The sequence below is a fragment of the Dendropsophus ebraccatus genome, chromosome 11 (genome assembly GCF_027789765.1).
Source record: "Dendropsophus ebraccatus isolate aDenEbr1 chromosome 11, aDenEbr1.pat, whole genome shotgun sequence".
NCBI lineage: Eukaryota > Metazoa > Chordata > Amphibia > Anura > Hylidae > Dendropsophus > Dendropsophus ebraccatus.
Window position 1 is genome coordinate 64158597 of NC_091464.1, and position 287534 is coordinate 64446130.

General features: G+C 43.7%; 3 protein-coding genes across 5 annotated transcripts; 1 reads left to right on the plus strand and 2 right to left on the minus strand.

Annotated features, from left to right (window-relative positions):
- Positions 1 to 17590: 17590 nt before the first annotated feature.
- EVA1C (eva-1 homolog C) lies at positions 17591 to 69482 on the minus strand. Of its 3 annotated transcripts, none has more exons than XM_069944741.1 (8): positions 68987 to 69482; positions 33906 to 34111; positions 32759 to 32882; positions 28736 to 28888; positions 24939 to 25082; positions 24668 to 24739; positions 22396 to 22485; positions 17591 to 19597 (listed from the first exon to the last, which is right to left on the minus strand). In XM_069944741.1, exons 1-8 carry the CDS (start codon positions 69102 to 69104, stop codon positions 19209 to 19211), a joined length of 1296 nt encoding a protein of 431 aa, XP_069800842.1. In that variant the 5' UTR covers positions 69105 to 69482; the 3' UTR covers positions 17591 to 19208. The 3 variants fall into 3 exon arrangements, with proteins under 3 accessions (XP_069800842.1, XP_069800841.1, XP_069800843.1); XM_069944740.1 differs by having other exon boundaries at positions 24659 to 24739; XM_069944742.1 differs by lacking the exon at positions 24668 to 24739.
- Positions 69483 to 93889: 24407 nt separating this feature from the next.
- On the plus strand, positions 93890 to 155894 carry URB1 (URB1 ribosome biogenesis homolog). The gene is made up of 39 exons (XM_069945791.1): positions 93890 to 94106; positions 99224 to 99363; positions 100695 to 100846; positions 100966 to 101098; positions 103674 to 103770; positions 103934 to 104019; positions 104151 to 104276; positions 104727 to 104857; positions 106406 to 106601; positions 106753 to 106890; positions 108293 to 108466; positions 108652 to 108811; positions 110642 to 110758; positions 112010 to 112122; positions 112533 to 112643; positions 113025 to 113141; positions 114529 to 114667; positions 116715 to 116885; positions 117117 to 117319; positions 118105 to 118323; positions 118697 to 118864; positions 122386 to 123220; positions 123848 to 124049; positions 131434 to 131620; positions 132842 to 132900; positions 139050 to 139243; positions 141250 to 141360; positions 141492 to 141555; positions 141883 to 142051; positions 144721 to 144823; positions 145307 to 145467; positions 145562 to 145673; positions 145801 to 145907; positions 146538 to 146681; positions 147229 to 147338; positions 149213 to 149401; positions 150193 to 150434; positions 153589 to 154209; positions 154617 to 155894. Exons 1-39 carry the CDS (start codon positions 93968 to 93970, stop codon positions 154835 to 154837), a joined length of 6861 nt encoding a protein of 2286 aa, XP_069801892.1. The 5' UTR covers positions 93890 to 93967; the 3' UTR covers positions 154838 to 155894.
- On the minus strand, positions 151763 to 161891 carry MRAP (melanocortin 2 receptor accessory protein). The gene is made up of 4 exons (XM_069945789.1): positions 161640 to 161891; positions 159877 to 159976; positions 156658 to 156773; positions 151763 to 153762 (listed from the first exon to the last, which is right to left on the minus strand). Exons 1-3 carry the CDS (start codon positions 161743 to 161745, stop codon positions 156683 to 156685), a joined length of 297 nt encoding a protein of 98 aa, XP_069801890.1. The 5' UTR covers positions 161746 to 161891; the 3' UTR covers positions 151763 to 153762; positions 156658 to 156682.
- Positions 161892 to 287534: the final 125643 nt, after the last annotated feature.

Sequence of the window (287534 nt, forward strand, 5' to 3'; positions counted from 1 at the left end):
CAGTGTAGTTCCCCTTATAGATGCCCCCTAGTCCCCTTCATAAATGGCCCCTCTGTGTAGTTCCCCTTTTAGATGGCCCACATTCCCCATAAAGGTAGCCCCCAGTGTTGTCCATCCCCGTCCCGCATATAGGTAGCCCCCAGTGTTGTCCATCCCGGTCCCGCATATAGGTAGCCCCCAGTGTTGTCCATCCCCGTCCCGCATATAGGTAGCCCCCAGTGTTGTCCATCCCCCATATAGGTAGCCCCCAGTGTTGTGCATTCCCATCCCCCATATAGCCCCCAGTATTGTGCATCCCCCCATATAGCCCCCAGTATTGTGCATCCCCCATATAGCCCCCAGTATTGTGCATCCCCCATATAGCCCCCAGTATTGTGCATCCCCCATATAGCCCCCAGTATTGTGCATCCCCCATATAGCCCCCAGTATTGTGCATCCCCCATATAGCCCCCAGTATTGTGCATCCCCCATATAGCCCCCAGTATTGTGCATCCCCCATATAGCCCCCAGTATTGTGCATCCCCCATATAGCCCCCAGTATTGTGCATCCCCATATAGCCCCCAGTGTTGTGCATCCCCCATATAGCCCCCAGTGTTGTCCATCCTTAGCCCCCAGTATTGTGCATCCCCATCCCCACATAGCCCCCAGTATTGTGCATCCCCTTCCCCACATAGCCCCCAGTATTGTGCATCCCCTTCCCCACATAGCCCCCAGTATTGTGCATCCCCTTCCCCACATAGCCCGCAGTGTTGTTCATCCCCTCCCCCACATAGCCCCCAGTATTGTGCATCCCCTTCCCCACATAGCCCCCAGTATTGTGCATCCCCTTCCCCACATAGCCCCCAGTATTGTGCATCCCCTTCCCCACATAGCCCCCAGTATTGTTCATCCCCTCCCCCACATAGCCCCCAGTATTGTGCATCCCCTTCCCCACATAGCCCCCCATATTTTTGCATCCCCTTCCCCACATAGCCCCCAGTATTGTGCATCCCCTTCCCCACATAGCCCCCAGTATTGTGCATCCCCTTCCCCACATAGCCCCCAGTATTGTGCATCCCCTTCCCCACATAGCCCCCAGTATTGTGCATCCCCTTCCCCACATAGCCCCCAGTATTGTGCATCCCCTTCCCCACATAGCCCCCAGTATTGTGCATCCCCTTCCCCACATAGCCCCCAGTATTGTGCATCCCCTTCCCCACATAGCCCCCAGTATTGTGCATCCCCTTCCCCACATAGCCCCCAGTATTGTGCATCCCCTTCCCCACATAGCCCCCAGTATTGTGCATCCCCTTCCCCACATAGCCCGCAGTGTTGCTCCTCTGATTAAAAAAACAAACAAACACATAACTCACCTAACCCCACGCTCCCCCGTCGGTCGCCGGTCTCCTCTTCTCTCTGCCTCCGCCCGATGAGCAGCCCTCTGGTGAAGTCCCGGCAGCGTCATCGCTGAGCGCTCAGTGTGCGCCGCGGCGGCTGGGACTTCCGGTTTGTGTTCTTAGTACCGGAAGTCCCAGCCGCGGCGGCGCACACTGAGTGCTCAGCGATGACGCTGCCAGGACTTCACCAAAGAGCTGCTCATTGGGTGGGACACTCTTGTGATCGCAAGCGGAATGCTTGCTTGCGGTCACAAGAATGATTGACAGGGCGGGAAGCCTATGGCTTCTCGCGCTGTCAGTCAGAACACTGAACACCCGGGAGGCCCGCTCGGCCGCCGGGTGTTGCAAGCGGTCATCTTCGGGGGGCCGAGGCCACGGGCCCCCTGATGTTAGGGGCCCCGTAGCAGCCGTAGTAGTTCCGCCCCTGGGTAACACTATGTTCTTATCATCTACGCCTCTTTTGATACATCCTATGAATTTATTACCCTTGGCAGCAGCCGCCTCGCATGGGTTGCTCAAAATTAATTTACTGTTGACTAATATCCCCAAGTCTCTCTTAGTTGTAGTATTACTCAGTAATTTCCTTTAATACATCTGTCAGGATGGTATCTCTGCAGAGCATTATGCGCCCCTCGGCTCGTGCTGTTCGGCCGAGAAGGCACTGATTTTCTTGTATCCTGTTTCTGTGTTTTGTTTGCAGTGTGTGAACACTGGTTTATATGCTCACCTTTGTTGGGAGACACACCCGACTTCACCTGCTGAATTCTGTCTGGCCATGTCATGGTTAATCTGTGTTTGGGTTCTGCTGTGACTGACAGGTCATCCTGCCAGTGGATCTGTCTTGTTCTCAGGTGTCTGTGCTTGGAGATCAGGGGGATGGTCCAATTACATTCTGGACCAGAATCCTGGCCTCCTATATAACTAACCCAGTCTGTGCTCTCATTGCCGGATATTGAGCTTGTCTCTGCCTGGTTCTGTGTTTCTATTCTTGCTCTGTTTATTCTGACCCTGCTTTGCCTTTCTGACCATTCTTGTTTGCTGCCTGCCCCTGACCATACTGCCTGTATATTGACTTTGTCTTCGGATTGTGATTTTGTACTTTTGCTGCCCGTTTGTAGTGACCCGGACTGTTGACCATTCGTTATTGTGTTTTGTCTGTCTGTCTTGTCCTTGTGTCCCACCTAGCCAGCGCAGGGACGGTCGCCCAGTTGCTCGCCGCCATTTTAGGGCGGATTGTGGCAAATAGGTAGAGGACAGTGGGCGGGGCTGAGCTTAGGGCTCACTGTTTGTCTTGTCCTGCTGTCCGGTTCCTAACAACATCATTGTAGAATGTGTGTCCTCTCTCCACATGAAAAGATGTGGTAATAAACTAAATGCAATTTATTACCATTTACCAGGCACCAGGTAATTGTGAGTGAATATGTAATCCCATCTCACGGCACCTAATTGTTATAAAGTATGTAGCCTCTGGCAGAGAAGGCATTAAACAATGTATATATTCTATAATACGCTTTGTAATTCTTTATACCCATAGAAAATAAAACCTGTACAAGCAATCCCGGTGTATGACATGTTTTAGTGGAAGGCTCCTGCCCTAACAGGACTGCGCAGCACATGGATAATAATAAGTCCTTGATGATGGAAATGAGTTAGTGCTCAGGCGTGGGCAGAGGGTGTCACCAGGTGGAATTGTTGGCAGCGGCGGGCCATGTGTGAGATCTTTTGTCGTTCAAAAGAAAAGAAAAAAAAAACAGTGAATAGAATTGTATTATGTTTCTTTGTCAGTCGTCTATCCTGAAATATTAAACTGTCTATTAAATTATTTCACAGAGAATAAATAATTCTAGAATAATAAGCATGACATATTGCGTGCCGGTGAGGGGTAGAATATAATAGGCTAGTGGGTGTGATCAATATACAGTAAGGAAATGATAATTTAGGATGATGGGGAAATCCAGTTACTGCCTTTAGTGTTGAGTATTAACAGGAACCATCATGGGGACTCAATGTGCTCCCTTCAATGCCAGGCCTTGTGTTCGGTGACTACAATGCACTGCTTAGGCAATGTAACTTTGCTGTAGTGAAAGTAGGTGCAGTGTCCCGGTACCTGTGTCCCAGCTTGTGTAGTATAAAGTTTTCATGTGGCTGAGGATTCTCTCTCCAAAATCTTTATCTGGATCTATCTAATGTCCTTTTATTTGTCACTGTAGAATCTGCGTGCACTGTTCTATAAGGATGTGCAAGGGTTAAACAACGCTCTCTGTTTTGTCCTCTTTATCATCACACATAGGGTTATAGAGAAAAGTTACACTTTTAGATAAATAAGACAGGATGCACCATTCACAATAGGTGATAGTAAGAGCTCACCTCCCACGTTTCCTTCCCAGTTCATCAATCTCTCATAGAACTCATTGAGTTATGGCCGCCTGGAAACACTCCTCCCTCCTTTATACTTATACTTTACTTATACAGTAACAAGTAATGGTCAACTTCAGAGCCAGGACCTTTCTGCAGGCCTTTTCCTGGCTCTCTTACCGCCCTTAAAGATTTCTCTGACCCCTGTCCTTTTGGGTTTTGGAGAGCCCTTCAGCGTCATCATTTTCTTCTTTCTCTCCCCTTCTTCTTTTGCTCTCTCTCTTACCGCCTTTGAATCTCTCTGCGTGGGTTCCGGACTGCTTTGTCATTCTCTTCTGTACACCATGTTGGGTTCCCCTATGGACCAGCCTAGCCCTCCATACCTGGCTGCCTGGAAGGCAGACTTGGGCTTCTCTTTGCCTGCTGCTCAGGTTTCTCAGCTATTCACATTTACCCATTCATCATCTATGTCTTCTCGCACACAGGAGGCTGGGTACAAGGTCTTATCCAGATGGTACCAGGTCCCCACATAAATTCATAGGATCTTTTCCATGGTCTCACCAATGTGCTGAAGGAATTACGGGGAGGAGGGCTTTCACCTTCACACGTTCTGGAGTTGCCCATTGCTTAGCCTCTACCTTTACAGATCACCCTATGCCTTTTACTCCAGTGTTTGTCCTCCTCCACATGTCTGACATCCCCCTTAAAACATACGCCACTCAGTGCTCCATCACCTTGTCAATGCCGCAAGAGCTTGCATACCTGCCCTTTGGCGCTGCCTCCCCCCCCCCCTTCCCATTTCTGGTTGGTTGCGCAGGGTGGAAGACAACAAACGTATGGAGGATCTCACAGAACAGCTTTATGACCATTCTGCCTGCTTTTTCCGGACATGGTACTATTGGGATCAGATTACAGTGTCTGTTGAGTTCAAAAACCTTTTGGCTCTATAGCTCAATTTTGGTGTTCTTCCTTTCCCCTAGTTTTTATTTTCTTCTTTTCCTTTTTCTTTTTCTGCTCCTTTTCTTCGTTTCTTTTCCTTTTTCCTCTTCTAGTGGGCCTCAGCCCATACTGATTTATTGCACCTTTATGACATTACCTGTTGCACCTGTTATGGGTTGTTTGTGTTGTTGTATCAATGGCATGTCAACTTGCTATTTCCTTTTTGCCCGCGCCTTATCTGGCGCTTGTTTGTGTTATATTTGAAAAACTGTAATAAAATTGAGAATAAAGAAAAAAAAAACAAAAAAAAAACAAAACCAAGTGATGGCATCAACAATACTACTGTACAGTATTACTACTAAGGAGTTAAACAGCTGGGATCAGAGTTATCTCTAAATCATGGGGCAATAGAGTCCATCTAATTAGATGTCATAATTCTTTTCAACGGTTCTATCAGGAATTACAAGAGAGAGGATCTAAAATTCAAAAACTAGATGCACATGGCTGCTTTGTGACGTCTGAAGGGAGATGATTCCCAGGGCCACTCTAGAGCAGGTGCATCTCGGCACATTACAGGCTGTACTGTCTAAGCTAACCTTGGTACACGGAAATCCTCAATAAATCATGTTCATTGCATCTTTTTTCCAATGATTTCTTCTTAGTTTTGTTTTTTTTTTAGAAAATCATCAAAGTAGAAACCTCAAAGTAAAAATGACTATAATCAATATAAAGAAGAATATAGCATATTGAAAATGGACTAAATGTCCACTGAGTCACTCTAGGTGAAAAGGTCATCTGTATAGGAATTGTGCACTGGATGACCATGTTGAGGCTGTTAAAGTCTATGGAGCTCATGCACGTCTGTGCTTAGATACGCCAGCACCCCATTTCGGCAGGATACCTTGAAAGGCACAATTATGGTGTGAACTCTCTTGGGGTAACAGCCAAACCTGCTGTATACTTCTTTGACCTGGTCCCCAGTGCATGTTAAAGGGAATATGTCATCAGAAAATAACATACTGTTTAAATTACATTTTTATGTTAAACACTTGTTTCGCAAATGTTTGGTAATATTATTTTTTATTTTCCATTTTACTATCTATATTATAAAACAATTTTGAATTCTTGCAGTTTGCATTCTGGCCACTAGGCTTAGTCTCAATGGCTAAACATGGAGCTTCAGATTAGCTTCTCAAGACGTCCGCTTCTCCCTGCTCGGTGCATTGACAGTTAACGTATAAACCTGAGTCACCGAGGGAAATGACATTCTTCCTCCTTTTGTTTGGCTTCTTTTCTAAGACACTTAAGTTTCATTGGAGAAGCTTTCACTTGAAGCCAGGAAGACTTTGCTTTCACCTTAGATAAGTCTCTGGCGGGGTTTTGGCTGAGTCCGGGTGACTGTCAGCAGAGCATGAACATTCCTTGCAGCAGATTATATGAGGCTGGAGCGGAGATTCCGGAGCAGTGACAGCTCACATGGATCCTGCACCGCACGCCCACTGGATTTTTCCCAGGAATGTGGCTCCACTTGTGTGTAAGACAATCCTGAACTCCCTGAGCAGTATATAGTATAATGTCCACTATGCCTAGAGACCGGCTGGGCACATGCCTAATTCCTCTCAACAATATTTTACCTGGCCTGACTAATATTCCAGACATGTTATGGTCTCTTTGAGGAAAATGGATATTATTACCTGCTAGATCAACATTGGAGTATACGTTATCTGTAGGGTTATCCATAGATTTAAAGGTGCGGGCCCCAGAAGTCAGACCGCTATGATCACCTAGTTACCCAAAAGGTAGATGACAACTTTAGATACTGGGAGGACCCCCCCCCCACACACACCACCAGGCTGTATCTATGTTTTCCAGGACTCCCTAGGGCTGCATTCAACTTCTTCAGCAAGAGTTCGGGCTCGGACACACCCGAGCGTGCTTACGATTTGCTCATCTCTAGCTGTTATAGCGCCCTATGCCACCAAAGCAGCTCTGACCTTTTTAAGGCCTGGAAATATCTCTGAATGTGTCCTGTGATATCTGAACCAAGATGTGGCCTTGAGACCCCGTAGATCCTGTTGCAGTGTGAGGTGCAGCCTCTATGGATGGGACTTGTTTCTTTAGCACATCCCACAGATGATCGTTTGCATTGAGATCTGGGGAATATGGAGGACAAGTCACCATCTTGATCTCATTCCTGAACAATGTCTGCAGTGTGTCCGAGCAGGGGTGTAGCTAGGATTCATGGGGCCCCCTAGCAAAAAACTGTATGCCCCCCCCCCCCCAGCCTCTACACACTAATGTGTGTATATATATATATATATATATATATATATATATATATATATATATATATATATATTTACTCAGTGATGTGGCCCAAAACAAAAATGCTCTTGTGGCCAGAGGCAGAATCCTATGGTTATATACATAGGTGCAGGAGCAGACTACCTTTTGCTTAACCCTTTATTTACTGCAGTGTGTAAGTGACCCAGTGTTCTCTTACATGCTGCAACACAAAAAGGGTTAATACAGAAGACAATTAGCTCTCTCCTTCTACTCCTGCACTGATAACCCCTGACCTCTGCAGGAACTCAGAGAACAGAGGTCACAGGTTATCAGAGTAGTCAAGCAGAGAGCAAATTGTCTTCTGTATTAACCCTTTTTTTGTTTTGCAGCATGTTAGAGAACACTGGGTCACTTACACACAGCAGTAAATAAGGGGTTAAGCAAAAGGACACAGGAGGCTCTTATCTTCCCTGGGCCCCCTCCCTCCATGGGCCCCATAGCAACCAAATCACATGAATAGGTTCCATCCACGGCTTGGTTAAAACGTAGAAAATTTATTTAAACATCACAAAAAACAAAACAAATAAATAAAAAACACGCCAACGCGTTGCTGGGTCAAAACCCCTTAATCATGGCTAGTGTATCACAGTAGTTTACATGCTTATATAACTGTAGAATGTGATGTCCTGCTCTAGACAGTGCACGCCCCTTGGAGGGTGGGAAACACCCAGTGGCAGATTATAATGTGGGCGGTTTGGGCGGCCGCCCGGGGGGCCCATGCCACGCCGCCCACATTATAATGATGCCGCCCGGGAGGCCCCCTTCCCCTTGCCACTGCACTCTTGTGACCGCAAGCATTGTTCCGCTTGCAGTCACAAGAGTCTCCGGCTGATGCGCGGCTGCCGGGGGTGTCCCGTCCTCTCCCCGGCAGCGCGCGCATCACACAGCTCCCTGTACGCCTGGGGCCCTGATCTCCGGTACTGGGAGCGCACGTTAGAGACGCTCTGTGTACCGGAAGTCATGGCCCAGGCGGCACTAGGAGCTGTTTGATGCGCGCGCTGCCGGGAAGAGGACGGAACACCCCCGGCAGCTGCACATCAGCCGGAGACTGCAGAAGGAGAGAGGATCGACGGGGGAACGCAGGGTAGGTGAGTTGTATTTTGTTATTTTTGTGTTATTTACTGACTGGGGGGGCATCTATAAAGGGGAGAAGAGGGGCACCATCTATAAGGGGGGGAAAGAGGGGTACCATCGATAGAGGGGGAAAGAGGGGGCCATCTATAAGGGGGGAAAGAGGGGGACCATCTATAAGGGAGGGGGGAGAGGGGGACCATCTACAAGGGGGGAAAGAGGGGGGCCATCTATAAGGGGGGAAAGAGGGGGGCCATCTATAAGGGGTGGAAGAGGGGGGCCATCTATAGAGGGGGAAAGAGGGGGACCATCTATACAGGGGAAAGAGGGGGACCATCTATAAAGGGGGACCATCTCCTATAGGATTATCAGCCTCCTCTCCTGACATCCTCTGTGCTGCTGGGACCTCCCCTATAGATCAGCACCCTCCTCTCCTGACATCCTCTGTGCTGCTGGGCGCTGCGACCTCCCCTATAAGACCAGCACCCTCCTCTTCTGACATCCTCTGTGCTGCTGTGACCTCTCCTATAGATCAGCACCCTCCTCTCCTGACATCCTCTGTGCTGCTGTGACCTCCCCTATAGATCAGCACCCTCCTCTCCTGACATCCTCTGTGCTGCTGGGACCTCCCCTATAAGATCAGCACCCACCTCTCCTGACATCCTCTGTGCTGCTCGGACCTCTCCTATAGATCAGCACCCTCTTCTCCTGACATCCTCTGTGCTGCTTGGACCTCTCCTATAGATCAGCACCCTTTTCTCCTGACATCCTCTGTGCTGCTGTGACCTCTCCTATAGATCATCACCCTCATCTCCTGACATCCTCTGTGCTGCTGTGACCTCCCCTATAGATCAGCACCCTTCTCTCCTGACATCCTCTGTGCTGCTCGGACCTCTCCTATAAGATCAGCACCCTCCTCTCCTGACATCCTCTGTGCTGCTGTGACCTCCCCTATAGATCAGCACCCTTCTCTCCTGACATCCTCTGTGCTGCTCGGACCTCTCCTATAAGATCAGCACCCTCCTCTCCTGACATCCTCTGTGCTGCTGTGACCTCCCCTATAGATCAGCACCCTCCTCTCCTGACATCCTCTGTGCTGCTGTGACCTCCCCTATAGATCAGCACCCTCCTCTCCTGACATCCTCTGTGCTGCTCGGACCTCTCCTATAGATCAGCACCCTCCTCTCCTGACATCCTCTGTGCTGCTGTGACCTCCCCTATAGATCAGCACCCTCTTCTCCTGACATCCTCTGTGCTGCTCGGACCTCTCCTATAGATCAGCACCCTCCTCTCCTGACATCCTCTGTGCCGCTGACCTCCCCTATAGACCAGCACCCTCTTCTCCTGACATCCTCTGTGCTGCTGTGACCTCTCCTATAGGATCAGCCTTCCTTCTCTCCTGACATCCTCTATGCTGTGGGAACCTGCGACCTCCCCTATAAGATCAGCACCCACCTCTCCTGACATCCTCTGTGCTGCTGTGACCTTGGGGGGGGGGGCAACATCAGGGGACCAGGTAAGGTGGCAATATGTTTATTGGGGGCAGTGGAGGTGGGGTGGACAATGCTTACTGGGGGTAGCAGCAAGGGACCGAACATTATGTTTATTGGGGCCAGCAGGGAGGGGAGGCAGGCAGTGTTTATTGGGGACAGCGGGGGGGGGGGGCAGTAGATTATAATGTGGGCGAATTGACTGGGGGGAGCCCAGGTTGGGTGAACAGCCCGGGACCCAGGGTACATTTAATCCGCCACTGGGAACACCTCACCTGAGAGGAGGTCACATGACTACTCACAAATGAGTTTGTTGCAAACACACAATAAAGAAAAAGAAAAAACTTAATTACTTCTAATGATAAACATCACATGAATAACAAAAATTAGTTTCAATAAATATAATATAGATCTGATTTGTAATTTAATCCTTTCGGATATCTTGTACTCAGGTTTAAAATCCACAGAGCCTCCCTTTTTTGTAGCAAATGAGTCCAATCGCCCCCCCCCCCCCCCCCCGCCTGGGTTTGTTAACTCTTTCTGCAGGCCTTTTAAGTCTCCCCCATGGCTTTCTACATAGTGTTTCGAAAAACCTTACAGTGAGTGATAGTTGTTGGAGGTTATTGCTGTGCGTATGTCTGTAAGATGTTCGCCAATGCGTACTTTTAGTTTTCTTATGCTCGATCCCACATATTGCAAATTACACACAGTGCAGTGAGCAACATACACTGTGTGTGTAGAGTTGCAATTTATGAAGGATCGAATCCCAAAACTGCGGCCTGTGGCACATGACACAACAGAAGTTTGTTTGACAGTGTACACACATGTGCTGCAGCCTGGCACCGCACAGCGGAAAAAACCTTTTATATTCAGCCAGTTCTGGACATTGGTATCCTTTGCAGCAATGTCACTAGGTGACAAGAGATTGCCTAAAGTACATCCTCTGCGTGCTGCATATCTAATGCCATTGTTAAGGACCTGTTCACACTTGGAATCAGCAAATAACAGTGGAATGTATTTATTTATAATGCTGCGTATTTCTTTGAACTGTGGGCTGTAGTTGGTGGAAAAGGTTATAGATTTAGAGGTGGATTGCATATTGGGGGGTCCGTCTAGTGCCCTATCTTGTAGGTGATGAGATCTGTTTTTTTGTTCGGCTATATTTCTAGCTCTTATTATAACATGTAGTTTATAGCCCCTCGCCAAAAGTCTATCCTGTAGACTCTTGGCTTCCCGTAGATAAGTCTCGTTATCAGAGCAATTCCGAATTAAACGAATTTATTCCCCAATGGGAAGGTTCCTCGTTGTATGAGGGGGATGGCTACTTTTGGCGTGCAAGACACCGTTGCCCGTCGTAGGTTTACGGTATAGGCTTGTGCTGATTTTACCATCCTTAGGCTGGGTTCACACTACGTATATTTCAGTCAGTATTGTGGTCCTCATATTGCAACCAAAACCAGGAGTGTTTTGAAAACACAGAAAGGATCTGTTCACACAATGATGAAATTGAATGGATGGCCGCCATGTAATGGCAAATATTTGCTGTTATTTTAAAACAACGGCTGTTATATTGAAATAATGGCAGTTATTTACTGTTATATGGCGGCCATCCACTCAATTTCAACATTGTGTGAACAGAGCCTTTCTGTGTTTTTAATCCACTCCTGGTTTTGGTTGCAATATGAGGACCACAATACTGACTGAAATATACGTAGTGTGAACCCAGCCTTAAACTGTAAAGAAACATCCAGGAAGGCTATAGAGTTGGGGTTAAATTCTGATGTAAAACGGAGATTCATGGTGTTGCCATTAAGGTACTGTACAAAATTCTGTGCTTCCTCCTGTGACCCCTGCCATATTAGGAGGAGGTCATCTATATAACGCCCATACCAAAAAATAAAACCTAAGTAGGTTAAATATTAGCTAAAGATGGCGAAAAGCTAGCGCCCATAGGGCAGCCTAAGATCTGGAGATAGAAAATACCGGAAAACTGAAAAAAATGTTAGTCAGCAAAAAACGTGTAACTAATAGAATGTAGTCTGATAAATTTTTACTATAGTTACTATATTTACCTAAATGATAGGCTAAAGCATTGATGGCCATGTCGTGGGGGATGTTAGAATACAATACGACAATGTCGCATGACAACCAGGACACATCTTTCATAGGTGGTAATTTTTCTATGCTGGATAGCAAACTCTTGCTATCCCTTATGTATCCCATAGTTCTGGTGGCCAATGGCTGGAGCAAATCATCCAGCCATACGCAAAGCCTCTCCAAAAGAGAGCCTATACCAGAAACTATGGGGCGTAAGGGTGGGGGAAACTGGTTTTTATGTGTTTTTGAGAAAGCATGAAAAATAGGGATTATTGGGTGGGGGGGGGGGGCAGAAAATATTGTTTTTGTTTTTCATTTATTACCTCCAGCTCTGCTCCAGTATCCAAAATGTCAGTCAGTTTAAACCGTACCGTGTCCGTCGGATCAGACAGAAGGCGTTTATATGTCGTAGTATCATCCAGTTCACGCCTCTAACATGCCACTACTGTACTATGTGTTTATTTAGGCTCCTCTGGTAATATTTCAGCAGCACATAGGTATTTTATATTTTGACATGTATGTTCCATATGATGAAGTCTCTGCCGGGGTTCGGTGTAAGGATGAATGATCATATCTCATTACTGAGGAATTTCTTCACCCGACAAGTGACAACGTTCATTGTTCTGTGTTTATTTTACACGTTTAGTGTAAGAGAAGCTTCTGCGTTCTTCGCACCACTAGTGCCTTGACCGTACGTTTATCATGCCAGCCTCATCAGCCTCGGGGCGCAGTTGTATTTGCTTGTATAACAACAGAATATTTGTCATAGGATCTTGTATACGTGGTTACATGAGGCCCAATGCATAAGTGGTCCCTCTACCATATAATATGACACCAGTATTATAAATATGGTAGTTGGGGGTCCCATTAGTTACTGGATGTCTATGGTTAGAGTCCAACATTGTAAGGTTACAAAGAACAAAATTAATTTATATTTCAACGTGACAGCTATCCTCCCCCCATATACATGCACAGGAGAGAAGCCACAAACAGACATTTCTGACAGCGGCTTATCTTCTAGTGGAACAAAGGATCGGGCATGCCAGACTTCAAATCAGGGGACAATGGAAAAGTCCTAGATTTTTCCAAAACACTTAGGGCCCTATTCCACCGGAAGATTATCGTTCGCACAATTGTTAACGATTAACAATCTCAAACGACCGCTATTGCGAAAGACCTGAAAACATTCACTCATTTCCATGGAACGATAATCGTTACTTGTGATGGTATTTGCGATAGTTTTTTCTTCGCTATTTCTTCGCTATTGCGTTCGTATCTACTGTGAACAACCGAACGATGTCTTATTCAATGCGAACGATTTGCGAACGTTTTGCGAACGAGCAGCGATAAAAGAAGGTCCAGGTCTTATAAAGCGATCAACGATTTCTCGTTCGGTCGTTAATGGTTAACTGCATTTCAACCGAACGATTATTGTTTAGATTCTAACGATTTAACGATAATCTGAACAATAATCGTCCGGTGGAATAGGGCCCTTAGAATCAGAATGGCAGACTCGCAAAGTCTAGTGTTCCATCCCGTAGACTGAATTTTTCAGGTTCCATATTCGCAAACATTAATGGAACAAGTAACTCACACAATGTTTATCTGAACACTTCATTTATTACAGTACAGCATATTACTCTGCTGGGTACATATATTCTGATATATTAATGTTACACAGTGGCTTATTTCGCTCTGTTATTCAGGATTATTCCATTAGTTGGTCTGATGAATGGATGGATGAATCAATCTACCGCAGACTGACAGGAATACTGTAAGTGAACCAATGTCCAGCAATGCACAGCTATATCACACATCTTAAAGGGACACTATCACTGAAATTTAGTTTCAAGATGAATTCACATATTTTACGTGGATTTTACGTGGATTTTTGATTTATTACAAGGACTCATCATTGAATGAAAAATAAAATTGCTTAGTGTATGACAAGGATGGGGACCCTTCGGCCCTCCAGCTGTTGCAAAAAGCTTTGGCCGTCCAGGCATAATAGGAGTTGTAGGTTTACAACACAGCTGAAGGGCTAAAAGTTTCCCATCCCAGGTTTTTGGGAGGTTTGGCCAGATTACACCTGTTAGAAGCTGTAATTATATAAACCACACATAATAGTAAGCAGGATGCTGGGGAGACACAGATACGGCTATAAGGCACAGGAGAGGCTGCAGACTATGCCCTGGGCAGCAGCATGTCACAGGCTCTATGAAAATCGGAAAAGAAAGGTAGAAATGGGTGGTTAGTGGAAATGAGCAAATCTTGAGCGCACTTGGGTTTGTCTGAATCCAAGCACGCAGTAGTTGATTACTGGTGGCTGCAGAAGATGGGTGCAGCCCTAGGGAGTCTGGGAAAACATGCTTTCCATGCTTTCCTGGCAGCCTTGGGGCTGCATCCAACTTCTGCAGTTACTGGTAATCAAGTACTGCTTGCTTGGATTCAGACAAACCCAAGTGCGCTCAAAATTCGCTCATCTCTTGTGGCTAGTAATAACCTTAAATCATTTACAACAAATAACCTAAAACAGAATACACAGTAAGAAGTCACCCAAAGCATTTTTTTCAATTGTATACTGTTAAAGTTTACCTGCCATTAAAAAAAAAAAAAGTTATGCAATGTGGCAAACATTTTGATCAATGGATCGCTAGAACGAGCAGAAAGAAGGTTTTTTTTTTAACTATTCCTTTCCTCTGTTTTGTTAGTGACAGATAAGATTTCTTAGGCAGCCAGAGGCTTGAGACGTCTTGCAGTGTATAACCAGCTTTATACAATTTCCAGACATCAGCAATCACTATAACATGCAAATAAAAGAAAATAAATATCATAAAAAATAAAAATATGAACTAAAAAAATAATTTATCTGAAGTGAGATTTTGGATGATATAACAAAATAGTAAACATATGGGTAGAGTGTTAGGTTAGGTTCACACTGGGTTTGTGCAGGAGGTTTAACATATCCATTTTGTGGGGAAAACGGATGCCCTTGTGTGCTGTCCGTTTAGTTGTTTTTCCATTGACTTACATTATAAATTTTTCTTTTTTTTTTGTTTACCGTACACACAAATATGTGGTTGACCCCATTTTTCTGTATGTTAAAAGTAATAAATCCATTAAACGGACTGCAAAAAAACAGATGGACTCCAACTTAGGCATCTATAAAACAAGGTAAAATTCAAACAGTACAATTTTACAAGACCAAAGGCTGAAGACTGACCGGACTGGATAATTTTACAGTTGATCATTTGGAGCCTATCAAATCCTGCTGATGTTGTATTAAAGGGAAACTGTCAGGTTCAATAATCAGTCCAATCTGCAGGCACCATGTTATAGAGTGGGAGATGCTGAGCAAATCGATATATAGTTTTATTTAAAAAAAAATTAAGTATAGGTAATATTTTATGCATTGAAGCACAGTAGGACCGCCTACTGGACTCCTGAACCCAGAATGAGCAGAGGAATTCCTAGTTCTGCTAAATCTTTTCCTACAAATCTATATATCAATCTACTCAGCATCTCCTGCCCTACTACCTGCACCCTACAGACTGCATTACATTTTCAATGTGAAAGGTTCCCTTTAAAAGAATCTAGCTGAATAATTCCAAGTATATATATATATATATATATATATATATATATATATATATATATATATAGCTAATGTAAAACCATTTGTAAAACCACGTTGGTGATAGTGTCCCTTTAGATCATACATTCTCTTTGGGATAGGACTCTTTTCCCTTTTGTACTCATCTTATTAGTAAACATTAAACACAATACACACAGAGCTTAACAGATTATAATCACCTCTACACAATCATTATATAACACTTATAAATCTCGGAGCATTTGTACTGCTGGGCGATTTTCTTATTGCATAGGCATCACTTACATACACTTGTTTACTCCCAGATCGTCGCCAAATGGTGGTGACTACGACATGAAAGTGATATTAAACCCCCTTTAAAAGGAAATGTCTCCCTAAAGTAATGTATTTGCAGGAATGAGGCATGCAACAATAAGTGTTGAGGCCTAATGGACACCACATTGGAGGACGTCAGTATTAAAAAAAAAAAAAAAAAAAAAAAAAAAAGAGGTTCTGCTGTGAAATCTAGAGTTTCAAGTTTTATCTCTATAGAGGAGACTGCAAACCAAGAAATGGCAGCATATGGTGTAGGTCTAAAGATCTGATCGTCAACAGTGGTCCTATGGCCGCCAAAGACCCACATAGTCACATGTACAATATTACAGATCTGGTATATGTATTTCATTGATATATTATACAGTACATGTTATATAGTAGTCATGTATGTGTTCAACCATACCTTAGCTTACAAAATAATACTGTGAAATAAATATATGTACAGTTTGAATGACCGGGCTCTGATGTAGTGGTTTAACAGATTAGAAAAAAGGGACTGACTCCCCCCCCCCCCCCCCCCCCCCGAAACAGCACCACCTGTCCATCGTAGGCTACGTCTGGTATTGCAGTTCAGCCCCATTCAAGTAAATAGTGACAAAGTCACCAATTTCTTTCAACGTTTTAACTCCCAGTACCATTTAACTGAGTAAAATGGAAGTTCACTCTATAGCTTTGTGTTTGAAGATTTTTCTGCAGATTTTGCTAACACAATGGAGGAGGCTAAACTGTGTCACACCCATTCCAAATGTTTCCATAAGGTCTAGAGATTTGGAGATCAAATGGTAATTATGGTATGCCAGAGTTCACAATACCAGATTGCGGGATGAATTATAGTATAAAGTGAGGGTCTGAATACTTTCAATTTCCTTGTGATGAGATTCAGATAAGAACAACAGTATAGTTTTATTAGAGTTCAAGTGAAACCATAGTGTTAAAGTAGCTCTACCAGGCCTCCTATCTGAGGGCAGTATATGACAGAAGACGAGATGCTGAGCTCAGGTATACCTTGGCTTTTCTGATTTGATTCATTACTTACATATAAAGAGATATATAAATATTGCCAGCCTGTGAGTCCTGCTCTCCCTGACCACTCATAGAGAAAGCCTGTGAGTGCTTCAAATTACCATTTTTATCTGTGCCCACGCCTTACCTTGCGCTTTTTTTAAGAACTTAAAAAAAAAAAAAAAACTTTAGTCCTGCCTTCCCAACCACTCATAGAGAAAGCCTGTGAGTCCTGCTTCTCTGACCACTCATGAGAAAGCCTGTGAGTCCTGCTCCCCCCACCCACTCATAGAGAACGCCTGTGAGTCTTGACTCCCCCATTACTCATAGAGAAAGCCTGTGAGTCCTGCCTCCCCCAGCACTCATAGAGAAAGCCTGTGACTTCCCCTGACCACTCATAGAGAAAGCCTGTGAGTCCTGCCTCCCCCAGCACTCATAGAGAAAGCCTGTGACTTCCCCTGACCACTCATAGAGAAAGCCTGTGAGTCCTGCCTCCCCAACCACTCATAGAGAAAGCCTGTGAGTCCTGCCTCCCCAACCACTCATAGAGAAAGCCTGTGACTTCCCCTGACCACTCATAGAGAAAGCCTGTGAGTCCTGCCTTCCCAACCACTCATAGAGAAAGCCTGTGAGTTCTGCTTCTCTGACCACTCATAGAGAAAGCCTGTGAGTCCTGCTCCCCCCACCCACTTATAGAGAACGCCTGTGAGTCTTGACTCCCCCATTACTCATAGAGAAAGCCTGTGAGTCCTGCCTCCCCCACCACTCATAGAGAGCCTGTGAGTCCTGCCTCCCCCACCACTCATACAGAAAGCCTGTGAGTCCTGCTCCCCCACCACTCATACAGAAAGCCTGTGACTTCCCCTGACCACTCATAGAGAAAGCCTGTGAGTCCTGCCTCCCCCAGCACTCATAGAGAAAGCCTGTGACTTCCCCTGACCACTCATAGAGAAAGCATGTGACTTCCCCTGACCACTCATAGAGAAAATCTGTAAGTCCTGCCTCCCAAACCACTGATAGGAAAAAAAAACATGTGAGTCCTGCTTCTTTTTCCAGTCATAGAGAAATCCTTCTCCCTATTCACTGAGTCCTGTTCTACCACTCAGTCTTTAGTTCTATGTTCACCCCTAGTCACTCTGAAACTGGTAAGCCCTGGTTACTCTATTCACTCCTGTGCTTTACAAACTCCAACACAGTTAGGGAGGGCGAAAGCGGGCGCAGCATAGCAGCAGCCCGTACATAAGGGATGGGCGGCAAGGGGTTAACAGGAGCAGGGTAGATGTACGTGGTTAGCACGGTATAGTTAGCAGGGACTGGGGACGCTAGGATGGGCCAATCGGGTTAGGCTGAGGTATATGGGGTGTGTTTGAGGAGGCCAGATATATAGGAAAGGGAGGGAGAGGTTACTCACTTGCTCCGTGTGCCTGGACTGGGAAGCGCCCACCCACCCTATTTGTGTTGGATGGTGGGTGGTTGGCTATACGTCGTACAATACGTTGCGGCAGCTGGCAGAGGGGTGGTCGTGGATGGCACCATTTGAGGAGGTGTTACAAGTTTTAGTGAAAGGTGGCAACCCCCTCTCCTTTATTGCAAGGAGGTCGGGGGCATGGTTGGTGGTTTACCGTTAAACGGTGTGTTGTGAGGTTGCTTAAGAACCGGGGAAGCAGTGTGGGCATATTTGCCAGCCCCGAGTCGGCGCGGTGCGACTGGGGATCTAAGGTTTTCATACTGCTGATGGGCCATCCATGACCTCCTCTGATTATGTACAATGGTTCATATGCTGGTTATGTTTGGGGAGTTATTTGTGGATAAGTAATGTTATTATATTTGTATGTTAATTATTGTTCAATAAAAGGCTGCTGTGGCCGTTATTTTTCCAACGTCAAGCAGGTGTCGTGTCATTATTTAGGTAAGTGGGAAAGGGAGAGTGGTTGGTAAAGGTTATAATAACCCCAGGTATGCCATACCCCTAATCATGTCAGTGACTGTTTGTGGAATAAGAAAACAGGACTCACAAGCTTCCGGTATGAGTGGGTGGGAAAAGGTGGACTTCTAAGCTTTCTGTATGAGTGAGGGATCATAATATGCTTACACCATGAGTGGGTGGGGGGAGACGGACTCACAGACCTCCACCATGGAAGCATATAAATAGCTTTTACATGAAAATTTTGAATCACATCTTAGAAAACGATATATCCTTGAATCAGTATTTCTCCTGCTAGTGTTGCTGCCCTCAGATGACACAATACAGCCACTTTAAGGGTGGCATGGTTAGTAGGGCAGGGTTCCCCTTTAGCTGATACTGCCTATTTTGTCATGTTCTATCTATACAGAATTAGACTCTTTCCTTCCTTATATCTCTGAATAATTTTACACTGATAAATATAAATTCGTAGAAAAATATAAAAAAGCTCTTAGGTGAGAAGTCTCCATAGATAAAAATTATAATTGTGCTCTTTTCTTCTTCTTGATAAAATTTAATATACATTTCCCTTCACAGAAGAGTATTATGGGATGTGGGTACAGAGTGGCTGCGGCAGGGTGTAGGCCCTCAGCTTCCGGGTAACAGACCCCCCCATCCCTATGTCTCATACATAAATTTATTAAAAAAATGGCATTGTCAGTCGACTAGGGGGGATGTCCAATCCACTGTTCAACCAGATTTCGTGAATTATTTGCTCTCTGCGTTCTATACGTTCTGCGAGATCTGCGGCGTCTTCTGTGCAACGGACAGGACGGGACGTTTTGCACAACTCACGGAACTCTTGGGAAAAGTGAGACTTTGTTGAAGCCTCATCCTCCCCTTCTTCCTCCTCACTACTGCCTCCATCTGTCTCCTCACAGTCTGTTCTTTGCACAATTTGTCCGTTCACTTTCGAGAATTTATGGCAGTCCCTTCTGCATGATATGTGGATCACTAATGCAAAAAGCGTGATGATCAATCCAATGCAAAGGCTGCATACGAAGAATAAGGCTGCTCTTTCTGGATGATCTGGAGATGTACGGATAGAAGAATACATGTATTAGAGCATGTTGGGAGTTGGGACATAATGTTCCAATAGAAACTGAATCTTTGCCCTGGGTGACGGAAACCCTATTTACAACTAGATTTGGCTTCATTTTAGTTTTCTATAGTGAGGATAGTAACATAGGAGAAGGTTTGATAGGTAAGGATAGTGACATAGGAGACGGTTTGGTAGGGAAGGATAGTGACATAAGAGAAGGTTTAGTAGGTGAGGATAATGACATAGGAGAAGGTTTAGTAGGTAAGATTAGTGATATAGGAGAAGGTTTGGTAGGTAAGGATAGTGACATAGGAGAAGGTTTGGTAGTTAAGGATAGTGACATAGGAGAAGGTTTGGTAGGTATGATTAATGATAAAGGAGAAGGTTTGGTAGGTAAGGATAGTGATATAGGAGAAGGTTTGGTAGTTAAGGATAGTGATATAGGAGAAGGTTTAGTAGGTAAGGTTAGTGACATAGGAGAAGGTTTGGTAGGTAAGTATAGTGACATAGGAGAAGGTTTGGTAGGTAAGGATAGTGACATAGGAGAAGGTTTTGTAGGTAAGGATAGTGACATAGGAGGAGGTTTGGTAGGTAAGGATATTGATATAGGAGAAGGTTTGGTAGTTAAGGATAGTGACATAGGAGAAGGTTTGGTAGGTAAGGCTAGTGACATAGGAGAAGGTTTGGTAGGTAATGATAGTGACATAAGAGAAGGTTTGGTAGGTAAGTATAGCGACATAGGAGAAGGTTTGGTAGGTAAGGATAGTGACATAGGAGAAGGTTTGGTAGGTAAGGATGGTGACATAGGAGAAGGTTTGGTAGGTAAGGATGGTGACATAGGAGAAGGTTTGGTAGGTAAGCATAGTGACACAGGAGAAGGTTTGGTAGGTAAGGATAGTGATATAGAAGAAGGTTTGGTAGGTAAGGATAGTGACATAGGAGAAGGTTGGGTAGGTAAGGTTAGTGACATAGGAGAAGGTTTAGTAAGTGAGGATAATGACATAGGAGAAGGTTTAGTAGGTAAGGTGAGTGACATAGGAGAAGGTTTGATAGGTAAGGTTAGTGACATAGGAGAAGGTTTGGTAGGTATGATTAATGATAAAGGAGAAGGTTTGGTAGGTAAGGATAATGATATAGTAGAAGGTTTGGTAGGTAAGCATAGTGACATAGGAGAAGGTTTGGTAGGTAAGGATAGTAACATAGGAGAAGGTTGGGTAGGTAAGGATAGTGATATAGGATAAGGTTTGGTAGGTAAGGATAGTGATATAGGATAAGGTTTAGTAGGTAAGGTTAGTGACATAGGAGAAGGTTTGGTAGATGAAGTTAGTGACATAGAAGGAGGTTTGGTAGGTAAGGATAGTGACATAGGAGAAGGTTTGGTAGGTAAGGATATTGATATAGGAGAAGGTTTGGTAGGTAAGGCTAGTGACATAGGAGAAGGTTTGGTAGGTAAGGCTAGTGACATAGGAGAAGGTTTGGTAGTTAAGGATAGTGACATAGGAGAAGGTTTGGTAGGTAAGGCTAGTGACATAGGAGAAGGTTTGGTAGGTAAGATTAGTGACATAGGAGAAGGTTTGGTAGGTAAGATTAGTGACATAGGAGAAGGTTTGGTAGGTAATGATAGTGACATAGGAGAAGGTTTGGTAGGTAAGGCTAGTGACATAGGAGAAGGTTTGGTAGGTAAGTATAGTGACATAGGAGAAGGTTTGGTAGGTAAGGTTAGTGATATAGGAGAAGGTTTGGTAGTTAAGGATAGTGACATAGGAGAAGGTTTGGTAGGTAAGGCTAGTGACATAGGAGAAGGTTTGGTAGGTAAGTATAGTGACATAGGAGAAGGTTTGGTAGGTAAGGTTAGTGATATAGGAGAAGGTTTGGTAGGTAAGGATAGTGACATAGGAGAAGGTTTGGTAGGTAAGGTTAGTGACATAGGAGAGGGTTTGGTAGGTAAGGTTAGTGACATAGGAGAAGGTTTGGTAGGTAAGGATAGTGATATAGGAGAAGGTTTGGTAGGTAAGGATAGTGACATGGGAGAAGGTTTGGTAGGTACGGTTAGTGACAGGAGGAGGTTTGGTAGGTAAGGATATTGATATAGGAGAAGGTTTGGTAGTTAAGGATAGTGATATAGGAGATGGATTGGTAGGTAAGGTTAGTGACATAGGAGAAGGTTTGGTAGGTAAGGATAGTGACATAGGAGAAGGTTTGGTAGGTAAGGATAGTGACACAGGAGAAGGTCTGGTAGGTAAGGTTAGTGACATAGGAGAAGGTTTGGTAGGTAAGGATATCTGCGATAGGGTTGATATTCCTGGAGGTGTCAGTAATATGGAAAATGATTTAGCTTTACTAAATAAGTGGTAGAAACTGCAGCTTAGTTTTTCCAAATATAATGCACTTGGGGAGAAGTGCCGATATGATACTCGGATACTGTATCAAGAGTTCTGTGTTAGTGAAGAATTCAGAAGAGAAGGATTTAGGGCAGTGATTTCTGATACCTCAATGGTGCCACCAGTGCAGCCAAGTAGAAGGGAAAGCTAATTATATAGAGTTATAACCAGTATGAAGAGGGAGATTCCTACTGGTTATACCATCACACCTAGAATACTGTGTCCAGTTCTGGAGACCTACAAAAAGATTATAGAATAATTGATAGATTGATAGAATAGAACAGGTCGAAAGATGGGAGACAAAAATGATGTAGGGTGTGATGCATAAAACATCAGGAAAGACTAAAGGATCTAAATCTTATTAGTCTGGAAGAAAGAAGGGAAAGGGGATACATGATTCTTACCTCTTATATAAGAATACGCTGCTAGAAGATCACTGAAGAAGAGTCCACCTTTACTTGGAAGCCGAGACTCCGATAGGTCAGGTTTGACATCTATATTTAAATTAATGAAAATAAAAAAAAATCACAATAAAGACTAGAAGCGAAGACATTATAGATAACTGGAATGATTTAAACTCAAATTATACATAGCCTATACATAGCCAATGAAATGAGGCATGTCAATGTGAAGACAATGGCATGAAGAGCACATTCTGATCATACTTCAGCAACAAGCACTATGTAGATAGGGAAGAGGCGGCAAGCTCTAGTGACAACTAATGCAAGTTAACCATGCAATACATACAGTTCACATGTGCCAGGTATAAGATTAGTACATTGCCCACATACAGGATTAGGCCTCAAGTACTTCATGTGAGTAATATTTTTGTACTTGGATGGTGAATATTAGGCACTGTACACATGACTTTGTCTGCTTCTCTTAATGACACTGTTGATGGGGTCTCGGTTTATAATGTCAATCAGGCTCTGTTTGCAGGGTCACTGTTTTTGGAAGCACTTAAAGGGGGTACTTCAACCTATTTTAACCAATAACATATATGGATACACAGAGTTATTAAACTACCTTTCTCACTTTTTTATGCCTTACTTCTGCTCCAGATGCAAATTACTTGTTTTGGTCTTTCCACTGTCCCATTTCCTGTCATCTTGTAACAGACTTCCTGTTCCTGCTGTTCATTCTAGTAAGGATTTCCCTTATTGCTATCTCCCCCCACTACAACTTACTAAAACCGTACTTACCGCACTCAAAGTTGAATGAATTACTGGCTAGAGTGTACAGCAGGAGCAAGAGGAAGACCATTACAGGATGCAAATTAGACAGGAAGTGGGGCAATGGAGAGAATGGAGAAAGCAATCTGCATCAGTAATAGTAGGAAAGCATGAATGACCACAGAAAGGTAGTAAAATAATTTTATTTACCAATATATATATTACCAATTTATTAGAAACTTGAAAAAGGGTTTTTATCATCAGAAAATGTTGGCGACTCAAGGTGTAGTTAAATGTGCATAGGTAATATGGGTAAATGTATTTTATATTATAGGGAGGGTTCACTTCACACATAAATACAGTGGAAAAATTAGCAAATCTTGCAACACAATATATGACTGCATGCAGCATGCAAACTAAAGCAGTGTTATAAAGCAAAAAAATCAGCAAAAGAACAGTATAAATCTACTTGTAACATTTAGTGACTTTGTAAACACTTTGCTTTTATAGGTTTTTTTTTAGGTGTTTCATGTGTTTTTTTTTTCTCTAGTCATAGCTGCTTTTAAAATTGTACAGTTGCTCTTGGAAACAGACAACAGTCTCTCTCCTTCTGGTGTCAGACATGTGACCTAGAGTTCCCATAATGCACTGTGCTCTGGTAATCCACAGATGTCTGGATCATGAATGGAGAAGAAAACATCATAATATAAAAAGCAAAGTATTTATATGGTTTCTCAACATTCATACACAGATTTCAGCCTTGTTGTCCATAGCAACTAATTAGAGTTTAGCTTTAATTTTAATAATTGGTGATGACTGGTTTCTATAGGCAACAAGGCCATGTATTAGCTCTAAAGCAGCTGATACAGGAGGAGTTAGCAGTAAGCTAAAACTCAATTCCTGACCGTAGGTTTTACTACAAGAATATTATTACGTGAACAAAGTCAGAAAATTATACAGATTTGTAAATTACTTGTGTTTAAAAAACTGATTTCTTCTAGTAATTATCAGCTGCTGTATGTCCTGCCGGAAATGGTGTATTCTTTCCAGTCTGATACAGTGCTCTCTGCTGCCACCTCTGTCCATGACAGGAACTATGCAGAACAGGAGAGGTTTTCTATGGGGATTTGCTGCTGCTCTGGACAGTTCCTGTCATGGACAGAGGTGGCAGCAGAGAGCACTGTGTCAGACTGGAAATAACACACCACGGCCTGCAGAAAAAACAGCAGCCTATAAGTACTGGTAAACCTTTAATTTTTTAAAATAGAATTAATTTACAAATCTGTACAACTTTGTACAGCAGCTGATTAAAAAAAAAAAATTCCCTCTGGAGTACCCGTACAGGCCATAACATTGAATTGATGCAGAATTTGTATATTACAAAGAAGAGCAGATTTGTAGCTGACCATTCCTTATAACCTTCTTGTAGTGACTCCATCCTATGATCAGGAACAGAAGACATAACGCAGATGTGGTGACCATTTGTGATATTTACCGTATTTACCATCGTTCTGCTTCGTTGGGGGCATTATATAAGAAACCTTGGGGTCAACCTCTTTCAGTATCATTTTTGGAACTATAAATGAAAAAGAAAGATTGTGTTTCGTCTACTTGAAGACTGGTCGCAAGAATTGCACTATTTTTCCAATGTATTTTATGAGCAGAGTGACTCAGAAGACTGTAGGATCCTCTAGGATCCAGGCTGAGATTACTGATCCTGATCCCTGGTGTAATAATGCCATGGTATACAATACAGGAAAAGAGATGCTCCTTACCACAAGTATAATTTACAGTAAGATATTTCACCACTCCAGGCATACAGGGACTTCCGAAATGTTTATCATGGACCACCATTCTGCATCTCTGTTTCCCATAACATCTCTGTGCCAGCAGGTTCAGGGCAGAGTACGAGATACAGTCTGAAAAACAGAGGAGGACAGGAATTAGTTATGTCTAATAGGTAGTGCCATTATAGACAGTATATATTGCCATTAATGTGTCATGTGTGATACGTCCCATCTGTATGCTCCGCCATTTGTCCACAATGTATTCTATAACACAAAGGGGGATATTTACTAACAAATCTAAAAACACAATTTTGTCAAAGATGTTTTGGCATAATTTCTAATCTAATTTGTTTAGTCAAATTTATGTAAATTGTCTAATACAGGGGTCCTCAACTAGCGCAATGCCTCCCGCAATGCCTCCCGCGGCAGTGTCGGTCCGGCCCCCGGCTGATACGCGCTCTCTGGGGATGTCCCGGGGATTCCCCAGCAGAGCGCGCATCCAAAGACCTCAGTGTGCGCCGCCGTCCTGTACTTCCCGGAAGTACAGTCCGGTGGCATACACTGAGGTCACTGGTGCGCGCTCTGCTGGGGAATCCCTGGGACGTCCCCAGAGAGTGCGTATGAGCCGGTGGCCGGACCGAAGGGAGAAAAGAAGAAGACAGCGGGGGAGCGAGGTACTAGGTGAGTTGTGGTTTGTTTTTTTTGTTTTTTGTCTGGGGGCCATCTATAAGGGGAGAGCTCACAGGGGGGGGGCTATATACTACTGGGGGGAGCTCACAGGGTGCTATATACCACTGGGGGGGCTATATGCTATTGGAGGGCGCTCACAGGGGGGCTATATACTACTGGGGGGAGCTCACAGGGGGCTATATACTACTGTGGGGGAGTGCACAGGGGGCTATATACTACTGGGGGGGGCTATATACTATTGGGGGGAGCTCACAGGGGGGCTATATACTACTGGGGGGAGCTCACAGGGGGGGCTATATACTCCAGGGGGAGAGCACAGGGGTGCTATATATTACTGGTGGGAGCTCACAGGGGGGCTATATACTACTGGGGGGAGGGCACAGGGGGCTATATACTACAGGGGGAGAGCACAGGGGGGCTATATACTACTGGGGGAAGCTCACAGGGGGCTATATACTACAGGGGGAGAGCACACGGGAGGCTATTTACTACAGGGGTAGAGCACAGGGGGGCTATATACTACTGGGGGGAGCACACAGGAGGGCTATATACTACTGGGGGAGAGCGCACAGGGGGGCAGCGCACAGGGGGCTATATACTACAGGGGGTGAGCGCACAGGGGGGCTATTTACTACTGGGGGAGCAACAGGGGGCTATATACTACTGGGGGACAGCGCACAGGGGGGCTATACACTACTGAGGGAGCAACAGGGGGGGCTATATACTACCAGGGCAGTCACCCGCTTTGTACCGTATATCAAAGGGCTGGTGAGAGAGAAAATATGCCAGTTTTCCCGCTAATAAGCAGCAATTCTGTATGTAAATAGTTCAACAACGTTTGTGAAAAGTAACAAAACCCGTTTCCTACTGATGTTCAGCTCGGATCTTCACCTGACAAAAGACCCCAGTAAGCGTACCCTCACTAAAAGTTGTTGAGTACCCCTGGTCTAATAGCATAGTAAATGTGTCTTAAAAATAATGGTCTTTTAATTAGTCTAATAAATTCACCTGGTTCGGAGCAAACGTAGCGATGCGCCAATATATGCGACTTTTTAAAAAATTGCGCAGTTAATAAATTTAGCTAAAAAAGAATTCTGGCGCACTTTCGATCTAATTAACAACAAAAAATCTAATTCGAAAAGTTGCATCTAATTTGCATAGTCTTGTCTAACAAATCTTCATAAATTCATATTAGATTCATTTTGAGTGCAAACTAGATATATTAGACTAAAAACCGGCGCAATTAGTTTGATAAATGTACCCCAAAATGTCTTCTGTCTGACCAAATCAATTTAGTGATCAAATATTTCATTATGTCCTTACAGAATTCATTTTTGGACACAGAATTGACATTTGTAATCACAGAATTGTGTTTTGTTTTTTTTTTTGCAAAAAAACGGATGAAAAACAGATACAATTGTGTGCATCTGTTTTGATTCGTTTTTCCATTGACTTCCATTATAAGGCCACTTTCACACAACGTATATTTTAAATTAATCACAGCTGTAGTTGCGATTTGCCACACGGCCGTAATTAATTTAAAATATGCATTGCTGTGAAAACACAGGGAATCCTGGCTGGAGTGTATACACATAAGGGGACATTTATTAAGTCCGTAGTTTTTTGCGCCGGGCTTAAAAATGTCCCCGCAGTGCCGACCGTACACAGATTTATGTAGAGGCAGACTGCCACCCTGAACACACGGAGGGAAACCTAAGGGTCAGTGTTTGCTTGCTCCTGGGGATCGCCCCATGTAATAGGGGCTTAAAGCGGCTCTATAACCACAATCGGACCCCCCCCCAAACCGCTTGTACCTTCGGATAGCTGCTTTTAATCCAAGATCTGTCCTGGGGTCCGTTCGGCAGGTGATACAGTTATTGTCCTAAATAACTTTTAAACTGGCAGTCCCATGCCCAACGGCGGTGGTCTAGATTGTGTATGCATTAGGCTGGCATAACCTCTCTGTCCCTACTCCCCGGCCTCCTCATCATTAGGAATGCTCCAGGCAGATTGTCTCCTATTCATCAGCTGTGTGAATACTGAACATGGGCTGGATCATTAAGGCACCTGTGCAATGTTCAGACAGGAGAAAATGTTCCAGTGGCATTCCTAATGATGAAGAAGGAGGGACGGAGGGGTGGTGCAAAGTTAGGACACAGATACTCTAAGCCCCGGCCGTTGGGCACGGGGCAGCAAGTTTAAAAGGTTTTTTTTAGATAAATAACAGCATCACCTGCTGAACAGAGACAGATCCCAGGACAGATCTTGGATTAAAAGCAGCTATCCGAAGGTACAAGTGGTTTGAGGGGGTCAGATTGTGGGTACAGAGTCGCTTTAAGTCAAGCAAGATAAGAGTGTGTAAAAATGCCTTGCTGCATTCCAGGACCTGAAAGGGCTTCAGGCCTGGCCTAGTCTAAGGATACTCCACAAAAAACATTGATCTCTTGATCTAGCCAGACAAGCTGTCCACTGCTTTTCAATTTATTGGATGTAAATCATTGTATTGTCCAATTCTATTAAAATTGTGAACCAGTTATTGCATATAATTTATTTGGATTAGTAAAGAAACTGTTTCCTAAGTTAACCCCGCATTGTTTGGCTAGTTCCTTATCTGTGCAGAAAAACATGGCTGCCTTCTACCACAAAATAAACAATGCCAGACCTATCCACAGCCTGTAGAGGTCCCACTACAAGAGACAACCCATCACTAAGGGGGAGATTTATCAAAGGGTGTAAAATTTAGACTGGTGCAAACTGCCCACAGCAACCAATCACAGCTCAGCTTTCCTTTCAGCACTGCCTAAAGCTGAACTGTGATTGGTTGCTGTGGGCAGTTTGCACCAGTCTAAATTTTACACCATTTGATAAATCTCCTCCTAAGTGTTGTGATGTTTTTAGGAGATAGAATCCATGGACAACACCTAATATCTTTAGAAATAAGAAGATCTTCAGCTCCTCTTCTTTTTAAAAAAGCCAGAGGAAGAGACAGTATATAGTGATTGTAATGAACTGGTATGTTTCTATCACTTAAACATTTAGATTTTTCTATACTTTTACTTTAGCCCATAAGTTACATCCACATATATACTACTCACCATATGGGGTCCCTCGGTCCAACTCATTGCTACAAGGGTTCTTTTCATTGGCAAAGCTGCCGTAGACAGCAGAGTAGATATTGAGTAATTTGGGCTCTTTGCAGTGAAGCTTCAGCTCGTGGTTTTCACAAACAGATGTCGATTTGTATTCGGCTTAAAAAAGAAGCATAAACTAAATAAACAGTCTGTACAAGTGTTAACATTATACATCCACCCGACGACGTGCCAGGGTATGGCGGAAGGGCTGAAATAGTTTTCTCTGAAGATACAAAACATCTGCTTAAACTCAGGACTGAATTTACAATGCCGAAGCCATTATCTGTGACCCACTGAGACCCCACCCCATTGAGGGCAGATTTACTAAAGTCTATGGGGGGATTTATTAAACATGGTGTAAAGTGAAACTGGCTCAGTTGCCCCTAGCAACCAATCAGATTCCACTTTTCATTCATCACAGACTCTTTGGAAAATGAAAAGTGGAATCTGATTGGTTGCTAGGGGCAACTGAGCAAGTTTCACTTTAAAGCTTGTTTGGTAAATCTCCCCCTATGTGCCTCCAATTTAGCATAAAAATCCTATACAGACCAATGTATCTCCATGCTTACAGACAACTAATAGTTGTTACTCCACTCCCTCTATCTGCTTTATAGCTAACAAACAGATAGTGGAGGAGAAGCAGAAGGACAACAGGACCTGACTACACAGGCAGTTTGTTTGTAGTCTGTAACCATGGACACCCATACTGTATACCTTTATAGCAGCTGCAAAGATACAATAGGTGATTTTTTTTTATAAAGATGAATTTGTATTTTTTTTTCCAGTCATTAACCATAGAGAGACCCATACACTATGTTTGCACAGAAGCTGTATACACAAAATGAGTAATGATATTGTATGCATTATCTATGAATAGAAGTGGCCGGTGTTATTTATTGTGACAAAAAATGGGAATGGTAGCTTTCTGTCTATCAGACATGAACAGGTGCAGGCAGGAAAGGTGGCGGCGGGCCTGTTGCAACATTTTCAGGTGGTAAATGGAGGACTGTAATCTCCGTCCTGAATCAGACGCAGGGAAACAAGTCACTGGTCCATTGCCAGAGACAGTTTTTGAAAAAGAAAAATCTCTTTCTACTGCTGTAAAATAAGCCTCCTCCACACTGGCAGAGAGCACACACTTGTTTAATAGGATTATTCCCTCCATTCAAGCAGAAAACAAAGTCCTTTTCTATGTACTGTAATCAGCACAAAAAGTTGGAAAACATCTAGAGTGTAGATTTGGCCGTACAGGGCAGACGCTGGGTAATAGTGCAGTGCGGGACACAGGGATAAAAAAAGAGATTGAGGTTAGAGGTAAGGAGCCATAGGGTGCGACGGGTGAGGTTAAACATAAGAGGAATGCCCCTAAATGGCAAAAATCATATACAGTTAACCATATTAAATCCTTAAATGGAACCTGTCATGACTTTCATGCTGCCAGAACCAAGAGTCATTGGGGCGGTCCCTGTGGCCCCTTTCTGGACACATGGAAAGAGATCTGTCCAACAAGGATGGTGGGGTGGGGGGGTGTATTGTAATGGTATATTGGTATATATATATTGGCTGGCATCCAAACTCTGGCATCCCTATAGATTCTGACAACCAAGGGTGTGCTATGCTGGTGTAGGTTCTTGAGACAGCTAAATGTATGTAGCATCAAATCAGTGTTCCCCAATCCGGGGCTTATCAGCTGTTGAAAAATAATATCTCCCGTCATGTCCTGATCTCCTTTGGAGGAAGGTGCACTTCTTAGGGAAGCCGTACGGGGATAACGGGACAGGGCTTTATTTAAAACTGGAGTACTCATATGCCAGTGTTGATAAATGCCCCCCCCCCCTTTGTCTGGAGTATTCCTTTAAATATATTGTTTCCTAACTAAAAAACGTATCATGTAACAAAAAAAAGTAATGATTTTCGAACTGAAATGAAATCTAATAGGATTAGTGCGATTGCTTCCAAGATCTAACACGACTGCAGAGTTTCTTTTATACTATAGTAACACCAGAATATTTTATGTCAGGGCTCCTCACCCACCGCTTATAATACTCATATATGTGGTAGAGGGGCTTTGGGTGACCTTAAGAATTGAACCTAGAGGATGGTGATTTGGATGAGCATGATAGGCACAGGCCCCATAGACTTTAAAGGTTCAAACATAGTCAGCCACAGTAGTTTCCCACCATATATGTGTTCTGACTGGAAACCTAAACCACAATTTTGAATCCAGGCCTAAACCGGTATACACTCAAAAACTAACCCGAATATGTAGACACTATGGCACAGATTTATCAAAGAGTGTAAAGCATTCACGGGTGTAAACAGCCCATAGCAACCAATCACAGCTCCTCTTTCATTTTACCAGAGCTGAGAGCTGAGCTGTGATTGGTTTCTATGGGCTGTTTATATTTTACAACCTTTGATAAATCTCCCACTATCTGACTACTTGGTGACAGGCTCCTGACCCCCCGTTACAGCCCCCTATACTCACCTGATCCCGCCGGGTCCCGAATCCTGATCCGGTCGGGTCACAGAAATATGAGCGCCCGAAGCCTGGAGTGCACGCTCACAGGAGAGTCCGACGCTCATAGAGAATGAATGGGGAGTCCGATGCTCCGTCATTCTCTATGGGCATCAGACTCTCCTCTTTAAAGTCTACGGGGCCCGTGCCTATCCATGCTTTATACATATATCCATACCCCAACCACGAAAAAGCCCTATCTGCTTCTTCTAATGATAATCAGCTTTCCGTAGTTTCACAACTAACAGCAGGGAAATGGCGATGAGGATGACGGTAAGAGACACACCTCCATCCGCTAGGGAGATTTGTCTAACCTGCTGATAGTTCCCCTTTAACTACAGTCATCACTAGCATCCTTATATCGCTGGCAATCATCGATGAGTGCAAAACCATTATTGTATGCAAACGTTCGCCAATGTCTGTACTGTCAAGAAGTACTCCAAGTAATGTTACTCAATCCGAGACTTCACGTAATCTACCACACAACAAGGGACGGTAACTTTAACGGGTATGTGTCTGCAATCCAGGAAGGGCTTAGGCTGGGTTCACACTGCGTTTTTGCAATCTGTTCAACGTATCCGTTTTTAATTGGTTACCTTTAATGGACAGAAAACATAGTCAACACTACTTTTGTGTCCGTAAAAAAAAAAACGCATCTGTTTCGATCCTTTTTCTTTAGATAATAGAAGTCAATGGAAAAACAGATCCAAACAAATGACAGACAATTTCATCCGTTTTTGCATCCGTTTTTTTCCATAAAACGTATACGTTACATGGATTGCAAAAACTCAGTGTGAACCCAGCCTTACACCACTCAGGCCCTGTGAGAAGTGCTGCACCAGTCCTGGAACCAGCCCTAGCTAATACCACCTGGCTACCTCTGGGTCACCGCAAAATTGTAAAAGAAAACCTATCTGCTCTTAATAAACCGGCCCCGACAGCGACACAGCAGCAGCGCTGACTTCCCTTGTTTCACCAGCCATGGAAACAGAAGAAAGTCCCTAACTTTTTCTCATTTATCCTAAATGACATCAATAAATTGCAGCTATTTACGTCTGCAAAAAGATTGTCACCCAGCTGTCCCTGACCCTTTTCGCTTTATCTTTTGTATAACACCAGGGATATCTATGGATACCCCACCTAAAGATGGGCAGGCACCTTTAATAGCTGTCGGCCAATTGTTTGTTAATGCTTTAGCTTTCTCTTACAATAGGCAAATTGTTCTATCTTCTAAATAAAGAGAGGAATGGTAAGCCACTGCCAGACACATGGTGGTGACTTATCTCCCCAAGAACTAAATAATTAGATAGTTGAAATCCAAAACATCCCATTCATCCCTCCTGACATCATTTGTAGCCTTACTGGTTGTCAGGTGACTTTCAGTCTATGTCATAACGTCATATATATATATCATTATTTTATCATCATGTCTTAATGTACTTATGCCTAAAGAATATTAATGCACATACTAGGTTTGCACTTGTACGACACCAAAAGATACTTGGTTATGCCCGGGCAAGGGTCCATCCCAAAAACACGACTGTTTACAGGGAGCTGGCAGGATCTCAGATTCTGGCACTCGTCCAGGACTTTCTAAAATGGAAAAAATACCTTGTGAATATGAGCAACAATGTATATAAGTGTTTGTATATATAGAGAGAGAGATATATACACACGAACAATAAGCTATCCCATGGTCCCTTCCATATTGTGCATGTGTAATCACTTCATCTTATCTCATGCTGTGTATTACAATATGAGTATTACATTACGTTGTTAGAAAGGAAGGAACCCCCGTCCCCTGTAACTTTCCTGTTCTACATCTTATCTACATACTTAGTCATGTTAAGTGCTTCTTATCTCCATATGAAAACATCATATATGAAACAATATCCTTTTATTAGAACGGACCCTGATGGGAAACTGAATGTAATAACCCCATAATAACCTACACATGTCACACGTAAAGGCTTCCTGGAGAAATCTATAGGAGATGACAACGTTCTCCACCTAAATTTCAGTTTAAAAAAAAAATCTGATTAATAATGCAATGTGACAGAATGTGGCCTGCTGCCGACCCCTATACATTCTATGGCCTCTGGTCCCTAGAAACCACAAAGTTTTACAGGGTTTTTATTAAAGTTTTTCCATGGCATAATATAATAAAATGCCATTACTATATGATCATAAGAAAAAAGGGATGTAGTAACTTGGTGCTGCTTCCCCTCTGTTACTTCTTCATAAAACTTTGTAATATAAATTCATCAAGAAGATAGATAGATAGATAGATAGATAGATCGATAGATATTTTTTAATAAGGTTATATTACAAAAAGCGATATGACTTTATTATAGTAATGTAAAAAATATATATTTTTAAGGACATACCCCTTTAATGTTAAACCACCACCAATCTCATTAGATACATGGCATTGGCCAACCATCTACTGTGTATGGGGGCCTCCCAGCTCTCCTTCCATACCAGATGTCATGGTGATAAGGATTGGGCTGTTGGATTTTGATCCCTTTAGTCTCTGAGAGTTAAAGTGTGTTTGTGTGTTGAAATATTGGGCAATTGTAGGCCTATGTGCAACATAGTGGACATTAGTGCACCTACCTGTAGTGCAGTTTGCGCAAGGCATGTTTGACGAGGACTGGGCATGGCTTCCAGGGATACTGAGGCACACATTGGAGGAATATGAGATGGACGCCCATAGAATGCTGACTGGATGCTGACGGTGGAATGGCGGGGACACTGAAGTGTCAGATATTCCCCGTCACAGGCAAATACAGTGTGATTCTGCAGCAGTCTAGTCAGATACCCTGAGGCAAAAGAGACACAGAAAATCCTTCAATTTACTTTCTATTGCTTATGTAGCACCAACATATTCCACAGCACTGTACAGAGGTTGTTACTATTCTCACCAGTTCTTGTCTCTCAGGGGGCTCACAATCTAAATCTCTCTATCTTGGGCATGTGTACATTAGGGACAACTTTATACAAAGCCATTAACCTATCAGATATGCAAGAATTGGTAAATTTTTAGATGCAAATGTATCAAATGAGTGGATACTAGTACTGTGGTGGGTCAGTCAGGAGTATAGCTATAGGGGGTGCAGAGGTAGGAGTTTTACCAAGGTCGGGGTGCCCAGCGACACATGGCAGGTGGTGGAACTTGTTTTGCTTTGGGCTATGTGAGCTTTAAATAGAAACTGTCCCTCCAAAGGGGACCCGTCAGCAGGAACACAGTGGTATAAATAAGATAAGATAAGATAATCCTAATTGGCCCACCATGGGGAAATTCAGTGTGTTACAGCAGCATAGATATTACACATACAAAAAGCTAAAAGTTAAAGTAAAGGCATTACAATTAAAGTAGACAAAGAGAGGAAAAGTCAAAAAGATACAATAAAAACATTAGAGTATTTTAGTTCTTTTTGTGGAGTGATCTCTGCATAGGTCGGTGTTGGTTGTACAACCTAACCGCTGCAGGAAGGAAGGATTTCCTATATCGCTCCTTCTCGCACATTGGGTGAATTAAACGGCCACTGATAGTACTGCCCAATGCTATCACGGTCTCGTGCATAGGATGGGAGTCATTCTCCAGTATGGAGCTGACCACTGACAAAATCCCTCGCCACCACCACCTGCACCGGTTCCAGGGGGCTTCCAAGGACAGAGCTGGCCCTTCAGATCAGCTTGTCCAGTTTGTTCCTATGGCTGGTTGATATGCCGCTCCCCCAGCAGGCCACTCCGAAGAAGATGTCTGATGCCACTACAGAGTTAAAGAAGGTCCTAAGAAGTGCCCCCTGGACTCCAAAGGCCCTCAGACTCCTGAGCAGGTAGAGCCTGCTGTGGCCCTTTCTGTACAGTGTGTCCATGTGATCGGCCCAGTCCAGCTTATTATTGAGGACCACAACCAGATTTTTATATGTGTTCACTGTCTCAATGTCCGTCCTCTGGATGTCCACTGGACTTGGAGGAAATTTGCGCTTGCGGAAATCCACCACCATCTCCTTGGTCTTTCCAGCATTAATCCACAGGTGGTTCCGCTGGCACCAATCAACAAAATCCCTGTTCACCTCTCTGTACTCCCTGTCGTCTTCACCTGTGATGAGGCCTACTATTGTAGAGTCATCAGAGTACTTTTGTATGTAGCAGGTAGGTGAGTTGTACCTGAAGTCTGCAGTGTACAGTGTGAAGAGGAAGGGAGCAAGAACTGTACCCTGAGGTGCCCCCGTATTACAGATGACAGTGTCTGACACACAGTCCCTGGCTCTAACATACTGAGGTCGATTTGAGAGGCAGTCTAGGATCCAGTTTGAGAGATGGAGATCCACTCCAACAAAGGCCAGCTTGCCTCTCAGTAGGCTCGGCTGTATGGTGTTAAAAGCACTGGAGAAATCAAAGAACATTATTCTCACAGTGTTCCCCGGTTTCTCTAGGTGAGAATAGGCACATGGCTGGATAAGGTTCATAATCAGGACTCTGGCCTTCTGGTTAGCCCTTTTCAGCAATGAGACATTAGCCTTTTAAATTTATAAATGGGACTCAAAAGCCAAGGAGGTGTTCGCCAGCATGACAAAAGTTCAGGTAAGTCCAGTCCACGTCCTCCTCAGACAAATTGGGTAGACGTATTAAAGGGAGTAAAGAGTTGTTGAATAAGAGGATGTGGGCTGGACTTACCTAGGCTTTTATCTTGCTGGACAACACCCCCTGAGCTTTTGGGCCTCATTTGCATTAACAAAAAGGCTTGATGCATAAAAAAGACTATGGAGATAAGAAAGGTATTCCCAGAACCTATATGACAAACACTAACTTATTTACTGCTGAGACATGTCAAAAGTGTCGATTGGTCACAGTCTGTTTTCAGATCCTCAATGATCGCTAGGAGGGGTCAGGAGAATTGCACATTAAGCATATTCTTTCCTGGTCCTATGCATGTGACCAAGACAAACTCCCACTTTAAGTCAATGGGGCCTTCTCAGTCACAGGCACAGAGAGCCCAGAAAGAGGTGCTCAGCCGGACACTTCTCTTCTCCCATTCCGATATAACAATCACTTGGGGTCTTAACACAAACCCTGAACAACCAAAATGCTAGGAGTTGTAGTTTTGCACAGGTTGGAGAGCCACGGGTAGAATGATGTAGCCTGTTTTGCCAGCATGTACAGGAGGTAACAGCACTTTTTATGATGAGCTGTAAGATCTCTGTTGTGGCCACTATCTCCAGGCCCCCATCATGTATGGTATGCAGGCAGCGCACATCCTGGTATTCCATGTTATGCTATGGCACAATTACCTTTTTAAGCAGGTGTGATGATGCATCTAAAGATGTCAAAACAGCAGGTGATCTAGAGATTGTGGGCTATGTGAAGCCGCTATCCCCTGTCCTGAGTGACTCACCTGTCCCTGTCCTCATAGCCGTCCAGAGATGGGGGTCTATGGCTGACTGATAACACACCTTAAGCAATTCTGTGTAGGTGAAATTCTTGTCTGAACTTCTCTGTGTTATAACTACATCATTTCTGTCTTTTTTTTTTTCTCTAATCTCCAGAACTGTGATCTGAGAAGTGTTTCTGGACAGCCGCCTGAGCAAACCCGGTATCTGCTTGGCAATAAAGGCTATTATGAGCAGACACAGCGGCGGCACACTGCATTGTGCCCTTTGTGGTTCTTCCTATGACAGACTGCCAAACATACAAATAACCATTTCAGATAATTACACCCATCATATAGAATGATACCCGTTACCCATACAATAGTGCCATACTGTACAGTAGTTACATAACAGTGCCATAATGTATAGGAGGATTTTTCAATAAAGACTTTACAATTTACTTGGAGCTGTGGACTTCCACTTCTTACATAATGTATAGTACCCATATAACAGTGCCATAATGTATATATATAAAAGTACCATCATGTATAGTACCCATATAATAGTACCATACTGTATTGTATCCATATTATAGTGCCATATTGTATAGTATTTATATAACAGTGCCATAATGTAAACTACCCATACAGCACTGCCATACTGTATAGTATCCTTATAACAAACCCATAATGTCTAATACCCACATTGTACTGCCATACTGCATAGTACCCATATAACAAAGCCTTAAAGGGTAAGCCCGGGCAAAATAATTTTAAGATATGTTATTGCCCAACAAAAGTTATAAAAATTGCTAATAGACACTTATTATGGGAGATGCACCTATAGTGCATTTTCCCTGTACTTACTACAGCATGGCTTGTTCAGGTCTCTGTAAAGAATTTGCATAAATATAATTTCAATAATCCATAAAATACAGGACTAGATTTGGGTCAGATTATCAGTTAGTCCATGGATATCACATTTTCCATATTATACAATAGACTATCAAGGATTTGGTGTTGTGGATTAAAGGAATTCTACTGTATATAAATTGGAAGTGTCTTTGAAGGAAGCCATCTACCCATTGAAATTCATTGTCTCCCATTCCAGGTCGCTTTCATCAAGTCACAACAACCCCCAGACGACTATGTCTGACATAACTTGCAGGACGATTTACCTTGTGTGTAAACAGCTGCCCGCGCTCTAACGTCACACGGAAATCTTCAATAAAAGAATGTTCCTGCTCTATTTGTACTTGTTCTGAGTGGCCTTTGTTGTACTTGTGCATCCGTGTTGTGGGAGGTAATTCTATACTCACTGTTCCTACTTATTCTTTCAAAGTCTATAAATCTTAAGGGTAACATTACAAAACATTGTAGTGAAAATTAGTCTGATTGGGTTGCAGGTAAAAAAAATATTTTTGGATACAATACAAGAGTGGGCATGCCCTTATAGAGTTTGTCTATGGACATGTTATCATAGCGGTTTCAAATGGACTGGGTGGAAACAAGAATCCCAAAACATTGTGAGCAGACCCCGTGCTTCTCACCTCAGTCATTCCTAGTGTGAACATGGTGGGTGGATTGTGTCCTGGCCTAATTGATTGCTTTCTGGTTAACGTCTGTGCATCTTCTACAGTGAATTTGACCAGCACATTAATGGTTAACTCCATGCCAGTGATTGACAGCCCTGTCCTCCTGTCTAAGTACTTGTCTGTCTCCCCCAATCACCTCTAAGAACAGGACTTTGTTTCTTTTAAAACTCAGTCATTCTCTATGCCTGATGCCTGCTATAGAGTATACTTAGTTTGCCCATACTCACTTCATACCCTGTCATTAGCTATCCTGATTTATCGGTTTCCTGACTTTGGCTTGCGTCCCTGACTACGTGTTTGTCTCCAGACTTGGTCTGTATTTTTGTCCTTTGTTGTTTGTGTTTTTTTACTTAGATTCTTTAAGGTAACTCTTTTTAGCTTTAATGATTTTAATGAGCCTTGTAGAGATGAGTGAACTAAACTTTACAAACTGAGATTTGTTACAAACTTTCCAAAAATTTGGTTTGTTACCGAACCCAATTTTGTGTAATGTTCATAACCAGTTTGTAAAGATGGAGGCTTCACAATTTAATACATATAGAAAACAACAAAGAGCCTATGCTTACTTGTCTGTGTTCCCCTGCTGTTCTTCTACGGGTCTCTGGTGTCCACCAACAGTTTCTTTTGCATATATATACATACTAAAGCATGTTTTCCAATTCTGCTATTTTTCATTTCCAACAGCAACAGTGGAACAGAAACATTCTGTTATAACTAAATATACACAAAAGAAGCTGAAGGGTAGAAAGCAATAAAGGCCAATCCCTATGTATGCCGAATGCTTTCTACCTCTGCAGCTTTTTGTGTAAATTTACTTATGATAGCATGTTTAATTCCAATGTTGCTGCTGGAAACGAGAAATACAAACATTGGAGAAAAAACATGCTGTCATAAGAATATATACAATACAAGCTGGCGGGATATAGGGATTGCGTCAATGCAAAGCTACCATACAGAAAGCTAACTTTATGCAACTGCTTAATCCCCTAAAATAATATAAACTATACTATTTTAGGCGATTAAGAAAAGTTTGTCGAACCAGCCAAACCTAACTTTTGAAAAGTTCGCTCATCTCTATAACTTTGTATACTCTTTGCCTTCTCTCAACCAGCTTCATGAGATACAGGTAGTTACCGAAAATGGTTAAATTACCAGTTACTGTAATGTCTTATGAGATTTGTAAAAGGTGAGCGTTTGGTTTCTACATGAAGACAGAAATCACTGTGAGACAGAGAGTAAAGCACTTAAGCATGCACTTCTTCTTGCTCCACTGATCACGAGGGTCTCAGCACTGAGACCCTGATAGATCAAAACTTTTTGTTTCTGCAGTAGCGATATTTTAAAGGGGAACATTAAAGCGTTTGACACAGTTCCTCATGGACGTCTGATGGGTAAGTTAAAGTCTATCGGTTTGAAAAGTTTATTGTGTAACTGGATTGAAAACTGGCTTAATAATCGTACCCAGAGAGTGGTGGTCAATGATTCCTATTCCGAATGGTCCCCGGTAATAAGTGGTGTACCCCAAGGGTCAGTACTGGGCCCCCTTCTGTTTAACTTGTTTATTAATGATATTGAGAATGGAATTAACAGCAATGTTTCTATCTTTGCAGATGACACCAAGCTTTGTAGTACAGTACAGTCTATGGAGGATGTGCAGATGTTACAGGATGACTTAGACACACTGAGTGTTTGGGCGTCCACTTGGCAAATGAGGTTCAATGTGGATAAATGTAAAGTTATGCACCTGGGTACTAATAACCCGCATGCATCATATGTCCTAGGGGGAGTTACTCTGGGAGAGTCGCTGATGGAGAAGGATCTGGGTGTACTTGTAGATAATAGACTACAGAACAGCACACAATGTCAGGCAGCTGCTTCTAAGGCCAGCAGGATATTGTCATGCATTAAAACAGGCATGGACTCACTGGACAGGGATATAATACTACCGCTTTATAAAGCTTTGGTGCGGCCCCATCTGGAGTATACTGTCCAGTTCTGGAACCCGATTCATAAAAAGGATGTTCTAGAGCTGGAGAGGTACAAAGACGGGCAACTAAACTAATAAGGGGAATGGAGCATCTTAGTTATGAGGAGAGATTAAAAGAATTACATTTGTTTAGTCTGGAGAAGAGACGTTTAAGGGGAGATATGATTAACTTATTTAAATATATAAATGGCCCCTACAAGAGATATGGGGAAAAGATGTTCCAGGTAAAACCCCCTCAAAGGACAAGAGGGCACTGCCTCCGCCTGGAGAAAAAAGGCACAATCTCCGGAGGCGACAAGCCTTCTTTACCATGAGAACTGTGAATCTGTGGAACAGTCTACCACAGGATCTGGTCACAGCAAAAACAGTAGAGGGCTTCAAAACAGGGCTAGACAAGTTCTTAGAGCAAAATAATATAAATGCATATGTATAGAACATATCACCCCTCCCCTTCCCTGTATCCATCCCCTCCTTGGTTGAACTTGATGGACATGTGTCTTTTTTCAACTGTATTAACTATGTAACTATGTAACTATCGGCAGGTTAGATCCGTATAAGATCTGGAGATCATAAAAAACAAAAAAGCTCTGGACAGTTCCTGACACGGACAGAGGTGGCAGCAGAGAACATAATGTCAGACTGGAAAGAATACACCACTTCCTGCAGGACATACAGCAGATGATAAGTAATAGAAGACTTGAGATTTTTAAATAGAAGTAAATTATGAATCTATATAACTTTCAGGCACAAGTTGATTTGAAAGAAAAAAGTCCCCTTTAAGTAAGCTTTACCAACCAAATGTCCATTTACATGCTCTGGGGTCATAGGCGTTCTTGAATAAAGTAGCCATTCAGTGTATGTAAAGGCCCTTATATACGTAAGGAAGAGTTGGCCAAATTGCCGCGATCTGTATCATTTAGGTATTCGGTTATAGGATTACCATGTAGTGTCATTTTGGGACATGTTGGTAGACTGCTTCCGTCCCCATCTATGGCGGTGCAGGAAGGATGCTTTGTGTGTTATTTCTCCGTGCTGCACATCCACAAGTGGGATTTGGTTTCACCATCATTTCAGCTATCTCCATAGATCAGTATGTCCTGCCAATTTCAATTTTACACAGAGCCCCTGGGGTGCAAGGATGGATGGAATGAAATGTTTGTTTTCTCAGCGGGGGCAGCTGGGCCAATGTTCCCTGCGGCTCCCCAGACAATACAAGCACCCCCCCCCCCCCCAACAGCAAGCTGAGAATCTTAATAGATCATGGAACGTATTTGTTTCAATCTGAGAATCTGTGTGATGAAATAAATACGGAAAATAAATAAAATAAACCAATGTCTGAGAAATATGACATCTGCTGTAATGCATCAGCTATTCTCACCACTTCACTCTCTGGTGTATAGATGTAAAACAGAAAAGATCTACCACAGGAAACATATTAAAAAATAATAACGCTATAAAGCTCAGAAGACAACATATCATCTAAATTAGGTTATTATGCTAAAAAATAAAAAAAATCTGTCTTTTTATGTGATTATTCACAAAAAAAAGGGGGGGGGTAGTAAGAAAACGGGTGGGCCTGATATAAACTAAGATGAGGATCTAGACAAGATCACTAGACAAGATTGCAATGTTCCAGGGAAACTCCCCCTTTCTCAAGCGATTCGCGTGAGAAAGGGGATCCCTGAAACGTTGCAACATAGTACATCTCTGTCTAGTTCCCCGAGAGTAAGAGTCTCCAATGGACTAGGGAGACCGAGGAGCGCCGTCGTATTGGCCACATCACTGTGGTGATGTCTTTGTTTAATTATTTTGTATTATATTTTTTGAACAAAGAAAGTAACAGCAAAAAGTCCTGAGTCCTGAGTCCTTTTTTACTATAGTGAATTGCTTGCCCTAGTAGGCGACCTGGCTTTGACTGGACTTACATCACTGTGGAGCAATAATACCATCTAGTAAGGATTTTAGCATTTTTTTTCTTCAGCTGTGGAAGCCATAAAAATGCCATGTGTCAGTGCGCAAACATTGATGGTAGCTTATGAGTCTAAAGATATATTTAGGTCCCCTTCCAACTGAGCAAAGAATGGAGGCCTATCAGAGCTAGAGAGACTGAGGAGGAGCTGGTACATGGTGGATACACTCGTTCATACCCCCTGGGGAGAGCAGAAAAACTCAGAGGACAGAGTGGCCGAGTAAGGAGGGTCTGTAAATGCAGAGCGTACATGTTCCATCCATGACAGGACCACATCATTAACCCTGTATCGGTAAGGATCTGTATGCAGCTGTCCTATCATTCCATGGAGATAGATGGGAAGTTGCTTTACTCCATCACTTCTTTGAGACAGTGGCAATATCTTTGTCAGTTGACTCTCATACACCCTTCATTGCTTCGTATACAGATGATACAGGATCTAATCTAATGAATCTAATGGATATCACGATAAATATCACTATATCTAATCTAATAGATATCACCTTTGACATGATCCTACTTCTATAAAGACACAATATACAATATACACAGTCTCTTTGGCACAATCTTGTTTTGTGACTGACAGCCCACACAGTCAATCACAGGGCTTTTCCAACAAGTCTCGGAAGTGGCGGCAGCTGCAGTCAGCGGGGGATGTCAAGACACCACAACAAGACACCAAGGGAGTGTGGAAAGGTAAGAATAAGATGTTTATTATTTTTTCCAACAGATCGCCATTATATAAAAAATCTTCTTAAGTCGGATAGCAGTTTAAAATATTGCCTCAAAGGAATGCTACCTCCAAGAGGTGGCAATGGAGAGCAATCTCTTTTCCTTCTGGAGGAGGAGAACAAAACTGAAATCCAACATGCCCAACCATTCTGTCCACCAACATCTGCCATCATGCGGGAGTCAGAAGCCCCCCCCCCCACATATACATTAGATGGGAACCCTATTCCCCCAAAATCAGTCAATAATAATCTAATGGTTTTTTTTGGCAACTTTTTAAAGCCCAAGCTCTTGGTTATATCCATCCTAAAGCATAAAGGTGGAGACGTTAACAACAATATTAGAAAAAGATGGAAAACAACAACCGAGGAGCACGTCTTGTATCACAATAATGACGGAATATGCACTATTATTACCTATACTAATGATCACAGCTTCCTCTATATTATTACACCGCATGTCGCTTTCGCCTCCCTTCCTCTCTCCTCTGACATATCCCGTTCTCACACACACACCCTCTTTTTTCCGATGAGGATTACTTCCTCCAGGTCTATCCTGCAAAGTGCTTTCTTATCACCTTCACTCCTCTCATTCTCACACCAGTATAACCATATAACCTTGCTCACCGCCAACTAAGGATATAAAGCTTCCTTTCTTAAGCGGTTCGCATTTCCTCACATTGTCCCTCTTATACAGTTTTTGGGTGACAACGCTTGTCAGTGTTTTCCTGGTTGTTACTGGAAGGGCTCAGTACACGGAATGATGTCATTCATAGTAACCATTCACACAGTGCTGTAATACAGAATGGGAATAGGACTGGAGGGAAGGGAGATGTAGTTACATTTCATTATGTGCATATATGTTCTTGATGGAAGAAGAGACAGCAGTGCAGAACCAAGAATAAATGCAGCTCCTCTCCTCCTCTCGTCCCACTACCTGCCCTAGTGACCCTATTCCCTCACACCTCCTCCAGTCCCTCTCTCCCGCTGTCACTACTCACCTTACTAAAATATTCAACCTCTCCCTCTCCTCTGGTATCTTTCCCTCCTCATTCAAACACTCTATTATAACCCCACTGCTGAAAAAAACCTTCTTTAGACCCATCCTGTGCAGCCAACTATCGGCCTATCTCCAATCTCCCCTTCATCTCTAAACTCCTGGAACGTCTTGTCTACTCTCGCCTAACCCGCTATCTCTCCGATAACTCTCTTCTTGACCCTCTACAGTCTGGTTTCCGACCCCTTCACTCCACTGAAACTGCTCTTACCAAGGTGTCAAACGACCTCCTGAAGGCCAAGTCACAAGGAAACTATTCCTTGCTGATTCTCCTGGATCTCTCAGCAGCGTTTGACACTGTGGACCACCATCTTCTCCTCTCCATGCTCAGCTCTCTTGGCCTCAAGGACTCTGTTCTCTCTTGGTTCTCTTCCTACCTCTCTGACCGCTCCTTCAGTGTATCCTTCTCTGGCTCTACTTCCGATGCCCTACCTCTTAATGTTGGAGTTCCCCAGGGGTCAGTCCTGGGTCCCCTCCTCTTCTCCCTCTATACAGCCCCCATCGGACAGACCATCAGCAGGTTTGGTTTCCAATACCATCTTTATGCTGATGACACCCAGTTATACACTTCTTCCCGTGACGTCTCCCCTGCCTTCCTGCAAAATACTAGTGACTGTCTATCCGCTCTCTCTAACACTATGACCTCTCTTTCTCAAACTTAATCTCTCTAAAACTGAACTTCTTGTATTTTCTCCCTCTAACAAACCTAAACCCGACATCTCACTCTCAGTCTGTGGTACTAGCATAACTCCTGTGCATCAAGCTCAATGTCTGGGGGTCATGCTAGACTCTGATCTATCCTTTACTCCCTATATCCAAGCTCTTACTCGCTCCTGTCATCACCATCTCAAAAACATCTCCAGAATCCGCCCATTCCTCACCACTGACACTGCTCAGACTCTGACTGTCGCCTTGATCCATTCCCGTCTTGACTACTGTAACTCCCTACTATCGGTCTTCCTCTGTCTAAGCTCTCCCCTCTCCAGTCTATCCTGAATGCAGCAGCCAGACTCATCTTCCTCTCCAGCCGCTATACCGATGTCTCTCCTCTGTGCCAGTCACTGCACTGGTTACCCATTAAATCCAGAATCCACTTCAAGCTCCTCACCCTCACCCATAAAGCCCTCCACAACTCTGCCTCTCCATACATCTCCTCCCTCATCTCCACCTACCATCCTTTCCGTTCTCTGCGCTCTGCAAATGATTTAACCTTAACATCTTCCATAATCAGAACATCTCATTCCCGCCTCCAAGACTTCTCTCGTGCTGCACCAATTTTCTGGAACTCCCTACCCAAACACATCAGACTCATACCCAATACCCACAGTTTCAAGCGTGCCCTGAAGACTCATCCCTTCAGGCTCGCTTATAACGTTCCCTAAACTGTTTCCCCCTTCTGTTGTTTCCCTCGCTCTATCTCTGACGGTTCCTGCACTTTATATGTTTACCTGCATCAGACATTGGTGTTGTTACTGGCTCATCCTGTAATTCTAATTATGTACAATGGCTGGACCATGGACAAATAAAGCACTTATGTCTGGTGCCAACGAAAATTATAGTCTGTAAGCTCCAACGAGCAGGTCTCGTTTATACTCTGTATTTTGTATTTTTGTTATTTTTATTTACTATGTTCTTATTTATTCCAATTTAACTGCGTATTATGTACCTCTGTACTGTATGCATAGAAAAAAAAGCGCTGCGGAATCTGTTGGCGCTATACAAATAAATTTATTATTAATTTATTATTATTTTACTTAATTTGCATTATTTCCACTGACTTTAAAGCTACTACTTTATTAGTTGAGCCTTGTTCATGCATTATTTTATCAAGCAAAAACCAAGATGATACCAAAAAGAGTAAAAAATATACAAATTAATTAATTAAATAAAAAACAAATATAATTAATAAAAATATTCAGATTTAACAGGAGTTATGTAAACAGTATTTCTCTCCTTGCTATGCAGTTTACCCAGCTCCCATTAAAGTTCTAGCTGTTTTGAGTTTCCTGACCGCCTATAGTTCATGTGGCCACTGTTGTGCCTTGGACTCTCCATGTTGTTGCACATGGCACAAGGAGGAAATAAAAGTGTGCTTGTGTACATGGCAGAATTTGGTGTAAAAATGTCTCTATGTTGACCTCCCACTGAAGACTATCCCCAAGTGGATAAGTGTGTGTCAGTAAGGTACCTTGGCTCTCAGCATCTTTGCCTTACTGGGGATCAGTCCCTCTTCCTTTTCTTCGGGGGTAACTGTCCTGACGGTAGAAATCCACGGAGTAGACAAGGGTTGTCCCATTGTCCGGTTACCCCACCTTTTGGGTTCAGCACTGCATACTGGCTGTCTGTCTCATGCTAGAACTGAACTCACTCCTGGACTGGACCAGAACTAACTACTGCACAGGAAACCCCTACCTTATATAGGGTAGTGTGACAGGAAGTGAGAGTGAGAGAGGGTATAAGTGTTCAGGGTGTCTGAACATATACTGCAGCTGTGCACAGGGGGAGTGAGACACCAAGTGGCTGTAGTAAAAATCATTACTGACATCACTTTATGTGACACCTGAGAGAGTTACTTTACCTGGGTGGTATACGAACTTCGGGAACCACCTGTGGTGGGACACTACATTTGTCCTGCAGGAAGTGGTGTGTTCTTTCTAGTTTAACTCAGTGCTCTCTGCTGCCACCTCTGTCTGTGACAGGAACTGTCCAGTGCAGGAGAGGTTTTCTATGGACATTTGCATCTACTCTGGAGTGAGTTACTACAATTTTATTAAAGTGTCACTGTCATTTTAAAAAACTTTTTAAATGTCAGAAAAGCATGTCAAAAGTCTTGATCTGTCTGAGTCTGAGTGTTCAGACCTGTACCGATTGTAAGAACAAGCTGGGAGAAGTCTGCGCTCAGCATGGTGCACTCCCGAGTATTGTAATGTGATGAGTCGGGATCATAATGTAAGTCTATGAGCCTGGCTCTTTTCACTGACAGAGCAAGGAGCGGACCAAGATTGGTACAGGTTCTGAACACTCAGATTGGGACCGATTAAAACTTTTTACATGTCTCTCTGGCATGTCAAAGGTTTTTTAGCAACACATACACTTTAAGGGGTGGAGACCTTTATGACCACAGTGTAATTCTGCAACTAATATTTTGTTATTACACAGACTGCGAGTTTTAATAAATATTATGAATATTATACATGAACCTCAGTTGTTGCTTTTTTGTATCTTGTATTTGTAGTATAATTGTAGTTGTACACACTGATCTGTATACAAACAACGTCCTATCTGCAAACAGAGACATCTGCAGAATTTATCTTGTCCTTGAGAGACCCTCTTACATCGGGCGATTATCTGCTAAATCAGGTAGAATCAGGCAGATATCACCCCATGTAATAAAGACAAGCATCAGCCGAGAAGCTGATCATCGATTGATCAGTGTCAACATATAATAAAATCATCGGCATCGCTCCGTGTGCGGCCGGCGCCTGATGAAAAAATCATAAACATGTATGCTTACCTCTCCACGCTCTCCCGATGTTGCTAACAATGTCCATGCAGCCCTGCCACACAATAATTAGAGATGAGCGAACCGGGTGGGTTCGGGTTTGAGTCGATCCAAACCCGAACGTTCGGCATTTGATTAGCTGGGGCTGCTGAACTTGGATAAAGCTGTAAGGTTGTCTGGAAAACATGGATACAGCCAATGACTATATCCATGATTTCCACATAGCCTTAGGGCTTTATCCAACTTCAGCAGCCACCGCTAATCAAATGCCGAAAGTTCGGGTTCGGATTGACTCGAGCATGCTCAAGGTTAGCTCATCTCTAACAATAATTGAGCCGTATAATAGACTTTGTAAGCAGGTGCTGATCTAGCAGATCTAGCTTATCCAGCATATTAGGGCCCTGAGGCCCTTTTACACAGGCAGAAGGAGAGTTGCTATAAATAGTCCTATGGCTTATAATTGGCCCATGTAAAAGTATCAGCGAGGAACAGGAGGAAAGCGGCTGATCGCATCTAAAATGGCCATACAAATGATACAGTGGTTGTTTGTGTAACCTGGTCGCGCACCAAACCGTGCCTTCTGAAGGTACGGTAAACAAGCATCGATCTTAGTCATGGGCGCTCGCATTTGTCCTTGTACATCCTCATATCAGGCCATGTAAACGGACCTTTAGTGGCTGATATGTATTACATACAATTAGCAGAACAACAAAAACACTGACAAGCTCTGGCTCTGGGTGCCCAGATGCCTTACAGTCTAGACTGAATCCCAGTGATAAGGAACGTGCTGACTCCATGAGGCTCAATGTAAAGCTGACACTTCCGTATATACAGTATGTAGGTGATGCTATAACAGCAGTGTAGTAGTAGTGATAGCAGTGTGACTGCAGTAAGCAAGGGAGACAATGCAGTGTGCACATTATTCCCAAACCACAAGTTAATATAGTGAGGATCATACGGTCAGGTAAACAGATTCCTGCGGTTTAGTATCATAGAAACCAACGTCAACAATACCAAATGTAGTCACTCTGTTCCCATTACTAATAAATTGTAATACAATGCTTGGTAATACAGTCCAGGGCTGAGGTATACAGCAAATATTGCACATTGTGGCTGAATAAATCCTACTTACTCTTTAGAGGGGTATTTTGACAATAGGTTTATTAGTGTTCCCCATCAGCAGGCAAGCTGGGCAGTATGTGTTCAGTCACCCTGCACTGCCCCCACAGGGTGGATGAGGTATTACACATTGCCCTTTCAAACCAATGTAGAGTCTGTATAATGCCGGGTAGGACAGGTCCTCCAGAGGAAGAGATGTTCTTCTTTCTCTGACCAAAAGGTGAGGATCCTGAGCAAAAATCCCTCGATTAACTCAAGATTATTTAACAGGGTATATGACAAAAGTCTTTGCAAGATTTATTTTATCAATGTTATTTAAAGGGGGAATTCCAATGGCTGTGTGGGGGACTAAAGGGGTTATATTATATATCACTAACACTTCTGCATGCAGCATTAGTGATACTGAGCCTCCTCTGATATCTATTCTAATGCAGTAGAATAAACATTACACTGGTTTTAAAGAGATTGGTGACTGACAGCTTCCCCAAGTGTAATGTCAAATCTAATGCTTACATGTATTATATAGACATCACAGGGCTCTTCTGAGACTCCACAGACAGATGACGTTGGTGAAGACAGGGGTCGGACATAAAAGATCATTGCCCAACCCCTTTGTTTTCGGGAAAGCAGACAGCTATTAAAGGTCTATGCCCATCTTAAAGGGATTAAAAAAAAAAGTTTCAAATCAACTAGTGCCAGAAAGTTATACAGATTGTTAAATTAAAAACTTCTATTAAAAAATCTCAAGCCAAAAGTACTATTCAGCTGCTGTGTGTCCTGCAGAAGTAATATTTTCTTTCAAGTCTGCTGCCACCTCTGTCCATGACAGGAACTGGCCAGAGCAGGAGAGGTTTTCTATGGAGATTTTCTACTGCTCTAAACATTTTCGGTCATGAAAGACATGGCAGCAGAGAGCACTGTGTCAGACTGGAAAAAATACACCACTTCCTGCAGGACATACAGCAGTTAATAAGTACTGGAAGGCTTGGGATTTTTTAATAAAAGTAATTTGCAAATCTGTATAACTTTCAGGCACCAGTTTGTGTGTGTGTGTGTGTTCTTTTATAAAAAAAAATATATATATATATCATACATTCACACTTTATTAACCCCTTAAGGTCAAAGCTAATTTTCGTTTTTGCACTATTGCTTTTTTCCACTTTATGTTTAAAAGTCCAGTGTATGCATTCAGCATTATTTTGTATACATTATTTCATGTATTGTGTTATTGTATGTAGGTCATCATATGTTGTACCCTTACATCTGTACATTTGTGAGGGATGTTAAATTTCCATGCATGTTATATTTATTGATGTGAAGGATCCTGGTTTGGGGTGGGGGGGGTGATCTATTGCATTCTCCTCTCTTTCTTTATATATTACTTTTGGATGTGCAGAGCGTAACTTTTCCTGAGATTCTTTCCTTTTTTGTTGCCAGTAACACTTTTCTGAGGTAGGTTACACTCCTCATTATTGTTAATTATTTAGTGTGCGCTCATATTTTATGTGTTTTGGGTTGTCTTTATAACTTTCAGAATCTAAATAAACACTAGATGTGATATAAAGCAAGTTTGCAATATACATTCATTATTTTTTCTTGTTATCATGTTGTAAAACAAAGCTGAACTTACCAGAAATCCAGGTCCAGTCTCCTGAAGGCAGATTTTCTGACTTGTGCTGGTTGAAAAAAACAGACTAATCACAGGAATTCTGGCCAGTACAGAGAGTCACGGCTCAATGTGTCCATCAATTACATGACTGTCTTCTCTCTGTGAGCGCTCAGATGGCCTGGGATCAGGGCCGGCGTTAGGGGGGGGCAAAGTAGGCACTTGCCCAGGGCCCCCATCCCCCAGGGGCCCCCTAGCTCCTTCCTTCATTAGTGGAGCAGGAAGCAGAGCAGCACAAGCAGCTCCCCTGCTCCACTAATGAACGAAGGAGCTGAGCTGTGAGGACGGAGCGCCCCTCCTGCAGAGCTGCCTGTGCCCTACAGAAGAGGAGGAACGGGGGGGGGGGGGGGGGGGGTTAGAGGGTCACGGAGACTGGGGGCGGGACTTGCGGCCAGGGGGCGGTGCTTACGGCTGCGGGTGGGCGGAGCCTCGGGTGTCTTTATAAAACAGTAACCCCCTCCCCATATACTAGCCTAGCGAACAGTATACAGGAAGGGGGCAGGGGATCTTGTATGATGCAGTCCCCCCTTCCACCATATACTGTTCAGGGCCCTCCTCCCTCTGTATCTATGGGCACCAGGCCCTGAGCAGTACATGATGGAGGTGGGTGCTGAATCACACAGTATCTTGTATGATAAAGTACCCCCATATCTCTCCTCTGCTCTACTACTACCCCCAATACTACTCCTAATACTGCTCTACTATTACCCCCAATACTACTCCTAATACTGCCCTACTATTACCCCAATAGTGCCCTACTACTACCCCAATACTACTCCTAATACTGCCCTACTACTACCCCCAATACTACTCCTAATACTGCTCTACTACTACCCCCAATAGTGCCCTACTACTACCACCATCAATACTACTCCTAATACTGCTCTACTACTACCCCCAATAGTGCCTTACTACTACCCCAATACTACTCCTAATACTGCCCTACTACTACCCCCAGTAGTGCCCTACTACTACCCCCAATACTACTCCTAATATTGCTCTACTACTACCCCCAATAGTGCCCTACTATTACCCCCAATACTACTCCTAATACTGCCCTACTACTACCCCCAATAGTGCCCTACTATTACCCCCAATACTACTCCTAATACTGCTCTACTACTACCCTCAATACTACTCCTAATACTGCCCTACTACTACCCCCAATAGTGCCCTACTACTACCACCATCCATACTACTCCTAATACTGCTCTACTACTACCCCCAATAGTGCCCTACTATTACCCCCAATACTACTCCAAATACTGCTCTACTACCCCCAATACTGCCCTACTACTACCCCCAATACTACTCCTAATACTGCTCTACTACTACTCCCAATACTGCCCTACTACTACTCCTAATACTGCTCTACTACTACCCCCAATACTGCTCTACTACTACCCCCATACTGCCCTACTACTACCCCCAATACTACTCCTAATACTGCTCTACTACTACCCCCAATACTGCTCTACTACTACCCCCAATACTGCTATACTACTACCCCCATACTGCCCTACTACTACCCCCAATACTACTCCTAATACTGCTCTACTACTACCCCAATACTGCTCTACTACTACCCCCAATACTGCTCTACTACTACTACTCCCAATACTACTCTACTACTACCCCTAATACTGCTCTACTACTACCCCCAATACTGCTCTACTACTACCCCCAATACTGCTCTACTACCATTGCTATTATTACCTCCACTCCTGATACTATTACTACTCCCAAAACTGCTACTCCCCTTATCTACTACTACACCCCTCATCTTATATGCTTCTACTATTGCTACACCCCTTATCCACTATGCCTATACTACTACACCCATCAAAAAATAAAAAATAAAAATCGAGAAAAGAAAAAACGAGATTTTATTTTTTGCCCACATCACCCCAGCCCTAGGAGATGCTATGTGCTGGGGGCGGGGGGGCATTTAACTATCAGTGGAGATGCTATGTGCTGGGGGGGGGAGGGGGAACAGGGGAGATGCTATCTGCTGGGGGGGGGGTAACTATCAGGGGAGCTGCTATCTGCTGAGGGGGCAACTATCAGGGGGCTAGCTAACAGGTGTAAAACCTACAGTGAGATGTCTCCTATATTGGTGGATACTACATACTGGGTGGTGGAGGTAACTACCAGAAGAATTACCTACAGAGGGATACCGACTATATGTACTATGGAGGCACAGAGGGACCTATCTACTATATAGGGCACAGAGGGGTCTTATTTAAGGTCACAGAAGATCACCCAACCTCGAGCAGCGCGCCAACCGCTGACAAAAAAGTATCGGGACCTTAAATTGCTGCTACAATGTTTTAGCATTTGGGGCCCCACCTTCAACTTTGCCCAGGGCCACATTTTGTCTAAAACCGGCCCTGCCTGGGATACACAGCACTTACTGTTCCCTGACTGTTTCCTTTTTCTTTAGAAAAAAGAGTCAAAAAATAGGAAGTGCTGTGTTCTCCATGATAACTAAAAAACATAAATAATGAATGTAAATTGCAAATTTGATTTATATCACATTTTCTGATGATTTCGATTGAGAGTTATGACGACACTGACACTTTAAACAAAGGAGTCTAATCTATTGCATACACATTGTATATTACATTGTATTTGTAGTGTTCAGATATTATATAAACTTGCAGGAAATATTGTGTTTCTTTCCCTTTTCCCATTAGAGTATTGTATTTTTATATAAGTGGTAAGAGTCACACCTGGACCCTAGTACCTGTAGTAGTCCAATGACACATGGTAGGTAGGAACCACAGGTTATGCCTTTAGGGTTCAATTACACTAAAAGATTATTGTACGAATTTTTCAAATTTAAGCAATACTATTTCTGTGTGTATACAGGCAACAATCAAACGACTAACGGAAACGTGTTCGTGTGTCGTTGATCATATCTTTTTAGCTGATTACTTATGGCTCACAAATCTTTCGGTTTATGTACACATCATCCATTTGTTATTACTATCATTCCTATACTAAAGGATGTGATCGTAACTAACGACGATCATTCCGTGAATTATGATGAAGGATTTCAGGTCGTTTGCATAATCGCTTGTTTGCAATCGTTAATCTTTAATCGGAGAAAACCAAAAATCGCTATGTCTAATAGGACCTTTACCTATAGATGCCCTGTGCACTTAAGTCTTTACATGATGTAAAGTTCACATATGGCTGTATACAGAACAAGTTTTCCCAGAACCGTCACAGTGCATATAGTATATTACACAGTACAATACAGAATGTAGTTATCTAGTGTTGTAGCTCTGTGAAACTATAGCAGACTTCATTGATGATATTTGATAAACTACCTCCTGCAATAGAGGCTGGATGGCAGGCGTCAGAGATAGCATTGTTCTCTGTGCTCAGGAGCAGCCGGACTATTTTAGTACTTTCACGTACAGACACCAAGTTCTACAGATATAAATAGTCCTGGAAGAAAAGGGACTGCAGCTGGGAGTCAGCGATAAGTGACATCCGGCAGCGCTAGACGACTCCCTGAAATCAGGTCCTAGACAGCTCTCTGTCCGGATGATATCAGTCTTGCTTTATACCAAGCGGAAACTCAAAAGTGCAACTCATCTCCATTACAGAGAGTCTTGCTTTGTGGACTGTGCAGTAAACAATGCCGAAGTCAATCTATATTTACCAACAATCTGTGTACACGACAGAAATGTCAGCTCCCAAAATAATTCAATGGGAAAAATGTGCCCTTTGACAAATCTTGCTTTCTACTGAAGTGCGGAAATAGTGAGAAGTCAATACTGCAACCTAAAACCAAGCCAATGAAGAAGGAACAAAGACTGGGTCACTCTGGGACAGATCACTCCTTAAAGACGTTATCCCAAGATTAGAAGTGATCCACTGATTGGTAGGAGTCTGACCTATAAGACCCCCTCTGCTTATATCAGGGATGGGGAAACATTCGGATCTCCAGCTGTTGCAAAATTAAAATTCCCATCATGCCTGGATAGCCAAAACTAAAGCTTTGGCTGTCCATGCATGATAGGAATTGTAGTTTTGCAACAGCTGGAAGGCCCAAGGTTTCCCTTCCCTGGCTTATATGAATGGAGGCCAATTGTCCCTGAGTGAGAATGCTTGACTATTGCCCCATGTACCCTCTTAGGAGGCGAGGACGCCTGCGCCGGCCGGGACAATGGGGAGGAGAACATACATGATGCCGCCGCAGCCCTAACACCTAATATAAAGAAAATAGCTAAATTTTTCATTTTTGGCAAAAAAAAAAGAATAATTGTTATCGCCAGCTTATCATATATATAATATATCACGTCATTCACTCAGCATGGTAAACATTGTAAAGGAAAAAAATACCCATAGACAGAAGTGCTATTTTTCGTCACATTGCCTCCAATAAAAACTACATCTCACCCTGCAAAAAACGAGCGTAGGTAAACCTGGTAGTTAGTGTTTAATATCCGGGCAGCGCCATCACAGGGAAAATTAAGTATTACGCTTTGTCCTTTCAAATCGTTGTATAATGCAGGACAGGACAAAATGAGAAACAATCTGTGCAACCACTCTGGCCAAGCTGTGAGGATTCTGAACAAGGGACCCTCTATATTAACCAAGACGTATCTGGTAAGTTGTATGAAAGTGAGTTTGCTAACATATGTCTATACTTTATGACGCACCATTTGCAGGATTTATAATAGTAATGTCACCTGACAGGAAAGGCCAAACTGTACAGCTGTGGATGGGACTATGGATGATTTTGCAGGTAATATTTTCCCTCTTTGCAGCAGAAACAAAAGGCGGTGTAACCCTATCACTGTGCGCACGTTACTCCTGTGCCTGTTACTCAGAGCTCGGTATTAGAATCACCATTTAGAGCTTACATGAAATGCAATGAAAATCGTGCCAAAAGCGTTTATCAGATAGAGAAATGTCATCGGCACAATGAAAAGCCCTGAACCAGGAATTTCTCTGTTATAGTTCCAAATGTCTACTAATGATGGTATCTGGCATTCCTGCCACATTCTCTGCCCGGCTATAATCTCCTTTACATCATGTAAATCCCTGGTGAAGAACAGATGTGCTACATCACTATGAAGATGTCAGGAGTGTTAGCAATATGTTATCCCACAACCTGGGCTCTAAGATACATTCATCACTCAAGGAAGGAGTCGTCTTCCCTCCTATTCATAGAGAATAGTAGCTTTAATATACAGCAGGTTCTCCTATATAAAAGAAGACTTTGTGCCCTGCAGCTGCTCATTGCACAACTGCCCTACTACAGTCTCAGATTGTTTCACTTAGTAACATTCGTAGGTGATTTACATGGGATCTGAAAGCAATCCTGACAGGTCTGTATTGTTAAAGGGGTATTCCAACACTGAAATTATATTTGTTATCCACAGACTGGAGAGGTGGGTTGGTGCAATCATTCATTTTCTATGGAGCTGTTGAAGATGTCTGAGTAAAGTTTAATGCCAACCCACTGCCATTATCTGCTCAGTCAAGCGAGCACCAATCTAGCAGATCAACGCTTGCCTACAGCTAATGTCGAGCCGTCAGGCCCCCACTCAGAGAATCACAGGGGTCCTAGGGGTTGAAACCCCGCACAATCAGACACTTATCTCCTATCTGGAGCATCCTTTCTTGTGTGGTTCATCTGTTATTCTACAGGGAAATCTAAATAAATTGGCGGTGTTACAAGTTCCCATGTCACTTACAGCACAGACAGACAGATAGATAATAGAGAGGAGATCGATAGATAGATAGATAGATAGATAGATAGATAGATAGATAGGAGATAAAATAGATAGATAGGAGATAGATAGATAGATAGATTACTGTATATGAGATACTATAGATAAAAAAAATTCCAATCACTATCAGCCATATAAATACTGATATCCTCTATAAATTCTTGGCGATGATGTATAGTCAGTATATATAATCAGGGCCGGCGTTAGGGGGGGGCAAAGTAGGCACTTGCCCAGGGCCCCCATCCCCCAGGGGCCCCCTAGCTCCTTCCTTCATTAGTGGAGCAGGAAGCAGAGCAGCACAAGCAGCTCCCCTGCTCCACTAATGAACGAAGGAGCTGAGCTGTGAGGACGGAGCGCCCCTCCTGCAGAGCTGCCTGTGCCCTACAGAAGAGGAGGAACGGCAAGCCCAGGTAAAGAAATAGAGAGGGGGGGTTAGAGGGTCACGGAGACTGGGGGCGGGACTTGCGGCCAGGGGGCGGTGCTTACGGCCGCGGGTGGGCGGAGCCTCGGATGTCTTTATAAAACAGTAACCCCCTCCCCATATACTAGCCTAGCGAACAGTATACAGGAAGGGGGCAGGGGATCTTGTATGATGCAGTCCCCCCTTCCACCATATACTGTTCAGGGCCCTCCTCCCTCTGTATCTATGGGCACCTGGCCCTGAGCAGTACATGATGGAGGTGGGTGCTGAATCACACAGTATCCTGTATGATAAAGTACCCCCATATCTCTCCTCTGCTCTACTACTACCCCCAATACTACTCCTAATACTGCCCTACTATTACCCCCAATACTACTCCTAATACTGCCCTACTATTACCCCCAATACTACTCCTAATACTGCTCTACTATTACCCCCAATACTACTCCTAATACTGCCCTACTATTACCCCCAATAGTGCCCTACTACTACCCCAATACTACTCCTAATACTGCCCTACTACTACCCCCAGTAGTGCCCTACTACTACCCCCAATACTACTCCTAATATTGCTCTACTACTACCCCCAATAGTGCCCTACTACTACCACCATCAATACTACTCCTAATATTGCTCTACTACTACCCCCAGTAGTGCCCTACTACTACCACCATCAATACTACTCCTAATATTGCTCTACTACTACCCCCAATAGTGCCCTACTACTACCACCATCAATACTACTCCTAATACTGCTCTACTACTACCCCCAATAGTGCCCTACTATTACCCCCAATACTACTCCTAATACTGCCCTACTACTACCCCCAATAGTGCCCTACTATTACCCCCAATACTACTCCTAATACTGCTCTACTACTACCCTCAATACTACTCCTAATACTGCCCTACTACTACCCCCAATAGTGCCCTACTACTACCACCATCAATACTACTCCTAATACTGCTCTACTACTACCCCCAGTAGTGCCCTACTATTACCCCCAATACTACTCCTAATACTGCCCTACTACTACCCCCAATAGTGCCCTACTATTACCCCCAATACTACTCCTAATACTGCTCTACTACTACCCCCAATACTACTCCTAATACTGCTCTACTACTACCACAAATACTGCCCTACTACTACCCCAATACTACTCCTAATACTGCTCTACTACTACTCCCAATACTGCCCTACTACTACTCCTAATACTGCTCTACTACTACCCCCAATACTGCTCTACTACTACCCCCATACTGCCCTACTACTACCCCCAATACTACTCCTAATACTGCTCTACTACTACCCCCAATACTGCTCTACTACTACCCCCAATACTACTCCTAATACTGCTCTACTACTACCCCCAATACTGCTCTACTACTACCCCCAATACTGCCCTACTACTACCCCCAATACTACTCCTAATACTGCTCTACTACTACCCCCAATACTGCTCTACTACTACCCCCATACTGCCCTACTACTACCCCCAATACTACCCCCAATACTGCTCTACTACTACCCCCAATACTGCTATACTACTACCCCCATACTGCCCTACTACTACCCCCAATACTACTCCTAATACTGCTCTACTACTACCCCAATACTGCTCTACTACTACCCCCAATACTGCTCTACTACTCCCAATACTACTCTACTACTACCCCTAATACTGCTCTACTACTACCCCCAATACTGCTCTACTACTACCCCCAATACTGCTCTACTACCATTGCTATTATTACCTCCACTCCTGATACTACTACTACTCCCAAAACTGCTACTCCCCTTATCTACTACTACACCCCTCATCTTATATGCTTCTACTATTGCTACACCCCTTATCCACTATGCCTATACTACTACACCCATCAAAAAATAAATAAAAAAAATCGAGAAAAGAAAAAACGAGATTTTATTTTTTGCCCACATCGCCCCAGCCCTAGGAGATGCTATGTGCTGGGGGGGGGGGGGGGGGGGGGGGGGGTAACTATCAGTGGAGATGCTATCTGCTGAGGGGGCAACTATCAGTGGAGATGCTATGTGCTGAGGGGGGGGGGAACAGGGGAGATGCTATGTGCTGGGGGGGGGGGGGTAACTATCAGTGGAGATGCTATCTGCTGAGGGGGCAACTATCAGGGGGCTAGCTAACAGGTGTAAAACCTACAGTGAGATGTCTCCTATATTGGTGGATACTACATACTGGGTGGTGGAGGTAACTACCAGAAGAATTACCTACAGAGGGATACCGACTATATGTACTATGGAGGCACAGAGGGACCTATCTACTATATAGGGCACAGAGGGGTCTTATTTAAGGTCACAGAAGATCACCCCACCTCGAGCAGCGCGCCAACCACTGACAAAAAAGTATCGGGACCTTAAATTGCTGCTACAATGTTTTAGCATTTGGGGCCCCACCTTCAACTTTGCCCAGGGCCACATTTTGTCTAAAACCGGCCCTGTATATAATAGGCGTAATGAATTGTCAGGTGTGAAGTGATTGCAGTGCCTCTGGCCCCCCGGGCAGGGTGGAGGGTGCGGCTTGTGTTCATTTCACAAATGAAGTTTGTGTAAAAATATCACAAAAAGTGCAGCAAAAAGACAACATGGCATCGTAAGGCTAGAGCGATGTGCCGCATCAACCCATCAGGACATACATTTATGGTGACCCTAATGTGACAAGGCAATGCAGCTCAGCCCCAAACCCTATCTATTTGCATGTACAGCCCTGTATATGGAGGGTAAGTAGATCAGGTTGGCCTCACTTTCTGATATGTGGCCTCCTCTTCTTCACACATGAGATACAGGGGACAGGGGAGAGGCTCTCATCACCTGGGATGGTATCAGAATTATGGTCCATATTTTTGCCTTGTCCTGTTCTCCTTAGGGGGATTTATGATTTGCATTCTAGAATTCCATCATCGTCCTTAATCCTCCCCTCCAGTGATCGCTGAGTGAAGATGTAAGTGAGAAGTATTTATTCTGTAGGGACTATTGTACAGATATGGGGTCTGAGCTGGATTATCTCTTGGCTCTGAACCACCCATGTTTCCCCTGTTATGCGTCCATCTAACATACACTCATCTGTCTCCTGGTAACACGTTCTTATAGAAAGCCATTAACCGTAGTCAATTAGGACGACAAGTTGTTACTCCATATTAGACAATTTGAAGAATCACATTACCAAAGCTTACCCAGGCCACAGGCTGGGTGGCTTTTTCCCTTTTAGATATGGCATATATAGAGTTTAGCCAGTTTAGAAAAAAAACATTTTCATTTACCCTAAGGCCATGTTCACACAACGTATGTTTAGCATAAATCACAACCGTTGTTGCAATTTGCAACAATGGCCGTGATTCATGCTAAACATACATTGTATTTGAATGAATGGAATCCCCGCCGGAGCGTATACACATAGTATACACTCTGTCAAGGATTCAATCCGGCCCACAAAAAACTGACTTGTCAGTTTTCTGCGGCATGCTCCATTGTGTGCAGTGGTGAATTGGGATGCATATGAATTCACCAGGAATGAAGATCATCCGGCCGGTACTGCAGTACCAGCCAGGATGATCTTCGGTAACAACGGCCGTTCTGTGACCCGGCCAGGTCACAGAACGGCCGTTGTTATACCATGTGTGAACATGGTCTAATGGTGGATTCTGAATTCAACACACTTACCACTTGGCTAGAGTAGATATTTATCCCCTTGTTCCATTCAGGACACGTGCACCCTTGGTTGAGACCAGTGTGGGGTGGGGGTGAGGGGGTGATCAGGTGTGATAAATAAACATCTAGAACATATGACCAATGAAGGAATGGTTTCAAATGGAATGGAAAAAATAACTGGATCCACTTCTAGGTGTCTTAGCTTCAATATCCTCTGAACACCCTTGCCTCTCAACTAAAATGACTGCTTTATTATATACAGTATATAAGTCTTTAGATCCTGTGTTAAAAAGGTTGTGCCACACATTGCCCACACCCGTTCTATCCTGTGCCTTGTGGTGTCCAAAGCAATAGTGTAATGCTGGACTCTTCTCAGATAAGTAGTGTCACACTCGGCCCATACCATTTGGGACAAACACACCAGTTCACTTTTTGGCTTTGGTGCATAGACTGGGACAGATAATCAGAGTCATGTCATTATCATCAATCCAGTAGTGTCATATATATATTCTGCCCATACTATTGTGCCATACAGTGCTCCCATGCCCAAAAAGCATAGGCCCCAGGACTCACTGAAAGATGAAGATCTGACAGGCCAAAGTCTTTACAAATTAAGGGGGAATGATGGGAAACTGGTTATAATATAATTCATTTGTTGTTTTGCTTTATGTATTTATTTACTTACCTCTAATTAATATATATACAGTATATATATATATATATATATATATATATATATATATATATATATATATATATATATATATATATTTTCTCTCTCTCTTTCTCTCTCTCTCTCTCTTCTCGCTCTTCTGCTGCTCCCTTTTCTCTCCCGGGATGGGGTGGGTGGGGGGTTGGGGTGATATGGGTATAGCTATTAAGACAATTGGAGGGGTAGGGGAGTCGTTTTGTGGGCTCTGATTGTATACTGATAAAGCATGTTTTTGTTATTGTTTTTGGATGACAAATCAATTCTTTTGTTATTAGGAAATTGATTCCCTCCCTCATTGGTTTTATTGTATTGTATCAATGTTATTCTTTTTTGTAATTAAAAGGTAAAAAAATAAAGGAATTAAAAAAAAAGGGGGGGGGGGAATGATGGGAAACAGTCTCTTTGTCCCTTACATGACTTGCAGAACACAGAGAATCTCCTAGCCATGGCCAGAGTCTTGTAATACTGTACTATTAAAGATAGTTGCAGTTAGATATACTGCTTATAACTTGGCGCCAAGTATAAAGTGCCATGCCGCCATTCACACCCAGCACATACATGTAGCCACAGGGTAAGTTGTTAGCATTTGGTTAAATGGCTTTTATGGCACAGAACTGAAGCCTTATATAACTATGGTGAAATGTTACAACATGCAGAATGTAATAAACTATCCTCAGATAATTATATCCTCCACTCCCAGAATATGGAATTAACCATTAATGAGAGTTAATGTCTATGAATAGTAATGTCTTCAAATAATATTCTAGGAATATAGTAACACAATATTTAAAGATACAGTGTCCTAATAGACAGTGAATTTGTAACGGTTTAAGATTGTGTAACATTTCACTTGTACATATAATATTTGGCTAGCCTCCCAGAACATAGTGAGATTAGTGAGGAGCTGCAGTTGCATCCCCTCCTCCCCCTCTTACCTGTCTTCTATGAACAGGGTTAAGGTGCCTGCTCCACAGTGCGCACTGACATGGTTTTCTATGGCCGCTATTCCCGGCTGGAGCGTATACTATGTGTATATGCTCCGACCGGGATCCCATAGACGGCTATGTAACGTATATCTTTGTAATAATTTTACGAAAATATATGTTGTGTGAACATAGCCTTACACTAGATGGATTTCTGAACCTTTACAGGGCAAATGTAGACAGCAAACAAGAAACTACAGGCTGCTGGAAGGTGAGGAAGGTGATACTATACAATAATACACTATAGGAACTAAATGGACAACGTCATTACAAAAAACTTTTGATATGCCATAGTGACATATTAAGATTTTTGATCAGTCGGCCATAGTAATCACTCCATTACCGATCGCTAGATCGAGCTGGGAGAAGTGCCCGCTAAGTGTGTTCTTACCCAGCTTGTTGTCATGTGACTGTGATGGTGTGATGTTTTATGGGACTGTCTTGCTACCATAGACACAGAGTAGGGGCAAATAGGTGGACGTGAAGGAGAAAAGGGGTGAATTTTGCCGCCTCTGGAAACCTTCGTAAAGTGGTGGTAAGGGGTCAAATCATAGATCTGGGTCAAAGCCCAGAAATGACGGACATGTTCCCCTTACCGCTGCACGCTGTCCGGCCACTACTGTGCGGGTTACATCACAAGAGACGTGTTATATTAAGCCGCCGTGTTAAATTCCCATTGAGTCTGAGAAAAGTGAAAAGCTGGAAAGGGAAAACTAGAACTCATTGTAAGTTTTCTTCCTGAGCGCTGGCTGTGAGTGTGAGAACTTCTAGCTGTGCAGCACAGGGAAGGCCAAGGAGGGCAAACGTAATGTTGTTTTATGCATTCCCTCGCAGCAGGCGTGCAAGCGATTAGAGAAAGCCGTAGAGTATGCAGGGATGGATAAGAGCACAGGCAGGGAGATAGCTAAAGGAGAGATCTGATCGTACAGCTTACACAGAGCGGAAAAACCAATGACCCAAGAAAGAATTCCCCACAATAATTCCCCCCCTCCTGCAAATGTACAATCCTGAGGTCTTATGAGAAGAGGAAGACTCCAGAGTCATGGCAAGAACAGAACCTGCTGCTACCTGAATATTTTATCATCCTCACTATATTATAACAACTATTATGCATTGAAAGGGCTTGTACATGGTTAGAGAGACACGTGCAATACTTATCTATGGGTCGTGTATTGCATAGTATTACAGTTCAACTCTATTGAAATGAATAGAGCTGAGCTGCAATACCGCATGCAACCAGAGGACAGGTGTGGCACTGTTTATGGAAGAAAGCATGCAGTTAAGTATTATCACTACCAAGGCAACGGGGGACAATGAGAAGAAAAATTGAATATAGAGAACAGCGAAGGAAACTGCAAGAAACCACAAGTTTCACCTAGAGCAGGGGGCTAAACACTTCACTCCCAAGCTTGATGCATTTTCTGTCTTGCTGAACATGGGCCACATAGACTTACAATGGAGCTCATCCCCTGCAGTGAAACAGGGAGCATAGTGAGCTGGAGAGAGAAGCGCTCAGCTGTTTGCTTCTTTAGTCTTCATTCAATTATCATTGAGGGTCTGAACCCCCAGACCCAATTAATCAAACATTTTTTACATGTTTCTTGAGCCAGGGCTGTGATATACCAGGAAGCTGGGAAAAAATTACATCCAGCGGCTGTCTGACAGCGGTAAGAGCGGCACTAGGAGGGCCCATTCCAGGTTCCTACTATACCGGCATCAAAGCAAAATGAGGCTACAAAAGAACTGAGAGGACCATTTACTTCCTGCCCACTCTTTGTCATCACTATTCTACAACTGTTTATATAAGTATTCCCTGTATAGATTGTTGTATCTGTTATTTGTCTGATGATGTAAGACATTGTTGATGTTGATGAATTTATATCTGGTACTACGTACAATTATTTTATGGCTACTATGAGTTACATGTTGCCATTATCCTTCTTTACTGGGGAAAGGATTGCTTTTCAGCCATGGTTCCCTAGAGGTTTCCTCCACAGAAGAGAGGATTTTCTGTGTTCAGCCACTTTTCCTTGCCCTTAAATGGGTTGTTTGTTGCCACAAAATATTCTAGTATGAACCCATTAAGCGGTAGAGATAGGGGCAACTTTTGTTTTATTATGCCAGTCCTAGCCCATATTCAATTTTGTGAAGTTGGACTGCCCCTTTATTCTGCATTAAAACAGTAAGTGTGGTTATTCCATATCATGTGAATTAGTTATTATTGTCAAGTTGCATTTATTTAACATAAATTTGACTGCAATTGGAACAAATGCTCATATGGGCATTCCCCTTTAAGTGACAAATTCTCTGTTTCTATAGAGGAAAAAGTAACAAGGACTTTTATCTTTAGTGTAATCCTTGAGTCTGAGACTCGGAATGCTAAGTGTAAAAGGACATGGATGTGAATGGAGAGCCCCTCCCTGAGACTGGAAGTGACAGCAGGATATGCTAGCTTTATTGTGCAGTCATTGACATTATAATACTGTCTGCCATGGGCTCCAGGTCCGTCAAGTTACTAGGCAGATGCCTTCTCTTATGACCTAGTGGCATTCTCAGTTTTCCTCTGTGGCCGGCTTGATCTCCAAAATTCAATTTGTCTTTTTTTTTTTTACTACTTTAAAAAAATAAAAAATGTAAGACATATAGTTTGTATTGCTATGTTCTGACTGCAATAACTTTTTTTTTTTATCTTTTCCTTTTTTTTTTTTACCCTGGATTAGGGTTCATTTTCTTGTGCCGAGTTCTGCAGTTTTTTATTTGTACCATTCTGGAGTAGATTGAACTTTTTGATCTTGTTTTAACCCCTTAACCCTTAAGGTCAATGCCAATTTCCGTTTTTGCTTTTTCCACTTTATGTTTAAAAGGCCATAGCACTTGCATTTTTTCACCTAGAGACCCACATGAGCCCTTATTTTTTGTGAAACCATTTGTAATTTACAACGTCAGACTTTATTTTCCCATAAAATATGCAGCGAAACCTGAAAAAAATCATTTGCGCTGTCAAATTGAAAAAAAACTAGACTTGTTATTTATGTTCCTCAAGTCGTTAAGATTACAAGGATATGTAACATGTATAACTTTTATTTTATGTGATGGCTTTTAAAAAATTCAAACCATTGTTAATAAATGTGTTCCTTAAAATCACTCTATTCCCATGATTATAGCGCTTTTACCCTTTGGTCTATGGGGCTGATTGAGATGTATTTTTTTGCGCCATGATGTGTTCTTTCTATCGGTACCTTGATTGCGCATATGCGACTTTTTGATCGATTTTTATTAAATTTTTTCTGGATTTGATGCGACCAAAAATGCGCAATTTTGCACTTTGGAATTTTTTTTGCGCTGACGCCATTTACCCAGTGAGATCAGGAATGTGATAATTTAATAGTTCGGGCGATTATGCATGTGGCGATGCCAAATATGTTTATTTGTTTATTTATTTATTTATATTTATAAAATGGGAAAAGGGGAGGCCACAGCAATCTATTGCGACGCTGAGGCCCGGCACAGGCAGAAGGACGGATCTCTCCCCCCCCCCCCCCCCGCGCGACCGCATTGCAGGGAGGGAGATCTGACCCACTAGACACCAGGGACATGCGGCGCAGGTTTGACAGCTGCATTTAGAGGCTTAATTAGCCGACGCGGCAACTGGACCCGTGCCGGCTAATAGAGGTGCTCCCGGCTGCAGATCACCGCCGGGAGCACCATGACGTACCAGATACGTCATGGGTGCTAAGGGGATAAAGATGCACAAAAGTCCGGGTCAAATTAATGCAATGTTCCTCCCCGCCTTCTAAGAGCCATAGTGCTTTTTTTTTCCACCTACAGGGCTGGTTGGGGTGTCATTTTTTGCGCCATGATCAGTGTTGACGGCGATCTAAGCATAGGGCCTGCCTGAGAGCAGACTCTATGCATAGAACATCCACCTGACAAGACGGAAGAAAGAAGCTTACCCCCGCCCATCGTTAAATGTGATCGGGACCCCCGCAGCATATCTTCAGGGGTCCCGATAACTCAGTGATAGATGCTTGTTGTGTCACTGAGTACCTTAAACGCCGGGATCGCTGTGCACCGTGGGATCGCAGCTGCCTCTCATTATCCTCGGCTCCCTCGGACACTGATGTGTGCGGGACCACTCCCACTGCAGCGGTCCCGCAAACATCAAACCCCTTCAGTGTCAGGAACGTGCATATACGTTCCTGCTGTACGAACATGCATTTCTGCATTTTTTAAAATTTATTTATGACCTTCTCAGTAAAGTTATATTTCAGACTTTGTTTGTTTAGATTTATTTATCTATTTATTTTGTATTTTATATTTATTTTTAATTAGGGGGACTTTTTATAAACTTGTGTAAACAATACTACTGTATTGCAGTAAACTGTGAAATCGGCAGTCTACTAGTACAGACTATAATAGGTAGTAATAGTAGATCTTAGGGCCCTATTCCATGGGACGATAATCGTTCAGAATATCGTTAAATCGTTCGAATCCAAGCGATAATCGTTCGGTTGAATAGCAGTTAACGATTAACGCCCGAACAAGAAATCGTTGATCGTTTAATAAGGGCCCTATTCCACGGGATGATTATCGTTCGCATAATCTTTAACGATAAACGATCCAAACTAAATCTTTCACCCATTTACATGGAACGATAATCGTTACTTATGATCGTTCTTGCGGTCGTCTTGTCGTCGCTATTGCATTCGTCACTACTGCGAATGACCAAACAACATCTTATGCAATGCGAACAATTTACGAATGAGCAACGATAAAAATAGGTCCAGGTCTTATTAAACAATCAACGATTTCTCGTTTAGTTGTTAATCGTTAACTGCTATTCAAAGGAACGATTGTCGTTTAGATTCGAATGACTTAACGATAATCTGAACGATAATCGTCCTGTGGAATAGGGCCCTAAGACCTGGACCTATTTTCATCGTTGCTCGTTCGCAAATTGTTCACATTGAATAAGACGTCGTTTGGTCGTTCAGAGTAGTTACGAACGCAATAGCGACGACAAGACGACCGCAAGAACGATCATAAGTAACGATTATCATTCCATGTAAATGGGTAAATGATTTCAGGTCTTTCGCAATAGCGGTCGGTTGGATCGTTTATCGTTAACGATTATGCGAACGATAATCGTCCCGTGGAATAGGGCCCTTACACGCCAGCCACGGTAGCCTTCAAAGGGCCTCCATGATGACAGATGATCAGCAACCCCCCCCACCCCCGACTATCACAACACCTGTCATATAAGTCACTAGAGTTACCAGGACTCCCATGCCAGCCACTGATGTTATTGGCTGCTGAAGCTCCTCTCCATACTTTCTTACTCAACCTCTGACATAGATGTTGAGATGTCGTCATGGGTCGGGAAAGGGTGAAGGGTCAGGTGCTTTTGACTCTGTCCATTACTTTGACCCTGACCTTTTTCTTTATTCATGGACTCCTCTCATGTCTAGACTTTTGGAATGGTTGGCCGATACCTATAGCTCTGCCCTTGTTTTTTTATTCCTTAGACTTGGCTGCTCCTCTGGGAGTCTAGAAGGACTCCTCTTAGCTGGGAGCATCATTGAAATTATAGAAGAGCAGAAAAGCAGGTCCCTACCAAAGAGATAGGTTTGTAATGGGTCTCCTATCTTTCTCATGTCATGTGTATTATATTATTTATGAACTCCATCTAAGATCCTATGTTCTATTATTTCTAAAGATTTTATGTATGTTTTCATAAATATAATAAATAGACATGAGCGCGACTTGACCATGCTCAAGTCTGATCGTGCGGCATTTGAATACCAGTGGCTGAAGAAGTTGGATGCAGCCCTAGGGAGCCATGAAAGCCTATGCTGGGCGCTCAGGCTTAAGCATGCTCAAGTTACACTCATCTCTAATAGCTTAGCAGATTCTTCATTTGTAGAAAAAGATTCTACCCATCACTGTTTAGGGCCGCCCACTTGACTCCTAAACCCATGAGAGGAGAGGTTTAGATTAATAAATTGTTAGACCAAATCTTTCCCCACAACGTGTATATCAATCTGCTCAGTTCAATCTTCTCTATACCATATTGTCAAAGGATTGAACATCATTTTCCATGTGACAGGTTAAAAGTCCAACTGTCTGTAGTTCAATTATAACCTATGCAAAAATTCAACTCAGAACTTAAGAACATTGTCAGCATGGTCACCATTTGCACCCAAAAGTTCCACTAAAAGATTTTGACCTGTAAGACCTTGAGGGCATTATCTGGGATTTGAAAAAACAGCGCTACTTTTGTCCTCAGTTTGTTTGTGGCATTGTAGGCCAGTTCCATTATATTGAATAGAGCCAAGTTGTAATACCACACACAGCCTGAGGACAGGTATGGCACTGATTTTGGAAGAAGGCAGCAATGTTTTATTTTTATTTTTCTTTGCTTTTATTTTTGGATAATGCCTCTAAAGGTCTTGATTTTAGACCTTAAAGTCTATATATCTTCTGCATACACAATAAAAATTTCCCACAAGACATCATACTTGGGTGGTCACTCTCCATTATAGTAGATATAAACGTATCCAGGAGTAGGGGCCTTGGAGGATCCCAAACAATCCACTATTGCCTGCTCTACACACATAAAACCATACTACCTTAACAATTAACAATATAAGACCAGGTCCCAAACTATATTATACAAATGAAAGTCGGCAAAGTGCCCATATACTCTGGGACCCGTCCTGTAACTCTATAAGGGCTACCTGACAGCAAACACTGTCTCTACCTACCACAAAAGCCTAAATCATTGGACGATAAGAAATAAAAATTCTATTTTTCAATGTTCTTCTGCAAGCAAACTATTCTAAATGGATAAATGAGATAATATATTATATTGCGACACATATGGCAGCAAAGGATGGAGCTTACGTTACACCACTACAGTCGATCATATTATGTGTCATTGTAAAACCTCGAATTGTGAATGCAGATATAACAGGTAGATTCCTATTGAACAGGGACACTGTCTCTGTGGCTGATCTACAACAGTTGAAAGTTTGAAATAAAATTGAATTTAAAATCTGTGACCTGAGATACATAAAGATCAAGTGCGAAACCCTGCAAACTTTTCTGCGTCATGACAAGTTCTGTACATTAGGGGTGGCTTACCTGAGAAGTCAGCCAGGGCAGAGACCTCTGTGGTCCAGAGCAAGAAGACGCAAAGGGCAATGCTGGTGCGGTTCACTGGCTCCACCTGTCTCCCTTTATACCCATCTCGGTTGATCATGGTGTGGAGCTCCTGCCTGGGGACTCACATGATCTGATCTTCTATCCAGACCTTTCTGGCCATCCAGGAGTCATGTCAGATCCGAGCTGTCAGGACTCTTCCTATACAATGTGACTTAAGGTTGATTCCTCATTGACTGTGTTACTTCTCCAGGCTTCCCTTCACACACCCCCTTTTCTAGCTGCTGGATCTGTTCTTACGTGTCCTTATGCCTCTTACATCATTCAAGAAGTGCAGCCAGGTACTCCAAGGGGGAACAGTCTTGCAGCGCTTGGCCCCAGGGCAGGTTGCGTATCAGTTAAAGGGTCCAGTTTCTTCTTGAGTAGTCTGTGCCATCATGACTGATCACTGGGAATAAACAGAGGAGCCCCCCTGCTTCTGCTGCTGCACGTGGAATGTTTGGTGACCCAGACATATCCTCCCACTTACACAACTTCTACTGTTTGGAAGTCAATGGGACTTGGGAACATGTGCAACTGAAGCCATCTAGTGGCAACCTTCTTAAAGAATGTTATTCACGAAATCCATGCCAGTCAGAATTTGTTACCAGCCTGATCTACACTGGGGAAGAAAACGTCACGTCTCTGACTGTGATCCCAGAACAGTTTAAAGTTATTTGCTACGAAATAGATTCTCTGGTTGTGGGTGACTTGTTCTGTCGTGTCATGTCATTTGCATGCGATCCAAGCTTTTCAATACCCCCCACACTCTTCATGCATGGTCGCAAGTGATTTTCAGAGTCTCTACAGGAAGAAACGGTTTCTTTGACAACCATGGTGTGGCAAAAGTTTAATTGTGATATCTATCTATCTATCTATCTATCTATCTATCTATCTATCTGTCTGTCTGTCTATTTATTTAATTTTATGAGTGCATTCTGTAGGGGGAGGGATTTACGAAATTATAAAATCAGATTTGTCACATATTATGGGCAATTATGGGCTAACTTATATCTGTAATTTGTAGAATGTGAATGGGAGAATATATGAGTTATATAGGTCTATTACGGCTTTGTATTGAAAAAATTCTCTTTGTAAGAATAAAAAAATAAAGATAATTTTAAAATAAAAAGAATGTACTTTAGAGGTAAAAAAAAAAAAGTAGGTCATAGGCTATATCCCTGTTTTCCAGGTGGGAATTGGGCTGTTTCCATCTTCCCCACAGACTGGGAAGACAGCAGGATTCAAAAGCTAAACCCGAACCTCGCCTGGCTCGGTCATCTCTAGTCACAATGTTTAGTTTGCATCCTGTTAGATTTTGTATGTCAAACGCTTCTCTCCTCTGCAAACTGCCTTTTGAGTGCTTTCCTCTCTGTCTACAGTCTGTGTGAGCTGCCCCCATACAGGTTTGGACTGGACCACCTAGGAACTAGGGAATCCAGCCATTGAGTCTTGACCTAGAGTTGGTTCCAGCAGGTACAGGGTATGCCCAGGAAAAGGCAGGCCGGAGGTATCATCTAAAGAACCCAGGCGGCAAGTGCCGAGGCCCCCATTGGTCCAGGAGGTGACCACTTGGTCGCCAGGGTACTGGCCCAGGACTTTTAACTGTAAGTTTGATTGGCTGAGTGATACTGCTACATCACATCCCACATGGGGATCAGAGTGAGATAGAACCAGCACTAGTGTGGAAGTTAGAGAGGTAAGTGTATGTTATCTTTTTCATCTATCCCCTCCCTCGGCATCCCATTTAATATGGTTCTACCATATATGATTAAATAAATATATATATATATATATGTCTCGTTTAAGTTATTTTTGCAAATACATTGTTGACAGCTTGTTGTCTAGGTTACAGTTTAAGCTATGTTCACACTACGTATATTTCAGTCAGTATTGTGGTCCTCATATTGCAACCAAAACCAGAAGTGGATTTAAAACACAGAAAGGCTCTGTTCACACAATGGTGAAATTGAGTGGATGGCCGCCATATAACAGTAAATAACGGCCATTATTTCAATATAACAGCCATTGTTTTAAAAAGAACAGCAAATATTTGCCATTAAATGGCGGCCATCCACTCAATTTCAACATTGTGTGAACAGATCCTTTCTGTGTTTTTAATCCACTCCTGGTTTTGGTTGCAATATGAGGACCACAATACTGACTGAAATATACATAGTGTGAACCCAGCATATAGTGTGTATATATACTTTATAATATATAAATATGTATATTATATCTGTGTATACCCCAGTCAGACCACTGCTTTTAGACCAGAGTGGTGGTCAGTAACCTGGACAACAAGCTATCAACAATGGGAGAGAAAGAGAAGCATATTAGTAGAAGCAACAAGAAAGACCCTACGAGATTAAGTATATTTGTTGAGATGGGAATACCCCTTTAACTTTTTTTTTATTCACTATGCAGCTAGTCAGCCAGTACAGTGGTGCCTTGGATTACGAGCATAATTCGTTCCTGGGCCATGCTTGTAATCCAAATCCACTCTTACACCAAAGCAAATTTTCCCATAAGAAATCACTGATATGCAGACAATTGGTTCTACACCCCAAAAAGAATAAATTATTATTCTGAATAACATGTAAAACTAATAAAACAAACATTCAGAAACAGCAGAATTTGTGATATTATTAGTTACTGTACAGTAGTGGAGAGGATGGGAAACACAAGGGCCGACAGAGACTGCAGGGAGTATGAAGGAATGAGCAGGGCAGATGTGGGCACATACATGCAGCACTCTCTGTCCGGGGAGAAAGGGGTAACAGCTATGGAGAGATTACCCCCCCACAGTCCTGTCCCCTGATGCAAGCCCCAGCCTGAAGTGGATCTGCCATGATTTGGAATGTGAGGGAGACTTCCTGGTTCAGAGTACAGAGCTGTAGACCGCGCTATGCAGACCATGTCCCTTCCCCACTCACCCTCCCACCCAGTACAGGGAGCTCTTAAACCAAAGCAAGGCCCTTAAACCAAGTCACAATTTTGAAAAACTGTGAGCTCTTAAACCAAAACGCTCTTAAACCAAGTTACTCTTAAACCAAAGATACTACTGTATATAGAATTCAGCTAATGTAGTTAATCCTTTCCAATGAAAAAAATCCTGAAATCCCATCCTTCAGATGGGTAATGTGAGCTTGTGGTGACTCTCTGTAAATTACATATGTTTCTGTGCTCTCAATGGAGTCGTCATCTCAGCCAGCAGAACTTCCTATATGATGAGGAGTCTGTATGGTCAGCCGTTTCACACAGGCTATTCACAGGGGGAGACTGAAACAACTCCCATAAGAATAAATGATAATGATACAGCCAGGGCCGGATTAAGGTTGGTGGAGGCCCTGGGCAAAAATTTTGTTGGGGGCCCCCCATTTTTTTCCCCAAATATATCCCATACAGCGATCTATACAGGTGGCTACTTACTGTAGCAGACTTAGCACCTACCCCTCCTCACTCCTGACTGTGTGGCATCCTCCTCTGTTCTGCATATGATGGTCACTAGAGGCTGCAGTCCAGAGGAAGATGCCAGGCCCTAGAGACAGGATGGGGAGGGGTGTATTCCCACTCGGGGTGTATTCCCACTTTGTGTTTATGTTAATAATACATAATGCGAGAACACAGCACTTCAGTACTTTTTGTGCTCTCTTGCCCACTGTGTTAGCCCCCACAGCAGCAGATGCAGATGTGAATCGCTGAAGGAACCTGGACATGCAAGTCTAAGCCCCATCTGCAGTTCCCAACCATGTACACTACCTGAAGCAGTAAGGAGCAACCAGAAAGTACTTAAAGGCTGTGTAGAATATATAGCGGATATGGTACATGTGAACGTACCATAAGGATTAAAATACACAGCTGTGTGCAGCCCATGATATGGCATATATAGCCTGTGTGCAGCATATGACATACATAGGATATACACCATATGCTGCACACAGGCTATATACCATACACTGCTCTCAGGCTATATATCATATGCTGCACACAGGCTATATATCATCCACTGCTCTCAGGCTATACTGTATATCATATGCTGCACACAGACTATATACAGTATATACCATATGCTGCACACAGATTAGATACAGTATATACCATATGCTGCACACAGACTATATACAGTACATACCATATGCTGCACACAGACTATATACAGTATATACCATATGCTGCACACAGACTATATACAGTACATACCATATGCTACACACAGACTATATACAGTATATAGCATATGCTGCACACAGACTATATACAGTACATACCATATGCTGCACACAGACTATATACAGTATATACCATATGCTGCACACAGACTATATACAGTACATACCATATGCTGCACACAGACTATATACAGTATATACCATTTGCTGCACACAGGATATATACAGTATATACTATATGCTGCACACAGGCTATATGTCATATGCTGCACACAGAATATATACAGTATATACCATATGCTGCACACAGACTATATACAGTATATACCATATGCTGCACACAGGCTATATGTCATATGCTGCACACAGACTATATACAGTATATACCATATGCTGCACACAGACTATATACAGTATATACCATATGCTGCACACAGGCTATATACAGTATATACCATATGCTGCACACAGGCTATATACAGTATATACCATATGCTGCACACAGACTATATACAGTATATACCACATGCTGCACACAGACTATATACAGTATATACCACATGCTGCACACAGACTATATACAGTATAAACCATATGCTACACACAGGATATAAACAGTATATACTATATGCTGCACACAGGATATATACAGTATATACTATAAGCTGCACTCAGGATATATACAGTATATACCATATGATGCACACAGACTATATACAGTATATACCATATGCTGCACACAGGCTATATACAGTATATACCACATGCTGCACACAGACTATATACAGTACATACCATATGCTGCACACAGGATATATACAGTATATACCATATGCTGCACACAGACTATATACAGTACATACCATATGCTGCACACAGACTATATACAGTATATACCATATGCTGCACACAGACTATATACAGTACATACCATATGCTGCACACAGACTATATACAGTATATATCATATGCTGCACACAGGCAATATACAGTATATACCATATGCTGCACACAGACTATATACAGTATATACCATATGCTGCACACAGACTATATACAGTATATACCATATGCTGCACACAAGATATATACAGTATATACCATATGCTGCACACAGGCTATATACAGTATATACCATATGCTGCACACAGACTATATACAGTATATACCATATGCTGCACACAGGATATATACAGTATATACTATATGCTGCACACAGGATATATACAGTATATACTACACGCTGCACACAGACTATATACAGTACATACCATATGCTGCACACAGACTATATACAGTATATACCATATACTGCACACAGACTATATACAGTATATACCACATGCTGCACACAGACTATATACAGTACATACCATATGCTGCACACAAGATATATACAGTATATACCATATGCTGCACACAGGCTATATACAGTATATACCATATGCTGCACACAGACTATATACAGTATATACCATATGCTGCACACAGGATATATACAGTATATACTATATGCTGCACACAGGATATATACAGTATATACTACACGCTGCACACAGACTATATACAGTACATACCATATGTTGCACACAGACTATATACAGTATATACCATACACTGCACACAGGCTATATACAGTACATACCATATGCTGCACACAGACTATATACAGTATATACCATATACTGCACACAGACTTTATACAGTATATACCACATGCTGCACACAGACTATATACAGTACATACCATATGCTGCACACAGACTATATACAGTATATACCATATGCTGCACACAGGCTATATACAGTACATACCATATGCTGCACACAGACTATATACAGTATATACCACATGCTGCACACAGACTATATACAGTACATACCACATGCTGCACACAAACTATATACAGCATATACTATATGCTGCACACAGACTATATACAGTACATACCATATGCTGCACACAGACTATATACAGTACATACCATATGCTGCACACAGACTATATACAGTATATACCATATGCTGCACACAGGTTATATACAGTCAGGGGCGGTCTTGGCATTTCTGGGGCCCCAAGCGAAGTTATGTCTGGGGCCCCCCTCGACACGCGTTCCAACACAATAGACCGCTGTGTGTTGCTCCCAGTAGTATATACCCCTTGTGCGCTACCGCCAGTAATATATACTCCTTGTGTGCTGCCCCCAATAGTATATACCCCTTGTGTCCTGCCCCCAGTAGTATATACCCCTTGTTTGCTTGCCCCAGTAGTATATAGACCCCTGTGTGTTCCCCCAGTTATATATAGCCCCCCGTGTGCTCCCCCAGAAGTATATAGACCTCCTGTATGCTGCCCCAGTTGTATATAGACCCCCTGTGTGCTGCCCCAGTTGTATATACCCTCTGTGTGTTCCCCCTTAGTATATAGGCCCCCTGTGTGCTCCTTCAGGGGTATTTAGCCCCCCTGTGTGCTCCCCCACTTGGATATAGACCTCCTGTGTGCTTCTCCAGTAGTATATAAACCCCCTGTGTGCTCCTCCAGTATTATTTAGACCCCTTGTGTGCTGCCCCAGTAGTATACAGACCCCTGTGTGCCCCCCTAGTTATATATAGACCACCTGTGTGCCTCACAAGTAGTATATAGACCCTCTGTATGTTCCCCCAGTAGTATATAGACCCCCTGTGTGCCCCACCAGTAGTATATAGACCCCTGTGTGCTCCCCCAGTAGTATATAGACCCCCTGTGTGCTGACCCAAGTAGTATATAGACCCCTCTGTGAAGTCCCAGTAGTCTATAGCCCCCCTGTGTGCTCCCTGGAGCATCGACACCACAAGGACAGAGAAGCCACTTGTGACCGCAGGGAAAACACTTCCTGTGGCCACGAGAGTGACTGACAGGAAGGGAGCCAATGGCTCCTGCCCTGTCAGTGCTGCTGCTGCATGTAACTGTGAGCGCTCATTACGAGTGCTCATAGTTACAGTTCAGAGCAGCGAGCGGGGCAGTGGCCTTGTCCAGCCGTCTTGAGCACAAGAGCAGGGAGTGGGGGCCCCCTGGATGTTGGGGGCCCCAAGCGATCGCTTGGGGTGCTTGGTGCCAAAGACCGCCACTGTATACAGTATATACCATATGCTACACCCAGAGTATATACAGTATATACCATATGCTGCACGCAGACTATATACAGTATATACCACATGCTGCACACAGACTATATACAGTATATACCATATGCTGCACACAGGCTATATACAGTACATACCATATGCTGCACACAGACTATATACAGTATATACCATATGCTGCACACAGACCATATACAGTATATAGCATATGCTGCACACAGACTATATACAGTATATACCATATGCTGCACACAGGCTATATGTCATATGCTGCACACAGACTATATACAGTATATACCACATGCTGCACACAGGCTATATATCATATGCTGCACACAGACTATATACAGTATATACCATATGCTGCACACAGACTATATACAGTATATACCACATGCTGCACACAGACTATATACAGTATATACCATATGCTGCACACAGGCTATATACAGTACATACCATATGCTGCACACAGACTATATACAGTATATACCATATGCTGCATACAGGATATATACAGTATATACTATATGCTGCACACAGGCTATATGTCATATGCTGCACACAGAATATATACAGTATATACCATATGCTGCACACAGGCTATATATCATATGCTGCACACAGACTATATACAGTATATACTATTTGCTGCACACAGACTATATACAGTATATACCACATGCTGCACACAGGCTATATATCATATGCTGCGCACAGACTATATACAGTATATACCACATGCTGCACACAGACTGTATACAGTATATACCATATGCTGCACACAGACTACAGAATTATTATCTCATGCAGTTTTGCCACAATTTCAGCTGATACAGCTGCTATTAAAAAGCAGAGTGTGTATTATGGCAAAGAGCAATATTTCCCTTTTCACTTCAGGGTTCCCTACCAAATAGTTTTCTACAAAAAAACAAAGAAAAAACATGTAATTCAGTGACTCACAGGTGACGTCTTCTTTAATCTCAGGTGTCACTTTCCTTTTCCTCTCCATCTGGCCTGGACCTCCAGGATGATTTCTTGCAGCTACAATTCTTCTCTTCACAACCTGCAAGACAAACATCTCAGGCTCCGCACATTTCCTTCAATTTCCTTCCCCTTTTTCTTAATGAGTGTGTGGGTTGTCCCCTGTATGTAGGATCCCCTGCTGTGCTCCCATATAGTAATAATGTCCCCTGTGCCCACTGTAGGGATCTTCCCGGGGGATGGTGTGTTTGGACACAGTTCAGGCAGCAAACTTGGGCTCATAAAACAGCTTTGGGTGTTTATTTGTAGCATAAACAGTCCAGTAACATAAATACAGCAACACTGTGCAGTGAGAATAAACAAAACAAAAAGTCCTGCCCGTCTGGGCGCTTACTAATACAGCAGGTTACCTCTCTGGCACTTCAGTGATCAGTATTGCGGGGTGTGAACAGGCCCCAGCAGCGGCTGTCTTCCCAGCTCTCACCAAACAGCATGCAGGCTGTTCACTCCTGGCTGAGAGAGAGAGACCTGTACACTGAGCACAGCTTTTGCCTTCTCAGGCTGATTGGGATCAGAGCTCACCTGATCCCAAAACCCACACTGGATCGAGGGGGAGGGAATGGCAAGTCCCACTACCAAAACCTACCTGCCATTCCATGTAAGTCCAGGCCCGGCAATAATAAATAATAGCTCAGCAGCATAACACTGCTGAGCACAGATGCCTCCTGGACTCACCATCTCACACTGTGTATCAACCTGGGTGAGATGTACATCCCCTCGAGCACTTTACCAGTGACATGTCCACATATCCCCCCCCTCTTCTTCAGACCGGAGGGCTGAGCGTATTGTCCCCACAGACAGTGTACCCTTGATAGGGCGTCAGCATTTGCCTGTAATTTCCCTGGCCGGTGTTCCACAGTGAAATTAAAGTTTTGTAGGGACAGAAACCACCTAGTCACCCTTGCATTCTTCTCCTTGTTTATTTTCATCCATGTTAGGGGGGGCATGGTCTGTCACTAACTTAAACCTCCTGCCTAGTAAGTAGTACCTCAGGGATTCTAGGGCCCACTTCACTGCCAGACATTCTCGCTCAACTATGGCGTAGTTTTTCTCGGCCGGGGATAGTTTCCTGCTTAAGTACATCACCGGGTGCTCCTCGCCATTCACGACCTGTGAGAGGACGGCACCTAACCCTGTGTTAGAGGCGTCTGTCTGTACCAAAAACTCTCGCCTAAAGTCAGGGGTAACTAGCACAGGCTGTTGGCACAGGGCAGACTTGAGGCTTTGAAAAGCCTTCTCGGCCTCTGGAGTCCATGTCACCATTGCGGACTTCGCACCCTTTGTCAGGTCAGTTAGTGGGGCTGCAACTGAGGCAAAATTTGGCACAAACCTACGGTAATAGCCCGTAATACCCAGGAAAGCTCTGACCTGTTTCTTTGTGAGGGGTTGAGGCCAATTCTGTATTGCCTCGATTTTATTTAGTTGTGGTTTCACTAACCCCCTCCCAATAATGTAGCCCAAGTATTTGGCCTCCTCTAAGGCTAGTGCACACTTCTCTGCATTGATGGTTAAACCCGCATCACTTATGGCATCTAACACCGCCTGGACCTTACAGAGGTGACTTTCCCAATCCGTGCTAAAAATGACCACATCATCGAGGTAGGCAGCGGAGTAATCACGATGTGGTCGCAGAATCAAGTCCATCAACCTCTGAAAAGTGGCAGGGGCTCCATGTAACCCGAATGGCATCACTACATATTGGAAGAGCCCATCAGGGGTGGAGAATGCAGTCTTCTCTCTAGCCTTAGGAGTGAGTGGGATCTGCCAGTAGCCCTTAGTGAGATCGAGGGTAGTTATGTACCTGGCATTACCCATCCTTTCTATCAACTCATCTACCCTGGGCATGGGGTAGGCATCGAACTTGGAGATCTCATTTAACTTTCTAAAATCATTACAGAACCTCCAAGTTCCATTGGGCTTTGGGATTAACACAATCGGGCTGGACCACTCGCTCTGGGACACCTCAATGACTCCTAGGTCAAGCATACGTTTTACCTCGGATGATACCGCCTCCCTCCGGGCTTCTGGTATCCTATAGGGCTTAAGGTTTACTCTGCTTCTAGGCTCAGTTTCAATATGATGACTAATGAGATGCGTACGCCCTGGTAGGTCAGAAAACTTGTTTTTATTTTTCTGCAGGAACTCCTTAGCTTCCTGCTTCTGGGATACTGATAGGGTGTCACCAATCCTGACCGGAGGGATTGGTGGTGACAGATGACCAACAGGCTTTGTCGCCACCAAGGATTCCCTGTCTTTCCAGGGCTTGATCAAGTTTATGTGATAAACTTGGAAAGGCTTCCTTCTACCTGGTTGGTGTACCTTGTAGTTGACCTCACTGATCTTCTCTACAATTTCATAGGGACCCTGCCACTTTGCTAAGAATTTGCTTTCTACCGTGGGAACAAGTATGAGTACCCGGTCACCTGGGCTAAATGTCCTGATTCTTGCAGAACGATTGTAAATTCTGCTTTGGCCCTCTTGCGCCCTCTGGAGGTGTTCCCTTACTAGGGGCATTACAGTGGCTATACGGTCCTGCATTTGTGCTACATGCTCTATAACACTCTTGTATGGGGTGGACTCACTTTCCCATGTCTCTTTCGCTATATCCAATAAACCCCTAGGGTGACGACCATAGACTAATTCGAAGGGAGAGAACCCTGTGGACGCTTGGGGTACTTCCCTAATAGAAAACATCAGATAAGGTAGTAAGTGATCCCAATCACGACCATCCTTTTCCACCACTTTTTTTAACATATGTTTCAGGGTTTTATTAAACCTCTCCACTAACCCGTCTGTCTGTGGGTGATATACAGAGGTACGTAGGTGTGAGATTTTAAACAGTTTGCATAGCTCTTTCATCACCTTTGACACAAATGGTGTACCTTGGTCAGTCAAGATTTCCTTGGGGATCCCCACCCTGGAAAACATATAAAACAATTCCCGTGCAATTGTTTTAGAGGTAGTGTTTCTTAGGGGTACAGCCTCAGGATAGCGGGTCGCGTAGTCCAACACCACTAGAATGTACTGGTGTCCCCTAGCCGACTTTACAATGGGACCCACCAAGTCCATTGCGATCCGGTCAAAAGGTACCTCTATGATGGGGAGTGGGACCAAAGGACTGCGAAAATGCGACACTGGAGCGCTAAGCTGACATGTGGGGCACGACTCACAGTATTTTTTTATGTCAGCATAAATCGCAGGCCAATAAAACCTCTGGAGGACTCTCTCCTGTGTTTTATCTGTCCCCAAGTGTCCCCCAAGGACATGATTATGGGCCATGTCGAGTACCTGACGCCGGTACGACTTAGGCACCAGAAGCTGTTCCACCACCTCATCATTAATTTTAGTGACTCTGTAGTAGAGATCATTAGTCATAGAAAAATGTGGAAATTTTTTCTCAGCTTCTGGTTCCTGAGGTACCCCATTCATAACAGTGACCTGCTCTCTCGCATTTTTGAGAGTGGGGTCCTGTAATTGTGCAGTACCAAAATTATCCCTAGACACCTCTAAGTCTGGAACATTTTGCACAGTGGGAGGAGCCTCTTCCTCACCAGCCAGGACCTGCAAAGGAAAAGCATCATATTCCTCCTGTACATTTTTATCATTTACCGTGGGTAATGCAATAGGCTTAGGGGTCTCCTCACTCCTTTCAGGGGATTGTTGTTTTCCCCATAGAGCCCAGAACAAAGGAAAATCACGCCCCAATATAACATTATGCATAAGGTTTTTAACCACACCCACTTCATATTGTACAGCACCTAGTTCAGTCCCGACATTAGCCCGTACTATAGGGTAAACCTTTGTATCGCCATGTATGCATACCACACTCATATGTCTTGCTGGCACAAAGTCCCCAGTCACCAGGCTGGCATGCACCAGGGTGACAAGGCTTCCTGAGTCCAGCAACGCCTTAACAGGAAAGTCATTTACAGTAATGTTGCAGACTTGTGGTTCAGTCTCTAGTCCAGTGACTGCAACAAAAGACGGCTCCGCAAATAGCGACTGACGCCGGCTAGCGTCACACTCCATGGGCTCAGAGGTAAGAGGGCAATGGGCAGACATATGTCCCGTCTCGTGGCATCTCCAGCACTGGATAGGGCCTGGTCTCCTTGGCAGGGAGTCCTTTTTAGGGCCACTTAGCCACCGGGGTCCCCCACCAGTCTTTTGCCCCTGAGACACCTCCTGAGCGCTCTTCCCTCTATCAGCACCCCTCCACACTCCCCCAATAGATGGAAGTCTCTTACCAGATGATGGCACAGATCTGGCACTCCGGGGAGGTGACGGTGCTGCAGGAACATCACGGAGGTAGTCCTCGGTCGCCTGGAACCTCTCCACAAGGCTGACGAGTTCGTCGGCACTCCTAGGGTCGCCTTGTCCCACCCAGCGTTGTAGATCAGCAGGAAGGGCACGGAGGTAGCGATCCATCACGACCCTCTCTAGGATCTGGGCAGGAGTAGAGGTGTCTGGCTCCAACCATTTTCTTGCCAGATGAATCAGGTCGTACATCTGGGACCTCGCTGACTTGTCCAGACTGTAGCTCCAGTTGCGGACCCTCCGGGCACGGACAGCAGCAGTAACTCCTAGTCGGGCGAGTATCTCTGCTCTTAGCCGAGGATAGTCCTTGACCTCTTGCTCACTGAGGTCATAATAGGCCTTTTGAGGTTCGCCTGTTAAATAGGGAGCAATGACCTCTGCCCACTCAGTGGAGGGTAACTTTTCTCGCTCAGCCACACGCTCAAAGACAGTTAAGTAGGCCTCAACATCGTCATCAGCAGTCATCTTTTGCAGCGCACGCTGCACAGCTCTTCTCACAGACAAAGTCTCTGGCGCGGCTGCTGCCACCAGCTGGGGATTAGCACCTGCAGACGCCTCTTGCTTTGCTATCAGGTGCTCAATAAGTCTCTGTTGTTGAGCCATTGCTTGCTGATGTGCAGCCATTGTCTGTTCATGGCGCAGATTAGCGGCTGCCTGATCCTGTTTAGCGGCTGCCTGAGCCTGTTGTTGTGCGGCCAATGCCTGTTGTTGTGCGGCCAATGCTTGCTCATGGCGTAGGTTAGCGTCTGTCAGAGCCTGTTGTTGCTGCATATTCACTTGCATTAACTGCTTCATCATCTCCTCCATGTTGCTTGACTGTTTTTGGAGTGAAGCCGCAGCCTTCACCCAGGACATAAGCAGCTGTAGCCAAGTTGATGCACACCGTTGCCCCTAGCAACCGTTTTGCCCGCTCCGCAGCACCAATTGTAGGGATCTTCCCGGGGGATGGTGTGTTTGGACACAGTTCAGGCAGCAAACTTGGGCTCATAAAACAGCTTTGGGTGTTTATTTGTAGCATAAACAGTCCAGTAACATAAATACAGCAACACTGTGCAGTGAGAATAAACAAAACAAAAAGTCCTGCCCGTCTGGGCGCTTACTAATACAGCAGGTTACCTCTCTGGCACTTCAGTGATCAGTATTGCGGGGTGTGAACAGGCCCCAGCAGCGGCTGTCTTCCCAGCTCTCACCAAACAGCATGCAGGCTGTTCACTCCTGGCTGAGAGAGAGAGACCTGTACACTGAGCACAGCTTTTGCCTTCTCAGGCTGATTGGGATCAGAGCTCACCTGATCCCAAAACCCACACTGGATCGAGGGGGAGGGAATGGCAAGTCCCACTACCAAAACCTACCTGCCATTCCATGTAAGTCCAGGCCCGGCAATAATAAATAATAGCTCAGCAGCATAACACTGCTGAGCACAGATGCCTCCTGGACTCACCATCTCACACTGTGTATCAACCTGGGTGAGATGTACATCCCCTCGAGCACTTTACCAGTGACATGTCCACACCACATATAGTAATAATATCTCCTGTTGTGCCTCTGTATAGTAATAAAGTCCTCATGTTGTGCCCACTTATAGTAATATTGCCCCCTGCTGTGCCATCATATAGTAATAATGTCCAGCCCTGCTGTGCCCCCTGCTGTAATGTGCCCCCATAGTATATACCCCCTGCTCTAATGTGCCCCCATAGTATATACCCCCTGCTCTAATGTGCCTCCATAGTATATGGCCCATGCTCTGATATGTGTCCCCATTAATAGTATATACCCCTGTTCTGATATGTGTCTCCATACATAGTATATACCCCCTGCTCTGATATGTGCCCCCATAGTATATGCCCCCTGCTGTAATGTCCCCTTACATAGTATATGCCCCCTGCTCTGATATGTGTCCCCATACATAGTATATACCCCCTGCTCTAATGTGCCCCCATAGTATATGCCCCCTGCTCTAATGTGCCTCCATAGTATATACCACCTTCTCGAATGTGCCCCCATAGTATATGCCCCCTGCTCTGATATGTGACCCCATACATAGTACAGTATATGCCCCCTGCTGTAATGTCCCCATACATAGTATATACCCCCTGCTCTGATATGTGTCCCCATACATAGTATATACCCCATGCTGTAATGTCCTCCATAGTATATATACCCCTGCTGTAATGTCCTCCATAGTATATACCACCTGCTCTGATATGTGACCCCATACATAGTATATACCTCCTGCTCTGATATGTGTCCCCATACATAGTATATATACCCCTGCTGTAATGCCCCCCATAGTATATACCACCTGCTGTAATGTCCTCCATAGTATATACCCCTGCTGTAATGTCCTCCATAGTATATATACCCCTGCTGTAATGTCCTCCATAGTATATACACCTGCTGTAATGTCCTCCATAGTATATATACCCTTGCTGTAATGCCCCCCATAGTATATACCACCTGCTGTAATGTCCCCCATAGTATATATACCCCTGCTGTAATGTCCTCCATATTATATATACCCCTGCTGTAATGTCCTCCATAGTATATACACCTGCTGTAATGTCCTCCATAGTATATATTCCCCTGCTGTAATGTCCTCCATAGTATATATACCCCTGCTGTAATGTCCTCCATAGTATATACACCTGCTGTAATGTCCTCCATAGTATATATCACCTGCTGTAATGTCCCCCATAGTATATATACCCCTGCTGTAATGTCCTCCATATTATATATACCCCTGCTGTAATGTCCTCCATAGTATATACCCCTGCTGTAATGTCCCCCATAGTATATACCCCTGCTGTAATGTCCTCCATAGTAAATATACCCCATTCACTCATACTCACCTGATCTGGGCAGGGGATGGGTCTTCTCTCTTCTCTCCTGGTTCCTTCAGCCTGGCAGCCGCTGTGATAGATCGTCCAGCAGGCTCTGTGACGTCACCTCCCTGCTGCAGCTGGAGAAATCAGGTTTCCTACCACTTGAGGTCCCGTCGGTGCGCTGTCCTCTCCTCAGTGAGGTCAGAGGGGAGGAGGGGGGGGGTCGCAGCAGGAGAGTGTTGTTCGGGACCTTCTAGGAAGCCTCTATCAGGGGGAAGTCTGAGGAGCCTGCCGGGCGGGAGATGTGTCAACACACAGTTAACCCTACACCCAGGCCTGTATTTAGAGTTCATGCTGCCCTAGGCACTTTGCATGCTGAGGCCCTTCCCCTCGGCACTGACAGGTTACCTGCATGGTGTATACTGGGTGCTGGAGGCCGGCACTCCAGCACCCAGTACTACTGAGCGGCACCCCCCGGCTGGCAGTAGTACTAGGTACTGGGGTGCCGCTTTGCTTGATGCCCGCTCTTCTCATCAAACAGACGTGATGGAGGAAGGAAGGAGGCTGGGGACTTAATTTGGGGACTGGTTCTGTCCAGTGTCGGACTGGGGCACCTGGGGCCCACCAGTATAGAACCAGTGAGACACAACATGCTGACCCGCTCCTTTCCTGGATTCATCTGTATCTGTGACAAATCCCTTGTAAATAACATTTTCAGTCGAACTAAAACTCAGGGTATGCTGGGAGTTGTAGTCTCTGAATAAATCACTGTGTGCAGAGTGTCCTGGTGGCTGCAGTCTGTGGGTGACTACCATCAGCCCTGAAGGTCCAGCAATACATCTGTCTACAGTTATAAGAGGATTGTACTGCTGTACTACAACTCCCAGCATATCCTGAGGGCTGCAGACTGTCAGTACATGCTGGGAGTAGTTGTGCCTGCAGCTGCTGTAGTTGGGTCCTAGGTGCATCATACATTGGATGCTTTGACATATAAGAATACATAGATCTGTGGGGGCTCAGTGTAGGGAAGTGACCCCAGAACAGCACTAATAGGAGATAGAAAAAAAACATCTCCCCCTATCCCCTATTAGTGATTTTCTGGGGTCACTTCCCTGCACTGAGCCCCCACAGATCTATGTATTCTCATCTCCCACAAAGAATCCAGTGTATAATGCACCCAGGACCCAACTACAACAGCTGCAGGCACTACAACTCCCAGCATTTACTGACAGTCTGCAGCCCTCAGCATACGCTGGGAGTTGTAGTGCCTGCAGCTCTTGTAGTTGGGTCCTAGTTTAAAAATTTGCGCTAGTGTACTGTAGTGACCCCGGGGCTGTGTCAGTACACTACCGCAAACGATACACTGACCCATTAAGACCCCAATGGTACACAGGCTCTGCACATTATAGAAGTAATTACAGTGCAGTTACTAATGACTCACGGGTGACGTCTTCTCCTATCGCCTTCGCTCACACTTCGCTTTCTTCTCCATCTGGAGCAGCCATCATGAAGACTACTCCGACCACAACTCATCTGCAGGCGGGCAGCTGGGGGTGACTGCGGAAGGGAGGCAGCTGAGGGTGACTGGGGAAGGGAGGCAGCTGGGGGTGACTGGGGAAGGGAGGCAGCTGGGGGCGACTGGGGAAGGGAGGCAGGGATAGCAGCTGGGGCAACAGGGGGAGGGGAAAAAGCTGGGGGGCAGGGAGAGCAGCTGGGGCAACTGGGGGAGGGGGAGAACCTGGGGAACAGGGGGAGCAGCTGGGGCGACCGGGGTAGGGGGAGAACCTGGGGAACAGGGGGAGCAGATGGGGCGACCGGGGTAGGGGGAGAACCTGGGGAACAGGGGGAGCAGCTGGGGTGACAGGGGGAGAAGATGGGAGGGCAGCTAGGGTGGCAGGGGGAGGGGGAGAAGCTGCGGTGACAGGGGGAGAAGATGGGAGGGCAGCTGGGGTGGCAGGGGGAGGGGGAGAAGCTAGGGTGACAGGGGGAGAAGATGGGAGGGCAGCTGGGGTGGCAGGGGGAGAAGCTGGGGGGCAGGGAGAGCAGCTGGGGCGACTGGGGGAGGGGGAGAACCTGGGGAACAGGGGGAGCAGCTGGGGCAACAGGGGGAGAAGATGGGGGGCGGCTGGGGTTGCAGGGGGAGATGGGGGGCGGCTGGGGTTGCAGGGGGAGAAGATGGGAGGGCAGCTGGGGTTGCAGGGGGAGAAGATGGGAGGGCAGCTGGGGTTGCAGGGGGAGAAGATGGGAGGGCAGCTGGGGTTGCAGGGGGAGAAGATGGGAGGGCAGCTGGGGTTGCAGGGGGAGAAGATGGGAGGGCAGCTGGGGTTGCAGGGGGGGAAGATGGGAGGGCAGCTGGGGTTGCAGGGGGAGAAGATGGGGGGCGGCTGGGGTTGCAGGGGGAGAAGATGGGAGGGCGGCTGGGGTTGCAGGGGGAGAAGATGGGAGGGCAGCTGGGGTTGCAGGGGGAGAAGATGGGGGGCGGCTGGGGTTGCAGGGGGAGAAGATGGGAGGGTGGCTGGGGTTGCAGGGGGAGAAGATGGGAGGGCAGCTGGGGTTGCAGGGGCAGAAGACGGGGGGCGGCTGGAGTTGCAGGGGGAGAAGATGGGAGGGCGGCTGGGGTTGCAGAGGGAGAAGATGGGGGGCGGCTGGGGTTGCAGGGGGAGAAGATGGGAGGGCGGCTAGGGTTGCAGGGGGAGAAGATGGGGGGCGGCTGGGGTTGCAGGGGGAGAAGATGGGAGGGCGGCTAGGGTTGCAGGGGGAGAAGATGGGGGGCGGCTGGGGTTGCAGGGGGAGAAGATGGGAGGGCGGCTGGAGTTGCAGGGGGAGAAGATGGGAGGGCGGCTGGGGTTGCAGGGGGAGAAGATGGGGGGCGGGTGGGGTTGCAGGGGGAGAAGATGGGAGGGCGGCTGGGGTTGCAGGGGGAAAAGATGGGGGGCGGCTGGGGTTGCAGGGGCAGAAGATCGGGGGGCTAGGGGAGAAGATCGGGGTAAGCTGGGGTGGCAGGGGGAGAGGATGGGTGGGGGCAGCTGAGGTGACAGGCAGGGAGGGAAGAGGGAGCGGTCGGGGGGCTGAGGGATCAGCTGGGTGGCAGGGGGACCAGCCGGGGGTCCGGGGCATTCGCGGGCGGGCCGGGGGACCAGCCGGGGGATCAGCAGGGCGGCAGGTACAGAGGCAGGCTGAAAAGGTCTCCCCCATGCAGGGCCGGCGTGAGCTTCCGGTACAGACAGGCCGGAAGCTCACAGTGCAGCCCCGCAATGCCCGAACTTCCCTGCTCAGCAGCGTGCGTGTGACGTCATCACGCCGCTGCCAAACAGGAGAGAGGTTCGGGCATCGCGGGGCTGCACTGTGAGCTTCCGGCCTGTCTGTACCAGAAGCTCACGCCGGCCCTGCATGGGGGAGACCTTTACAGCCTGCCTCTGTACCTGCCTGATCCCCCGGCCGACCCATCACTCCCCTCAGCCCCCCCCCCCCAAACCGCCCGAAAAAAAAAAAAAGCTCCGGAACTCCCCTTCCGGGTTCCAGCTGGTGGGGGCCCCCTAGTGGTGGAGGCCCAGAGGCACGTGCCCCTTGTGCCCCCCCTTTAATCCGGCCGTGGATACAGCCCATACAGTTATAGTGGATGTGTACTTATATACTATAGAGAATATAGAGATAAGGATAATTACACTGTCCTCCCAGTAAGAAGAGATGGTACCAGCTCTAGCTGCCCATGTGACACTGTGGTGATGCATCATGGAATTGGGGCAGATTTAGGCTGGTTTCACACTACGTATATTTCAGTCAGTATTGTGGTCCTCATATTGCAACCAAAACCAGGAGTGGATTAAAAATACAGAAAGGATCTGGTCACACAATGTTGAAATTGAGTGGATGGCCGTCATTTAATGGCAAATATTTGCTGTTATTTTTAAACAACGGCTGTTATATTGAAATAATGGCCGTTATTTACTGTTATATGGCGGCCATCCACTCAATTTCAACATGGTGTGAACAGATCCTTTCTGTGTTTTTAATCCACTCCTGGTTTTGGTTGCAATATGAGGACCACAATACCAGAACCCAGCCTTAAAAGGGAGAGCATCCATTTTAAAATATGAAAGTCAAAATGGCGGTTGATCAGAGGTCACATGATTTAGATACAGTAATAAAATGTATGGATGCAGAGTTGGGATGAAACAGATGACACTGCAGGAATATGGTAAGTGTACAATATATGAGCAAGAAAAAAAAAATACATGAGCGCTTCTTTATTATAAATAAGGAAAGGGGGCTCAATAGCACTGATTACCATAGAGCCTTTATGAGATATTGGTTGACATCCCCATGTACTTAACTACCGTGCGTAGGACTCCATGAATATTGCTTGACTCCAATCTAGTTTTCATTCTTAGGGTGGGCTCATACTGAGGAATTCTCGCGGATAATGTCAGCGGAATTCCGCAGTATGTCCGTGCGCACCATTCTATGGGCCGGCGTATTCCGCTATCCGCCGAAAGAAGTGACATTATCCACGAGAATTCCTCAGTATGAACCCACCCTTACTGCGCTTTTTTTTTTTTAAATCAGATAATTTTTATTAAATTTTTAGTTAATGAAGAATCTCCACCCTGAGACCCCCATAAAGGTTGTTGTCTTTCAGTAAAACTAGTGATGCGGCCCACCCTGCCTGATCTCTTGTATCTCCACGGCCTCCTAGCATTTGCCTCTATGGTACCTTTGCCCTTTGCTCCCGTTTTGCTACATCATTTATTCATGTAGTTTTATGTTTACTAATTCACGAAAAAAGTAAAATGAATGATGTTCCTTATATCCTGAGCTGATTCCCCAGCACTTAACACTATGTGTAAAAATAGATGTGAAGTAGTTATGTTAAAAGCTGGAGGTGATATAGGCGTTGTGTAGGCAGGGAGACTTATCTTCTAGTCTACACTTTCCTATTGAACCATTGCCAAAAATGTAATCCGCTGCTCCTATCACAAAAACTCAAACAAAACGCAGGGAAACTCAAACAACATGACAAATACAGGGCATCAGGGAGCCTGAGAACCTGCTGCTGGTAATATAAGCCCGTCTATCACACATTCCATCCTCATGATTTGATTCCTTTGATACCCGCACCACAAAAGCTATATATTTCCCCTCCTTTGAGATGGTGTTCATTAGAAATCTAGAAGAGAAGCCATCAATCTTTTAAAGAAAGACCAGAATCTTTTTTAGAAGATGCATTACAAAACTCCGTCTGACCCCTCCCATAAAGATCGTAGACGGGGCAGGGAAGGCTGGCAGTCATCCTAGAGCGTTATAGCCAGAAACGTGCTTGGATGGTAAAGACCCCTGAACTACAATGTTGGGTTTTCCTGTTTGGATAATCCTTTCTTGTTAGGCTAGGTTCACGTCTCGTTTTTTTCTTCGAGTCGGACGTGTATGTGGTTTACATAAACAAAGGATGTAGACGTACATTACGACATAGCCATTCTCTTGTATAGCGTAACGTAGGCACAAAGTGTGCCTTTTGTGCGTATGTTTTGCTTTGAATGCGTCTTTATCCTTTTTTTTTTAATTTTTTACAATGTATACAAAAGCAGAGTCGACAAGATTGATGCAAAATGTATACAGGGTACATACAGTAGGATGTACAGGGATGTATAATGCCACTATATGGCACAAAAAAACCCTGATGTGAATGTAGCCTTAGGACGTTTTTTTCCGGAAATAATATGATCACTGGTCACCCTGTGATCGTCTGTAATTTAAGCAGGAATCTACTAGCAAGTGCCCTGCAGCTCCCCTACAGGAGAAATGAAGCATTACACAGTACTCATTGAAATCACTGAGCTGAGATCCTCCAGAGATAGAGAAGCTCTTTATGGCTTTTCTTTGCTCCAAGTAATAAATGGAGGCCCAGAATGGCTAAAGCTATCCATACAACACAGACTGATGGTGCGTTTACACAGACAGATTATCTGAAAGATTTTTGAAGCCGGGAATGGATTTGAAGAGAGGATAGATCCCAGTATTTCCTTTATGACCTGTTTTCTGTTTATAGACTGTTCCTGGCTTTGGCTTCAAAGATCTGTCAGATAAATCTCTCTGTGTAAACGCACCAGAAAGTTTTTTTTTTTTTTTTTTTTTTTTTTTTACAGGTAAGAACAAAATCAAAATTCGCCCCAGGTGACCACGGAAAAGGGGCAGATTGACCCTTTTTCATGGCATACACCAGTCGTATCCCACGCTCGCCGGATTGGTGGAAATAGGGGAGTGACATCATTTATCATGATTTATGCCTCCTTGCATGTTACTCATTTGTTGTTTTAAATTAATTTAGTGGCTGTTATTTTATAAAAAAAATTGTTGTGTGAACATTTACTTTTGTCTGAATCAGATATTTTTCATCCTCAACTAGGCCACGTTCCCACAACGTATAACACCGGCCGTTCTGTGACCCGGCCGTGTCACAGAACGGCCGGTGTCAGTGAAGTTTATCCTGGCCGATTCTGCAGTACTGTCTAGGATAAACTTCATTTCTATTGAATTCACCATAGCACCCAATAGAAAGTGCGTCAGGAGCCGCACTCTGCATTTTGTGCACTGTCAGGGTTGTCTGGCCGCACAAAACTGATATGTCGGTTGCTACGGATCCTGGCCGGAGCGTATACTATGGGGAACATTTATTAAGTCCAAATGAAAAAGGGAGATATGTCCCTGCGCAGACCATAAGTATAGAAGCAAATTTTATTGGTGTATATCCACAGGTAACGCGTTTCGAGAGCGCTGGGCTCTCTTTTTCAAACCTCCAGGATACTTAAAACATGGTACACATCGAGATCTAAGTATGCAAACACACAAACACATATATCGGATGAGTCCACCTGCGTCATTAACAAGGGTGCAATCTTGATCAATCTCATAGTCACCTATTAACACTATTAAGTGGTCATAGATCATAGGATAGTGTTCTAGTACAACATCATTCATAAAAGCAGGACTTATAAATTCATATACCATCATAAAATGAGTTAGTTTCTCAGAACTTACATGCTAGCATCGCTCTGGAGGTTTGAAAAAGAGAGCCCAGCGCTCTCGAAACGCGTTACCTGTGGATATACACCAATAAAATTTGCTTCTATACTTATGGTCTGCGCAGGGACATATCTCCCTTTTTCATTTGGATTCTACATATGACTACGCATACCCGAGGGTTCTGCGGCTGAGAGTCTCCTGCAGCGGCCAAGTGTACATTATACCATTTACATGCGGTTATAGTGGTTGTGGCTTCTCACAACCACATCAGGTGAGCTTAAACCTGTGTGCAACTTCATCGCTACGGTGCTTTTGAGTATACAGTGTCACCCTATGAGGCGCTCTGCCCTGTGTTTTTTGTTTCCCCATTTGCTATTCATTAAGTCCGACGTTTTTTACGCCGGACTTAAAGAGGACCTGTCACCCCCCGCGCCGGGGTGACAGGCTCCTGACCCCCGTTAGATCCCCCTATACTCACGTGATCCCGCCGGGTCCCGCTTCCTGAGCCGGTCGGGTCACGGAGATATAAGCGCCCGAAGCCCCGCGCGCGGGCTGACAGGAGAGTCCGATGCCCATAGAGAATGACGGAGTATCGGACTCCCCATTCATTCTCTATGAGCGTCTGACTCTGCTGTCAGCGCGCGCGTCGGGCTTTGGGCGCTCATATCTCCGTGACCCGACCGGCTCAGGAAGCGGGACCCGGCGGGATCATGTGAGTATAGGGGGATCTAACGGGGGTCGGGAGCCTGTCACCCTGGCATGGGAGGTGACAGGTCTCCTTTAAAAATGTCCCCGCATCTCCGGCGCTACGGGGATTTCTGTAGAGGCGGAGGCAGCTGAGGACTGGAGTAGGTTTTTGGCGTATCTTTAAGATACAAAAATAATGAATTTGCGGACTATGAGTCCACGCCCCTGTTCCACGCCCTCCACACCCCCTCCCTGCCCCCCCGGCGTACCCGTCGGAAAGTGCCGATTTGCGAATATTTTATTCGAAAATCGCCCATTTGCGCTTAAAATTATTCACAAATCGGCACTTTCCGCTGAAAAACCACATTTCGTCGCATAACACATGTCCCCCTATGTGTATACTGTACACTCCAGCCATGATTCCATAGACTGCAGCACAATGTAAATTTTCTATTAATCACGGCCGTTGTTGCAAATTGGCAAATCGGGGAAACGGAAGAGAGAGCTGTTGTGTATTGTTAACTTTACCCATTGGCCTTGTCAGAAATGCTGCTGCCAGAGGGGTCTGCTTTTTCTGACATTAATAAAAACATGCACGTTCTGCTAAGATGAGCAAGGAAACTGATGGTAAAGATGGAAGAAATAGATGTTGGTCAAATGAGCATTTAGCCAACATCTACGATAGTGAATATGACAATAGATTTTTTTTAACCAGGCAACTACATTACAGTATACCACAAACCAAAAACTTCACCACAGATAATATAGTCTATATTTACTCTATTTTTAAAAAGTTGGATCCTCCAGATCCATAAACAATGAATGGAATGGCGGCAGGTATGTGCTAGTCACTGTTCTCTACAAAGGAGTCAGGCCTTGTTCTTGATATTGCAAGGGATCGCTGCCATGAGACCCCCACGTTCTGACACCTATCCCTTTATAGGGGTGTCAAACTTGTAGTCCTCCAGCTGTTGCAAAACTACAATTTCCAATCATGCCTGGACAGCCAAAGCTGCTTTAGCTTTGGCTGTCCAGCCATGATGGAAATTGTAGTTTTGCTCCAGCTGGAGAGTTGCAGTTTGCCACTTGTGCTCACTGTGGATAGAGGATAAATCCCCCTTTAAAACCTCAGTGATGTCTCTTTATTGAGCTGTATGGCAGCCACTACTGACTGGGTACTTTGGGGATAGTCATCATGGTTGGCTCTGTCATGGCAGCAGCACAGCTTTTCATAAACAAGAGGGGATTTAACTATGAATAAAGGAGCATGGGAGCAGTTTCCCTTAGCAACCAATCAGATTCCAGCTTTCAATGTTATAAAAGGCCTCAGAAAAATTAAATCTTATCGGTTGCTATAGGCAACAGCTCCACTGTTTTTTTGCGAAGTTTTGCTATAGAAAGGCTATAGTGTAGACTGAAGAGGACGTCACTGCCACCCGATGGTGATAACTAGTACTGCAGGGAAATTTCCTTTTCCTGAGCACAACATACATTTTTTTGTTTTCCGCTCAGTACACCCTCTAAGTTCTACTGACAAGTCAGTGTGAGAGGATATTTATTAATGTCAGCTAAAGCTTACACAGTATGTACTAGTTATACTACAGTAGTCTGCAGGTCACTTCCGGAACTTATTCAGATCTGACTTGTTTCCGGGGGAGCATGTGTCGCACGGACTGGTTCCTGTGTGTGGTGCCCACGTGTTTTACTGCTGCTGACAGTGGGGAGAGTGCAGGCAGCAGATCATGGGGAAGAAGAGAAAGAGCTCGGGAACCGAGGGGGAGACACCGGAGCCCGGGGCCAAGAAGCCGAAATCTCCGGAGGTGGAGTTCACGGGGACCCGCCTGAAATCCTTACTGAAGGACCCTCAAAGTTCTCTGAAAGGTGGGGTGTCAGTGCCCAGATAATGTATATAGTATATACCGGAGCTGTCACGTGACTGTGTTAGCTGCTGCTTATATCTGATCCTGGTGAAGATTGGTGACAGCAGACATGGCTGCTGACCTACAGAGACCTATCCTATCGTGCTTATAGCCATCTGACAGGACAGCTGTCCATTCAGGGCCTTGGGAAAGCTGGGTGGCAACCCATAAGCTGTAATGGCAGCCACTGTTGTAATCACCCAGCTTACCAGCAGCAATGCGTTAGATGGCTATAAGAAGCGTCTTTTGTACTGTAGATACTAATACAGTGGTACCCCGCCACTCAAACTGTATTTTCAAGGAAAGTTTACTTTGGTTCTCAAACTCTTGCTCGGTTCTCTAACACTTTTCGCCCCCCGAGTCTTGAAGTACAGTAATACTGCGGTATTTGAACCAAAATTTGCCTGGAAGTTACGTTCAGAATTTGCTTGGTATCTGAACGTTTTTGCCAGCGTGGATGGTGGGTTGTACCTGGTGAGTTTAGCAGTGGTGAGGCTTCACATACAGTACTGTATAAGATTGCTGGAGTGCATATACAGTACAGTAGTAGTACAGTCAGTGCACCACCATCACCCATCCTGTACTGTATAAGACTGCTGGAGTGCATATACAGTACAGTAGTAGTACAGACAGTGCACCACCATCTCCCATCCTGTACAGTACTGTATAAGACTGCTGGAGTGCATATACAGTGCAGTAGTAGTACAGCCAGCGCACCACCATCTCCCATCCTGTACAGTACTGTATAAGACTGCTGGAGTGCATATACAGTGCAGTAGTAGTACAGTCAGTGCACCACCATCTCCCATCCTGTACTGTATAAGACTGCTGGAGTGCATATACAGTACAGTAGTAGTACAGTCAGTGCACCACCATCTCCCATCCTGTACTGTATAAGACTGCTGGAGTGCATATACAGTGTAGTAGTAGTAGTACAGCCAGTGCACCACCATCTCCCATCCTGTACAGTACTGTATAAGACTGCTGGAGTGCATATACAGTGCAGTAGTAGTACAGGCAGTGCACCACAATCTCCCATACATTACAGTGCTGTATAAGACTGCTGGAGAGCATATACAGTACAGTAGTAGTACAGCCAGTGCACCACCATCTCCCATCCTGTACAGTACAGTATAAGATTGCTGGAGTGCATATACAGTGCAGTAGTAGTACAGTCAGTGTACCACCATCTCCCATCCTGTACAGTACTGTATAAGACTGCTGGAGTGCATATACAGCACAGTAGTAGTACAGTCAGTGTACCACATCTCCCATCCTGTACAGTACTGTATAAGACTGCTGGAGAGCATATACAGTACAGTAGTAGTAGTACAGTCAGTGCACCACCATCTCCCATCCTGTACTGTATAAGATTGCTGGAGTGCATATACAGTGCAGTAGTAGTACAGGCAGTGCACCACCATCTCCCATCCTGTACTGTATAAGACTGCTGGAGTGCATATACAGTGCAGTAGTATAGTCAGTACACCGCCATCTCCCATCCTGTACTGTATAAGACTGCTGGAGTACATACACTGCACAGTAGTAGTACAGCCAGTGCACCACATCTCCCATCCTGTACAGTACTGTATAAGACTGCTGGAGTGCATATACAGTACAGTAGTAGTACAGTCAGTGCACCACATCTCCCATCCTGTACAGTACTGTATAAGACTGCTGGAGTGCATATACAGTACAGTAGTAGTACAGTCAGTGCACCACCATCTCCCATCCTGTACTGTATAAGACTGCTGGAGTGCATATACAGTACAGTAGTAGTACAGTCGGTGCACCACATCTCCCATCCTGTACTGTTTAAGACTGCTGGAATACATACACTGCACAGTAGTAGTACAGCCAGTGCACCACATCTCCCATCCTGTACAGTACTGTATAAGACTGCTGGAGTGCATATACAGTACAGTAGTAGTACAGCCAGCGCACCACCATCTCCCATTCTGTACTGAATAAGACTGCTGGAGAGCATATACAGTGCAGTAGTAGTACAGGCAGTGCACCACCATCTCCCATCCTGTACTGTATAAGATTGCTGGAGTGCATATACAGTGCAGTAGTAGTACAGACAGTGCACCACCATCTTCCATCCTGTACTGTACACTCACCGGCCACTTTATTAGGTGCACCATGCTAGTAACGGGTTGGACCCCCTTTTGCCTTCAGAACTGCCTCAATTCTTCGTGGCATAGATACAACAAGGTGCTGGAAGCATTCCTCAGAGATTTTGGTCCATATTGACATGATGGCATCACACAGGTGCCGCCCATTTGTCGGCTGCACATCCATGATGCGAATCTCCCGTTCCACCACATCCCAAAGATGCTCTATTGGATTGAGATCTGGTGACTGTGGAGGCCATTGGAGTACAGTGAACTCATTGTCATGTTCAAGAAACCAGTCTGAGATGATTCTAGCTTTATGACATGGCGCATTATCCTGCTGAAAGTAGCCATCAGATGTTGGGTACATTGTGGTCATAAAGGGATGGACATGGTCAGCAACAATACTCAGGTAGGCTGTGGCGTTGCAACGATGCTCAATTGGTACCAAGGGGCCCAAAGAGTGCCAAGAAAATATTCCCCACACCATGACACCACCACCACCAGCCTGAACCGTTGATACAAGGCAGGATGGATCCATGCTTTCATGTTGTTGACGCCAAATTCTGACCCTACCATCCGAATGTCGCAGCAGAAATCGAGACTCATCAGACCAGGCAACGTTTTTCCAATCTTCTACTGTCCAATTTCGATGAGCTTGTGCAAATTGTAGCCTCAGTTTCCTGTTCTTAGCTGAAAGGAGTGGCACCCGGTGTGGTCTTCTGCTGCTGTAGCCCATCTGCCTCAAAGTTGGACGTACTGTGCGTTCAGAGATGCTCTTCTGCCTACCTTGGTTGTAACGGTTGGCTATTTGAGTCACTGTTGCCTTTCTATCAGCTCAAACCAGTCTGCCCATTCTCCTCTGACCTCTGGCATCAACAAGGCATTTCCGCCCACAGAACTGCCGCTCACTGGATGTTTTTTCTTTTTCGGACCATTCTCTGTAAACCCTAGAGATGGTTGTGCGTGATAGTCCCAGTAGATCAGCAGTTTCTGAAATACTAAGACCAGCCCTTCTGGCACCAACAACCATGCCACGTTCAAAGGCACTCAAATCACCTTTCTTCCACATACTGATGCTCGGTTTGAACTGCAGGAGATTGTCTTGACCATGTCTACATGCCTAAATGCACTGAGTTGCCGCCATGTTATTGGCTGATTAGAAATTAAGTGGTAACGTGCAGTTGGACAGGTGTACCTAATAAAGTGGCCGGTGAGTGTATATGATTGCTGGAGTGCATATACAGTACAGTAGTAGTACAGACAGTGGCTCACCATCTCCTATCTGTTACAGTGCTGGGATGGGGGCACTCTATATAGTAAAGGATGATAGAGAAGTTAGAGACTTCTGTTCTATCCTTGCTAATTTTGTTGACTGTTTCTTGTGTATAATGTACTTTACAGTATAGTGCTGTTCTGTAATGTCCTGTACAGTATATAGTGCTGTTCTGTAATGTCCTGTACAGTATATAGTGCTGCTCTGTAATGTCCTGTACAGTATATAGTGCTGCTCTGTAATGTCCTGTACAGTATATAGTGCTGCTCTGTAATGTCCTGTACAGTATATAGTGCTGTTCTGTAATGTCCTGTACAGTATAGTACTGCTCTGTAATGTCCTGTACAGTATATAGTGCTGCTCTGTAATGTACTGTACAGTATATAGTGCTGCTCTGTAATGTCCTGTACAGTATATAGTGCTGGTCTGTAATGTCCTGTACAGTATATAGTGCAGGCCTGTAATGTCCTGTACAGTATATAGTGCTGCTCTGTAATGTCCTGTACAGTATATAGTGCTGCTCTGTAATGTCCTGTACAGTATATAGTGCTGCTCTGTAATGTCCTGTACAGTATATAGTGCTGCTCTGTAATGTCCTGTACAGTATATAGTGCTGCTCTGTAATGTCCTGTACAGTATATAGTGCTGCTCTGTAATGTCCTGTACAGTATATAGTGCTGCTCTGTAATGTCCTGTACAGTATATAGTGCTGTACTGTACTGCAAGGATTACACTGGGCACTTTTCAATTTATTAAATGAGTACTGTAGGTGAATATTGGTAGGGGCTGAAACCAATTAAACACATTTAAATTATTTCCTATGAGAAAACACTGCTCGGTTCTCAAACTGCCCCGCTTGAACCAATAAATTTCGAGAACTGAGGTACCACTGTATTATTAAAGGGGTATTCCGGGATCACCATTTTGTTTTAAATATCAGGCTCAGGGTGCTGTAAAAGAAAAAAAATGCCATACTCACCTGCCCCAATTACCTAAAGCTGCCATTCCAATGGCTCCAGATCCTGGTGCTTTTGGCTATTTCTTGTGATGTTTTGTCCTCACAGTGGTGGTCTTTCTCATTCGGTGATTGACTGAGCAGGGGATCAGGGCAGACGAGTAATAAAAGATTTTGTCTTGTGGAAATACCCCTTTAAAACTAAATAATTGAAAATATATACACACATCCTTTCCTCCTATGATAGTTACTGGGATATAATACTGTTGCTAGTGGCTTTAGTTGTAATAGGAGCCTGGTGGTCCAGCTAATGTGGTGTTCATTAATGTGTGTGCTGTGTGGTGCTGTCATATTCACATTTTATATGTGTATAACATCTGCTGTCAGTCTCATAGAGATGACTAATGACCAGTGTATGGTTCTGTGACGTGGGGGTTGGATTGACGGGCTCCTTTCCTGCTAATAAAGTCTCCTGTAAGGGAATTATCATCATGGCATTCACTTTGGGACTGAGATGTAATATGACATACAATCTGTGACAAGGGTTGCGCTGTTTCTGGAAGAAAGCAGTGACTCTTTTCTATTCCTATAAACAAAGTCTGTCCTGTTTACTATTTGCGGAAATGGAAATATCCCTTTAAATTCCATTTTATCTATTGATGATTGACAGTTCCTTTTGAAGATTTTTTTTTTTTTTTTTATTCTGATTATTTCTGTCTTTGTTTTACAAGGTTTGCAACATTTTCTAAATTTATCAAGAAAATTGCCAAATCCGTCTCTATATGATGTGGTCGAAGGTTATATCAAAATATCCGTGGAGTGCATAGAAATCCTGAAACTCCTGGATGGGGGGAAACGTCCAGAGAGTGAGGTGGGTGTATGGTATCAGGACCATATCTGCTTATATACCAGCAATTCAGGTATTTAAGGGGATTAAAGTTATGTAAGTACTATCTGTACCTAAATCATTTACATGGAGAGACTAGTAGACAGTTCTATCTGTGCCTATATGATTTACTGTGAGAGACAGGAAGACAATAACATTTATACCACCATCATTTACATGGAGAGACCAGGAGATAGTTCTGTCTGTGTCTACGATTTCTAGTAGGAGAGACTGATGGGTTTATCTGTGCCCAAACATGAAGCATTTGACTACTGGTGGCTGAAGAAGTTGGATGCAGCCTTAGGGAATCCTGGAACACATGCATATAGCAATAGTTCATAAGTTGTATCCATGGTTTCCAGGACTTCTTGTATAGTCACAAGCCAAGAGCCAACCATTGAGCAAACAAAAACACCATTACAAAATAAATTCACAAAAATGGGGATATACGTATCAAGGGTGCCTTCACACTTACTGGATCTGCAGCGGATTTAACGCTGGAAATTTGCTGCAAAATCCGCTGCGGATCCAGTGCCATTTGTCCCTATGAGAGCACATACAGCAGAATTTAAATCCCGCTGTGAGTATGTGAGTTAACCCCCCCGCACCCGAGAGTATACATTACCTGCTCTGCACTGTGGCTGCATGTGAGGCTCCCGGCTCCGGTCCTGCTCAGCCAATCAGTGTTGCCGTGTACTGATTGGCTGAGCAGGACCCATGGGAGTCGGGAGCCTCACATGCAGCTGTGGTGCCTAGCAGGTAATGTATGCTCACGGGTGCGGGCGGCGGGGGGTTAACTCACATACTCACAGTGGGATGTCAATTCTGCTGCGAGTATGTGCTCTCATAGGTATGAATAGCACTGGATTCGCGTGAAGGCACCTTTAAAGGGGTTATCCAGTGCTACAAAAACATGGCCACTTTTTCCCCACTCTTGTCTTCAGTTCAGGTGCGGTTTGCAATTAAGCTCCATTTACTTTAGTGGAACTGAGTTTGAAACCCCACCCAATCTGGAGACAAGAGAGGGGAAAAGTGGCCATGTTTTTGTAGCGCTGGATAACCCCTTTAAGCACCACTTTTAATTGTCTTTAATTATAAACATCATTGCCTACATCATTTACAAGGATAGGTAGGAATTAAATACTATTTGTGCCATCATCATTGACGGGGAAAAACAGGAAAGCAGCACTATCTGTACCTACAGGATTTACCAGGCTTGTTAGGTGGCAGTTCTATCTGTCCCTGCATTTAGGGGAGTGAAGAGGTGTCTGTATTACATACGGTTGTCCAGGCAAGTAATCTTTTACTGTTTTTAGATGATGATCATTTTCCAAGCCCTGGAAGCCATTTTGCTGCGGACGGCCGGTGACTTGGCACATCTCAGTGTTGCTGGAGTCAACATAGTGAAGAATTTGTTGAATTCACACATGAAGTTGGTGTATGCCGCCGTGTACTCTGAAACCCACAGGTAAAGCCTCATACACACAGCTACAGATAATGTGCGGCTCCCACCATCTTTTGGCTATTTCGATTTTTAATATGAACATAGAACATGATGTCTTTCCCTTTCATCTATGACCTGCATAGGATGTCCCGCATTGGCCTCAATTTACTGTGCGCGATGGTCACACAAGGTCCGGACTGCGCCAGGGATGTATTCAGCCATTTCGATTTCACCAACAAGTTTTTACCGGGATTGTTAAAAAAGAGAGATAAACAGGTAAAAAGCTTCAGCATGTGATCTGACCGTACGGTCTCTAATACTCTGTTTCACTTCCTCTTTATTTGCCTTGTCGAGGTACGTGTTTGGTGTACGGGTTTACATCCAGAGGCTGCAAATACATTGTCTAGACCAGGGCTTCTCAAACTTTGAGGCGGGCCTCACCAGTGAGGCGCCCCCTAGTTGTTGGTGAGGCCCAGCTGGGCAGCCAGTTTTCACAAAATTAACTATGATTTCCACAGTCCCTTTGCTGTTTGCAAAAATCTAAATTTTAGCAACATTATTAATTTATTTTGTACTTTCTTTATTAGTATATAGAGCTTGGGAGATGAGTGAAATGTAGCCCACACCACATTTAGTGAGGCCCAGGCACCCTCTTGGTCAATCTGGTGAGGCCCAGGCATTGCCTTGGTCTGTTGGGTGAGGCTCCATTATAAAAAGTTTGAGAAGCACTGGTCTAGAGTGCTTCTCAAACTTTTTCTACTGAAGCCTCACCCAACAGACCAAGGCAATGCCTGGGCCTCACCAGATTGACGAAGAGGGTTCCTGGGCCTCACTATCTGTGGTGAAAGTCCATTTAAAAGCTGAAAATAATGTTAGGGCTACCTTTCACCCATCTCTCAAGCTCTAGATAATAATAAAGCAAGTACAAAATAATGTAGTTAAAATGGAGATTTTTGCAAACTGCAAAAGGACTGTGCAGTTACTTTTGTGAAAACTGGCTCCTCAGCTGGGCCTCACCAATAACTAGGGGGCGCCTCAGTGGTGAGGCCCGCCTCACAGTTTGAGAAGCACTGCTCTAGACAATGCTCAGTGAGCTGAATAGCCTGGACCCTAGAATGATACAAACGACCAGAGAGCTTTGTGCAGCTGCTGCTGATGTATTTAGGTCACAGGAAATTGATATATCTAGACTGAGACCTGTCAATAGGCCCAACATTCAGTGCTGGTTAAAGGGGTTCACCGGAATTTTTTTTTCCCCGAATGAACTGCTGTCAGAAAGTTTTATATAGATTTGTGAATTACTTCTATTTTAAAATCTCTAGTCTTCCAGTACTTCTCAGCAGCTGTATGTCCTGCAGGAAGTGGTGTTTTCTTTCCAGTCTGACAGTGCTCTCTGCTGCCACCTCTCTCAGATCAGTAGCAAATCCCCATAGAAAACCTCCTGCTCTGGACAGTTCCTGACATGGACAGGGGTGGCAGCAGAGAGCATTTTGTCAGACTGGAAAGAATACACCACTTCCTGCAGGACATACAGGAGCTGATAAGTACTGGAAGACTGGAGATTTTTAAATAGAAGTAATTCACAAATCTATACAACTTTCTGACAGCAGTTGATTTGAAAAAGAAGAATTTTCTCCGGTAACCTCTGGAAGACTGGATATTTTTAAATAGAAGCAATTTGCAGATCTGTATAACTTTCTAACATGGTTCAGGGAAGAAAAAGAGCGCTGCACCTCACACCTATGGCTGATACTAGTACCTCTCGGCTGCATAAAAAACATCAGAATTCTGTATGTGAATTGATCAAGCCACACTGCCCCATGTACCTCGTGCAGGTATCTGATACACATGGGTCTCTACAGTAAGTCCACACTGTGCCAGTCAGCGACCACCACCCCCGCAGGCGTGCACAGTCAGGGAAGGGAGGCCATGGGACAGCCCTGCAACCCCCATGCCACAGGACCAGACCCAAAAATGCCACACCAAAACCCAGCCAGCACCACCGGCGGAGGAAGCTGCCCCCAAACAGCACAAGTCTGCGCTCTTTTTCTTCCCTGAATCATAGCTTTCTAACACCAGTTGATTTTAAAACCTTTTTTTTCCACAGAGTACCTGTTTAATGTTTTAATGTATTTGTATAGTGATCCATATTTCTGACACAAGATCCCCTGCATGCATCTATGGTGAAATTCTAAAATTCTTCCTGCAACCACCGCTAGGAGAGAATTGCTGTATACTGTTATTATTAAATCTATAAAACCGCATGGAGTCCGCTCCCTCTAGTAGTGGCTTAGAGGGTATGCCACTTAGTGGACGTATATCACGTGTATAGTGGCATAGCTCTAGAACAGGTCTAGTTTCAGCTACCAGACATTCATCAATATTTGGTTGTTGTAAGTAGCTAGAAATTTATTTAAAGGGTATAGGCACCTTTTGCAATTATTGTTCATTTGCTTCCTACATGCAAAAAAAATTGCAACTTTCTATATTGTCTTCATGAAAGAATCTTACCATTGTTGTAGAGTCTGTGCCGCTCCTTTACATAGCTGGTTATGCTGCTGCTTCTGACGTAGATTCAACGGAACAGCACTCCTGGCTGAGAAAAGTGTCTCTTTCTGCTCTAACCCTTAATTCTACAGCAGGGAGGGAGAGGAGATCATACACGATAAGGTAAGCTTTGTTAGATAGGGATGAGAGTGCACATAGTTGCAGCAGGAGAGACTACGTCACAATCCGCTTATACAGGCAGCGTCCTCATCTGTGTCTGCATAGGGAAGAAGAGGCTGTATTAGGATGGTAAAGCAGTCAGTGTCAATATTCATAGCTGTGTTATATTTTACTATTGTAACAGGGTAGACCGGATGTCCGAATGGCTTATATCCAGTTTGCACTTTCCTTCTTTATTTCTGGAGACAACAACACAATCGTTCATGTTCTGGAGCTGAAAGGTATGTGACTTGTAAATCGTGGAATTGCGCCTTATCCTTTCCTGTATCAGAGTGGCCTGTAGAGGGCACTGCTGCATTACACAAGACATGAAGTTATGTGAATGCACTCAGGATAATAATGATACTTATTATTTTATAATTCATTATTTTATTTTTTGTATAGATTTTCTTGGAGAGATATTCAACACTGGAATAAAGGAAGACAGAATATCGACTGTAAACCTGCTGCTTTCCCTTCTGCAAACCAAGGTAATGCAGTGCCATTGTATAATATATGATTTTTAGCTTTGTCCCATCTCCCCAATCAGTAATACTAAGTTGCTATGCATCACCTTGTTATATGCATGTCGTAAAATAACATTTATGCATTTGCCTTGCAGGTCGTTCACAATAAAGCAATCACAAAGACTCAGAAAGTGCGCTTTTTCACACCCGTCATTCTAAATCACATTGCCTCCCTTTACCGCTGGAGTGGCATTGTAGATGTGAGCACCAAGGATGTCCAGGTAGGGCCATAGTGGAGAGATGGTTCACATTGACATTTATTGGACACTATCACTTTAAAAAAAAACAAAAAAAAAAACGTTTCGTAGTGATCGGTGGGGCCTGAGTGTTTGGACCCTGATCGATTTCCAGAACAAGCCGAAAGAAGTGTTCACTAAGCGTGTTCTCTCCCAGCTCTGTGCCATGTGCCTGAGACAGCCCCTCAATGTAAGTTAAGCTGCAGGCTTCTCTCTCCGCTTGTTCTGACAATAAGATGAGGTCTGAACACTCAGACATGACACATCAAATCTTTTGACATCACTCCATGTCAGAAGTGACGGGTGCACCTTAAAGTCTGTATGATTGTTGATAGTTACATAGGGAAGTATCCCTAGACTGCTCAGATGTTGTGTAACCACAGCCTTATCCCTTCATTCATTGCTGATGGTGTTATTACTGATCCCTTCCATTAGAATTCCAAAGATCCAAAAGAAGCCGGGAAGCTGATGGTAAGGGAGCTGGTGCACAACTTCCTCCTGGATCTCTGCTGCTCCTTGAAGCACGGTATTAACTTCTACGACCCCAGTCTCGGGACAGCTGCAAGGTGACATGGTCTTGGATTATGTTGTGTTACTGTCAAGTGTAGGCGTGACAAATTCGCAACTCCCCAGCTGTTGCAAAGGTATAATTCCCATCATGCCTGGACAGCCAGAGCTAAATTGTAGTTTTGTAACAGCTGGAGGGCCGCGGGTTTTACACTTGTGGTCTAAAGTGTAACATTAATGATGCGTTTACATGGACAGATTTATCTGACAGATTTTTTAAGCCAAAGCCAGAAACAGGCTATAAATAGAGAACAGTTCATAAAGGAAAGACCTAAGATTTCTCCTCCTTTCAAATCCATTCCTGGGTTTGGCTTCAAAAATCTGTCAGATAATCTGTCTGTGTAAACACACCATAAGTCTCCTAACTCTCTTGTTGTCAGTATTATTTAACAAAGTAACAAGTGCAGCTGTGGAGTATAATACAGGATGTAACTCAGGATCAGTACAGGATCAGTAATGTATGTACACAGTGACCCCACCAGCAGAATAGTGAGTGCAGCTCTGGAGTATAATACAGGATGTAACTCAGGATCAGTATAGGATAAGTAATGTAATGTATGTACACAGTGACCCCACCAGCAGAATAGTGAGTGCAGCTCTGCAGTATAAAACAGGATGTAACTCAGGATCAGTAATGTAATGTATGTGCACAGTGACCCCACCAGCAGAATAGTGAGTGCAGCTCTGGAGTATAATACAGGATGTAACTCAGGATCAGTATAGGGTCAGTAAAGGATGTACACAGTGACCCCACCAGCAGAATAGTGAGTGCAGCTCTGGAGTATAATACAGGATGTAACTCAGGATCAGTACAGGATAAGTAATGTAATTTACGTACACAGTGACCCCACCAGCAGAATAGTGAGTTCAGCTCTGGAGTATAATGCAGGATGTAACTCAGGATCAGTACAGGATAAGTAATGTAATGTACTGTATGTACACAGTGACCCCACCATCAGAATAGTGAGTGCAGCTCTGGAGTATAATACAGGATGTAACTCAGTACAGGATAAGCAATGTAATGTATGTACACAGTGACTCCTCCAGCAGAATAGTGAGTGCAGCTCTGGAGTATAATGCAGGATGTAACTCAGGATCAGTACAGGATAAGTAATGTAATGTACTGTATGTACACAGTGACCCCACCATCAGAATAGTGAGTGCAGCTCTGGAGTATAATACAGGATGTAACTTAGGATCAGTACAGGATAAGCAATGTAATGTATGTACACAGTGACTCCTCCAGCAGAATAGTGGGTGCAGCTCTGGAGTATAATACAGGATGTAACTCAGTACAGGATAAGCAATGTAATGTATGTACACAATGACTCCTCCAGCAGAACAGTGAGTGCAGTTCTGGAGTATAATAAAGGATGTAACTCAGGATCAGTACAGGATAAGCAATGTAATGTATGCACACAGTGACTCCTCCAGCAGAATAGTGAGTGCAGCTGTGGAGCATAATACAGGATGTAATTTAGGATCAGTACAGGATCAGTAATGTATGTACAAATTGGTTTTGTTCTGATGATGTTCTTTATGACCAGGGCTGGTAATCTGGTCCTCCTGCGTTTTCTAGTTGGACTGAAGATAGCAACTGAAGATGACTTGGTGGGCACTCTGGTGGTAAACATACTAAAGGTTTGCCCGGACTTACTAAGTCGATACTTTAAGGAAATTCAGTATTCCTTTATTCCCCGCGTCAAGTCAACCTGGCTGGATAATGTCAAGCTACTTAAAAAGGTCAGAACTGAGTGTAATTCTCTTAACCCATTTATTTGCTGCAGATAAAGCTGTATAAAGCATTTAATACCAATTTTACAGCCTGACCTTAGGACTTATATTGCCCAGGGATTGTTTGCCCTGTATTTATTATGACCCTTATGTTTTTCAGATATATGAGGCTCAGCCTCCATTGTCTGTGGCTTTCAAGACCACTGAGTTTGTCCCGCTGGCGCGTCTGATAAGTATGGTGATGGTAACAACAGTGGCGCCTGTGTGCAACAAGAACATGTTCACCCAGGGGTTAAATGTGAGTTTATGATGTGATATCCGTAAAGTAGCAAGCAGGTTATTTCTTAATAATAGGATACTCAGTGTATGGTTATTCATGCGGTGCAGGGATTGCTGGGGGTTTTAAGCAGAGTCTATGATTTCCTTCTTGAATAGTGTCTGACCTAGGGCAACTCTGTGAGGTCCCAAGTGTCAGATCCCACTTGTTCTGGTTAAATAGTGATGGTATATCTGGTAGTACACCATCCTTTATGGTGGGAAAAATCTTAACTTTGAACTATCTTGATGGAAACAAAAAAGATCCAAGAGATGGCACTTATAAACATACTGTGGCGGAGCTGATGCTGGAGGAGGATACACATGCTCAATCACTCACCTCATGCACCTACTGAGCTGAGGCTGGAGGACACATGTTCAGTCACTCTCCCCGTTCACCTACTATGCTGAGGCTGGAGGACACACATGCTCAGTCATTCTCCATGTCCACCTAGTAAGATGAGGCTGGAGGACACACATGCTCATTCACTCTCCATGTCCACCTAGTAAGATGAGGCTGGAGGACACACACGCTCATTCACTCTTTGTATCCATCTACTGAGCTGAGGCTGGAGGACATACATGCTCAGTCATTCTCCTCATCTACCAAATGTGCTGAGGCTGGAGGACACACATGCTCAGTCATTTTCCTCATCTACCGACTGTGCTGAGGCTGGAGGACACACATGCTCAGTCATTCTCCACATCTACCTACTGTGCTGAGGCTGGAGGACACACATGCTCAGTCATTCTCCACATCTACCAACTGTGCTGAGGCTGGAGGACACACATGCTCCTTCACTCTTTGTATCCATCTACTGTGCTGAGGCTGGAGGACACACATGCTCAGTCATTCTCCACATCTACCAACTGTGCTGAGGCTGGAGGACACACATGCTCAGTCATTCTCCACATCTACCGACTGTGCTGAGGCTGGAGGACACACATGCTCAGTCATTCTCCACATCTACCTACTGTGCTGAGGCTGGAGGACACACATGCTCATTCACTCTTTGTATCCATCTACTGTGCTGAGGCTGGAGGACACACATGCTCAGTCATTCTCCACATCTACTTACTGTGCTGAGGCTGGAGGACACACATGCTCAGTCGTTCTCCTCATCTACCTAAGCTGAGGCTGGAGGACACACATGCTCAGTCACTCTCCCACAGCCAGGTCTCTGTATAGTGATCTTCATAGCTTTCTTCCCACTTGTCAAAAAAGGACCGGAGCCTCTGCAGTAATGTGTCAGTATAGTTCAAAAGAAGAGACCATATTCTCAGCTTCCGTAGGGGGGGAGGAGACTGATTCTGTCTAAAGCCTCTGTCCATATTTAATGTTTTAATCTCTATAGATACTTATTATTATCATCTCCTTTCCTTAGGTGCCAAATAAAATAGTGAAGCATACTATCCTGTCGCTCATGTCCTCAGTGCTGAAGAGAGCCGAGCAGAACATCAATCACTGCCTCAAAGAAGACGTCTGGCAGAAGTCTGACATCTACACGCCGGCCACCATGGCGGATTTTGCCCAGAAATACAGAGAAGCTCTGGGAAAGGTGAGGATGGCTTCTTATACATCACACATCACCCTCTAAAAGCATTACTGTAGGGGGTTTCTTGCCATAGTCAGTGATGGCAATGTCATGTATGCCCGGCCACCCACTGTCCAGGGAGCTGCAGCATGGCCCATCACTTGTCTAATGATGTATCTATGATGTGATTTTCTTTTTCATCTATTCAGCTCTTGCCAGATGTTAACACCATAATAGCCACCTGGCAATCGCTCCTAAAACCAGAAGAAGAGGACACTGTGGAGAAGGTGGAGGACCTCAAAGCTCTTGAGGAGAAGCATGTGAGCTCAGCATCTGAGGAATTCCCAGGACTGGAGAAGCAGAACAGTGGTGAGGAAATGTGTCTCCACTGAGTGCCCACCTGTACAGCTACCACTATGGTCCCACTGGGATTGTTATGTGGTGTCTCCAGTATACACATGCCTCCCCTGCTCTCTATTACCATAGATCTGGGTTGTCTCATTGCAGACTTTAGTGTCACATTAGGATATGTCACTGATTTCGAGGCAAATGTTTTTTAATGGTGCGTTCACACCTACAGGATCTGCAGCTGATTTACTGCAGCAGATTTCATTTAAATAACTGAACAAAGCATCAAATCTGCTGCAGATCCTGTAGGTGTGAACGCGGTTAAGGATTTCCAGACTTTAGGCAGCCTTTAAGAGTGACAGGAGCAGAACCTGTCACGTGCCGATCAGGAGCCCTGCACTATGATTGTTGGGGTCCTGATCATTTTCTCTGACTGCCGGAGGAGTTGTACTAAAGGCCCTATTCCACGGAACGATTATTGGCCATACTTGGCCGATATCGGCCGTAACGGCTGATAATCGTCCCGTGGAATAGAAGGCAACGATCAGCCGACATCGTTCATGTTGGCTGATCGTTGCATTGTTTGTCTTTCAAACATGTTGAAAGACAAACTACTCATACAGCAACGATATGCTGCCGTCGCTCCGTGGAACAGGAGCGGCGGCAGCAGACCGCTGCTGTATGCTATGGGCTGCCTGGACGATATAGCACTCACCCGCTCGCTGCCGCGTGGAATAGCGGTGGCAGCGAGCAAGGAGCAAACAAGCGTAAATTGGGGCCTTAAGGCTCTATGAGAAGAGTGTCGATAATACTGATCAATGCTATACAATGGCATAAACACTGAACAGTATATTCAGTATATCTATTGACTGCATGTAATAGTCCCCTAGGGGGACTTAAAAAGTATAAAAAAGAAAACTTTTTAAAAATATGCCAGAGCCCCTCCCACAGTAAAAGTGAAGATCATCCCCCGTTCCCACTATACAAGTAAAACATGTAAAAATAATGAAAAACGTATGTACCATAAGATACATCGCTTTAAGATCTTTACATCAATGCACTGGCGCCTTCACAGGTATGGTTTCTGCGCATAGTGCCGATCTATTCCCGATACCGACCTGGCCTGAAGCACTGGAGTCAGGCACACTGGCCCCCAGTGTGAGGTTCTGCCCTCCCCTCTGTCACGCGGCTCTGTTACAATCAATGAAGCCGCGTCACAGAGGGGAGGTAGGTTCGTCACATTGGGGCTGGTGGGCCCACCTCCAGTGATTTGGGCCAGGCCTTTGCCCAAGAATAGACCGCCACCATGCGAGTGTGGTTCAAGAAAAGGAGCGCCACATCAGCATACCCACGACTGTGCTGGTCTATTGACTTGGTGTTATGTTCGCTTTAAAGAAACCATATTATGTCTCATAGGGGGAGATTTATCAAACATGGTGTAAAGTAAAACTGGCTCAGTTGCCCCTAGCAACCAATCAGATTCCACCTTTCATTCCTCACAGACTCATTGCAAAATGAAAGGTGGAATCTGATTGGTTGCTAGGGGCAACTGAGCCAGTTTTACTTTACACCATGTTTGATAAATCTCCCCCATAGTGTGTGCAATTGTTCGATCCACTAAAGTATACCAATATTGTTTCCTCACAGTGAGCGGTGTAAACAAAAAGGGGCGGAGGGGAACGCCAGGATTGCTCATTTTTTGTTACATTATATTTTTTAAAAAGTGATCAAAACATCAGATCTCCACAAATATTATACTAATACAAACTATAGATAGCTTTTTCTGCTATGAGTAGGTGTCTTCCTGTAAATGGCAGCCCATTGCACTGACTTCTGTTCTGTCTTTGTCAGATGATTTTCAGAGCACTCTGGTGAAGGCCTCTCTACTGCAGGTCCTGTGCTTGTACCAGAGGGTGGTGCCCCATCTGGTGGCTCAGAGTCCTTTTGATTTCAGTAAACTACTTAGAGGTAAGTGAATGAAACATCAGCCAGCAGTCTCTTCTAAAGCGGGAACAATTCATTTCCTAACACCTGGTCGCATGGCGGGGGCTCCGCGACCTGGTTTTCAAGTTTCTATTTTTAAAGAAGAAAAAAAAAATCAATTCTCTTGAAAACTCATTTTGGATAAAAGTTGAGTTTATGGGTAGGAGTTAATTGAATTTCACACTTCCTGGTTGGAATCGATTCTTGCTGGGGAACAGAGCGGTCCTGCCGGTATCTAGGTTACCTGCCGCTCTGTTGATTGAAGAGTGTAATTGCGGCCCTCGCAGTCTATTTTTGCCTCTTGTTTGGTGACTAATCAAACATCTCGACTTACAAATATAGACGTTATATAAAAAGGCTGGAAAAGCGGGAGGATGCAGATTTTTTTTTTTGGTGTTGAATTTTAATGAATAAAATATTGAGATATGCAAAACTTTTCTTAAAGGGGATGTATACTTTTACCATAATGAATTGCACCAGTGAAACTAAAAACAAAGCAAATTTGCAAATAATATATGTGCTGAAGGGAGGGATGTACTATGTCAGGAACTGTCCACAGCAGGAGAGGTTTTTCTATAGGGATTCTCTGCTGCTTTGGACAGTTCCTGGCATGGACAGAGGGGGCAGCAGAGAGCACTGTGTCAGACTTGACAGAATACACTCCTTCCTGTAGGACATACAGCAGCTGATAAGTAATGTAAGACTGGAGATTTTTTAAGTAGAATTTACAAGTCTATAACTTTCTGACTTCAGTTGATTTTAAAAACTTTTTTTTCCTCTCTGGAGTAGACCAGTAAAGATATCTAAGTGTATACACTCTGTGAGTATAACATGACTACACTCATGATATGTTTATAGTCTGCGTACACAACAATGTTAAAGGTGTTTTTTTTTTGTTTTTTTTTACTGAAACTTAAAGAAAAAACTCAAAAATTTAAGGAAGGCCTCAGCTACGCCACTCCTGGATCCATCTGACAGCCGTCGGCCTCCTGAAGCGCTTCCATCTGCAATGTTACATACTCAGCTGGTCAATTACTCGACTTCTCTTTTAACTTTTAATATATTGTTGCCCCTGGGGTGAACATAACAAACAGTCTGCTTTTACCTTTCTTTATCTGTACATTTAGTGGTCTCTAACGTGGCTCCCCCATATTGTTGCAGAACTACCTTTCCCAGCATGCCCTGGCAGTCTGTGGGTCATAGATGTTAATGAATTACTATTGCCTTCTATCTTAGGGATCGTGGATGAAAGGGGGATCCGCACAGAGGTGCCCCCGGTGCTCCAGCATCTGATCCTTCAGGTGGCTCTTGAGCTTCCCGCCAGCAAGTTTTCATGGTTTAAGGTACAGGTCTGTCTTTACCTCTATAGATTCTATAACTTCCGGTCACACCAGACTGGTATTAAATACTGGAACGGAATATTAACCAGTTTGATGTGAACTTTTATTCTACTGGAACTTTTCTTCATGTTATAACCCCTATTACCAATCACAGCTTGTTCCTATCACCCATCCATGTCACTCCCACTAGAGACCCCAGGGGGGATGAGGGTGGGATAGAGGAACTTTCTTCATGTTATCACTCCTTACCGGACGCAGTCTGCTACTGTCACCTCTCTCATTATTCATTACTTGCTGAATGTCTTCTGTTCTGTTTTGGTGACTGAGATGATCACCTGTCCCGGGGACAAGGAATATGTGTTTTGGCTGAAATTTCCAGCTAATAGATACTCCTATTAATCTCTTTCTATCTTTTGCAGGATATGGCAGATGTTGGCGGGGAAAAGTCTGTGTTTTATCTGCTCCTGAAAATGTTTGTGACATGTAACAAAGCGCAGTTGAAGTCATCGACCAGATTGTTGGTTATTAAGGTAAGCCATTATATTATTGTATTGATTATTTTTTGCACGGTCAGGACAGAATTTTATCATGAAAGTGATGGGACCCCCTCTGATCTCTACAAAGAGGCAGGAGAAGTGCTCTGCCGGGTGCTCCACTCCCCAGCTTGGCTCTCAGTTCCCAGCTTTACAGACTTAAATTGGAGCCCATCTCCTGCAATGAGTGGGATGGTCTCTAGACAGAAGTGTGAGGCAGCGTGCTTCACTCCCTGACTCGGCACTCAATCTGTAACTCTATTATAAGCCTACTCCTACAATAAGACGGACTGAGCAACGAGTTAGGGAGTGAAGAAGACTAACTTACACATAAATTAATGACGCCTGACAACCAGTTTACCTCTTTACTTCGTCTAGATCCTACGTGACAGTGGCGTGTTCGAGCATACTTGGACTGAACTGGAAATGTGGCTAAGGAGACTTGATAAAGTGCCGGAAAGCTCACAGGAAGCACTCATCCACTTTTTAGAACAAGTAAGATAAAACCTCCTTGTTAAACAGTTTAACCATTAAAATGTACCTTCAAAAGGATTAGAAAAAGGTACAGCCACTTGCAAAAACAGCACCACCCCTGTCCTCAGATTGTGTGTGGTATTATAACTCAGCTGCTTTAACTTCAATAGAACTGAGCTGCAAAACACCCAAACTGAGGACAGAAGGGGTGCTGTTTTCCTACCGTCTGACAGAATGGTGCCTGATCACACTGGCATTGCAGTTTGTTGTGTATGGGACTGTGTAGCCATAGACCAGTCAGAGTGCTCTCGCTGTTTGTGGCTAATAAGTGTCTATAGTGGCATCATGTGGTTGTTACTGTGACATGTACCACCTACCTTACCATTGTACAGAACAAGTCCGTCCTTCATGGCATTGCATAATGCCCCCGGGGCTACACTGCAGACATTGTTCAGGAATGAAGAAAATTACAAAGTGATCAAGATGGTGACTCGGCCTCCAGATTCCCCCAGATCTTAATTGAATTGATCATCTGTGGGATGTGCTGGACAAACAACTCTTATGCATGGAGGCCGCACCTCCCACCTTACAGGAGCTGTTGCTAATACCACAGAGGTCTATGGGGTCCAGGCTGCGAGGGATTAGAGCTATTTTGTCAACCTGAGTTGAACTATATAGTATTAGGTTTTAATTAGAGATGAGCGAACCTTGAGCATGCTCGAGTCCATCCGAACCCAATCGTACGGCATTTGTTTAGCTGCTAAAGTTGGATAAAGCTCTAAGGTTGTCTGCAAAACATGGATACAGCCAATGACTATATCCATGTTTTCCACATAGCCTTAGGGCTTATTATTCAGTAGCCAACGCTAATCAAATGCCGAACGATCGGGTTCGGATGGTCTTGAGCATGCTCGAGGTTCGCTCATCTCTAGTTTTAATGGTTTAGGGCTGGTTAAAGGGAATCTGTCAGTAGGTTTATGCTACCTTAAATGAGGACAGCATAAACTAGTGACAGAAATGCTGGACAGATCGGTGTATTACTTACATCATTCCAATATGCAGTAAAATAGGATTCTTGCTGCACTCCTCCCCCTGCCCTCCAGTTGCTGTTGGACAGCTGACTGCCTCTACACAGCATGAATAAAAACTGCCAATCAGCAGCTGGTGGGCGGAGTTTTCTGCTCATGAATATCCAGGACTACTAAGCACATGCTCCTAGTGGAGAGGACTACTTATTCTCCATGTTCTCAGCTGCACAGAACAATGTAAGTGATACATCAGTCTGTTCAGCTTCTCTGTCACTAGTTTATCCTACCCTGAGATAGGACAGCATAAACCTGCTGACAGCGTCTCTTTAATGTACACTATATTCCTTTAAACATTGTGACTTCTGTGTCTTTTTGTATAGGCATTAGTCAGAGTGATCTCTAACCCTTACCCATTCACTGATAAAGTTGCTGATTATGTACAAGAGGCCAGCATGCTGCAGGTGAACACGGGGAAGCAGGACTCTGACAGCGTCAGCATTCCTATCTCGCACATTGATGGTTTGTATTGTCATATTCTTCTTTTTTTATACTGTAGTATTGGGCTGCAAGTACTAGGATGTTATTGGAGAATACCTCTCAGTCTGTTCATGGGGAGATGGTTATTGGGGATTGACCTTAAAGGATAAAGAGATCACATCCCAATACATATTTCTACATGAATCAATTCTATGCACAGATACAGCGCCACTCCTGCCCATGGCCATCATTTATCTATGGGTGGGTTAATGATATGTTGGTGATAGCTTCCTCTCCTCTGGGATATTTCCCTCCTCATTCAAGCACTCTGTAATTACCCCGCTATTGAAAAAACCTTCTCTAGACCCATCCTGTGCAGCCAACTATCGACCTGTCTCCAATCTCCCCTTCATCTGTAAGCTCCTGGAACGTCTTGTCTACTCTCGCCTTACTCGCTATCTCTCCGATAACTCTCTTCTTGACCCTCTACAGTCCGGCTTCCGACCCCTTCACTCCACTAAAACTGCTCTTACCAAGGTGTCAAACGACCTCCTGAAGGCCAAGTCACAAGGAAACTACTCCTTGCTGATTCTCTTGGATCTCTCAGCAGCGTTTGACACCGTGGACCACCATCTTCTCCTCTCCATGCTCAGCTCTCTTGGTCTTAAGGACTCTCTTGTTCTCTCTTGGTTCTCTTCCTACCTCTCTGACCGCTCCTTCAGTGTATCCTTCTCAGGCTCTATTTCTTCTCCCTTACCTCTCTCTTTTGGGGTTCCCCAGGGATCAGTCCTGGGTCCCCTCCTCTTCTCCCTCTATACAGCCCCCATCGGACAGACCATCAGCAGGTTTGGCCTGCAATACCATCTCTATGCTGATGACACCCAGCTATACACCTTCTCCCGCGACATCTCCCCTGCCTTCCTGCAAAATACAAGTGACTGCCTATCTGCTCTCTCTAACACTATGACCTCTCTGTTCCTCAAAGTTAATCTCTCTAAAACTGAACTTCTTGTATTTCCTCCCTCTAACAAACCTAAACCCGACATCTCACTCTCAGTCTTTGGTACTAGCATCGAGCCTGTGCATCAAGCTCGATGTCTGGGGGTCATGCTAGACTCTGATCTATCCTTCACTCCCTATATCCAAGCTCTTACACGCTCCTTTCATCTTCATCTCAAAAACATCTCCAGAATCCGTCCATTTTTCACCATGGATACCGCTCAGACTCTGACTGTCGCCCTGATCCATTCCTGTCTTGACTACTGTAACTCCCTACTAATCGGTCTTCCTCTCTCTAAGCTCTCCCCTCTCCAGTCTATCCTGAATGCAGCAGCCAGGCTCATCTTACTCTCCAGCCGCTATACCGACGTCTCCCTTCTGTGCCAGTCACTGCACTGGTTACCCATTAAATATAGAACACAGTTCAAACTCCTCACCCATAAAGCTCTCCACAACTCTGCCCCTCCATATATCTCCTCCCTAATCTCCAACTACCATCTTTCCCGTGCTCTGCGTTCTGGTAATGACCTTACACTAACCTCTTCTTTAATCAGAACTTCTCATTCCCGCCTCCAAGACTTCTCTCCTGCTGCACCAGTTCTCTGGAACTCCCTACCCAAAGACCTCAGACTTATTTCCAACATCCCCAGTTTTAAGCATGCCCTGAAGACCCATCTCTTCAGGCGTGCTTATAACATTTCATAATCTCGTCTTTCTCTGCTATCCCCTCTCCATCCTCTCTATAACTTCTTCGGTGCTAGTTACACTGTCCTTGTTATCTGAGCTTAGAAAATGGCTTGTGACTGGCTTGCCCAGTCACCTATAAGCACTTACAGATTCCATGTACAATGACTGGAACATTGAAAAATAAAGCACTTGTTGCCTCCCGTGTTACTCCCAGTCATCCTAGTCTGTAGGCTCTTGAGAGCAGGTCACCAATTTGGTATTTTAATTTATTCATTGTATAACTTTATATATAACCTGTAATGTATTTATATATTTAAATAAGCGCTGCGGAATCTGTTGGCGCTATACAAATAAATATTATTATTATTATTATTGCCGGATTCTCTGACTTTGTTTCCCCCAGATGTTATGGATATGGTGGACGTCATTGTTGAGAGCAGCGAAGGACTGGATGAAGAAGTCGGCTTTGTTCTGGATGAAGACATGATCCTGCAGACCTTTCCCTTTAGTGCTATGGTCACCGTGGCCCTGGAAGCCAGAAACAAGTTGCTGACATCTGAGGAACCTGGAGACGGTGTGTTCTCGATGAGCCATCTCCTTCTGCTAATGCCCTAAAGCTTCATACTCCTATATACATTTAGGTTGCCTTCACACGTACAGGATCTGCAGCAGATTTGATGGCGCATATTTGAAGTTGTAGATTCAAAGCAAATCCAATCTGGGCCATCAAATCTGCTGCAGATCCTGTATGTGTGAACGCACCCTTATACTAATCTTATACTAATGTTACTGTTTTCTTGTTTAGCGGAACCTGTGATACAATACCTGACCTCCATACTGGGTGATGTCCTGCACGCCCAGCGGGACCCCCTCGCCCTCTGCCTGGCCCTCCACTCCTATGATGATGAGATACAGTCTGTGGATACAAGCTGCTCGGTTTACATTCATCTTCAGAACTTTTATAACTATTACAGCTTGTGGTTTCCTCCATCTGCTAAAAAGTCTTTGGTAAGTGGCTTTTTGAGGCTTGGTAGCTTCCATTTTATACTATATTGCAGGGATGGGGAACCTTCGGCCCTCCAGCTGTTTCAAAACTACAATTACCATCATATCCGGACAGCCAAAGCTTTAGCTTTGGCTGTCCAGACATGATGGAAATTGTAGTTTTGAAACAGCTGAAGGTCCACAGGATCCCCATCACTGCTATATGGATACATATAGGACTACAATTGCATATAGGGTTGTCTATCCACGCTATGAATAGTAGTCCAGCAGGAAGCTTAGTCCTATTCTCTCTATTCAAAGCATATGAGCACTCGGCTGAGCATGTATGTGTATGGTGGAATAAGTAGATATAGCTGTTGTAGGTGTATGTCCACCTTTAATGGACATCTATAACCTCCACTGTTCTAAAAGTTATTCCAGGCTGAGGTCACATGACAGAATGTCCATGTATAATTAGCATATGAATTGTATACACAAAACTGTTTAATGAAGACTATTTGCAATGATCCTTTTCTATTTTAACTCCTCCCTCCTGCTCCAGGACGTACCAGTACATGCTTGCAGCAGTGCATTTACCGCTCCAGAGTATACTAGTACATTCTGGCGATTGAGTGGGCTCACCTGATCAGCGGCAGGAGTTGGCTGTCTGCGCAATCGCACTACTTCTGCAACTGCAGAGGCTAGGGCTGGTGGAAAACACAATCGCTTTTTACTATAACATTACAAGAAAAACATTATTTAGCTTTAATTAATATATCAGGATAAGTGATTGATACTTGTTTCTCTAGTTCACAGAGCAGGGTGGTGACAAGATAGAAGTCTCAGAGCGGAATGAGGATTCGTCCTATCATAGTCTGTTGAAGAAGGTGTTTGTGAGCCACAGTACAGGAGAAGACTACGAGGAGGACCTGAAGGAATCCATATCACCGATTCCCCCAGAGGAGTTCCCACTAGCCGTAAAGCATACCCTGCTGTGCCTGAAGACTGCTGTGGACAACTTCAGCAAGGTACTGTGGGTATCTTCTACAAGTGTCACCTGATGAACTGTACATATCTATAGGGAAACATGTAGGGGCTTATCAATAAGTTAGGCAAAGCCACAATGGAGCAAGTGCATTGTCTTGAATATGAGATTACTGTTCCAGGCAACACTCTTTTATATATGTTATACATTGTTGGTACAACCCAACAACAGCCTTTGCTCTGCATTACCCCAGTCTTCCTTGCAGCGCTATAAAGTTCAAGGTTTCCGTTATAAGGAGCTATACTCTTAGTATAGGCTTGTTTTATGTGTCCTATTACTGGTGCATACAATACTGTATTCCCATGAATATTGTTGTGGTAAACTCCATTTAAAGTGCTATATTTACCATTCCTCAGCATAAAAAAGCTACTGGAGCCAGTCTGGTGAAGCTATACCTGGACCTTCTCAATTGCCTCCTATGCAAATACCAGAAAGGATATCAAAGTCCAAAAGAAGACGAAAAGACAGAATCTGATCTGTTTGTTGAGGGCGATACAAGCGTTCTAAAATCATCTGGACATACGGTAGTGGTGGATTTAGTTACTGTGGGGAAATTCCAGTAGACGTGATTTGTTTGCTTGCTATCTTCCATATGAATCAGAAACCTAGTAGCTTTAAAGAGGTTATCCAGGCTTAACAAACACTTTCTTTCAAAAACAGCAACACTCCTATCCTTGGGTTGTGTGTGATAGTACAGCTTGACTCCATTCACCTGAGTGGCACTGCTTCTGGAAGAAAGTGACAGATGTTGGTGAAAAGAAGGATTAGTGTGTTCTATGTTAGAGCTGATCCTTTCGCTCAAGGTGAGAAGCCACCAGTGGTGTCTGGCAGTGGCTTATGATTATCTCCAGATTGATAACACATGCACACACAGCAAACCTAGCAAGGATAACTGGAGAAAAGCTGAGATACTGGAGTTTCTTACCTCTCATAGCATACAGCCTCCCTGTTATAGCTTATCCCCCTCTAAAAGGATACAGCCTCCCTGTTATAGCATATGCCCCTCTAATAGCATACAGCCTCCCTGCTATAGCTTATCCCCCTCTAATAGCATACAGCCTCCCTGCTATAGCTTATCCCCCTCTAATAGCATACAGCCTCCCTGCTATAGCTTATCCCCCTCTAATAGCATACAGCCTTCCTGCTATAGCTTATCCCCCTCTAATAGCATACAGCCTCCCTGCTATAGCTTATCCCCCTCTAATAGCATACAGCCTCCCTGCTTAGCTTATCCCCCTCTAATAGCATACAGCCTCCCTGCTATAGCTTATCCCCCTCTAATAGCATACAGCCTCCCTGCTATAGCTTATCCCCCTCTAATAGCATACAGCCTCCCTGCTATAGCTTATCCTCCTCTAATAGCATACAGCCTCCCTGCTATAGCTTATCCCCCTCCATAGCATACAGCCTCCCTGCTATAGCTTATCCCCCTCCATAGCATACAGCCTCCCTGCTATAGCTTATCCCCCTCTTAATAGCATACAGCCTCCCTGCTATAGCTTATCCCCCTCCATAGCATACAGCCTCCCTGCTATAGCTTATCCCCCTCTAATAGCATACAGACTCCCTGCTATAGCTTATCCCCCTCTAATAGCATACAGACTCCCTGCTATAGCTTATCCTCCTCTAATAGCATACAGCCTCCCTGCTATAGCTTATCCCCCTCTAATAGCATACAGCCTTCCTGCTATAGCTTATCCCCCTCTAATAGCATACAGCCTCCCTGCTATAGCTTATCCCCCTCTAATAGCATACAGCCTCCCTGCTATAGCTTATCCCCCTCTAATAGCATACAGCCTCCCTGCTATAGCTTATCCCCCTCTAATAGCATACAGCCTCCCTGCTATAGCTTATCCTCCTCTAATAGCATACAGCCTCCCTGCTATAGCTTATCCCCCTCCATAGCATACAGCCTCCCTGCTATAGCTTATCCCCCTCCATAGCATACAGCCTCCCTGCTATAGCTTATCCCCCTCTTAATAGCATACAGCCTCCCTGCTATAGCTTATCCCCCTCCATAGCATACAGCCTCCCTGCTATAGCTTATCCCCCTCTAATAGCATACAGACTCCCTGCTATAGCTTATCCCCCTCTAATAGCATACAGCCTCCCTGCTATAGCTTATCCCCCTCTAATAGCATACAGCCTCCCTGCTATAGCTTATCCCCCTCTAATAGCATACAGCCTCCCTGCTATAGCTTATCCCCCTCTAATAGCATACAGCCTCCCTGCTATAGCTTATCCCCCTCTAATAGCATACAGCCTCCCTGCTATAGCTTATCCTCCTCTAATAGCATACAGCCTCCCTGCTATAGCTTATCCTCCTCTAATAGCATACAGCCTCCCTGCTATAGCTTATCCTCCTCTAATAGCATACAGCCTCCCTGCTATAGCTTATCCTCCCTCTCCCCTCTTGAAGCATACAGCCTCCCTGCTATAGCTTATCCTCCCTCTCCCCTCTTGAAGCATACAGCCTCCCTGCTATAGCTTATCCTCCCTCTCCCACTCCATCCATCCACCCTGGTGTAGCTTACACCACCTCCCCATCCTCTCTCACCTCATCTACCCTCACTGCTGCAGCTTAGGGGCATTTTAGATGCCCTGATCAATATAGTAAATGAGCGCCAATCTGCTAGATCGGCACTTGTTTACTGACCCTATTACATAGCTTGATCATTAATGATGTCCGTGCAGCCCTTGCTTTAAAAGTGTACATACATTACCTCTGCACACTCCCCGATGTCTTCCTGGCTTCTCCCCGCAGCCGCTGGTGCAACTTCAGACCGGCCTCTAAAGTGACAGGCTGCTCAGCCAGTCACTAGCCCGACCAGTGGTTGGCTGTGCGGCCTGTCACTTAAGAGACCGGTCTGAAGTTGGCTGCGGGGAGAAGACAGGAAGACACTGGAGAGTGTGAAGAGGTAAGAACTATTATTTTCTTTACATTGTCATCAGCCGTTGACCATGCACCATTATTACATGTATTGATATGGGCCCGGTAGCTGTTGAATTAAGGTCAAGACCTGATCAGCTTGTGATCGTTGTCTGTGTTGCATGGAGCAATGATCTGATGAATCGGCCTGATTCGGCGGATTATCTCTCCGTGTAATAGGACCCGTACCCTCCCCTCTCACAGATAGCAGTTGTCCTGCTGCAGCTTTTCCCTCCCCCCTTTCTCATTGCATCCATCCTTACTATCGCAGCTTACCCATCCTCCTCCTCTTTCACAGCTATCAGCATCACTTCTATAGCTTAGGGCTCTATTATACGGAGCAATAATGTGCTGAATCAGGCCGATTCAGCAGATTATTGCTAATAAAGAAAACAGTTAGCCAAAGAGCCAATTATCAGCTGGTCATTGTTTAAACTTGCTTAAAAATTATTGAAAACCGGCCGTGCATCGCTATGTGTGATAGTGATGCACTGCCAACGGTCCATGACTACCCAGCCACTGCTGTCACTTCTGAGCCAGTCTCTAAAATGACAGGCCGATTAGCCAATCACTGGCTGCTGCTCTGACCCGTCTCGGCCAGTGATTGACTAAGTAGCCTGTCACTTCACAGACTGGCTGAAAAGTGGCCGTAGTGCCTGCGGGTAATAGCTAGAAGAACACCGGGGAGTATGTATAAAGTTTATTATTTTACATTTAAGGCAAGGGCTGCACGGAGATCACTTACGAGATATCTATCTGTCTGTCTGTCTGTCTATCTCTATCATCTTTCTATCATCTGCTGCAAGATTGAGCTGTGTAATAAGATCAGTAAGTGAACGCTGATCTAGCAGTTTGGTGCTTGCTTACGCTAGCCATTGGGCCGTGTAATACAGCCCTTACCCATCCTCCTCCCCTCTCTAAGCCACCAATCTCACTGCTGAACCCTATTCCCCCTCCCTGTATAGTATTTACTGTTTAAGCTATGAGAAGCTATAGGACCTTTACACTTGGTATTCGGTGTATTTTGTTGTTCTTTTATCTTTGCTTTACTATCTCTTCAGTATAATATTATGTTGGACTGGATTGTAGTTTAATTTTGTGATCTCCTATCTTTAGATCTTGGACACCATGCTTTCTGTAATATTCAGACATCCTCTTTTGGAGAGCTGGTTCTTGGCCTTGGAACGCCAGTCCACCCCCATGCACAACCTGAACCCTGTCTCCGTTAAATTGCTATCATCTCACATTAACCAAGGTGTTCTTGAGTTACTGAAATCCAGCGCTCCTCTGCTACAGCAAGCCAACAATCTTCATCTAGTGGTCAAATATTTTGATGCCATTTCTATTGGCGTCCTTAAGGTCCTTGAAGCGCCCAAAAAGCCTTCATCAAAGACGTCACTGGCTTTAGAAGCTGTGCAGTGCTTACATCCTTACATGGACGCCATTCAGCTAAATGAGCTGACTCTAGCCCTCCTGAAGCTTCCAGAAGAATGTCTTCTCCAGGATGACGACACGGCCTCAGATCAGACGTTAACCAACTATGGTAAAATTTTAGTGCAACTTCTCAACGATAGTCACCAAAGGAAGCAGTGTCAAGAGGATCTGACCTTCTCGGTGGCACACGCAAGAGGAGTTGGCCATCTTTTGTCCACATCGGCTGGGTCTGACCTAGAGGTTGTCCTCATTGATGCCCTGCAGAGAGAACCGGCTCTGGCGCATGTGGTTGAGGTTGGCACTCTCACACACTGTCTTAGTAAGATGAATAATACATCCGTGGCCATTGCCGGTCTCTTGGTTGAGCACAGCAGAACTCACAGACTGCAGTTTGAGCTTTGGTGTCTCCATCCTGGAAGACAGAAGATCCTGAGAAAGAAATTGGAGACCTGTTTGACCTTGGTCAATATCTACTTGAAGACAACAAGCCATTTACAGTTTACGCAGCTCAGTAAAGGTAAAGTACGCTAGTCAGGTGGGATGAGGGCTTGTAAGAAGTTTGCTGCCAAACGCCATCATTCCTTTTAGAGTTGAGAAGGCTAAGGCCCTATTACACTAAAGGATTATCAGCCGTGTTTGGCTCCTTACCATCCGTTCAGGCCGACAATCATTTAGTGTTATAGGACATGTTGAAAGGCAGCGATCAGCCAACATGCATGTGTTGGCTGATTAGGGTCTTTCAACTTGCTGAAAGATCATGACTGTCAGTGACAGTCTGCTGCTTGTTGCCCGTGTAATAGGAGCGGCACTGACTCCAATGGGCTGCCAGAACAATCCAAGGATCGTTTGGGTGGCCCCTCCCGCTGCCCCCGTGTGATTTATGTGTGTAATAGCACAGGCGGGGTACAAGGGGTGAAGTAAGTGCTGAGCTGACAGTTTGACTCTTGCTTATCCCCGATGGAAAATCTTGCACTGTAATACGGCCTTAAGCAGTCCATGCACTAAGAACAGAGCTGCAAGGGTCGTGTTTGTAGCACTCAACTCAGTTATACCCTAAAGCTAGAACTGCCAGCCATAACTTTATAAACGTAAAAAAATATAAACCAGCATATCGCTTTAAATATCATGTCCTGCTTATTTTCAGTGTCATCTGCCGTTCTTCGCACACTGAAGGAAGCCTTCTGGGATAAGCTGGTGAAGGTGGCGCTAAGTCCAGAGACCTGTGAGAAGGTGTCAGATCACATTGCTGTGCTTTCAGGTCTGGTCACCATGGCTGAAAGGAAGGAACTAGACAAAATGATAGATGAGCTCCCAGGGATCCTGGAGTTACCTTCTTCCCATGAAAAGTAAGTGTCTGGGTTCAAAGACTGAACATACCAGAATGTATAAGTAAACACCAGCTGGGGCATACGTTCCCATCATGGCTGTTTTGGCATCTAGGACGGCTCATAGTGACTAGATAGCTGACCAGCTGATAGTGACTACAAGACCAGAGGTAGCCGCACATTTGCAGGAGTTTTGATAAGTTGTGTCTTAGTGTAATAAATACATAAAGATAGAGCTGGGAAAACAGCATGACTGTGTGCTTCATTACCTGACTCACTGCTCTGTCCAACAGGAGATGGTTTCTGTAGGGTATAAAGAACTCAGATTGAGCAGTGAGCTAAGGATTAAAACACACGGCCATGCACTTCTTCCAGTTTTATCTAATAATCAGTGGTGGCCTGAAAAGCCAGATATTATCTGACAGTAAAGTTTTTACTGTGCCTATTAAAAAGTTACTTTAAAAAATATATATGTTTTACAGGAATTTAAAACAATGGGCTGCAAAGCCCCAGTAGTCCGTATAACATGTCCTGCTAACCAGTGACACAGTGTATGGGAGCAGTGTTCCGTTTTCCGCAGATTAGTCAGCCTGTTGTCAGCGCAGTCCAAAGGTGGCAGCTGCGGGCGCCGTCTGTTCCTCCCCTGCTGGCAGCGCCGTTGGCTGCTGATTGTGGAGCTTGATGAAAAACTCTACACGAGTTTGCATGAAAATAAATGTTATTTGTGTTAAATAGTCATTAATGAGGGAATGAGCGATGGGGAATGACCCAGTTAAAGCTAGAATGTGCTAGAAATGTAATAAAAATATATTCAGAATTTTAAATATTTTTCCTATATTCTGATGTTGTCCCAGCTGATTAAAGGGGGTCAGCAGCATGGCTGCTTTATTGTTTAATGCTGGGGAAGTCTGTAGGCAAACTTTGTTTCTCGTGCGTCTTATTGGGGGACACAGATACCATGGTATAGGCTGCTGCCACTAGGAGGCGCTGACACTAAGAGAAACAAAGGAAGTGACTCCTCCTGAGCAGGATATACCCGCCCACAGGCACTGAGCTAAACCAGTTTAGCTTAGTGTCAGTAGGAGGCAGACACAGGTCTGGGTTCTCCAGACCAGTTTCTTCCTTTATGTTTAGTTAGTTGGTTTTTCTTTTTCCTTCTAGGTCCTATGGATTCTTGGGCACGGTGGGTTATCTAAAACTCACCCTGATCCCCCCACTATGCGACCAGGGAACAGACCATAAATGTAAATGGGCTGTGACCCCTCGGTCGCCACCGGCCGGCAACGTGACACCAGGGCCCCAGATCAGTCTGACTATCTGGTCGCCTTTCTGCGGACTCTGTATCCGCACAGCCCCTTCCCGCCTCGCCCCCCAAAGCTTGGCGCGTTAAGGTGAGGCACCCACCGGCTGAAGACGACAATGGTGAGTATGTGCTCCTATATAGGTGAGTATATTCCCCCTGCCCTCCCTCCCAGGCCGCCATTTTACTCCACATAGGCAGCTCTCCCTCTCCAGTCACTTGCAGCCCTCCCCAGGCAGATACTCCTCTCCCCTCAGTCGGTAGCAGGCCAGCCCTCTCCACCATTTTATTTTTATTAGTGTCTCTCTCTCTGGGTGCCACTGTGAGGGATGTTCCTCCCCTGACTGGGTGCTGCGCAGGCCGCAGCTTCCCGCACTTTTCCTTTTCATGTGGCTCTAGAGACCATACTAAAGGATGCTCCGCCCCTTTTCCCTAAGCCCCGCCCCTTACCGGGTGCCGCGGCATCCTGCCCTTTTTTCCCTATATTGTGGCTCTCCAGAGTACACACAGGGCTACCTCCGCCCCCTCCTGATATGCCCCGCCCCTTTTCGGGCGCTGCGCGGCCCTCTTCATTACCTCTCATTATGTTTGGCTCTCACTGGAGCCTGCTCTGGGGATGCCCCGCCTTCTCAGGTAAGCCCCGCCCCTTCCGGGTGCCGCGCGGCCCGGAGAATTGCGCCTTTTTTCTTAACTGTGGAGCCTGCACTGGAATGCTCCGCCCCCTCCCGGCAGGCCCCGCCCCCTTCGGGAGTCGGGTGGGCCTCAGCATCCCACCTTAATCTTACCTGTGGCTCTCCGTGGAGCCTTCACAGTAAGATGCTCCGCCCCCTCCCGGTAGGCCCCGCCCCTTTTCGGGTGCAGCGCGGACCGTGGCATTCCCCCTTTTGGCTCTCTCCAGAGCCTGCACTGAGGGATGCTGCTTCCCCCTCCCCCTGCCATGTGTGTGTGTGCGGTCTCCTGATGGAGCTACCACACACACTACCCTTCTATTCCAGCAGCTTGGGACACTTGATGCATCTCTCCTGCCACCTACTGGTGGAAGTGGTTATTACACCATTACATATATGAGAATGGCTTGCATCATGTTTTATTATGGCCAATGTTCCATATAATGTTCCAGCAACCCTTGGTCTGCAGATCCAGCATTTTTGGTGCTGGTTGACACCTCTGTGTCAGATTTTATATATATATATAAGATTACATTAATACTTATATACAGACACTCTGGTTCCCCTCCAACCACATACGCACAGACATATTCCCCATCACCATACAGTGTTTCTGTGCCCTCAGTGAGATCCTCTGCTACATGGTGTCACGAGAAGTTCATGGAACCAGACACGTTACCCGCTATCCAGGCGGTGTATCTGTGCTCTGAGCAGAACCCTCTGCTACATGGTGTCACGAGAAGTACATGGAACCAGACACGTTACCCGCTATCCAGGCGGTGTATCTGTACTCTGAGAACTCTCTGCTACATGGTGTCACGAGATGTTCATGGAACCAGACACATTACCCGCTATCAGGTGGCGTATCTGTGCTCTGAGAACCCTCTGCTACATGGTGTCACGAGAAGTACATGGAATCAGACACGTTACCCGCTATCCAGGTGGTGTATCTGTGCTCTGAGCAGAACCCTCTGCTACACGGTGTCACGAGCAGGACACGGAACCAGACATGTTACCTGTTTCCAAACAGTGTATCTGTGTTCTGAGCAGAACCCTCTGCTACACAGTGTCACGGTAAGTACACGGAACCAGACACGTTACCTGTTTCCAGACAGTGTATCTGTGCTCTGAGCAGAACCCTCTGCTACACAGTGTCATGGTAAGTACACAGAACCAGACACGTTACCTGTTTCCAGACAGTGTATCTGTGCTCTGAGCAGAACCCTCTGCTACACAGTGTCATGGTAAGTACACAGAACCAGACACGTTACCTGTTTCCAGACAGTGTATCTGTGCTCTGAGCAGAACCCTCTGCTACACAGTGTCATGGTAAGTACACAGAACCAGACACGTTACCTGTTTCCAGACAGTGTATCTGTGCTCTGAGCAGAACCCTCTGCTACACAGTATCATGGTAAGTACACGGAACCAGACATGTTACCTGTTTCCAGACAGTGTATCTGTGCCCTGAGCAGAACCCTCTGCTACACAGTGTCACGGTATGTACATGGAACCAGACACGTTACTCGTTGACAAACTATCTCTGAGCAGAACCCTCTGCTACATGGTTTCACAAGCAGGACATGAGACCAGACACATTACCGTTCCTAAGGGGACTACTGTGTTCTTGAGGCAGAATCCTTTGCTAAATGATGTCGCAAGCAGGACATGGAACCAGACACATTACCTATTACTATGCTGTGTTCCTGTGCTCTCACAACAGAACCGTCTGCTACATGGTTTGTTAGACAGGTTATGGGACCAGACTCATCACCCATTGCCAGTCGTTGTTCCGGTGTTACTCAGAGCTTCCAGTCCTGTCACTCACATCACCCATTAGCGGGCGGTGCTTCAGACCTGCCTCTCATCTTCATGACATAGATTCCTTTACTACATGATGTCACAGACATAGAACTGGACATGTTACCCCCTCCCAGGTGGTGGTACAAGGTTATTCAGACCTCTCCCCTCTGCTGCATGATATGGCTCCAACTACATTACCTGTAGTTCGGTGTGCACAGATTGTGGTATTCTGTTACACGATGTAATACACAACCTTCAGGTTTGCTCACTATCCTGGTGATGCTGGGCAGTTCTCGTATCCAGTCCTCATTTACATAGGGACACAGTCCTGATCTCTTCCCTGCTCCCAGGGCACACACTGTAGGCTTCTGTTTACAGGTCTGACCAGGCACGTTACCTGTTTCCAGTCCAGGTATTTGTATCTCTTGAATGCTGGTCTTCTGTTACTTACTGCTTGCAGCTACTCTGCTCGTGTTACCCTGTATATTACCTTTCATCCTCGTAGGACTTCCATGATCTGTGCCTGTCACTTCAGGGGATCATCATGGGGCAACTTGTTACTACACCATGTTGTCTTCTATATGTTTCCACTAACAAGTCTCATTACCTGCTCTCAGGCAGCGTAACCTTGTTGTATTCCTCTTGGGCTGTATCCTTTCTAAAGCCCAAGCATCCTGCTACGTGTCCCACTACACGAGGTACAGAACCCCTCGCTTTACCTGCCCCTGGACTGTTGGACTCTCATACTCTGGTCCTCTGAGTGGCCGGCAGCATACAGATCCGGTCACTATTTCATCCTGGTACTGTCAGGGTAGTTCTTCTGTCCTTTGTCTGGGCATAACTACCATGTTCTGGCATTTGTCTCGCTGGCTGTTCCCCAGTAGTATGGCTTGAATTGCTTAGGCCGTCCCCTCTTTGATCTGGATGAAGTGAGGCCTCTCTGCTCCTCAGGTAAAACAGTAAAGGGTTTCTTCTACCCCTGGTGTATGTAGGACATCAATTGCCTACATGTCTATCACAGTGCTACTTTAGGACTTCTCCTTCTGCATCTGCCTATGGCCAACATGGCAAGTATTTAGTCTTCTCTCTTAGGCAGCTGCAGTGTCACAGGGTGAGGATTTCATGTTTACTGCCTGCACTGTTTCTCTACCATCCTAAGCATAGGTGTATGGTCTCTTCGTGGTCTAGCTTTTCCAGGTGTCCTTGCTTGGCCATATGGACTATGAAGCATTGCTCTCAGTTCAGGGTTTTGCAGTGCTCCCGCTTACACCATTACTCCTTCTCCCTGGCTTAATGCACTGTTGTGCATGACCCCCCCATCCTGGGTTTGGTTTTTTACCACTCAGTCAGAAAATCTTCAAGCAGCCCTTCCCTCCTCCAGGAGGATGGAATATTTAGTATAAGTATCCTCCTGAGGACTGCTATTCCGTAATAGCTTCTTCCGACAGGCAGGTGTGGGTTTCTGACCCTCACTGGCCTCTATGAGCACTCCTGCTTGAATTCCTTGTCCTTGGTCTTGTTGTTGACTGGCCATCCCCCTCCCTTATGTTGTCTCCCATGTGGATTCCTTGAGAACTTAATCCCTTAAGGGTTTCCTCTCCTTGGAAACAGGGTTGTTCACTGGCCCATTCTGGCAGGACTTACATTTGCTGTTCTGCTCTTACCAAGCAACGTCTCTGCTCACCCTTTGAGGCGTTGGTTTCTGGATCTAGTTTACATATGGACTCTAGTCTATGTATTACCTGTTGTGCCCATTGTCCTGTGACAACTCCCATGCCCATCAGCCTTACCTTGACCTCCCTTGACAGTTTTCTTCTGGGACTCCAGGCTCTCGAGTACCTCTAGGCTTCCTTGGAGCGGAGTGTTTTATATGATCAACCTCCTTTCTAAGGCTCTAACAGCCCATGGAGTTGTTTTTTCCCCGGCTTACCGGCTTTCCTCTGCTCCTCTTTTCTGCCGGGCACTGCGGGGTACCAGGTACTACTGTACTCCTTCCAGGACAACTTACTCAAGATTCTGATCTTGTTTTTCCTTCCTTCCCTGGACTGCATTATGCTTGGACAGCTTGATTCTTCTTATTAACATGTGTTTCTCAGATGGGATAACTCATGTCATAGGCCATGGCTTCTCTTGTGCTCAAGTTTTGTCTTCTCAGTGAAGACTGTACTCCTAGGCCCATGGAGCTTCCAGCCTGGCCATTCTTCCCAGCTCCATAGTCAAGGACGCAGCTTCTCCTGCATCTCATGTGGCACCTTCTATGAGAGACGCTCAGTCCTCTCTCTCCTTTATTTGACGCCTTAGACCTCTATGTGCCATGAAACATTTTCCAGTCTCTCCCGTCATGGTTGTATTTGCCTTTTATTCTATTCTACCTCAGAGTAAGTCCCTGCCGCCTGTGGTCACCCACTTGGCTGGGCGTCTGCTTTTTTTCCCCACATCTAGCCTACTAGTTCTGTTGGACTCGATGTTACATCATGTTGCTGGCTTCCAGGACGGACACAACCCACTCTGTCTGCCGTGCAGCACGTTGCTCCAGGGACTAGACATTTTTTCCTTTGCTGCGGACCTGTAGGGGTTTTTCTCTGATGCATTCAGCATCATCCCTTGCTCTATTCCTAGTTGATGGTTGTGTTGGTGCTATTCTGTGCCTTCTCACCAAGCGCTCTTGTCTAGCGGTTATCTTTCCCACCCCATGGACTGCTTTTGGACGTCCCATGGTATCTGTGTCCCCCAATAAGACGCACGAGAAAAGAGGATTTTTTACTCACCGTAAAATCTTTTTCTCGTAGTCTTCATTGGGGGACACAGCACCCACCCATTTTCTTTTGGGGTTTTTCCTCGGTATGGTAGTTTTCTCCGTTTTTGGTGTTATTCCTACTTTACCTGTTCTTGACTTCTCCTACTGCTCTTGTACAAACTGGTTTAGCTCAGTGCCTGTGGGCGGGTATATCCTGCTCAGGAGGAGTCACTTCCTTTGTTTCTCTTAGTGTCAGCGCCTCCTAGTGGCAGCAGCCTATACCATGGTATCTGTGTCCCCCAATGAAGACTACGAGAAAGAGATTTTACGGTGAGTAAAAAATCCTCTTTTTCCCTGGACAACCTCTTTAAAGGGGGGTTATCCAGTTCTAGAAAAACATGACCGCTTTCTTCCAGAAACGGCACCACTCTTGTCCTCAGTTTAGGTGTGGGTTTGCAACTTTGCTCCATAGAAGTGAATGGAACTGAATTGTAATACCACACACGACCTGGGTACAGGGGTGGAGGTGTTTTTGCAATAAAGTAGCTGAACTTTTTCTAATCCCCTCCCTACAGCATCACCACAGGGGAAATAAAGCATTACACGATTCTCACTAAAATCTATTGGCGAACCGGTCTTACAATCTGTGGACATAACTTTGGCCTTTAGAGCGAGAGATGTGCCTTGTAGCCACTACAGCTGATAGAGGAAGAATCCGAATATGGGACTCCTCCCATTACTTCAGAAGGTCCTCATATAGTATTAGGAAATGCCCTTCTAAATGAGACAAACCCTCTAAGAGAACTGCATTTCCGATTTGTGTCCCTTTAAGTGTTAACCGTGGGTCTTGGATCCTCTCCGCCGTCCTAATTCTTTTAATCAATTAACTTCTTACAGATGGGCTCTAGCTGATTGTGTATCTCAAGCTGCAGACTGTGCTGGGGTGAAGGGCTGTTCTTGGCACAGGGCTCTCCTGGCAGCATGTATGAAGTGTCTGACTGCCACATATGGCACCAATAAAGAACTGGAGGAAGCGGTACCGGAAGAGGAGATGGCTCTGCTCTCTCGTCTTAAAGATCTCATGGTAGGAAAAATTAAAAATCAGTGTGTTGGAATAAACCGCTTTGCCAATATGTGTCCTGTACTCCAGTTATTGAATTTTATCAATTAGGATGTAGAACTTTGCGATAAGACTTTCCATGTGTCTTGTTCTCCAGAGGTTGTTTTAAATGGGGTTTCTAGAGGACCTGCCCTTTTAGTATAAAAAAAAAGGTCTGTTAAGTTTGGGAAAAAAAAACAACAACTTTGTAACTTTGTTGAAGGTTCTGGATAACAGGAGAATGAGGCATTTTTTATCTGATAAGGTATATTACATAGTTTCTTATAGTTGCTTGAACTATTTATTGATCTATGCAAAGTTTGCAAATGGGACAGTGCCTATTTAAGCCTGCCTACTTGCCCAAATCCTGTCCTACAGCCGAAAGAGATTAGCAGAAGGGGGTAATCTATGTTTTCTGAAGAATTTTTGCAGGACTGTAGAAATATGCATAAAATTCTGCATACTGACATACAGTGAGTGCATGATCTCTTATTTACTTGTATCAGTAATTTCTAAGTTTAACGGGTCTAGCATATATTTTGTTGGGGGCATGCTAAAAATAAAAGTGATACTCTCTTACCTTAGTCCCCCACGGCTCCCTTGCCACAACCTTCTGGCCCCCCTTGTTCCTGCTTCTAAGACATCTAAGCAAGACCCTGCCTGCTCAGCTAGTCACTTACCACAGTGATGTCTTGTTTCAGGCTGAGTGAGTAGGTCCTTGGAAGCAGGAACAAGTGGTGACTAGAAGGGGTTTGAATGCAGGCTGCAGAGGAAAGCGGTAGGTGAGTACCACTGTGTCTTCACCAAAGTATTTTGATATGGATAACTCCTTTAGTGTTTATGTAAAAGAGTCTGCCAGCAAAAATGTTTATGGCGTAATGTTGCTGTTTCCCCTATGGCTCTCTGCTTCTACTCTGCCAATTCTTTAGGGCAGCAGTTGGGATTATGGATTCTTTAGAAGTGGAATCGTCTTTTAAGTACTGTATTTCTATCTAACTTGCATTTCTACCATTCCTTATATTCCAATGTTCAGTTGGGTGACACCTGTTCTTTACAACTTTTAGAGGAAACGTCTGAAAACTTTTTAAGCCATTCAATTATAAGCCATTCCATTCACTGACCAAAAGCAGCCAGTAATGTGAATAGAAGTGGAGAATAGAAAATTTATTGATTTTTTTTTTTTTTTTTTTTCCTCCCCCCTTGCAGCCTCTAGTTAAGGAAGAAGTCCCACCTGAATGGAACAACCTAGTAAAAAGTGGACTGAAGTAAGTTCAGCGTTACATGACCTGTGATGTGAAGCAGTTTTACGAAGTTTTGAAAATATTACTTTGGCTGTGAACCTGCCATTTATGCTGGTTATCTATAGAAGGTTTAATCCTAGTGTGAAAGTTAGGATGTTTAAATGGTTACTGTCAAACAACTTCCCTCCATGTGATAGCCTATGTGATTCCTTACATATCTGTAAACCGCCTCATTTACCATACTCCTTACCCCTGAAAAACATTGCTCCAAAGTCTTGGCCATTAGGTGTCTCCTTTTTCTGCAATCTAAGAAACACTGTCTGTTAGGGGAAATCTGTCTCCAGTAACAGAAAGACAAGGACAAAACTCAGGAAATAAGGTGTCGGTCATAAGGTGGTCATACACCTCCAGTAACTGACGGCTGAATGATCAGTCGTGTGTCAGTTATCTCTCTTGGTCTCTCGTATAAGGTGTCTGGAGACCTTTTACATGTGCTTTGTGTGGGAGGGACTATTAACAAGACAGGAAGCCACGCAGTGGACCAGGACTGAGAAGGGAGCCATGCTGTGGATTAGGACTGAGAAGGGAGGCATGCTGTGGACTAGGACTGAGAATGGATCCATGCTGTGCTCTAGGACTGAGAAGGGAGCCATGCTGTGGACTAGGACTGAGAAGGGAGCTATGCTGTGGATTAGGACTGAGAAGGGAGCCATGCTGTGGACTAGGACTGAGAAGGGAGCCATGCTGTGGATTAGGACTGAGAAAGAGGCCATGCTGTGGACTAGGACTGAGAAGGGAGCTATGCTGTGGACTAGGACTGAGAAGGGAGCTATGCTGTGGACTAGGACTGAGAAGGGAGCCATGCTGTGGATTAGGACTGAGAAGGGAGCCATGCTGTGGACTAGACTTGAGAAGGGAGCCATGCTGTGCACTAGGACTGAGAAGGGAGCCATGCTGTGCATTAGGACTGAGAAGGGAGCCATGCTGTGCACTAGGACTGAGAAGGGAGCCATGCTGTGCACTAGGACTGAGAAGGGAGCCATGCTGTGCACTAGGACTGAGAAGGGAGCCATGCTGTGCACTAGGACTGAGAAGGGAGCCATGCTGTGGACTAGGACTGAGAAGGGAGCCATGCTGTGGACTAGGACTGAGAAGGGAGCCATGCTGTGGATTAGGACTGAGAAAGAGGCCATGCTGTGGACTAGGACTGAGAAGGGAGCCATGCTGTTGGCTAGGACTGAGAAGGGAGCCATGCTGTGGACTAGGACTGAGAAGGGAGCCATGCTGTGTACTAGGACTGAGAAGGGAGCCATGCTGTGGACTAGGACTGAGAAGGGAGCCATGCTGTGGATTAGGACTGAGAAAGAGGCCATGCTGTGGACTAGGACTGAGAAGGGAGCTATGCTGTGGACTAGGACTGAGAAGGGAGCCATGCTGTGGATTCGGACTGAGAAGGGAGCCATGCTGTGGTCTAGACTTGAGAAGGGAGCCATGCTGTGCACTAGGACTGAGAAGGGAGCCATGCTGGGAACTAGGACTGAGAAGGGAGCCATGCTGTGGACTAGGACTGAGAAGTGAGCCATGCTGTGGATTAGGGCTGAGAAGGGAGCCATGCTGGGGACTAGATTTGAGAAGGGAGCCATGCTGTGCACTAGGACTGAGAAGGGAGCCATGCTGTGCACTAGGACTGAGAAGGGAGCCATGCTGTGGATTAGGACTGAGAAGGGAGCCATGCTGTGCACTAGGACTGAGAAGGGAGCCATGCTGTGCACTAGGACTGAGAAGGGAGCCATGCTGTGCACTAGGACTGAGAAGGGAGCCATGCTGTGCACTAGGACTGAGAAGGGAGCCATGCTGTGCACTAGGACTGAGAAGGGAGCCATGCTGTGCACTAGGACTGAGAAGGGAGCCATGCTGTGCACTAGGACTGAGAAGGGAGCCATGCTGTGCACTAGGACTGAGAAGGGAGCCATGCTGTGCACTAGGACTGAGAAGGGAGCCATGCTGTGCACTAGGACTGAGAAGGGAGCCATGCTGTGTACTAGGACTGAGAAGGGAGCCATGCTGTGCACTAGGACTGAGAAGGGAGCCATGCTGGGAACTAGGACTGAGAAGGGAGCCATGCTGTGCACTAGGACTGAGAAGGGAGCCATGCTGTGCACTAGGACTGAGAAGGGAGCCATGCTGTGCACTAGGACTGAGAAGGGAGCCATGCTGTGCACTAGGACTGAGAAGGGAGCCATGCTGTGCACTAGGACTGAGAAGGGAGCCATGCTGTGCACTAGGACTGAGAAGGGAGCCATGCTGTGCACTAGGACTGAGAAGGGAGCCATGCTGTGTACTGGGACTGAGAAGGGAGCCATGCTGTGCACTAGGACTGAGAAGGGAGCCATGCTGGGAACTAGGACTGAGAAGGGAGCCATGCTGTGCACTAGGACTGAGAAGGGAGCCATGCTGTGGACTAGGCTTGAGAAGGGAGCCACGCTGGGGACTAGGACTGAGAAGGGAGCCACGCTGGGGACTAGGACTGAGAAGGGAGCCACGCTGTGGACTAGGACTGAGAAGGGAGCCACGCTGTGGACTAGGACTGAGAAGGGAGCCACGCTGTGGACAAGGACTGAGAAGGGAGCCATGCTGTGGACTAGGACTGAGAAGGGAGCCATGCTGTGGACAAGGACTGAGAAGGGAGCCATGCTGTGGACAAAGACTGAGAAGGGAGCCATGCTGTGGACAAAGACTGAGAAGGGAGCCATGCTGTGGACAAGGACTGAGAAGGGAGCCATGCTGTGGACAAGGACTGAGAAGGGAGCCATGCTGTGGACAAGGACTGAGAAGGGAGCCATGCTGTGGACAAGGACTGAGAAGGGAGCCATGCTGTGGACAAGGACTGAGAAGGGAGCCATGCTGTGGACAAGGACTGAGAAGGGAGCCATGCTGTGGACTAGGACTGAGAAGGGAGCCATGCTGTGGACAAGGACTGAGAAGGGAGCCATGCTGTGGACAAGGACTGAGAAGGGAGCCATGCTGTGGACTAGGACTGAGAAGGGAGCCATGCTGTGGACAAGGACTGAGAAGGGAGCCATGCTGTGGACAAGGACTGAGAAGGGAGCCATGCTGTGGACTAGGACTGAAAAGGGAGCCATGCTGTGGATTAGGACTGAGAAAGAGGCCATGCTGTGGACTAGGACTGAGAAGGGAGCCATGCTGTGCACTAGGACTGAAAAGGGAGCCATGCTGTGCACTAGGACTGAGAAGGGAGCCATGCTGTGGACAAGGACTGAGAAGGGAGCCATGCTGTGGACTAGGACTGAGAAGGGAGCCATGCTGTGGACTAGGCTTGAGAAGGGAGCCATGCTGTGGACTAGGACTGAGAAGGGAGCCATGCTGTGGACTAGGACTGAGAAGGGAGCCATGCTGTGGACAAGGACTGAGAAGGGAGCCATGCTGTGGACAAGGACTGAGAAGGGAGCCATGCTGTGGACAAGGACTGAGAAGGGAGCCATGCTGTGGACAAGGACTGAGAAGGGAGCCATGCTGTGGACTAGGACTGAGAAGGGAGCCATGCTGTGGACTAGGACTGAGAAGGGAGCCATGCTGTGGACTAGGACTGAGAAGGGAGCCATGCTGTGCACTAGGACTGAGAAGGGAGCCATGCTGTGCACTAGGACTGAGAAGGGAGCCATGCTGTGGACTAGGACTGAGAAGGGAGCCATGCTGTGGACTAGGACTGAGAAGGGAGCCATGCTGTGCACTAGGACTGAGAAGGGAGCCATGCTGTGGACAAGGACTGAGAAGGGAGCCATGCTGTGGACAAGGACTGAGAAGGGAGCCATGCTGTGGATTAGGACTGAGAAGGGAGCCATGCTGTGGACTAGGACTGAGAAGTGAGCCATGCTGTGGACTAGGACTGATAAGGGAGCCATGCTGTGGACAAGGACTGAGAAGGGAGCCATGCTGTGGACTAGGACTGAGAAGGGAGCCATGCTGTGGAGAAGGACTGAGAAGGGAGCCATGCTGTGGACTAGGACTGAGAAGGGAGCAATGCTGTGCACTAGGACTGAGAAGGGGGCCATGCTGTGCACTAGGACTGAGAAGGGAGCCATGCTGTGGACTAGGACTGAGAAGGGAGCCATGCTGTGGACTAGGACTGAGAAGGGAGCCATGCTGTGGACTAGGACTGAGAAGGGAGCCATGCTGTGGACTAGGACTGAGAAGGGAGCCATGCTGTGGACAAGGACTGAGAAGGGAGCCATGCTGTGCACTAGGACTGAGAAGGGAGCCATGCTGTGGACTAGGACTGAGAAGGGAGCCATGCTGTGGACTAGGACTGAGAAGGGAGCCATGCTGTGGACAAGGACTGAGAAGGGAGCCATGCTGTGGACAAGGACTGAGAAGGGAGCCATGCTGTGGACTAGGACTGAGATGGGAGCCATGCTGTGGACTAGGACTGAGAAGGGAGCCATGCTGTGGACTAGGACTGAGAAGGGAGCTATGCTGTGGACTAGGACTGAGAAGGGAGCCATGCTGTGTACTAGGACTGAGAAGGGAGCCATGCTGTGGACTAGGACTGAGAAGGGAGCCATGCTGTGGACTAGGACTGAGAAGGGAGCCATGCTGTGGACTAGGACTGAGAAGGGAGCCATGCTGTGGATTAGGACTGAGAAGGGAGCCATGCTGTGGATTAGGACTGAGAAGGGAGCCATGCTGTGGACTAGACTTGAGAAGGGAGCCATGCTGTGCACTAGGACTGAGAAGGGAGCCATGCTGTGCACTAGGACTGAGAAGGGAGCCATGCTGTGCACTAGGACTGAGAAGGGAGCCATGCTGTGCACTAGGACTGAGAAGGGAGCCATGCTGTGGACTAGGACTGAGATGGGAGCCATGCTGTGGACAAGGACTGAGAAGGGAGCCATGCTGTGGACTAGGACTGAGAAGGGAGCCATGCTGGGGACTAGGACTGAGAAGGGAGCCATGCTGTGGACTAGGCTTGAGAAGGGAGCCATGCTGGGGACTAGGACTGAGAAGGGAGCCATGCTGTGGACTAGGACTGAGAAGGGAGCCATGCTGTGGACTAGGACTGAGAAGGGAGCCATGCTGTGGACAAGGACTGAGAAGGGAGCCATGCTGTGGACAAGGACTGAGAAGGGAGCCATGCTGTGGACAAGGACTGAGAAGGGAGCCATGCTGTGGACTAGGACTGAGAAGGGAGCCATGCTGTGGACTAGGACTGAGAAGGGAGCAATGCTGTGGACTAGGACTGTGATGGGAAGGCGTGCTGGGTACCAGAGATGAGAGGAAAGCCATGCTAGAGACCAGGAATGAGATGGAGAGCTATGCTAGGGAACAGGACTTAGATGCAGGGCCGTAAAAACAGCTGCTGCTGCCCTGGGCTCTAATCCTGAAGACGCCCCATCTTGGGGAGCGTGATTTCGGCCACATGCATTTCTCTACCTGTAGAAACATTGTCTGAATCACATTTTCATGGTTTTTAACTGCTTAAAACATAAACATAAATGATTAGAGCCGTATGCATATTGTCTGAAGGAATTCCCACCACAGGATTGGTAGATTGGTAGGTAAGACCTGACCAATACCACCACACCAGGCTGGCAAGTCTGAACGGGAGGTGGGAGACTAAAAAAAATGTAATTAAAAAAAAAAAGTTGTTCCCCCCCCCCCCCCCCCTGCAAGGTGCTGCCCTAGGCACCGGACCACGGGTGCCTAGTGGTAAATACGGCCCTGCTTAGATGCTATGCTGGGCACTAGAAGAGAGATGGGAGGCTATGCTGGGCACTAGAAGAGAGGTGGGAGGCTATGCTGGGCACTAGAAGAGAGATGGGAGTCTATGCTGGGCACTAGAAGAGAGATGGGAGGCTATGCTGGGCACTAGAAGAGAGGTGGGAGGCTATGCTGGGCACTAGAAGAGAGGTGGGAGGCTATGCTGGGCACTAGAAGAGAGATGGGAGGCTATGCTGGGCACTAGAAGAGAGATGGGAGGCTATGCTGGGCACTAGAAGAGAGGTGGGAGGCTATGCTGGGCACTAGAAGAGAGATGGGAGGCTATGCTGTGGACTAGAAGAGAGATGGGAGGCTATGCTGGGGATTAGTAGAGAGATTGGAAGCCACGCTGATGGACTTAGCGGATATCACTTCATCTCCTGTACTTTTTGTAGGTATCGCTATAAGGACTGTGCATTTCTCGAAGCTTTGCGTGCAGGAATCGAGCAGTGGTATGGACCGGACGGCCCCTGTACCAAGGATCTAGTGGAGCTTTCGGTCATCCACATGATGGTGACACAACATTCACTGTTTCTACCCAGTTTCTTGCGCTCCAGAGACGAGGAGAGCTCCTGCAACGTCCTTCGAGGTTCGTCTCTCATTATGTCATGGACGGCTGCCTGCATCCCAGGCTTGCGTCATTTCATTGTCCGTGTCTTTATGGCATCTCCGTGGCAACGACTGCTCCAATTCACGCCTCTGTTACAGTGACCTTATAAATAGCAGTTTATTATGAAAGAGAAGCACACGGCCCCCGGCGGCCAATCACATGGCTGGAATAGTCTATTTGTAGATCAGGATAGCAGAGCTATAATAGCCGTCATGTCGCTGTGTGCTTTACCAGAGATTGTGTAACATCATTGCTGGGATATTGCTAGAACGGACTGGAGACAAGGCAGCCGACTGATTGTAATAACTAGTCCGTTTACCTCGGCACCATTAGGGTGTGTTCACACATTCAGGTTTTTAATTGCAGTTATTGAATACAAAGTCAGAAGTGGATCATTGCAATTAAAAACCTTAAAGTGTGAACACATCCTCTTATAAGCGGCCAAAAGAGGGGTCTCAATTTGAGTATTATGTAACATAATGGTGTTATCCAGGCTCAGTAAAACATGGCCACGTTCTCTCAGAAACAGCATCACTCTTGTCCTTTGTTTTGGCTTTGGATTTTGCAGCTCAGTTCCATTAGAGTGAATGGCTTTGAATTGTAATACCTCACACAACCTGAGGACAGGTGTGGCACTTTTTTTGCAGGAAGGTAGCTGTACTTTTTCTATTACTGGATAACTCCTTTAAATGCTGCATGCAAAGGACATGTGAGACAGCACATATACATTGATTTGTGTACACAGGGGGCTATTTGATGCTTTATGGGCATTTATGTCTTTAAAGAAACCCTCTAGGAAAAACTACTGTTATACCTAGTGCAGGGCATGAGAGGGCGAAGCATGGCACAGATATTCAAAGGCAATTCTTGTGTCTTTCCCTGCCCCCTTTAGGCACTGCACTAGCTTTTTGTTACTGGAATGAAAACATGCTGCTTTCTTCCAAGAACAGCGCTACCTCTGTCCTTAGGTTGTAAATGGTATTACAACTTTGCTGCATTTACTATTGTGGAGCTGAGCTGTAATGCCACACACAAACTGAGGACAAGAGTGGTGCTTTTTTTTCTAAAAGAAAGCAACTATTTTTTTCTAATTCTGGATAACCTCTAGTGTCACTGATTTAATTTTTTTTTTTAGTACAGGCGATTTTAAGAAACTTTGTAATTGGGTTTATTAAGCTAATATGCCATTATCTGCAGTCAGAAAGACTTTCCCCAGGCCCCCCCTCCCTTCTTTCTCTCATCCACTGTTCATTATCAGGAAATCTCGTCTCTTTTACATCAGTCGGGCCCGCCCTGTCTGTTCAATGGAGAGGGGAGGAGGAAGGAGGGAGATTAGTCGGCAGCAGAGAACAAATGATAACACAGTGGGAACTGTGTGAAAGCAGATATTAAGAGGTGAAAGAGGTCAATGCTGACCTCAGAGGAGAGAGCCTGGTGATGTAGCTATAAATTAACTCTTTGTTGTCCTGTTTTGGTGCCTCATCTCCCTCCACCCCCTCCCCTCTCCATAGAGAACAATGAAGAAAGGGGGGAGAGCTTCAAACTGCTTTTTCATGATAAAAATGCTTTTGGCTAATAAATCCAATTACAAAGTTTCTTAAAATTGCCTGTACTATTGATTTCTGCAAAAAAATTTAAAACGATAGTGACACTTTAAGACACAATTGTCCAGTGTAAGCATTAAAGCTGTCGGTTCTTTGGACTTCGATACAAATACTTAGTTTAGTATAATCATTCTCAACACTAAAATGATACTTAGCCACAAGTAACAATTATGTTAGTGCAGTGCTCTTTCCATGCATTCTAATAACAGTAAGCAAGGGGTGCATAAAGCGTCACTGGCTCACTGCTTTGTAAGTGAAGCAGGTTACTCCTGTCTCCTGCTCCACTTACTGCACAGAGTTTCCTGCAGAAATCAGCTCTGGCTCAAGATGTAAACATGGCCAAATGACTTGATTTGGATTATAACACACTTTATCTTGCAGAAAACATGGCTGACCTACTAAGAGGGATCGTCACTAAGCAGCCATCTCTATGTGACAAAAACCATTTTGCTGCAATGCTTGGGGCCTATGGAGCCACCCTCAGTGTTACAGGTAATGTCCAGGTGATTGGATTCATATAGTTATGTATGTCTGGATTCTGTGAACATGTATGGATCTGTCTATATTGATATTTGTACAGCTCTAATGGTCGCCTAACCACAGGTTATATTGTTGTGTTCTAGACCAGAAGATCTTGTTCCTGCTGCAGGCCTATGAGCAGAACAATGTGAGCCTCACTGACTTCAGGTAAAACAACGGGACACATAGGCCTGTACTTATACTTATGCTTGTGCTGCCTCTCTGTATACAGTGTTATTGTTGTGTGTAACAGGGATAGAAAACTATAGCCGCTTTCTTAGAGAAACAGCTCCATGCTTGTCCTCAGGTTGTGTCAGGTATTGCAGCTTTTAGAGCTGGGTTGTAATACCACATGCAACCTTAGGACAGGGGTGGCACTGTTTTTATGAGAAAGCAGCAATGTTTTTCTAATTCTGGATGTTTAGCCATGTAGGATTGTTCATTATATGCATAAGTAGCATGACTTGGATTGAATACCCTCCTCTCTACCTGCAGATTGCTGCTGTGGGGCCCAGCTGCTGTGGAGCATCACAAGACCCGGAAAAGCCTGGGAAAATCTCTGTGGCAGCAGCCGAGCATGGAGGAAATCCTCACCTTGTTAGACAGAGAAAAGATGATGAAAACTGTTCTAAACTTCCCGCTACATCGGAAGCTGACCGCTGAGGTAGTGAGCATTATAAATCACATTATTCATTTTATGCCTCTGGTACATCAGGTGGTTTTCCAGTCTGTAGACAGCTGTTTCACGTTTGTTTCCTCATTTTAGTGATAGATCCGCAGTCATGATCTAAGGCTTTTTAATAGAGTCAAACAGGGAATTAAAGGAAAAGTTGACTCCTTTAAGAAGCCTTAGAGCATGACTGGGGATTTAACACTGAAAGAGGGGCAACGACTCTGAAACGGCTGTCTACAGAAGGGTCACCTCTCCTGGGGAGATTCTGGCTGTGTTTATTAAATCCCCATTTATATTTTAAGGCTTCCTAAAGGAGTTAAATAATGATTTGAAGGGAAAATTACCTCCAAAAGATTGGGTCAGAGAGCTTCTTTTGCATATCCTGCTTCCTAGATACAATAGGAGGTGACTTTATTAAGGCAAGCGTTTCTTCAGTCCAATGACAACAGTGAACTGCGCCAACTCTCTCACTAAGCCCCACCCACATAAAATAGTTATCTGGGATTAGAAAAAAACAAAACACTATTACTTTCTTACAAAAACAGCGCCAACCCTGTCCTCAGGTTTTGTGTGGTATTACAACTCGGCTCCATTCACTTCAGAGGAACTGTACTGCAAAAACCCACCTCCAAACTGAGTCCTGGATAACCCCTTTAAAACTTTAGTATGACACAGAACTAGCAAACCAGTCTTGTTTAAGTTCCACTATGTGTGGTCTGTTTCTCTAGTAATAAATTGGTGGACAGATAGAAAGGTATAAGATGAAACAGCAAGATCAGACTACACAGGGATTATTTGTAGTCTGTAACCATGGAGGCACATGTCTGCCTAGTAGCTGTATTCACAATTGGGGATATATTTTAATGTATTTTTTTTTTAAATATAATTTTTCCAGATGCGACCGTCCAGCTGTTGCAGAACTACAATTCCCATCATGCCAGGACAGGTGAAGACAGTTAAAGCCAAAGCTTTGGCTGTCCAGGCAAGATGGGAATTGTAGTTCTGCAACAGCTGGAGGGTCTCAGTTGCACATCCCTGTTCTAGAGGCATTGGAACAATACAAATATGAGACTGGTCAGTGCTTTTTCCCTGTAACAGAACTCCCCTGTGTCATCTTCATAGTTGAGTGAATGGTGATGGGTCCTCAAAGATGGAGGCTGAACCGCGTGGGCGCAGGGATGCAAAGTGCGTGCAGAGTATGGTGTAAATGGGTGCAGACAGTTTATCGAGCAGAGTAGTCCATTCACAATATGGACAGAATCTCATTTTCTCTGTTGTGAATGCTGAGCTGTTCTTTGGTGACTCACAGTATTGTACAATAGCTTCTCCAGTCCGGTCATCACTCTCATTATTGGGAGCGTAGTCATTGTGAAAGGTGTGCTGTCACCCCGTCAGTGGTTTCTATAATGAGCTGGCTGATAACAGGGAACTATAGAAGGGTACGTGTTCCATTAACAGAAAGGAGCATCCATGGCAGAATGTGCATTTTACTGAGGGATCATTGTCCTTGTGCGCTCTGTGAATGAGAATTAATGACACAATGATGATGAGAGCTCCTAGTACGCTGCTGGATATCCATGAAGGACGTCGTACTGAAATACATGCTGAGACGTCACTCGGTCATAACCTTACAGCTGGCATAGTGTAGGAGCGAGCAGCCCGGGCGCCTCTGCCGTCACTGACCTTTACTGGTGCAACGTGAAGATCGGGAAGCAGAGCTCATGACGTACACAGCTCTGCCTTGGCATTTTATATTGCAAAAATGTTAAAGGAGACTTGTCACAGGGGTGCAGTTCTCTCCACGACCAGGAGTGGTGCTATGCTGGAAAACTGTACTTGGCATTACACCAGATCTGCAATCCCTTCCTCCTTATGGTAGAAGCTGGACCCCTCCAGATAATGAAATATGTAAGAGAGGAACACCCCCTTTAAGCATTACCCATAAGGTGTAACTATGTAATAAAGTTCTTGCAAGTAATACTCTAATACTAAATTATCCTAGAAGTTATCCAGCAACTGAGCCTTACATTTCTCTGTAAGGTTACACAAAACATCTACAATCAGATTGTGTGTCCAGATATTATCACATACTTTTTGTTATGGCGCCCCCTGGTGTTGTTTTCAATTCCGTTACAAAACAGCCACCTAAAGTGTTCGGAGCGTTTTAGACAAAGCGGATGCTTGATGGCTGGAATCAATCTTGACACTCGTGTACAAGAGGATGCAATTGGCGGGACTTCTCTACTAGGCATGTGTGACCACATTCACTGGACACATTAAAGGGGTTATCGAGCACTACAAAAACATGGCCACTTTTCCCCCTCTCGTCTTCAGTTCAGGTGTGGTTTGCAATTAAGCTCCATTTATTTTAATGGAACTGAGTTTGAAACCCCACCCAATCTGGAGACGAGGGGGGGGGGGGGGGGGAAGTGGCCATGTTTTTGTAGCTCTGGATAACCCCTTTAAGTGGACACTCTGGGAGGGAATTGAATGAACTCTAGGGGTGTAATAACTGTTATGTATTAGTGATATCTAGACACAGGAGACAAAGAAACCTTCTCCGTAGGTTCACAAGTTTAACATCATGACCTGAGAAAGTGATCGCTTCCTGTTTAATAATTTCTAAAGTTTTTTTTTTTTAATTCACATTTCCCTTCTAGCCTGGGAAGTTCATCTTGTATGAAGATCGGGCCATAGAAGACTTACACAATATCTATGATCCTTGCTTTTTATTGCCACTCTTCAGTGAACTGCTCAGACCAGGTAACTTGTCCCCATTGACATAGGGCTACAGTAAAAGAACTGATTGCTATAGTGTCAACCTCAAATGAGGGAGCGCAGGTACTTACTACCTCTTCTTTATGGAGGTAAATAAGGGCCGTATTGCAATGGAACACAAGGGACAGCTGCCCAGAACCTTATGGGTGGTCAGAGATGAGCAGGAAGCCTTTATTTATCTTTCATTCAAAACCTGGAGATAGAGAGAGGCCCATAGATTGTACTAACCCAGCTCAACCATAATTACCATAACCAATAATACCCATAACGTGTGTTGTCTTGTTGTCTTGGTGTCTCTGTTACCAGAGACAGACTTAGTCTAACAACAGGGAATATGTAGCAGAGTGCAAAGAACAGAGACACCTAGTGGACAAGTGGACTTTTTTTTTTTTTTTTTTCATAAATGAAGGATATGTTAGGAATCCCATTAGTAACCTGTTAGTGACCATTGCCATTTGTCATGTACAGAGCTCGTGGTGGACTGTATGAAGTTTGTGGAGATGAACGCGCTGGGGCTCACCATGGCTGCGCTCAGTAGTTACGATTACAGCATGAGAGCCGCTGCTTATCACATCCTGGGCTCCTTCGTCTCTCACATGGAAGGAGCCCGCTTCAGAGATAAGACGCAGGTAAGGATGTCTGTCCCCATACACATTAGAGACATTTTTCCATTTTGTTTGATCGCTTAATATATAGACATAATGCTTCTCTGATCTATTCCAGCTTCAGTGCCTACTAGATGTAATAAAGAATGGAATCCGCCAGGAGAACATAAGGCTGCCCTTCACATTGAGTCTCTATGGCGCTAGGGCTGCCCAGGTGCTCCTGAGACCAGGTATTATGGGGGAATGTTATATCATGGTGGCATCTCCAGTGTATAATAAGCCAGTGGAACTTAGAAGAATAAGTGGGCTGCGTATACATTTTCCTGCTATAACAGTGCTACTTGTCTCCGGGAACAGAGGAACATATGTACATCCGGACAACCAGGTTCCTGTTGTCTCATGAATACTTGGACCTGAGGAAAGTTCCAGATTTCTACAGACTGTTCTATAGCTCTGACGTAGAGGTAGGTTTCTAGGTCCTGTGTACAGATCTATCTATCTATCTGACTGTCAGTGTGTACCATGGTGGGGGTTTAGGAGCTGACTATATATGTATACGAATATACGATGTATATAAATTTAAACGATAATCGGTCTGTGTAATTGCAGGCAACGATCGAAAAATCGTTCATATGTCGTTGATCACTGATTTAGCTCTGAACCTAAAATTATCGTTAATCGTTCGCTGTAATTCCACATTCGTTCACTTAAGTTCCGCATTTGTTCACTAATCGTTCAGTGTAATTGCACATTGTCCATTGTTTTGCTGGGATCAGAAGGAATAAACGATCGTAGTAACGATTGTAACTAACGACCATCTTTCTGTGTAATATGGTGATCGATTTCAGGTTAATGATAAACAATCTTATTTGCGATCGTTAATCGTTAGTCGTTAATCGTTAAAAATCGTTCCCGGTAGTAGTACCCTAAGCGTCAAAGGTTCTGCCAGTGGGGGCTGCAGGCAGCTAGCAGAGGATTTAGATCTTTGTATCAGGAAAACCAAGGCTTTATTCAGATATTCAGCTCATGTCATGACGTTTGGGTCTCTAGGTTTTTTGTGACTCACACTTTTTCTTTTTCTGTTCCATGACCAGCATAAGGTGGAGCGGGAATGGATTCTTTCTATATTAAGTGATGGGATGAGGGACAAGTATTGCTACGAGCTGTATGATTTCCAGAGGATTTTCATGGTCATCATGTGTTACTACAACAGTCCCCTGTGTGATGAGACCTCTCAGGTAATCAGGTTGTGTATGGTGGTATAGCCCAATGGGAATGTATTGGGACTAATCTGTAGTTTTTATGTAAATGAAAGCTGAAGCATATTTACTAGACTGTATTCACACATGTGTAACAAAAAAACTGCTTCCATGTGTAATTCAGCCAGACTACAGAGCTAGGGAACTGAATGCATCATTGTGATCTATGATGCTGTCCGTGCAGGTCTGTAGATTCTTGGTCGGGCGAGGGATTCGATGTTTACATTTTGTATTACACATGTGTGAATGCATCCCCATTTTTGTGATTGCATGTAAATTGGATATAAAAAAAACCTCAAATCACCTGCATTAGATTGTGAGTATTCATTAAGGTTTCAGACACAGAATCCCCTACGTGTGGATGGGATCTTATGTTTTTCTGTCTGATGGTGGGTTATTAGTGCATATTAGGGGGGGGATTAAGCCAGTACCGCACGGTTTCATAGGATGTATTATCAAGATAGTCTGCATTGTTGAAATGAATTGCTTCCGTCTACTATGATGTCTCTTCTTTCTCCTCTATCAGACTCTTGTCATGGATGTGTTTATGAAAGCTTCTAAAATCCCCAAAGCTGCGTATGAAGTGATTCGAGACCACAGCCTTCTCACCTGGATACAGAATATACTGGGAAAGTGGTAGGTTATATAGGGCAGTTCTGTCATGTCTGCTTGTGGAGCTGCATGTTCAGAGCACAGTCTGAGCCTTTGTACTTGTATCTTCACCCTCTCCTTCTCTCTGGTATACACTGGTATAGTTCTGCAAACTTTGATCTTGAGAGAATGTAGCTCTAAACTCGCCTCATGCTTAAAGGGGGTCTGAGCTGCTTGTTGTCGGGCAGGAGAAGCAGAGCAGATCAATAAACAACGTGCAAAATTTTTTATTAGAACTTCTAATCTTAAAGGGAAAAAATCACTAGAAAAACAGCTATGCAGCTAGACATACATTGTTATAAAACCTCCTGCACTGTTTTTGAACACATAATTGATCGCCATCAGCTTCCCTCATAGCCCCCAAAAAACGACATGGAGGGTCCATCCTGTAATGTCCCCTGAGCGCTGATGTCATTGCTGGACTGGATTTGCACAGCACATCGACATCCAATCCACACATGGTGTTTCAGGTACTGAGCATGTCCGGCCCAGTGATGATGTTGGTGCTTAGAGGACCTAACAGAACGGCCTCTCTGTGATGCTGCAGGCTCCTCCACTCCCAGAGAGGTGGGATTAGAAGAAGAACTTTTGCGGCAGCCATGACTACTTAATTACTGAGGACCGCCCACATGATAACATGTCATTTTCATATGGCGCAGGAAATTTTCAAAGTTTTTCTGGGGTTATGAAGGAAGCTGATAGCGATCAATTATATGTTCGTAAACTGTGCGGGGGCTTTATAACAAAGTATGAATAGCTGCGTAGCCGTTTTTCTAGTGATTGGTTCCCTTTAGGCTAAATTCACACAGACGGATCCGCTGCAGATTCCTGCCCTGTAAAATCTATGGGCTCGCAGCTGCGAGTATGTCGGGAGACCGCCTGTTAACCCACGGCCGGCCAGAGCTCATACATATCCTGCTCCGTGATCTGGCTTGCTTCAGGGGTGCATGTCACGCTCAGCCAATCAGTGTGCTGCGTCGGGGCAACGCACTGATTGAGATAGAGATCACTGCTGTATACATAATACAGCACTGATTGATTAGATCAGAGCTATATTAGCCCAGATCTACAGATTGCTGAGCTGGGATCAGTGTCAGTTGCGACTCTGAGGCCGGGTGAAATGAAGGGATCTCCCCTCTGCAATTCTTTTTTTTGGATGCCCTGCAATAGTTATGAACAGGGTTGTCATGCTGTAAACACCAGCAGTAGTCTGCCGTCATGTTTGTGTTCCATCTGCCCTGATATCTATGTTCCATAAATATATATAGCTGCAAAATGCCGACATCAGCAGTTTTTTAACTACGGTACTTATTCAGTTGTCTTCTATTTAGTTATACCTATTGCAAATCTTTCTGCACACTATAATTATATATAATGTTACGTTAAAACTGCAAAAGTTTACTAGTAAACAGCGTTTTGAGGAAAAACTGCCCGTGACTGAAGGAAGCGGATGTTATTTTTGGATTCCGCACCCCAAAATACATAAGGATCACGATATCTTGTAGTCAGCAAAATTGATGTATACCAGTGTAACTCCACTCACTTGACTCCTAAGAATGAGCCAAGTCTTTAAATTAAGAAATTCCTAAGTTTAAATTAATATTTTCCTATTGCTGACATATGAGAGAGAAGAGATATGGGCCAGGCCCATCTACTAAAGGGAAGGGGGCCCTGTGACCCCCCCAAACACTTGTTGCAAAACTGCAATTCCCTCCATGCTTGGACAACCAAAGCTGAAGCTTCGCCTGTCCAGACATGATTGGAGTTAAAGCTTTTCCAGACCAATGGGCTTTTGGGCTTTTGCCTTATAGGATTTTTACTACAATTTGCCCTCAGAGCTGGATACTTTATTTTGGCAGGTATGTGGAAAATAAAACCCTGGGCACTGTGGTAACCTTACTGAACAACTTGTGGTTTACTAATCTTGGAAAGAAAGAGAAGGCCAAGTCTAAAGAAGAACAAGATAGCGGAGTGCAAGAAAAGCTTCTTCCTCTCCACCTGGTGAACGAGTTTCTTTCAGTGTTATTGATCCTTCTCAGACACATCCGGTGAGTGGCAGTCAAGATTTTCAAACTCTGCATTTAATTTCCAGTGCCTGGAGAAGATGGATGAAGCCCAAGGAAGTTCTGGTAAACGGACAGTCCTAGGGCTACATCCATCTTCTCCATACTACAAGAATCAAACGTTTATAGTTCAGGTTCAGACAGGTTCGCTCACCTCTATTTGTAAGGTTTGTAACGTTAAATGGTGTTGGTTTGCAGCTCCTTTACAAGAACATGGGATTGTGCATACACAGTAGTGACTTCCGCAAAGACAACGGGAGGTAGCACTTTGTCAAACTGCGGTCCTCCAGCTGTTGCAAAACTAGTTCCCATCATTTGCCTGGACAGCAAAAATGTCGGCTTTGTCTGTTCATGATGATGATAATATTAATTTTGCAATAGCTTAAGGATAGAGTTTGACACTCCTGCAGTAAGAGGAGACAAGTGATATTAGGGTAAGGGTATTTGTGGCAAACACACTTAACCAGGTGAGTTGCCCATCATTCGCAAGTTGGAAGGTAGAGGAGTTATCCAGGCTTAGGAAAACATGACCGCTTTCTTCCAGAAACAGCACCTCTCATGTCCTAAGTGAATAGAGCCCAGTTGTAATACCAGTAGCAACCCCAGGACATATGTGGTGCTGTTTTTGGAAGAAAGCTGCTGTTTTCCTAATCCTAGATTAACCCCCATGTGGTGCTGTCTATTTATCAACAGATTACTGGAATATTGTGTGAACAGAGCCTAAGTGATCCTTATTACATTGTGTTCTGTTTTTCTTTTTTTCTTTTTTTTTATAGGACAAATTTAGACAGCCTCCACATTAATCAGTATTTTGGAACATTAAGCTCAGTTCTGAGATACCGCAGAAGGGTCCTGGATGCCTTTGAAGCAATGGGTCGCTTTGTGATTAACCGAGATATCTTCTCAAGCAGTAAAGCATTGTTACTGCTGCAAAAGTGGAGTCTTATCGAGAAGGACCTAGATCTGCAGGAGAGACTGAACAGTCTGGCCAAGGAATACAGAATCAAGGAACTGAAAAGTAAGTTGGAAAGTGTATGACTTCATATTTATCTGCCTGTGTATAGTTGTCCTAATGCACAATACTCAAGACTGTTCTTAACCTGTTGACAACACAGGACGTGCATGCTGGTCCTGATGCCATCTACAGTGTATAGAGCGGGCTCAGGACTTGAGCCCACTGTATACACTCTGCCTTTTATCAGTAGCTGATGATCGCAGCTCTTACCAAGCACGGTTGGCTTTGTCAGATATTTAGCCATTTAAATGCTTACAGCAACGTTTAAATGGCCTGTAAAGGCCTATATTGGTGGTCCACTGGGGGCGATTGGCTTCCTGCAATTGTTAAACAGAAAGCCCCAGGCCTCTGCTAGGCCACCTTGGCTGCCGTGGCTCTAGGATCGCTACAGGCTGCCTTCAGCGAGTGAAGATAACCTCCATCAATGCAGTACCTATGTTCTGCATTGATCTCTATGGGCAGTCCCTAAGGGGACTACGAATAAGTATGGGTCAGAGTAGAGCAGTAAGGAAACAGGGTCAGAGTAGAGCAGTTTGAAACACATTTAGGTTTAAAAAGTTTTTATTTTTTAAAATACTAAAAGTTATACAGTGTAGTCTTGGATTACGAGCATAATTCGTTCTTGTAATCTAAATCACTCTTAAACCAAAGCAAAAATTACCATAAGAAATCATAGAAATGCAGACAATTGCTTCCACACCCCAAAAATAATGATTTATTATTCTGAATAACATGTAAAACAGATGAAACAAAGATTGAGAAACATATAGAATTTATTCCTCTAGACCGCAAGAAGTTCCAACCTTTACATATAACAATTTTAATTGATAAAGAAATGCAATAGTATAAAATAAAAATATATAAATAAAATGAGTGCAAATCTTGGTTTTAAAACATCATGTACATCATATATAAATCGTAAAAGATAGCCGTGGAAGTACGGAATTGGAAAAAATGATAGTTGAAAAGTCAATGTAATACCGCTGGGTACTGGCCAATGAGCATTAGTTCAATGTGTTATTAGAAGTGTTATTTCAGACCTCAGATCATTTTGATTTTTAGGTCACAGTTAATATTGGACTGATAGTCCTTCTAGTGTAAGTGCCAGTACCCAGCGGTATTACATTGACTTTTTTAATTATCATTTTTTCCAATTCCGTACTTCCACGGCTATCTTTTACGATTTATATATGATGTACATGATGTTTTAAAACCAAGATTTGCACTCATTTTATTTATATATTTTTATTATATACTCTGATGTTATCATTATTTATATTGCTATTGCATTTCTTTATTAATTAAAATTGTTATATGTAAAGGTTGGGACTTCTTGCGGTCTAGAGGACTAAATTCTATATGTTTTCCTACTGTTTATTTTTGGCCCATCTCTAGGTAAGGGCTTCTTTAGTTATACCTCGACCCATTTAGTTACCGAGACTGTGAGCTGCACCTATACATTTCTTTCTCCAAAGATTGAGAAACAGCAGAATATGTGATATTATAAGTTACTGTACAGTAATGGAGAGGATGGGAAACATAAGGGTGGACAGAGACTACAGGGAGCATGAAGGAATGAGCAGGACAGATGTGGGTACATACTGTACATGCAGCACTCTGTGCCCGGGGAAAGAGGGGTTACAGCTATGGAGAGATTACCTCCACAGTCCTGTCCCCTGATGCAAGCCCCAGCCTGAAGTAGATCTGCTATGATTTGGAAGGTGAGGGAGACTTCCTGGGTCAGAGTACAGGGCTGTAGACCCCACTATGCCGACCATGCCCCTCCCCTGCTCGCGCTCCCACCCAATACAGGGAGCTCTTAAACCAAAGCAATGCTCTTACACAAAGTCACAATTTTGAAAAACTCTGAGCTCTTAAACCAAAACGCTCTTAAACCAAGGTAGCCCTGTATAAGTCTTTGAAATTGTACTGACTTAAGGAAAATGATAACATGCCAATTTTACCATATGGGCCTGTCCACTTAATTTTTTTTATTTGTGTAAATTAGAAAATTGTGTAATTTTCCATTAGACTGGGAATGATCTGATAGCGGCATAGGGCTGTGGGAGCGGCTATGACAGCCCGACCGTCACCAAGCAGATAAATGGATGTTTGAATGGTTTCTCAGAATAGGGAGATCCAAGGACTTCCATGTCGCAGTGCTCTTGAATTACATTCCCCTTTATTCTGTATCTTCCCTTCCATATCACTGGCTCATAATATATAATTAGCCTCTGACTGTTCCCGTGAATATGGAGGCCGCCTCTATTGTGCATGTAAGTAATTCATAGATAGGAGTGTAATGGATCCAGGACTCCGCTACACTCGCGGCATTGAATTTCCATGTAATTAGATGGGAGTACAATGGTTTCTGCAGCAGAGGGCTCTATGACCTAAGACTGCAGCGTTTACCACTTACAAAATGTTATGTGGGATGAGAAGTGCAAAAAGGAAAAAAAAAAACCTTACTGAGTACAAGAAACTGAATGTATGCTACAGGACGTGGGTGAATGAACGGCTAAATATAGAGCACTTCTATTTACAGCCGATCAATCAGAGATTTGTCGCCTTGTCAGTTCTTACACTTCATTGAATTTCAGATTTTCTTAACGGAGTCAAAAAAACTTGTCTGCTGTCTTCTTAAAACAGCATATCCTATCCACAAAGGTATAGAGGGCTGTACTACAATACCACAAACAACCTGTGCACAGCCATATTTTTTTTATTTTATTTTCATTCAGAACTATGGCATAAAAGCTGATGAAGCCTAACTTAAAGGGATTATCCAATCTGTTAAAATTGATTGGAAGCCAGCTCTACTTGTTAGGGGTCCATCTCTTGACACCCCTCCTGCTGATCAGCAGCTTCAAGGGACCAAACATTTAACAGCACATGTACCTGCAGTGCCATACTATTAGTAGAGGTGGTGCACGATACTGCATCTTATTTCCATTGAAATGAGGCAACACTGTAGTACCTTGCACTTCTGCTACTAAAAGTACAATAATGCAGGTATGAGCCATGTGCGTTAACATGTATGGGACACACAAGAATAACACACAAGATTTCTCACATCTTTGCTTAAGCATTAAGAATTGTTACCATTGCTATTAGCCAGCTATTATTCTAGCAAGTACATTGTGCCTCAATTTTGCAGGTTCCATCAAAGAGAAGTTTAGGCAGCCGGGCCCTCGGCATTTGAAGAAGAAACTTGGAGCTGAACTGGAGACAGATGTGCAAGACGTCCCAGATCTCGAGGAATCCAAAAACCACATGAAATCCATCTTGAGGCATTGGAGTCCTACGTTTATGAATGCTTCACCTCTGGCCACTGCAAGAAAAAATGATGAGAGCACAGATGAGATGGAGGAGGGGACCGCCACCGAGGACAGTGCAGCCATGGATGAGGACACTGCCAGTGATGATCTAGTGTGTGCCACCGCCTGCCTAGTCACCAGGTGGATAATGGGGGTGGAGGGAGAGCACACAGGAAGCTATCACGATCTATATGCTTCTCTGCACTGGCTAAAAACCTCTATCTTACCATATAGCCATATAGTACAAGAGCTGCTGAAGGACAGTGTGCTGCGGAGCATCCTATATAAACTCTTCTATAGAGTCTGGGATAGTTCTCAGTCCACACAAGAAATCTTGGATTTGTCCACCCGAGTTATGATGAACCTAATGGAGTGTCAGCGGCTCAGTAAGGACATTCCCCTTAATGTGATAAAGGAAGTGTGTGTCCAGCCTGGTGACATCGCCGATGAGATGCAGAAAGGTGGGTGCTCCATAGGTAGTTTACGTCTTATATTGGGCACTTGCAAGGTATTTGGTGTTGAATGAAGCACTGAACCCCAGAGAATAGGCATTATATATAACACTGAGCCCCGAAGGAAGTGGCCCCATGTATAACACTAAGCACCTAGCAAAAAGCACCATGTACAACACTGAGCTCCCAGGAAGAAGCACCATAATTAACACTGACCCCTCGGAAAGTAGCCCCATACAAAACACTGAACCCCTGGGAAGTGGCCCTATAAATAATACTGAGCACCCTGGTTGTAGCTTTGTATATAACACTGATCCTCTGGGAAGTACGGTAGCTTCATATGAAAAAAAATGATTTTATTCAGCAGAATCCCTGTTTAAGAACATCAAATAATAAAATGTGTTCTCTCATTCCAGCTGCCGGCAGTTTCTTGGCGTCCCTTTATATTGGTGATATCTGGCTCGGCTCCGACTCCCCAGTTACATTTCAGAACCATGTGAAGCTGGTCTGTGAAGCAGCGGACCAGGATGTATTGCATGCAAAAGAAAAAACACCTTCACGAAAAAAAAGGACTGAGGAGCAAGTGGCCATTGTGTCGTTGTGTAGAAGGCTCGCCACTGTGCTCCCCAAAAGTTAACATGTCTTTCAGTAGACTAGATTTCTGTGGGTGTAGCAGATATTCTGCACAGCGTCTGGTGGGGCAAAGCATAAAATATTTTGTACATTAAATTTTTATTAGTATTTTCAAAGTGCCTTCACTTTTTTTTTTTCTAATAAACCTGACATGGTAATCATCACTGCCACTGGGACCTTTTAAACACTAAAGTCATCCTGGATTGAACTTTTCTAGTTAATAATATATAAACCTGTGAATCTGCTTCTGTGTTTTTTGTTTTTTATTTTTTATTGAAGATCATTCATATACGAAGTCATTCCTGAAGCACTGGAGATGGGTCCGCCTGCCCCTATTGTGATGAAACTCCTCCCCTCTGTCACTTGGTTCTATTGATTCTAATGGAGCCGTGTCAAGGGGAGGGGGGTTTCATCACAGTGCTTCAGGCCGGGCCAGTGTTTGGTAACAGACCTGCACCATGCGGCGGTTCTAAAAAAGGACCACGGCACCAGCATCCCCACACCGGGGCCGGTCTGTTGATGTTAAAATCTTAAAGCAATGCACCTGATGGTACATTCACTTTTAATCTGGTATCAATTATTTCCTGGACTTCCTTCAGCAGCACAACAATTGGTTTAGTTTATATCCCCTGGAACAAGGCAGAAGATACATTAATTTGCAATTAGACTAATTGGGATGCTATAAATAGCCCAGAGAGACAGAGAGTTTTATTTCTTGTCATCTCCTTCAACCTTTTGTGAAGCACTGTCAGCTAGACACGTCTTGTACTACAGCCTTCTGCAAAGAAGTGCTACAAAGTGCTGCTGTCTAGTTGCACACATGTATGCTTACTGCTGTCAAAATCCCAATGTTGTGCTGCCGCAGGACATCCAGGAAGGGATAAAATGTACTAACCTGAAATTTTCTTTTCCTGGAGTCCGTAGGCAGCACAAGCTACCCACCCAATACAAAAATTATATTGCAACAAACAACTCAGTCTCTTTCTAGGCTATTTATGGTTTCCTAATTAGTCTAATTACTATCTCTTTGCTAATTAAAGTCTCTTCTGTCTTGCTCCAGGGGACAAAAACTTAACCCATTGTTGTGCTGCCTACAGACTCATTTCAGGTTAGTAATTGTTAGCCCTTTTTTACTATGATGCAATGTCAGGAGTATCAGCTCTACAAATCTCATGGTGGTTCTCTGCGATTTGACATAGAAAAGGTGCACATTTAAAAACTGGTGACTTTTTGATGTCTTCTCTTTTGCTAAAGTGGGTGGAGCTTGTCATCAAGGGTCTGTGGCCTGTCATGGGCAGCAGATTAGCGTAGATTTTAGAAGAGTGCACAGGGCAGTTGCAGGTTTATTGGGAGTTAATATTCCAAATGATCTTAGTAAATCTGCCCATACTGTTAAAAGGAAAGTATCATGGATACTGTATTCTGTTTCATGAATTAGATATGAAGTGAATTATCATCCCAAGTTAATGTACAGAATAAACTGTCAACATGTATTAGTAGTTTCAATGTTCTCCAGCACTGAACTCTGTACAATTCAGTGACAGCTTCTAGTGGACCAAAAAAGGGTTTTGATCATGTTTTTTCAGTGAGTGCAGAGATTCTGAACTGTAATAATAGGTATAGATAAAAGAGGTATCTGATAAGTATAGAGAAAGCTATCGTCCAATCACGGTCACCCCCACAAATCACAAGAATAGAAACTGCAGATGTTGGGAAACTACAATTGCCCGCATGCGCTGACACCGATGGGCTGTGTAATGTCACTCCTGCATGAATATACATGCCATAAGGAATACATTTTGTTCAGTATCTACCAGTACTTACATGTATGCAATGTATCGCCCCTAGTTTAGCTCGGGCATCGATGGTACTCTGGATTTTCTCCTGCACCTTCAAGGCTTCCATTAGTGTGGGCCAACTGGCTTCTTCTGGCTGTTAAACTGACCATAACATGTACATCAGAGTTATGGATGAGGAAAAAAGAGGAGTAAGACCTGTCTGTAACCTTCCCAAAGTCTTAAAGGAGACCTCTGATTCTTATATGTTCAAATATGCAGGAGTCTTATTTGTTTGGGCAGAGTATCGGGGGTCTCCAATATACATTTGGTTGGTGATAATCTCCGTATCGGCACATTGAGACAACTTTTACTTCTTGTTCGTGACCAATTTTACTTACATGGAGAAAAACCTAAAGTGGTTGTGCAGCAATCTGCTGATATGACAACATTGCGCAGCTTTTGGCCACTGCATGTGATGGTCATGCTACGCTATCCTCTTATCTCGGATGGTATAATGTACTTCAGAGACCGAGTGGAGAAAGAAAACCCCTAAAAGCTTTGTCCAGCCATAGAAAAATAGGACTTCTATCTACTTAAATCAATGCCACATCTGCCAACCAGTTATTCTTTGCACAGGAGCTGAGCTAAAACACCAGACACCAACAGTATCTGGAACAAAGGTACTAACACCACACCCCAACACGACAGGAGCACCAAGGGGCCAAACTTCAAAAGAATTAGCAAAATTGCTTTTTTTGTAATCCTTTTTAAGTGATAGAAATACCTCTAAGTCTAAAAGGTGAAAGTGTGACCATAAGGAAGAACAGACTGTAATCTCCAGTAGCAGTTATTAATATTAAAGTGTACACTACAATCTGCATGGCGGCCCGGCACCTGTGCCACTGATGTCTCTCCTAAAATAGTGCCAGGCTCTATCTATAATGTACTGTAATAAGCGCTAAATAAAGATTCTGGGTGAAATGTGAATATCCTGAACAGCCTGACAAATGCTTCTAATGTCATTTCCTTTTACTTATCACAAGCTGTTGAGTAGAATTATATTGAGCTGGAAAAGTGTTGAGGCCAAATAAAAAAATAAATTAATAAATAAAAATATTAATAGAAATGTAAGTCTATAAATGTAAAGATACCAGTCGAGATTTGAGTAACAAGCAGGTGATGGAACTTTATAGGACGGACCCTTTTCATCTCTGTAGTCGTCGGTTCTTAGAGTGTACCTGCTACTCAAATAAACTCATGACATGTCTAAGAGAGACATTTAGTGTAGTGTGGTGTAGGTTCCATCCTGTGCATGAGGCCTCGGTACCGTGGTTGGATGGTACGTACTATTTTCAAATGGTATGCCAAGAGCCTCATTCTTATTATGGAGAACTTTAGCAGTTTGGGGGGGGGGGGACTACTTTTAGCAATTTTCATATCTTTATTGGGTTTATGTCTTGCCATTAGTGGTGAGCTGTTGCATTTTATGTGTTTTTGTATGTCCTAGAGAGACGTCAAAAAAAGTTTTGATTGGTTGGGGTCAGTGCCTGGGGCCGTATTACAAAGCCCGATGACTAAGGGCCCTATTCCACTGGACGATTATCGTTCAGATTATCGTTAAATCGTTCGAATCTAAACGATAATCGTTCGGTTGAAATGCAGTTAACGATTAACGACCGAACGAGAAATCGTTGATCGCTTTATAAGACCTGGACCTATTTTTATCGTTGCTCGTTCGCAAATCGTTCGCGTTGAATAAGACATCGTTCGGTCGTTCGCAATAGATACGAATGCAATAGCGAATAAATAGCGAAGAAAAAACGATCGCAATTACGATCATAAGTAACGATTATCGTTCAATGGAAATGAGTGAACGTTTTCAGGTCTTTCGCAATAGTGGTCGTTTGCGATCGTTAATCGTTAATGATATGCAAACGATAATCGTCCAGTGGAATAGGGCCCTAAGTGAGTGACAATCTGCCAGACTGGCGCTCGCTTGCTGAGCCTATTACTCTATAATCATGCAGCAAGGGCTGTTCTCCTAGCTTCTGCCTGCAACTGCCGCTGGAACTTCAGAGCCGGTCACTATAGTGACAGCCTGCACAGCCAATCACTGGCCAGGACAGAAAAGCGCCATAGCTTGTCACTTCAGAGACTGGCTCAGAAGTTCCAGCTGTGGTTGCAGAGAGCAGGCAGAATTTTGTATGGTAGAGAGGTAGGAGAAAACTAGTTTTGTGTGTACTTTCCCCAGCTATGTCTAGTGATTGGCTGAAGTTAGAAGGCTCAGACCTCGACTGATCAAAACTATTATAATCTCTCAATGACATATCAAAAGTTTCTTGTTTTCTGTTGACCGTGCCATTTAAAGGAAAGAAGTCAACAATGTTACACCCCCTAGGTACTTAAAGAGTGAGTTCACACACAACAAATTATTACATGGGGAAATGTGCAGCTGATGACAAAACAATCAGATCGGCCAATGAGCAAGTATTTGGCCGTTCCCCAGCTGCTCGCTAGCCTGTGTGGCCGATAATCGCCCTAGGCAATAGGCCCTTACAAGTTATAGAAACTTATTACCACTGACTGCCTTAAAGTGGACACAAAGCAAAATAAAAAAATGCCCCTTTAATTAGGCCCCACCTCTTTCTAACACATCAGTAAGAGTCCAGATTATGCTGATTTTCCTGCAGCATCCTCTATAGGTAAAACACAGTACTACAAACTACATTCTACTAATTCTGAAACATGGTTGTCAATATAACATATCGATGTATATATAATATAGCTGGGTCCTATAAAGCAGATGTGACTTGTTAGCTGTTCTCCACTCTTGCCCATAGAAAAGTGTCCTAAGCTGGGGATATCCCTCTATGATGTCCATGTACCAGATCAAATGGGCAGGGGTTGTCTGGATGAAACAACCCTTACAGAGGGGGCTTCCCACTTCATAAGGTGATGGTGTATTAACAGGATCTGCCATCACTGTGATCCATTGAGATCCAACCTCTGGGAGACCCCCCAATCATGAGGCCTTATTCACTTAAAGGGGTTTCTGCCAAAAAGAGTGCCACTCTTATCTTCAGTTTGTGTGCGATATTACAGCTCAGTTTCATTGAAGTGAATGGAGCGGAGTTGTACTACTCCATAGAACAATGGAAATATCATATTTGTGAATGTACCCCATGAATATGCAGCTGTCTCCGTTCCTATTTGGAGAACTGTGTTGAATTCAGCGCGGTTATGTCTGTACAATGAATCCACTTACTTGGCTCCGGGGGAGTCTGTCCTGGACATGTACAGTAAAATCAGGAACAGAAACACTGAAAAGGCAGCAAGGCCGATCCATACAGCAATAACAATCGAATCTGCACATACAAGAAAACGCACAATTCAGTTATAGTTACATAACGCCGGCCGGCTGGATTCTATTAGAAGACGGCGTCTATTGTGAAAAATTCCAGAACGTTCCCTTTGTGTGGATGACAGCCAGCGTTCAGCCTGATATGTAGGAATGCAAAGTGTAAGGCAAGAGCCTGCTAACAGGTTACTGTGCTGCACATAGGGATGGGGAGAATAGGCAAACCGTGTGGAGATGAAGCATCCTATATCCAGATACGGCTTACAGTATTTTATCATATATATGCCAAATTTGAATAATTTTCAGTATGTGTGAGCGTCCTTAACTCAGAATGCCCAATGGATATAGTTAGACTGGACCTAAATAGGTCTCGGCCATTCGTGTTGTGAGCAAAGAGGATTGAGTGTACAGCCTTGTTCACACAGTGCAGTATATATATATATATATATATATATATATATATATATATATATATATATATATATATAAAATTTAAGAGGTACTCCAGAGAAAAAACTTTCTCAGATTAACTGGTTTGTAGGTCATTCAGTACTTATAAGCTACTGTATGTCCTGTAGGAAGTGGTGTGTTCTTTCCAGGTGCTCTCTGCTGACCAGAGCAGAAGAGTTTTTATGGGGATTTGCTACTTGACATGGACCAAGGTGGCAGCAGAGAGCACCTGGAAAGAATGCACCACTTCCTGCAGGACATACAGCACCTAGTAAGTACTGGAAGACTTGAGATTTTTTTTTTTTTTTTTAATGGAAGTCATGTACAAATCTCCAACACTTTCTGACACATGTTGATTAAACAAAAAAAAAATACCCCTTTAACTAGGCTGATTGGTGGTTGTTGCTACTAAATGTGGGCTGAGTGGCACTTATGGCAAAAGTTTAGTTTATTGTAGCTCAAGCTTTGCTATGTATTCTTTGTAGTGGTCCAGGTCATGAGTACAGATAGGGAATGCTGTTACAGGAGCTGCTGGATTGTGGGCAATACACATCTAGGTCCAACATACACCCTCTTTATATACAGTACAACAATCCTTTAACTACATTCCTCATGAATTGCTTTCGATGGTGGCATCCAAAGTGCAAGTTCTTAAAAGGATTTCATGAGCTTCCAAAATGGGTTCTTTTTCCCCTAATAAACTTCACCACTCATTGGATGTGGCTGTTATTGCAGCTCGGCTTACTCAGTAACTACCATAGAATTGAATGGAGAGAGCAGAGCACATACAGTCTCCTCTCCATTCATTTTTATGGGAAGCCATTTCATGATGTTAAACATACAAATGCCCTGTGCACTGGAAACACACAAGGGAATTGATGGCTCCAGAATTACCCTTATGTCTATGCCCTATAAAGGGATTGTACAGGGTAAGACAAACATGGCACAGTGCCACCCCTCTATGCAGGATGGGTTTGGTATTGTAACTGAGCCCCATTCACATTAATGGAGTTGCAATACACAAGACATAACCCATAGACAGGTCAGTATTTTTTATAATGCCATATTTCTCAGATCCTGGACATTCCCTTTAATACACCACTATGCTAATATACAGAAGGCAGATCTAAGGTATAACATTGTCATTTTTTAATAATTTTTGCCAAATAACCAACTCGACTCTGCCTCATCTGTGTACATTATTGGCGCTTTATACTCACATTTGTTGGCCTTCAGTTCACTTTCATCAAACGTAATGGGTTCCAGGTAATCGTAGTAAAATTCATAAACCGTTTCATTAGCCGTGTCCCCTGTGCCGCCATCCATCACTGCATTGTATCTATAGGGGCGACCACACACGCACAGTATCTATGTCTTGGTCTGGGGTGGTGGATGAGGCTGGGATTGTCCTTCCTCTTTGTTATCCCTATAAGAACTGTGTATTTCTGTAACTTCACAACACAGTGTTGAGTTGCTCTTGAGCGGTTATTTGCTTTTGCCCGCTCCCTGCCCCCATCCCCTCCTTCTGCCAACTGATAAAAATCTTAGGCAAACACACAGGGAATGGGTCAATGTTATAGAGGAAATCAGAGAGTACACAGCGAACTCTATCATGTGAATGGGAATATGCTAATGTAGAAGGGTTTCCATGCTGAAGATGAAGGATGTGGGCTGTAGATATTTTAATCCTCAATATGACAGATCGTCTGTGGTTTAAATAGGATCATTAATGCAGAAGGGACAGGAATATGTTATGACAACAATATGGGTACAGTATCTGTATTCATGACAATCTGTTACCAGGTTCTCCACAGAGCTGATCTCTGGCACCACACTTACACCTTTGGGCACATCAATGGGTACAATCCGTGTAACAGTTGGTGCCACCCACCACAAGTGACACCAGCCTTGCAGTTCCCTATGGCAATGACTGGGACAATTGTATATGAAAATACTTGAAAAGTAAGAACTTCCAGTGTCTTGTTTTCTTTTTTAGCCAGTCTCAAATTTCTTGAAAAAAAAAAAAAAAAAAAAAAATTGGTAAAATACTTTTAAGAGTTATTCTGGCAAATAAAAATTATTTAGCTTTTACATTCCTTTAATTTTTTTTATCATTTCTATATTCTGTAGCAACAGTAAGAGATAACTCCTTTGTCCTGGCACAGATACATATGTGGTGTCCCACCACGGGTGTTGCTAGTCTATACACCCCTTGCAAAAGCCTGTACTTCAAGAAAAGTGCTAATGAAGTTAGGCCTAAGTTTTGCCACTAGATGTCTCTATTATTTGTCTATGCACTTGTATATAGCACAGATGTAGCGCACGAGGGGTTATTGTTTGTTTGTAATCTGCTCACCAATAAGAGCTCTTTTCTTTTCTCCACCTATCTCTATTCTCCTTTCTTTTCTCTGCACTTTCTTCCCTACCACTCACGGGAGGCATTACACACCCTGTAGGAAGTTGTGACATGGGGAGAGAAAGTACACGCCTAATCTTAGGGAGTCTTATCCAAGCCTTGGTAGAGAGAGGACGCACAACAAGACGGTCTCTGCTGTAGTTCAGCTGGGCCCTGGCTCTGCCAGGTCCCCCCACCTGTCCAGTGTAGTCTACTCGGGAGTGTGGTAGTGGACAGACGTATGGCAAACACAGAGACCCTTTTCTTCTTCAAAGCAACACTTATTTTTATTATGCAGTGCTAAACCACTCAGAAGAGGACAAGTCAGAGATCACCCCAACCCATGCCGTGAACATCTCTAAAAGTGCAGGACAGCATCCTGAGACAAGAGGAACTGATCCAGATAGAGCAAAGTTGCTACAAGCCTACGCACTCTATCTCGCAGCGCAGGTGTAACAAGGTAATCTTGGCCACCTTGCTCAGGTAACAAGGTCTGCGGCTTGTGTCACCCGACACTGTAGGGCAACAGGTGGTACAACGACCACAAAGGTCGAAACACGGGCACAAGTAGTCTACTTTTAAGTATTCTTCGGTATTCTACTTCTAAAGTTCTGTCAGAGCACACTTCTATCCTGGGTTGGTACTCTCAGCACAAACAATTCTTTACTACTCTGAACTCTCAGCACAAACTCCTCTCTACTGCTCTACACTCACTTTGCTTCTTAGCATGCTACCAAGTCAGTACAGCTCTTCTCCAAAAGCTCTTAACGCAGATTGTGTCTAGTCAAGTCAGAAGTCTATTATCTGCTACTGTGCTAAGTATTCCTGAAGTAAAGAAGACTTTGTTTATGGTAACAGGACTCAGTGATTATTGTTCCGGCACCTACACAGTCATTACACCATCCTTGGGTCTTCTCCCTTTTCTGTGGGTGGCAGTACCGATAGTCCAGGTGGGTCATAACTCCACTCTGGACCACCCTGATAGGTACCCAATGGACCCCGTAACAGCCCGGCAGGTCACCAACAACAGGGGAAAGGGTATAGCCAGCCTTCCTAAAATAAAAGCAGGTGTGCCCCAATACTTGTGTGCCCAACTGGCACTGGCGTCATGACAACCTACCATTCTGCTGAGCTATACTCCAACCAACCACACAGTCACACAGTACCATCTGGCAAGTGACCAATCGACCTTAGTGCTCCACACATTTACTTCCCTGATATCTGTATGATACGTTAGTATTAGAATAGACTTTACACTTGGGCAAGCTGTCTGTGTCGGTGACACTGCAGCCATGGCGCACTGTAGCAGAGTGAGTGGGGAAAACTGTCAATCACTGCTTACTCGGCGTGCCATGGCTGCAGCGCTTCTGACACAGACAGCTTCCCCCAGTGTAATGTCTGTTCTAATATTAATATCAGGGCAGGCTGCAGCACTACTGACACAGCCAGCTTAATGTCTGTTTTAATGCTAACATGTATTACATAGACATCGGGGAGGCTGCAGTATTAGTGACACAGACAGCTCCCCCCAGCATAATGTTTGCTCTAATACTAACATGCATTATGCAGATAGCGTAGAGGCTCAGTATTGTTAGCACTGCAGTATGTAAATTGTACTAGGGCCAGGGCTTGAGCAGTCCTACAGTTCATAACACAGCCATTGGTGGCAGTAGACAGGCTTTGCTGCCCCTTACTGCTGCCAATCAATGTAAAAAAACATTTCTTAATAAAGGTATGTTACTTTTGTCATGTGCTTACCTGGCCACACTCCAGTGGTGGTCCCCTCTACAGCAATGCAGGCAGGCTGACAGCTCCCAGATGCTGGAGAGAAGCAGCCTATTGGCAGCCGGGGGTAGGTTGTTTCACCTTGGCGCCATGGGCGCCGACCATTCTATCAGCAGAGCAGGATCCGCCGCAATTAATATGCATTGAGCACCAGGCTCATGATTGGCCCAATGCTCCATTCAAGTCAAATGTGGGAGATATAAACGGACAGCTGATGCGCCTTTTCCGCCTGTGGTAGTTTTGGCTTGCCTGACTTTACCAGCATTTGTTCTGTGTTCTTATATCCTGTGTACCTGACCTCTGCTAGTGTTTCCTGATTTGGTACCTTGCTCCTGACTGTGTTTCTGACTTCGGCTTGTTATGCGGCATTCCCTTTGGTTCTCTGTCTCTCGGTTTTGACCCCTGGCTTGTTTTGGACTTTGATTCTGGTTCTGATTTGTTGCTTATATGTTTCTGGCTGGTTTGACACGGACTGCTGACTACCGTACCTTGATGGCCCCAGCTCTTAGCACTGTAGGGACAGTCGGTCAGTCCTAGGGCACTATGTCAAGTAGGTCAGGGCAGCCAGACTAGTTGGCACCTTTTTAATTTTAAACTGGGGTAAATTGAACACTTTAAGGGCTTTCATCACAGTTAAGAACAGTATTTATCTACAATCTACTGACAACTGTGCTGAAATGATGCCGCTTCCTGTATAACACTTAGCAATCTCCAGCGTGATCACGTTCCATGCCAGACCGAATTGGCTGGGAGAAGCCACAGACAGCTGCCTCGTGGCCTCTCCAATCCTTCTGCTCTTTTGGACATGAATCAAACGATGAATAAATTATTGTTACTAAAATCTCAGATGTATTCATATCGAGGACAATTTCTTAGGCATCCTTAGTGGAATCTGAAATTGTTAACGGGTACGTTCCTTCCAAAAACAGTGCCATATCCATCTACAGGCTTTGTGTGGTATTACAACTCAGCCCTGATCACTTCAGTTAGCTGCAATACATGTGCAGGGGTTGCGCTGTTTCCGCAAGTAGTAAAGTTTCTTTTCAAGGAGATCGCCACAAAGAAGTCCAATAGGCCATACATTACTCCTCTAGGAAAAATATCCAACTTAGCCCTCCTCCAGGCTGCGTGCTCTCTGGTGCCACCTACGGGACGTAGTGTCCCTGCAAGTTGATGCTCAATAAAAGGAAGGGTTACCCATCTGTAGACAGCTATTTCAGAGTTCACGCAGGTGAGATCCAGTCACTTTTTTCTTACTATGTCATTGTTACACCTGCCTTGGGCCCTGCAGCCACTGGTGACATCACTGGTGACATCACTTCCAGTCGTTACATGACCACCACAATATATATGTCATCAGTTCTGTAACTTGAAGTTCCTGGTAACTTCCATCTTGGTTTTTCAAATTTAATAGAGTGTCTCTCAGCCTGGAAGAACCCAGCATTTCCTTGCCCTATACAGATTTATTGATCCTCAGTAGAACGGTGTAATGCTTAATTTCTCCTATGGTGGCGCTGCATGGAAATTGAGCACTTGCTATCGGGTTCCTCCGCAAATTACATCTGTTCGCTGAGGATCAGGGCATACCTTGTGATCAGCTGATTGTCTGGGGACTGACAAAAAGAGGATTGTTAAACTCCTTCAAGTCAGATAGACTCCCTAATGAATATTTACAATGGAAAATTATATATACTTTTTCCCCCCATAAATCATATAGTTTTTTTTTATTTTTTATTTTAATTACAGCTTTGTCTACCTGGCTAAATGATAAGAGCATCCTAAAAATTAAAGTAATGCAATGCAAAGCTGCTCCAGCTGAGGGCGCTGTTGAGTTATCTAACAGCTTTTGGCTCTGATGCTTTTCATTCTCATTTATAACTCTCAAGGTAAAATATGAATTTTATATAATCAACATTGTTCACGACGCGGTATGGAGGGTCTTTGTGTTAGGGAAGGAATGACATCAGACAGCTCGCAGGATTCCAAGTCACCTGTAACCTTTGGATATAGAAATCAATGCATTTGATATTTTTAGCTTTTATTTTTTTAAATTCAGCTACAGAATTTTTATTAGGTATAAAGAACAAATCCAGCCAAATAGAATGACATCAAATACCCCTGTGGTTTCATAGGTGTTGCAAAACTACAACTCCCATCATTGATGGCAGGAAAAGGCCACACAGCTCATGCATTCTGCCCATATATTATATTTCTTATAATGAGTCTGAAGACCTGGTGGTGGGCTCATTCTCTCCTGTGACCTCTGCACGCTGACTATTATAAGCCTGGCAATGTGCCACTAACCTTGGCCACTTTATTTTTACTGCAGGGTCATTTGCCAACAGAAGTCTGCAGAGTAATGCAAACAGGACTATTACCATAGCCTTGACTATTGGTGATGCCAGATAACAAAAAGCATAGATGCCTTACTGACACCGAAGACGGATGATGCTTTACACCCACAATGCATCAGGAGGAATTGAGAGTTCCAAAAAGTTACTCATCATCATAGATTACTATGAACCAAATGTGCATCATCATTATCAGATGATCCTGCTATTGTAGCAGAAAATGTGCTTGTAGACTATTCATGAACCAGAAAGCACAGGATGAACACTTCTGTAAGTTTAACCTAGAAACACTAAAGATTACACATAACAATCTAATCTGTCTGTTCTAGAAAATACATGCAGTGCCCATGAAATAACACTACCTGCAAAGATATAAAGACTTTGTTAAGGGAGGATCTTCTGGTTGCAGTCTCCAGAATATTATAGTAACCTCTGTCCAAGAAAGGAACTGTCCAGAGCAGGAGAGGTTTTCTATGGGGACTTGTTACTGCTCTGGAAGTTCCTGTCTCTGTGGATAGAATACAGCACTTCCTGCAGGGCATACCGCAGCTGATAAGTACGGGAAGACTTGAGATTTTTAAATAGAAGTGAATTACAAATCTATATAACTTTCTGAAACCAGTTGATCTGAAAGAAAAAGATTTTAACTGGTGTACCACTTTAATGGTGTATTATGATGCTGCTTATATTGGTGTGTTCTATTTGTGCTATGTGTTATATGCTCTGTATGGTATCTAGTAGAGATGAGCGGGACAGACAAGGTTCAGGTTCGTATTCCCGCTGTCTGCCTGCTCCGTGGAGAGGGTGGATACAGCCCGAAGACCACCTGGAAAACTGGGATACAGCCTATGACCTTTGGCTGTATCCCACTTTTCCAGGCGGTCCTCCGGCTGTATCCACCCTCCCCACGGAGCGGACAGCGGAATCAGAAGCCAATGGTTCAGGTTTGTACGAACCCGAACCTTATCCGGATTGCTTATCTCTGGTATGTAGTTATGTGTTTTGTGCGGTTACTATATTCAGTATATGGTGATTTTATTCACTTTATAAAGCTTTGTTGTGTGTATAGATATATTGGTTTAGGTTTAATAAAAATGGTGTAAAGTGAAACTGTCTCAGTTGCCCCTAGCAACCAATCAGATTCCACCTTTCATTCCTCACAGACTCTTTGGAAAATGGAAGATGGAATCTGATTGGTTGCTAGGGGCAACTGAGCTGGTTCTACTTTACACCATGTTTGATCAATCTCCCCTTATATCTGTATTTGCACGCTGCCTATAGATAACCCTCCCATAAACAACCTCCTGCTCCTGATGCTACAGCCATGAAAGGGAGACCCCAGAAATAACACCAAATAATCGAGGAGTGAAATGTCACTTCCAATGTTCTTCATATTACATTGTGCAGATAACATTTGTGTTATATATATTTGTGTGTGTGTGTGGGGGGGTTGATAGATAATTATGGTGACGCCCGGCCGCACACTATAGGACCGGCCAGTTTTGAGCAGATATTATAAAGCTCTTACGTCATAGCCGCTCTCCGCTTCCATTTCTGTCCCCTGCATCTTTATGTTGTCTTACGGAATAAGTATATACTCTGTCATGCGGAATAAAGAGATGATTTCTCCTACACAGAGCTATGTGAATCACGACAGCCATGGTACAGGATGCCGTGAGTGCCTACAATTAGTATCTGATAATCACTAACGTTCTATTCTTCGTATCACAGCGAAACTTCTAATGTTCTTGTTACCATCTATACAGCTCGAATATGTCACGCAGATTCCTCCTGTCATACGGGTAAGATAACGTACTGACTGAGCTTTATACCTTTGTATCTGTTCCTAGGAAAGCTGAATGACAGCCATAACAGCTTCTACTACATTTCCTAGAATTACCATTCGATGTGCCCCAATACAATGCCCCCTGCAGTGTCATATACAGCACCAGCCCACAATGCCCCCCTTAGTGCCAGGCCTACCATTATATTAACAAATAGGTACCAGCATTCAAACTTTAAGAATCTACAGAGGGAGCTGAAACCCCAGTGCCGCCACATTAGTCGTGTCCCCCGAGGAGACCTCACCACTACTTTCTACAGCAGCTGCCTGTGCTGTTCAGAGGCTGAAATGCAAATTTACAACTGAACAGCCACCAGAGGGCGCTGACATGTAAGTTACTGCTCCTGCACTGATCACTATGATCGCTGCAGTATCTGAGTACTCAATTCGCTATAAATTCTGCATCACATTACAGTAGCATTACAGAAATTTTAAATTTGATTTCTCTTGTCCGTTTTCCCAATGATTTAAAGGTGATCTGTCAGCTATGCACCAGTTAAATAGCTGCAGACACAGGCATATAGGTGAAAGGGAGATAAAACAAATGATGCCTACGTCTTTGCTGATGTTCATTTGCAGAAATTTGAAATTACATTTTTCCTTGGAAACTGAAGTGCCACAGAAGCTACGCTGAGCCACAGCATGTAAGCCTCCACCTCTCAGTCAAGACGGGGAGGGTGTGAAAGGGTAGAGGTGTGCATGCTGTGGCTTAGCCTCACTTCTGTGGCATTTCAGCTTCTGATGAAAGATTCTGTTTTAAATTTCAGCAAAGACAAAGGCATCACTTGTTTTATCTCCCTGTCACCTATCTGCCTGTGTCTGCAGATGTCTACCTGGTAGAGACCCAACAGATTCCCTTTAAGTAACAATCACCAAGGATTCACAAAGGTACTTTTTTTTCTGTGCATCTGCAATAAAATGTGCAGCTGTGAATGCGATGCCCTGACCCCTAGGGGCCACTCCGCAGTATAGATGTTGCTAACAGGCAGGAACCGGGGCAGCTGTAAGATAATGTGGTCACGGTGTAGGCACGAGGGTGATACAGCTGGAAACCGGCCTCCTGACCATGCGGGAATACTAGGCATGCGATTCTTCGTTGTCCTTAGTCAGGGCACCAATTATCACACCAATGCCAAGGTTCAGAAACAACGGTAGTTGTATATTTATTGTAACGGTGGTAACTAGTAGCAACAGTCTCTCCGGATGCAACCGTGAATAAGGCAATCTTGAATAAAGCAGAGTAACGGGTGATGCTGCAATAGGCTGTGAGAGTAGCGTGCTGAATGATGGGAGTAGTAGTGATACTGAAGTGGAGATGCTGGGTGGAATGAGACTTGAATGAAATACTTGCTGTTGATGATTAGAGAAGATGATGATGAGAGGAACTGAAGAATGACTGAAGAATCGACACCCAGATGAGAATCTTGAGACTTGAGACAGGAACACAGCCAGTGGACTGGAGCAGCAGAGCACACGTAGGTCTCTCTCTTAGCAGGGAGAGAGGACAAACACACAACCTATTCCCTTGATGGAAGGGAATAGACTCAGGTAGCACAGGAAGTCACATGGTAACCCCAGCCAAAAGCTCGATGACCATTGGTGTTACCATGGAAGCAGGGCACAGTCACGTGACATCCAGCCATTGCATCATCACACCATTAGGCATATACAGAGAAATATACATGAGAAGTACCATACTTGAACACTAGGAGGCGACATAATACCATTAGGCACTGATACCTGAATAAACATGCAATAAATGAATGGAATAGCAGACCTGAATACTGAGAAGGGTAACACAATACACACAGTTTGCAGTGGACCATAGCTTTCCAGAACAGAACTGGTTATAATAAAAGTATGAGCAGGAGAAGGGCTGTTCTGGGACACTGCATGAATATTCTAGGCACTCAACTTTGCAGGTCCGCCCAGCCAATCAGCATTGCAGCAATGTCCCGCCACTGATTGGTTGAGCGGCCCTGTGATGTCACAACCCCGAACCTGTACAGCAGGGACTGGCATAACATCTGTGGGGGTAAGTATGTGTTATTTTTGTAATCCTTTTTAAAGCATATCTATAAAAACTCTCCAGCCAGGATAATGCCTTTAACTTGTGATTATGCCAGAGAGGACAGGTATATGGGGAGAATATCTAAGACGTTAGATGTAAGGTGCATTGCTCTTTTAGGGCCACAATTACAATATAATCCATAGATAGAACTTTGCAGCAATGAAATCTCCCCGGCTGTAGGTTGCAAACTCTGGATAAGCTCTTGCTTTGATAATGTTCTACAAAATGACTTCCACTAATTCCAATTGATCCCTTTGTATTCATTAACCTTATTGTATTGCTTTTTCAGCCTTTTCACTGTTAAGAAGCTAAATGTGCGGTTAATCCAACAAGTCCCAACTACTGTCTTTGAAAGAGATTAGAGGAGATGTCCCGGCTGTACAAACTCGGCAAAGCTGAAAAGCAATTTTCCAGAGTAGTAGCTTTCAGTCTATTATACAATCAGCAAATTTAAAGGGGTATTCCTGCACTGCATAAAAATATCTGTAGGAAATGCAGTAACAGTTTGATCAGTAGAAAACCCCATATTTTTATATATAAATTTTGCTAGGGTAACAGCTAAATGAGTGCTCCTCATTTCTACACAGTCCAATAGCCTCCTCTCAATGTCAGTTTATGGCTCTCTATTAGAGATAAGCTAACCTCAGGCAAGCTCCGGTTTATACGAACCTGAATGCTGTTTATTAGATTACGGGTGGCTGGAGAAGTTGGATCCAGCCCTAGGGAGTCATGGAAAAAATGGATATGGCATATGGCTGTATCCATGTTTTTCAGGGCTCCCTGGGTCTGTATACAACTTCTTCAGCCATTGGTAGTCTAATGCATTGCGTTGAGGCTTGGATGAATTCCTTTTTGGATGGTTTCCTTGAAATCAGTGGGTCCTTAAATCAGTCTGTCGAAGCTTATGTAAAAGGAGGCCAAACACATTAAATTCATGTAGGTGATGATTGAACTAACAAATTGATTAATCTTTTTGCCAGTGAATCCATAAACATTTTATCAATGATCATCCTGCTGTCACTTATCTCTCCTGTCCTCTCCATACACAGTAATGTTTTTTTATTTTTTTATTATTTAAATCTTAAAATCCATCTGGACGATTGTTTTGGTTGAAAATTCAGCAAAGATCATTCTTTCCTGAAAGGATAAAAGACCTTTCATACGTCAATCACTCATTGTTAAATGATCATTTTGGTTGAAATAATCAGTTTCATCCACTTTAATCTTAGTGCATATTAGTTATTGTACATGTTCCAACTGACCTTACACGATCAATGACACTGGCCTATGGCACAGGACAAATGATCCTTCTGGGAATGTTCTGAAAAAATTCTTTCTTGAATTTCAAACATGGCCGACTTTTTAGTTGGTCATCTTGGTTAAATTTTTGTTGGAAATTATCTCTTTCCAACAACTTTAATCAAATGAGTTTTGCCACTTTTACCGCTTGCAGATTAATATATTTCCTTTTAAACTCTCTAATATGGATCTTGTCTTTTGCTTATATCTCAAATCCCCTCAAAAAAATGGGGCTACTATTGATGGGTTACTAAATCAACCATGAGGTCTACATTTCTTTATTAAACATAAAAATATAAGTGAGTCCATAGAAGTACATCAAATACATTATGATATTGAAATGTATCCAACCACACCTACACAACTATTTGCCAGATCCTATGTGAATGACCCTTCCTCTAGAGTTGGCTGTCCAGGCATGATGGGAATTGTAGTTTTGCAACAGCTGGAGGGCCAAAGGTTCCCCATTCCTGCTCTGTAACATCCATAGACCATAGTGGTGTTATAAAGTATACAACCCCTTTAATCACGACAGAGCCTGCTCTTAAAAATTTACATTGATTGAGACAATAGACCCATAAAAGGTTTAATGCCTTCTGTTACAGTAGAGACCAATGGTATCATGCGGCTAATCCCATTACCATGAGAGCACAGGGCGGATCCATTATCGCTATTATTCCCAATAGTTAAATGCCCGGCCTGAAAGGTTATTCCTCTTTAATCTTTGGAGCACTTGTAGTGAAATGCTAGCCCCCTAACAACAGCCGCTGGGTGCTTTAAGTCATGTGAGGATAGCCGGGACATAAAAGCTACAATTAGCATTCCTGGCTAATGAAATGTATTATAGAACATTAGAGATCAGGTTCAGCGGAGAAGTGCTGTGTGAGCTGGTAAGCCCCTCGCGCAAGAGGATTAACGGGGAAAGTTCTATCTTCTCATGGACTTTCCATTACCAAAACTCAATTTCACCAAGAAGATAAAAGGATTTCATGTTACAGCAATGGATTTCAAAATCTTGTAATAAAATATTATTGAAGGTCACAAAGTTAGATAGATAAAAGCGTGGAGGCCCCGTGCCAAACGTGAAAACAGGCATTCTATGATGGTAAAAGTTTTGTTTTCCCCCTCCTCATTCTCACAGTGACCCATAAGCCTATCCCCCAATTTCTTGTTTGCTAATAATGAAGTTCCTTGTTGGTTGGAGTCTTACACAAGTTCTCATGCACCCAAAAGCATGGAGTAGAACAAATCCCATATGGTCTGCCTTAAAGGGGTCCTCCGGAAAAAAAGGTTTTAAAATCAACTGGTGTTAGAAAGGTAGGGTATATGCACAAAAAGTAATTCTAGCGGAAAACTCTGTGCGGTATCTGCCACTCGTCCCCGCGCTCCTGCTTCCTTCTCCGCTTGCTCCATAGACACCATTCTATGCTCGGGCGGATTCCGCTGTCCGCCCAAAAAATGGACGTTTCATTTTTTTGGTGAAGACAACAGAATCTTTCTGAGCACGTAATAAAGCCTATGTGACGGGCAGAAATTCAGGTGGGAGCACAGAGTAGCGTACGGTGGATTCCGCCGTTTTTCGCTAGAATTACTCCATGTGCATATACCCTCAATACAGATTTACTTCTGAAAAATATTACTTGTACTTGTCAGCTGCTTTATGCCCTGCAGGAAGTGGTGTATTCTTTCCAGTCTGACACTGTGCCTCCTGCTGCCACCTCTGTCCATGTCATGAACTGTCCAGAGCAGGAGAGGTTTGCAACTGCTCTGGATAGTTCCTGTCACGGACAGAGGTGGCAGAAGAGAGCAAAGGAGAGTTAGACTGGAGAGAATACAACACTTCATGCAGAACATACAGCAGCTGATAAGTACTGGAATACTCAAAATTTTACAAATTTACAAATCTTTATAACTTTCTGGCACCAGTTGAACTGAAAAGAAAAAAATTCACCTAAGTTCCCTTTTATTAGTTGTATTCTCTTGACAAAGTGGATACCTCATCAGAGGTTTATGGCTTGTCAAAAATACTTCATAAAAGCATGATAATAGAGCTCAGCCCGAGGGAAACATACATAAATATACACATACATACCTTCCTTGCACCTGCCACCAGGTGGAAACTAAGGGGGAGAGTTATTGCACTTCTTATAGTAAGATTTTCATTGCAACCAATCACAGTTCAGCTCCCCCCCCTCCATACTGCACTGGTTAAATCTGAGCTGAGATTGGTTGCTATGGGCAACAAGGAGAATCTCATTATAAGACAGGGCTTTAAATCTCCTTCTAAGTGTGTGTAAAATTGTGTTAGCTTTGCACTGTGCATAATAGCGCCATAATAACATTCAGCATAAACAGGATCAGAATAGGAAGGGTTAAAGATATACTAGACTAGAAGAACTATACACCTTTGCGTTATAACTGTATGTTCTTTCCTCAGCCTGACACAAAGGGGGAGATTTATCAAAATTTGTGCAGCGGCGGAGTAGTCGCCCATATCAACCAATCAGATTCCATTTCTTTAAAATAAAAGCTGAAATCTGATTGGTTGCTAAAAGCAACTGCTCTGCTGCTGCACAAGTTTTTTCAGTCCTCATTCACCGGATCCATGCCGCGATCTGCGCCGCGATGACCAAGGGAGGATTATGGCACGGATACCCCAAAGTGCAGTCCCCCCGCCCCCTGGCAGCAGAGATGACAGGAGCACAGAAGACAACTACTCGCCTACTCGCTCACATGTTCACTGGCACGGGGGGGAGTAGTTTTCTTCTGCATTCCTGTCATCTCTGCTGCCCGGTGGCGGGGGGGATCCGTGCAGCCATCCGCACTAGGACATGTCTTATTTTTTCACTTAAATGGTTCCTAAAAATCCGCGGCCATGGACAACTTTATGGGACGTGTGAATGCAGCCACAAAGGTTCATCTCCAGTCTAAACAGCTATACAGAATAAGGCTGGGTTCACACAACATATATTTCAGTCAGTATTGTGGTCCTCATATTGCAACCAAAACCAGGAGTGGATTAAAAACACAGAAAGGATCTGGTCACACAATGTTGTAATTGAGTGGATGGCCGTCATATAACAGTAAATAACGGCCATTATTTCAATACAACAGCCGTTGTTTTAAAATAACAGCAAATATTTGCCATTAAATGGCGGCCATCCACTCAATTTCAACATTGTGTGAACAGAGCCTTTCTGTGGACCACAATACTGACTGAAATATACGTAGTGTGAACCCAGCCTTATAATAGAAATTTATGGGACTCCCACCAGATACAAATATTGGAAATCCCAAAGATTTCCATGGTACCCGTAAAGCTAAGAAAAACCCCAATACCTATAAATCCCACCCTAAGAACAATAGACACAAGGTCCATAATCAGTCTTTATTTGTACTATCTGATAGAACCATCATCCAGGCATGATGAGAATTGGAGTTTTGCTACTGTTGGCAGGCTGAAGGTTCCTCTATCCCGGCTGTAGAAATAGAGGCAGATGAATTCACTAACTTTTAAAAATCTTTGCTAAGTATAATAAACAGGGGAAGACGCTATGAATTGTTGATGGGCTGGGAAATACATTGGTTATGAGGGACCAGTGACCCAATTTAAGGAAACTTTTCTCCGTCTAGACACCACTATTAAATAATAATGCGTCAGGTTGCAATGTGTATTCCATTGTGATGAGTCAGTACGATACGGGCCCCAACTTATATAACACTTTGTTTTCCATCACAGTAGAACCTATTATGCTTCTTACAAAGCAATGGTGCAACAATAGGGATAGCAATGGGGACCCGAAAGGGCAAAGCACATGCCAGTGTGTTACATGTATATTCTCAGTATAACCAAAGGCCTAACTGATTCATTTCCTAATAGCCGTCACAGTTCAGGTTGTCTGATATAGAGTCGTGCCTCCTCAAAGTTGATGCATTCTCCAGCGCACAATTTGACATTTGATTTCTTTTACACCATGCTGCTCGTAGCACGAACCGGTGAAACATAAAGGGTAAACTTTCTTTAGAAGTCCTGGGAACCCGTCCTTAATTTTTTTCAACATTGAGTAAACCGTCCTTCTGCTAGTAATAATTAAACAGGTGACAAAAACCAGCGCTGCGCCAAGGCTCGTAAAATGTTCACAGGACCGAAGTTTTTTTTTAAGGTTAAAGCGATTTTCCCAGCTCAGTTACCTTGTAATCATTTTGTACCAGTAACACCGTAAAGCCTCAAAGCCCCGAGACCAAAAACCTCACAGAATATGATTTCTTTTCCTCTGCCCTTCTATGCCTGTTACTGCAGGACTGAAGAGTGGAAAATGATTTCTGAGCCGAAAACCTTCTGCAAGATGTTAGAAGCAGCTACTTACTAAGGGCAAACGCCTCCGAGAAGTAAATATCAGAAGCTATGAAAGGCCTTGGAAGTATATTATAATACAATCCAGCACATGTAGAAGCTGTATATGGTTCAGATCGATGCGGATTAGTCATTTATTTGCTGGGTTAATGGGCACCATAAGTAAAAATAAAAAAATCTAACTTAAAGGGACTTTGCACCCAAAATTTTAACTTGACTATCTAGCCAAAACATGGCCACTTTTCCCCCTACTGTTGTCTCCAGTTCAGGTGCAGTTTGCCATTAAGCTCCATTTACTTCAACTGGAACTAAGTTTCAAAACCCCACCCAAACTGGAGACAACAGTAGGGGGAAAGTGGCCATGTTTTTGTAGCGCTGGATAACCCCTTTAATAAATCATAAAATGGAGTGGCAGCCAGAGAATAAAAGTTATGTCTCTTCTACTACTAACATTTTTGTTGTGGTACGGCAGCCATTTTTAAGTTTAAAGTGCAGCCATGTTGGTTAACTCTCTTGAATAATCTTCCCTGAAATAAGGATTTAAAGTACTCCACAATGCACCTGCTACAATACACTAGAATACATTTGTGCAATGTACACGGTGAAACTATCCCTTTAAGCATGAATGTCTGGTTTCTACTTTTATTTGCCACTATAAAGTACCCTATAGAACCTGAAAAACTGCCCATATTTTTTTAATAATTAATCCAACAATAGAAGCCCTTGCATACCACAATGCAGCTTGTATGTAAAGTGATATAGTGTAAAGCAGGGGTGGGGAACCTCCGGCCCGCGGGCCGCATCCGGCCCCTGACACCTCCGGATGTGGCCCGCGGCTCCCCTATGACATGCGCCGCTCTGGAGGAGAAGGAGCCGACACACACGGCATCCTCCTGTGTCTGTGACAGCTGCCAGGAGGATGCTGTGAGTGCCGGCTCCTTCCCCTCAGAGCGGTGCACATCTTCTGACTCCTGCCCTCCTGTGACGTGCGCCGCGCTGGTGAGGCAGGAGCTGGCACAGACACAGGAAGATGTGTTGTATGCCGGCTCCTGCCTCACCAGCGCGGCGCAGAGCGGCCAACGTCTTCTGACTCCTGCGGGCCGTGCGCGATGACGTCATTTCATCGCGTGCCGCCTGCAGGAGAAGACCGGCACAGAAGAGAAGAGGGAGAAGAGGACCTGGACAGCGTGGGAGTGGAGGAAAGGTGAGTGGGATGTTTATTTTTTTCATTTGGGGCAGACACTGGGGGTTAACTAGGCCACCAGGGACATGACTGGGGGGGGGGGTTAACTAGGCTACCAGGGACATGACTGGGGGGGTTAACTAGGCCACAAGGGACATGACTGGGGGGTTAACTAGGCCACCAGGGACATGACTGGGGGGGGGGTTAACTAGGCTACCAGGGACATGACTGGGGGGGGGGTTAACTAGGCTACCAGGGACATGACTGGGGGGGGGGGGGTTAACTAGGCTACCAGGGACATGACTGAGGGGTTAACTAGGCCACCAGGGACATGACTGAGGAGTTAACTAGGCTACCAGGGACATGACTGAGGAGTTAACTAGACCACCAGGGACATGACTGAGGAGTTAACTAGGCTACCAGGGACATGACTGAGGAGTTAACTAGGCTACCAGGGACATGACTGGGGGGGGGGGTTAACTAGGCTACCAGGGACATGACTGAGGGGTTAACTAGGCCACCAGGGACATGACTGAGGAGTTAACTAGGCCACCAGGGACATGACTGAGGAGTTAACTAGGCCACCAGGGACATGACTGAGGAGTTAACTAGGCCACCAGGGACATGACTGAGGAGTTAACTAGGCCACCAGGGACATGACTGAGGAGTTAACTAGGCTACCAGGGACATGACTGAGGGGTTAACTAGGCTACCAGGGACATGACTGGGGGGTTAACTAGGCTACCAGGGGCATCACTAAGGATTCAAATCAGGTACAAGGGGCATCACAGAGGGTTAACTACAATAGCAGGGGCATTAAGGGAACAATACTTGGGAACAATGCCTTGTTCGGGTGCTGCAAACCCCCGCTACTAACGGCCGCGCACGGTATAACATTGAGTGCGGCCCTCGAAGGATTTTATTAAGGCCCGACCGGCCCTCGACATGGAAAAGGTTCCCCACCCCTGGTGTAAAGGAACAAAGTCATATGTTTATTCTCCTTAATGGGAATGCATTGTCAAAATATGACCTATTGTTTAAATCTTCAATAACTGTTGGTCCCATTGTTTGACCCTTAGTTATCTCTCCCATGTGGACCAGTCATCCCCATACACAGGAAAACTTGGCATAGCCAAGCATTACTATGTTCTCTATGGGGAGGGGAGGGTTAAACCGCAGCCAGAGAGCTCTTGGGACAGTTTACCTCTCCAAGAACAAAGGGGTCAGGCAGTGATTTTCTATCAGGCCCTACCCCTATCTTGACATCGACATCATCTTGAAGAATATTTCCATCCAGTATTAATATACATTTTTCTTTTTCCAGTTTTGCAGATCCTTCTATACAGACAGGGAGGCATCACAGAACACGAGAAAAAATTCCCTATAGAAACATATAACTTCTGATGTAAAACTTAAAAAAAATCTCACACTTTAATGCCAGGGTGAGAATTTATTATGAATGATGTGACTTATCACATGAGATCCAGCATTCACACTGTAGTACAGAACATTCACAACTTTGCCTGCAAGCACAGTGTTGTAGACTTTGTTGTGTTCCCAGAAATGTATGCATAATGCATATAGGGGCTTTTAAAGGGAATGTATGACTTAGATTTGTTTTTACTGATTAGATCCGGATACTGGCGTGTGTTCTTTTTTTCTAATCTTTTCTGATTGTAATTTTTTTTATTTTTAGCATATTATTATAGGGGCAGCTATCTTCTTTAACAACATTTAGTGACATGCTTTTTAGCAAGCACAATGAACATCTCCAGAACCTATTGTTTGTATTGGACACATTTGTAAGCATGCTCTGTGACCTCTGTGTCTTGTGCAAAGATCATTCCACAGGGAGGGGGAGGTTGAGCTTCATCTGTTGTTTTCTCTATCTACCGGTGTGACCTTTCACTGCAGTGATGTACTGATCACTTTCCAACAGCCTCCTACTTATCATCACAGACAGAACCGGAAGCCTCAGCTTAGATTTAGGCCTTTTGTCAAAAATGCACAATTTCAGTTTTTTTTTGTTTTTTTTTTATAATATAGCTAGTAAATGGAAAATTGCAAAAACATCACAAAAAAAACAAAAAAACTTTATTTTCTGATGACACCTTCCCTTTAAGTAGACCTTTACCTTACAGCTATTTTTGCGAAGTGATTTTCTAATATGTTACATGAATCATTTTCTTGACTCTTAGCCAATCGGATAAGATTCCTCAACCAGTATACAGGAATCCTGCAATCGCAGCAGTATTAAAAGGTACCACTGTTAAGAGCCCAGGAAACTAAGGGGCCCAATCTTGCCTATAGGCTACCCACCAGTCACTGGAGGGAGATAAAAGGTGTAAGCGCCTTATTTAATATGAAACAGTGGGCAAACCTGGTTTCCAACATGGTGCCCTTAACTTTAACTGAAAAGACACAGGCCCCATGGACCCACCAAGTATTTTGTATGATAGGCTGCATTAAGATTCTATAAGCCTCTTTGAAAAAGTGGGTCACTTTGCTTCAGAAGATGTATAACAGTGTTCAAGAGGTGCCTACAAAAGTACCCAATACGCTGCAGTAAAGTTTAATAGACAGAAATTTTTTAAGTGTACTTATGATTTCAACAAACTTCTGATGTGTCATAGTGACGTTTGTATCAGTGGGGATCCGAGTTCACTAGAAGGAGGGTACAGAAGTGCATGGTTGCTGGTTTAGCTTTGGGCCACACCAAGGAGCGGAGTCTAAGTGCCCTCTAGGTCTTTACCTAGGTATTGTACTCACACAGGTGAAGGATCGGGGCAGGCAGCTTCAGAGGCAGATCAGGCAGTCTGAGTTAGCAACAGGAGAGACACATGGTACAGGCAGGGGTCAGGCAATAAGCGTAATCCGAAGAACAGGCACAGGTCAGAATTTACAGAGAATCAGCAGAATAGCAGACAGGCACCTACGCTTGGAATCCAAGAGGCCAATAACGCTCAGGTAGGGGAGGGCTGCTTGATCTGGTTTAAATAGGTGCAGGTGGCTCTGGATTGGCAGACGGCAGTAATAGGCGGAGATAAGCTGCCTCTATAAATCCAGATCAGTTGTCCACCTGCACACCCTAGTGGCCAGAGATGTAGCTGCAAGAGAAGGTGGAAGAGGACACGAGCAGCCCCAGGATGAGCATGGAACACAGCAGAGGAGAGAACAGGACAGTGCCGCCGCTGGTGAGTCTCATCTAGTAGTGTTACAGTTGTATGTGCTGTGCCCCTTTATCTCCACTCTGCACAGCTAAAGCAGATGGAATACATCCTGAATTCCTAGAAGTCCTATAGACTTGTATTGTAATTCCATACACTGCCCACAGAGAGTAACAAAGGTCACACCAAAGCTGTAACCTGGTCAGTAATATCCGCATATCTTTTTTTTCTGGATAGAAACAAGATAATAAATGATGATTTCCTTTCAGCCTGGAGGCAGGTTGGTTTATTTTATGCAAAAATTGAAGTGAGTTTATGATTAGAATTAACAGATGTGGATTTATAGAAATGTCTGTCTCCCACCTTCAGTATGTTCAGGAAGCCTCACAGTACACTGAGATGGAGAAATATATGTGACTTTTTGTGTTTAAAAAAGATCTATCAAAAGAGGGAAATATTGTTGATAAAGTATTTTATGTAACTGTGTGATATTTTGTGCCTGCAGCTTCTAGGCTGAATTTTTTTTTGTCACCATGGTTACAGACTACACTCTGCGTAGTCTGATCCTGTAGTCATAGTCTTTTATATCTGTCCCCTAATTCTTACTAAAAAGCCACATATATGAAAACAAGAAAAGATGATAGGAAGTATGACTGCAGGATTGTACTAAGAAACATAGAAGATTGTTGGTCCATCTAGTCTACCCTTATATTATTTCCTTTATTATTATCTTAGGACGGATATATGTTGACACCAGGCATTCACTTACTGTAGATTTACCAACGCTATCTGCTGGGACATTGTACAAGGAAGAGAATAGGATTCTCCGCAATGCCTTATTGTAACCACATGGTCTGATGGAGTGGAGTCATAATGGTTTATTATGTCATGCTGTCACCTAATTTTCCAAGCAAAAGCCTAAGGGCCCTTTTACACAGAAAGATTATCTGACAGATTATCTGCCAAAGATTTGAAGCCAAAGCCAGGAATGGATTTGAAAAGAGGAGAAATCTCAGTCTTTCATGTATGACCTGATCTCTGTTTATAGTCTGTTCCTGGTTTTGGCTTCAAATCTTTGGCAGATAATCTGTCAGATAATCTTTCTGTGTAAAAGGGCCCTAACTTGAAGCTCCAGCTCCTGGGCCCAAAAATCTAAGACCTCGCCTGCCATTACCTACTTGGTATAATTGTTGTCTTATGTGGTAGACAGGGCCCATATGTGATGCTATATCTGCAGCCCCCTATAGCTATAACCCTCTGTTTCCTATACTCCTAAATTGCAGTTCTGTATACTTATACATTGATTTAATTGCAATTTGTGTCTCACTGTATACCCAAGCAAATGTACCATTAATTCACCCTAGAAAATTTACTATTCAGAATAAGAGATTACTATAAACTTAAAGGGGTAAAAAAGCGAAAAAAAAAATTCTTTTAGATCAACTGATGTCAGAAAGTTATACTGATTTGTAATTTACTTCTATTTAAACAATCTCCAGTCTTCCAGTACTTATAAGCTGCTGTATGTCCTGCAGGGAGTGGTGTATTCCTTCCAGTATTACACAGTGCTCTCTGCTGCCTTCTCTGTATGTGACAGGAACTGTCCAGAGCAGGATAAGTTTTCTATGGGGATTTGCTACTGCTCTAGACAGATCCTGATATGGACAGAGGTGGCAGCAGAGAGCACTGTGTCAGACTTGAAATAATATACCATTTCCAGGACTTACAGCAGCTGATAAGTACTGGAAGACTTGAGATTTTTAAATAGAAGTAAATAGAACTTTCTGACACCAGTTGATTTAAAACATTCTCACCGGAGTACCCCTTTAACTGGAATATTCATGGCAGCCATATTGGGAGTCAACCATTGTTCCCAGAGACTGACAAATAAACAATATTAACAATTTTCGTCTCGTGAAAAACAGTGTGTACAAATCCCAACCAGTAGGAGGCGCTTTGAAACCAGACAAGACCCAAAATCTGTATGGTTTGCCTGGTAGCTGTGAAAAGAGATTATCAGATCTGTCCTTAGGAAAGGCCATCAATATTAGATTTTGTTGGGGTTGGAAGTCGGAGGAAGCTGAATCACTGTGTAGTCTTCATTTTTAACCAAGCACAGCTATATAGTTTTAGTAGCAGGTATTAGAGTTTACTACAGGTACGTAACATTAAAGAGAAGGAGACTGAGCTGCAATACCAGACACAGTGAAGTGAATGCGGATGGTCGGCAGGGGTGCTGAATAAGAGACCCCCAAACAATCTAATATTGGACGCCAGTCCATAGGATAGATCGAATACCCCTTTAATGTTCTGTTGGCAGAGCTTCCTCTCTGCACTCAGTACTTATGTTTGCTCAGTTTGGCGTTCTGGAAGAATTAGACGTGTTCTACCTTTACGCATGTGAGAACGGCATATACTTGATAGACAAGGCTCCATGTTATACTGAAATCATACACAACTGTGTACACATCATGTATTCCGCCTTACGTTATACTGCATGATTTCCAATTCAGTTGTTGCAAAGCCATCAGAAATGGTTGAAGTGTGGCACGTTTGGTTAATAAATAAATGGTCATAGTTTTGCACCTATATGGATATTGTCGGAACCATAGGTGTAAATGTCCAACCTTCTAAGAGCATACATGCAACGTTTCCAGCACACAGTCTTTACCAAGCATCGACACCAATGGTTTGCATCCATCAGTGGCTCTCCAGCTGATGGATGCATTAGGGCATGCTGGGGCTCACAATTCTGTTGTTATATCCATAAGTCCATATCTCTGTAAGGTATAACAAGTGGGCTGTGTATTTCACTGTGTTAGAAAATAAAGCATTCCCCACCACCTGCCGCACAATGTAAATAGGGGCGGAGACCTCTTAACTTGCTCTGGTCCATTTTGGAGATTGCTGGCCCTACTGTTTAGATAGAGATAAGCTACTGCTACAGCTATCTGGCCTCTGAGGCTTAAGGCCCTATTACACGGAACGATTATTGGCCGCTACGGCTGTGATAGCAGCGATATGCTGCTGTCGCTCCAAGGAATAGGAGCGGCGGCAGCAGACCGCCACTACCTTCTATGGGCTGCCCAGGCACCTCCCCTGCACTTACCCGATCGCTGCCGCTGCATGCAGTAGCGGCAGCAGCGAGTAGGGAGCAAACTGCTGGTAGCTCCTTTATGTTGCCCTGTGTATAAGGGGCTTTAGCCATCCCCTTACAGTTCACATGTATGTCGGCCAAATATGCTTTGCTCATTATAGTCAGCATAGGGAACCTTCTGCCCTCCAGCTGTTGCAAAACTACAATTCCCATCATGCTTGGGAAAAGCGTTAGCTTTTGCTGTCCAGGCATGATAGGTTTTGTAGTCTGGTGTATGGGCTGACGGTTTTTAGCATTGGGAAAATAAAACCCTGTGGCATCATCCAATTCATTGGGACATCCACCGTTGATTACAAGTGTCATGGCGTCATTCTTTCCCATTTCCTGAAATATAACACTCGGTGTTTGAAATATATAACAATGCAGCAATCATACAGATTTCTTCTTATATAGACATTTACGAGTACAGTGTTCTTTTTGCGAGATGTCTACATAGTTGAAATTTAACCACAAATAGTTCCTAAACCATTCTAGTGGAAAACATGAAGCTCCTGTTATATGTAACAGCTAGGTCAGAAAGAAGGGAGATCATATGGAAAGTGTTAGGCATTCCATCATGTGGATGAGGTTCAATGGCTAATGGCGATGTGTACACCGGGCTACAATATGCAGAGACATAAAAGTGGGAAGAGTTCCTTGACCTCATATGTCAGATGAGATGGAAGGAGCTCCTGGTGTTTGTCTTTTCTTATGTCTTCACCATCTGTTTCCTATCACCCTGTATCTTCTCTTTCTCATGCACCGGGAGTTTTATGTGCTCCAACCTGACTCTCTTCCAGAAATGTTGTTTAGACTGTAGATAGGAATCACACGTTAAATCATCGTTGGTTTATCTGTATCCGAGGCTGCATGTTCTCTGTCAACCTGTTGCGCCATGGTATCTAATCTGATTTACCTACAGACAGTATTTGGACATTAAAAGAAGCCAAAACAGGGCAGATTTATCAGTAATATTATGGAATCATGGTGATATTTTTTTTATTTTTTTGGCCCTTGATGGAACAGATAGAAGTTATTCAACAAGTCCGACTAGGAAGATCAGATATTGGCCGAAAGTCTATGGAAAGGCGGGCGTAACATGGTCTGTAGGGAAGGAAGTTGTTGGCTAAACAAACGTCTGGCCAAAAGACATGGAAAGTTTGACCACAAGTTGTGTGTGTGTTACCTGTAGGTTCATTATCACAAAGCAGAAGGGAATGGTGAGTTGGGGGCTCTAGGAAGAAAGCGAGAACATAAGTACGGTCGTCAAAAACATAGGGGGTTAGTGTTCATGGTAACATACTGAATAGAGACGAGTAAACCTCAAGCATGTTTAGCTTTATCTGAACCTGAAATTTGATTTGATTACCGGAGTTGTATGCAGCCCTATGGAGTCCTGGGAAACATGGATAAACAGCACCGCTCTTTTCTTTAATTTGTGTGTTTTCAGTTCCATTGAAGTGAAAGGAGAATTGCAATACCACTCACAACCTGAGAAGAATTGTAGCGTTGTTTTTAAAGAAACCACTAAACTATTTTTTCCCCAATTAAATAGGTTTCTTTATTCTCAGTAATAAAAATCAGACATTTGGTTACATGCAGCTGGTTTGCTGGATACAATGTAGCTGTCAGAGATCATGCTGGGACTTCCTGCTGGGAGAGGGGCAGATAGAGCTGCATAATTCAGTGTCTTGACCCAAACCTGCTTTGTTTTTCCTGTATCTTTACAAGACGTCAGTTTTGCTGATTCAGAGTTGTTTTAAAGTATTTTTTGCTTCCCATAAAACTACCTGTTTAAGCGGCTGAGAACGTTGCCCCCGGTCCTAACCCTTGGTACTCATGCAACTGGCAATTAAGATATATAGGCAAAATATGTTCAAGTTCACCTTTCCAGCTTCGACATTGAACCATGACCCTTGAAATGCTTGGGAATTCCTGTGTGGAAGCACAAGATCCTGGATTTCGCTCTTCATAAACATCAGGCATTAATCAATGATGTGGTTGTGTTACACACGTGCCGCTTCACTGTTTATGTAAGCACGTCCTGATACAAGTGAAAGAAGTCACGCAGGTTGGCCCAATTAAATGTAATGTTTATGGAATGAGCTTTGCGGACACTCCTGCTCTCCGAAGACAAGGAGGTCTGTGAGTGTTTAGAGCTCACAGCAGAATTGCTTCAGACACTGCGGCTTATGTCGACCCATATAACATGAACAAAATAGATCACAAAGTGCAAACCAAAACATGAGCCCCATGGAGGAATAAGTCTGAGCGGCCATGCATTTCAAATGACCTTCATACAGTTTCATTTCAATTTTGAGTTTTTCTTGCAAAGAAAGACATGGGGAAAATGCTATAAAAACTTTATATGCTGCTTTTCTTTATTTCCTCCTTTGTGCCCCATATAGTGAAAGTGCCCCTTTTTTGGATAACAGAGTAATAATGCTATCTTTGTATGTCATGATATCGTAATAGTACTCCCTTTAGGGTCTCCTCTTGTAATAGTGCCCACTATGTGCCCCACACAGTAATGGTACAACCCTTTGTGCCCCACAGAGGAATAGAGCTACTCTTTGTGCCCCATATAGTAATAGTGTCCCCTATTTGTCACACACACAGAAACATAGCCCCTTTGTGTCCCACACTAATAGTGGCCTACTTTGTATTCCACACAGCAACAGTGCCCTAACATAGCAATAGTGCTCCCATGCAAGCCACTATAGCACCACTCTTTGTGTCCCCAAGCCAAAGAAGAAAACTGCATGGGTTGCCAGGGGAATCTGCGTAGGCCAGAATCCAGCCCTGTTCCACAGAACGATTATCGGTCGGATAATCGTTAAATTGTTTGGATTGAAGGAATAATCGTTCCATGTAATAACAGTCCACCATTAAACGACAAATGGGAAATCGTTGATCGTTTAATGAGACCTGGACCTACTTTTATCGTTGCTTGTTCATAAATTATTCACAAGTAGTTAGGTGTAATAAAACATCATTCGGTTGTTCCTTGGTCGTTAGTAGGTAGGTTCAAAAGCTTCATAGTGCAAATTCTATTTATTGTGCAATTAATTCTATTCATTGATTGACAGGGACCATAATTCCATTGAAAACCTTTAAGATATTAATGATAATGATAATAATATCGTTATTAAGATAGTTGTAAATTGGCAGATACCACCAAAAAGCTTAATATTTATAGGCCTATAGATAAATGCTACACAGGACTAGCTACCCTGAAGCATAAGAGGTCACTATAACCATTTTTAGGGGCCCCTCCGATTCATTTCACCATCCCTTAAACTGATACAACCATATACCATTCAATCTACGGCCACTGGCTACTGTTCTTACCATCATCTCCTGAGATGAGAATGAGGCTGTGATGCTCCGCGCGAACGGCAATCTGAAACCACGAGGACGCGCTGCAGGACCTCTCTAGCTCAGAGCTGTTGCCAGCGCTCGGCCGCCACATAGAAGGAGTAAGAGAGACACCTCACCGGCTATCCGCTGCTTCAGGATGGGTGAGAGGCGTTGTGATCTCCCCTGTATACAAACATCAAAACATCTATCTATCTAAACAATTACAACTAACTCTTCCTTGCAACATTGGAATCTGTAGATGTGTATATTATCCCCAGATTCCATTTGTGTAGGATTTTAAGACCCCGTTTCGGGAACTGAATGAATGAAATAGACTATACACTTGTACTCTATTAGGACTACAAGTCCAAGACAATCTATACTCCCTTAGGACTATAAGTCCAAGACTTCCTAACACCTATTTCAAGCACAAGAGTGACACATACTAGACGCAAGGGTGTGAATATTACCATCGTATATATGGCTGGGACCCAGCGGTACCGCATCATAGATAAAGACTATTAACATTGTTCTTACAATGTTTCAAATCCTTTTATTACGGACAAATGATGATTGTTTCCTGATGATGAATTTTCTATATACTATTTTATGATATATATATATATATATATATATATATATATATATATATATATATATATATATATCTTATTGTAAATGTTGTGAATTGTACTATTTTCATTTTATGAAATAGTTTGAAGTATAAGGGCTGTCTTTGGGCTTGAGGACTATTTATCCAATTTCTATGTATTCTCTGCACTTGCCCATTTCTAGGTTGGGACTTTTTTAGTTTAACCTCGGCCCAGACAGTACTTAGATTGTGAGCTGCACTTATAATTTTATTTACCTTGTAAAAAACATTTGGAGATGACCAAAAAAACCATATACATAAAAATTTACAGAGATTTCCATTCTTTGCACGTTATAAACTCGCTAGAAGTTGCTGGTGCCTGGCGCAGCGGCCTTCACAATTTCTAGATGCTCGCTAAAGCAGTTGTTTGAGATCGTTTATTGTAAATCATTGTCATCGAAAAATCATACTGTGGAATAGGGCCCTAAGGAATTCGGTCGTCTGAGAAAACCTGAGGGCAACAACCTAGAGGTGGAGAGGCAATAAATGGGGTAAAGGAGTTTCTTTTTCTTATAATATCTCAATCTTAGGGGCTGTAATACCCCTTTAGAATTCAGTGGGTAGGCTCTCTTCTACTCCTGCATGTGATTATAGTCTCTGGCTGAAGATGTATAGATAGTTGAATGTGGCACTGACCCTTGAATATTGGTCACTAGGACAAAAATGTAGGGTATGTGTCCAACTCCACTGATCTCCATCAAATCCTCAAGAATGTGGTGAATTCCATACGGAGACTATCATAGTAATAAGATAATATTATAACCCACCTGCTTTAAGACTTAAAAGATACATTATGTTTTATATCAGAAAGAAAGAATAAAAACAGGCTTCTGTACTCTCATTGTGTACGACAGCGAAACATCTTTGGTATCTACATACTGAAATCTCGGGTAATTTAGATGTCAGCTGTATTATTCTGTTCACCCCAGGGCGATATTCGCTCATAAGACTCACATACTCAGGTATCAGCTATTGTAAACAATTCCAAGGAAAAACGTCTTCAGAAGGTGTCACAATTACTGAGCTATTCTTTCGCTATGTGTAGGTTCAACCTGCAGAGCTGCATTAAATTCCCCCAAGACAGAAAGTTAAGTCTATGTTCCTTAAAGAGAACCTGTCACCAGGATGGGCCCTGTACTATGTACTGTAGTATGTTCTAGACACAATTGCACGAAGGTCGTAATTCTCCAAAAATGCCTAACCCAGGGGCCAAAGCGAGTGAGCGTCATCCACTTTCTAAGAAGTATTGGCTGCAGGCAAATGTATGACACAGCCTTCACTCAGCTTTATGGTGGAATGTGACATCCTAACCCTATTTATCTACAATATAGGGAACAACTCAGAATTCAAAACAGTAGAAGTATACTACATGTTATCACATATGTGGTATCCCACCACTGATTTTTTCTTGTGCACCTGTCCTAAAGTTCACACTGGTGGATGGATGTAGTGCCTTGTTTCCCCACTAGGTGTCACTATTCTTGTTTCTATTATTTCTTATGCACAGCTGAAGGTCATTGGTAAAGTGTTTCTGTATCATGTGTTTTGTGCTGACCACTAGGAGGTGCTCTTTCTTCTCTGTGCTATCTTGTTTGCCATCTCTTACCCACACTCAGCCCCACCACTCACAGCAGGAGGAGTTAAACTGGTGGAGAAAGTGAGTTAGTCTCTAGATAGTTTCTAGTGAGAGAGGACACACAGAAACAGCAGTTCTTGCTGAAGTTAAACCAGGGCCTGGCTTTTGCCAGTACCCCTAACAGGAACCAAGGACGGATGCAGCGACAGACTCTATTCTTTAAACAGACCACTATTTCTACTATGCAGTGCTAAGCTACCGTAGGGGAGAGCAGCCACAAAGGAATACCCTAGCCCACGCCGGGAACTTCTTAAAAAAGTGCAGGGTAGACTCCTGAACTAAGAGGAGCAGACTCCAGTAGAACAAAGCTACAAGTGGGAAAAGGTCTATGTACTGCGCAGCGCAGGTCGACTGGGAAAACCTGGGCACCTTGCTACACCCAGATAACTGGGGCTCGTGCTACCCATCTAGAAGGGGTTTTACGAAGCTAGGGGGCGGAAGCAGAAGTATAACTTCACTACCTATACATCTACACTACAGTTCCGGCAGAGTAGAGGATATACACTGGGCAAGGGCTCCTCTGGCGTGTACTGTTCACCTGCAATGTTATCCAGTAAATTGTTATACTTTTGTACGAAATGCACAAGACTCTATCTGTCTCTGTCCGCACCTGCATCCAAACACACTACCGTACACTTTTGGTTATTTTTCCCCTTCTCTGTGGGTGGTGGTACCACCCAGGTTGCCGTGACAAGTGCCCAAGAGACCAGCAACAAGCCCAGAGGTTACCGACCATTTGGGGACATAAACCGGCCATATACAAAGCAGATATCAACATCACACCTGTGTACAAACATAGTACTGGCTTCACGATAAGTAACATCAACACTACTGACTGAGTACCACACATACCCTCCTGTATATGAGATGAGCGAACCTCGAGTGGGCTTTGGGTTTGTCTTAGCCCAGGCATGTAGCATTTGATTATCGGTGGCTGAACAAGTTGGATGCACCCCTAGAGAGTCCTGGAAAGCATGGATACACCTAGGCTTTTTTTTATATTTTAGTCTAGGGCTAGTGTAGGGATATTACAGGGGCAACTAGCTTAGAGTTCATGTCAGGTTAGTTAAGGGGAATATACAGAGAAAGATGGGGAATGTTAGCTCCTTCTAGTGTTGCTTTTGTTGTCGTCTGCTCTATTTATGGTTGTTCTATATAATCTCTACAGTTTGAATCATCTTTAAAACCATAATCTCCAGTTCCAGTTATCTAATAGTGAGTTGCCTTTCCCTTTTTATTAGTTCTAATATTGATATGTGTCTATATGATTTTTCATATAACTGTCGACTGGTGGTCCTGTTCTGTCCTATTATAGGTCCTGTAGGTATCTGAGTCATGGGAGCCATTGTTAGGACCCAGGAAAGAGGAATACCATAAGTGAAGCCAAGTTCTGCCACCTAGAGATCAGCAGGTATTATTACGCTTAGTAAACAGTCAGGGTCTCAACAAAATTCTTGACTGGCTCCATTAACAATCAATATTTCGTAACAGGACTGCAACTAAAAATTAATAATTATTAACCCTTTATTTAAAACATATAAGATGGATATCTCCTTTAAATGTATTGTTTACACAGGGAATTCTACGCTTTAAGCGCCAAGAATGCAAATTGAACTTCAGAGAACCGGTTACATTTTTGAGGTTTCTAGCCGGCTGTATAGAAAAGGTTGTGTGGTTCCCAAGTTTGTCAAATGTTCCGAATCGCTCAGTGGAACCATTCCAAAAATTCCAGGCTAGCACTAATCCCTGATGTTCTTGCATAGGAAACAGTGATGTGAATCCGCCCATACGAAGCACAATACTATAAAACCTTTGTGTATCTAAATGAACATCGGTCACACATGATAGAACGTTTAAATCAACCATTACCGAAAGGACTATGTAGATCCCTTGTGCATCACCGCCAACATGGAGAATACAATAGTGAATACTGTAATACATGAACAAGGAAACATCTCATTATAGGAACATATTATACCATTGTCGTCTAACATAACTGCTTGACTAAAGCAGCAGCCACGTCCGTGATAATGACCAATCCTCTTGGTATTTACTTTGCAGAATATATCTCAGGATTCTCATCATATAATTTAATGAAATATGAACTACCCCAATAAAGTTTTATCCAAGAACAAGAGTCCCAGGTTCCCTTTCCTGATAGCAGCAGCCTTTTATAACCAGTCCCTAAACATTAACCCCTTCAAGACCGAGCCCATTGATGCTCGGATGTCCGGGTCAGGTTAACGCAATGTTCCTCCCCGCCTTCTAAGAGCCATAGCACTTTTATTTTTTCACCTACAGGGCTGGTTGGGGTGTTATTTTTTTTGCGCCATGATCTCTAGTTTCTATTAATATCATATTGGGGTAAAAGAAATTTTTTGATAGCTTTTTATAAATTTTTTTCTGATATATAATTTTAAAAAATCAGCAATCCTGGTGTTTTTTTTTTCCGTTTACGCCATTCACAATGCGGGAAAATTAATGTAATATTTTAATAGATTGCACAATTCCGCAAGGTACAATATGTAATATGTTTATTTATTTTACATATTTTTTAATTTTTATAATGGGCAAGGGTGTATTTTATACTTTTATTGGAAGGTTTAGATATAGTGTTTTTAATACTTTTAAAAACTTTTTTTATTACACTTTTATTAACTGTAAAACATGCAATCATTAGATTGCATATACTGATCTATGCTATGCCATAGCATAAATCAGTGTTATTAGCGATCTGTACATAAAGTCTGCCTGAGAGCAGACTCTATGCATGGAACGCTGATCTGACAAGCACCTATCACTGACTACCTTAAATACTGTGATCGCTTTACATTGTGGCGTTTAAGGGTTTGATGACAGGCAGCTGCGGGATCGCAGCTGCCTGTCATTATCTCCGGCCCCATTAAAAGTCCCTGAAGGCAGGAACGTATATGTGTGGTATAGTAAAGATGTCTCCTGTGTGGTATAGTAAAAATGACAGGTCCGATCTATGAATGTTTCTCTTGGAGGACTGATTCTAGCTTTTCTGCTGCCTGAGGAGAAAACTAAAATGAAATGGCTCCCCTTACCCTCTAAAAATAAGTAAGAAAGGGTTATTTGCATAAAATCAGCAGTGTATAACAGTACCAGCAAAGTGTACTGTATACCTCTATATAACATACAGTTAGCAAATAATTACTCCATTTTCAGTCCTGACTGCCTGACATATCTGTGCCCAGTCGTCATTTGCAGGTCATAGGGTCAATGGAATCATCAGTACAGAACAAGAAAGAGACGGGAGTGGTGTTTAGCAGAAGATGTTAGTATGACTTACGACTATGGAACATGCCACCGCTCTGTTTACATTAAATAACAATTCTGGAGCATCTTTTCTTATAAATGTAATGTTCTAGTATGCTGACATTTTCAAGAGAAACTCTCTCGAGAATCCAGGGAGGTAAATATATTTGGACCTCCCTGGACTACATATGATAAAAAATGGAGATTCCCTTTAAGGCATCAGATCTTTAGCCCTATATACAAATATTATACTCCAACATGGACACTAGTGGAACCTGTTTAATCAGCGTCATGTCCACTAGGACATTTTTCTTCTCTTTGGTGGTTTACTCTGCACTTTGTTATTTGTTCCAAATATCTTAATGAATTATTTGCTTTAGCCTCCAACATTGAAGGGAGTATTTATGGCAGGGAAGGTATAAGTAAACTTCATTTATTCCTCTTGTTAATCACTCAGTGGAATGTACATACAAGTGGGACCCTGAGATGACAGCTTAATGGTGTGGGAGAAAACCAAGGAGAAGAATCTGTAGTCAGAACAGAGAGCTTGAGGGTCTTCTACTGGGATACCATGTGATGTGTTTCTCTGGAAACCATCCAACCAGTACAATGATCAAGTGGTAATCCTCTCCAAGACTACTGCTGCATTCTGAACTGTCCCGGGAGATCCCTGCCAGGGCTGTATTAACAACTGCTGCTGCCCTAGGCACTAGACCTGAAGACGCCCCATCTACACGCACCTATTGGCGATACCAGACCTTACCAATACCACTATACCCCCCACCCCCCTGGAAAAGACACCAGATTTACTGGCAAGTCTGAACGGGAGGAAGGAAACTAAAAAAATAAAAGCAAAAAAAAAATGTTTTTTTCTCTCACCCTGCTCCCTGGTGCTGCCCGCCTAAAAGGTGCTGCCCTAGGCACCGGACCACGGGTGCCTAGTGGTAAATACGGCCCTGATCCCTGCTGGTAATTAAAAGAGAATTAAGGCCGTCCACCTCCTTGTCCCAGCAAACAAGTGGCTTATTGGTGAGGACAATAGTGTCCTCACAGCCATGGAAGGAAAAAGCACTCAGGAGGCAAAAACAGAAAAGTTTCCCTGATCCTTAACTAGCGTTCTATTAGTCATAACTTTTCTTTATTTTTACAGCTATTTAGCCATTTGAACTTTTTTTGGGGAGAAAATTTAGCCTTAACTATATTGTATGGGACGCGACATGGAGAGAAGGTAGCTACTGCACATCACACCTATGGCTCATAATAATGCTGCTCGGCTAATTTAAAAAACCAACGCCAGGATGTTGGTATATAATTTAAACAAACCATACTGCCCCGTGTACCATGTGCAGGTTTCCTGGTAGGGAAGGGAGGCCATGGAATGGTCCTGCAACCCCAATGTCACAGGACCAAACCCAAAATGCCCCCAAACAACAAGTATGAATATGGTATTACACTCACCACCACTGCTGCAGACAAAATGGGAAAAACATGAGGTACTGACATGTGAACAGCAAGTATTGGGTACTTTTTTCTTTTTACTGTTTATTGACTCTTATTTGAGAATAATCTGTTAGGGTGGGTTCACACGTACAGGATCTGCAGCAGATTTGATGGCGCAGATGTGAAGGTGCAGAATTGCTTTGAATCTGCAACTTCAAATCTGCTGCAGATCCTGTACTTGTGGGTGCACCCTTAAAGGGGTCATCCAGGTTTAGAATTACACAGCTACTTTTTTCCAGAAACAGAGCTGTAATACCACACACAACCTCAGGACAGGGGTGGTGCTGTTTTTGTAAGATAGTAGTTGTGATTTTTCTAATCTTGGATAACCCCTTTAACAGGGGTTTCAGGCAAAACATACTGATCCACAGGATTGGACATCAGTCACTGATCCTTAGGGTGCTGACACCCAGAAAGCACACCTTTAAAATTTTAAACGCCCCCATTACACAGTGGTGGGGGCCAGAAGCAGTCGGCTCCGCTCACTGTGTAGTGGCTGGGGCTGGTTACTGCAGCTCCAATCACAGTCAAATGCAGTGGGAGAAGGGTACATGCCTGAGAGCTCCAAACAAGCACCCAGGACAGACTGGGTCCCAATCAGTCCCTTAGCTGCAGGCTCCTTTAGGTTTATGACCTATACTGAACTGAAAAAAAATCTCATCAGAAATGAAAATCATCCGGCCGGTACTGCAATACCGGCCGGGATGATCTTCTCTGACATCGGTCGTTCTGTGATCCGGCCGGCTCATAGAACGGCCAGTGTCTTACGCCATGTGAACATGGCCCTATACTGTTTTTGTTTATTAAGAGTGTGGTGATATTATTTACTCCTTGTACACTGGTAGTATATGGTACCTATCTGTTTGACTTGTTTAGAGGTATATGGTATTATGCATTTAAAATAGTCATATAGTCAGTCAGGTATATTTATTTATTTGGGCGGGGAAGGCTGCAAATCATATCTTCATATATCCTAGCTGTTGTGGAGGGGGGCTAAGTGATAATTAAAGGGGCAGTCTAGGGAGTAGAAAAGGTTGTTACCTGTTCCCCAGTGCTTACTCCCTCTCTCCGCTTTTGTCGGATGCATACCTTCCAGGATAAGAAGGAGGCAGGTGCATGTTGCAAATACCACTGGCAGAAGAAAAAACTACTTGCTGGTGCCGATGCCAGTGCTTGTGACACACACCTGCCCTCCTCTCTCCTTGAAAGGTAAACAGAAAAAGAAGATGAGCACCGGGTAGAACAGGTAAGACCTTTTCTTGAATATGTGACAGTATAAGTCACTGTACAGTATAACAATCAGCATCTGGAGTATAATGTATTGTAAGTGCATAACCCTGAAAAACAGCAGCAGTTTGTAGATACAGGATGAAGCTGCAGATCCGCATAATGCAGTAGTGTTATACAACAGGCTAGAATAGAGAAGCAGGGCTGCTGTCAGAGGTCTGTGTGGTGACATGACAGCAATGGCGAAGGCGGGGGTGGGGGATGTCCAGCATGGACCAATCAGGAAATGAGACTCGCAGGGGGCTGTGCAGGAGGACAGTGACAGAGACTTCTCTGTACAGAGTGTGAAGGAGTAAGCAGGGTAGATGTGGGCACAGTATAGCAGCACTCTCTGCCCAGGGAGAGAGGGGTTACAGCTATGTAGCGATTACCTCCACAGTCCTGTCCCCTGATGTAAGCCCCAGCCTGAAGTGGATCTGCTATAATTTGGAAGGTGAGGGAGACTTCCTGGGTCAGAGTACAGTGCTATAGACCCCGCTATGCAGACCATGCCCCTCCCCTACTCCCGCTCCCATCCAGTACAGGGAGCTCTTAAACCAAAGCAATGCTCTTACACCAAGTTACAATTTTCAAACTGTGAGCTCTTCTTGCAAAACTCTCTCACTCCAAGTTACTCTTAAACCGAGGTACCACTGTACTATATGTAATGCAAAAATATTTATTAATGATATTATTATTGTAGTGTGATGGGGCAATGCCTGGCTTCATTTAGTAGCTGACATTGAGCAATGGCTTTGATACTCAGAATTATGGCTCAGCGAGGAGCAGGATCTAAGTAATTTTTGTGATGACCTCTACTGAGATCAGAAGCCTTCAGTACTGCATTACCCCTTGTTAGTTTATAATTTGCCTTCTGCTGGCCATAGACATATGTTCCTGCTGATGGAAATCTATACCACCTGAATGTATTAGGCCTCATGACTGTACAAAGGATCTGTAATTTGGTGCCCATGAAAGTCTATGGATCCATACTGTCCCTCCATATGTCTCTGATCTGATGTGGAAGCACACAAGGATTCCAAAAATAATAAAATAAAGAAAATTCAGGCGTGTTGTATTGCACTATAGAGGTATTCTTTTCTATGGGAATTGATTTTGGGCTCTATACATCACACCAATGCTCAATTGGCAGATCTGGAGTTCATCTTTAGCTTTTTTTCCCTAGTATCATATTGGTTTCATATGGTTTGTCTATTGTGACCACCTGTTGTTACTCTAGGTTTGGAATTACTTGCTTAAAGCAACAAAGACATTTGATCAAAGTGATCACCTGGCTCTTAACATTCCCATCAACTGTATAAATAACATGTAAGAACCGACTAATCCCTTGTGTCACCAAGGAATATACAGTCGGAAAGTTGAGTAGAGGAGGCCCCTTCATAGATGTCCATTGATCAACCATTGAAGTTCAAGGACTGCATCCACCTTCTCCAGGCAGCGGGATTCAAATGCCAATTGTTCAGGTTCATGTGACGCTGAACTTTCGGAAAGTTCGCTCATCTCTAGTGGTCACAAACGATTCATCTAGGAATCAAGGAGAGAACAAGACAGAGAATCTCCAACCTCAAAGATATAAACCGTTTTGGAAGATAGCTCCCAGCCTTGGGCTAAGATGAGCTAAGATAGGCTAAGATAGAGCTATACATCCCACCAGTTATGTCCCAAGAACAAACAACTTGATGTGTCATAGAGGTATGTCACAAGTTATGTTCCAATGGTCGGTGGAATAAGCTCAGCTAAGTTCTTCAGTCCCTGTATCTTTCCTCACTGTATAAAGGTTCCCTGAATAATCTTCAATAACAGAAGGCTGAACAATTGTTTGGCCATTAGTTATCATTCCGTCCACCACTCGTCCTCCCTATACACAGAAACTGTGGGCACGGCTGAGCGTTCCTGTGTTCTTTATGGGGAAGGGTTAAGCCGCAGCCAAAGAGCTCTGACTGTGGCTCATCTCCACCAGAAAAAAAGGGGTAATTTTCCATCAAGCCCGACTCCTATCACCACCAACATAATCTTTGGTCAGTGGTCGGGAGAGCTCCATACACCAATAGATGAAGCCGCTGCAAGCCGACTAATGTATAAGTTATAAGATAAGCTCCATAGATCATTGTTTACAGTGGAAGCCATGATGCTGTGACAGATCCATTGTACAGTGGTGGACCACATTGAATTATAATGGAAGTCCGTTGCTGGCCCATCGCATTTTTGGCTATTTTGATGGCAAGAATAGTTCTTGCCATGGACATCACCGTTCTTTTTTTTCTTATTCAATGGTTTTTATTGAGAAAGGAAAAGTTTACACAAGTGGAAATCCAGATATAAGACATAATGCAATGACAAGCAGGTAAGTGCAACCGAGGCCTGAACGTTAATGTACATCAGTCGGAGCCAGCTATCAGTTATCCGAACATATTGACTAAAGTACTCAGACAAAATAATCCAACAATAAGGTCCCAGAAGAGGCAGTGCGAACAAAAGCCGCCATACTGGACCTGCTAAGTGGTGTATTATCACAGCTGTGCAAACTTAAGTAACAAGAAGAACCAAAGTAGAAGCTCAAGTACAGCAAGATAAGAAAACAAAAGAAACAGAAAAGAGAAAGTAGGAGATTGCCAATGGGGTCCATCCAAGTCCCATAGAGAACCCAAAACTCCCAAGAAACTCAAGTCAAGGACGAGATGAGCCACCGTATCTACAATAATCAGGGGACTCTACAAAGGTAGACCACGGCATCCACAGAACCGTGGTATTCCGAGAACTGGCGAGTAACTCTGCTCTCAGTTCCTCCATCCGATGGATTACCATCACCTCAGTCAACTATTCCAGCACCGTGGGTACCGCAGTGTCCCTCCAGTGCCTTGGGATGACTGCGTGGGCCGCTGTCAAAAGAAACCTAACCAGTGATTTCTTTTGAGCCTTTATGGTCCCTGGTAGCCTCAGTAAAAGTAGGACCAAGGGATCAGAAGGCAAATGGGTAGAGGTGATAACCTTTATCAAGTCGATAACCTGTGACCAGAATGGTTGGAGGCGGGCACACGCCCACCAGATATGAAGCATAGACCCCTGCGCCGATTCGCATCTCCAGCATACATCTGCATTATCAAATAAGTGTGGCCATTGATTGTGATGTGGCAGAGTTTTCTAATTTATGTTTTGTTGTAAGTCCGTAAATTTTAAGAGTAGTATTAAAAGTCATGTTTTAGACTGATATACACCACATAATTTTGTAGTTAATTTTTTCTTGGAATAATAGGTGGTGGAACCTGATCATTATTGCTTGGCTGTGACTTTATCAGGAACAGTAGGGTATAACGTGTGCAAAAGCGTTGGCACTCTATATACCACCTGGACAATAGTTTATAATTAGTTTCCTGATATCTGACGGAGACCGATGACTTGTGGCAGAAGTGGTAGACTTTCCCCCAGTCAGATGGGCCAATCACACAAGCAAGTTCCCGTTCCTACCCCCCCCCCCCCCCCCCCCCCCCCCCCCCCGGAATGCTGGAGGCGAAGGACTAGAAGAGGAGAGTAAAATGGCGTAAACTAACGACACTGCGTGTCCGGGGAAGGCACCTGCTATGCATATATCCTCAAAAGGAAACAGAGGCCTGTGGAACTTCAAAAGGGTCTTATTAGTGGTATAATAATGTGACAGCTGATTATATTGTAGTAACATCGCATTAGATCTATGACCCTCAGAGACTATATCCTCATAACTTTTAAGAGACAATGCCGTCAGGAAGTGTCTAATGCGGAGAGGCCCCACTGAGCTAGAACCCAAAAAGGTAGAGGAAGCACCCCCAGGCAGGAAGTCCGGGTTATGTGTGAGTGGGGTTAACGGACCCCCGGCCGTAAATAATGGGGCCTTTCGAAACTGTGTGTGGAAGGCAGATATCGTGGTGGAGGAAACAAAGGGCAAGGAAGCCACACGTGTGCGCGCTCATCTGGAAGGATACATCCACAGAATGGACGAAAGCGGTGTGTCCGCCACCTACGACTCCACCGCCACCCACAGTTTCGCAGAACTATTATGAAACCAATCCAAAACTCTAGTTGCCACTGCAGCCAGATAATATAAGAAAGGGTCTGGTAGAGCCAGCCCACCTGCAGCTTTGGGCCTGGTCAGGGTAGATCTAGCAATCTGAGGTCGTGCGCGTTTCCAGACAAATCTAGAAAAAAGCTCAGCGATGTCAGCACAAAATCTCATAGGGACAGGAGCAGGGATTGTCTGGAACAAGTAAAGCAAACGGGGAAGCAAGTTCATTTTAAGTATATTTATCCGCCCTATCCATGAGAATTCTTTCCTGTCCCACTTTAAGAGGTCGCCCTTGAAACGCTCCAAAAGGGGTGCGAAGTTAAGCGAAAACGTCTGAGACAAAGCCGCAGGTATATGTACTCCCAGGTACTTAAATGCCTTATCCTTCCAAGAAAAGGGGAAGGAGGCCTGCAAAATATTTAGGTCGTGTCTATTTATATTCAGATTGAGAGAAACACTTTTAGTCAGATTGATCTTATAGTTACTGAGGTCACTGAAATGCTGCAAAGTGGACATCAGAGCGGGAATAGAGGAAGACGGTTCCGTGAGATACAGGAGCAAGTCGTCGGCAAAAGCCGAGCATTTAAGGTGGTGAGAGCCAATGCGAACCCCTTTGATATCACCATTAGCCCTTATAGCTTGCATGAGATGCTCCATAACTAAAACGTATATTAACGGGGACAAAGGGCATCCCTGGCGGGTGCCATTATTAATACCGAAAGGGTCAGAGAGAGAGCCATTGATCCTAATCTGTGCCCTAGGACAAGCATACAAGGCCATTATACGCGAGAGCATAGAAGGGCCAAGACCAACACCGCTCAGGACCCCACGTAGGAAGACATCACCATCACTTCTTTCGGTGGATAGCGGAATACGCCAGCCCATAGAATGGTGTCTATGGAGCCGGCGGAAAGGCGCGCGGCCGCTGACATTATCCGCGAGAATTCCTCAGTATGAACCCACCCTTATTGATGAACCATGGAATAATATTTTCCAGTGATCAAATCCTCCATGAAGTCTTTTTTTTTTTTTTTTTTTCCCTTTTCGCAAGATTCTTCAAGTTAACAGCTTTTGTCAGGCGGTTGCTATGACAACATCAATGCGTATAAAGCTGGAGCATCAGAACATCACACAATGTTACCGCTCGCAGCATAATCACTATTTGTACTCTAATTGTATGGCAACTGGTTTATAAACTAACAATAACCCCCACAGTGAGAGACTGCTACAAAGAATACAAATCAAGATGAATAAAATAGGTAAATATTGGGGTTGTAGTGTATGAAAACCTAAAGAACATAGCATAAAGGCCAGGAGGCATGTCCCCAAAAGACAACACCAAACGCTTTAAAATGACAGCCACTGGATAGTCGACGAATCTTGAGGCTCCTGGCAAACTAATGAAGTTGTCGTTGATCATCAACTCCCCTGAACCCACTCACCCTATGATGGGCTAATACAGGGAAGGGGATCCTTCAGCCCTCCAGCTGTGGCAAAACTACAATTCCAAAGCTTTAACTTTGGAAAGAGAAAGGGGAATACAGCGCACGGCGCACATAGTGTAATTCTGCAGGGTAGGTTGGTGTAGTAGTGAGTGATAGAATATTGCTCACCTTTGCGTGTCGTGCTACGAGCCCGACACCGCCAGATGCTTTAAACGCTCGCTGCCCACCAGGGGTCCGACTGGGTCGGTAGAAAAAATCGGTGTGCAAGATCACTTTATCCAGGCAGGATACGTGGTGTACTCTGGTGTCCGGCGCTGAGCGGGTTTTCCAAAAATTTTCAAGGAGATGATGGAGTCGTAGTATTAAAATCTTAAACTACTTTATTGCATGACGTAAAATAAAATACGTTTCGAGGAACATGCCTCTTCATCAGATAATTGAAACCATATGGACAAGCTCTCTATTTATAATGGGCCGGGGCGGGAGATTCAACATTCAAATTTCCCGGGCGGGACTGTCATTGGCTGTGCTCTCATCTTCAGTCTACTTTCATTGTTTACTCAAAACATTGTAATGTTCTTGGGAAATACGTGCTTGTACTTAATCATAAATGAATATATAAAAATACATGAAATAAATACATAAAAACATAAAAAATACAAACTGACATTTTACTGTGTATATACATACACCAACACTTGTTGGCTTTTGATATGTGTCTAATTCTAACTCTAAATCCTTTACCTGGAGTGAACCTACTGGGTGGTGAGCCGGCAGATGTCCCGACCCCGGCAGCCGGCATCCCATGTTCAAATCCCCAGCCAGACAGATTCCAGTCGAACAGTTTAGAGTGTTTTCTGCACACAATATTATGCTAGAGACTGGTCGGGAATAGATTCAAAGGATATTAAATAATAAAATGAAATGAATAATAAAATGAAAATATATTCTTCGCGGACGCAGGTAGGTGTTCCACTGTATATAAAAAAAAAAAATAAAAAAAAAAAAAAAAAAAAATAAAAAAAAAAAAATAAAAAAAAAAAAAAAAAAATTATTGTTATGAAGTTTGGTTACTCAATCATTTCTGTGATCTCGTTTAATCCTCGGGGTTGGAGTGTATTCAAGCGATATATCCAATACATCTCTTTTCTAATTAAATTACCCAATCTATTGTTCACATGTATAGGTATGTGATCAATGGGATAGATTATCAATTTTCTGAAGTCGCAGTCATGTTTTTCATAGAAGTGTCTGGACAATCCGTGTTTTTGGAAGCCTCTTCTGATATTCAGTCTATGGCCATTTAATCTTAGGTGTAATGGCTGTGTCGTGCGCCCGACATACTGATATGAACATGGGCATTCTATCACATATACAACATAACTGGAAGTGCATGTGAGGGAAAATTTAATAGGAAATTTTTCGCCCTCCCTGCTGCTAAACTCTGTCATTCCGATTTTTAAGGAGAGGCAGCATAGACATCTGGACTTTCCACATTTATGGATTCCCTTAGACGGGTTGGTGGTTTCACTCAATCCTTTCGTGTGTTTGCGCAGTCTACTAGGAGCTATCAGACTTTTTAGGTTGGGTGCCCTACGGTAAATGATCCTTGGTTTATCGGGTAGGATGTCTTTTATGAACGGGTCCAATTTTAGAATGTACCAGTGTTTTTTTAGTATCCGTCTTAATTTATTGTGATCAGTGGTATACGTGGTAATGAAATTTGAGGATTGGGTTTGTTCTTTTTCTTCTGGTTTTTCTTTTTCTTTTTCTTTCAAGCATTCGTCCTGTGTAAGGGCTCCAGCCCTTAGTTTTGCTTCACTAATTAATTCTTCTGGGAAACCTTTTGATTTAAATCTCTTGTGAATGATGGTCGCCTGTTCATTATATTTACTCTCTAGTGTGCAATTCTTCCTCACTCTTCTGAACTGTCCGAAGGGAATGTTCACTTTCCATTTTTTGGAGTGACTACTATCAAAAGGAAGGTAGCTGTTAGAATCAACGGGCTTGAAGTAAGTGGCTGTGAGAAATTTATGTTGATCATGGTAAATTAGTAGATCTAGGAATTCTATCTGTGCTTTGGAATGATGTGGTACGAGTGTTATTCCCCACTTGTTCTGGTTGATGTCACTTACAAACTTATTGATTTCTCCACTTTCCCCCTCCCATAAAAGGAAGAGGTCATCTATGTAACGTTTGTATAGTCTTACATTTTTATGGTATAAGGCGTGTGTTTTGATGAATTTCTCTTCAAACCTGCCCATGAATAAGTTTGCGTATGCCGGTGCCACTCTAGTCCCCATGGCTGTCCCGCATATTTGATGGTAAATTGTGCCGTTATATTCGAAAAAGTTGTTCTCCAATATATATTTCAGACAATTCATTAGGAAATTTCTTTGGTCTTCGGGTATTTTTGTATCTTGTAGTAGGAAGCTGTCAATACATTCTAGTCCTATGTTATGCTTGATATTGGTATAGAGTGCAGAGACGTCCATTGTTAGCATAATGGTCTCGTTAGACCATGTTTCATTTTTTAGAAGGCTTATCAATGAATCTGAATTTTTTAAATAGGAATCCAGGTCTAGCACATATTCCTGTAGTAATAGATCAAGATATTGGGATATATTGCATAGGGAGCTATTTATGCCCGAAATAATGGGTCTTCCTGGTGGATTGGTTTCTGATTTATGAATCTTAGGGAGATGATAGTAGAATGGTCTGGAGGGATTCCGGATTAGCATGAATTTCTTTTCCTCCTTGGTGATTATTTCCCTGGTCAGGGCATCTTCAATTAATCTGGTTACCTTTTGTTGCAATTCAGGGAAAGGATCTGTTTCCATGACCTTATAATATTCCAGATCTTGGAGGTTCCTTAGTGCTTCCGTGTGGTAATCGTGGTAATTCTGTATCACGATTCCCCCTCCTTTATCTGCTGGTCTGATTACGAGTTCCTTATTAGATCTAAATGTTTTGAGAGCCTGGCGTTCCCCCTTACTAAGTCTTCCTTCTTTCTTTGTGCACTTTTTTGTGGGTATTAAACAATTTATGTCTTCTGAGACTGCATCCAAAAATGTTTTAATGGAGGGTCCTTGACTTTCCACTGGATAGAATCTGGATTTGGTCTGCAGTTTAGGGTGTTTACCTTTAACTGGATTGTCATGGATTCCGTTTTTCGACGGCATTCTGTTCTGATTGGACGGAAGCGAAAAGTGTCTCTGTAACGTCAGTTTTCTTATGAATTTGTGTAGGTCTAAGTACACATCAAAATTCTTTGTCTGGTTTTGTGGACAGAATGACAGTCCCTTCTGCAGTAGGGATAGTTCATTTGTGTTCAAAATATGCGTCGATAAATTGAAAATTTTTATGTTTTGGTTAGTTTGGTCATTGCTTTCATTAGTAGTTGTTCTTAGTAGTGTTGTTTCTTTTCTTTTTTGTTGTTGTGTATGTCTTCTTCTGATTTTTCTATTCTCGAGTCCTCCTCTTCTTCCTCGTCTCGATTTTTTCTTTTGTGTTTCTGAGATGTCCTTAGGGGGAAGAAGTTGGTAATGAGATGTTTCCCTTTTTCCTTCTCTTTGGTCCTTGGGTTCGGGCCTAATTCCAAAAAAGGCGTTTCTGTTGCAGTTTCTTCAGTGAGATTTCCTGTGGTGGTATTCCTATAAATTCCAGGTTGCAAAAAGGGTACAGTGGCCTTACTATTGTGAGCTGTATTATCAATAATGATATTGTTGGTTCCAAAAGCTGTGTTACCTTCTTGTTCTGGCAAAATGGGTGAGCTAATAGGACTAAAGTGTACTGTAAAAAAGGAATCCCCTGGTTCTTTCAGTGGTGTGTTTTCATACGCGTTAATCGGTGGACCTTTTCCTTTCTGGCCAATGTTGCTTGGCTGGGGTGAGTATTGGAGGATGTTTGATTCTCTGTACTTGGCTTTTATTCTGTCTATGTTCTTTCTGATCTCTTTTAGATCGTTAAGGGATTGTTTGGGAGTTCTCGTTGGCGTGCTGTATCCTGGGGAGTTGATGGGCAAGTGATTGCTACATTGAATGGAAGAGGTAGCGGGAGGATCAGGATTCTTCTCCCTCCTGGAGTTAGTTCTATTGGGGGCCGGTGGTGGGTTTTTGAGTCCAGATTGAGGTCCTCTTTTGGAACTGTTGAAATATGTTTTAGTGTATGTTTTAGGTTTGGTGGAGTTCACTCTGTCCGTATTATAGATTCCTTTATTAGAAAGGTGGTTTTGGGTGTATGTTGTTCTAGTGTGAGACTTATAAGGGTATCTCTGTCTATGTGTATAAGGGGAACTTAGTGTTTTGGAATCTTCTGACGTTTGTACTTCGGTGATAGGTTCATCCGGTTTAGCAACCCCTGTTGTTCTGTTCTTTTTGTTCCAAGTTCTGTATACTCCGCGTCGTTGGTCCTCTCTGTCACGGTGTAGTTTATTGGCTTTCTTGTATATAGTGTCCTTCTGCAGCTGCATGATTCTAGTGTTAATATCCTGGTTCTGCAGAAGGAATTCTTTTGTGGAGATGAATGGTTTTAGGTCTAGGAGTTTTTTGTTGATGTCTACTACTAAATTATCTCTCAGCGTTTTCCTCTTTAATAGTACCTGTTCCATTAACTTGAAGGAGAAATCATCCAGTAGGTTGTTCCAAATCTTTATAAATTCTGGGTCATTTTTGAATGTGGGATCTGTAGTGATTCTCAGACCTCTTGGTGCCAGATTTTCTTTCATGTAAATTTCGAGAAAATCCATGTCTATCCCATGTCTTAGTTCGTCCTGTAATTGATGTTCTAGTTCTTGTAGTAGTTGTTGCATATATTCATTATCAAGATTGTCAGATGAGGGCGCTATGTGGGACGGATGGTCTTGCAGAGAAGAGTCTGAGGTAGTAAGTTCTAAAATGAGAGCTTCTCTGTTTTTGTTCCTGGTGGTAAAATATTCCATATTGGCTGACAAGCTACAATGTATGTAGGATAATGCAGATGACAATTGAACACTGGGAATGTTAGTATTAGGGATGTGAAATTACTATATTCTAACACCGCTGGTTGGGGAAAGGGGATGCACATATGCAATGGTGGAACTTATGACCCATATATTCGATAATCATACAATAACAAACGTCTTGTTCTGATTTCACATCAATTACAATAAAGATCTCACAAAAAAAAAAAAAAAAAAAAAAAAAAAAAAAGTGATGTTTTGCTAAAAGAAACTTTGTGCATTTAAAACCTTAATGTTATTCACCAATGGCGCATAGGTAAGTGACAGGAAGTGCTTTATTTCTTCTTGGTACTGCTTGAATGCGTTCAAGGTCTATGTTAGATCGCAATATTTTATGTGCAAGTTTCACAGTTAATGTAAGATTCACAGCAACTGTGAGTCTTATAGGTGGGGAGGACTTCTCCGTCGCGTTCACAATCACTGCAGGTGCAGCCGCACTGTAGAGTTTTAGACAAACTCCCCGGGTACTGCTGCCTCAGTCCCGTGGGTAAATGCTGGAAAGAGAAAGGGGAATACAGCGCACGGCGCACATAGTGTAATTCTGCAGGGTAGGTTGGTGTAGTAGTGAGTGATAGAATATTGCTCACCTTTGCGTGTCGTGCTACGAGCCCGACACCGCCAGATGCTTTAAACGCTCGCTGCCCACCAGGGGTCCGACTGGGTCGGTAGAAAAAATCGGTGTGCAAGATCACTTTATCCAGGCAGGATACGTGGTGTACTCTGGTGTCCGGCGCTGAGCGGGTTTTCCAAAAATTTTCAAGGAGATGATGGAGTCGTAGTATTAAAATCTTAAACTACTTTATTGCATGACGTAAAATAAAATACGTTTCGAGGAACATGCCTCTTCATCAGATAATTGAAACCATATGGACAAGCTCTCTATTTATAATGGGCCGGGGCGGGAGATTCAACATTCAAATTTCCCGGGCGGGACTGTCATTGGCTGTGCTCTCATCTTCAGTCTACTTTCATTGTTTACTCAAAACATTGTAATGTTCTTGGGAAATACGTGCTTGTACTTAATCATAAATGAATATATAAAAATACATGAAATAAATACATAAAAACATAAAAAATACAAACTGACATTTTACTGTGTATATACATACACCAACACTTGTTGGCTTTTGATATGTGTCTAATTCTAACTCTAAATCCTTTACCTGGAGTGAACCTACTGGGTGGTGAGCCGGCAGATGTCCCGACCCCGGCAGCCGGCATCCCATGTTCAAATCCCCAGCCAGACAGATTCCAGTCGAACAGTTTAGAGTGTTTTCTGCACACAATATTATGCTAGAGACTGGTCGGGAATAGATTCAAAGGATATTAAATAATAAAATGAAATGAATAATAAAATGAAAATATATTCTTCGCGGACGCAGGTAGGTGTTCCACTGTATATAAAAAAAAAAAAAAAAAAAAATTATTGTTATGAAGTTTGGTTACTCAATCATTTCTGTGATCTCGTTTAATCCTCGGGGTTGGAGTGTATTCAAGCGATATATCCAATACATCTCTTTTCTAATTAAATTACCCAATCTATTGTTCACATGTATAGGTATGTGATCAATGGGATAGATTATCAATTTTCTGAAGTCGCAGTCATGTTTTTCATAGAAGTGTCTGGACAATCCGTGTTTTTGGAAGCCTCTTCTGATATTCAGTCTATGGCCATTTAATCTTAGGTGTAATGGCTGTGTCGTGCGCCCGACATACTGATATGAACATGGGCATTCTATCACATATACAACATAACTGGAAGTGCATGTGAGGGAAAATTTAATAGGAAATTTTTCGCCCTCCCTGCTGCTAAACTCTGTCATTCCGATTTTTAAGGAGAGGCAGCATAGACATCTGGACTTTCCACATTTATGGATTCCCTTAGACGGGTTGGTGGTTTCACTCAATCCTTTCGTGTGTTTGCGCAGTCTACTAGGAGCTATCAGACTTTTTAGGTTGGGTGCCCTACGGTAAATGATCCTTGGTTTATCGGGTAGGATGTCTTTTATGAACGGGTCCAATTTTAGAATGTACCAGTGTTTTTTTAGTATCCGTCTTAATTTATTGTGATCAGTGGTATACGTGGTAATGAAATTTGAGGATTGGGTTTGTTCTTTTTCTTCTGGTTTTTCTTTTTCTTTTTCTTTCAAGCATTCGTCCTGTGTAAGGGCTCCAGCCCTTAGTTTTGCTTCACTAATTAATTCTTCTGGGAAACCTTTTGATTTAAATCTCTTGTGAATGATGGTCGCCTGTTCATTATATTTACTCTCTAGTGTGCAATTCTTGCCGGGGTCGGGACATCTGCCGGCTCACCACCCAGTAGGTTCACTCCAGGTAAAGGATTTAGAGTTAGAATTAGACACATATCAAAAGCCAACAAGTGTTGGTGTATGTATATACACAGTAAAATGTCAGTTTGTATTTTTTATGTTTTTATGTATTTATTTCATGTATTTTTATATATTCATTTATGATTAAGTACAAGCACGTATTTCCCAAGAACATTACAATGTTTTGAGTAAACAATGAAAGTAGACTGAAGATGAGAGCACAGCCAATGACAGTCCCGCCCGGGAAATTTGAATGTTGAATCTCCCGCCCCGGCCCATTATAAATAGAGAGCTTGTCCATATGGTTTCAATTATCTGATGAAGAGGCATGTTCCTCGAAACGTATTTTATTTTACGTCATGCAATAAAGTAGTTTAAGATTTTAATACTACGACTCCATCATCTCCTTGAAAATTTTTGGAAAACCCGCTCAGCGCCGGACACCAGAGTACACCACGTATCCTGCCTGGATAAAGTGATCTTGCACACCAAAGCTTTAACTTTGGCTCTCAAGGCATGATGGGAATTGTAGTTTTGATACAGCTAGAGGGCCGAAGGATCCCCATCCCTGCCCTAATAACGCAACGGAGGCCAGACAAAGGGGCAAATGTAAAAGGGTCTCCAAGTATATTGTGGCCCACATGACAAATTTATCATCCACCCCCAATATAATTTGCCTTACCAACTTTCTACATGGACTATATAGCACATCTTTTTTTTGCATGGTTTTGGAAAAATGTAAATCATTTTATTTAATTAGGTAGGTCCAGGGTTCAGATATCCTTTTTTATTATGAAAAGCATTATAAATTGGAGACCAACTGCAATTACTTCCTAGAGATTACAGTTGAACTGAGCATGCCTGACCCACCTTAAAGGGGTAGTGCACCAAAAAAATTTTTCTTTTAAATCAACTGCTGCCATAAAGTGCCAGAGATTTGTAATTTACTTCTATTAAAAAATCTCAAGCCTTCCAGTACTTATCAGCTGCTGTATGCCCAGCAGGAAGTGGTATTATTTCCAGTCTGGAGAGCAGGAGAAGTTTTCTATGGGGATTTGCTCCTTCTCTGGACAGTTCCTGACATGGACAGAGGAGGCAACAGAGAGCACTGTGTCAGACAGGAAAGAAAACACCACTTCCTGCTGGACACACAGCAGCTGATAAGTACTGGAAGGCTTGAGATTTTTTAATAGAAGTAAATTACAAATCTCTGGCACTTCATGGCAGCAGTTGATTTGAAAGAAATTTTTTTTTTGGTGCACTACTATATGTTTAATTTCACATAATGCATCTGTTTAGATCTAGTTGGTAATGAGACAACCCCTTTAAAATGAATTTGTTTTAGCAAAAAAGTGGGAAAATGGTTTTGTCACCTAAAGAAATGTTTCAAGAGGCCATGGGAAAAAGACAAGGAGGGGTAAAACAGACTGTGATGTAGCAAAGAAAATCCAAAGCAGTCAGTGGCTGATGCCCAGAGACCTCCAGACACCACCATAGGGGTTACACCACAGGGCACAGGTAAGTAACACTGACAATGAAGTAAGTTTTTGAAAAAATCTTAAAAAGTTTTCTGGACTTATATGATTGATGACCCCATCCTCGGCTCAGTGTGACTGCATTAAAACAGTGCCCCCTGGCCTATATTGTGCATTTGGCCTATATTGAGGATAGGCCTCCAGCCATATTAGCCTGGAAAACTCCTTTAAATGACCGTTCATATAACCTCTTAGTTGACTTTTCTTGTCCTGTAGTAATTAATAATTCGTAAATCTGTAATTGTACATAGATGTATATTTTGAGGACCGAAATATTATTAACCTCTAACCCCCATAATTTTTTCAAGACAGTGTCCATCTTTTACCCCTTAAAATCAATCCAGTATGCCATAATTGAGATGTGGTCTCATCATAGTACGCCAGGCCCTGCATTAGGTTTGGGCTTAGGCTTAGTTCAGTTGTTACTCATAAATGCATTTGACATATGTAAACAAACATAGCCCCCATATACAGCTATAGCAAGGATTGAGGATGGTGTTCACCTAGGCCAGGGGTACTCAACAACTTTTAGTGAAGGTCCACTTACCGGGGTCTATTGTCAGGTAAAGGTCCGAGCTGAACATCAGTAGGAAATGTGTTTTGTTAACTTGTGAACTATTTACATACAGAATTGATGCTTATTAGTGGGAAAACTGGCATTTTTTCTCTCTCACTAGTCCTTATATAGCCCCCCTGTGCGCTCCCCTAGTAGTATATAGCCCCCTTATTGCTCCCCCAGTAGTATATAGCCCCCTGTGCGCTACCCAGTTGAATATGGTCCCCCTGTGCGCTCCCCCAGTAGTATATAGCCCCCTGTGTGCTCCCTCAGTAGTATATAGCCCCCTGTGCGCTCCCCCAGTAGTATATGGTCCCCCTGTGCGCTCCTCCAGTATTATATAGCCCCCTGTGTGCTCCCTCAGTAGTATATAGCCCCCTGTGTGCTCCACCAGTAGTATATGGTCCCCCTGTGCGCTCCCCCAATAGTATATAGCCCCGTGTGCGCTCCCCCAGTAGTACATAGCCTCCCTGTGCGCTCCCCCAGTAGTACATAGCCTCCCTGTGCGCTCTTCCAGTAGTAAATAGTGCCCTGTGCGCTCCCCCAGTAAAATATAGCCCCCCTGTGCGCTCCCACATTAGTATATAGCACACAGGGAGACTATATACTACTGGAGGAGCACACAGGGGGCTGTATACTACTGGGGGAGTGCACAGGGGGGTGCTATATACTGCTGGTAGTATATAGCCCCTCTGTGCACTCCCCCAGTAGTATATAGACCCCTGTGCGCTCCATCAGTAGTATGTAGACCACTGTGTTCTCCCCAGTAGTATATAGACCCCTGTGCGCTCCATCAGTAGTATGTAGACCACTGTGTTCTCCCCTGTAGTATATAGCCCCCCTGTGCACTCCCCAGTAGTATATAGCTCCCTGTGCACTCCCCCAGTAGTAAATAGCCCCCTGTGTGCTCCCCCGTAGTATATAGCCCCCCTGTGCACTCCCCAGTAGTATATAGCCCCCCGCTTTGTGCTCCCCAGTAGTATATAGACCCCCTGTGTGCTCCCCCAGTATTATATAGACCCCTGCTTTGTGCTCCTCAGTAGTATATAGCTCCCCTGTGCTCCCCAATAGTATATAGCCCCCCTGTGTGCTCCCCCTCCCATATAGCCCCCCTGTGCACCCCCTAGTAGTATATAGACCCCCACTTTGTGCTCTCCAGTAGTATATAGCCCACCTGTGCTCCCCCTCCCATATAGCATATAACATTAAAAACAAACACTTATACTCACCTGGGTCCAGGCGGAGACGTTGTCAAGTGACAGAATTCGTTATCCGTGTGATTTTCATAGTGTGCACATACCCTTCCTGCCAGGTGAGGAAAAGCACTCAGTAGCACATTTTACACAGCCGTCTCCATCCAGGTGGCTCCATTGTAAGTCTATTGGGCCACTGGACAAAGTTGATTGACAGCTACTACTTTTATCTCCCACTTATCTCCCACTCCCACTGATCAGTGGGGGGTCTCAACAGTGAAACCACGACTGACCAAAACTTTTGAAATGTCTCCAAGACAGATTTGGGTAGAAATTGTCCCTGCCACATAAGACAATGGTACAAGTATCAGCCTTTCCATGGTGACATTATATATATATATATATATATATATATATATATATATATATATATATACTGTATATGGGCTGTGTTCACAGACCGACAAAATGAAGTTCCATTGTCTTGGACGACCGATAAATAACAGCCGTTATATACTATGACTGACGTTAATTGCTGTTTAATGTCAGCTGTCCAATAAACATAGACCTAGCATGTTATTTGCAATAGTAGACACTGGAAGAACGTTTCAGGTAGACAGATACACAAACACAAGCTTTTGGGTGGGATCATATCAGAGTGTCTATTGTCTTCTAATGTAAGGACATGTAGACATACGAAGAATTGCTCAATTTCCATTTATAGTTCTATGGTCTCCTTTCAGAGATGAGTGGTCCCACCTTGTTGTAGGACAACATCCATTCAGCTTTGCAGCAAAGTGATGTTCAGGTTAGTGATTCACTGTACTTAATGTAAAATCATTAATCTTCCCTGCTTGGAGTGTAATTGTTTTATAAGGCGCATTTCATGTTCTGTTCATTGTTACAGTCAATAGTGATTTCACTGAACAATTTTGTCTCTTTTTTTGACAGATAATGTAACTGTTCAGTGTACAATTGGTGCAGTAAGGTCTTCATGGGGTTGACTGATTATGCGCAGGTCTGAACACTACACAGTGAGCGAAGCCAACTGCTTCTGCCCCCTTTTACTGTATAGTATGGCCCTGAACAGCTAACCGGTAGGGGTGCTTGGTGTCGGCCCATCAGTAACCGATGACTATGACCAATGACTAATAGCTCATTAGTCTGTTTTGCATAGAAAACCTCTTTAAACTGCCCTTGGTAGGTGACAGCACTGTAACATCAACTGGTACCAGAAAGTTACCTGAAAGTATTGGGTTTAGAAGATGGGCGCTCGTTCATAGTTATTATAAGGCCCCCATCTGCCCATGTAATAGTAACCTTACAGTTCCTAATACTGGCGGCCTTGAATGGGTTACGGCGCTTGTGGAGAGACTGGTGGTGTGTGGAGAGAGGATCTGCCTCAGACCTTGGTCTGTCACTACGTGTGGGACTCTTTGGGGCACTGTGATCCTGTGGACCTCTTACCCAGCGGTGCTTGAGTCTGTTTCCCTCCCTGTCAGCTAGGGAGCTTTCTGCTTTAAGTATCTAGGCCGACTGTAGGCCACAACTTTCAGGTCCTAGAAGTATCCAGGGGTCCTATTAAATCTCCCCCCCACACCCCAACGTCAGAAAGAGGCGATAAAGAGACCTAAGTTAAATTTGCTACTCCAAACACTCAAGTCCATCCACTTGGGTTTCTGATCTGAGGATTCCCACTGACTGTAGAAGTGCAGGTCCTTTCCTGACTATGGAAGGCGCATCTGACAAACTTTCTCTCCAGTCTCTCTTTAGTTTCACTTCCAGCTGTTCTCTTGCTGCTCAGCTTGTAATCTCACTTTCTCCTTGTTACCCTCTTTCAGCAGCTTTCCTCTCTTTAGGCTCTGTTCAAACTATGTAAAAGACCGGCCGGTCTCAGAAAAGATCTTTAGCACCGCAGAGATCTAATGCGGGTGCATCCGTGCGCGGCCAGAGCTGCTTGCTCCATAGTGTGCACTGACAGGGTTTTCTGCAACCGCTATTCAATGAATAGCAGCCACAAAAAAACTGACATGTCAGTTTTCTACGGCGCCACTAGAGATCCCGGCCGGGATTCCCTCAGAGGGCAGCCCTACGTCAGTTCTGTGGGAATCACGGCCGTTGTAACAAAGGCCGTGATTCCCATGGAACTTACATTGCGTGAACATAGCCTTACTCTGCGTCATCTTGTCTCAACAGCTACTCAACTTGTGTCAGCTATACACTGCATAGCTATATCTGCAAACCTTTTATAGGGAGTATATTAGCCTACTCCGCCCACTTTCTAGCAAGTTCTAGGGCTTTCTACCCAAACAGTTCCCATTAAGGACAGTAGGTGTCACTGTTGGCTAACAGTTGGTGTAGTGTGTGCTTTGTAAGACATGTAACCCATCCTCTGCCTGCCAGTTACACTGGTACAGAGAAATACATATAACAGTTTACATAAGAACATGTTACCTTATAGAACATACAAAATACCACTTGTGGACAGGTACCATCCTAAGCCCAGACGCAGGAATTGTGCTCTGGTATACTACATATGTCCTGCAGGAAGAGGTGTATTCTTTCCAGTCTGACACAGTGCTCTCTACTGCCACCTCTGTCCATGTCACTAACTATCCAGAACAGATGAGGTTTTCTATGAGGATTTACAACTACTCTAGACAGTTCCTGACATGGACAGAGGTGGTAACAGAGAGCACTGTGTCAGAATGGAAAGAATACATCACTTCCTGCAGGACATACACCAGATGAAAAGTACAGGAAGACTTGAGATTTTTAAATAAAAGTAATTTACAAATCTGTGTAACTTTCTGACACCATTTAATTTAAGAAAAAAAATAAATGATCAGAGTACCCCTTTTAAACATTGAGGTCCAGGAGCATCCGCTTCCAGTCTCTGGTATATGAATATAACTCATAGTTGACTGGATGTAGCCAGGTTAGCTGTGATGATTTATGTTACTGTAGTTTTATTCACAGACTACAAAGAAGTTCCCAGTCAAGTTAATTATTTTATGATGAAATCTGGCATTTTTTCATTAATGTCTGTATTTGCCAACAAAGTCGACTCTTATGCTTGCCCTTTGAAAGCAGAAAGACATAAAACCCAGCAGCAGATGGTGCGAGCGAAGACGCCGAGGATTAGGCTTCAATCATAAAAGCTGTCATTACTAGTTGTCATCGTTGGCGACTTTGTTATTTTTTTTTTTATTAATATTAACCCTCGGCAGCCATTAAGTCCCTTTTAGTATGAAACATGAAGTATTGTAACGGGTCGTGGTTCGTTCTTCCTGCACCAGCTGCTCACGTACCGGGCTGCCAGCTGCATTGTCTCTTGTTTTAAGAGCTGCCAGAAAGCTAGTAATAATGCTGTTTATTAGGCGTTCCATCCGAATAAAGAGGCTAAATGAGGCCAAGGACTGTGTGTACAGAACTAAGAGTAAACTAACCAAAACTATATCATATGGATATATAGTATATGGAGTATGTGATCTATTAGTATATGGCATAGATACATAGATGGCTGAATTTCATTATTCATAAATATGAGATAGATAGATAGATAAATAATAGATAGATAGATAGATAGATAGATAGATAGATGATAGATAGATAGGAGATAGATAGATAGATAGATAGATGATGAATAGATAGATGATAGATAGATAGATAGATAGATAGATAGATAGATAGATAGATAGATAGATAGATAGATACCAGAGACAGGTTCACTTTAGGATTTGCCAGGATGATGCATTGCAATGTTACTGAATTTAGCATTGTACTTCTAAATGTTTGCATTATACATTATAATTTAATCTTCAAAAGAACATAAGGTTTTCTCCCTGCTGGGTAATAATGTAATTACATAGATGTATCTTTAGCAGCAATGATATAATGGGCTATTAAAAATCCTAATGAACGCAGGATGAATACATTCATCTAAAATCCTGCGGAGACGGTGCTGTCTTGTATCGCTCAGTGCTTTCAAAAACATTGTTCAAAAGTTATTGCATCTAGATAGGAATATATCTTTTCTGGGGCAAATTATAGTCCATGCTGGTCCCATGGGATACATCGCCCCTTTAATACCCAGTCTGTCCCCCTTCTCTGTACTGATGAGGAGCAAGAACCCCAAAAGAGCGGTCTACAGATGAGTCTCCTTCTAAAAGAGGTTCTGGCTTTGCTTATTCAATCTCCAGTCATGTTCTGAGGTTTCTTAAAAGAACAAAAACATTGACTTGGAATGGAAGCTACCTCCAAAAGGTGATGTTAGAGAGCTCCTTTACATATCTCTCTTCCCAGAATTCCCAGCAGGGCATAAATGGTCCATAAATCTCCATACACCTTTATGGTCCTTTCCTTAAAAAGCCCGGGTCGCTACTACATTCAACAAAAAGGTCAAAGGGGAGAAATACCCAGTGATGTCAATGAGTGGGATTTCCTTTGTCAGTGCATAGCTCCTAATGTCCACGTTTGGTAGGTCTAACAATTGACTACATTAGTATACCATCCCTAGGCTTGTTATCACTAATGGCATAAAGTTTTACCTAACAATAAAAAAAAAAATAGCCAGTGGTATGCTATAAAGCTCCTGGGTCATAAAGCAATGTCTGTAAGAGGGCTCCCACCTACAATGTAGAGTTTGCATAATTAGGGCTGAGCACTGTGCATACAGCACAGTGATGATAGCAGTGCTGGGGACCAGGGAACAATAGGCTCCACCCCCTTGACATTATTCACAACCCGAATAAAAATCATATTTGTGAAAATCAAACTACAAACACAGGCAACAAAGATATATTCTCAATGCTTTTATTGATATCTATGCAGCTGTGCCCCCAGCTCAGTAGGTTGTCTAAGGGTGACAGTGTCACTTTAAAAAGATGTGGCACTCACCCAAAATTTGGTATAAAATCGACCTTTATTCCTTACATGGAATGTGGAGTGGAGACTCATGGACGGGCCTCTCCAGCAGTCACTACTTTACAAACCATATAAGGAATAAAGGTCAATTCTATACAGATTCTGGGTGAGTGCCACATCTTTATTCTACGAACGATGCATTGAAGGGACTGTCTCATGTAGAGCACCACCTGAAGGTTAATACTGGCCTTATACAGGCTTAGCGGTGTCTTCATTGCGGTCACTGGATAAGTGTACTGACCTACCAGATAACACCCCTGTGTGTAGTGCCGAGATATCTCTCTACAGGCGTGTTGAACTATTACTTTAAAAAAAAACTTTTGATGTTGGAGAGATACATGAAACGTTTTTACTGATCGAGTCTGGCTGTTCAGAACCAGCATTAGGAAGTGCTTACCAAGTGCTTTTTCCGCTATCTCTGTGCCATGAGACACAAAGGGTCTACCAATGTAAGGGCTGTATTACACGGGATGATCATCGTTCGAAAAATCGTTAGATCGTTCGGATTTAAACGATAATCGTTTGGTGTAATAGCAGGCAACGATCAAACGATCAACGAGAAATCATTGATCGTTTGATAGAATCTTTATTCGTTCACAAATCTTTCGAACATTGTTTGGTGTAACAACAAGTCGTTCGGTCGTTGTCTGGTCTATTAGTCAGGAAAGGGCGAGCGCAAGAACAACCGTAAGTAACTATCATTGTCCTGTGTAATAGGGTGAACAATTTAAGATCGTTTGTCATAGCGAGCGCTTGAGATCGTTTATTGTTAATCGCTGAAAAATCATCCTGTGTAATGCTGCGTTTACACAAAACGATAATTGGCCCGATCGTACGATTAACGATGTCAGAGTAACGTTTTTTTTTTCATAACGATCAGCGTTTAGACGGTACAATATATTGTACGGAAAATTCGTTTTGCAATCTTTTTGCGATTGCTTAAGGCTATGTTCATAGATCAAAATGAACGATTTCTCGCTCGTTCGCTGCATTTACACATACGATTATCGTTCGAATTTGATAGTTATCGCGCAAATTCACACGATAATCGTTACGTGTAAGCGCAGTATAATACCACCTTGAGTCTATGGGCCTTCTAGTGTGTGCAGAACAGGGAGAAAACTGCTTAGCTGTGCGCTTTTCTCCCCACTGATTGGTCGGGAGCTGAAAACTCAGACCCCAACTGATAAAAACTTTTGGCATGTCTCTATATTGTGTGAAATGTTTTTTTTTTTTTTTTTTTTTTTTTTAAGTGACAGGCACTCTTTAAGAAAGTTTAATGCCACCTCAGCAATGCTGCAAGTAGTTGCAGCCAAGGGGGTCATCTTAGGGCTCCAGCTTGGGGACCTCATGCTTCTGCATTATACACGTATAGACACATATTGTTCCCATCTAAGTAAACACAGCTTAGTAGGCTGTTGTGCCCCCCCTCCCCTTTCCTCCATTATGGTCGATCCTATGTTAATAACAGATGACTCCTTGCACGTAGCAAGTGCATAAATCATTGCAATCTTTATTAGATTGTTTATTTTCTCACGTGTTGTTTGCAGGCCGTCTGCTACATAGATTAGATGACATGACCCATCGCAGTCACCTACTGTCCCCCGAGGAGCAGAGATTTATGGGAGACACATTCAGACCTGTAAAAACTATAGAGCTACAGGTACTAAGCTATGAATTCAGATGCAACAGGAATACCATGCTGTGTGCTAACACCCCAAGCCCCTTATTTTTACATGCAAATGTAGAATAATTTATGATCAATGTATAAGTATTTTAAAGAAAATCTACTGACTGAACGATTCTCATTCTGATACAGCACATGTGCCTATCCACTTTTATTTGCACTCTAATATTTGCTGTTATCATAGTACATACAGGACATATAACCCATAAGGATTATTAGGTGATAAATCCCCCGCTCTTGAAAGGATAAATTATAATGTAGGAGTTGGAGTCACCTATACTCTGGTGTCCTGGGGGGCTGGCCTGACCCTGTATAAACTATGTGTTAATAGATCATAATTATAAGAATATTAAACCTTAAAACCAAGGTCCTGGAAGCATTACACATGATGTGTTCAGAAAGGAATGAGAGGCTATGAGTGGGCTCCGGGCTACAGGGTGGTCTGTCTGTTTTGATGATTCCATTAAATGTTGTGGTTCAAGGACGCAGCTTCTGTGTTTTTGGAATTTAACATGGGAGAAGCAGAAACTTATCAAAGCAATGAAAGATCTGATCTTCCATCCAGGCCAGATTTAACCTCAATAATATATTATAGTGAGAAGTGCTACAATATATGTGCACAGATTACAGTGTTACCCTGCAGAAGCATCTATCTATCTATCTATCTATCTATCTATCTATCTATCTATCTATCTATCTATCTATCTATCTGTAGCGACCAAGCCCGTCTCCCACAACTAAAGAGTTCTTACCCTGAAACCTCTTTTATCCCTGTGTTCTCTCCTACTCATATTCACACTGGTAAGTTGTCCGTTTTGCTGCCATTTACACATTGTACGTAGGTCTTTGAGGACAAGGTGTGTTATCCACAATTCTCTAGTTTGGACCTAAAGGTATCAGAAGAGCTATGAGGTACTTACAACCTACCCCCAACCTATCCCAACACACTAAGGGTGGTATTACACGGGCCGAGCAGGGCCCGATAATACCTGTAAACGAGCAGCGATTTGCTAGATCGTTGCTCGTTTACTGGGCCTATTACACGGCCCGATAATCGTTTGACAAGAGCTGCAAGGACATCGTTACCGATGTCCTTGCAGCCCTTGCTAAACTGGCATACATTACCCATCCACGTTCCAGGGCTGCTCCTGCCGTCCGCTTCTCCTGGGGTCCCATGCACGCTCTAGCTTCACAGCGGCCTGTCAGCTGGTAGGCTGCTCAGCCAATCACAGGCCGGGACCGCCGCGGCCTGTGATTGGCTGAGCGGCCTATCAGCTGACAGGCCTCTGTGAAGCTAGAGCGCGCGCGGGACCCCGGGAGAAGCGGACGGCAGGAGCAGCCCTGGAACGTGGATGGGTAATGTATAACGTTAATCGCCGGCCACGCACCGCTATTACACGCAGCGGTGCGCGGTCGGCGCCCGACGAAAATAGGGACTAACCTATATCAACGATCAGCCGATGATCGTTGTCATCGGCTGATCGTTGCTTTTATTACACGGAGCGATAATCGGACGAATCGGGCCAATTCGGCCGATTATCGTTCCGTGTAATAGTACCCTAAAGGTCCTATTCCACCAACAGATCGGACAACAGATTATCTGCCAAAGATTTGAAGCCAAACCCAGGAACAGACTATAAACAGAGAACAGGTCATAAAAAAGACTGGATTTCTCCTCTTTTCAAATCCACTCCTGGGTTTGGCTTCAAATCTTTGGCAGATAATCTGTTGTCAGATCTGTTGGTGGAATAGGGCCTTAACCAAGACATCTAAGATATGATCTCCTTTCAGGTTATTGGTTTTAAAGAACAAATTCTCTTTTTTTTGTTTTCTTCCTAAAGTAGATCTCTAAGGCAGGGGCCATGGACGTTTCAACTATACTTCACATGAATGAAGTTGATCCCAAGTGGTCCTAGATTTCCCTCTGTAGCTAAGGCTCCTCTTGTGACTCAACACAAACTTACACAAACTGAGTCTTAAAACAGGTTGTGCCACACTTAACCAATCATTATACATACTTGTGCAGTGGGACACTGCATATCACCCTAATTCATGCTATCTATCTATCTATCTATCTATCTATCTATCTATTATCTATCTATCTATCTATCTATCTATCTATCTATCTATCTATCTATCTATCTCCTATCTATCTATCTATCTATCTATCTATCCATCTGACTCACTCTCTCGCTCTCTCTCTTCACTATCTTTAGAATTATTTTTATATAAGCAGATTTTTGGGTGATCCAGCATAAAAAATAAACTACAAGCTTGTAAGACCAGCGCCACCATTGTCCTCAGGTTGTGTGTAGTATTACAATTCAGTCCCATTCACTTCAGTTGAACTGATCAGCAAAGCCCACACCCAAACTAAGGACACGAGTAGTGCTGTTTGTGAAAGAAAGTCGCCATGTTTTTCTAAGCCTGGGGTCGAGCACCTGTCTAAAGATGTCACATTATTTTGGGGTGAGTGGCCTTAGATGACCCTAGTCGCAACTGCATGGTCAATACTGACCTGGGAAATATTCTCTTCCCCAGAATTCTTCTTGCTTTCTTCATACACCTACTCTATGTACACTTGTATTTCCAGCTAAAAAGCCTCCAGATTGCACAATGGAATTTGTAGATCCATCATAATAATGAAATAATCGCCTGTGTTTTATACTTGTCATATTTCACGTCTTCCCCTCTATAGAGAGGAGAATCCTCAGTGTTTTGCTGGATTTATGACCTGTCACATTGTTCTATAGAAGTCTTTCGGCCTGATTCAGCATGTAAGAGCAGCTGTTTGCCTCGGCTTTTAACCCTTAAATTGACTGAAGATTTTGAAACAAGTAACAAAATGGCAACTTCATCCATCTTCTTTCTTAGTCTATTTGTACAGAATTATATTGGAGGCAATAGCAACATTCCATCACAATGTAATGTAAACCTCATGTAATGTTCATATGGGACTGGGAAACTGGGACTAGACAGTTATACAGATTTGTAAATTACTTCTATTAAAAAGATTAATTCTAAATTAATTCTATTAAAATTATGTCCTGTAGGAAGGGGTGTATTCTTTGGCGTCTGACACAGTGCTCTTTGCTGCCACCCCTGTCCATGTCAGGAACTGTCCAGAGCAGTTGAGGTTTTCTATGGGGATTTGCTACTGCTGTGGACAGTTCCTGATGTGGACAGAAGTGGCAGCAGAGAGCACCAAAGAATACAACACTTCCTGCAGGACATACGGCAACTGATAAATTGAGAACTTGAGATTTTAAAATAGAAATAAATTACAAATCTGTATAACTTTCTAATGTCAGTTGATTTAAAAGAAAAGAAAATCTTCAGATTAACCCTTTAAGAATGACAAATATGTGCCAAATTTATTAAAGGGGCTATCCAGGATTAGGAAAACATAGTTGTTATTTTCAAGAAACAGCACCACTGTCTCCTAACTGTGTGAAAAAACCCTTAAGACTTTTTTCTATTATGAGAGCATGAGGGACATATTCTACCCCATAAGGAGTTTCCTCTCCCAGTAGAGAGTGACACCATTGCGATACCCCTTACCTTAGGAGCTAAGAGCTTGGCAAGTATAATGATTGTAATAAAAAACATAATAATTCAACTATTCACCCCTGCGTTGGTGGCTCCATTACATATTCTATATAGAAACAATTTGTGTGAAAGCTCAAACAGACCAAGAATGGAAAATAAAAAAAATAGAAAAAAAGAGATCACCGAGTGTGGAACTTCTGTATTTAGAAGCACACAAAGGAAAATAAAAAATAAAAAAAAATAAATAAATATTTGTGTATATATATATATATATATATATATATATATATATATATATATATATATGAACAGAAAGTATTCTGCAGCATGTAGCATTATTCTTCTCATCAAAAAGGCAGACAACTGCAGGCACTACAATGTCACCCATTGGCTTTATCGGTCTACGCTGATGTCCATGGTTTGATGGATCGGACAATGTCATTTTCTTTTTACTTCTCCTATTATGGAACAGAAAACAGAAATGTGAATTCAGCCTTAAAGGGAACCTGTCAGATTGAACGTACAGTTTAATCTCCAGGCATCATGTTATGGAGCAGGAGGAGCTAAGCAGATTAAACCCTCGCCTCTGCAGCCACTTTAGGCGTTTAGGACCGGTCAGATTTAAGGTGTTAAGGACAAGTCAGACCAGTCAGGTTTTTCAAATCTGACCAGTCTTGTTTTATGTTATAATAACTTTGTGACACTTAAACTTATATAAGTGATTATGAGTTTGTTTTTTTCGTGACAAAATGTACGACATGTTAGTAGTAAATTCTGGTCACTACATTAACCCTTTCAGTGTGAAAAAGTCTAAAATGTCATAAAAAAGTTAAAAATTTGCATTTCTCTAGGATTTAAATCTGCATGTAAAAAAGACAGCCACCCAACACATTAAGGCTGGGTTCACACTACGTATATTTCAGTCAGTATTGTGGTCCTCATATTGCAACCAAAACCAGGAGTGGATTAAAAACACAGAAAGGATCTGTTCACACAATGTTGAAATTGAGTGGATGGCCGTCATTTAATGGCAAATATTTGTAATAAAATAAAATCAATTTCAACATTGTGTGAACAGATCCTTTCTGTGTTTTTAATCCACTCCTGGTTTTGGTTGCAATATGAGGACCACAATACTGACTGAAATATACGCAGTGTGAAACCAGCCTAAAGGGGTAGTTCACCCCTTTTTTTTTCTTATAAATCAACTTGTGCCAGAAAGTTCCAGAGATTTATAATTTACTTCTATTAGAAAATCTCAATTCTTACATTACTTATCAACTGCTGTATGTCCTACAGGAAGTGGTATTATTTCCAGTCTGGAGAGCAGGAGAGGTTTTTCAAGCTCCGGCAATTGCTGACATGGACAGAGGTGGCAGCAGAGAGTACTGTGTCGGACTGGAATGTATACATCACTTCCTGTAGGACATACAGCAGCTGATAAGTACTGGAAGAGATTTTTTTAATAGATGTAAATTACAAATCTCTGGCTCCTTTTGGCACCAGTTGTTTTAAAATATTTTTTTGTGAACTACCCCTTTAACCATCTGTCTACTTTATGTTGGCATAATTTGGTAAAGGTCCTTTTACTTTTTAGGAAAAAAAAATTCCTTTAAATTTTACATTTTTTCTAATTTCACATACATTAACAGCAGCAACAATCAAATACACTAAAAGAGGCGAAGATCAGGTACAGTAACAGGAGCAAAGATTACATATAGCAACAGTGGACAGGGAAGACTATCAGGTACAGTAAAGGGCGACTATAGGTACAGCAATGGAGGACAATGAAGATCGGTACAACAGCAGGAGACAGGATCAGGGGAAAGGGGTGACTATTAGAAACAGTAACAGGGCAGGGGCAACGATCAGGGCAGAAAAGTGGTAATGTGTATGTTGATGCTTTTACTGCACCGGTGCTGCTATTCTCTCTCCTGTCCGGCCCCTCCTGTCCTTCTCACAGTGGTTGGTCCACCTGTGAAGATGGACAAATCAGAGCAATCCCTGGCCAGCTTAAGTGATGAGAGGAAAAGATTTAAGATTTTATATAGCTGGTTATTTATCTATACTGGCCTAAGTAGTCTGAGCAATTGATAGCAGTCTCCAATATGTACACTTAAAGGGGTATTCCCCTCAAACGTAACCTTCAATATATTACTGCCCATGCAGTGTCCCAGCACAGGTGTGCCACTAAGTTTCTATTGCACCTGGGCAAAGTAACTTGTTCCAGGTTCCCACAGCGGGATATGGTTAAGGTGTACTCTGTGTTTTCCCCTCTAGGTGTCACTGCTACGTTTTCTGTATGCCTATTGTGATGCACAGCTGAAGGAATGCACTGGGTTAACTAGTTTCTGTCACATGTTGTTCTTATGTCCTATGACAGGGGCAGGTCTGTTTCCCTCCTTTTTCTGTTTTATCTCCTTCTTTCCTATTTCCTTCTACAAAAGGGAGGCTAGTTCCTGGTGTGAGAGTTCTTTAGTCAGGAGTCTGAGAGAGAGAGAGACAGAGAGAGTTTCCTATGCAAGTAGCCACCGCTAGCATGCAGTGTTAGACCCCTCAGGAGGAAAGGCCGTCCTCTGAGGATCACCTTGCCCACGCCAAGGATACGCTCTACAAGATATGGGCAGTATACCTGAGTATGGTACTGACCCCAGCAGGACAAAGCTGCCACTTGCCTACATATCTTGCTGTAGAGCACGGCTGTGCTGAAAGGTTTTGGAAAGTCTGCTTCTCCCAGGGCAGGGACCTGGGATCTTGTACTACCCTTATAGGACGGGTACCGCTACACTCTAGGGCATTAGTTGGTCAAAAAGATGATCTACCGCTCTTCACTACGAGTACATTAGGCAGGGCCCTCAAGATGCTGCTCTACTTTCACTCATTCAGCTACTACTTCTTCTACCTCTTGTCTGCACCAGCAGTTGTTGAAGCCCCTGAAGCACTGAAGAACGTAAGTACATGGACATTATTCTGGTTAAGCTACTGGAATCTGTCTATTATTCTGCACCTACACACCATGTTACACTTGGGCTATCAAACCTGCGGAAGCAGTGCCTGTCTTACCAGGGGTGGGTACCAACGCCACTCCAGGCTACCGTGTCAAGTCCCCAAGTGACCCACACCCACCTAGCAGCCACAACACCACCAGCCGCTACCCCAGCCAATGGCACCCCCCTACTGCTTTGCCACACGCACAATGAGAAAATGACAAACACAGTTGATACCTCCACTTCCAAGAAAAACTTGACTGGGGGTGACAATCACTGGCCGACATGGGGAAGCACAACAGCCAGTCTGTCTGTCTCGGAAGTGGTGGCGGGATCTTTTCAGCCAGGAACCTAAACATGCTGACAGAGGACACCGGGAGAGAGTGGAATGGTAAGAATAGGCTGTTTGTTATTTTCTCACCATGGGCAGCAGTATATTAAAAGTCACGGTTGAACTGAATACCCCTTTAAGATCCCCATACATTTTGTACAGAACTCAAATGAACCTGCCTCTCACATCAGTTTCTAATGTCAGTATATTAGGGTCTCCTGAGTCTCCATCTCCATCATCACTGCTTGATAGACAGTCTAGTGTCAGCTTACCACTCCCTATAGGAATTACAGGAACATTTGGCCAACATTCATGTGTATAAGAAGGATGGAAGGGATAACTGTTGGCTGAACGATCATTCAGCCAACAGTTATTGATGGTATATGGGATACTTTAGCCACAGGTAGTCAATCACTAAGTAGGACCGCCCACTTGGTCATAAATGATCATAAAAAATTATCACATAGCTTTAGCCATACTACGGACAGTGATCAGTAATACATATGTACACAATAAACCATTGATCTTTTTGTATATGTACACAGGGCAAATATTATAAAGATCACAAACCAGTTACACTGACAACCGTGCAATAAACCGTTAAATAAAAAAAAAACTAAGTAAAATACCATTTTCATTTACTCCCTATTTCTTGTGTAGAAAAACAGCAGAGTCATGCGGAGCGGTGCACAGGGGGAGGTGCAGCTGTTCCAGCAGTCAGCAGAAGTTATTACGGGGCACCTGTATTATTTCAACTGACAAATGGGCCCTGGAAACCTATCGCCATTTGACAGCTGTTGTTTTAAAATGAAGAGAGAGACGTTCTGTGGATCATTACAGACATGGACGACCTGGGATCCACTCGGCCTTGTAAATTTAAAGATGGTTTTCCTGCTTCTAGTCTGCTCCTCGTAAAAAAAAAAAATACTAAATACATCCACAGCACAAAAAAAAGGGGCAAAAAGTCACTTTGGGACTTTGGAATTATAGGACAAATCCTTCCTTGTGTTTGCTCTGTAAATATTTATGAGCAGGATAATTAGTTTAACAGAAATCAAAAAAAGTAAAATGAATGAGCTGAAAACAAGACAAAAAAAGGTGGGTCATAATCCTGGATGACGCTATACATAGGAAATGGAATTGTATATATTGGTGAATATTTTACTGAAAAACATCATAGGGGAAATTATAAATGATGATGGCAAAGGCGGCCATAGATGATGAGGTGATGGTGCAACATTTCAGAGATTGGTTTTACTGGTAACAAAAAGTAGGTACCTAATAGCAAATGGTACAAAAATACACAATACCTTAAATGAGTTGTCTTAGAGAGGTCTGACCTCTCGGCCACCAGGCACTTCTAGAATTTTGGTTAACTAATTTAACAATTAGATAATTCCATCCAATGGTCTAAAATGTATGGTGATCTCCTGACTGGAAGAGTCGGACATGTTGGATTTCAACTTTCTGGCCCTTTTGTTCACAGAAAGATAAATCTCCACCAGAGCTGTCTGGCAGCAGCTTACCCCTCCTGTCTCCACAGAGAATATATGAACATGTAGCCGCACTGATTTTGTATGGAAAATCGGGAGACATAGCTGTTCGATGAACAAATGTAATGTGTATTGCCACCTTAACATTTGTTCCCTTTTTAGAAGAGGTTTTTCACTGTTTACGGGGAAGGCAGAAGGGAACTTCTCTGCTTTGTCTGTTGTAAGGTCTACATTCGGTGGTGGGTCTGTCAGCCACTCCTATGTATTTACTAGTCTGTTGGGTCTCATTGACTCTCTATACAATTTAATTTACGTCTTTAACTAATAGAGCCATCTCCAAAATGCTTCTCCTAGTCCCAGTGGGGCAGGGCTTGTTTGTTTTGTCTATTACCCATAGGACAAAGGTGAAAGTGATTGTCTCCATATGTCAGCTTATTACCAGCAGTTCAGTCTCAGCTATCCCTGGGGTCATCACAGAAGGCCAACCCTGCCTGACCATCAAGTCTATGAATACCGAATGTAGCTGGTTTACTCAACAACTGAGACAACAGGCCTACAATTGACTTAATGAGCAGTGTCTTTGAGATTTATTACAAGAATGCAAGATATTTGAAAGATCTGTGTGGTCTCTTAACCTACCAATTTTTTTTAACCAGGTCACCAAGCAGATTGGAGGGCAATGTTACAATTGTTTTACTGCAATGCTCCGAATTTCAAACCATTGTGATCAATAAAATGACAACTATCTAGCCCAGTATGGTGTACTATGACATGGCCATATTCCTGAGTGCAAGGGCAATAATATTATATTAGATATTAAACTGTTGACGTGTTTCTTCGATAACTTTGATGGTCTATGATTATCAACTGCCAAAACTAGGGATGAGCGAACCGAACCGTTACGAACCAGATTCGTTACGAACTTTCAAAACGTTCGTTAAAACCGCAATGGCGTCGCAAAACTGTATTTATTCACAGAATGGAAGAGGATATAAGGAGTTATTACTCCTATCATCCCTTTTATCCTGTTATTATGTGAATATCAAGGTGTGTGACGTCACTACAGGAACAGGAAGTGCCTGAGCGTCTATGCTCTTTCTCATTGTGTGTCTAGACTGCAGAGAGAAAGGAGCTCCGTGCTAGTTTGGAAGGGAAAGCACATACATAGATAGACAAACAAGTAGATAGCTACAGGGAGGTAGAGACAGGGAGAGATAGGCAGAGATAGGAAGTAAAAAACTTGTGATATCCAGGCAGAGATAGGGAGATAAAAAAAAAGACAGAGAAAAGTGAGAAGAGTCAGAACCAGTTACCGTTCTGTGACCAAGAGGAGACGCTAGTTGTTGCTGTTGTGGTGGGTGCCGTCATCCCCCGTATAGCTGCAACCAAAAAACTTCCTAAAAAAAAAAATGCCAAAAATCTAAAAAAAAAAAAAGTTTGTTTGTTTGTTTGTGATACCCTGTACATTGCTGCTTTGTTGGGTGCTCTCAACCCGTATAGCTGCAACCCACAAAGTTGTTAAAAAAACCCTAAAAAAGTGAAAAAAAAGGTTGTTTGTTTGTTTGTTTGTGATAACCTGTACATTGCTGCTTTGCTGGGTGCTGTCAACCCCGTATAGCTGGCTGCAACCACAGAAGTTCTTAAAAAATTTCATTAAAAAAAAGTTTTAAAAAAGTACAAAAAAACACAAAAAAGTTAAAATAAAAAAAGGTGTTTTGTGATTACCTGTACATTGCTACTTTGCTGGGTGCCGCCAACCCACAAGATTGTCACTGAAAGTTTGTGCCTTGCGGCCAGTAGCTTCTTTCATTTTCCCCCAACAAAAAAACCATGTCCAAGCTTCCTACATCCAGCACTTCACAGGCAGGGACTGCAAGAGGCGGTGAGACTAGGAGAAGTGGCAGCACCAGGCCCGGTGGCAGCCGGGGCAACAGGCCCGGTGGCAGCATGGTGCAGCTACCCCAGACACCCAGTTGTTCTGTAAGAACCACACAGCCAGCGGTTCTAGATTGGTTTACCCAATCCTCCATTTCCACCACCCAAAGCTCCCAAACGAGGGCGGCTGGATCATCCGACACCACCCTTACATGGGAGGGTCAGCGAGAGTCCTCTGCCCCGTCCCCTGTTATTACTATGCCACTCACCTTTGGGGCACCTTCTGCCAGGGAACTGTTGGCAAATCTTGAATTGCCTTTGGATTCTCTACCTCTTTTTAGTGATGATGAGGAGGAGGAGGTAGTCCCCCAAAGGCAGCAGGTGGAACGTGCAGAGACTGCAGAGGAGGTGTTGGCTGTAAGCCAGGGAGGGGCATCCAGTGCCACACCTGGGATCCTGTCCCAGCCACTGGAGGACAGTAGCAGTGGTGGTGATGATGATGTCGCTGATCGGACGTGGCGCCCCCAAGCACCATTATCCTCAGCGTCATCAGGGGAGGAAATTGAGGTGCTACCGAGACAGCAAGATCCCACTGGTGCAAGGAAGCGAGGCACAAGAGGGAGGGGTAGAAGACAATCTACCAGGCAGAGTCCATTACCTCCAAGCCTTGGTCCTGAGAGGGGACCCTCAGGCAGCGGTGGCAGCCAAAAGGCCGCAAGACCCCCCGTGGCTGGCAGCAAACCACGGTCCTCTGTCGTCTGGCAGTTCTTTCAGCTGGGGACAGATAAGCACATCGCTCTGTGCCTGCTGTGCAATGAGAGGGTCAGTCGTGGCAGGGGTGAAAATCTTGGAACAACATCCTTGAGGAAGCACATGGAAAGGCAACACCAACAGGCCTGGAAAAACCGTGACCCCCAATACCACCTCCTGTCAGGATGCACCATACACTGCAGATCCCATCATGCAGCATCCTCTCACTGGAACTCAAGGCTTGTCAGGCTCAGTTGCCAGCAGCAGCACAGTCTCACTGCCATGTACACCCCTAATGAGGCAGCAATCCCTGACTGAGTCCATGGCCAAACGTCAGGTGTACTCCAGCAGCCATCCCATGGCACAGAAACTGACCGGACACCTGGTTAAACTGCTGGTGCTTCAGTCCGTGCCACTTAATCTTGTGGACTCCAAGCCTTTCAGGGATTTCGTGGCGTGTGCGCACCCTAGATGGCGAGTCCCCAGCCGCCACTACTTCTCTAGCAAAGCTGTCCCATCACTGCACAGTTATGTGAAGAGAAAGGTTGGCGACTTATTGGGACTCTCGGTGTCCAAGACCGTGCACCTGAGTGCTGATGTCTGGTCCTCTAATTATGGGCAAGGCCAGTACATGTCCGTTACTGCCCATTGGGTCAACATCCTCCCAGGAGACCATCAGGAAGTTGGCCCATTCTTGCCACTGTCACCTCCATGGTGCTTTAGGGGGCCAGCAGCGGGTAGCGCAAGTTCTGCCTCCACCACCACTGCAGTCCAACCTGACCCAGTGTCTTACCACCGATGTCAGGCCCGCCGCTCTCAGGCTGTCCATTTGGTGAGCCTGGGTCAACGAAGCCACAGTATGCATGAGCTCCTCTGGACCATCAGGGAGAAGATAGCTGAATGGCTGACCCCACGTCGACTAACGGTGGTCAACGGTATAAAAATGCCCTGTGGATTTTACTCAGCAGACCCGTAGCCACATGTGAAGGTACCCATAGGGTGATGTTTTTTGGGAGTGACAAAAGCGAGGGTGGGAGGTCACTCCCATACCCCATCAGGGATTTTTCCCCTACCCACTTTAAAAGATAAGTCCAGGCAATTAATAACTTTCTGTACTCTTACTTGACCCAGAAACTTATAAATTGACCGGACTTATCCTTTAAGCCAGCTGGTGACAGCACTTAAAAAACACAAAAGCATACATCCATTGGATTGGACACTACACTCGGTTAGGACATCAAACTGGTGTTAAGAAAAAAATAAATAAATAAATAAATATATATATATATATATATATATATATGTGTGTGTGTGTATCGCCAACAGCCATAGGCCCAGATTCAACAGGTTTGACACCAGAGTAGTTGCGTCAATTTGTAAAGCAAGTGCCAGTGAGGTGTCAATTTAATAAAAATTGTACACGTATTTTTGGATAATGGAACTGGGGTAAAGCCTTCTTGAATCTGTGCCTTTTTAAACGTCCTTTCTTCACCTCATGGATTCTGTGGGTGAGGTTCTCTGTCTATTTTACCGTATCCGTATCCTGCTAGACTAGGTGTAATGTTAGAGGGTTTTTTTTTTTAACGTTGACTGTCCTGTGCTGAACTCTACATCAACATGTTGTCATGTTTAAAGAATGATTTTTACAAACGTGCATATCCTTAGCTTCAAACTTCAGTTGTCTGTACTAGGTCCTTCTGGGTCCAAAAGAATACTACTCCTACTAATGCCCCCACCGTCAATTGTCTATCTGGAAACATACTGGGTGGAATCAAGAGCTGCGGAAGCTGCCATCTCAACTTTTCTGTTTTTAACAATACTGGCCTGAGAGCCATCAACTGCTGCCTTGTTCTGCTCCTCAACTGGTCTGTTTTTAATAATACTGACATTGAATCAATCAACTGCTGCCTCCTCCTTCTCCTCAAGTAGCGTCTCCTCGATAATACTGGCCTGGAATCGATCAACTGCTGCCTCCTCCTCCTCCTCAAGTAGCCTCTCCTCGATAATACTGGCCTGGAATCGATCAACTGCTGCCTCCTCCTGCTCTTCAAGTAGTCTGTTTTTAATTATACTGGCCTGGAATCGATCAACTGCTGCCTCCTCCTGCTCTTCAAGTAGTCTATTTTTAATTATACTGGCCTGGAATCGATCAACTGCTGCCTCCTCCTCAAGTAGCCTCTCCTTAATAATACTGGCCTTGAATCAATCAACTGCTGCCTCATCCTCCTCAATTAGCCTCTCCTCGATAATACTGGCCTTGAATCAATCAACTGCTGCCTCATCCTCCTCAATTAGCCTCTCCTCGATAATACTGGCCTTGAATCAATAAACTGCTGCCTCATCCTCCTCAAGTAGCCTCTCCTCGATAATACTGGCCTTGAATCAATCAACTGCTGCCTCATCCTCCTCAATTAGCCTCTCCTCGATATTACTGGCCTGGAATCAATCAACTGCTGCCTCATCCTCCTCAAGTAGCCTCTCCTCGATAATACTGGCCTTGAATCAATCAACTGCTGCCTCCTCCTCAAGTAGCCTCTCCTCGATAATACTGGCCTTGAATCAATCAACTGCTGCCTCCTCCTGCTGCTCAACTTGTCTCTTCTCAACAATACTGGCCTGAGAGGCGAGTAATCAACTGCTGCCTCCTCCTGTTGCTCAACTTGTCTCTTCTCAACAATACTGGCCTGGGTGCAATCAAGTGCTGCCGAATCCTCCTTGTAAACTTTTTTTTTCAATATTTTTGGTCACTATTTTGGCACTTTTATTCACTGTATTTTATTAATATTATTCCTATTAGTATTATTATTATTTTTATTTTTTTTCTCATTATTTTTGCACTCCCCCCCCCCACACTTTTTTCATTGTAATATCAACTGCAACTAAACGAAACTATACCCTATCACACTCCCACTATTGTAGCTGCAATTATTCAGCCGTTAGAGCAAGGTTCGTTTTCGGAACTTTTGAAAAGTTCGCTCATCCCTAGCCAAAACTCCATGGATTACACTACATGGGTGACCATGGTGGATTTGATCTTTCCTTGGACTAGTAACAAATTCTGCTTTTTGGAACTTCTAAAATTTTTGACATCTAGCAGGTGTCTTAAAAACCATAAATGTATTATCAATATTGCAAAAAGGTCCGTGGAGCCTCATTTACGAGTCTCAAAACTGGGACTAGCCAGATATGACCCCAGGGAAGGACCTAGCAAAGTGATGGCTCCTGTATGGAGACCACCAAACTCATCATATTAAGTGACCCCTTCAGTCAATATCCAACTCAGTTACCAGTCTGATATTACCAGGGACATACCAAATCCAGGTATCCATCCACAGACAGTTATTTCAGGGTGTTGCCCCTCATCAGTGTGAAGCAGGATTCTGGCTAGGGGGAGCAATGCCTTGTAAACCAATACAGATCACTGATTTCAGGGAGACCAGCCAAAGAAGTACCTGTCAGCTGCTGGTTAAAGCACTCAATACAGTAAAATCCTAGGTGCATTGCCCCCTGCAAAACATCAATATGCAAAAAGGTCGTCGGAGCCTCAGTTACAAGTCTTAAAACACGGGACTGGCCAGAAATCCCTCCAGGGAAGGACCTAGCAAAGGGATGGTTCCTGTACAGAGACCACCAAAACCAGCATAGTGTGTCTTCTTTAGCTGTTCGCCCTGAAATCAGTGATCTGTTTTCTGTATTGGTCCACAAGGCATTGCTCCCACCTAGCCAGAATCCTATTCACATTGATGAGGGGCAACACCTCGAAACAGCTGTCTGTGGATGGATACCTGGATTTGGTATCTCCCTGGTCATATCATCAGACTCATAATTGAGTTGGATATTGACTGAAGGAGCCAGTTCATAGTGGTTTTGGTGGTCTCCGCACAGAAACCATTCCTGTGCTATCCCTCCCGGAAGGGATATCTGGCCAGTCCATTGTTTTGAGACTCCCAACTGAGGCTCTGCGAATCTTTTTGCATATTGATGTTTCCCAGAGGGCAATGCACATGGGATTTTAATGTATTGAGTGCTTTAACCAACAGCTGACAGTGTCTTCTTTGGCTGGTCTCCCTGAGACCAGTGATCTGTTTGCCCTAAATGTACCATGTCAGTGGTGCTAATAGAACGGCTGGCTGTCTACATTGTACACAAACAACCAAATGGCAAGTCCTACAGATCTGCCAATCAAGAGTCAACTGACCAATCAGGGGCTGGGCTAATGCAGCCAATCTCTAATTTTCTGTCAATTAGTTTATCTTACATATTACCCTGTGCGCATGTGGATTACTATCTGTGTATTCTAATACAGCTGTCAGATTACTCACCAGGTTTTATCCCTGCTGTTCTGTGTTGGATTTAACCCTGCATTTACAAACTTCCCTTTTGCCCGCCATTCTGTTACACTTTGGTTCTTTCAGGTTATTAAACTTGTTCCTGTTTACGTATCTGGATTCTCTTTGGCTTTGAGGTATATTTAAACTACCTGATGTGGACCCCTAGGACATTTGTGTTTTTTTAAATCTGTCAGCTCCATCAGTCATTGGCTACGCTGCTGACGCAAATGTGAGTACTTAGCAGCAAACACCAGATCCCTGCATAGGGGTTAAAGGGTGATGACCTACATTTGCAGAGCAAAGCCTGACAATAGAAGCTCAATTGGTTGCTATTTCTATATCATTACAATAGGTATGAATTCATCTTCTGTTTAGGTACATTGCTTTCTACCGTTCGGTAATGTCCACTCATACCAGTGTTGTCTTGGATAGCTAAATGTCCCGCAGACCAAAAAGTGGGGTGATGGTGTTTTTAAACCCAACAGGCTTGTTATGGTGCAGCAAAAGGGTCTAATGGTCACCACCTTGTTGCAGGGAATGAATACTCTGTTGCAAAGCTAATCCTGCTAATCCCGCAGAATCGGCAGCTAAATACACACAATTTAAATGCAATAGCACACAATTCAATGCAAACAAATTGCATAAAGTCTCAGTTTGGCAACACAAAAAGATGTGTAAACACATTTACTCAGCAGTTGGTAAGAGGGTTCACATTTTTTTTTATATTTAATATTTATTAAAGTTTTTATACAGAACAAAGAAATAAGCACACAAACAAGCTCATGAAATAGAGCAAATGGTTAACTGGAGAAACAAGGGTAAGGGGTGGGGTGTGGGTAGGCCCTGAGTCCCAGGGGATCAAAGGCAGAACCTCTGTACCAACTATATTCAAGGGTAACAGGTATAGACAACGCTGATCCATTGCAGTTATATAAAGAGGCGAAGCCCAAACAAAGGTTAACCCATCAAGGGAAAAAAGGAGAAACAGTATAACCAAAATCACAAATGTAAGGTGTCTGCTGTCCCGACCAGTAACTCAGTAGACTATCGTACTATCTCGCGTAGAGGCCTGAGGTCCCAAACCAAGAACAGTGTAGCTAGAGTAGAAACCTCGGTCCCGAACATCGTAATATTTTAATACTAAGAAGGGGAGCTAGCGGGTTGAGGGGTCAACAGTAATAAATATTCTGCAGAAGCAGTAAATTCCATCCATGGAAACCAGGTTTTGGTATGTTTGGCCGATTGGGCCTTGGAATCAGCCATCAATTCCTCCATCCTACAAAAATTTGCAACCTGAGATAGCCAGCTAGTGATCGTGGGCGATTGAGTGGTTTTCCACATCCTGGGAATCACAGAGCGCGCTGCTATCAGCAGGAAACGCAGAAGTGAGGAAGACAGTTTCTTCTCTGGTAAGGGTAAGACAGATAGCAGCAACGGAGCTGGATCATGATCTAAAAGAATGCCGGTAAGTTTATGAGTAAGGTCAATAACCTTGCTCCAGAAGTCATAAATCGGCGGACATTTCCACCATATATGTTTCAGGGATCCCTTGTCCACCCCGCACGGCCAGCAAATATCGGAGGATGTCTGTTACATCTTGTGGAGTATGGTCGGTACTCGGTACCATCTAGTTCGCAATTTGTAGTTAGTCTCTTGGGTGAGAGGGTTCACATTTTTTACATAACTCCCCAATTTTTCTCCCCCCTACAATTTCTTAATTTCTTGCATTCAAGAGGCAACATGCTAGACACAATAGTATGTGACCGACCCTCCCACCAACAATACCATGTTTTTTTACTATTGCTCTGTCTTTAGCTTCTCTGATGTCAAACCCCCAAGGACTCACCTGGTTACCTGTCCGAGCAGTCATGAGTATAGTATAGCAGGTATATGTCACATATGAAAGAATCTGTAAGAATCTAAATTCCTCTCATTACCGATTATTTGAGAAATTACTGTTATGACATTATCACCTCTTGGGAGACGCCATCCTTTACTGAATGTTTAAACTCAAACAAAGAATTACCAATTTTAGTGCATGTGTTGACTGCGGGGATAATTTACGCTATTACTGGTAATATTTATATACAAAAGCATTCCCTGGGCAGAAGACAAAGAAGCTCAGATCCCAGCTATTATGAGGTGGCTTCTATAATTTTCTTTGCTGAACAAAAGAATTAAAATATATCAGTCGGTATGCGGCATGATCTAATCATCAGCCTCTTAGGCTTACTACTGTATATACGTTAGATTAAAGTGGTTGTCTTAGGATAGGGCATAACTAACTGATTGCAGGGGGTCCTACTGCTGGGACCCCCCCATGATATCAAGATTGGGCCCTTAAGTCTTTCCGCTTAATGGAGGAGTGGTGAGCATGTGCCACTAACACTTCTGTCATTCCTTATGGGAACTGCCAGAGATAGCTAGGAGTATTACTACCAGCTGGCACTTGGACTCTTTAAGCTGTATGGTAGTGCTGCCAGTATCCTTTTGACTAGAAGTAGTACTCAGCTATCATCATTGACTCCAAAAAAATAAATGGTTGATGGAAAGGTGGGGCTACCCTTGGTTTTCTATAGGTGAAGGGAGAAGGACTGACAAGACCAGAGAAGAGTTGAGAGCAATGGACAACTTCGGGAATTTTTTTCAACATAGCATCGTCCACATACATGGAGGCACTGTTCATACAAGGTACAGATCGATTGAAAAGCTAACAGCAGAGGGTACAGGTTGCAAAGGGTTAGGCCATATGGTAGCAGTAAGTTTTCTGAGTTAGTTCCTGAGATGTTAACATCCTTAAGGTGATAGAGAGATATCACAGTAGTAAATATAGCCAAAACCCACCCAAAGGTCCATGAAAATCATGGACTGCTAAGAGGTCCTTAACAGTTGTTACCCTCTCAAACTTCCTTTTGCAGAAGAAATGTCCCTCAGGCCATGGCAAGACATCTACCGAGGGTAATATTCATGGTGCCACGCAGGAACTGGCTTTATCCTGAGAAACCCAGAGTAGGCCTTGTCAACTTACTCCTCACAGGCTCCTTGTGCTTTCTGGCTATTCCCTAATGTATCTTCCTTCTCTACTCTTCTTCTACTCCTTCCACTCTACCAGCTAAACTATGACCAACCAACACAACCTTCTACCAGAAGGTCCCAAATACTAATTAACCAAGTAAAGAGTACTACCGGTACTGTAACAAACTGAGTACCTGTGTGATAATATGGACTTTTTTTTATTAATTAATTGGCAAACAATGAATTAAACAATGGAGGTTTCTATTCCATAACTACAAGCAGAAGTCTTGAAAAAATGTAAAACACAATGTATATTAGAGAATATGATGGTAATTCTTCATACTTCAGACAACCTTTATCTGCTATAATTGGAATGCCCCTTTAAGATTAAAGTTGTAAAGTCTCTGAATAATGGATATAATAGGGTAATTGTGGAGAGTTTTAGTGACATTTCACAGGAATTTCGGGAGAAATAATCCACAAAGGCAGCAAAAAAGAAATGTGACATTTATGATTGTTCATGAAGTTACAGGTCAATAAAAGCTGCAAAAATCTGTTATAAGTCCGGTCACTGCACATAATGACCTTTTCCTTAGGTAAAAGAACACGTACCTTGAGAAAATGCACAATTCGCCTTGTATATAGGGCCAATTTAGTAGAGAAAATCATAACACCTTTGTTCCCAAACATATCTTATTACACAATCACATAGAAATTGTGAGGAAAAAGAGGGTCTGGTGTGGTTTCATTGGTTTTCGTGTGTTTCATGGGTTGTGCTGATTGGGCTCCCAGATTGGCTGTATGCACCTGGCAGTCGGCTCTCCTGTGGTGTCGGGGGATCTGGGCTCCGTGGGCTTCATGTGCAGTAAAATGCATTTTAACACCGCATGTGAGGCAAGAGGAGAACCATGAACTCGGTTGTGAGTATTGGAACATAAATAGGGAAATACCAGGGTGGCCCCTTTTACGTCAAAGTCTAACTCTGTGGCGAGTATTGCGACATGACAAGGGTTTACCAAGGCAGGCATCCATCCACAGATGGCCGTTTCGGGGTAGTTGCTCCTCGTCAGTATGGAGTAGGATTCTGGCTAACAGGGGCAATGAAAAATAGACCAACAAAACACAGCAATCACTAAGCTCAGGGAGACCAGAGACAAAAAATCAAATGGAGTACTCACTGAAGAGTCTCCATTGATACATTACCCCTTTAAATTTAAATATGCAAAAGAGGGGTCCGTGGAGCCTCAGTTACGAGTCTCAAAACACAGGAATAGCCAGATATCCCTCCACAGCAATAACTACACCACACCAACCATCCATCCACAGCAATAACTACACCACACCAACCATCCATCCACAGCAATAACTACACCACACCAACCATCCATCCACAGCAATAACTACACCACACTAACCATCCATCCACAGCAATAACTACACCACACTAACCATCCATCCACAGCAATAACTACACCACACTAACCATCCATCCACAGAAATAACTACACCACACCAACCATCCATCCACAGCAATAACTACACCACACCAACCATCCATCCACAGCAATAACTACACCACACCAACCATCCATCCACAGCAATAACTACACCACACCAACCATCCATCCACAGCGATAACTACACCACACCAACCATCCATCCACAGCAATAACTACACCACACCAACCATCCATCCACAGCAATAACTACACCACACCAACCATCCATCCACAGCAATAACTACACTACACCCATCCACAGCAATAACTACACCACACTAGCCATCCATCCACAGCAATAACTACACCACACCAACCATCCATCCACAGCAATAACTACACTACACCCATCCACAGCAATAACTACACCACACTAGCCATCCATCCACAGCAATAACTACACCACACCAACCATCCATCCACAGCAATAACTACACCACACCAACCATCCATCCACAGCAATAACTACACCACACTAGCCATCCATCCACAGCAATAACAAAACTACACTAACCATCCATTCACAGCAATAACTACACCACACCAACCATCCATCCACAGCAATAACTACACCACACCAACCATCCATCCACAGCAATAACTACACTACACCCATCCACAGCAATAACTACACCACACTAGCCATCCATCCACAGCAATAACTACACCACACCAACCATCCATCCACAGCAATAACTACACTACACCCATCCACAGCAATAACTACACCACACTAGCCATCCATCCACAGCAATAACTACACCACACCAACCAGCCCTCCACAGCAATAACTACGCCACACTAACCATCCATCCACAGCAATAACTACACTACACCCATCCACAGCAATAACTATACTACACTAACCATACACAGCAATAATTATAGTACACTAACCATCCATCCACGGCAATAACTACACCACAAAAACCATCCATCCACAGCAATAACTACACCACAAAAACCATCCATCCACAGCAATAACTACACTAACTATCCATCCACAGCAATAACTACACTACACCAACAATCCATCCACAGCAATAATTATACTACACTAACCATCCATCCACGGCAATAACTACACCACACTAACTATCCATCCACAGCAATAACTACACCACAAAAACCATCCATCCACAGCAATAACTACACCACACTAACTATCCATCCACAGCGATAACTACACCACACTAACTATCCATCCACAGCAATAACTACACCACACTAACCATCCATCCACAGCGATCCTTTTGTAAAGGCTCAAACCTTTTTTTAAGGTTCCAATACAAAATAGCAAACAAAACAAAAACATAATGCAGTGTGTGCATGATGGTTTTAAATATATGGCACGATTTAAAGTCAATGCTGGGTTGTTTTGCTTAATCTGTATCATTGGGCAGGAGCTGTACAGCTGAATCATACCTTCTCTGCACAATAAGTCAGTACACTCAGAAGAGCTAATAATAGGATCTAGGTACTGGGAAAGTACCTTTTAGAAGAATAGTTTTCTATTTCTTACTTGTGTTAGTAGTAAAACAAAGGAAAGATCCGAATCTCAGCACTGGGTCTGTGTGCAATGAGGCTCCCGCTGTGCGTGCTGCTCGGAGAATTGCTCTGCTGATAGAGCTATTATCCACACTTACAATATATAAACCTACACACTCTGTTATGGTTAGGGAACCCCCGGATAACCTGTATTAATGTACTTTGTGTCGCCGCTCTTAGGGCCACATGTGTCATTATCACAGACTTTTTCTGCAGCTGCCAAAGGGAGGGGGTGGATCAATCAGGGTTTGACTTTTGGAAGAATTTGTGAGTATATTTCAAAAAGGTGTCGGGAAAATAGGCCTAGAAGTCAGAGAAGGGAGCGGTGTTATGCCAGTCCTGGCGTAGGTGTGAGCAGTCGACAGGAAAAAGGTCAGTACAATGAAGGAATAACTCCAAGCTGTCATTTACTTATCAGTTCTAAAGAGTAGGTGGGTAGCCATAAGGTTATTATCCAACTATGTATGGATATGACTAATAGTCCATTGAACATTTGATATGGGACATTGTATGCACCATTGGTAACCAAGGATGAGGCAGACCCAAATAGTCTCCCAAGGACAAGATGCCAGTCACAATTCTTACCATTGTACACAAGACAAAAAAAAACAGAAAGTGCAACAGCAACCTACAGGTGCAAGTGCTTACCATACATACTCCCCCCAGCATACACACAATAGGATCTGGCTCTATAGATATTTTAAAATGAGGATCTTAGAAATGGTCCTACTCTAGCATTCTCACACTAGCAATGGCCTCTCCTGGGCTAAATAAGCCCACAGCTGGGCAGATAGGAACCAAATCTCTATTTATAACTCTTACATAACATGGGTGGAGTGCAAGCCAACAGGAGGTAGCCACCCCCCCCCCCCACACACACATACAACAGAAAAAAAGGAAGAAAAATTGGCCGCACCTCTATGCCTCTGTTCACACTTCACACATTGTAGGTGGATTTAAAGGCAATTACAGCTACATGCTACTATTAATGTGTACCTGTCATGACATATAAAAAATGAAACCCCTTGCAAATTTATAGTTAATGCTTGCATTATGTATGCTGTCTATTTTGAGTGTAATATTCCAGCTTTAGTGCCCTATTGTTCTGCTCATACTTCTGCATTTCCCTCCGAGCTGGTGGGCTTGGCTTTTTTATCAGTTAGTTTACTGATCTGCTGCAGTCCACTGACCAATCAGCATTCATCTTCACTGGGACAACTAATATTACTTCCTGCATTCGGTCTCTTTTTTTTGCTGTTACTAAAGACCTAATGTCCTTAGTGACGAAGCCTGGGCTGCAGTTTTCCAGTGAGACACCTAGTGGCCGAATGTGTAGCACTGTATTTCAGTGATACAAATTGACTCAGGCTGGGTTCACACTACGTATATTTCAGTCAGTATTGTGGTCCTCATATTGCAACCAAAACCAGGAGTGGATTGAAAACATAGAAAGGATCTGTTCATACAATGTTGAAATTGAGTGGATGGCCGTCATATAACAGTAAATAACTGCCATTATTTCAATACAACGGCCGTTGTTTTAAAATAACAGCAAATTTTTGCCATTAAATGGCGGCCATCCACTCAATTTCAACATTGTGGGAACAGATCCTTTCTCTGTTTTTAATCCACTCCTGGTTTTGGTTGCAATATGAAGACCACAATACTGACTGAAATATACGTAGAGTAAAACCAGTTAATTAAGTAAATTGCAAACATGTATATCACCTCCCCGACGATTTAGCATTATTTATTGGTAAGGAAAGGACCTATTTTGAACGGTAGAACCTGATTTGAGGGTGAACATCTCAATACACATGTGAATAATTCATATGTATATCTTCTACAAGGACTACAGATATTAATCCATGATATAATAGCTTTGTTGAGGCTGCATGGTTGGCATGCTATAGTATCAGGGTATCCTCAGGTAGGCGCATAAAGGTCCAGAAGAAGGATTAGAGCCAGAACTAACTAGGATACTGTGCAGCAAGATGAAAGACCCTCACAGGAGGTTCTTTGCTGGTGTAAGGCAGGACTGACTAGACCTCCTTGATTGGACCAGGAATAGACTAAACTTTGTTTCAACCCTCTGTAAAGAGAGAGTTGAACTTTCTAGTGACTTCTATGAAACAATTTTGTGGGAAGGTCATGTGACTTACCACTTATATGCAACCCACCAGAGGTGGCAGCAAAGAGACTGTGAACCATTAGTAATACAATTAATACAAAGCAATATATTACTTATGTTGCCCTTACTGGATTATACACTACCGCCACACAACAACTTAATACTTCAGTAGGCCAGGTACCAGGATACCACATTAGGACATGGACTTTCCATCCACTTTAAACTAAGACCTATGTAAGATGTCCATAAAGGGCAATGTGATGGTGATATTGTGGCTTATGCGTCATCTATAGAGATGAGCGAACCGGGTTCGGGTTCGAGTCGATCCGAACCCGATCGTTCGGCATTTGATTAGCGGGGGCTGCTAAATTTGGATAAAGCTCTAAGGTTGTCTGGAAAACATGGATACAGCCAATGACTATATCCATGTTTTCCACATAGCCTTAGGGCTTTATCCAACTTCAGCAGCCACCGCTAATCGAGCATGCTCGAGGTTCACTCGTCTCTAGTCATCTACCTTTTCTCTCCTGTGACACGTTTGTCGTACACATGCTACCACCCCTAATGTATTTATCGCCCTCGTTCCGCCCCATCTTCCCATAGCGTGCAAGCAGCGTTTTAAAGATTTATTTTATTTATAATAGTGTAACATGGTAAAGAATACAGAAGAACTGAATAGCCTGTTAATAGTAGCTAAACCTGTGTGTGATAGAAATGTTTGGGACCCAAACACATAATTTAGATATTATGCCACTTTGAAAGGCATTATAAGAAATACTCAGAGGGATTTTGTCTCCAGATTTTGTCAAATTATAGCATGAATCACAATGTTAACCATCCCACACACCGAGAATGGTTTATGGCTACAGTGCAAAACATGGGGTGACTATTGTGTTCTGCCGCCACATAAAGCACTCCCAGGGCTCTGGCTTATAATGTGCCGCAAGTGAAAACTCTTCACTGTGTACAACCGCGCTATCTATAAATTGTACTCACTGTCACTAAAGAGAAATGTGTAATTTTCAGGATTGCTTATATAACAGGCTGCGGTTACATAACGCTGAAGGTGTAGGAGGGATCTGGAGGGAAATTGCATTGTAGCAGATGTTTACAAGCAGTTTGATGAGAACAGGATTGACAGTGGACAGCCATGTGGCTGTGTATTAGATGTCATGTTTAATCCCTTTCCATTGACTGCAAATTAAGGAATGAAATTCTCTAAGCAAATGTATGATAATCATAGAGGTAATACTGCACTGCTGATGCTTCCAAAATAACATTATGCCATGAAGTGGGGTGTATGGGGTGATACTGAGCTAAGAGCATGGTATGTATCAAGATAAGAACTAGACTGCACATTGGGTGTCATTGGGCCTAGAGCTGAAGATTGCATAGGGTGCTATTCATCTAACAATTAGATTGTTCTTGAGGTGCTACTAATCCATGAACTGGACATGGTGCTACTAACAACTGGACTTCATATGTATGCTATTTACTAAGAACTGGTGCGCGTTGTCCTGCACCTTTAGTAACTGTTTTCTTTCTTCCTTTCAATACACATGAATGTTCAGCACAGCTCTGTCGCCTGCTTAACCCTCTGAGAACAACAGGGTTGGTTGGAAAAAACACAGCATGGTCGACACACCTCTAGACTAGAATTATGGCGCTATTGACTAAAAACTGGATGTCACATTTGGTGCTGCTGGGCTAAGAACTGGAGGGCACATGTGGTGCTATTGGAAGAAGAACTGGATGGCACATGTGGTGCTATTGGAATAAGAACTGGATGGCACATGTGGTGCTATTGGAAGAAGAACTGGATGGCCCATTTGGTGCTATTGGGATAAGAACTGGATGGCACATGTGGTGCTATTGGAAGAGGAACTGGATGGCACATTCTGTGCTATTAGAATAAGAGCTGAACGACACATGTGGTGCTATTGGAAAAAGAACTGGATGGCACATGGGGTGCTATTGGAAGAAGAACTGGATGGCACATGTGGTGCTATTGGAATAAGAACTGGATGGCACATGTGGTGCTATTGGAAGAAGAACTGGATGGCCCATTTGGTGCTATTGGGATAAGAACTGGATGGCACATGTGGTGCTATTGGAAGAGGAACTGGATGGCACATTCTGTGCTATTAGAATAAGAGCTGGACGACACATGTGGTGCTATTGGAATAAAAACTGGATGGTACATGTGGTACTATTGGAATAAGAACTGGATGGCCCATTTGGTGCTATTGGGATAAGAACTGGAAGGCACATGTGGTGCTATTGGAATAAGAACTGGATGGCACATGTGGTGCTATTGGAAGAAGAACTGGATGGCACATTCTGGGCTATTAGAATAAGAGCTGGACGACACATGTGGTGCTATTGGAATAAAAACTGGATGGCACATGTGGTGCTAATGGAAAAAGAACTGGATGGCCCATTTGGTGCTATTGGGATAAGAACTGGATGGCACATGTGGTGCTATTGGAATAAGAACTGGATGGCACATTCTGTGCTATTAGAATAAGAGCTGGACGACACATGTGGTGCTATTGGAATAAAAACTGGATGGCACATGTGGTGCTAATGGAATAAGAACTGGATGGCCTATTTGGTGCTATTGGGATAAGAACTGGACGGCACATGTGGTGCTATTGGAATAAGAACTGGATGGCACATGTGGTGCTATTGGAATAAGAACTGGATGGCACATGTGGTGCTATTGGAATAAGAACTGGATGGCACATGTGGTGCTATTGGAATAAGAACTGGAGGGCACATGTGGTGCTATTGGAATAAGAACTGGACAGCACATGTGGTGCTATTGGAATAAGAACTGGATGGCACATGTGGTGCTATTGGAATAAGAACTGGACAGCACATGTGGTGCTATTGGAATAAGAACTGGACAGCTCATGTGGTGCTATTGGAATAAGAACCGAATGGGACTAAGAATTGGAGATTTCTATTTTTATAGCCTACAGGCTATGGATGCCACCATATGCCTTTACACTGGTGTTTGTCAGGTATACATTAGAGATTTCTATTGGGAAATCCTTTTGACAGAATCCTCTGAGCGACACTCCAAGTGGGAAGTCGAGCTTTCACACTTCACCAACGATAATAAGTAATTGAAAACCTCAAAAATGAATTACAAACTAGTTTGGCATCTCACTCTTTTATAGTCTTATGTCTGTATTATTCTGAACCCTCCTAAAAATGTTGCTCTTTTCTTTCATTATTTTTTTCTCTCCCTGCACCCCCCTACAGTATATCCCAAGAGTTGGAAGGCCATCATTCGGATTAGATGGCCAATTTAACAGGTTCACAGACACTTATCTAATAGGCCAGGTTTAGAGTGCCAGATATCACATGTAATTCCTTATAGAAGCTCTGTTTCTACCCATTTACAAGAACCTTGAGGATTTAGTGTGTTAATAGTAAATCCATAGATAAAATAGCATAAAACCATCCCCTAGAATTTAAAACTAATGTGTATATAAACTTGTGCCGGGTTCTGCGGTTTCTCAGAATTTGTTAATTTCATTCCCTAAGCAACAGTGATATGTGTGAGTATCAACAGTTCAGGAAATATGTGTGAAATGATCGTGCTATATCTAAATACTATAGATATGTGAAAAACACTTAAAGGAAAAGTCTGATGGAAAAAAAAAATCAGAGGCAGGCAGGGGAATGTGGGAATATAATAAAGAAGTGTACTTACCAATTCCCATGCCCTTACAGTGCTGCCTCCTCGATATCTTCATGCCACTGGCCTCCTGCAGCTCCTGCTGCTTAAATGTGACATATGATAGGATGACTGCTCAGCCAATCAGTGGCTGATATGGGGCACTGCTGCAGTCACTGGCTGAGCGAGCAGTCCATCAGCCGTTCCGTGATGTTGCAGTAGAAGGAGCCAGGGTTGTGACGTACACTTTTAGTGGCTGCGGTAAGAGCAGAGCTATGAGGGCATGGGACGGGTAAGTATATTATTTATTATGTGCCCACACACCCCTACCTGCAGCCGTTTTATTTTATTTTATGGGATGTCTCCTTTAATGGTTATACATTACATCCAACATATAAAATCATGCAAACAAGTAGTCTCCACCCTGTGGTCCTCCAGCTACTGCACAACTCCTAGCAGGCGCCAAAGGCCTTATTACACGGGGCGATTATCTCCCAAATCAGGCTAAATAAACACAATGATCAGCCGAAGAGCCCATCGTTGTCTGATTGTTGTCTTTCAAAAAAATTATCATTTGTCGACTGAGCATTGCTCTGTGTAATAAGAGGTGTGTGGTCAAGTGGCCGATGGAAGTATATAGTAAATAAAAAACATATGTACTTACCTGCCCACACTCCCCGATGTCCGTCTTTTACAACGATCTCTGAAGTGAAAGGCTGCTTAGCCAATCACTGGCCACCACGCTATTCCGTCTCGGTCAGTGGTTGGCTCCGGTCGGGTAGGAAGTGGCAAGAGGACACTGGTGAGTGGGGGCAGGTAAGTATATATGTTTATTATTTACTATAAAAAGAAACCTCTGCACGGATATCGTTAACATTGTCCATGCAGCCCTTGCCATGCAATAGTCGAGCCATGTAATAGGCCTTGTAAGCGAGCCTGTTCAGCAGATCAAGTTGTGTAATACAGCCTTAATACTTTGGGCTCTCAGTACATGATGGGAATTGTTTTGAAGACACACAATTTAAAGACCATTGGTCTAGTATTTAGGCCTTGGGACTATATGATGGCATTGACGACACATATGGACATGGGCTCATGACAAACCCTTTAAATATCCATCAGACTTGGTGTCTGAAGTTTTGTACAGCTGAAGTGTTTGGCCACTATATGCCTAGCGCAAGCAGTAGTGCACTACAAAGGAATTCTTTCTTTATATTCCTGTTATGTACCACCCTCTTAGGCCTTTCAATACAAATGCTTACTTAAGATGGCTATACACATTAGAAGAATGATGGATGAGTGCTCTTATTTCAGCAGGATTGGCCAGTGGTCTAATATGTATGGAGTAGCTCAACAATCTCTGATACTTACCTTTTTTCCAAGATGGGTGTATCGAAGAGGCTTATCAGCCTAATCACTGTCTGTAGATTGACCCTTTAAATCATAAGGTGCCAACTTTAGCAACACCTTTTATAACTGAGGGCAAACGATTGTTCAGCCAACTGGTATCCCTCTCACTCTTGGCAAAGATGTTTATGTGTTTGCTATGGGAAGGGGAAGCTGCACCAAGACTTCACTAGCATCGACTTATCCCTCTGAGAACAAAGCAGTCGAGCTGCAAAAATTAATCACGTTCAACCCAATCACGCTCATCTCCACCAACATCTATGGAGAGTCAAGATGCTCCCATACGCCTTATAGTGCCAGTGGCAAATTCAGCCAACTTTATTATAAAGTGTATGGGTACGTGTTCATGTGTATGGGGAAGATGGGAAACATATCTGTTGGCTGATTTATCATTGGTCTGTCAGTTATTGAAAATGTCTGGGCACCTTCAGAACCCCAATGTTCAGTCTAATGGACCTTGCTTGTTAAAAGTAAACAAACACTTCGAAAACTTCTACACCCATGAGTGTCGATGCTACAATCCAAAAATCCTTACTAGATTTGTACAGGTGAGTTTACTCTTAGCACCTTTACCTTCACCTCTAAACCCTCAATCATAGAGCATCTCAAAAAGTTGAAAAGAATTTCTCTAACCTCCATTATTACCAGTTCTGGTTGACGGATGAATTTCTGTGCTTTTATGTCTTGCCTCCATATAGATCCATCTTGTGGTAAATTACTGGGCGTCAAAGCCTTAAAGACACAAGGAACAAAGGCTGTAAGACAATAGGTAAGTGGGTGTAATCCTTATTGAAGTCGGAAAGATGTGTATTAACATCTGAAACTGATGAGTGTATGGGTGTGTGCGACCCTCAAAACCCGACACTTCACAAACAAGAGAACACTCGCGTAAGCTGAGAGCAAAGTCTTTAAGAACAAATAAGCTAAGTGCTTTTGACTAAAACCGCCATTAATTATTAGTTAAATATTAATAAGTAGCTATCACAAGGTAGAAATACTTAGCTAAGTTTAACAAAAATCTATATTTATGGGTAAAATAGTCTCTCTTGAACCATTTAAAGGGATATTGCAAGTTAAATCACTCATCCACTGTCCACAGATTGTAAACCTGAGTTTTGTTTTGAACGGAGCTGCCGACCCCATGAACTGACATTCGTCTTGGAAATGGCAGCCACTCAGCCAATAACTGACTGAAGGGGCACCGCAGTTGATGACTGGCTGAGTGGGCTTTCATTGCCAAGATGAGTTGCGCTTGGAAGTAGCAGCTATAACATTCAGCGGGGAACCCGGAGTTGTCACAGGAGGATACGACGGAGATTGTTTTGGTAATAATAGGATGTCTGTTTTCTATGCAGCCCCAGCACTATATAAAAATATATATATATATAATATATATATTAAAAAATGTCCAGAGTACCCCTTTAACAGAGTACCCCTAGGTCCCGCTGACCACCGTCAGAAGTCATTTTCGGCTGGAAACTGGGTACGTCACATACCCGGCTCTTCCAGCTGCAACATCTTGTCCTAGTTGAGAGATTACCCATTCATCCATTCAATGACTGGAGCGGTGTCCCTCCCCAGTCACTGATTTGCTGATCAGGCAACCAATCAGCTGGGTATGTGACGTTGCAGCTGGAAGAGCTGCAGGTCACTGGCGGCTGTCAACAGGACCCGGAAGCGACACTACGGGGCACAAGGATAGGTAAGTTTACTTTGTTTGTTATTTTCCGTCACCCCCCTGGCTTCCGGACTTTTTTCCATTTGGTGGGACTTCTCCTTTAACATAAAGACAACTGTATGGAGTCTCTAAAAAGGGATGCCCATTAGACAGGTAAATATTACAGTCTTTTGAGACCACCAAACCTTCTAATGTTTATGGGTGTGTCCCAACTCCTTCATAAGGGCATGGCTTGGGCATGTAAACTAGCAGCGGCTTACTGCCATTTTCCTAATAAGTTAACATGCATGCTCAGAGTATGAATGTGTATGAGGGAGTTGGGAGGAATAGCTTGTTCATTCAACTTCTATCTAAACCATAGAGCCAGTCTCAGGGTAAGGGTGTATTATTTAGGGTGTATTCATGGAACCTTGCCTTTGTTTGAATTATCTGCTAATGGTGCCTATGCACCTTTAATAATAGCTAAATGATTATTTCTCCAGTCCTTCATACACATGGACTGACCATTAAAGGGGTATTCAACTCAAACATAACCTTTGATATGTTGCTGCCCATGGTGAGGCTAACAATTCCTTCCATACTTGTTATTATCTATTCAGTCTCCTTCCCCCAGTTCCCAGCTGCTGGTTTCTGCTAAAAACACAATAAATCAGTGTGTAAGCCTTTCTCTCTGTCTCTTCCTCCTACCCCCTCCCTTGTGAGACAGATGATGTAAACAGCATCCCTGGCAGGCTATATCTGCAACATTGTAGCTTCTTTGTAATGCTGGGATGGATAATCACAGTGAGATTATTAGCTTGACCTCAGAGTACCCCCCTCTGCATTACAATAGCAGATAAAGCCAGTTAGGGACTTGTTTACATCAGCTGTCTCAGATGGGAGGGGTAGGAGGGAGAGACCTATAGAAAAGCTCACAACTCACACACAGATTTTTGTGTCTTCAGCAGAGAGCAGCAGCTTAGAACTGGAGGATGGAAACTAAATAATAATAACAATAGTGCTTTTATTTGTATAGCGCACACAGATTCCGCAGCACTTTACATAGTTTTTGACAATTATTGCTCCCTTTCCCCAATAGGGCTCACAATCTAAATTCACCTATCTGTATGTTTTTTGGGTGTGGGAAGAAACCCGGAGTACCTGGAGGAAACCCACACAAACACAGAGAGAACATACAAACTCTTTGCAAATGTTGCCCTTGGTGGGATTTGAACATAGGACCCCAGCCACCATGCTGCCCTAGATAATAACAAGTATGGAATGAATTGTTAGTCTCACTGGGCAGCAACAGTGGAATACCCCTTTAATGTGTTGCCTATGGGGAGGTCTAAGCCACAGCCAGACAGCTCTAGTGCTGGCTTTCCTGTTAGGAACCGGACAGCAGGACAAGACAAGACAGTGAGCCCTAAGCTCAGCCCCGCCCACTGTCCTCTACCTACTTGCCACAATCCGCCATAAGATGGTGGCGAGCAACTGGGCGGCAGTCCCTGCACTGGCTAGGTGGGACACAAAGACAAGACAGACAAAACACAATGAAGAATAGTCGACAGTCCGGGTCACAACAATCGGGCAGCACAGTACAAAATCACAATCCTATAATCAGAGTCAACAAACAAGCGATATGGTCAGGGGCAGGCGGCTAGCAAGGATAGTCAGAACACAAGGCAGAAGGGTCAGAGAAAGACAGATAATAGCAGAAACACAAGCAGGCAGAGACAAGCTCAATAACCAGCAATAAGTGCACAGACTGAGGTTAGTATATAGGAGGCCAGGGCTCTGGTCCAGAACGTAATTGGACCATCTCCCTGATCTCCAAGCACAGACAGCTGAGAACAAAACAGATCCACTGGCAGGAAGACCTGTCAGTCACAGCAGAACCAAAACACAGATTAACCATGACAAGGCCAGACAGAATTCAGCAGGTAAATTCAGGGTGTGTCTCCCAACAAAAGTGAGCATATAAACCAGTGTTCACACACTGCAAACAAAAACACAAACAGAATACAAGAATTTCAGTGCCTTCTCGGCCGCACAGCACGAGCCGAGGGGCGCATAATGCTCTGCAAAGATACCATCCTAACATTACCCCTCAGAGAACAATAGGATCAAGTGTTGAAAACCCATTACAACCAACCCTTATATTCACTGATGTCATCTGTTGGTGGAGAGTCCCTATCAAGACACATTATCCTGTTGGCCGAACCTGGCCAAACCAGGTTGGCGCTCGATTCCCCCAGAACATCGGGCCGTGTAATACAGCCTTTACTAAAGGACACTCAACTGTTTTGGTCTGTTAAATCTAATCATCCAACCGCACCATAATCCTTAATCTAAAGGATTCCATGCCATGAATGACTGCCCCCTATTGAACATTTAATGTTCTGTATCTCCATTAGCCTCGCAACCTTTCATTATGTACGGAAAAAAATTTGCGATCACCTTTAACCTTATCATGGTCTCTGTCTTACAGCAAACCAGGCCAATTCACTGATCCATGCCCCAAGCTGCCTGTCTCTCTCTACTAGTTGACGTATTTCACTCCAAGGGTCAGCTTGTTCACCAGTAAAAAAAATTAATCATCCAGCAAAGTAGTCAGATAGCCTCAGCCGGCATAGTTCAAATGCCACTAAAACAATAAAGGCACTGTGGCATTTTGTCAGGAAGCATTAAATCTATTGATGTGAGGGCAGGCTGCGTATGCAACCAAAATCTCTTTGATTTTCTGCGAATGTGACATCTCATAAAAAATATAAGTTTGACTGTTTGCTGACATCATTGTGGGACCAGAGGAAGAACGCATTTCACGTCTTGTTCTATTTATATGTCGCCCAACTTGTTCCACAGCACCTTACAACGAGAGAGGTCCCTGACCACAAGAGCTTACAATCTAAATAGACTGGGAGGAGTGGCACAATTTTGCCCAGTTAATATGTAGTTAATTTGGTTGTAGGAACAATGTAGCTAAGTTACAAAGCACGGCTAATGGCCGCCCGAGCACTCATCAATCACCGCTCCCACACTTCACTGTGGAGACACATTTCTGTAAAGGAGAGTTTTTTCCTAGGTGTGAGGAGAAGCAGAAAATGTGATGAGCATCAGGAAAATGTGACCTCACACAAAACCAGTCCATTCCAACACAGTAAAATAGAGATAATATTAGTACCTGTTGTCAAGGAGTTTAAAATTCCATTAAAGTTTATCTATCACGTGTGAGCACTATTTCTGGCAATTTTATAACTTATATATGGAATTTCTCACCAGTTTTCCCTCTGCAGACTCCATCGCTAATCTTCAGTTGCTCCTAAGCTAGTGGGTATAGACTAGCTGCTATGATGTCTCCCCTACACTGTACACACAGAAGAGGCAATCTTGCCCCCTATATCTGTAAAGCATACCCTCAGAAGCAACAGCAGCATGGAGGACATTATAGAGCCATAGTAAAGAAAAGCTTCCATGTTGTAAACACAGTCCAATCTGCAGGCATTAAATAGAGCAGGAGAAGCTGATCAAATTGATATACCTACAGTATATATATATATATATATATATATATATATATATATATATATATATATATGTATATATATATATACACAGTATATATATATATATATATATATTTTTTTTTTTCTAGCATAACTTTGGTTACAGCATTTGGTTATTTAAATCTCCTCCTGATTCTCAGCTAGTTGGTCCTACTCAGAGATTGAAAGCGCTCTTTTTATTCATACTTGTACACAACTGTCTGTTACTGAGTACGACCGCCCACATGACTACTTTACCCAGAATAAGTAGAGGACGAATAAATTAGTTTTTGTGGTACTTTTCCCTAAAAACAATTATAAATCAATCTGCTCAACTCGCCCTGCCCTATAACTTGTTGAATGCAGATTGTGAATGTGATGGGTTCCTGTCGGGTTATAGTGTAAACTGTAAATCCAGCTCTAGGTTGTGATATGCGGTTCAGGGAAGAAAAAGAGCGCTGCACCTCACACCTATGGCTGATACTAGTGCCCCTAGGCTAAATAAAAAACACATCAGAATTTTGTGTATAAATTGATAAAGCCATACTGCCCCTTGTACACATGGGTCCCTACACTAAGTCCACACCGTGCCAGTCAGTGGCCACCAACCCCTCAGGCGCGCACAGTCAGGGAACGGGGGCCATGGGACGGCCCTGCGACCCCCATGCCACAGGACCAGACACCACACCAGAACCCAGACAGCACCGCCGGCGGAGAAGGTCGCCCCACACAGCACAAGTCTGGATGAGGTATTGCGCTCACCATAGCTGCTGCAAACAGAATGGGAAAAGAGAGGAGGGATTAAAACCATGTGCACTCAGGTGTCTCCTGCTAATTGCGGTCATGTGGTCTCACCAGGGGATGTGCAGCCGTTCCATTCTCTCCAGTTCGTGTTTCACAGTTCTCCCTCTCTGAACAGCTCGCACTCCTTTATAAGACCCACATGACCAAAATTAGCAGGATATGCCTGTGCTCACATGTCTGGACCTTATGTCTTCCCCATTCTGTGAGAGCAGCAATGGTAAGTGTAATACCATATCCATACTTGTGTCGTTTGGGGGCAGCCTTCCCCGCCGGTGGTGCTGGCCGGGTTTTGGTGGGGCTTTTTGGGTCTGGTCCTGTGACATTGGGGTTGCAGGGCCGCTCCATGGCCTCCCTTCCCTGCATGTGCACGCTTTGCAGGGTTGGCGGTCGCCGACCGACACGGTGTGGAGTTAGCGTAGGGACCCGTGTGGACCAGAGGACCTGCGCAGTGGTACACGGGGCAATATGGCTTGATTAATTCATATACAGACACTCTGGTATTGATTTTTAATATAGGCCTAGCGGCATTAGTATCAGCCATAGATGGGATGTGCAGCCGTTCCATTCTCTCCAGTTCTAGGTTGTGATATAACACTCACTACAAAATGCTGAGGCCTCTCCCTCTGTTTCTGTCTTCTCTGTCTCTCTCCAACCATCCCCCACCCTCCTTTCTCTCCTTCCCTTCTCCATAGACCTGTATGGGTAGCTGTAACCTGATATTTCAGTGAACCAGTCCATTTGGACTTAAGCCGTTTTCAAGTCATGAGTTTAGGAAGTAAAGTAGGGTAGACCCTGTAAAGTGAAGAAATAGACATTTTTCTTGAACAGTTTTGCATATTTGCTTATACAATTAATTTATTAGTTTAACCATTCAAACTTACATCTGTTTCTGGGAAAGTTGAGTGAAGACCAATTTGCGCCATCAGTCAAAAAAAGTACCAGTACTATTTGCACTATTCATTGTAAGTGAATAAAAATCAATTACAAATATTTAAAGGTGAGAGAAAAAAGTTCTGTAAAAGCAGATAGGTTCACGTGCCAAACTCCGAGGTAAAAAGAAATCCCAGTTTACCTAGTAATGGATTGTGAACACTGGTCCATTACACTGAGGCAGCATTACTGCAAAGTGTTATAAATGAACATTATTTACCTTTCTCATCCGGGCCTTACACATCTGAATCGTGGGCTTTATATGTTTTTCTTACAGATTTACGAGGGTTTTACTAAATGTAAGATGATGAAATTCAAGCCTACAAAAAGGGCATTTCCCCTAACCTTGCATTTCCAGTAAAGTGAGAAGGATCACAGCATATAAACTCCAGTAGCTGTTACTTCAGATCTGTAATAAGAGGCACTGTACAGGAATGTAAAAGCCACCATTGAGTAAGTGTACAACCGGCCGCACAATGCTTGAGCTAAAGCAGCAGTATAGGAGGAAAGAAGAAGGGAATGTGATTTCTTTGCTCTAGGCAATGGTGGGATCTCAACAGGGGCTTTGGTGGGCAAAACAGACTGAGCGGCTATCCACAGGACTTCATAAACTTATATGGGGAGATGTAACCTAATCCCTCAGTGAGCTAATGTCTTTTTTTGAGGTACGGAAACAAACTTGTTCCCATGATTGCTTAAAAGACTACATACAGTAAACACTCAAGTAAAAAAAAAATATCATGTTTTGCAAGTAGGGATGGTCCGAACCTGCCGAGGTTCGGGTTCGTACGAACCTAAACTCTCAGCAATGATTCCCGCTGTCTGCCCACTCCGGCTGCCTGGAAAACTGGGATACAGCCTATGGCTATGGCTGTATCCCAGTTTTCCAGGCGGTCCTCCGGCTGTATCCACTCTCTCCACGAAGGTGGAAGACAGCGGGAATCATTGCCGAGAGTTCAGGCTCGCACGAACCGGAACCTCGGCAGGTTCAGACCATCCCTATTTGCAAGTATTTCCTATACACTTAGCCTGGATTTTTTTTTCTTGCTGCGTTTTGTGTTTACGATTTCTTTAAAGGCAGTTTCAACGTAATTAAGATCTAAAACATATAAGTTATTCCTCCTGCACTGTAACATGGTGAATGCAATATAGGCTGTAAATCTAGTGCTGGTTTGGGATATAAGACTTAAAGGCGTTTCAGGGCAAAATTAATTGATTTGCAGGGTGTCAGCACCTGACACCCGAGACAATCAGCTGTTTGGGCCCTGCACCACACAAAGAACGTAGTTTGTCTCTGTTCACTGTCCAGTAGTGGTAACCTGTGACTGCAGCTCCTGTTAACTTAAACAGGACCTGAGCTGCAGTTACAGGTTGCCACCACTACACAGCGGACAGAGACAAACAGCTCTTGGCCCCATTCTTATGGATAGCTCAGCAGTCTATTTTGGCCAGAAAACCCCTGTAATACAAGCTTCTGGAGCCTCTTCCTCTGTCTCTTTCTACCTCTGACCTATTCATCCACTCTTCTACTCCTCTTCCCTTCTATCTTCATAGACTTCTATGGGAAACTGTAACCTGACCTAAAACGTAGAGGTGATTTGATGGCTTGCCATAATTATAAGCACTTGTTATAATACCCTATCCAGACTAAAAATATTGCAGAGGTACCAGTGATTAGTATAACATGATAGGGGTGTGACAAATTTTACACTAAAAGATCAGAAAATGTTCTTTTCATCTTTACTGACTGCAAGTGCCGTATTAAATTTGGCTACTAAATGTTGGAGACCTCTGCTCTAAAGGTTTTAACCTTTGACTCAATAGATAAGTGAGTAGACCATATATTTTCTTATTTTATCGCCCCCCCCCCCATAGAATCATTGCTTTAAGGGTAGAGCATCTGTATGATACCTTACCATACAAAGCTACTATATGGCGGCATACAGATTTCTCATTCCCTGTGTTGTCATACCCTTTTAGTTTTCGAATATTTCCTGCAAATGTTCCATAAACAATAATCTTTTCGGGGCCAATGTCTGCAGATGATTTATAAGAGGCCCTCATCTGTGTTTTCATATTTCAGTCAGGTGAGCTAGAGGACATGATACAGAACCACCGCATGTTTATTGTGGCGAGACCGAAGTTACATGGATAGATGTTCTTTTTCTTCCTAAATTGTTTTGGTTCCTCGACTTCCTGGGTAATTACATAGTGGGGAGTACATCATGTGGATGGCAAAGTATCCTGAGGTAACCTGTGTATTTTGTCTGCCCGTGTAATTTGCAATGATCTGTAGGAACACTCAATGGAAATTGGCAGTCTTCATTTTTTTTTTTTTTAAAAGGTTTTATTTTTGCAATTTTAATGAATACCAAGCACATAACAAAGTACACTTCAGACATCCATCTAGAGGCTGCCCATAGACCTGGGGTCACACATATTACACGTGGGCATTGCAGCTTTGCACAGAGGGTATGCACCAGATTGAAAGAGAAAACATAACCTGTTAGCCGACAGTCTGCATATATAACAGGATAGTCAAGTCCAGGACTAAACTCTGTTCTTCGTAGTAGCCCAATCAACTGAGTTTAGCAGAACTGGTGCGACCCAATCCTAAGCCTCACTACAAATAGAGCAATCACACCCATAAACACATTCATTCGTCATCCATACACTGCAACCTTCCCGTCCCCCCATCCCAACCCCACGGGGGTACCGGTCTCCTCCAATTAAACCTGCACCGGTGAAGCAGTATCAGGTACCGCCAACCACTGCATCCAGATCTTATCGAATTTTTTAGGGCAGTTCCTCTTTTGATACAGCACCCTATATAAGGGAACATAGGAATTCACTAGTGTTTTCCATTGCGAGAGCGACGGGGTTTCAGGAGACTTCCATGCCATAACCACCACTTTCCTGGCACAAAATAACAAAATCCGGAAAAAGAGACGCCGGTACGTTCCAAAAACCACGGTATCTATAACACCCAGTAAACATACCTGGGGAGACAGAATCCTAGGAAACTCAAAATGCTGATTCAAAAACAATAGTACCGAAGACCAGAAAGGTAGCACCCTAGGGCACGAAAATACTGAATGTAAGAAAGTTCCCGTGTCGCTCCGGCAACGAAAACAATTGTCATCAGATGCCATTCCCAACAGTTTCAAGCGGGCCGGGGTGAAATAGACCCGATGCAAAAATCTAAACTGTATCAGAATGTCACGGGCACTCACAACAGAGGACAGGAAGTAATCCGTAACATCTTCCCAGTCATCAGCCGTGAGTTCAGGGATATCCACTAGCCATTTAGTATACGCTTTATCATATGGTTTCTGGCTCACAGACTGAAGAAGGGTGTAAATATTAGTCAGGGGTTTGTCCAGATCTTCCGTTCGCAACAGGGTCTCCAGAGTAGACTCCGCAAGGGTGACAGCACCTGTCCCAAACTCAGCCCGCACCAACTGTCCCAACTGCAGGTACCTAAATGGATGGATTGGAGGGCAGTCCAGCGAGGTCTGCAGATCCCGAGCCGAAAGGAGCCCAGATGACCCAGAGAATAGTTGTCCCAAATATTTTAATCCCCTATCCGTCCAATATCTCATCGCTGGATGTCCGGCAAAGCGAGGCAGATGGGGATTCAGCCACAGAGGAGTTTTGTGTGACAGCCAAACAGTAACATCAGTCAATTTCCTCTGGGACTGAGCCCACGCCACCACCACCGCCCTTACCGGAAGCAGGGGGGCATCACCCGGCTTTTTATATCTGTACAGCGAATTCGCTAGCCCTTCATATGAACCCGCTAGAGCCCCATACAATGACGTGGCTGCGTTGCTGTAGTCCAAGTCCAGCCACCAATGGGCATAAACCAACTGGGAGGCGAGATAGTACGCGTAAAAATTAGGAGCAGCCAATCCACCGCACTCCTTGGGCGCCTGCAGGGTAAGGAGGCTGAAGCGGGGGGACTGTCCCTGCCAGTAGAAGGCCCGCAAGACACTATCCAGCTGTTTGAAATAAGAGAGCAACAGAGGGGTGGGGCAGTTATGAAACAGATAAATGAATTTAGGAAGGTAGATCATTTTAACAATATTGATCCGCCCGAGAAGCGAGAGGGGGAGAGGTGCCCACAGCTTAAGTTTAGTCTCGGTACGGGCTAGCAGGGGATCCAAGTTCAACTTTTTATAATCAGAGACGTCCTGGGAGACCACCACTCCCAAATACTTAAATTGTTGGACTACAGTAATGGGGACAGGGTGAGCCCGAGGTGACGACACTGAACCTGGAAGGGGGAAGAGGAGTGATTTATCCCAGTTCACACACAACCCAGAGCACACCCCGAACTGCTGCAGTAGAGACAACAATGCAGTGAGGGACGGACCATCATCCGCCAGATAAAGGAGGACATCGTCCGCATACAAGGAGATTTTCTCCACCAAGGAGCCACGAGGGATACCCCTGATAGAGACTAGTTGTCTAACTGCCACAGCCAGGGGCTCTATGGCCAGTGCGAACAGGAATGGGGACAACGGGCAGCCCTGCCTTGTGCCTCTACGTAGGGGGAAGGGGGCAGAGACCTCTAAATTCGTCCTAACGCGGGCTATAGGATCGGAATATAATAACTGGATAAAGGACAGGAAAACCGGGCCTACATTGCACCTTCTCAACACCTCCCAGAGATAAGGCCATTCAACCGAATCGAATGCCTTTCTTGTGTCCAGTGAGAGGACGAACCCCGACTGACGCCCCAGTCTACATGCATCTATGTTAAGAAATAATCGTCTGACATTAATGTCCGTAGCCTTACCGGGCATAAAACCGGATTGGTCGGGGTGTATTAAGGAGGAGATGACTCCTCGCATCCTATTGGAGAGTATCTTGGCTAGGACCTTAATGTCAGTGTTGAGAAGAGATATGGGGCGGTACGAGTCAGGGAGTAAGGGATCTTTTCCCGGTTTGGGGAGTACTACAATTAGAGCTTCTCTCATACTGGCAGGGAGAGAACCCAGCTCCAACGCCTCAGTGAATAGTGAGAGGAGATGCGGGCTTAGAATTTCTATTTGGCTCTTGTACCAATCATTCACCAGTCCATCCAACCCTGGCGTCTTACCCGGGGGGAGGGAGGCGATAGCTGAGGCCACCTCCTCCAGAGAGATGGGGGCCTCCAAAGCGGCCGCCTGCTCCATCGATAGCCTCCACAGGGGGAGAGAGTCTAAGAAGGTCTTAACATGCTCCCCATCAGAATGGAGACGAGTCTCATATAAGTCAGTATAGTAATCTCTAAAAATAGTATTAACCGCAGCTGGATGAGAGACTATGGAACCAGCTCCCGTGGAGATACAGGGCACAGACGCGCATGGACTCTCAGCGTGGGCTAAATAAGCCAGGAGCTTACCGTTCTTGTCCCCAAAGGCAAACACAGAGGCCTGAGTGGACAATAAACGACGCTTGGTTTTGTCAGTTTGCAAAAGAACATGCTCCCTCTGTAGTTGGAGCCACGCGCGTCTGTGAGACTCCGTCGGATCGGAGGTGAACCGAGTCTCGGCCTCCTCCAGTTTCCCCTCAAGTTTTACCTCCCGGGCACGTAGGCTTTTCCGGAAGGTAGCAATTCCCAATGTGAACGCCCCCCGGATCACTGCTTTATACGCATCCCATCTAACATGGGGGTTAGGGTGAGAGGAATTGATCTCCCAATAATTAGTATGGGCCCTCTGAACTGCGTCCGTCACCTCCGGAGTCTGCAGGGCAGTCTTCATTTTTAAATTAATTATACACTTGGCGTGGATTTATTTTTCCAATCATACTCATCCAATCGTCACAAATTTTTAAAATTAACCAATATAATGATCACATGGTTAAAGGTCATTCATGTTCTCATTTTAGTCTTCTTGACTGTGTTATTTCCCATTGTTCGGATGGCTCCAATATATTTCACAGAGTACAGAGCCCACAATCCAATTTTTCCAATTTTTTCAAATAAGGAACCATTTTTGGAGGAAACTGAAGAGCTCAAAGTCAGTTAATATCCTAAGCTAGTTCCTGAGATGTTTAAGTCCCTGAGGTAGCAGAGGCCTTGCTGGTTTGCTCCTAGCAGCAGAAAATGGCAGAACCTGACTGTAGGTCCACTCGGCTTTTGAAATGCTAGAACATCCTTCACAAACGGTTTCCCTCTCAACCTAGTGGAAGTATGATAATGATCTTCCTGAAGGCTACTGAAGATGTCCCTCAGGCCATAGCTTGTATAAAAGGGTTTTAGGGAAGATCCTTGCAGGAATTGGACTTGGTTCCAGATGGCCATTAAGTAGGCATTGGCAGCTAATTCTTTAAAGGATCCTTATGCTCATTTGGTATATAATTATTTTACTCTCTTACAATCTATTACTCCAAACTCCTACTCCCACTCAGATAACTAAAAGTTGAACAAGGTTTAAATTATGTTTCATTAGGATACTTATGGAAACTTTGCCTTACTTAGGGAGAAACTATGTAATGTGTATGTAGAAAGGTTGGGTTAACTGTGTACCAACAATGTGCTACAGTAGCAAAAGGATACAGTATAGACCATGATCCTACTAATAAGAGTTAAACATATTTTAGTTCAAGCAGCTGCTTACACTTGTTCAATATGTAGTTCTGAAAGCTTGGTCTACACTTAGCCAACCATGAGAAATGCCAAGTGTACCGGGATACTGCAAACTCCCCCTCTTATAAAAAAAAAAAAAGCTGTCCTCTGCATTGAGTGAAAGACAATACTAGAAAGAAAAGGTGATGCAAATATTTTAGAGAGGAGTGCAGTGAGATAGCTAACTTTACTCTCAACAAAAAGATCATGCATATACATGGAGGCAGAAATCATTTGGCCAAATACGCTGGCCAAAACAAAGTGGGTTGTTGGCAGGCCCAGGGCACTCCCTTCCCTTAGCTATGCCGCTGGTTTTGGCTGTGCCAAGTAAACTGGACTGAACTGCAACTGAGCTGTAATATCAGACCCAATGCATGAAAGAAAGTGGCAGAAAAAGGCTACAAAGGTAAACTGGATAGCTCCATAGCGCCATGAATTCACCCAGAGATGCATCATAATGGTCTCACAAGTAATTTACTGAAAAAAGGGCTTTATCAGTAGAAGATTTAGGGATTATGTTTCCAGCTATAAGCTGAACATCACAATCTTAAAAAGACAATGCTCCTTCCCAGCAGGTTCACTATACACAACCATGGGAGGAAACTCACTGTGAAATTACTGGGGGATCAGACTGCTAGCAAAGTGTATTAAAGAATCAAAGACATAATAGAAAGATAATCAGTTTCTAGTATGGGATCACAGGGGGCTCAGCATCTAAGAATGTTTCCTTGTAGTGTAGGTGACTTCTAGGAGTTTGTTCTTGGGTAAGAACCTAGAAATTGAGTCCGATTATTCTACGGATCATTAAAGGAACCAAACGGAAGATGAAAGAACAAATCATAGCTTTAATTCCAGGTCGTAGTTATTAGGATAATGATCTCATGCCGGCTGATTCCACACAGCATAGGGATCACATTACCAAGGATTACAATGGTGTCCTCTGTTCACAGTGCGCAGCCGTATGGCATTCTGGGTAGCATTAATCCTGCTCTATCTACTTGTAATCAGAGAGGACCTGTCACCATTTTGTTTTATGGCCTAAAAATTCTTACACAACTTGACATGTCCATTTAAAAGCATGCTTGAAAATCTTAAGGAATTTGCAAAAGAGACATGTTTATGAGAAGAGGTTAAGATCTTGTGATTTAGATTATAGCGGCATTAGTAAAGTAAATGTTTTTCTTGCATTTCATGGGTTAATGCATTTTTCCTTTATACCTTTTTTGGGTATATTTTATGTACACTTTAGGGAAAATGTTTGTTTGTTTTTTACAATGGGAAAAAAACAGCTGTTCCACTATTGCTTTTTCATCCTAATTTTCATGGTAACCCATCTTCACCCACTACTGCATCATTGGGCTGCCAAATTCTTTAAATGGTGTGGTTGCTAGTGACTATAGGGTCTGACTATGGAAAGTAGTAAATACAGTGGGGTTTAATACACTGCCGATTTTGCAAGTTTTCCCACATACTAAGAATGGAGAGGTCTGTAATTTTTATTGTAAGTACACTTTAACTGTGAGAGACAGAATCCATAAACAAATTCCATAAAATCACATTGTTTGATTTTTAAATAATTATATTGCATTTTATTGCATGAAATAAGTATTTGATACAATAGACCCTTTGCCATTAAAGAGGTCAGACTTTTCCCTGCAGACAGATCTTCTGCAGATCTTTCACGTTTCAGGACTGTCTTGGGCAACATTGAGTTTCAATGGGTTCAGGTATGGAGACTGGCTAGACCACTCCAGGACCTTGAAATATTTTTTATGGAACCACTGCTTAGTTATTTTGGATGTGTATTTCGGGTCATTGCCATGCTGGAAGACCCAGCCATGACCCATCCTTAATGCTCTTACTGAAGGAATAAGGTTGTTTGCCAAAATCTTACAACATATGGCCCAATCCATCCTCCATTCAACACTGTACAGTCATCTTGTTCCTTTGCAGAAAAGCATAAAGTATTATGTTTCCAACCCCATGCTTCACGATTTGGAATATGTTCACGGGTTATACTTCTCCTTCATCTTCCCAACTGGCCTCATCCGATCTCTTGACTTACTCACATGCCTCATCTTGATCATCCAGATGGGCATTAGCGAACTTAAAACGGGCCTAGACCTGTACTGGCATGAGCAGGGGGACCTTGCATGCTCTGCAGGATTTTAATCCATTAAAATGTAAGGTGTTACTAAAAGTAATCTTTGAGACTGTGGTCCCAGCCCACTTCAGGTGACCAGGTCTTACCATGTAGTTTTGGGCTAATTCCTGACATTTTTCTGAATTAAGTTTTGCTTATTCCATTTTCTAATAATTGCACTAACACTTGTTGCCTTCTCACCAAGCTGGTTTCCTATTGTCCTATAGCCCATCCGTACCTTGTGCAGGTCTACAATTTTGTCCCTGGTGCCCTTAGACAGCTCTTTGATTATGGCCATGGAGGAGAGGTTGTAGTGTGAATGATTGAGTGTGTGGGCATGTGTTTTTTATACAGGTAACGAGTTCAAACAGGTGCAATTAATACAGGTAATGAGAGCAGAGTAGGAGGGGCTTTTTAATGTAAAACTAACAGGTTTACGAGAGACAGAATTCTTGCCGGTTAATCGAATACTTATTTCATGTAATAAAATGCAAATTAATTATTCATAAATAATTATATAAAGTGATTTTATACATTTTTTTTCAGGATTCTGTCTCTCACAGTTGAAGTGTACCTACATTAAAAATAACAGACCTCTCCATTCTTTGTAGTGGCAGCAATAGTGCACATGCTCAGCCAAAGGATTAGTTTCTTTAGAATAAGAAAAACACAAAAGATGTTAAAAAAAAAAAACCAAAAAGTTATAAAAACCTTAAACCTGTGAACAACATCTAAAAGATAACATTTGTGCTGCTAATAAATTTGTAGTTAGTCTCTAATTTTACGCGATGAAGAAAAAATTGTTGTAGCAGAAGGTATGAATAGTGTCTCCACTGACATTCATAGACATAACATTGCAGTGCTCCCAGCTAGAAGCATTGTTCAGAAACCAAACAGGTGAGGGCCCCGCACCTCATGTCAATACATTTTTCCAGCCCAGCTGAGCCCCTGACACGGCAGCACTGTTTTCATATGTGTACAGGTTGTTTTGGAGGTTGCCTGTCATTTTATATAATCCTCAGTTATTTTATTACTAGTGGCAGCTCGATAACAAATCTACACTTATTTGTTGTGCTACTGGTATCAGCAATGCCTGGGGGAGTCAGCTTAATGTAGCATACTAAATGGCAATGGAAAATTAACAAGCTCTTCCATGCGTGGAGGTAGGTATAGTAAGGGCAATGTACTTGTCCAAGGGCATTGGAATTTATAACAACAATGGTGTCAAACTAACCCATTAAGTATTTTTGCTGCATACCATGTTGTATGTCCTGAAGGCACCAGATCGCTCCTGTGCCATCATGCGCCATTCCACTTTTAAACAATATTAAATTGAAAGCACTAAAATTTCTTAATTTGGTACCTTAAAGTACACAAACTTCTGACATTCCATCCAACACTTAATCTGGAATCTTAGTCACAGTAGTTATAATATTTTATTCAAGGGCACCAGACCCATATATTTGTTCCACTGCACTCTGCATGCGTCCCAAAGCCACTGCTGTAGCTTCAGAGCGACCTGTCTGAGCTGACAGGCCTCTTAGCCAATCACTGGGCGCAGTGGACGCGGACATTGTTTGGCTGAGTGGCCTGACAGGTTGCTCTAAGGTTCCTATTCCACGGGCCGATGAGGGCCTGATCAATAATGTAAACGAGCGCCGATCTGCTAGATCGGCGCCTGTTTACTGGGCCTGCTCCACAGCCCGATAATTGTTTAGTGAGGGCTGCAGGGACATCGTTACCAATGTCCTTGCAGCCCTTGTAAAACACCATACTTACCTAAACATGTTGCAGGGCTTCTCCTGTGCTCCTTCTTCCTCCCGATCCCGCGCAGCAGCAGCTTTGGAGCAGCCTGTCTGAGCAGACAGACCGCTCAGCCAATCACTGGCAGTGACAGTCCTGGTCAGTAATTGGCTGAGCGGTCTGTCAGCTAAGACAGGCCGCTCCGAAGCTGCTGCTGCTGCTACGCGCGGGACCGGGAGGAAGAAGGAGCGCAGGAGAAGCCCTGCAACACGCTTAGGTAAAGTATGGTGCTTGTGAAATCATTGAGCACCGACAGCACATCGCTATTCCATGATTAGCCGATGACACAAGCATCGGCTGATCATTGTCTCTATTCCACGGAGTGATATTTGGCCGTATCAAGCCGATTCGGACGATTATCGCTTTTGAAATAGGCTCTAAAGCTGCAGCCGCGGGACCAGGAAGCATGCTGAGTGCATTAGAAGATTGGGAGCATAGACAGTTAATGTATTAACTGTTAGGGCAAGGGCTGCACGGACATCGCTAACGATGTCCGTGCAGCCCTTGCTAACTGATTATCGGGTAGTGTAATAGGCCCAGTAAACGATCATTACCACTAAACCCACAGGCCTAAGCCCGGGGTACAAAAACCCCTTTATATTACAAAAACACACACACATATATATATATATATATATATATATATATATATATATATATATATATATATATATATACACTACCGTTCAAAAGTTTGGGGTCACCCAAACAATTTTGTGTTTTCCATGAAAAGTCCCACTTATTCACCACCATACGTTGTGAAATGAATAGAAAATAGAGTCAAGACATTGACAAGGTTACAAATAATGATTTGTATTTGAAATAACATTGTTCTTACATCACACTTTGCTTTGGTCCCAGAATCCACCTTTTGCAGCAATTCCAGCATTGCACACCTTTGGCATTCTAGCTATTAATCTGTTGAGGTAAGCTGGAGAAATTGCACCCCACACTTCTAGAAGCAGCTCCCACAGGTTGGATTGGTTGGATGGGCACTTCTGGCGTACCATACGGTCAAGCTGCTCCCACAACAGCTCAATGGGGTTCAGATCTGGTGACTGCGCTGGCCACTCCATTACCGATAGAATACCAGCTGCTGCTTCTGCTGTAAATAGTTCTTGCACAATTTGGAGGTGTGTTTAGGGTCATTGTCCTGTTGTAGGATGAAATTGGCTCCAATCAAGCGCTGTCCACTGGGTATGGCATGGCGTTGCAGAGTGATAGCCTTCCTTATTCAGAATCCATTTTACCCTGTACAAATCTCCCACCTTACCAGCACCAAAGCAACCCCAGACCATCACATTACCTCCACCATGCTTAACAGATGGCGTCAGGCATTTTTCCAGCATCTTTTCATTTCTTCTGCGTCTCACAAACGTTCTTCTTTGTGATCCAAACACCTCAAACTTGGATTCATCCGCCCACAACACTTTTTTCCAATCTTCCTCTGTCCAATGTCTGTGTTCTTTTTCCCATCTTAATCTTTTTCTTTTATCGGCCATATCTCGGTCTCAGATATGGCTTTTTCTTTGCCAATCTGCCCTAAAGCCCAAAATCCTGCAGCCGCCTTGTCAGGACAGGGAAGGCAGGGACAAGACACGACAGTGAGCCCTGATGCTGAACCCACCAACTGTCCCTACCTGCTTGCCTCAATCGGCAGTAGGCGGCCGTGGACAACCACGAAGACAGTCCCTATACTGAGTACGTGCAACACAGAACAAGACAGACATACAAACACAATATAGAATAGTCGAACAGGCAAAGTCAAAAACCAAGCAGGCAGCGCAGTACAAAACTAGATTTGCATTTCCAGGGAAATACATAGTGCTTGAAAAGAGCGCCCCTTTACCAGTGACTTCCATTTAACTTTAATCCTGGGTGCCGTCCCTTTAAGAGCGACTTGGGTCCCATCCCTTTAAGAGCAACTTGGCTCCCGTCCCTTTAAGAGCGACATGGGTCCCTTTAGGAGCGACCTGGGTCACTTTAAGAGCGACGTGGGTCCCTTCGCTCTTGAAGGGACCAAGGTCACTCTTAACGGAACCCAGGTCGCTCTTAAAGGGACACAGGTCGCTCTTAAAGGTACCTAGGTCACTCTTAAAGGGTCCCAGGTCGCTCTTAAAGGTACCCAGGTCGCTCTTAAAGGGACCCAGGTCTCTCTTAATGGAACCCATTTCGCTCTTAAAGGGACCCAGATCACTCTTAAAGGGACCAATTTCAATCTAAAAGGGCCCCAGGTCGCTCTTAAAGCGCCCCCGTTGCACTTAAAGGGACCCAAATGGCTTTTAAAGGGACCCAGGTCGCTCTTAAAGGGACCCATTTCGCTCTTAAAAGGACCCATTTCGCTCTTAAAGGGACCCAGATCGATCTTAAAGGGACCAATTTCAAACTTAAAGGGACCTATTTCACTCTTAACCCTTTAAGGACATGGCCCATTTTCGTTTTAACGTTTTCGGTTTTTCCTCCTTGTGTTTAAAAGGTCATAGCACTTGCATTTTTCCACCTAGAAACCCACATGACCCCTTATTTTTTGCGTCACTAATTGTACTTTGCAATTACAGGCTGAATTTTTGCATAAAGTACACTGCGAAACCAGAAAAAAATTCGAAGTGTGGTGAAATTGAAAAAAAAAAACGCATTTCTTTTATTTGGGGGAAATGTGTTTTTACGCCATTCACCCTGGGGTAAAACTGACTTGTTATGCATGTTCCTCAAGTCGTTACGATTAAAACGATATATAACATGTATAACTTATATTGTATCTGATGGCCTGTAAAAAATTCAAACCGTTGTTAACCAATATACGTTCCTTAAAATCGCTCCATTCCCAGGCTTATAGCGCTTTTATCCTTTGGTCTATGGGGCTGTGCGAGGTGTCATTTTTTGCGCCATGATGTGATCTTTCTATCGGTACCTTGATTGCCCATATACGTCTTTTTGATCGCTTTTTATTACATTTTTTCTGGATTTGATGCGACCAAAAATGCGCAATTTTGCACTTTGGGATTTTTTTGCGCTGACGCCGTTTACCGTACGAGATCAGGAATGTGATTAATTAATAGTTCGGGCAATTACGCACGCGGCGATAGCAAACATGTTTATTTATTTATTTATTTGTTTACTTTTATTTAAAACCTGGGAAAAGGGGGGTGATTCAGACTTTTATTAGGGGAGGGGGCTTTTTACTATTAACAACACTTTTTTTTTTTTTTTTACACATATACTAGAAGCCCCCCTGGGGGACTTCTAGTATATACACTTGGATCTCTCATTGAGATCTCTGCAGCATAGATATGCTGCAGAGATCCATGAGATCGGCACTCGTTTGCTTTCGGCTGCTGCAGCCGGAAGTAAACGAGTGCCGAGCCGAGGACGGCGCCATCTTGGACGCGTCCCCGGCCGGCATCAGTAACGGAGATCGCTCCTCCGGGACAAGGTCCCGGAGGAGCGATCTCCCCCACTAGACACCAGGGAAACGTTGCCTCCGGTAATCGGAGGCAGCTGTCAACTTTGACAGCTGCCTCCGATTAGCTAATTAGCGGGCACGGCGATCAGACCGTGCCCGCTAATAGCGGCGGTCCCGGGCTACACGCGGCACCCGGGATCGCGGCACTTCAAAGCGGGGCCGCCGCGCGGCCCCGCTTTGAAGTGCAAGTGAGGACATAGGACGTACCGGTACGTCCTATGTCCTTAAGAGGTTAAAGGGACCCAGTTCGCTCTTAAAAGGACCCATTTTGCTGTTAAAGGGACATATTTCGCTCTAAAAGGGACATATTTCGCTCTTAAAGGGACCCAGGTCGCTCTTAAAGGGACCCAGGTCGCTCTTAAAGGGACATATTTCGCTCTTGAAGGGAAATATTTCGCTCTTAAAGGGACCCAGGTCGCTCTTAAATGGACCAATTTCACTCTTAAAGGGACCAATTTCGCTCTTAAAGGGACCAATTTTGCTCTTAAAGGGACCCAGGTCGCTCTTAAAAGGACCCATTTTGCTCTTAAAGGGACATATTTCGCTCTTAAAGGGACCCAGATCGCTCTTAAAGGGACCCAGGTCGCTCTTAAAGAGACCCAGGTCGCTCTTAAAAGGACCCATTTTGCTCTTAAAGCGACATGTTTCGCTCTTAAAGGGACCCAGGTTGCTCTTAAAGGGACATATTTCGCTCTTAAAGGGACCCAGGTCGCTCTTAAATGGACCAATTTCACTCTTAAAGGGACCAATTTAGCTCTTAAAGGGACCAATTTCGCTCTTAAAGGGACCCAGGTCGCTCTTAAAAGGACATATTTTGCTCTTAAAAGGACATATTTCGCTCTTAAAGGGACCCAGGTCGCTCTTAAAGGGACCAATTTCCCTCTTAAAGGGACCAATTTCACGCTTAAAGGGACCAATTTCGCTCTTAAAGGGACCCAGGTCGCTCTTAAAGGGACCCATTTTGCTCTTAAAGGGACATATTTCGCTCTTAAAGGGACATATTTTGCTCTTAAAGGGACATATTTCGCTCTTAAAGGGACATATTTCACTCTTAAAGGGACCCAGGTCGCTCTTAAAGGGACCCATTTTGCTCTTAAAGGGACCCATTTCGCTCTTAAAGGGACCCAGATCGCTCTTAAAGGGACCCAGATTGCTCTTAAAGGGACCCAGATTGCTCTTAAAGGGACCCAGGTCGCTCTTAAAGGGACCCATTTTGCTCTTAAAGGGACCCAGGTCGCTCTTAAAGTGACCAATTTTACTCTTAAAGGGACCAATTTCACGCTTAAAGGGACCAATTTCGCTCTTAAAGGGACTCAGGTCGCTCTTAAAGGGACCCATTTAGCTCTTAAAGGGACATATTTTGCTCTTAAAGGGACATATTTCGCTCTTAAAGGGACATATTTTGCTCTTAAAGGGACCCAGGTCGCTCTTAAAGGGACCCATTTTGCTCTTAAAGGGACCCATTTTGCTCTTAAAGGGACATATTTCACTCTTAAAGGGACATATTTTGCTCTTAGAGGGACATATTTCGCTCTTAAAGGGACATATTTTGCTCTTAAAGGGACCCAGGTCGCTCTTAAAGGGACCCATTTTGCTCTTAAAGGGACGCATTTCGTTCTTAAAGGGACCCAGGTCGCTCTTAAAGGGACCCATTTTGCTTTTAAAGGGACCCAGGTCGCTCTTAAAGGGACCAATTTTGCTCTTAAAGGGACATATTTTGCTCTTAAAGGGACATATTTTGCTCTTAAAGGGACCCAGGTCGCTCTTGAAGGGACCCATTTCGTTCTTAAAGGGACCCATTTCGCTCTTAAAGGGACCCATTTTGCTCTTAAAGGGACCCAGATCGCTCTTAAAGGGACTCATTTTGCTCTTAAAGGGACCCATTTCACTCTTAAAGGGACCCAGGTTGCTCTTAAAAGGACCCATTTTGCTCTTAAAGCGACATATTTCGCTCTTAAAGGGACCCAGGTCGCTCTTAAAGGGACATATTTCGCTCTTAAAGGGACATATTTAGCTCTTAAAGGGACCCAGGTCGCTCTTAAAGGAACATATTTTGCTCTTAAAGGGACCCAGGTCGCTCCTAAAGGGACATATTTTGCTCTAGAAGGGACCCAGGTTACTCTTAAAGGGACCAATTTCGCTCTTAAAGGGACCTTGGTCGCTCTTGAAGGGACATATTTCGCTCTTAAAAGGACCCAGGTCGCTCTTAAAAGGGACCCGGGCCGCTCTTAAAGGGACCTTGGTCGCTCTTGAAGGGACATATTTCGCTCTTAAAAGGACCCAGGTCGCTCTTAAAAGGGACCCGGGCCGCTCTTAAAGGGACCCAGGTCACTCTAGCGACATGGGTCTCTTTAAGAGCGACATGGGTCCCATACCTTTTGGAGTGTCCAGTCCGTTTAAGAGCAACTTGGGTCCCGTCCCTTTAAGAGCAACTTGGATCCCTTTAAGAGCTACATGGGACCCTTTAAGAGCGACTTGGGTCCCGTCCCTTTAAGAGCGACTTGGGTCTCGCCACTTTAAGAGCGACTTGGGTACCTTTAAGAACGACTTGGGTCCCTTTAAGAGCGACATGGCTCCCGTCCCTTTAAGAGCAACTTAGGTCCCTTTAAGAGCGACATGGCTCCCGTCCCTTTAAGAGAGACTTGGGTCCCTTTAAGAGCGACTTGCGTTCCTTTAAGGGTGACCTGGGTCCCTTTAAGAGCGATCTGAGTACTTATAATGGTAAAGATCATTGCTCGGTTACCATGACAATCTTACTCATGTCGGGGAGACAAAATCGTTAAGGACCTTCCATATATTACATCTTCTATTGGCCAATAGTGGACATGTGACTGTGGATGGTGTGATACATTGCATGACGAGACCTTAGAGTTCCTATTGGCTGCTATATTTCAGCTATTTGCATATGTGCTGTGATTGGCTGTCAGCGGTTAGAGTGTGGCCATTATTTGCAATGGGCCATTATTTTCTATGGGAAATTTGAGGTCGTTTAACGTAAATTTCTTAAAAACGACAAATCCGATCGAAACAAAAAATAGATAGCACACCACACACCGCCGAGGGCTTCGAAACGCAGTTTGAACGTAGTGTGTGCACAAAGCGGTTCGGGCTGTATTACGCACAGAAAAATGGCTGGAAGAAGAAGAAGAAGAAGAAGAAGAAGAATACGGATTACAATATAGTGCTTTTCAAGCACTATAACAAGTAGCACTCGGATAGTCAAAAGTGAAAGCCAGAGGTCAGGTAACACAGACGAGCAAGCAGAGGGAGTTAGGATGGGGAGCGCAGGAATAGACAAGGGGTAGCTGGGATCCGGATGTTAATTAAAATAGCCAGCTCTGGGACTCAGTCCCAGCTTTGATTTATGCTGACCAAGAGCCCGTACTGGATCCCCATTGGACCAGCGCTCTGATCTTCCAGGTTACAGACAGGCAAAGAGACCCATCAATCACAGAGACCAGACAGGTGCAAAATCAAGTCCAGAAGCTTCTCAGCTTAACTCCTGCATTGCCGGAAGCTGAGAAGCAATCGGGTGTGGCACGCAAAAGCAAAAAACCAGGCCCAGTTCAGACCAGGCTTCTGCAGATTCCTGACACGCCTCTTCACTGTAGATGTTGACACTGGTGTTTTGCGGGTACTATTTAATGAAGATGCCAGTTGGGGACCTGTGAGGCGTCTGTTTCTCAAACTAGAGACTCTAATGTGCTTATCTTCTTGCTTAGTTGTGCAACGCGGCCTCCCACTTCTTTTTCTACTCTGGTTAGAACCTGTTTGTGCTGTCCTCTGAAGGGAGTAGTACACACCGTTGTAGGAAATCTTCAATTTCTTAGCAATTTCTCGCATGGAATAGCCTTCATTTCTAAGAACAAGAATAGACTGTCGAGTTTCAGAAGAAAGTTCTCTTTTTCTGGCCATTTTGAGCGTTTAATTGACCCCACAAATGTGATGCTCCAGAAACACAATCTGCTCAAAGGAAGGTCAGTTTTGTAGCTTCTGTAACGAGCTAGACTGTTTTCAGATGTGTGAACATGATTGCACAAGGGTTTTCTAATCATCAATTAGCCTTCTGAGCCAATGAGCAAACACATTGTACCATTAGAACACTGGAGTGATAGTTGCTGGAAATGGGCCTCTATACACCTATGTAGATATTGCACCAAAAACCAGACATTTGCAGCTAGAATAGTCATTTACCACATTAGCAATGTATAGAGTGTATTTGTTTAAAGTTAGGACTAGTTTAAAGTTATCTTCATTGAAAAGTACAGTGCTTTTCCTTCAAAAATAAGGACATTTCAATGTGACCCCAAACTTTTGAACGGTAGTGTGTATATATATATTGAGGACAGCATCGTCTTCCAAAACACGTGCTAAATCTTTATTGTGCCAGTTTGCATAAATATAGTGCAACGTTTCAGCTCATTGTCTCGAGCCTTTTTCAAGCATAAAAGGGGTTGTACAAAACATCATTATATATACAGATCCACCAATCACCAAAGACAGACAATTAAAATCAACCAATTAGCAACATGGAGTAGGCGGTACATGTCATATTTATCATAAACATCCCACTAAAACATATCATTTATCATCCATTGATATCCTGTATTATCTAAAGTCTATCCAGACCTTCCACTACTGTCCATGTCGCTCTCCGATCTCTCCGGCAAAACGATATCTTGCCATCACGATGACCATGCCGGCTGCAGTGTTCGGCTTGTGCACAAAACAACAGAGGTTGCGCACTGGGAGCGCTGTGATAGGAGGGTTCGTTGTCGTCATCAGCTTGTCAACTCCCTCACATCCAATCACATATTCGCTCTTCAGCGTTGTCATGGTGATGCTGGACGCTCACACACAGTTTACGTCTTTGAAACATTCAGTCCATGTGAATCATACGGTGGGAGGGTTTACTATCGTCATCAGCTCGTCAGCTCCCTCACCTCCAATCACACGTTCGCTATTCGGCATTGTCATGGCATGATGTAGATAGATTAGGACATAAAGAAAAGCTACCTTAAACAAATACATTCAAATTAAGTTCTAAATTCATCCCCTTCGGCCACATACAATCTAATGTTCTAATCCATTTCGCTTCCTTTTGTTTAAGTAACCTTTCCCTATCACCACCTCTCCTCAAGGGGGGGACATTATCAATTATTCTAAATTTAAACTGACTAACAGTATGACCTGCCTCTCCAAAATGTTTTGCCACTGGATGTTCGATCTTCTTTAAACGTATCGTGCTTTTATGATTGTTCATCCTTAGTTTCACTTCCGTGGTTGTCTCCCCTACATAATACAGGCCACAAGGGCACTGTATCATGTAGATTACATACTTGGAATTACATGTAAACTGATTCCTGATGTGATATATTTTACCATTATGCGGATGTTGGAATGTATCCCCTTTCACCAAATTCCCACAATTACTACAGTGTAAACATGGAAAATTCCCACCTCTCACTGGTGCCAAAGTCCGCTGTCTATCTACTTTTCTAGACCCAATGTCCGACCGTACCAATATATCCTTAATGCATTTACTCTTTTTATATGCCATAACTGGTGGTTGGGTGAACTCAGGGATCCTATCACCCAACCCCTTCCTCAATATCGGCCAACTTTCCCGCAATATCTGTGAAATTCGACCACTATGCTCACTGTATACAGATACAAAGGGGATTCTCTCATTTCCACTCAATTTATTTTTATTTTTAGACAGTAGTGTTTGTTCTCTTGTTGTGTTCCTCAATCTTTGTCTATGTGTATGCAAAATTTGTTCGGGATATCCTCTTTCCCTGAACTTACGGCACACAGAATTTACATTAGTCTCCATACGGGATTCCTCACTAGTAAATCTGCGGATTCTCAATAACTGGCTCCAAGGTAATGACTTTATCATAGACTGTGGATGATTGCTGGAATATAATAGCAAATTATTTCTATCAGTCTCTTTGACATAGAGATCCATCTGTAGCTTACCCTCAGAGACATATACCAATGTATCCAGGAATTGTAGCTCATTCCTGGATTTTACCATAGTGAATTGAAGGCCTTCATGTAAGTGATTTATGTATCCAAGAAATTCATTTAAGGACTCCTCTGAGCCCTCCCATATAACAAATACATCATCTATATAACGATACCAGCACCGGATGTTGACCATGTACTGGGACCCGTATATATGCTCCTCCTCGAAGGCGGCCATGTACAAGTTGGCATAAGCGGGTGCCATGTTGGACCCCATGGCCGTCCCTCGGCGCTGTGCATAGAAGTCGTCCTCAAACAGGAAATAATTCCTGTTGAGGACGAATTCCAGCAAGCAGAGCACAAAACGAGTCCCACCAGGGTCACATCCGGCGCTGGTCAGGGCTTTGTGTACAGCATCAATTCCTTTGGTGTGTTCAATTGATGTATATAATGAAGACACATCAAATGAAACTAATATAACATCCGTCATATTCATGGTAGGCAATTCCTTTAACTTTAACAAAAAATCTGTGGTATCTCTAACATACGATCGCATATTATTCACCATATTGCAAAGGACTTTATCAAGAATTACTGAAATGTTATTGAAAATAGAACCACAACTAGAAATTATAGGCCTACCCGGAGAGGAAATAAGTGATTTATGAATTTTTGGTAAAATATATATTACCGGGGTCCTGGGTGATTCTACTACTAAATAGTCCGCTAACTTCTCATTAATAATATGTTCGTCCCTAGTGTATATATATATATATATATATATATATATATATAGTAACTTTTAATAGATCATTTCTAAAATAATAAGTGAACTAAGCTAAAATCACATAACACCCAGTACTACTCGTCTGGTCAATACAGGGTCTCCACATGTTTTGTTGCAACAGCAACGTCATCAGGAGAAAAATGTTGCCCTGCTGCAGTCAGGCAGGGGTTGACTACAGCTAGATTAAAAAAAAAAACATTTAACTCACCTAGGGCCCGTTCACGGCCTCGGTGCGCCTCCGGTACCATTCCCGGTGCAAGCAGTGTGACGTACACTACCTGCTCCGGAGATGAAGATCGCCAAACCTCTCCCTAGCAGCGGGGCATCTCATCGGAGAGGCTCGAGAGACACTTGGCTGCCGGGAGAGCTTTGGGAGAATAAGAGCGGCGCCGGCAACTTCCGGCGCCTCTCTCTTTCTCCCGAAGCTCTCCCGGCATGAGGTATAGCTGTGGGGATTGCCTGTCAGCTCGTTGCTGACATAGGCAATACACTGCACTACAGTAGTAGTGCAGTGTATTGTAACAGTGATCAAAATCCACTTCCGAAAATACGTCATAAAAGAGATCAAAATGTCATATATGTGTAATACTTGGTATCAATAAAAACTACATATCTTCACGCAAAAAATGAGCTCACAGCCAGAACTGTCAGGAGCTAAGCCGCACAGCTTGACACGGAGTCCTTTGCAACAGGCAGGATCGGTTGCTGGGGGCGCACTAACGGCGTCCCTAGCAGCCGCCCTGCATGTCTGGTTGTTGGGCCGTGCTCAGACGTCTCTACGTACTGCTGTTGAGTGGGACTGGTTGCCGGGGGCCAGACGATCGCGTCCCCGGCAACCAGCCTGCTGTGTTTATTTTTTCTTTTGTGTGTAGCCGCAACTGGGGCCTCACCTCCCCCGATCAATCGGCATCGATTAAAAGTTAAATTTTATATATAGGGGGGTGTTTTTGTAATTTAAAGGGGTTTTTGTACCCGGGCTTCGGTCTGTGGGTTTAGTGGTAATGATAATAGTTTGTAACCCCTGCTCCACCTTCGAGAGGGGTGTGTGTTATATGATTCAGCAGATCAGCACTCATTTACCATATTGATCAGGCCTTCATCGGCCCGTGTAAAAGGACCCTAAGACGTAGAGTGTGTAAAGTAAATAAAGAATCAGGAAGGAATGGGGGAAGATATCTAAAACCAAGGGAATTGCCATACCTATATGATGGGTTTCTTCTACATCTACTGGTTGAGAGACACATTGTACTAGCCAGAAAACATAATAGTGTCAGTACAGGTGCCTTGTTGCTATCCAGGACCTGTTGGGCTTCTGTCTGGGCCTGGACATTTAAAGTGACTGATGTGACTAAAAACATCAGTCTACGCCACACAGCTGGGAATTGTATAGAAGATAAGAAACTACAAGTTACAGGAGCATCCCACTGAGAGCCAAATGGAGAAGCTTAGGGAAACTCATTTTAACAGTTATCACAGTCTGTATGGACACATCTCATTGACCAGGGGAATGGTGACTCCTAGTCATAATTTATTTTTACATTGTCAGGAGGAATAACAGAGGAATGTCCCAATGCATAGTTCTACAAAAAATGTGCTTCATTTCATGGTGGAATGCAAGTGTTTACTAATACAGTCAGGCTAGGAGAGGCCTCATGTCCAACTTAAAGGGATTTTAAAGGTGTAAAAATATAGAGAAAATCTGGGGCTGAAAGTTTTTGAACTTCATAAAACATAATGATATAAATGGTTATAAGGAGCAATTCAGAACCCATTATAGTACTTATATAATTATAGATTTACAGCCAGAAATCTAGAGTCTCGTATTCCTGCAATTACCCTTGTAATTAGTTCTGTCACACTGCGTCATCGGCTAGTCGTGATAATGGTCAGTCAGACTGCGGCGTTTTTCTGCTATGAACAAATCTCCTTGAATAAATAAGTAAGCCTTTAAAAGCTGGATTAAAGCACGAACTCGGCCTGCCAAAAATCTTACCATTTCTTTTTCGTTTTTCGCTAGGCTGGATTTACCGGGTTATTCTACAATGTAATTAGATTGTCATTATTGCTTCCACAGTGTAAAACACTGAGATAGTCTAATACTGCAATTAACTACTGACATACCAGAGAGTTAGGGAGGATTCACATGTGACATCATTTTACACTACAGACAAATCTGAGACAAAATCTGTGTGTCTTATACAGTGGGTAAAATTCAAGACTATTCTGCAACAAATCTACGTTCAAATCCACACACCTTGCAGTAGATTTGTGTAAATCTACCCTTAAAGGGGTTTTCCGTGCAAAATAAACTGATAGACAGATGTATTGGTAGGAGTACAGGGAACTAGGCCTGGGACTTCGACATCAGAGAGCTAACTTGTTCTGCGAAGGGAAGGGCAGAGGGCTGGAGGCTCGGAAATAGGGTGCCGGCCTCTACTAAGCCATACTAAATGGTAAAGGAGAAGTGGTTAGGCTAGGTTCACACTGCGTTTTCAGCATCCGTTTAATGCATCCGTTTTTTGCAAAAAAAAAAAAAACGCATGAAAAACGGATTGCAAAAAACGGATTCATTTGTGTGCATCCGTTTTTCCATTGACTTCCATTATAAAAAAAAAACGGATCAGTTTTTTTGGGCGGACCAAAACGGACCAAAAAACGTTGCTGACCCTATTTTTCTGGACGTTAAAAAAAATGGATCCGTTAAACAGATGCTGAAAACGCAGTGTGAACCTAGCCTTAGGCTCTTTTTCCAAATGTGGCCTGTTTGTTGCGGAGAAATGGTTGGCTAGTAAAGCAAATACGGTACTAATTTTTGGGTGGTAGAAAATTACTCTCTTCATGGCTTCAGCTGCTCTGTCAGCCTGAAGCTAGCTCAGGGGTGTCTGCCAATGCTATGGGGAACCTGTGGTGTTCCAAAAAGTAGGTGTGCATTATAGCTCGATTGGAAGAATCTAGGAGGCAATGGGTTTGTGAAATAGACAGTGAGAGAGGTAATTCTGGTAATTCCCCTGGTAGTGATGAAAAGAGATTTGGCGGTAGGCCTATGTGAGGGCCATTGGCACCAGTATAATGTGGTAACTCCTAAGAAGTCAAAGTCTTAAAAGCAGGGTCTAATAATTGAAAGGATTTGCAAATAAAACAACAAGAACTTTAAGGTGCGTGCGGAACTGTCGTCTTAAAAGACTATCACCTTTAGAGACTAACAATTCATTCAATATATGTCATTACCTTTTAGATCTCCTTCCCCCAGTTCTGAGCCTGCTGCTTAAGACACAGAAAACTGTGTGTGACCTGTTCACTCCATCTCCGCTCTGATCTCTTACCTCCCCCCTCCCTTCTGAGACAGCTCATGTAAACAGCATCCCTGGTGATCTGTATCTGCACTCTGTAATGTCAGGAGGGTTATCACAGCAACTTGACCTCAGATAACCTCCCTGGCATTAGAGTGCAGAGACAGCTAGGGACGCTGCTTACATGAGCCATCTTGGAAGGGAGGGAGATCAGAGCGGAGGTGGAATAAACAGCTCACATACAGTTTTCTATGTTTTTAGCAGCTCAGAACTTAGGGAAAGAGACTGAAAACAAATATTGAACAAATTGTAAGTTTCGAGGATGGGGGGTTGTTTCAACATGATTTTATCTGACTAGAATAATCTTTTAAGTAACACTGGAGAGGGAGGTGCACCTGTTAAGGAACAGAACGTCACATAAGTTTTGGATTCTTGAATATCGTTAACATTACTAAAGATATTTTGGCTATAGTACCACCTAATCTGAATGTAACCTCCAAGTTTGTGGGCCTTGATGTTTTCAATTACCATTTTTCAATTTAACACTTTCAATAGGATACCAAACTACACAAAAAAGTAATTTTCCTTACAAATTAATACAAGACCATGTTGCAAAAATGAGTTCCACCCAATGAAAATCTGAGGATATGTTTGCACAGACTGGAGTTTCATTGCTGTAACACAATAAAGGAGGCTGGACAGCAACTTAATGATTAATTACTACAATGAATATGCAAGTGTGAACACAGTCCTAGGATCACAGGATACCCATTAACAAGAATTCCGCCACAGGTGAGTATAATTCTTCTGTACACAGGTGTCCAGCAGACAGGTTATGTAAAGTAAACCCCTTCTTGGTATTTCCTGCTGTCAACAATGGCAGCACATGGAAGAGAAATGTCACAAGACCTGAGAAGGAAAAGAATATCTTTACACGAGTTGAAGGCTACAAGAAGATCAGCCAGATTACTGATAGAAAAATATATAAAATGATGTAACTGCATTACTGCAACCAACAAAGACTCATTGTACGTAAGTTAACACCTGAACAGGAGCATCTTCTGATGAGGATTGAAAAAAAATATTCTTGTGTTGTTTTAATTGATAGTCATGATTAGAAAAATTCTAATTAAATACATTGCAATTATTTTTTTGTCTTCCTATCTATTCTCATCTACTTTTTTGTTCCATTTTTATCTTTGCATTGTTTTTATGCATCATGCTGTAACGTAAGCACTCCATTTTCATCCATGATGGTTAATTATTTCTCTCTGGGCTCTGAATGGTAACATAACCATAACAATAATTACAGCTTAGCCTGGAACAGCCACGTCTTTCAAACTCTCCCAGGCTTTAAATCCAAACCACATTCATAGAAGTACTGAATTTTCTACAATAATTCCAGCCGACAGATGAGAAAATGAAATGAAAAGGGGCCCCTTGCCACCAATTATAGCCCTTCATAATGCAGCAAATATGTCTCTCCTGTTGATAAGTGATGACATTAAACTGAACAAGCTCCCAGCGAAAGCAGTAGGTTCAATGTTGTGCTGCCAGGATGCCTTCAAATCCCCATCTCACCAGTGTATAGACTGGGACTGGCTTGGTATATAAGAGCCAAGCTTTAGTAGGCCTCAACTTGGTGTATGACTCTCATGTATTTGTACTTGGTTACAGTAGCATCTCTATACCAAAAATAAGGACCATTGTTCCTCTTACACCGACAAGACAACTAGTTCATGATCTCCACTACAGTAAAGCAGCATTTGTGGTATTACAATTTGATCAAGAAGCCTTTCAGGAGAAGGGGGGGTGGAACATACTGTACATGCTGCAGGCTGCAGCTGTGCCCTCTCTGGCTTCCCTCTCTATCTTCGGCCTTGCAATGCTCTCCCCCCCAGCATTGCAGTGCACAAGTGACGTCACTCGTGTGCCGCAATGCTGGGGAAAGAGAAAGCAGCCTCTTGTGGCTGGTGGCATAATGTTGTTAGTAGAGTCATTGACAGGGCTGGGAGTCAGTGTCCCCCAGCCCTGACGAACACAGTGCTGCATTTAAAGCGAATGTACCAGTGCGCCTAATTCAAAAAATGTTTTTACATAACCTGGTCAGCAGTGGAGCTTAGATCCCGGTGGCGCTGTCCATTTTTTTTAAACCTCCGCCCAATTCCCGCCTTCTGCGCCGGTTTCTTGATTTGCAGTCGGGCCCACTTGACTTCTGCAGATATCCCTATGCTTTATAGCAAGGATGGGGAATCTTTGACCCTCCAGCCTTTAGCTGTCCAGGCATAATGGGAATTGTAGTTTTGCAACAGCTGGAGAGCTGTAGGTTCCCCATCCCTGGTTCTATAGTTACAGAAAACTGTAAATAAAAGTGCTACGTGAAGCAGACAGTGAGGCAACAGGACTTTAGTAAAGTATTGACTAAAAATCACATAAGCATGAAGGTAAATTGTCTGTGGCGGCCGTGCATAGTTTTGCAACTTTTCAGCGAGCAATGTGTGAGAAAATATTAAGAGCAATAATAAAGCCAAATTTGCATTTCAACAGGTGCCATATGTCACATTTACTCATGTGCACGTATGCTAAATTCCCTCCGACAGGAGCAGCAAAACCGGCAAACGCCCTCAGGTGCTGACAAGATGATAAAACACGTTGAACTCACAAACAATATGTGTCCCTAGCCGTGATATACAACCTGAAAAACTAAAGCCCAATGTATGTGTTCAGAAAGAGGCTGAAAACCACTTACCACGGTAGCCATAACAACATGGATTTACGTACCACTCCGCTGCTGTGCCGTTACTGCGGATAAATTTAGGAACTTTGAGTAGGATCTTTATATAGAATTTAAATATTGTTTGTGGAAAACATATCTGAGGACACAAGTTGTCTCTGCAAAAAAATGGAAAAATACTGAGCCGCAGTGTACTTAATGAACCTTAGGTTTGGTTCACCTCAGATATCTTCCATGCACCACGTGTAAATATAGACTACTTTTGTTCTATTGAAGCTGTAGTACACATACAGTCACCTGTCCCCTGTCCCACTCATTTCACGCTCCAGAACCCGCCGTCTTTTTTTCAGCTCCCCTCTGGCTACATCCCTGTTCAGCCAGTCAGTGACGGGGCAGGACACCGCTGCAGTTATTGACTGACTGAGTGGGCTAAATCCCATCCGCCTGTGATGTGGAACCCGGGTTGTTATGTACCCAGAACCTGGGAGATGATGACAGCTGGCTGGGTCCGGGAGCTCCATGTTGCGCCGCAGTGCGGGCTCCGGGAACGGTATGCAGAGTGTGTGTTTTTATTTCTCTGTCTGTCTTTTATTTCTCTTCATCCCCCGGCTTTAATTAATTTTTTGCCTCCCCCCGGCCGGACTTCTCCTTTAAATCTATTGTAGTCCATTCTCGCAGAGAATTTCTATTCCACTGCAATAATATATAGTGTCATAGCCTTCTAAAAGTTAACTATTTAACAGTGATAGTCTGCTAAGCTAATCACTGGCTGTGACAGCACAGTGATTGACTGAGCGGGCCGTCACTGAGAGGGGAACCTGGAGAAGCATGCAGGAGCGCGGACAGGTAAGCATGAGCTATTTATTATTTTTTAAGTCACAGCAGCTAAATGGTTAACTTTTACAAGGCTATGATACTATATATTCTTGCAGCTGAATGAAAATCCACTGTGAGGATGGAGTGCCATAGACTTTAATAGTAATTAGAATGGCTGTAGTTTTCGCCGTATACTATACAGATACGGTATGTGTGAAAGTACCCTAAGGCCAGTTTCACACATAGTGGAATCACAGCAGATTTCATCCCACTGCAAGTATGTAAACGTCATCCCAAAGAGAACTCCGGCGGGGCCAGATAGCTTATTAACACGCATTGCAAAGTTATATATTTTAATTAAGCTAAAAAAAAAAAAATCCAGAGTTTTCCTTTAACTCACGTACCCCGGGTCATAATTTATCGGTCCGCGCTGTGGCCTGCTTCTAGGGCTCCCGGCTCCTTGATTTTCTGCTCAGCCAATCAGCTGTCCTGCCGCAGCCACTGATTGGCTGAGCGGGTCGTCAGGTAAAGTATGCACCAGGCCACTGCGGGTTAAGGAGGGTGGAGTTTACATACTCGCAGTGGGATTAAAATGAGATGTTGCGAAGGGTTTGATAAATCTCCCCCAATGAGAAGAATGAAGCGCAGCATTGAGACTGTAAATCCAGTCAAGGACAGATGTGCACTTGCTTTTTCAATCCGTGACTAGTGAACATTACTAATATAACTAATATTACCAGCATACCTTGTTTGTTCAGAGGTCAGATACCAGGTCAGCATCGGCCGTCTGCAGAGTATCATCTTGCTGCAGACTTTACAATAGAATACAACTCTCATGGGATACAGTGACAGGCAGGATACATGACAAAGAGGATCATTTGGCTCCACTACCTTTCTGTTTTAGCAAATACTTGTGTTACCCTTGAAATGACAATTCTGGGACATCTTTCTGTAGACCTTTTGATTGGTAAAATGGCAGGAATATCACAACAGAGCTGATGCTTCAGATGCTATTTACCTTTCTTCTCAATCCAGTGTAGACAGCCATGACGATTTCTACTGATCACTGCAGTGTTTGCTGTGGAAACAGCTTTAGCTTTAAACTTCTGCAGCTGTCCCCATTATCCCCATATTTTATAGCAAAGATGGTAAATAGAGATGAGCGAACCGGGTTCGGGTTCAAGTCGATCCGAACCCGAGCGTTTGGCATTTGATTAGCGGTGGCTGCTGAACTTGGATAAAGCTCTAAGGTTGTCTGGAAAACATGGATACAGCCAATGACTATATCCATGCCGAAAGTTCGGGTTCGGATCGACTTGAGCATGCTCCAGGTTCGCTCATCTCTAATGGTAAACCTTTTTGTCCTCCAGCCTTTGCCTGTCCAGGATGATCCGAACTGTAGTTTTGCAAAGCAAAAATTAATTCAGACCCCGGACCACACCAGGTCCCTTAATTATTTATGACACTCCCTAAGAAAAAAAAAAAACATTAAACCAGACCCCAAAATTAGGTTAATCTCCAGATCATGCAACCAGGACCCTAAATGAATTCAGCACCTCCCCCTCCAAAAAAAGACCATAAACTTGATCAGTAAACTAAGCTAGACACCAGATCCCTAAGGTAATTCAGATTCAGACAACAAACCAAATCCGAAAATCAATTCAGACCCCAGACTAGAAACTACATTTTGTGAAAGCCCCTGTTTTAGGTAAACATTTGCAACTTTTTGCATTTTTACACCAGATGCATCAAGTAGGCATGGCTTAGTGGAAAGGTGACATGGCACGGCAGAAAAGGGGCATGGCCTCCTACACCGCCTATACATTTACTAAAATGTATACTAAAAGTCAGAGGCGCACAAGTAGCTCTGGATGGGCCAAAATGCTAAGAGGCATGCACTGAGCTAGCTGAAGATGATCCTTACTATCGCTAAACGGTAAATTATGGCTTCCTACTCATCTCTCACCATCCATAAAGGCAGCTATGTGCCTACACAGTGCTAAAATGTAATCCCCCCACTCACTTTTCAGCAGTGCTTTAGCTCAGCTCAATGCTTAGTGTAACCCTCTCATTGCTACTGATGTTGTTTGTTGCATATCTAATCAAAGAACACCCTGTAACCCCAGTGCATCTGTAACCTCTTCTCTCCCCACATGCCATGTATACAGTGTACTGTATTATTCATTCCCCAGCACAACAAGGCCTGCTCAGTGCACCAGCACTATATTGTGGCATAGCAGTAAGGAAGATGCATTTTGCTTTGCTTAAAGAGTCACTGTCGTATTTTTTTTTTTTGCAGAAATCAATAGTCCAGGCGATTTTAAGAAACTTTGTAATTGGGTTTATTAGCCAAATCTGCCATTATCTGCATGTAAAAAGCCTTTTCCCAGGTCCTCCCCTCCTTCCTCTTTTTCATCCTCTTTTCATCTCATTCATCTGAAAATTGTGACTTGTTGCAGAAGACGTACCCTGTCTGCTCTAGGGAGAGGGGAGGGGGGAGGAGGAAGGAGGGAGTTAGCCGGCAGCAGAAAGCAGATAACAGAGGATTACAGGCACGGAGCTGGGTGACAGCTGTAATCTGAGCTCAGACAGGTCACTGGTGACTGTCACAGGAGATATCCCGTGAGGGATTTGTAGATTAACTCTTTGTTGTCCTGTTTTGGTCTTTTCTTTAGCTCTCTCCATAGGAGAACAATGAAGACAGGGGGGAGAGCTTCAAACTGCTTTTTCATGATAAAAATGCATTTTTCGGATAATAAACCCAATTACAAAGTTTCTTAAAATCGCCTGGACTATTGATTTCTGCAAAAAAAAAAATTCACGACAGTGACACTTTAAATGTGGACCCCGTGTGATAATTTAGATGTGGATTCCATGTGAAGTCAATGCTCATCTGGGCTATTTGGATAAGCGTCTTTTACAATATGTATTCTAAGAGGGCTAAGTGGGGGCGGAACTTAATGAATATTCATAGAACTCCTGTAAGAAGAAGAAATGCAGATAAGGCTGGCAAAGCTGCAGATGCTCCTTATGTTTATATACATTTCCCCTTATTTTTTATAATTATCTACATTTCTGCTACCAAGGCACATTTATGTCTTATGGGAATATTATATAGGAAATGATGACCCACACATAGAATCTCATATTGACATAGCAATAATGTCCTCCCTGTATCCTGAATCCATCATCGCTGATGACTAGTGATAGCCATAGCGGAACCTCTGGATTGTTTCACTTGCCTATAGCAAAACACTGACTGATTATGCAAATAAAATATGAAAGTAAGCAGCCCGCATGTGATGGCTCAACTCAGAGAAACCATGAGCAGATGAGAAAAGTCTGGTAAACAGAGCTGTCATCTGTCAGCAATACGGACTGTGTTACAGTGTATACAGAGGAGTAATGTTACCCAGTCCATGGCTATATATCACTGAGACAGTTATGCGCAATTCACAGTTCATCAAATTTCAGATCTGAAGATATATATCTATCTGTATATGTATGTACATACATATATACGCTGGTCAGCCATGATATTGGAAGCACCTGCCTTAAGTTGAGTAATGTTCACTACAAAAGCTTTAACCCATAAGACATGGGCTCCATTGATGCGACTTGTTTCTCCAGCACTTCTCACAGATGATCAATCAGATTGAGATTTGGGGAGTCTGCAGTCACCATCTTGATCTCTTTGTCCTGTTCCTCATTCCTGAACAATGTCTGCAGTGTGGCCCCTGGGGAATTTTCCTCCTGACTGCTGCCATTAGGGGGATCCTGCTGCCACAATGGGGACAATGGTTAGGTAGGTAATATTTGCCACAGTAACATCCACATGATGGCAGGACAGTAGATCCCCAACAGAACATTGTCCACCACACTGCCCCCGCCATCTTGTCTTCTTCCCAGAGTGCATCCTGGTGCCAACTCTTCTACAGATAAGTGATGCACACACACCCAGCTGTCCATGTTGTAAAAGAAAATTCAGACACTCATGTGCCCATTGTTGATGTTGTTGTTGGATCAGTGGTCCACTATGGGCACACTGACTGGTTTGCACCTGTGCAGCCTAATACACAGCAAACTGCTCCTGTGTATCTTACACCTTTATATTATATCTTGCAGTAACTTTTTTGGCCACCCCTTCTGTGAGATTAGCCAGTCTTCACTCCTAACACCCATCAGAGAGCCTTGGATGTCCATAACCCTGTTGTCAGCCTACCGGTTGTCCTTCCTTGGAGTACTTTAGATAGTTACTAACTAGTACATCCTGGCCGACCATTCTAGAGATTCTCCAGTTTATTTATCCATTACAATTTGGCCATTGTCAATGCCATTCAGATCTTTACACATGTCTATTTTTCACTTAGACAGCGCTGCAGTGATTGTCTGAGCGAGCTGTCACTCTCATCTCAGGAGTGACAGCCTACACAACCAATCACTGGATGAAGGCGACTGGAGCTACCGGACACCCATAGGATGTAGCACAGACAGGTGCTGCATTAAACTTTATCTGCATCTTCAACTCATTATGAAATTTGCGAAGTTTGCATTATAAAGTTTGGTGCCAATCCAAACCTTTTTCCAAGTTTGTAACAAATCTCCATCTCTGCTCATCAAGATAAAAAAAAAATGGAAGTTTTGCTGATATCGAAGATTTTCCAGTCTGACTCTGGCTCAAAGTAAAGTGGGACAACTGGTTGGTGGTTCTCTTTCTTATGGCTTTTTATGTTCTTCTGCCGTGTCCTGGCATTTATATTCCAGTCTAAAATGGACGTGCGACTAAGGAACACCATGCTTAGCACCTTAACTTGTATTTGGGTATCATATGTTCAAATAAATATTATTATTATTACGTTGGCTAAGTATACTGCCTTTTACTTGTCATACTGCTAAACAACATACATTATGCGGAGACCCCTTCTCGTTGAAGACCAATTTTCGATCCAATTTTGGGTGGTCGTCTCACTGTAGATTTAATTCTGCCGCCGTCTGTGTTTCCTCTGTAATATTTTCCATGCTGCCACCATCGGTACATGAACAGTTAATATATCGCCACACTGTCACCTTTTCTGCCAAAAATACCCTCAACAAATAATTTCTTTAGAACTAGTTCCTATTTTTGCAGCTAATCAAGACAGGGAGCAATCTTACGGGCGACATCCACTTCTTGGTTTCTGGAAAGGAGATGCAGACCCGTTACCATGGCAACTGTTGCTCAGCTTTTGCTTTCTTCATTAAAGCCAAACTGCACCCTGAAGAGTAAGATGCGACTTACGGAAAAAAAAGAAGTAATGGCTGATATTATATAAGTGTATTTAATAATTGAAAGGGAAGCTTCATATTCTTGTAATGGAATGCAAAATATGTCTTTTGTATATGTTTCTAGCGCACTGAATTATTCATAGATATCTGACCCTGGAGAGCGACTAGTGATGGCTCCCCTGCCGTATGTTTGCTATCTATGTTCTTCATGATGTGGGGTGTGAGGGATATTAGCTCCTCTGAAGCGGGAGGAGGTCCATTAGAAGCTATGGATGGCTCCTGCATGCAGCCATATTACTAATATGCTCTGTATTGAGCATTAATTGGGCTGACAAAGAGGTCTGTGAGTTCTCTTGTGGGTCCGATTATATACAACAGCACCAAGCAGCCATAAACCTCCATGTATTGTCATGTACTGCATGCCCAAGCCAAAGCCATATTCCATACACATTAGAGAAAAGTTGTCCAAATCTGGCGGTTTTAAAAAGGAACAACTTGTTGTCTTACATGTATGGGAGGCCTCACCGTCATGCCCAATCCTTCTCTCCCTTTATCCTCTGTTGGGCAAGAGAAGGATCAGATATGTTGATGTCATCTTCCAAATCCTTAGGTTTATAAAGAAAGAGCCTGGTAGTAGCTTACCTCTCCTCCTCTTCATTCAGAACACATGAATGAGAACATTG

Bases quoted from the DNA above. Each gene is read 5' to 3' on its own strand.
- EVA1C (XM_069944740.1), bottom strand. From the start codon at position 69,104: ATGATCAACCGAGATGGGTATAAAGGGAGACAGGTGGAGCCAGTGAAC. The intron at 22,486-24,658 runs GTAAATATCACA...ATTTAAATATAG, and splicing joins GCAGAACGATGGTAAATACG to ATGTCAAACCTGACCTATCG. The intron at 19,598-22,395 runs GTAAGAATCATG...GTACATCTCCAG, and splicing joins AGCGTATTCTTATATAAGAG to ATCATCCAGAAAGAGCAGCC.
- URB1 (XM_069945791.1), top strand. From the start codon at position 93,968: ATGGGGAAGAAGAGAAAGAGCTCGGGAACCGAGGGGGAGACACCGGAG. The intron at 108,812-110,641 runs GTGAGGAAATGT...TGTCTTTGTCAG, and splicing joins ACTGGAGAAGCAGAACAGTG to ATGATTTTCAGAGCACTCTG. The intron at 139,244-141,249 runs GTTCGTCTCTCA...TTTATCTTGCAG, and splicing joins CTCCTGCAACGTCCTTCGAG to AAAACATGGCTGACCTACTA.
- MRAP (XM_069945789.1), bottom strand. From the start codon at position 161,745: ATGGATGGCGGCACAGGGGACACGGCTAATGAAACGGTTTATGAATTT. The intron at 159,977-161,639 runs GTGAGTATAAAG...TTGTATGTGCAG, and splicing joins TGAACTGAAGGCCAACAAAT to ATTCGATTGTTATTGCTGTA. The intron at 156,774-159,876 runs GTAAGTGGATTC...TGTTATGGTCAG, and splicing joins ACAGACTCCCCCGGAGCCAA to TTTAACAGCCAGAAGAAGCC.